Raw genomic sequence first — 281,675 nt, 5'->3', positions numbered from 1 at the left:
TGAGACCCCATCACAGCCTCACCCCACTCTGAGACCCCGTCACAGCCTCACCCCACTCTCTGAGACCCCATCACAACCTCACCCCACTCTGAGACCCCATCACAGCCTCACCCCACTCTGAGACCCCGTCACAGCCTCACCCCACTCTGAGACCCCATCACAGCCTCACCCCACTCTGAGACCCCGTCACAGCCTCACCCCACTCTGAGACCCCGTCACAGCCTCACCCCACTCTGAGACGCCCCATCACAGCCTCACTCCACTCTGAGACCCCCCATCACAGCCTCACCCCACTCTGAGACGCCCCATCACAGCCTCACCCCGCTCTGAGACCCCCTATCACAGCCTCACCCCACTCTGAGACCCCATCACAGCCTCACCCTGCTCTGAGAATCCCCACCATGCCCCTGCCCAGCTGCGAGGCCCCTAGGGCAGTGGGTGGCACTGACCTGCAGGCAGCTTTGGCCTCCTAGGTGGAGTGTGTGACCCCCGCTGCCAAAGCCTGCACAGTGGCTGTCTGAGAAGGGCTGGGGGAAGTGAAGCTGGGGTGAGCCACCCCTCGGGGCTGGTCCCTGACTCTGCCCCTCCTTAAGGTGGGGGGGCGGGTGGCTGACTGACGGCAGCAGGGCAGGGGTAACCGGAGTTCCCCACTGCTCCTGCACCAGCCCCAGCTAGAAGGCGTGGGGGATTTCTGGGAGGGAAGTGGGGTGCCGGCTGCCTGTGCTGACACCTCTGAGGAGCCAGCATCCTTGCTGAGGGCACACATTTGTTCTGGAAACAGCGTGAGAGACAGACAGCAAAACCAGAGGCGCTCCAGCCCCGCCCACGGAGCCTTCCTCCTCCCCAGCCCACTTCTGCCCTGTCATCTCGGAAATCTTCCCAGGGCCCAGCCCTCCCAGGGTCTGCGGTCAGCCCGCCCTCCCCAGCGCCTCATGCCCAGCCCCCAGACAGGGTGCAGCACGCACACTCATCCTGGTTCATGCAGACACGCTCCGTGGGCACCTTCCAATACACACACACACCCTGGCACACATGCACACACACATGCACACACCAACGCACACGGGTGAGAGGCACATGCTCCAGCATATGCAGGCACGCTGGATCCTCCCCTGCTTCCCCCCCCTGCCCCTCCTCCAAGCCCACCCCCTCAGAAGCCTACCCAGACCACCCCTATCTGCTCTAGAATATTCTCCCTGGCCCCCACCTCCTCAGCGGACATCTTCCCTCTGGGTTCATGGTGGGGGAGCCCGTAGGCCCAGGCTGCTCCCCCACGGTGCAGAGCACCCCTTCCTGGGCCCTGTCCATCCTGAGAGCGGGAGCCTTGTCTCCCCAGCTTGGGCCCCACAGCCCCTGACCACAGCCTGTCTCTCCTCAACGGCCGGGATAGGCTGGGGAGAGCTTCAGTTTCACCCTTCCCCACTTTACAGCGGTGGAAACTGAGGCCCAGGGAAGGGAAGAGCTTGGCCCAGCGTCACACAGGTGGGGACAGGTCTGAGACCAGTGCCTGGGCCTCCTGAGCCAGACCAGGGCTCTCTACCCAGAGGCACCTGAGGAAACCCTGGCTGGGCATCGGTCCTTCTCTGCTGTTATCCCGGGCCTGGCTCCTGTCCCTTCCTTCCTGCTTCGCCTGCTGTCCTTCCTGCCCTTCCTCCTGCTTCCCCGGCTGTCCCTCCAGGCCCAGTCCCCAGTGTGGGCCCTCGGGTTCCCCGCCGAGTCTCCATGGGCCATGATGTTCAGTGGAGAGGGGCCTCATCCCCGGGCAGGAGGCTCAGATTTGGGTTTTCATCCGCCCGATCTCAACTCCCACCCCTCACTCTGGCCGCAGGGTCTGGCCTCTGGGGTCAGCAGAAGGCACGGCACCTGATCAGTCCAAGCCCGGCCGCCGTCAGGCAGGGACTGGAGGTGCAGGGCAGGGCATCTCCCAGGGGTGCTCCTTCCACCTCTGGCGGATCAGATGGTGCCCAAACAGGCCTACCCAGCCCACCAGAGCCAGGGCCCTGCAGAGCTCCCCCACCCCCCACCGCCAGGCCAGCCATGAACTCCACCGCGCCCCCTCCGCTGGGCATCGTTCCTCCCCAGCAGTGGCCTGGGGCACCCCGTCCCCACCAGGCCTGGCCTCCCTGACGTGGCCTGGCACCTGTGCTCCTCACACACTGGAAGGGAAGCCCCACTGGGCAGGGCCACGTGGACCCAGTGGATTCTTGTGGGCTGTGTGGACTTGGGGAAGAAACTGGACATTTAGAGACTCTGACTGTCTCTGGGAAGGGCCCCTCACCGCCAGTTTCCACCTGTTTACAGGAAACGCTGTCCCCAGCCCACCCCCTACCTCTCTCCATCTGCCCCTTGGCTGTCTCCGCAGGGCGTGGGGGCACTTCAGGGCAGTCCCACCCAGCCTGGAGCCCGGGCCCTCGTGCCCTGCCCCCTCCCACTCAGGCAGGCCTTGCCCGGGCCCCTCCAGAGTGCTGTTTCTCTCCTCGCTCCCCGCTCACCCCCAGGGACCCTCTCTCCCCAAAGCTGCACCCTCACGGCCTGTTTCTAGCCCTTCACCCTGTTTGATGTTATCACAGAACTTATTTTTTAAGTAACCCTTTCTGCGGACTGGGCTCGTGCTTGTGGGACTCTATCTGCTTCCTGCCCTGTCGGGGCCCTGGCACACAGCCCGGCCTCTGTGAAGCTCGACAACCCCTCACGCCAGCGACTCCTGCTGTGGGGCCGCGAGTGCCTGGGACACAGCAGGTGTCAGTCATCATCAGCGCCCAGCTCAGGCACAGTTGCCCGGGGTCCTCTGCTGCCGCTGAGGCCCTTCTTCAAGGCCCCCTGGAGTCCTCAGGTTCGAGAGGCCAGATGGCAGGTTTCCAGTCCAGGCCAGGCCTGTTCTCTCCCTGCTGGGCAGCTTCAGACAACTGGCCCTCTGCAGAGGAGAACGGGCAGCCAGGGTCCTGCTGTGGGCATAGGGGCACTGCCCAGGGCCCTCCGCCCCAGCCTCTGCTCCTGGGCAGCTTCCTCTCCGAGGTTGCCCCTCACCGCCAAGGTTAGCCCCCTGCAGTAGCGCCAGCCCCTCCCACTTCACCCCGCTGGGCTGTATGTATGACACGAGGAGCTCCGAACAGGATTCCTTCCTGCCCTTCCTCCTGCTTCTCCAGCTAGAGCTGCCGGACGCCACCCCTGCAGCCCTATCTAGAGCAGCCTCTGCAGCAAGCTTGTCCAACCCTCGGGCTGCGGGCTTTGAATGTGGCCTAACACAAATTTGTAAACTTTCTTAAAACATTATGAGATTTACGCACAGACCTTTTTTTGCTCATCAGCTATCGTGAGTGTTAGTGTATTTTATGTTTGGCCCAAGGCAATTCTTCTTCTTCCAATGTGGCCCAGGGAAGCCAAAAGATTGGACAGCCCTGCTTTGAAGGGAAGTCTGTGAGGGGATGTCAGGGAAGCAGGAGCCTGGGAGAGTCAGAGAAAAGCTGTTTACATTCAGCTCCATCTTGAGACCAACGAGGCACATACCTGCCAGCCACAGCCCATGGTCACATGATGTTTACAGCTAAAGCAGCCGCCAGTGACGCCTGCGTGGACACACTTCTATGACAGCAAAGTGTCCAAGTGCCCCGGTATCCAGAACAATATAAGCTTTTCAGATAACTACGCTTAGCCGGATGCAGTGGCTCAGGCCTGTAATCCCAGCACTTTGGGAGGCCAAGGTGGGAGGATGGCTTGAGCCCAGAAGTTTGAGACCAGCCTGGGCAACATAGCAAGACCCCGTCTTTACAAAAAGTAAAAAAAAAATTAGCCAGGCATGGGGGTGCATGCCTGTAATCCCAGCTACTCAGGAGGCTAAGGCGGGAGGAGCACCTGAGCCTAGGAGGCAGAGGTTGCAACAAGCTGAGATCGTGCTACTGCACTCCAGCCTAGTTGCAACAGAGCAAGACCCTGTGACAGATAGTTTTCTTTAAATCAATAGAATAATACATGTTAGGCACAGTTTAGCTTAGTCTTTACATAGACGAGACCCCTGCATGAGAAAAAGTTAAAGTTGGGGTGTTCCCCCTCTTGCTTTCTGATGACACCCTGCTCTGTAACAGAGCAACTTTCAATAAACCCTCTCTTCTCACCACATTCTGACTCACCTTGACTTCCTTCCTGAGTGAGACCCAAGAACCATGTCTTGAGGTCTGAATCGAGATCCCTTTTCCAGCGAAGCTGCCATCCTAAATGAGTCGCTCGGATCCTCATGGGTCCTTTGCATAGTTTTGGTTTATGAAAACGACACATTGGCTGGGTGCAGTGGCTCACATCTGTAATCCCAGCACTTTGAGAGGCTGAGGCAGGCGGATCACGAGGTCAGGAGTTCAAGACCAGCCTGGCCAACATGGTGAAACCTCATCTCTACTAAAAATACAAAAATTAGCTGGGCGTGGTGGCGAATGCCTGTAGTCCCAGCTACTCAGGAAGCTGAGACAAGAGAATTGCTTGAACCCAGGAGGCAAAGGTTGTGGTGAGCTGAGATCACGCCACTGCACTCCAGCCTGGGCGATAGAGGGAGACTCCGTCTCAAAAATAAATAAATAAATAAATAAGAAATAAAACAACACATTACGGTTTTATCTTTATGACTGTTTTTCTGGTGTCCCTTCAAGTGCTGTGCCCCCAAGGCCAGTGCCTCACTTGCTCACCCAGCAGCTGAGGCAGACCAGCGGGGTCCTCTGTGGGGGCTCAGTTGTAGACCCCGAGAGAGGATGTGAGTCCACCTCCCACTTCTCGAGGTTTCTCTGTCACCCTCAGCACTTTCTGTTCCCCTCTTCACACAACCAGGTCTGGAAGTGGACGTCCTGCTGGGAAACTCCCCTCCCCCACTGATCTTGCCTAAAGCCTGGGGGTGTCACCGTGAGGGGCTGGGGACCAGGACACAGGGTCTCTGTCCTAGATGCCCTCCTTTTGTGTGTATTTGATGTTTTCCATAATAAAAGTGTATAGAGAATTGAGTGTGTGGCCATGGAGGGGCAGGGGAGGGCAAAGCCTGTCAGCTGTGGGGCAGAGGAGGTAGCGGGCAGGGGTCCCGGGGGTGGCTGCAGAAGACTAGCACCTGTGGCCTAAGGTCCCCTCCAACCAAGACCCGCCCTGTGCCCAGCCTCCTGTGATGGCCCCATCCCAGCCTGGCCTGCCCACGCCCAGCAGGTATGTTCTATGTGACCCCAGACTCATCTTCCCACAAGAGCCAGCTCCTGGCACCACCTGCCCCCAAAGCCAGGGCAGCCAGCAGGGACTGGGCCACAGGGGGTGGTTTGGGTTGGGGGTGGCAGGGAAGGCTGAGGCCTCCTCCCTATGCTGGCTGGGTGGGCAGCAGCCAGCATTTGCCACCTGGAAGGAGCTGCCAGGGTGCCGAGGGGCAGAGTGCAAACCAGGCCAGCAGAGCCCCCAGGCTGCAGGAGACCCCTCCTGCCCCACAGCTCTTTGGCCCCCACCTCCCCCCACTCTTGGACGTCTTGCAGGCCTCTGCCCTGGCAGGGGCCACCTCTCTCTCTCTTTTTTTTTTTTGTGAGACAGAGTCTAGCTCTGTTGCCCAGGCTGGAGCACAGTGGCGCAATCTCAGCTCACCGCAACCTCTGCCTCCCAGGTTCAAGTGATTCTCCTGTCTCAGCCTCCCGAGTAGCTGGGATTACAGGCATGCACCCCCACACCCAGCTAATTTGTATTTTTAGTAGAGACGAGGTTTCACCATGTTGGTCAGAATGGTCTCGATCTCCTCACCTCGTGATCTGCCCACCTTGGCCTCCCAAAGTGGTGGGATTACAGGTGTGAGCCACCATGCCCAGCTGGGGCCACCTCTCTTACTTGAAAGCCTCCTACCCCATGGCGGGCTCCTCCCTGCGGCCCCTACACAAAAGTCGCTTTGCGGCCCCTGAGATCCACACTGCTTGCCCAGGCGCTCAGGCCGCATTCGGCAGCCGAGGAGCAGCAGCGATGCTGGCCAGGAAGGAGTGGGGCAGACAGGGGACTTCCCACGACAGGCTCGTGCTCCCTTCAGAGGGACTGAGAAGGATGTGTCCCCCAGTGCAGCCACCAGAGGAAGGTGCCGCCCTGGACTGCTCCCTGCCCCGGGGGCCCTGTGGCTGCCAAACCCCCTCTGGGACCTGCCTGCAGCTTGGCTTCCCCCTCCAGAAGCGCCTCTGCTGGGCCTCTCTGGACCCCCCGCAGGCTCCAGCCAAGCTGGGTGTTCAGGGGGTCCCCACAGCCCAAGTGCAGGGCCCTTGGCAGGAGCTGAGCACCACCACAGGATGGACAGGGGACATGGGGTCCCAGGGGTCTGGAAGGGATCCTGAGGGGTCCTGAGGGGACCACGATGGGGGCGGGAGGGGTCCTGAGAGGGTCTGAGGGGCTGCAAGTCGCACCCAGGGCCCTTCCCTGCCTCCCCCGTGCCCACTCCTCCCTTCACCAGGCACCCTCACAGTGGAGCCTCTAGCTCTGCCCACCTGCAGCAGGAGGCCCCTGGGCACTCAGGGGCCATCTCCCCGCCTTGGAACTCCTGCCCCACCTTCCCCCAGCCTGGGGGGGTGTCGAGGCATCTGGCCACCAGCAGGGAGATCCCAGCCCTGGCCACCAAAGGCCAGAAGAGGCTCCTCGGGCTGAGGGCAGGTGACCCCAGCCCTGGGCCACCCCTGCCAGCTCACTCACCCTGATGGCTCCCACTGCCTGCTCCTGGGGACCCACTGCTGCCAGATGCCCTGCTGGGGTCCCCGCCTGGCCTCGGGGTGGGCCTTGGGTGCTGCCCCAGCCAGGTTTCTGCTATTTCCAGCGGCTTCCCCCTTTCTTGGCCCTGGACAGCAGGGCCACCCTCTCGGACTCCTTCCCCTTCCTCTGCACAAGGCTCTGTGACTGGGAGGGCGCCTGCTCCTTGGACCTTCAACTGCCAGCTGTCTGTCCCCATCCCTAGGGCCCTCCCTTCTCAGCAGAGAGAGCCATCCAGCCCCTGCTTGGGGTCCTCCGAACTCACTCACCCTCCTGTCCAAGAGCCCCGCTCCTAAGATCCTCACTCCTAAGTGCCACTTCCTGGCTCGGGAAACTGCAGAGGCTCCCCACTGCCTGCCTGAGGCCGCCTGCCACCCGCTGGAAGGTCCTCCACTCTGGGGAGACCTCCGGTCGGAGGAGTCTGGCAGGGAGGGAGTAGTAACTCTTGAGAGCAGAGTGTGTGTCGTGTGCTGTCATCCCCGCCCCAAACTGAACCATAAACACTCAGTGGCTGGACAATGGAGGGGCAGTCCCTCCAGGAGGGATTTTCCCCACGTCCTCCCCGGGGCAGCAGGATCCCGGCCTGGCTGGCTTGCAGCAGCCTGTCTAGGATGGGCCCAGGAAATGGCAAGTTTAATCACGCCCAGGAGCCACTGAGGCAGAGGGTCCTTAACCCCAGAAGAAGCACTGTGTGAAGAGTTCTCACACCCGTTCTTTTTCCCTATCCTGGGACCACCAGCCTTCAGAGGCACTTCCTCCAGAGCCAGGCAAGACGCCTGCTGATAGAGATGGGAGTAGATGCTCACAGAGGAGATGTAAATGGCTCCTTAAAGATACGAAAAGATGCTTAAAACGATCATAAAAAGAGAAACATAAATTAAGCTCAAAACGATCATAAAAAGAGAAACACAAATCAAAAGTTCACTGCAACACCATTTCTCCTCCATTAGTCAGGTCAAAATCCAAGAGTTTGACCACAATAGAAAGACGTCCTCGGATATCACCCATTGATCGCTGATCTCTAAGGTGGTACAAACCCCCACGCGGGTGGATTTGGCAGTATCTTTAGCCAAATTAGAGATGTATTTACTCTTTGACCCAATAACCCCACTTCTAAGAATGTACTCACAGAGAGATGCAAGGACTATGAAGCATGTACTTTAGCAGCTATTCACTGCCATGGTGTGGAGTGGGGACAGCTCGGGAACCACTCAGCATCTCTCCCAAGGGCCCCAGTTGAATGAAGCATGTTCACATCACAGGACATTGGGCACTTGTAAAGAGGAGGGAGAAATATTTCTACACACTGTCCTATGGTCATCTCCAGGATATATTTGTAAACGAAAAAAAGCATGTTTATGTATATATAGACAATTTATGTGTTTTTAGATGCAGCCATCAGCTTGTATGTTTTACAAATGGAAATACAAGCCACAAAATTTGCTTTAAATTAAACTGTTACCTGTAGGAAACAGGTGGAAATTGGGTGATGGGATAGGGATGGACTTTTGTGACCATATCTTGGTTTCTAGATTTGGATTTAGAATCATGTCAAATGTTTGTGTAATTACTTAATTTAATTAAATTAACTTGTAAAAGAAATTCTTAAAATTGAACGCAAAATGAAACTAACTGACTTGCATTATGGGTTGACAATATGACCCTACCAAACTCTTCCAAGTGATTTTAAAATCCAGTCATTTGGATGTATATCCATATAGCCTGACAACAAAAAAGAATGGCAAAAGAAGTTTTCATTATTTTAAATAATCATCTTCCAAATAATTTTAAAACACTGTTTTGTCTGTACATCGACACAACCCAGGGAGTTTAAAAGTATCTAAAAATAATTTTAAACTATTTTCAGTGGTTATACTGTTGATGGTAGTGTTGGTAAAGTCATTTTGAAAATATTGTGTGTGTTACAGGATAAAACAAATGAATAACTATGTTAGGTATTGTTTGAGATTTTTGGTGTGGTGTGGGAGAAAGGAGATGCAGATGTGTTATCAATAAGATTAAGTAAAAACTTTGTAAATCTGAATTTAAATAGAAAGTATCAGTTTGTACTCATAATGTGTCTTTCAAAAAAAAAGCCTTAGTTCCATCCACTGACAAGGCCTAAAAATAATGACAAATCCAGTAACCACAAGCACACCTAACACCCAGATTGTGGTCTCTAAGTACCATTTCTCTTGAAGAGGAAGAGGGGCTCTTGGAGAGAAGTGTATGCTGTCCAATCTGGGTTAGGAAATGTCTAAGATAATTCTGGAATGTCTTCTTATGCCAGAGAACAAAGTAGCTGTCAAAGATTAGCAGGGCAGTGCCAAAGGGGCTCAGGAGTTAAATCAAATAGGCTGGCACTGGACAAAGACAGGAAGATCTGAATATCAATAAGGATAATAATTTTAATAAATGGGAACATAAAAAAATGTTTAAACTCATGAATTTGTAATTATACTTTAAAAACTCATTAGTCATTGTTGAAAGATGCCAGGAAAACAGTTCATTATTTTATAAATGTGGAAAGGAAGGGAAAGAATCAAGCATTTGCCCTGCCTTTCCTATGCAAACTGTACCTCAACATGACCAAAGAGTTAATGAAGGAACACTTCTTTTTATAGATACATTTCTGCTAATAAATAATGAAGGAAGACAGAAGTCGAATATCACTACTTTGCAAACCCTGATGGATGAATGAAACTAGCATTAGGGTTAATTATCTATTATTTTAGTTGTGCATTGTCAGTTACCTATTGCTACACAAAAAGTTACCTCTAAAATGAGCAGATTAAAACCACAGAGTTTTATCTCCCAGTTCCTGTGGGTCAGGAATTCGGGCTCTGCCAAACTGGGTCCTCTGCTCAGGGTCTTTCATGAGTCTGCAATCCAGGTGTCAGCTGGGGCTACAGTCTCATCAGAAGGCTTAACTAAGAGGAGATTCACTTCCAGCTCCCCCAAGTGGCTGTTGGTACAGTTTCATTCCCAATGTGCAGCTGGCCTGAGGACCCCAAATCTCCCCTGGTTCCTGCCCTCAGTTCCTTACTGGCTGTGCCTCTTCACAGGGCAGCACACAGCATGGCATCTGGCTATCCCAGAGCCAGCGAGAGAGAGTATGCATCCAAGACAGATGCCATGGTCTATTTCAACCTAATCATGGAACAGACAGCACATCACTTTTTTTTTTTACTGTATTGTTTGTTATACGTGAGTAAGTCCAGCCACCCTTACAGGAGAGAACTGCATGACATCAGGAGGCAGGAATCACCCACTGGGGGTCTCTTGGCAGCTTCCTGTCACATTCATGATCATAGGTGGCTGCCGGCCTCACAAAAAGAGACCACCAGACATCAAGAGCCCCCTGGTAGAAATGCATGCCCCGCTGATGAAGTGGGCTTGTCAAAAAACCAAAACTCTCACCTCAATCTGGTGAAGTATCAGAGCTGACTCGCAGTCGACAGGAGATTGGCAGGCATGGGAACTCCAGACATACAGGCTGCCAAGTCCAGTCTGCAAGAAGCTGCACAGGGCAAGAGACCCAGGAGGGGAATGGAGAGACGGAGGAGGAAGCTGCCAACTAAGAGCCCAACAGGTATGTCGGCCGGGACTGCGGGGACCTTGTGTGCATCCTGTGGAGCCACTGCTGTCGAGGTTGGGACCATGAACCCAATGGAAGGTCACCCTCAGGCCTGTATTCACGACTGCAATAGTGCAGGCAAGAGGCAAACAGAAGGAAAAAGGTGCCGGCTCCTCCGCGTCCCATTTTTGACCCCTGGATGACATCAGGCAGATGGGGAGATGATCTCACTACCAAGGAGGTGAAACAAGGCTCAAACAAAAGGATCTGGCCTGGGGAACCGTGGAGGAGGCTAAGAGCGGAAAGTGCTGTCTGGGGCAGGAGGGCTGCTTCTCCTGTGGGGCCTGCTGGCAACATCTGTGGTTGGGCCTGAATGATCACACAGAAGATTGTGGCCTGGAGCCAGGCTCCTCAGATCTAATTCAACCAAATAAGCTCTTTTAAAAAATGTATAAGGCCGGGCGCGGTGGCTCACGCTTGTAATCCCAGCACTTTGGGAGGCCGAGGCGGGCGGATCACGAGGTCAGGAGATCGAGACCACGGTGAAACCCCGTCTCTACTAAAAAATACAAAAAATCAGCCGGGCGTGGTGGCGGGCGCCTGTGGTCCCAGCTACTCCGAGAGGCTGAGGCAGGAGAATGGCGTGAACCCGGGAGGCGGAGCTTGCAGTGAGCCGAGATTGCGCCACTGCACTCCAGCCTGGGTGACAGAGCGAGACTCCGTCTCAAAAAAACAAAACGAAACAAAACAAAAACAAACAAACAAACAAAAAAAATGTATAAGGTGGGAATTGAGCCTCATCTCCCTTCCCTGCTGCAAAACTCCATTGTGGTAGCCTCCGTTGAATAAAGTCTACCTTACTGTTCTCTAAAAAATTGTAGAAGTAGTAGGGAAAATGTAAAAATTAACTCCTGCTTGTTGCAATTAAGGAAAGGTTCATTTCTTCGCTAGATGTGATAATGCTTATTGTGGTCATGTGTTTTTAAAAGTCCTTATATTTTATTCATGTGGCATGTTTTGTAGATAGAAGGATATGATGTCTGGCACTTATCTCAAAACATTTTGAGCCCGTAGATGGGAGTGTGGTGAAGCAACGTCAGTTGTGACTCTTTGGCTCTTGCCAAAGGTGGGGTGATGGGCACAAGGGGTTATTATACTTCTGCTTATTTCAATCTGTTTGAACATTTCCAAAATAAAAGGTCAAAACCAAAGATGGCCAAACACCCCACTGCTAGTCTGTAGAAAGTGTTGGGAGTGTGTTGTGGCCTTCTCCTTTAACTCCACGGCAGTGCAGGAGAAGACGGGGTTTCCTCACTGGCCCTGAAATGAACGATCCCTAAGCATCACATGCAGAGGAAACAGATGGAGAAAGGACTCATGGGTCTACATGAGGCTTAGAGAGGACTCAGCAAGGGGCTTTTGGGCACCATCTGAGCAGGAGGGCAGCGTGCTGGGGCCTTGTGAGCCCTGGGGAGACTGCACTTGGGCTCGAAGGGCCTGGGTGGTGGCGCAATACAGCTTCCCCCTCACCTGTCCACGTGTATGTGTACACACACACAAGCACAGGCATATACACATACATACAGACACATGTAAACATACACACATGCACATATACAAATACACATGCACACACATAAAAACAGACACATCACACAAGCACTGCATACACACATGCACACTCGCATACACACAGATACACATACAAATACACACATACATACATACACACGAGCACATACATATACACACAGACACATGTAAACATACACACATGCACATATAGAAATACACATGCACACACATAAAAACACACATCACACAAGCACTGCATACACACATGCACACTCACATATAAACACATAGATACACATACAAATACACACATAAACATACACACAAGCACACACAAATGCATATATATGCACACATATATACATATATACACATACACATACACATCTATACACATACACATATATAGATACTGCATACACATACATACACAGACATACACATATGCATATATATGCACACATATATACACATACAACATACACACGTGCACATGTGCACATACACACACATATACACACACTCTGATAAGCTACATCATTGGAGGGGCCTCTGGGTGGAGGGACAGGACTGTCAGCCCACATAAGCCCAAGCCAGGGGCATGGTGGTGCCATGCCAACTACACCTACCTGGTCCCTCCCTACAGGAACTCACACAGAGATGGACACCGGCCAGGAAGCACCCATGCTGGGGGATGAGCCCCCTTCCACATGGGCAAGGGGAGAACTGGGAGAGTAGAGGCCTCCTCGGGACCAGGGGTTAAGCCTGTTCCATCGGCTCAGGTGGGTGCCAGTCTTTGTACCCTCAGCCCCAAATCCATGCCACACAGGTGGGGAAACCAAGGCCTGGGGGCCAGGGGCTGCTGGCCCAAGTCCCTGAGAAGTCTGAAGCGGGGAGAACTGGAATGGTGGTGGTGAAGGTGAGGGTTAAGGTGAGGTCTGACATTGGCTGAAGAGTTGTTTGGATCAGAGGGTGCATTTGGATTAGGGATAGGATTAAGGCTAGAGGTAGAATTAGGGTGAGGACTAGAGTCAGGGTTAGGGTTTGAGCCAGGTTATGGTCAACACGAGGCTTAGGGTTAGGGTTAGGGTTAGGGTTTTGGCTAGGGTTAGAGTTAGGGTTAGGCTTAGGGTTAGGGTTAGGGTTAGGGTTAGGGTTAGAGTTAGGGTTAGGGTTGGAGTTGGAGTTAGGGTTAGAGTTAGGGTTAGGCTTAGGGTTAGGGTTGGAATTAGGGTTAGGGTTCGGGTCCATATGAGGCATGGTTAGGGTTAGTGTTAGGGCCCACATGAGGCAGCATTAATTAGGTTTAGGGCTCGGGATAGGGTTATGGTTGTAGTTGGAGTAGTGTTATGGTTAGGGTTAAGGTTTAGGTTGAGTGAGGGTTAGCGTTAGGGTTTCGGTTAGGGTTAGGGTTCGGGTCCATATGAGGCATGGTTAATTAGGTTTAGGGTTTAGGATAGGGTGGAGTTAGTGTTATGGTTAGGGTTAGGGTTAGGGTTTGAATTGAGTGAGGGTTAGGGTTAGGGTTAGGGTTTGGGTTCGAGTTAGGTTCGGGTCCGCAAGAATTTTAGGGTTATGGTTAGGGTTAGGGTTTGGGTTAGGGTTAGGGTTAGGGTTAGGGTTAGGGTTAGGGTTCCAGTCCACATGAGGTTTAAGGTTATGATTAGCATTAGGGTTGGGGTCCACATGATTTATGGTTAATTATGGCTCATTATGGTTTACTTTGTGCTCCCTCACTTTAACTATATGATGAGATTCTTCGTTCCTTTTCCTGGGCCTCTTTTACACACTTGCACTCAAATGCACACCCTCCGACACTCCCCTCTCCATCCTCATAGTGCCAGGTAGGTTTACCCGTGTCCTGCTGTCCTCTCTGCTCACTCCTCATCTTGAAGTCCTGGTCAGTGTTTCTTGTCCCCTCTCCTCCTCCTTCTGGGTGGCCTGCAGTGCCTGCTGTCCCCAAACTTCACCTTCTCTTGTTCTGCATATCTTCCGGAGCTCTTGTTTACTGAGCATCCCAGCTGGTCCCTGAGTTATCAGGCTCTGCCTCACTCCTCGTCTGGGGTTAATGAAGGTCTGCACAGCTCACGTTACAGTTGAGGTTGGAGTTCCAGGAATTGCCACTGATGAGGCTGATTGCTCAGCTTCTGCAGTTGTGCAGAGCCTCTGCTGTCTGCAGCTGAGGCTGGGTTATGTCCGTGCCCTTGGGAGGTCAGGGACAGTGTCTCTGTGAGCACAGCTCCAATCACAGAATTCCGGAGAACCATCACCAGGAGGCCCTGTGGGCTGGGATGTGGATCCCACCCAGGGCCACAGTTCTCACCCAAGCTCTGACCTCCCCAGACCTGCCCTTCCCTTTCTTCCTCTGGAGAAGCCCGGATTTGATCAGCTGTTTGCCTCCTCCTGAGGCCCCGCTGGCTGCCAAGCCCTGCTGAAGAGCTGTGTGCTGGCTCAGGCCAGTCTTGCAAATTCCTCTGAAAGAGAAGTTCCCACTCATAGAGTCCATTTCCTCACACCCCCTCGGGGTCCACCTGCTGAAATTTGGATCCCACCATGGTCAGCCCACCAGAACCTCTCACTGAGGAGATGAGAGCCCTTTGGACTCCTATGTCCCTAGAGCCCAGAGCACAGCTGACAGGCAGCACCTCCATGAACCCACCAGCAGCCTTTGGCCAAGTCACTGAGTCCCTAGTCCTTTTTTTTTTTTTTTTTTGAGATGGAGTCTTGCTCTGTCGCCCAGGCTGGAGTGCAGTGGCATGATCTCCGCTCACTTCAAGCTCCGCCTCCCGGGTTCATGCCATTCTCCTGCCTTGGCCTCCCGAGTAGCTGGGACTATGGGCGCCCAACATCACACCCGGCTAATTTTTTTTTTTTAGTAGAGACAGGGTTTCACTGTGCTAGCCAGGATGGTCTCGATCTCCTGACCTCATGATCCGCCTGCCTTGGCCTCCCAGGCCCTAGTCCTTTTTAAAAATTGTTTTAATAAGATGTTGAGTAGATCTAAATGAACACCAATTCACCCACCATGAAGGTGAAGGAACAGAACTTAAGATGATCTTTGACGCCCCCTTGCACCTTGCCCTGAAACATCCTCATGCCAATGTCCAGAAGTAACCACAAAGCCACTTCCTCGTGTGGCCCCCGTGACACACACTTCCTTGTTTTGCTTCTTCTCTGGCCTCTCCTTTCATCTCTACTGTCCTGCATTTGGGTCCCTAAAATGTTGGGGCTCCTCAGGGTTTGGTCCTGGACTCTTCTTGTCCCATCGCACATTCTGCATGCACAGACTACTGTGTTTCCATTCATTCAACAATCGCCCCTCTGCCCTTTACCCCTAGAGCCAGCTCCAGCCCTGGCCACTGCCCTGAGCCCTGGACCTTGTAAGGAAATGCCTACCAGGTATCTCCTCCTGGATGCCTCAGAAGCACTTTAAACGCAACTTGTCCAAAACTGACCATGTCATCCAGCCCTTTCATCACTCCCCAAACTAATCTTCCTTCAAAGTTCTCCATCTCAGAGAGTGGTTCCTCTTGTCACCCAGGCCAGATATGTCAGTGTCATTTTGGAATCTTCCTCCCCCCCACCCCCCCTACATCCAATCAATCATAAATAAGTTAAATATGCATATCATAAACCCTATTGCAACTAATGAAATGATAAAACAAGGAAGTATAATAGTCAATAGAAGAGATAAGTGAAATACAAAATAGTCAACTAATCCAAAAGAAGGCAGAAAAAGAGGAGGGAAAATGGGTACAAAGACAGAGGAGATGAATAGGAAATAAATAGCAGATGGTAGGTTCAAACCCAACCATATCAACCATTACATTAAATGTGACTGAGGTAAACAATCCAGTTAAAAGACAAAGATTATTGGCCAGGCATGGTGTCTCATGCCTGTAATCTCAGAACTTTGTGAGGCCGAGATGGGTGGATCATTTGAGGTCAGGAGTTTGAGACCAGCCTAACCAACACAGGGAAATCCCCATCTCTACTAAAAATACAAAAAAAAAAAAACAACAACAAAAAACAGCTGGGCGTGCTGGCACGCACCTGTAATTCCAGCTACTCAGGAGGCTGAGGCATGAGAATCACTTGAACCTGGGAAGTGGAGGTTGCAGTGAGCAGAGATCATGCCACTGCACACTAGCCTGGGTGACACAGTGAGACTTCATCTCAAAAAAAAAAAAAAAAAAAAAAGCCGGGTGCGGTGGCTCATGCCTGTAACCCAAGCACTTTGGGTGGCCGAGATGGGCAGATCACAAGGTCAGGAGATCGAGACCATCCTGGCTAACACAGTGAAACCCCATCTCTACAAAAAAAAACAAAAACAAACAAAAAAAAATTAGTTGGGCGTGGTGGCGGGCGCCTGTAGTCTCAGCTACTCGGGAGGCTGAGGCAGGAGAATGGTGTGAACCCGGGAGGCAGAGCTTGTAGTGAGCCAAGATCATGCCACTGCACTCCAGCCTGGGCGACAGAGCAAGACTCCATCTCAAAAAAAAAAAAAAAAAAGACAAAGATTATCAAACTGGATTTTAAAAAGCAAGAAGTGGCCGGGCATGGTAACTCACACCTGTAATCCCAGTGCTTCGGGAGGATGAGGCAGGAGGACTGCTTGAGGCTAGGAGTGTGAGACCAGCCTGGGCAACACAGTGAGACTTCATCTCCACAAAAAGTTAAAAACAGCCAGGCGTGGTGGCTCACGCCTGTAATCCCAGCACTTTGGGAGGCTGAGGCGGGCGGATCACAAGGTCAGGAGATCGAGACCATCCTGGCTAGCACAGTGAAACCCCGTCTCTACTAAAACTGTAAAAGATTAAATTAGCTGGGTGTGGTGGCAGGCACCTGTAGTCCCAGCTGCTCGAGAGGCTGAGGCAGGAGGATGGCATGAACCCAGGAGGCGGAGCTTGCAGTGAGCCAAGATCGCGCCACTGCACTCCAGCTTGGGTGACAGAGCAAGTCTCTCCAACTAAAAAAAAAAAAAAAAAAGTTAAAAAGTAGGCTGGGTGTAGTGGCTCACTCCTGTCATCCCAGCACCTTGGGAGGCCAAGGCGCGTGGATCACTTGAGGTCAGGAGTTTGAGATCAGCCTGGCCAACATGTGAAACTCCGTCTCTACTAAAAATACAAAAATTAGCCGGGCATTGTGGCACACGCCTGTAATCCCAGCTACTGCCTGTAGTCCTAGCTACTTAGGAGGCTGAGGCAGGAGAATCACTTGAACAGGGGAGGTGGAGGTTGCAGTGAGTCAAGATCATGCCACTGCACTCCAGCCTGGGTGACAGAGCAAGACTCTGTCTCAAAAAAAGAAAAAAAAAAAGTTAAAAACTTAGCCACGTGTGGTGCCACATGCCTGTAGTCCTAGCTACTTAAGAGGCTGAGATGGGAGGATTGCTTAAATCCAGGAGTTTGAGGCTGCAGTGAGCCCTGATGGTACCAGCCAGCTCATTTTCTAAGTCAAGTTTTACCCTGTACCAAAACTGGACAAAGATATTACAAGAAAAGAAAACTACAGGCCAATATCATGCAAAAATATAGACATAAAATCCCTAATAAAATATTAGCAAATCAAATCCAGCAATATATAAAACAAATAATACATCATGAAAAAGTATGCAAGAAATAAAAGGTTTATTTTCGCATTAGAACATCAATTAATAGAATAAATGGTAAAATGTATATATTTATCTCAATGGATGCAGAAAAATATTTGACAAAATGCAACATCCATGAATGATAGAAACTTGGCAAACTAGAAAGAGAAGGGAACTTCCTCAACGTGATGAAGATCACCTACAGATAAACTACAGCAAACTTCAAGCTGGGAAATGATAAAAGACCAAACTTTCTCACTATACTCAGAAACAAAGGAAGTGGCTCTCACGCTTCTATTAAAAACGGTATTGGAGGTCCTAGCCAGTGGATAGAAGGCAAGGGAAAAAATGCAGATAGAAAAGGAAGAAGCAAAACTACCTATTGTCACATGTGACATAATCATGCATGTAGAAAATTCAGCTTGGCACAGTGGCTCAGGCCTGTAATCCCAACATTTGGGGAGGCTGAAGTGAGAAGATCGCTTGAAGATAGGAGTTCAAGACCAGCCCGGGTAACATAGCAAGACCCAATCTCTACAAAATATAAAAATTAGCCAGGCATGACGGTGCACACCTGTAGTCCTAGCTACTTGGGAAGCTGAGGTGGGAGGATCGCTTGAGCCCAGGAGTTTGAGGCTACAGTGAACTAAGATTGCATCACTGTACTCCAGCCTGGGCAACAGAGTGAGCCCCTGTTTCAATTTAAAAACAAAAAAGAGAAGAAGAAGAAAGAAGAAAGAGGAGGAGGAGGAGGAGAAGGAGGAGGAGGAGGAGAAAGAAGAAAAAGAAAATCCTAAGGCAGAAGAAAAAGAAGAGGAGGAAGGCAGGGGGTCAGGAGAAAAAGAAAATCCTAAGGCATTTACCAGAAAAGAACAAAAGCGGCAAAAAACACTATGAATTAATAAATGCATTATCAAGGTTACAGGATACAAGACTAATATACCAAAAAATGCATTTCTATATATTAGCAAAAAACAACTGGAAAATAAAACTAAAGATACAATACCATTTACAAGCATTGGAAAACAAAGTACCTAGGCACAAGTGGGAAACGTGTATGCTTAAAGTTACAAAATATTGCTGGGAGAAATTAAAGAAGATCTAAATAAATGGACAGGGTTCAGCATAGTGGCTCAAGCCTATAATCCCAGCACTCTGGGATGCCAAGGTGGGTGGATTGTTGGAGTCCAGGAGTTCGAGACTAGCCTGGGCAACATAGCGAAACCCTGTTTCGACTAAAAAACAAAAATGCAAAAAATTAGCCAGGTGTGGTGATCTGTGCTTGTAGTCCCAGCTATTCGGGAGGCTAAGGTGGGAGAATCACCTGAGCCCAGGAGGTTAAGGCTGCAGTAAGCTGAAATCCTGCCACTGGACTTCAGCCTGGACAAACAGAGTGAGATCCTGTCTCAAAAATAAATAAATAAATAAACAAATTTTTAAAAATTAAAAATAAATAAATGGATGGGTATACCATGTTCATAGATTGAAATATGTCAGTCCTCCTCATATTCATCTATGTGATCAATCCAATCAAGCATTAAGCATCATGCCCTATTGGTTTTGCTTCCTGGGTATATGTCAACACTAGCCTATTCTCTTCTCCATCACCCCCCACCTAACCCAGGACACCACCTTAATGTCTGCAACAACTTTTTAGTTGGTCCTTTACTTCCAATGCATCCTCGAGACTTCAGCCAGAGAAAGATTTCAAACATATGTATGTTAGGCCCTGCTTTAAACTACGTAGTGGCTCCCAATTGCCCATGAGATAAGACTCATGCTCCTTAAACAACACTTAAGGCCCCTGCTTACATCTCCAGCCTCAGCTCTTGACGTGTTCTCCAAGCCCACTCCCCGCGCTGCAGGCACGGAGAGCTTCTTTCCATTCCCTGAGGGTGCCCAGCCCCTCTCCTGCCCTTGGCTGACCCTCAGCTGGTCAAGGAATACCCCCCATGCCACTCTCACCTGTTCTATGAACCCCGTCTGAGTCAATGGATTACCTTTGTGCAGACGGTCCTCTCTAATGGATCACGCATGCCACGGGAGCAGGGGTGAAGAATGTCATGGCCACATCCACAGCTATCAGCAGTGTGCCTGCCACCCCACACATGTGCTTAGGAGGCACCAGGATGGAGGGAGAGTGGGCAGCAAGATGGTGGAAAGTGATGTGTCCATGCTTTTGATGTCCTCATAGGGCTTGGAGGAGGAGCAATGAGCCCATGTCAGCTGCAACACAAGAGACAGGCACACAATGCCACAGTGCCCAATGTCACGCCCATCCAGGCCCCAGCCCAAGCCTGGCTGCTCCACCCCTGGCAGATTCATAAAGGGACCGGGTGTCCCAGGCAGCTAAGGTGGGCCCAGTCTGAGCCTTGACCTAGGTAAGGGACACTGCACATGCCCCTGACGAAACCTGCTAAACCTGGTGCCATGTTCCCTGGGACCCCTGAGTGAGTGTTGTGGTCCCAGCCGAGATCTGAGGCAGTGCTGACTATGTGGACACTGGCTACACCTGCTGGGGATGAGACAGGAATGGCCGGGTTTGGGGGGCAGCACTAACCGGATGGCCTGCAAGCTATGGCCAGAGCCCTGCAGCCATGGTCTGAGCTCCCCAGGATGCTACAGAGAGCCGAGAGCTCCTGAGATTCCCAGGCCAGCCTGCCCACCAAAGCCTTTCCTCCAAAGCAGAAAAGACCCTTCTCCTGACGAAGCGGCCATGTCCAGGGCTTCATGTTGGGATCAAAAGGCCCCAAATTATCCGCAGGAATAAAATGATTCTTCCACTAGTTTCAAAAGGCAGCAAAACTAGCTTAAGTCTGGCAAAAATTAGGTGAAAACAAACAAACAAAAAAACAGCAAAACCAAATGAAGACTCCAAGGGACAGCGAGCAAGGCACGACCACGAAGAAAGCACGAGCCCAGAGCTCAGGTCTGAACACCTCGGCCCGAGCCTGGCCAGCCGTATCCTGTGTCCTGCCTGGGCAGCCCTGCCCCAACCAGCTCTCTCCCCGACTACTGATCTCAGGACACAGGATCTCCACACTCACCCCAGAAGCTCTGCTGCCCCCAAGGCTGGCCCAAGCCTGGAGGACTGTGAAAGAGAAGATGGCGGAATCAGGACTGGGTAGGACACGGCTCCCACCAAGGAGTCACCAACTGCCGTGCTTGGAGCTGGAAGTGACAACAGGAAGGAACCTAGGCAGGTGGTGTGGGACAAAGTCCACAGGAAAGGCCAGGAAGGAGGTGCTCTCATGGGACACACCCAGTCCTGCCCGTCCAGATCTGCCAGGGCCGCCCTTTGTCCCTTCCCACCATGGTGGGGAGACGGTCTTCAGCCCACATGCCCCGCTCTGCAGGCCCACAGTACCACCAGGGACCCCAGAGCCCTGGACCCCATGGAAAGGCCAGGCCCTGCCTTCAAGCATTCAGGAGAGTTCTGGGTGCCTTGCCAGGGCTGGCGTTGGGGAGATAGGATTTTATTTTTCAGGGTGGCTCTCGTTTGCTAGGACACAGGCCACTGGGGACTCAGCATTTGTGTAAGAGATGGGCCCTTCTATGGATGACACATTTATGTCCCCGAAACTCACATACTGAAGTCCTCATCCCCAAGGAGAGGAATGAAAAGGTGGGGACCTCTGGTAGGTGATGAGGTCATGAAGGCAGAGGCGTCACGAATGGGATGAGTGCCCATATAAAACGGGCCCCAGCGAGTTCCCTTGCCCTTTCACCACGTCAGGACACAGAGAGAAGGCGCTGTCTCTGGACCAGGAAGCAGGTCCTCACCAGGCACCAGGTCTTCCAGTGCCTCAATCTTGGACTTGCAGCCTCCAGAACAAAGAGCAATGCATTTCCACTGTTTATGAGCCGCCCAGGCTATGGTGCTTTGTTACAGCAGCCCAAAGGAACTCAAAGAGGGGCCCCGCCAAGGCACTCAAGCAGGTGCAATGCCAGAAGACCCAGGAAATCTTACAGGGGTGAGGAAACTCTTTGGCTTTCTCTATTTTCACGTAAACCAGCAGCCTTGCAGCAAAACAAGTGGTCAATAGGAGACTGAGTGCTTGGCAGACAGCCGAGAGAGGCCGGAGAGGGCAGGAAGTGCTGGACAGTGGCTGCCAGCTCCAGAGCACCCCTAGAGGCCCCTGGGTGACACAGGCAGGGGAGCCTCACGGAGATCCAGGAGCAGGCATGCTGGCGGTGGTGCTGATGACAAGCTTGCTGATGGTCAGGCAGCGCTATCGGCTCTGAGGCTGAGAGGGGACTGAGGGTTTCTAGATGGCCTTCACCTGTAAGCAGAGCTGTGCGAGGAGCCCATCCAGGCTGGCAGCGGCCGCTGCAGAGTCCACCCCAGCAGACGCTGAGACAGAAATGTCACTGGGTGGCCTGTGGCCACTGGCCCAGAAAGGAGGAAAAGCCCCACAGTGCCTCACCCCCCTGCTTGCCTTCCTTCTCTCCTGACACCCCAGGAGTCTCCCCCAAGCTGCCAGGCCAGTGGCGCATCTCCCCGCAGGTGTTCCCAGGGTTATGGTCCACACAGCCACTGCTGAGAGGGTGCAGCCAGCAATGAGTAAATACGCTGGCCAGCAGGTGTGAGCCAGGGCGGGAGCCCCAAGGGAAGGCCCATGGCTGGGCTGTGGGCAGCGTTCTTGGGGGCAGCCTTGTCCAGGGATGCCATGGGGTAGCCTGCCTGGGGAGGCTGAGCCAGGCAGGGCACAAAGGCCAGGCATTTCAGCCAGGTGGGAGCACCCCGGCCACCGACACTCCAGGCTTCTCCCTCACCAACCCCACCTCCTCCACCTTCCCTCCGAGATATCTTGCACCCAAATTCTATGTCTGCCTCTGCTTCTGGAGAATCCAACCCCCACTGGAGAAGAGTCACTAATTTGGGATTTGGAACTGGGTCACTCACGGCCCATGGGCAATGAGGACCCATCACTGGTCAGGGGAGATAGCTGGCGCCTGGCACAAGGTGGTCGTCCTGTCCAGTCCAGTTGTGAAACTGGTTCCAGTGTCCAGTGGGAAAGTTGGGGAAGGGGGTGTGCTGGGGGGCCCAGCTGCTGTTTGATGAATGCACAGACATGAGGGGCCTCCAAGGAGGAAGAAAATAAGGCGCAGGTGGCTGAGGCCTCACTGAGGTGCCCTGGCTGGAGTTTGGAGAAGCTGGGCGGGGGTGCAGCACTCCCAGTTCCTGATCAACACCTAGCCAACGCCAAGGCCACACCTGGAGAACCCAGGACCGTGGGCAGGGAGGAGGCAGTGTGTGGTGCCTGAAGGTTCCACTCTCCAGCCTCTTAGGAAGCTTCTGAGCTTGCAGAGATGCAGCCCACCCCTCGCTCCACCCCTGTCAGGCCCTGGTCCCCCTTGGGCGCTAGGGCCCTGACCAAGTGAAGTGTCAGCAACATCCAGTGACCAGGGAGTGGGCTGCGGGCCTGGCCAGCTTGGGGCACGGAAGGAGGCTGCAGGCCCAGCCAGCTGGGGACGGGAGGCAGGAGCACTGGTAGGACTGGGTGCTGAGGCGCCTGATAGGGAAGCTGGAGACCTAACAGCAGTGTCCCGAGACACAGGGTTTGACACCCTGGCAAGGCCCCTGGAGATGGAGCAAACCTGGAGGTTCCTAGCAGCACACACAACACTTCCACTTTTGCTGGGCAGGATGGAGATGCCACAGCCGCTGTGGCTGGTGGAGGGTGGGCGTAAGCGTGTGTGTGGTGGGAGCTGCCAAGCACTGGTTCCCTGGGAAGACCAACGTCACACGGCTCACCTGTGCCATGCTGGTTAACGGGGAGTGGCAGCTGCGCCGCAGGAGGCTGGCAGGAGTGGTGCCGGTGCCACAGGAGACTAGCGGGAGTGGCGGCGGTGCCACAGGGAGCTGGTGGCAGGAACCACCATCACAGGGTTGGGCTCGCCGAGGGCATCAGACCTCTAAACAGCAGAGGCCAGGAGACAATCATGAACATGGCTGAAGGGCGCCAAGGGGCCTGCCTTTAGGGCTTATGGGATAGCGGCAGAGCAAGGCAGGGCTGCCAGCAAGGGCCACACTCAGGTGGAGCCAGCAGAGGGGTCCAGGAGGGCCTGAGGGTGATCGCTCCGATAGAGCCCCACTTGGGCCCACACTGCCCGAGTCGGTTTTCAGCCCAGGTATCTGCTGATTGAAGAGGTGGCCAGGCCTGCAAGATGAAGGACACTCCCCACATCAGCAAGTGTGTGTGACAAGGACTTCCCCGGGGACTATGTGCACCGGGAGGGAATGTCCAGGCATCTGGGAGACACTGAGCACACAGGCCCTGAGCTGACATTGGTCCCCAAGAGTCACTAGGGCTCCATGACAGTGGGACACATGACAGGCAGTTAATAATGGAGTCCTGCCCAGGACTCGCTCACACGAGCCCACAGGGCCTACAGACCCACCCGGGGCCATGTCCGGGTCTCTGAGCCTGGACACCTGGGGAGCGACCCGGGGATTGACACCTAGGGAGCGACCAATATCTTCGTTGCATCTTTGGGGTAGAGATGGCCATGGGAAGGCCAAGAGGGACACTGGAAGACCAAGATTGTCCCCTCCTGCCCGGGTCCCAGAGCAGCCGTGGTATGCGGAGAGAGGGTGGTGGCCCTGCTGTCTCTCCATTTGGTTCAGTGTTGCCCTGTGGGGTGGGATTCCTGGAGGGCCACGTGGCGAGTGCACACACGGCCGAGGGGCGGCCCAGCGCAGCAGGCCCTGGAGGCCCAGGTACCCGGGGTTCGCCATCAACTGGACGAATACGTCACGGAAGATCAGAAGCTGCTCACATTCCTATGAAATTTGTATGGAATGGACATAGGCATTTGCCGTTTTTCCTGGGGCCTCTGCCAGAATACAGGACAGAGACCCAGCTGGCCGGACGCCCTGAAGAGCACCGCACTGACCCACGACCTTGACAACAGGGTGCTGATGGAGTCGGAGCAGGAGGCAGCCCGGGACAAACAACGCCAGGCCGGGGCCTTCTGCACCGGAAATGTTTAGGTTGGCTAGGGGTTAGAGGCCTGCCAGACATCCCCTCCAATTGCGTCTGGAACCTCCCATCAGAAGGAAGCACAAGGCCTCAGGGGTCTCCACAGGCTCCGGAGGGAGCGTTTTCCACACCCAGGAACATGGTTCCAGCTGGTAGACCAAATGCGCAAGGCAGCCAGGTCGAGTGGAGCCAATCCACACTGGGGAGATGATGGGCGCCAGCCACGGCCCCTAGAGTCACAGAACCCTGCGCTTTCGAGGCCTCCTCTCAGGCGGTAGCCTGGGACACGGGAAGCAGGTCCTGGCTGTGGACTTTGGGCAGAGCTGCCCAGCAGGAGGGTGTGGCCGCCACCTTCAGGGCCTGCCTCGGGGACAGTGGCTCCTGAGCGCCCGGGGGAGGGATGCTCAACATAAGGGCCTGGCCAGCCCAGGTGGGGCCCTGCAGGCAGCGTTTGCTCCAAAACTCTTCGCGGGGTTCCCATCAGTCTATCCTGACATGGACACAGCCCCTGCCTTCCTGTCTTCCTTTCATAGGCACTGTCCCTGAGAAATACCCTGACCCCAACTGTCCCACCTCAACCTGCACCATCAGGCGCCCTGCATAGGACCTGTCCACCCACAGACCCAGGATCTAGGGCAGCTCTGACCCAGCCTGAGCCTCTGGCTTGGGCACTGCCCTGCGGGGTATTTCTTTGGTGAGCAGCCCCTCAGTGTTCGCCCTGAGTTCCTGCACCCCAATAGGCGGCACCACTGGCTTCATCGGAAGTCAGCACAGAAGCCAGCGGATGAGGGAGATCTGTGGCAGGCTCTGCATGCAGGGAGACGGAGCCCCACCCTGCTGCTCAGGAATCCGTGTCTGAAGATGCCGAGAACACAACTGCCATAGCCACTGCTGCTGGAGGGCCATTGAACCAGCAAGCAGAGGGGCTCATGGGGCAGGGGCCAGGGCAGTTTCCTGTGGGTGAGTCAGGAGGGTGGCTTGGCGTGGCCAGGGCGTGGAGAGGGGGGACAGAGGCACAGGTCCCAGTGGGAACACAGACACCAGGACTCCAGAGACGGTCGTGATCGGGCAGCAAGGCCCAAATCAGGCTCACTGGGTGCTATGGTTTGGATTTGTGTCCCCACCCAAATCTCATGTCGAATTATAATCCCCAGTGCTGGAGGGTCCTGGTGGGAGATGACTGGATCATGGGAGCAGATACCCCCCTTGCTGTTTTGGTGACAGCGAGTTCTCCTGAGATCTGGTCGTTTAAAAGTGCACAGCACCTCCCCTTCGCTCTCTTCCTCCTTCCCCAGACACCTGCAGACTGCCTGCTTTCCCTCTGCCATGATTCTAAGTTTCCTGAGGCCTCCCCTGCCATGCTTCCTGTACGGTCTTTGGAACTGAGGCAATTAAACCTCTTTTCTTTATAAAGTACCAGTCTCAGAGAGTTTATAGCAATGTGAAAAAGGACCAATACATGGGGTCTCCCCAGGCATGAAGGGACTCAGGAAGCAAATGGAATTTAAAAAGGATTAGTGGCGGGGCTGGTGGTCATGCCTGCAATCTTAGTGCTTTGGGAGGCGAAGACAGCAAGATCACTGAGGCAAGCCTAGGCAACCATATAATGAGACCCCTAAGTATTCAAAAATTAAAAAACTAACCAGGCATGGCGGTGTGCACCTGTTTTCCTACCCACCTGGGTGCCCGAAGAGGGAGGATCACCTGAGCCCAGGAGGTCGAGGCTGCAGTGAGCTATGATCATGCCACTGCACTCCAGCCTGAGCAACAGAGCAAGACCCTGTCTCTAAAACAAAAGGGCTTGGTGACAGCCCTCCTCACCCATGTCTGGAACTGTCTTCTGCACTGTTCAGTGACACTACAGCTCTCATTGCAGCATTTGGTGTGAGGGACGAGGGAGAGAGGCCTGGGGAAATAAGTAACCCTAGGACACCGCGCAGGTGAACTCCGGCTGAAGGCAGAGGAGCCGTCCAGATCCAAGGATCCCTGTCCACGCGAACCTGGGGTTCCTCCCTCTGCAGGATCTCCTATTCTAACACCCGTTTCGGAGACGTCCTTCTTCACCACAGCCTTTGCAGTGCCTTCGCTGGCCCTCCCCACACCTCACGCCCCAGTCTATCAGTCTGCGTCCTCCAAGGCCAGGGCTTGACCTGCCCTGGCCAGCCTCAACCTCGGCCCCCTGGCCTGGGGCATGCCCTGTGCCCGCCCCTCCAAACTTCTCCCCTCCTCCCCACTCACCATCTCCTCCTGAAACCTGCCCTGCCTGGGTTGGCTCTGCCCACCTCCCAGGCCCCCAGCCCCTCCAGAGGCCATCTTCATCCTCACCATCTCGGCAGGCACCCAGCCCTCCCCATAGCCTGCTCAGCAAGAGCAGGCACAGCCTGGAGCTACTTGGAGCAAGACTGATCTGCAAATCCTCAACGCTCATGTTTATTTATAAAGTTACACCCTAAAAGTTATTCAAACAATAAATAGTTATAAAGAAGATCTGTTGCCCTACCCTCTGGGTATGAGGCCTCCATGCGGAGTCAGCAGAGGAGGATATGGGAGGGATCTGGGGAAGCTCTGGGATCCTGGGGTCTCTGCCATCTCAGTGGTAAGACAGAAGCCACCAAGCTTCCTGCCCTTCCTGCAGCACCAGCTCGCCCCCAGGGCTGTGTCTCTCCTGATGGAGGCTTCCCGTGGACCCCTAGGCCACAGCCCCCTGGCAGGGCTGGGAGGCAGGCCAAGACTCAGGACCAGCCCCCACAGCGCAAGGCTGGCCGGCCCAGCTGGTGGGAACTTGTCAGGCCCTTGGGCTCCAGTCACGTGAGCTGGCACAGGGGGCCACCCTGTTAGGTTTTCATCACTGCCATGACAGAGACCTGCAAGGACAGATGGGGGGCCCGGGCAGCGGTGGCACTCACCCCTTCTCACACCCCACCCCGAGCGCAGCCAGGGAATGGGACGCAGCCTCAGCTCCCCCTGCCCTTTGAGGCACCGCCCGGGGCTCTCACAGGAAGAGTCAAGGGCACCTCACGTCCCAGGCAGAAACCACCTGCCTGAGGGTGCAGGTAGACCCTAGGCCACCAGGCAGCCCCAGGCAGGTGAGCCAGGCTGGTGGGGCTGCATACACACCTCCTGGAGGAACTGGCCCAGCATCTCCTGGCTGTGAATGGATGGCCTGTGGAGAGACACCAGGTCACCGCTCCCAGACTGCACTTCTCACACGAGGGGCTGTGTGCTCCTGGCCCACCTCCCACTAGACTCTCCTCCCAGGCTCAGACCAGCAAGGAGGGGTCCCCAGGCAGGCAGGACAGCCCTGGTCTGCCAGGACAGGTAGGAGCTTGAGGGTGAGGGACGGGCAGGAGACGTGAGGGGACGGGCGAGCACTAAGACTCCAGGACCCCAGCCTCCAGCTGGCTGTCCCCAAGTCCCAGAGCCCCACCTGTCAATCCTGGTTGCGATGGTCACTGTGAAGGCCCCCTCTGTGTCCGGCAGGTAGGTGGAGGGCACGACCTTGTAGGTGCCCGCAGGCAGGAGGCAGAGCCGGCTCACCTCCTGGGCGTAGCGATGCGGCACGCAGCTCAGCAGTGGCTCCTGCAGCAGCAGTGGGGGTGTGTCCCGGCTCCTTCCACCCTCTGGGACCTGAGGAAAGCGCGGGCTCAGACTGAGGGGGCCAGCCTTGGGGTAGGGGGCCCAGCCCAGGGCCATCTGCTCGGATGCCCTTGGCCCTCTTGAGTCACACACAGCCCCTTCTCTGAGGAGGGGCTGCCAGGCCTGGACACTGGACTCGCCTCCTCACCAAGGCCTGGCTACCCTTGCCGGAAGGTGCCGGCAGTGGGGCCCGCCTGGAGGCCTGTCGCATCATCAGGGGCTTTAACACCTGTGACTACCCAGCCTGCCCCAAGGGCTCCCAATGGCCCTGGCATATGTTCTCCTCAGAGCTCCAGGGGACCTAAGCCGGCGGCCCAGGGCAAACAGCGAGGGTCCAAGGGCCCCCAGGCAGCCCACTGTGAACCGAGGGTCGCAGTGCCTTCCTCGTCAGGGCCCCTGCATTCCAGGGGACACATGTCTGCAGAGAATGAACCTTGGGACACAGTCATTCTGAGTCAGGGTAAGTGGACAAGGGGCCGCCGGCTGAGCTCAGTGACTGTGGACTTCCTCACACCCGAGGGGCTGCCGTGGCCAGCCAGCCTGGGCCTCCTCTCCTTTCACTCCTGAGTCCATCAGCCTCCTGTGTCCCCAAGCCAGGGCTCGACCCATCCCCGCTGGTCTCAACCTCGGCCTCCTGTCCCCTCCAAACTTCTCCCTTCCTCCCCACTCACCACCTCCTCCGGAAACCTGTCCTGCCTGGGTCAGCCCTGCCCACCTCCCAGGCCCCCGGCCCTTCCAGAGGCCATCTTCAGCCTCGCCTCTGTGAGGATGGAGATGGGAGAGGGCCCTGTGCGGGTTCCAGGCAGCACCTCGAAGGGCAGGGGGAGCCCAAGTGACTGAGCCCAGAGCCCTCTGTTGGGACAATGGAGGCCAAGATGCACATTCTCTGAGGGCCCCTTCTGCTCCCCCTCCCTCCCTGGGGCAAGGAGCTTGCCTGGAAGATATGGAAGCCGATGGGGTGGAACTCGGTGTCACTGGGCCGGCAGTGCTGATGCAGAGTGACGCGGACGCAGCGGGGGCCAGGGCCCTCGGGGACCGAGAAGGGGAAGCAGGGGTTGGTGGGGTATGAGGCAAAGTTCCTGCTGCCCCCCGCCGTCTGGCCGGCTCTCCAAGAGCCCCGTAGCTGCACGGTCCCCCACTCCCCCGCAGGCAGGGCTGCCCCGGGGGTGGTGTTCTTGGCCACTGCCCTGATGGCGCTGCCAAGAAGACAAACATGGGAGGGCGCTGGCAGCAGGTTCCCGGCGGCCTCAGTTCCCACATGGACACCTGCCAACCACAGAGGGAAAGTGCCCAAATCCTGCCTTGGAAGGGCCTGTGGTCCTCCAGAGGCTGTGGCCTCGGAGAGCCAGCAGCACCGCGCGGTTCCTCTCACCTAAGGGAGACTCGCCCGGTAGAGAAGACTCGGAGCAGGAACTCCCCCGGCGCGTCCTTCAGGAAGGTGCTGGGGACAGCCAGGTAGTAGCCCGGTGAGAGCTCGCAACGCAGGTGGACCTCCCGGTCGTATGCATGGCACGCGGTGCCAGCCACGGGGGGCGTGGACAGGACCCTAGGCAGATTGACCCGCCGCTTCTCCACCTGTGAGCACGGGCAGGAGGCTCAGTGCAGAGGAGCGGCCAGGGTCAGATGCCCTGGCCTTGGCCTCCCTGCTCCAAGCACAAGGGCCTCTGGAGTTGACAGATGAAAGTGCCAAGGCCTGTCAGCGCCCTCCACCCTCTCTCAGGGGCCAGCTAGAGATGCCCACCAATCCCAGGCTTCACTTGGCCCCGGGGCCAGTATCTGTCCCAGACACGAGCCTGCGAGTCCTCCCTGTAGCTGGGCCCACAAAGGCACTGTGGCCCAGGCAACCTGGGGGCTGCTGGACAGTGGGCCTTCCAGCAACTTCTTTTGCAAGAGGAAAGGAACATCATATGGGCCACATCCATGAAAGGACAGGGAACAGTGTGGTGCCAAGTGTCACACCCCGTCAAGACACACAAGATGAAAACCCAGCCCCTGAGCAAGCAGCCGGCATACCCTCCACCCACACTCAGGCCCTTTGCCCTCAGGCGCCCCCATCTGTTCTTCCAGGAAACAACACATTTTGTGAACCAGTGGTTGAACCTGGGACTGCCGGGGCCTCAGAGCAATCCCATGAGATCCATGTCAGGACCCCGTCTTGCAGGGGAAGAGACTGAGGGAGGTGGGGAGAGGATGTGTGCCAGGTCACATAGCAAGCTGCAGAGCTGGGACTTGCCCTGACAGGTTCTCAGCCAGTGGCTCTACCTCCTTGCCTCAGAAAGGCACAGCGCTGCCAGGAGCCCCCCGGCCCAGGCCCCTCCTGCGGGTCTTGCCCTGGTTGCAGACTCTGTTGCTTTCCTTTGGCCAACGAGGCACACGGCAAGGCAGAAGGACCTGCAGTCTCAGGTCAGAGCCGGGTCTGGAAGCACCAGCAGACGTCAACCCCGTGCAACAGCCCAAGGAGGGGGGAGACTGGTGGGGGCCGTGGCAGAGTCACACGTGTCCCGGCAGAGCCAGTCCTAGAACCCAGACCTCCATGGGCCTCCACGCTACCTGCCGAACCGAGCGTGAGCCAGGCGCGGCTGAGTTACCTTCCAGAGGTGCAGGCCCACAGCCTGGTAGTGCTTGCCTGGGATGCTCACTGGGCTCCACGAAGTATGACTGTCACCCACCAGTGCCCGGGCCCGGCCTGCCCAGTCCGCCGCGTGCAGCCTGGATCTCTGCAGGACGGCAATGTACACCTCACTCGGTTCTGAGACCCGCAGCCAGAATTTGGGGTTGCTGGGAAAGCCGCTGTTGTTCCGGCAGCCTCCTGCTGACTGCCCCTTGACCCAGGCCCCAGGCAGCGCCCGAGTGTGGCAGAGCAGCTTCTCTAGTGAGAAAACACCAGGCATCAGCAGTGGGACACAGCTCCTCGCTGGCCTCCCGCCACGGTGGCGTCATGAACCCTGGCAGGGTCTAAGCAGCAGCTACGGCCACAGACAGAGCCAGCCCCTCCCACAAGCCTACCCTCCTCCCAGCCCCTGGGACAGAATCATCACCCTCCTCCCGGCCCCTGGGACAGAATCGTCACCCTCCTCCCAGTCCCTGGGACAGAATCGTCACCCTCGTCCCGGTCCCTGGGACAGAATCATCACCCTCCTCCCGGCCCCTGGGACAGAACCATCTCTCCACAATGAAGAGAAGCAAACTGGGCCTGGGCAGGGGGAACCTGGGCACCTGCCCAGCCTCCTCACTTCGGCAGGCAGAGCACATGCCCAGCACAGCCCCTCGGGCACTACCTGTGTAGAGGCTCTGCAGGTGGCCAGCCTCCGTGACCGGGTAGCCAATGGTGAGCTCGTCAAACTCCCTGAGGAACTCTTCCTCCTCCACCCAGAACTCCCCTTCCTGGAGCTGGGACAGGAGCTCAGATGCTACCGCTGCATCTACCTGGCTCCACCCTTCACCCCTGGAAGAAACCTCATCTCAGCAGAAGCCCCTTCCGAGAACTGGTAGCGTCAACTGGCCAGCAGGCTGGGGGGAAGCCTGGAGGGGACCCAGAGAGCCTTGAGTTCCTGCCAGCGCCCCCGTGCCCCAGCTCTGCAGCCCCTCCCACACCGGAAGCAGCTCTGCAGCACAGGGCCTTCTGGGCAGCGGCCACCCCTTGGAGCCCTCTCTTTTCCCAGAGGAACTTCACGCCTCTGGACGCATCTTCCCAGGACTGCTGCCCGAGCCCGTGATGATGTCTGCCCTATTGAAACCCCAGGCCTAAGGGCCACCTTGGTCCTAGGCCTCACAAGGATTGTCTGGAGCCAAGACAAGCATGGTGTCACAAGAGCAGGGGCTCTTGCTGGAGATAGCCAAGTATGGTCCTGACAGCTGAAGGTGACCAGGACACAGGCCAGACTGGCACTGGGCCCCCCTCCCGACAGCAGCATGGTCCAGGCCCCAGCACTCACCCCTCTCTCCAGAGCCCCTGCCAGCACCGCCGGCCCCAGGGGTTCTGGATCCTCAGCAGCAGGATGCTCTGGCCCACTTGACCCTGGAGCTCCTGCAGGTCCGAGACAATGAAGGCATGGAACTCCCCCAGCTCCCGGGCACCTGCATGAGGAATGGCTCGGGCACAGGCAGGAAGGGCACCATGGAGTCCCAAACTGACAAGGACACACAGGCCTCTGTCTCCTCCTCTGGAGATGCTCCAGCCCACCCGACTAGGGCTACACGGGAGACCCCAGATCCCCATGGACCACGGGAGCTCCTTTCTTAGCAGCTGTGGCCCGGCAGCTCAGGAGCATCTCCAGGAGCAAGCACACGGGGCCTGACTCGGCTGCCATCCGGGTCTGGTGCTGGCTAAGTCATCCCCTTCTCTAGGCCTCAGTCATCGCCCGTACCCATCTGTGCACAATGCCTGGCACAGCACCAGTTCTCAAACACGCCACACAGATGCATCTGCAACTGCCAAGAACCTAGAGAGTGTTTCTCTTGGCAAAGCCTGCTAGAGGCAGGACATTCAGATAGCGCCCTGGCTAGAAGCCCACTGGAGGCATGGAGGCCCAGGGGGGCAACAGCTCCACCTGGCCAGAGACCTTGAGACAGATGGGCATAGAAAAGAAAGAGCCAAACAGAGAGGAAGACCGCATCTGTGGCGGGGCAACGGTCTAGAGAGGAGGGTCTCCTGGAAGGACTTCAGTCTCGCCCATGCCGCGGCCCCTTGCCACCTCAGCAGGCTCCAATGCACCTCCAGTCAGTGCCAGCTGCCATCTCTCTCTGCCTGGGGGCTTTCTCTAAAGCCTGAAGTGCTAGGACTTAGCCCTACCCCACCCTGGAGCACCCAAAACCAACAGCTCCCCGAGCTAATGCCCACGAGACCAGCGCCCTCACTCCCAGGTGGGAGGCTCTGAGGCCAGCGTCCTTCCTGGCACCACAGTGGGGCTGGCGGGGAGTACACACCCTCCAGGCGCTCTGAACCTCTCAATGTCCTCCTGAACATCATCTCAGGGTCTGCTTATGGGGGACCCAGACCAAGGCCTATGACAACCTGTTTCAGTTTATTGTGATATTCATATTCTTTAACCAATATTTTTAAAATAATCCTAAGTATGAAAAAAATGATAAAGATGTTCATTGATACTACTTATAATTATATAAAACCAGAGAGATCTTAATAACTACATCAGGGGAATGATTAAGAGACTGTGGCAACCCCGCTCATGAGGTGAACATTTGATAGTACGTGTGTGGCAGTGTGAGAAGTGGTGCGGAATGGAACGTGTAAACTGCGCGTGCTCACGGGAAACTGAGAGCGCACTCAAAAGTCACAAGCGGTTCTGTCTAAGTGATTTTTTTTCTTCATTTTTTGTAGAGATGAGATCTTGCTATGTTGCCCAGGCGGGTCTCTTGAACTCCTGGGCTCCAGCGATACTCCCGCCTAAGCCTCCCAGTTTTGGGATTACAGGTGTGAGCCACCACACCTGGCCCCTTTCATTTTGTGGAAACAAACTGTTTTTAATGAACGTATCTATCACTAAAATAAAAAACAGGTTTTGATTTTGCCAGGTTGCCAGCTGGGCCAGGGATGGCACAGACAGTGGGCTTTGATTCGGTGCCCCTCTTCCTGCCTCGCCCTAGAGGAAAGGACTGGTCAGGGGAGAGAAGGGCCACGTCCCTCTGGAAGAGGACAGTAGGGGAAGGTCACAAACCAGGACACCACCCTTGAGAACAAGCTTACTTCTTCCCACTTAGTCCTGACGGGGCTGTGTAGCCAGTCACACAAAAAGCTACGGTGTGCCTGAGGCCTGACAGTGAGGGGCACGCTGGCTGCAGCCCTCCCATGCTGGCCACCTGCCTCACCTGCTCTGGGGTTGAGCACAGAGCAGCTGATCAGACACTGGTCCTTCAGGTGGAGCAGCTGCCGACAAGTCCTGTGCTCCCAGCGGCCCAGCCTGTCCTGCTGGCCTCCGCTTCCTGCTACGCCCTTCAGGTTCCATCTTTCTGCCAGGCCACCTGTCAAGTCCACCAGGGCATCCGCCACCTGCCCTGCCCACAGGTGCTCGTAGGACCCATGGACCCTAGGGGACACAATCACCGTGAGAGTGAGCCTCTGGCATTGAGCATGGCCCCCTCTCCGATTCCCATGGTCTGTAGCACCCCAAATCGTCCAACCGCTGCCTCAACCCCACCTCTTTACTCCCCTCTGCCTTCTTCCTCATCCTCACCAGGTCAAGGCTTAGCCTCACCTTCAAAGTAAGCCTCACCTTACTTCCCAGCAAGCGTGAGCGCCCTGCAGTCCTCTGCCCACCTACAGAAACTATCTGGCCTCCGGCGTGGGCACAGGAGCAGGGCAGGAGGGGTGGAAGCTAGGGATGCCCACATCCCTTGCCTCTCAAGCTCCAACCCTGCTTTTCCTAAAACAGCCCTTGGGACGGAAGGGCTCACTGGGCACTGATGTCACCAGCCAGCCTTCCCATGTTCACCAGCTTCCCTGCCTGCCTGTCGGTCCAGTTGCCTTTGGCAAGAAGACAAATGCATTCTAAGAGAGAAGGCTATTCAATTACCACTCATGGTGAGGGTCCTGGTCCTGAGCCAGCACCATGATACACAAGTGTTGATATGCTGGGGTGGCCTCATTCCTCCCCAACGACTACACAGTGAGTCTGCCTGTCCCAACCATTCCACAACAAATATAAAGAAGCATCTTTCTTGCTGGGGCCGATAAAACAAGGAGGACGGCACACATGTTCTCTGTGGAGGACGACTCCATGCTGGGCTTTGGAACAAGGGAAGGGAAAGGAGGCAATGGGCAAACCACAGGCCCAAAAAAAGAATCTCTGCACCTGGCCAGTCAGCCTGACTCACAGAATGAGCTGCCAGACCCTCAGAACTGAAGGGGGGCTCTGCAGCCCAGAGTGAGCAGAGACCCTCCCAGGGCAGCCCATGGTAGTGGCAGCTCCCCCACTTGCCCCAGGCCAGGCCCTTCAGCCCCCAGCACACGCACTTGGCGTAGACCTTTTCCAGTAAGGGGAGCCAGAACACATCCTCCCTCTGGCAGCGGGAGAAACAGAGTCTCCCTGCAAGGCACGGCAGGCGGTCATCTGTGGTCACCTCCACCCAGCGTCCAAACTGCCAAATGCGACAGGTGAAGGAGCCCTGGTACTCCTCGTCGGCCCAGCTCGGCTGTCCCGGAGGAATGACCTGCCATGCACAGGGAGAAGCAAAAGGTGAGTGTGACATAAGCACCACCCGGCGCTGCTCCAGTGTCCTGGCCGCGGTGTGGCCACAGCTGAGCGCTCCACAGGCATCACGGTCTGCAGAGAACTCCACGGCACACCTGGATGTCAGCGCCTGCACAGGGCTGCATCACCACACATGAAATTAACAGACCTCTCATTGCAAAACTTAAGGACCACACAGAGGGAGCCACATATCCCGGGACACACTCTGCTGCCCTCACTAAAAGCATCTGACCTGAAGCCAAAACAAATGTGACATTCAAGGGCATGAGTGACCCAGTTCTTGACTGAGCTGGCTGCAAGCAACACGTCACCACAGCCCCTCCCTGCTGCTGGGAGCCTGGCGCCCCGACACTGGGCCAGCTGCTTGCACCCACTGCGTTCACTGCAGGGCTCCTTCAGGGGTAAGCATTCTGACCCAGCATCGGGGGAGTGCAGGCTGGGCACCAGGCGCCTGGTGCAGTCCTGGCCCTGCCACTTAATGGCCAGAAACACAATGGCAGTGGTTTTAGCATTCTTGTTTAAAAAAAAAGTCAAAGCTGGCAAGACCATGAGTCTGAAAGCCAGTGACTGTGACATGCTTACCATGGGGCCTAGGACATGAGTGAAACTCTGAATGAGGTCACACTGTCAATGCCGCTGCGTTAATCAGCAACACTTAGCAACACGCCAAGCATAAAACTGTGAACACTCCCAGGTAAGGAAAACCTGAGAAGGCCTTCTCCTCCCAGAGTATCTGTCTACCCACAGAAACAGGTTTAATAACCTTTTGCAAGCTTATATTCAAAACCTGTAAGAAAATCAGCCAGCTAGCTGAGGAGAAATCTGAAGCAGAGGCTGCCAGCCAGCCCCGTCCTCCTGTGAGCTGGCACATTTGTCTCTTTATTCTAAATGTGGTGATCTGACTCCATGGAGTCCGGGGGTCAGGAGAGCACAGAGCAGGGTGAACCTCCCTGATGGAGCCTTCTGGCGAGGCCAAGGCACCCCCTCCTGCAGCAGAGGGAGAGTGCAGTCCTCAGTCTCTGCCTTGGAACGCTCCTGCTTTCCCCCAACACAGCAGGAGATCCGGCTGCGGCACAGCTCTGCTTTCACAAGGGCTCCTGGTACTCAGCAGGCCGGAGAAACGCAAAAGGAAACCGGCTCCAGGACAAACACAGGGAAGGGACCCCGCACCTGGTCCAGGAGGTGCCTGCTCTTCTGCAGCGCAGCGCAGGCACACAGGAACCAGCAATCCCCCAGCAGCCCCTGCTTCACCTGCCCGTCCCGTGGGTCATCTGGAAACAACCGGGGTGTGGCACAAATCTCCTGAAATACAGAAAGTTGTCCAGAGTTAGATCATGCCTACTGGGGAATCCTTCAAACTAAGAACCCAAGGCTCTAGATGACAGGAGCTGGGGTGGAGCTTTTCCGATCATCAGTGTTACCCAAAAAGGGATAGGAAGGTGGTTTCCTGCAGCGGGTGTCCTTCAGCTCCTGGCTTCAAATCCCCCTGTCCAGCTTAATTCTGGGGTGCCTTACTTCCTTACTGGAAAAATCCCAAACTCTACCAAGCTCCTTCTCAAAACCACTAAATGTTGGTCTAGAAAAGTTTCACTCATGCTGGTAAATCTCAAATGTGTCCTCCATCCTGCTGGAAATCTTACTGTTTCTCTAGCAGGCTCCATTTCCCACATCCCCTATCATATACCTTCCCCTTTCTCCCTGTCTACTCAAAACATCTACACTGCCTTTGCCCACCCCTCTGAGCTTCGACCTTGCCCCCTGCTTCTGGACCTGACCCTGTCTCCTGCCCTCAGTGCCTGGGCTCCTCTCTCAACTCCTTCCCTTCCAGCTCCTGGACAGAATCCCACCCCCATGTTCTTTAAGACATTATCCCTCAGCACCATAGTCTCCTTCAGGCTTCTCTTCATTACAATCTTCTTGAAAGAGCCGCCATGCCCACTGCCTGCTTCCCATTCACTCTCCACGCAGGCTCCTCTAGCTTCTGAGACAATCATGGCCCCTAAACTGCCTCAATTAATGTCGCTGTCACCTCTATGTAATCAAACCCATTGGGATTCTCTTGGTCCCAACTCACTTTCCCAACTACTCAGCAGCATTCACAACAGCAGAACAGCTGTCTGCTGCCCCTGAGGTGGTCCCCACTCAGCTTCAGTGAGACCGCATGCTCCCCGGTGTCCTCTCCCTCACTGCCAGCTGCTTCTCAGGTCTATCTGTCAGGGCACCTGCCTGACCCCAAAAAATGTTAGGGTTCCTCAAGGCTCAGCCCCAAGGCCCCCTTCTTCTTTACTGATACTCCCCCGAGACACTCTCCCAGGCTGTGGACCGTAAACCATCTAACATGCTCCGCCTCCCAGATGGATGCCTCTAGCCTAGATCTTCCTGCTCTGTATCCACCTGCCTCCAGGACAGCTCCACCTGAATATGTGAGAGTAAAGCCCAACTCTAGGTCACCCCCAGGCTCTGTCCCAGGACCACTATCCACTCACTTGTTCGGGACAGAAACCTAGAAGGCATGTTGATTCCTCCACTATCCTCACCCTCTATTTCAATCAGTCACTATGGCCTCTCAATCCCTGCTGCAAAGTATGTCTCAAACCAATCTACTCCAAATCCGCATCCGAACAGTCGTCAGGCTAATCTGAGCCCCTTCATCTTTCTCCAGGACCACTGCAATGGACCCTTGCATTCTTGCCCTGACAATCCACTTCCCACCCAGCAGCAAGAGTGAGCTGGTAAAAACACACATCCAAAAGAATCACTCTTCTGCCAAAACCTTCTAGTGGCCTCCAGCTGCACCTAAAATCAATCTTTTAACAAAATAAAACCCAAATTGCAATGACAAGGCCCTACATGGTCTGACCCTTGCCTCCTCCCCAGGCCCTTCAGTGTTGTCCAAGGAAACCAGGTGGCCTGTCAAAGCCATCTCAGGCACCAGAGCCCAGAAGTTCCAGCTCTGTTTGAAGACTGGTAGCCATCAGTTGTCTCCGCTAAGACTGCATCCACTTAGGGCAAGGCTGCTCCCTGGGCAGTCTTATTTAGCACATAAACCATTTCTAAAAATATGAACACAGCACTCGGCCAGGGGGAGGTGCCATTTTTAAGTGTTACAACTGGAAAGGCAGGTGCACAAAATCCAAAACTGAAATTCTATCACGCTTTGCTTTGTGGGCTCGGCCTAGCCGCTTCAGAGGGGCACGAGTGGCCCTCTCTGCCGGGAGGCGCAGACACAAACGCTCTTCAGGGCAGAAGCAAACAGGTGGGGCGGGGTTTGGGGCTCTGTGAAAACGCCTCTCGCTGCGCTCTGAGCCTCCTTCTGGATTGGTGCTCTCGCAGGTGGAGGCCACGACCTAGTTTACTGTCCTTGGGGTAGCGCCGAGTCCTGCTCGTTCTGGGCGGGGGTATGAAGGAGGTACGAAAAGAGGGGGCCGGGCGCCCACTCCTGAGGAGAACAACGGCGGACCCTGCGTTCGGAGCTACCCTGGCCGCCCACCCCGCCCCGCTCCCTGCGAGGAGCGGAGTTCTCAGAAACCAGAAACGGCGCCCACCGCACCCCGTACGGCCCCACCTGGGGACGCCTCCACGTGATGTCCTCGCGGAACTGGGCCAGCGGCGTAGACAAGTCGCAGAAGAGCGAGGAGTCCGCGGCGGGGAAGGCGGCGTCCCGGAACAGCTCCCTCGCCGGCGTCGCGCCCCGGCCCGCCCGCATCCTCGGCTCCGCGGGCTCCCATCTGCAGCCGGTAGCCTCGGGGTCGCAGCCCCGGAGAGAAGGCGAGTCAGCCGCCGCCGCCTCCGGCCCGTCCCGCCCGTTCCCCGCCCGGCCCGGCCCTCCAAGCCCGAGGGCCCCGCAGGTGCTGGACCAGGCCAGTACGCCGGCCCGCTAGTCTCCCATTGGTAACCAGGCGGCAGCCAACCGGGCGTGGGGTCTCGGGTCACGTGACAGGGCGGCCCAATCGCACTCGGGCAACGGAAAGCGCCACGGACGTCGGAGGCCCAGGGGGCGGGGCTCCCGAGCTCCGCTCTTTCGAGGCCGGGCGGCTGCCGGCGCTGTATTTTTTCTTTCCGGGGGCGGCGGAGCTCAGGGCTATCCCGGCCTCCGCTTATACCCGGAGGGCCGGCAGGCGTTTAGTCCTCCAGCCTGTGAGGCTCGAGCCGGAGTGTCGGGACCGCCTGACCACGCGGGCTCTGGGAGCTTCAGGGACCAGGGAGCCACCTCGGCAGTGTTGCATCGCAGACTACAGCTCCCAGCCTGCACCGCCGCTCCCAGCATGCACCTTCCTTCCGAAACGCGTCTCTGCTTTCGGCGCTCTGCTGCGGAGGCCGTGGCCGCGGGTAGTTGGGAGGAACCGAGATTTGCGCTTGGTAAGGCAAGTTGCGAGCTGTCCAGCGCCGGTCGAGTGCCTGCCGCCGTCGTCGTCAGGCAGGGGAGAAGGGGGCCTCAACCCCTCTAGTGACAGCTGTTTGCTACCTAATAGGGCTTTTCATCCCACCGGGCCCCAGGGCCCTAGTTAGGAGCCCAGCAGACTCAACTTCTTGCTGTGGTTCTGGAAAAGGGAGTGACCACCTGGCCCAACACCTCTCTCTGTGATGTGTTTGGGAGTTTTGGGAAATGAGACGGCTCCGAGGGAAGAGCTTGAGGGAGCGGCGTCGCAGTCGTTCGACCTTCCCGGGCCTGGGCTTTGTTTCTAGGCATTTTAGGTAGAACGCTCTGCATCTTAACTGGAGGCAGGGGAGGCGGCCAGAGCATCTCGCTGAGCGTTTTCCGATTCCCCAGATGGCCAGGCACCTGGTCCTGGTGGCTGGACAGTGACCCCGTGGACGCATGTTTACAGCTATAGCCACTCAGTGCCGCGGGGAGGTGAGGATAGTGATCCTGGGACCTGCTCGAGGATTCCCCTTGCCGCAAGAACCTGTTCCATTCCCAGGAATGAAGGCGGTCAGGCAGGGGAGGAGAAGGGAGCCTCAACTCTTCTAGTGACAGCAGTTTGCCACCTAATAGAGCTTTTCAGATTTTGTCGCCTCAGGCCATTTTACACAGCCTCGGGCTATGAAGGATGGTCACATTGAAGCTGTTTTTCTGCAGTCAGGAGCGAAAAGTCCCGGCTGTTGAAGGAGAAACTGAATCTGGTTCAGGAGTCCTAGGTTCCTCCCTCTGAGAGGCTGGGTGAGGCCTGCGTGAGTAGCAGTTGTTCAGGTGGCAGGACACTGCTGTTTTCATCCCACCTGGCCCCAGGCCCCTGATTAGGGGCCCAGAGTGCTTATGTACTTGCCTTGGTCTGGAAAAGGGAGTGACTGCGTAGGCCAACACCTATGGGATGCTTCATTGCCCAGATGTTTCATATCCGGGATGCTTCATTGCCCATTCAGCACCCCCTATGGTGCTGACTCTTCCGGAAGATGTTTCTGATTTCTTGCTAGGCTGGTGGTTGCACCATACCTGAGAGGACTCAAGAAGAGCCTGGTCTCTGCTTCACCTAGGGGTCCCGGAGGAGTAAGAAACACATATCTTTCCTGTCCTAGGCACATATGGGTGGGTAGCAGAGCTGAGGCTGGCCGAGGATCCCCACTATCCTTTGGGAGCCTTCGTTGTGCCGCTCTCCCAGGCTGATCAGATCTGGAGAGCTAACAGCTTCCTATGGCCACATCTGTGTCCAAGGCTGGGCCCATGCCTGTAGCCAGATTGCCAGGATCTGGAAGGGGCCAAGAGACAGCTGGTGCTGGATAAGCAGCAGCCCTGTGTCAACCTGCCCCCACTATTACCCCATGCTGTGATTTGCGTGTGGTCTGCCCCTGCCCAAACTGGTATTGAAATTTGAGCCCCAATGTGGCAGTGTTGGGAGGTGGCGCCTAGTAGGAGAAGTTTGGGTAATAGGGGTGGATCCCTCATGGACAGGTTAGTGCTCTGTGTGGAGGGGTGAGTTCCCATGAGAGCTGGTTAGAGAGTCAGCCTTCCTGGGGTCCTCTCTTGCTTCTTCTCTCGCCATATTGCCACATAATCTCTTTGTGCATGCCTCTCCCCTTCCACTTGCTGCCATGAGTTGAAGTAGCATGAGGCCCTCACCAGGTGCAGCTGCCCAATCTTGAAATTTCCATCAGAATTTTGAGCCAAATAAACCTGTTTTGCTTTTTTAAAAAAATAAATTGCCCAGCCTCGGCCAGGCGCAGTGGCTCACGCCTGTAATCCCAGCACTTTGGGAGGCCGAGGCGAGTGGATCACAAGGTCAGGAGATCGAGACCATCCTGGCTAATACGGTGAAACCCCATCTCTACTAAAAATACAAAAAAATTAGCCGGGCATGGTGGCAGGCACCTGTAGTCCCAGCTACTTGGGAGGCTGAGGCAGGAGAATGGCGTGAACCCGGGAGGCAGAGCTTGCAGTGAGCCCAGATCGCACCACTGCACTCCAGCCTGGGCAACAGAGCGAGACTCCATCTCTAAATAAATAAATAAATAAATAAACAAACAAACAAACCCAACCTCAGGTATAGCAGCGTGAAACAGACTAAGACATTCCACATGCCCTGTGGTCCACTACCCCAGGGTGCAAAGATGTTCCCTCAGCCATGAAAATCGACATTCCCCCCTGGCTCCTGGGATATCTGGAGGGATTGTAAGCAGCTTGGGTTGGTGAGATAAGGAGTTTGGGGGGCAGCTGGTTCGTGACCCTGGCCGCCTCAACTGCAGGCTCTTGGTCTGAAGTACTGTAATTAAAGTATGAGAGCCTCGGGGCCCTCACTTCAAGGAGGGAACAGCATCCCCATGCCTCAGCGTTTGAGGATTGTAGGAAGATGAGAGTCCTTCAGGTGGGACTAGTTCCCACCATGACCCCACTGCCGGCCAGTGGACTGAAATACATCTGACCACTTACTTCTCAGGTTCCTGGGTGTTGAGGAGCCCTATAGAATCAACCTTATCTGCCTCCTCTCATCCTGCCACTCCTCTTGTTCTGTCTGGATGACTGCCCTTGTTTTTCAAGGGAATGTTCCCTGTCTTCCTCAGCCAGGATCTTTTCTGAACTTGACATCTCCGTTTGTTCAGGGGGCAGTAATTGGGCACTTCACTGTGCTGGTCATTGCATTCTCATGGAGATGCAGAGATTAAAAATTAGTATCTTGTCCACATACTGCCCAGAGTTAGCAAGGATTGCCTTTCTGTGGATTTCTCTCAGGTCGGGTACAGTGGGGGTAGGGTCCTTCTCCCTTTTCCTAGCCTAAAGGTTCCCGCTGAATCTTCCCAGGCAGGGCTGAAACAGGAACCATTTTAGTCTTTGCTGCAACCCATGGTCAGTTCTCCAAGAAAAGTGAAGAGGGTCCCACCTGGGGCAGCCCTCAAGGGCTCAGAGGGCCAAACACATGGACAACATGTTGAGACACTGAGTTTGTGTGATTGTCACACATCTCAGCAGTAGGTGTTTCTGCCTCATTTTACCGATGAGGAACCTGAGCTTCAAAGGGAAGAGGTGACAGCTCAGGACCACACAGCTGTAGGTAGGAGGCAGGAAAATAGGGTCTGGGTGCAGGGAACATCGGCTGATTTACACTTCAGTTATGACAGGAAATATCTTCTCCATAGGGCATGGGCCAAGCAAATGACTTTGTAACTTCATCCTCTCCATCTACATAACGCGTGCCCCAAGTGACCAATGGAATCATCTAGAGGGTATTTAAACTCTCAAAAATTCTATAACAGGGCTTTTGTGCTCCTGTGCTCAGGCCCACTCCCACACGGTGGAGTGTACTTTCATTTTCAATAAATTGCTTCATTCCTTCTTTGCTCTCTGTGTGTGTTTTGTCCAATTCTTTATTTAAGACGCCAAGAACCTGGACATCCTCCACTGTTAACAGTAGGACACATCAACTCCTTAGAGTTGGGGCAGCCAGCATAAAAGCAGGCTGACCTCAGCCCTCTTCGTTCACTGCAACGTGAGGAATGGATTCTTTGTTGGCAATATTTTAGGTTGAGCTATTTTTCTCATTATAATACATGCTTAGTAAACAGAGTGGGAATAAATATGGTACATGCTCCTTATAGGAATTTTTTTCCTAACTGTTGGTATGAAGTGGTTTTGTGTTCTTCAATTTTATGAGGATTATGCAGATAATTTGCACAGTTGACTAGTTATCTGAGGTGAGCATATTTCGGATGTGGGCTATTTTCTGCATTGTGGGTGTTGTATTCCCTCCACATTGTGGAATTTTTCTGTTTGCTCATTCATTTGGAACAAAGAGAGGTTTATCTGGGCCTGGCTGGATGGGTGGGTGGGTGGTAGTGATCTCCTTAGCACTCTGCCTGTGCCTGTTAAAAGCCCCTCAGATCTGTGCTGGGCCTGGCCACTCTGTAGACACCCTTGCCAAGCTCCACCTTTAGCTGGCATGTCCCTGCTCTTGGGCTTCTGTCTGACCAGGTGATTATTCTGAGAGATGGGGGAGGGGGGGGAGACTAACAGCTGACATCAGATTCCTCTTAGTAAAAGGACAGTCTTTGTTAGGGAAAACACCTTGGTGTCTGCTTGAGTTAGAGCCCTGAGGCCATGGCTAGTTGATGTGGCTTAGCTTGCAGGGTGTGAAGGTCTGATGGGAAGGGAAGAGAGATGTGGGGGAGAAAATGGCTAAAGAAATGAGGCTGAGTTGCAGGGTTGGGGGCAGATGAAGGGCCATGGAGGGGACCCCTGGAGGGTAGAATGCACGCCATGTTGAGAATGAGGATGCCTTGATTGGAACTTTTTTTTTTTTTTTTTTTACTCTCCACAACCTAATATCCCCAAGTGCATTTTCTGTTGCTATAACAATACCACAGACTGGGTAATTTATAATGAAAGTAAATGTATTTCTTACAGTTCTGGAGGCTGGGAAATCCAAGGTCGAGGGGCTGGCATCTGGTAAAGGCCTTCTTGCCACACCATTCCATGGGGGAAGATGGAAGAGCAAGAGGACACACAAGCAAGAGACAGCTACACTCATTTTTACAACACATGCTCATGATAATGAACCCACTCTGATAATGACATTAATCCATTCATGAAGGCAGAACCCTCATGGCCTAATCGCTTCTTAATGGTTCCACCTCTTAATACCATCACAGTGGCAATTAAATTTCAACGTGCATTTTGGAGGGAACATTCAAACCATAGCACTGTTCCACTGAGTTTTCATTTTTTATTTTAATAATTGCTTTTTAAAAAATGTCCAGGGTCTCTGGCTGGTCCTTTTTTATAAACTACCTGTTCTTGTTTCACAAGTGCCTCTTCCTATGTTATGGTTTATTTCAAAAGTTGCCTTTAGGTCTGAGATTTTGATTATATGTGTTCTAAAGTCCTTTTCTGATTTTTCTGTTGCCTCTGTCTCAGGTGTAAGTTTGGGTTGAGTGGCCTGTTTTCCTTCGCACTGTGTTGCTGTCCTGGGCAGGTGATTCTCAATTGTGCCTTACCTTTCTATCTGGAGTTTCCTAATGTTCTGTGCAAAGCATCTGGCCTTAGGAGAGAAGCACCACCAGTAAGTCCCAGTTAGAGTAGGGACGGCAGAGAAACACTCTGGGAGACAGGTCTGGACTGAACAGGTCATGGCCTGAGGGACTTAGAAAACCTTATTTGGACCTCTAGGGCCTAGGAATTTGCATGGGTCTCCCTCACTGTTGTCTCAGGGTTCAGCTCTCTAATCTGTCTCTGTAGAAACCAGTCTTTCATCAAGCTTCTTTTCCCTTTTTGAACATCATCTCCTACCTGCCTGGCTAGGCCCTAATCCCCAAAATGCAGATCTCTCTCACATTCTGGCCTCAGCTCTGTCGTGGTCATTAGTGCTGTTTGCCATGTACCCCCACTTTTGTGCATGTGGTGGGGTTGCAGCCCCTGTGGTTGTAGGCCCCTCAGAGCTTCCACTGCCAGTGTGAGCCCCTCAACAGCTCTCTTATGCCTGGCAAGGTGCCTGAAAACATTCGAGATCTCTGTTCCATCGGTACAGGTCCGAGAGTGGTCACATTGAAGAGAATCCACCCTTCCCCTGCCAGTCTGAGGTGGGCCTGCAGCGTGAGAAAGCTTTGTTGTGTGAGACATCTGCGCTTCGTAGTTGTTTGGCTGGAGCATAACTTGGCCTAATAGAGAAGCTGGCCGCTAGAAGAGGGGTGCTGTGCTAACAAAACATGTGACCTGCCAGGATTTGGAATGTTGGCAGGCTGTTAGGTGGGGCAAAACATTTGGTAAAGCTCAACTGGGATGACTCATGAGGCAGATCGTGAGCTAAGTGTGCGTATCTAGTGGAGAGGTTGGGAAACAACACAGGCCTGAGTATCGGCCAGAGGCTGCATTTGACAAGGGACTACAAGGAAGCGATGAGCTAAAAAAAAATTCTGCACTTGCAAGCTGGGAGGAAGAGGAACGAAGGCCAGGAACGCAAAGACTTTGGGCTGAAAGAGCCCTCCTGTGCACCCCACAGGCGGGTACAGAGCCAAGACAAATTGTGGCGAGGGCGCCATCCTGGATCCAGATGCCCTCCTGCCCCCAGGGTTATGATGCTGGGCACTGCTGCTGAGTTTCCCAAAGGCAGGTGTCAGGCAGAGGTGCGCAGCTCAGCAGCGTCCAGAGGTGGCGCTGTGGGCGTGGCTGTAGGCACCTGGAGTGGAGTCACCTGCAGACCACAGAGTCATTTCGAGAGTTGAAATGCAAAAGAAAGAAGAGCCCAGGATGAAAGTTTGTGACTGCTGGGACTTGAAAACAACCTTGGCAGGGAAGAGGCTGAGAAAGCAGTCTTGCCACTGAGGAGGGCTCCTTTGAGGACACCATCAAGCGTGGTCAAGAAAGAAATGAAAGTGGTCCTCCCGAGGCTGGAGCCCCAGGCCACAGAGAACATGACTTGGGGGAGTGGGGTGTCCACTCCCAGGCAGGGGCCCTAGCTGTGCCTGCCTGGCAAGACTTTAGATGGCCATGGAGCAGGGGCTGCCAGGTGCCCTCCACACCCGCTTTCACAGGGGTTACTGCAGTCATCCTGAGTGTGAGGGGCAGTGACAGTCTTCTAGTTCCTAGGTCTCTGGATGGGGTGGCGCCTCCCCCAGACCTGATGTGAAGAAGGTACACGAAGCAACACATGTAGAGACGGCCCCAGACCCTAGACCAGGGTTGCCACCACCACTGGAGGGGGACTCATATGCCCTGGGGAGGGGAGGGGAAGGGCATCCAGAACAGGAAGGAGGGTGAGTGGGACATTTGGTGGCTGGGGACTGGACAGTGATGGTATCAGGGTTATTTGCCCAACACCTCCTGCCCTCCCCACTTCCTGGCTGCCACGTGTGGAGTGGAGCTGTGACTGGGCCTGGCCAGTGGGTTGGGAGAAGGGACGTGCTGCTTCTGGGCCACGGCATGTTAGCCAGGTGTGTGTGGCACTGAGATGGTGGCGCCACATCCTTGGGCACTCTGAAGGGCAGTGACACCCATCACCTGGGAAAATGCAAATCTCAATTCTCCAAAACGAAACACGCCTGACACCTGGTACCCATCTTGGGACAGGATCACCACTGAGGCTGGGATTTGGCTTAATCCGGAGGTGAAGGCCCAGAGTGAAGGTGACACATGGCTTCCCTGTGACATCCAGAGGCTACTCAGGCCCAGGAGGTCCAGCCAAGGGCCTGGGCAGGATTCGGGGAGCCTGCTCTGGGGCTTGTGTATCAGAGGAGGGGGCCACACCCAGCCCCTGACCAGCTCCAGGCCCCAAGTCCTGGCAGGCCAGGCCAGCCCACCCTACACAGCCAGGAAGATGCAGAGGACAAGAGTCGCGAGAAAGAGCGCGGAGATCAGGTTTGCAGAGTGGAAGTTTAATGGGACCATCACCGTGATACCCCATCACAGCAGTCCCAGGCTGGAGGCCCCAGGCCCCGACCGCCTCTCCCAGCATGGTGGGCCTAGAGACAGCACCAGCACCACCTCCCACTTCCCCTGGGGTATTGCTTTGCCCATGTGCCTCCCGCCCCAGGAAGCTACAAGAGACAGGCTGTCCTGTCCCCACACTCTCCCTGGGTCCTGGGACTCCCTGTTCTGAGGGGCTAAGGTTGCCTGGGGCCACAGGGCCCTCCCCAGGGACAACCGTCCTCTCCCTGTGTCCCCTGCGCCCACACTGAGGGAATGTCTGTGTCCTTGTTCCTCTGCCAGGGGCCAACTGAGGCTGCCAACCCCAGGGGCGGGGTGCAGGGCTGTGCGGGGAGGGTGGCTCAGATCCCTGCAAGGAGGCGTGCTGCAGGGACAGCACAGCCTGGGCCCCCGGCAGACGTTAAGGCACAGTGTGGCGGTCACCATAGGGCTGCTGGGGCCCTTGCCCCAGGGGCGGCACCTGGCAGGTGCTGGCATCCGGGGCTAGGCACAGCTGTCAGTGTTGAGACAGGAGGCATGGCGTGTGCAGGCTGGCCCCAGGGCCTGCAGTGCAAGAGAGCTGGGAGTGGGGAGGCCAGGTCCACAGGTCTCTGCCAGACACAAGGAGATCCCTCTCCCCATTCTCCCTGCCTGGGAGAGCCCAGGGGAGGGGCTTGTGGGCCTGGGCAGAGCTCATGGCCAGAGCCGAGGCGCAGTCATGGCAGGCCTGGCCCACAGAAGGCACAATTGTGGTGTCTGGGAGGTCGAGGGTCAGCCCGCCAACAGGGCTAGGCAGACACATTGACGTCCCTGAGAGAGATGGCACTGCTGGGGGCCTCATCCCCAAGCAGCAGGGCCTGTGCATCCGAGTCTGTGTCTGCTGCAGCCTTGCCCAGCTCTGTGCTGGGCTCTGAGGCGGGCTCTGTGCTGGAGCCGAGGCCCTGGGACAGGATCTGCTGGATGGCTCTGCGCAGGTTGGGGTGCAGCCGGCCCTGCGTCTGGTAGAAGACCTCCACCGCGAAGGACTTGAGGGCACCGGTGCAGAGGTCCTCGTACAGCGGGATGGTGTACATGCGTGACATCTGCAGGAGGGGCACTCGGTCACACTGGTGGGCTCCCCAGTTCCCTGGAGCCAGCCCACCCTGCCAGCCCGGCCAGGCGGCTCTCCTGCCCCTGGCTTCCCAGCTTCATCATCAGGGCTGTGGCCTGGACTCCGGTGGCCAGGAGGCCTACCATTAGCCTCCCACCTCCACCCTGCCCTTCCAGGCCGACCATGGAGGCCCCATCTCCAGGGAGCCTGGGCTGGAGGGAGCACATACAGGGAACAGGGCAGCCAGGGCCCACGGGCCTGAGGGCTCTGGCCTCTCTCTTGAGGAGCTGGGACGTCCCCTCTGCCCAGACCAGGACGCTGAAGGCCCAGGGCCCAGCAGGCTGTGGTGGCCTGGACCCCAAACTCCTGCTCCCCGCTGGTCCCTTCCACAGCTTCTCCAAGAACTGGTGGAGTCCAGGCTGCCCCCTGGTACCTGTACCCGGTGCATGCCCCCACTCCCAACAGACCCCTACGTCTTCCCCACCCCATTCTCCAGAATGTGCCTGGCCTGCCCCGAGGGCTCAGACTAGGGAGTTGGGTGGGACTCCCAGTCCGCACGGCTAGGCCGTTCCAGGCTGGCCCCCTGGGCAGGTGACTGCACCTGGCTCTCCAGGAAGCGCCGCACCCTGTGGAGGTCAGGATAGTAGTCGTTGCGGACCACAATCTGCAGCCAGCGGATGCGGATCTCAGCGTTCATCGAGTCCAGCAGGGAGGAGTAGCACTTGGACAGGCTCATCACCACCTCTGCAGGGCAGGGAGCAGGTCAGGGCTGGGCCGCCATTGCACCCCAGCCCCTGGGCCAGCCCCATCAGCTGCAGGGACTCACCCTGCGGCAGCGGGGACCCATCCAGAAGCCGGTCCAGGAAGAGTGCTGTCTGGAAGGTCCTCCACTTGGAGATGTCAATGGCACTGGCCGAGGCAGCTGCCTGGTCCAGAGGTTCTGCGGTCCACAGCTGGAAAAGGGCCTCCACGGGTCGGGTCAGGCTGGATCCCTGAGACAGGTCCGGCTCAGCCAGCGGTGGGCCTGTGGCATTGAGCCAGCGCTCGAATTCCAGCCCTAGAGGGGAGAAGTGACCCTGGGGTCCCTGCCCAGGCTAGGGAGGGGCTGCCTGAGCAATCTGCCCAGGAGACCCCAGACCCTGAGTGTGTCCCAGGCAGGTGGCCTGTTCCAGGGACATGGGCCATTCAGGAAGGCGGGGTCAGCTCCAGCCAGCACTGCCACTTGAAGCCACTGAAGGGGCTTCTGTGAAGGGGTACAGGGAGGCAGAGACTTGGGTTGGTGACCAAGGGACTTGCACCCACTCCACGCCTCTCCTGGGTGGGAGGCAACGAAGTAGTCTAAACCCAACCTCAGTGCTGGTGGAGGCCACCTGTGCCATGAACCAGCAGGGGCGGGATGGGGGCAACAGGGTCTTAAGATGATATTCCTGCTTTTGAAGGGCAGTGCCCATCCCCTACCCACAAAAAGTTCTTGATGCACTTGCTGTACCTTCCAAAACTTGGTGTCACCACGCACAGCCCTCCCAGTGGCACCTCACCACCCTCCAGCAATTCTGGCCTCTCCCTGAATGTCTGAACCCTGCAGTGCCTTCCTGGGCCCCAAGCCCTCAGACCCTCAGGGACACCTTTACAACTGACACATAAGCAGGGCTGGATGCTGTTCTCCAGCTCCAGGACACCCCCGTCACCCGCCCTTCCTGCACCAGGCCCTCTGCACACCTGGTTTCCATGGCCCGCTGCCTGGGAGTGCCTAACTCGGCCTGCTTAGCCTTGTGCCACTGCGCCCAGGCAGGCCCCCGACCCCAGCCCTGTTCTCATAGCATACCGGCCTGGGGCCCACATGGTCCAGCAAAGGTCGGCTGAAGGACAGACAGTGAACTGACAGGGCTTTCCTCCAGGCGGAGCTGCCCCTCAGGCAGCAGAGGCCCCGCCTGTCATCACACCCACGGCTCCCTGGCTGCAGCGGGGGGGTCAGGCTCACCTGCCCGGCAGTCCACGCTCTGCTCCTTCAGCTCCGGGAAGAAGCTCAGGAAGGAGTCCAGCAGGTCCTGGGCCACGACGCTGGTGAACTTGTACTTCTCCACATAGGCCTGTGTGGCAGAGGTGGGGCCTCAGCAGGCCTGGAAGGGCGGGGCACAGGCAGCCCCACGAGAGGCCTGCAGGGCACTGCAGGGTGTGCGCCGAGGTACGTGCTGGGCACAGGTGGGCACAGAGGCAGCTAGTGGGCGCTGTGGAGCCAACACTTGGCACACAGGCCCTGCCAAGGGACCAAACAGAGGGTGGGAGAAGAGGAGGTAGCAACCCAGGCACTCCCCACAAAGAAAGGCAGACTAGGTCCCAGCCAGGCTCACAGGCCCCTGCCAATTCCACCCCAACTGCCAGAAGAGTGGGCAACCCTGTGAGCTGGGGAGGGGCTGGGGGCAGATGGCAGCAGGGCCGTCCCGGGCAGGGGGCTGCTCACTCGGAGAAAGTCATCAAAGCGCTGTGGGTCTCCGCAGAGCTGGGACAGGTAGTACACGAAGCAGTAGCCCTTCTCGTAGGTGAACAGGTTCATCAGGTGGCTGGGATTCACTCCTGCAAGGTGAACACCCACCTGGGCTGGCATCCGAAACCACCAGTGTCCCATGGGACAGGGAGGGGCGGTGGTCAGGCTCCCAGGAGCAGGAAGGGCCAAACGCCACTGTCCCTCACATGTCCAGATGTGTGCTGATGCCCTGGGCGTGCAGCGGCAGGGCCTCGGGGAAGACTGAGGACTCACATACCACTGTGACTGGTGCTCAGAGCCAGGGAGGCGGCAGTGGCTGTGGGAGCCTGGGGAGGCCTTGCCCTGGCCAGGGGCTCCCAGCTTAGCCTTGGCAGGGGTCCAGGCACAGTGCTGGACAGAGAAGCCACAGCCAGAACCCACGAAGGGCAGGCAAGGAGGCCTTGAGGGGTGACATCCCCAGTTCCGGGAGTGGGTCCTGAGGAGCAGGTACCTGGCTCCAGCTTGACCTGCAGTTTGCTGACCGGGCTGTCCTCTCCCAGAAGCTTCATCTGCCGGTGCAGGGCGTCCAGGCGGAAGGCAGTCTCCAGGCAGGTGAAGGCAGCACCTGGATGGGGTCCAGAGACAGAGAAGAGGTGAGGGGGTGTAGGGGGAGACAGGGAAGGCAGGGGGTGTGGGCACCTGCAGCATGGCAGGGGATCCAGGCTAGGCTCTCTGCCCCTGGCTCAGTGCCCAGGGCCCCCAGTGGCTGCCCCCCCCCAGCCCTGGCCGCACCATAGGTCTCAGTGGTGATGCGGCGCTGGGCATAGGTGGCCAGGCCCTCACTCAGCCACATCTCTTCCCAGGTGGCGTTGGTGACAGCGTTGCCGAACCAGCTGTGGGCCACTTCGTGGATGACGTCGATGACCAGGAACTCATCGCTCTCCAGGATGGAGGAGATGATGAAGGTGAGGCAGGGGTTCTCCATGGCCACGATGGGGAAGGAGGGTGGCAGGAAGACAATGTCGTACCTGCACCGGGAGGGCGGTGAGGGTGGCAGACCTCGGGGCTCAGACGCCCACCCCGCACACCCACACCCCACCTTCCATCCAGCAGGGATCAGCCCAGCCCCTGCAGCGAGCTCCGCTTCCTCCCCAGGAGACGGGGAAAGGACACCCTAGGGGTCAGATGAGGGGCTCCCCCTCTGACTCCTCCTTCCAGCCAGCCAGGTCCACAGGTCCCCGGGGCCTACCTGCCCCACATGTAGGGCCCATACAGCCGCTCAGCTGCACTCAGCCACTGCTCCACTGCGCCCGACAGCTTGCTGGTGGCCGTGGGCAGGAGGCACGGCTCGGCCCACACGCGGCTCCTGTTGCACGTAGAGAGGGTGAGCTGAGGCCGAGCAGCCCCAGCTCCGCTCACCCCACCAGGCTCTCCCACTGCCCTGGGGCTCCAGTAACACCCACACCTCACCCAGCCTGGCTGACCACCCCAGCCCGCAGCCTGCCCTGCCTCACTGGATGGGCAGCCACCCTGGCCCTTCCCACAGGAGGGCAGAGCGGCATTCCAGGGGCCACTTAGCTCATTTTATCTCTAGGCTGAAGGGACCAACAAAGGTGTGAGGGTGCCAGGCTGTGCGGGGGCCTTGGCAGGAAGGACCAGTTTGCAGGGCAGGCACTGGGTGGGCCAGGCTGCCGGGTCTGAGGGCACATGGGTGGGAGGGCCTGGCAGGCAGGGCCCTGGCGGTGGCACCAAGGCAGGGGCAGGGCTGGCCCAGAGCTCCCAGAGGCCAGTGGGGGTCCTCAGCAGGGCAGCCATGGACACAGGCCACAGACCCCTGGTGGGGCTCTCCCCGAGGCCTGGGCAGCCCCAGAAGGCCCCGGCAGGAGGCCCTACCTGGGCCCGATGTCTGCCGGCTTGAGGTCTCCGGCCACCAGGGCCACGAGGTAGGCGGGCACGGGGTGCTCCATGTGGAAGTGGAAGACGCCTTCTTCCTCCATGTACACACTCCGGGTGGCACTCATCAGCACCTGCACCCCCGATGGCGCCTGTAAGGAGGCCGGACTGAGACCGGGTGGCCCCAGCATCAGCATACCCACAGCCCAGGCCAGGGAGCCTGTCAGGCAGCCCCATATTCGTAGCAGGAAACCCTATATCCCCATCAGGGAATGTTTCTGTCAGAGAACTTCTCTCCAAAGAACTGCCACCCTCCACTCGGAACCCCTAGCTCCCAGCCTGCAAACCTCGTCCCAACACAGAGGGTGCTGCCAAGCTCGGGCCCGGTGACCCACAGACCCCACTGGGGATCAGCAGTTCTGTCTGGAGACCCCTTGTCTGAAGCCCCTGCAATCCCACTGGGGACTCACCCTGGGTCCGGGACCCTGACCCCCTCAGGCCCATTGGAGGCAGCCCGGCTTCCCCCATTCCCTGCAAAGCGGCTCCTCCCATAGAGTAGGGAGGGTAGGCTCCTGCTAGCACTGTGGCCTGCTGGCAGCTGGGGCCACAGCCCAGGCAGGTAGAAGCAAGGGGGAGGCAATGTGGCCAGGCCACTGGGCTGTCCTGGGAGCAAGGTGACGGCAGCTGACGGCCCCTGACCTTGACAACGGCAGAGTAGGTGCACTTCACGGCAGGCGTGTCGAAGCACGGGAAGAAGGAGCGGTTGCACACAGAGTGGCCCTGGGTGAAGACGAAGGGCTTGGCGCAGCCATAGGTCAGCTCTGGGTCCAGCCACCAGATCTGTGGGCAGGATGGTGCATCAGCAGACGGCCACCCAGCTGGGGTGCTGGGCCCTAGCCACTGGGCAGCAGCCTGAGAGAAGGCAGGAGGCTCTGGGAGGGGACAATGGCCAGATTATCTTGCTGGGTTCATCGAGGGCCAATAGCCACCCCCTAGCCTTCACTTGCCTGCCTGGGCAGGGGGATATCCCGGGCAGGTGACCCAGGGTGTGGCCTGTGCTGTGTCATCAGGGCCAGACCCCAACCCAGACAGGAGGCCCTGCATCAGGGAGCCAACAGAGGCATCTCCCAGCTAACGCCAGGGCGAAGAAAGGGAATAGCCCATCATTGCATTATCTTAGCTTCTATAGCGAAACTGAGGCACAGCCGGAACACACTCAGACCAAATTCCCAGCAGTTCATCTGGTCATGGCCAGGAAAGGGAGCCCGGGATGTGGAACCTGGGAAGCCAGAGTCTCCTGATGGCTACACACTGGCAGGCAGCACACCCGGGCCCAGAGCCGCCCTGAGCCCAGGCAGCCTCGCCTGGAGGAACCCCGCAAGAGACAGGCTCCAGGCCAGGCGACGGCAAGCAGGGAGTGGAGGCCAGGCCAGAGGCCCCTGCTGGCAGGGGACAGGAGTGGCCAAGGGAAGGATGGCTGGGGCCGCTGCCTGGAGGCTGGGGGCTGCGGTGAGTGCTGTGGAATGGGTGTGCTCACAGCAGCTGCTACCCACCTAAGGTCACCCCCACCCTCCCACCCCGGCAAACCTCTCATCTGCACCACAGCTGTTGAGGCTTTCCTCACCCCTAGATGCCGAGGCCCCAGCCCCACTGAGAAGCCTGCACCCCCGGGCCCTCCTGCCACTATCCTGCTGCACCCGTCTCATCTTCCTTCCAGGAATTCTGACCTCTCTAGTGACGGCAGCTCAGAGTCTGGGAGGGGGACCCTCTTCCAACCACAGCCACATCACGTTCGTCCCAAGTCAGCCCTGCACGTTGTCCCCACCCTCCCCTCTGCCGGAATGAGATTGTCAAGGCAAACTGAATTGCTCCTCATGCACAGGCCCTCCCACGACCATGAGTGGAAGACGCCCCCAACACGTTTCTGAGAGTGGACGAGGAATCCACAGCTGAGGGCCGCCACTGAGGGCCTGGAGGACCCCAGACCAGGAGGGCTGCCTCCCCCGCAGAGCCGGCCAGACCCCTGCCAGCACTCTCAGATCTCTTCCAAACTTCCTGTTGGTGCCCTGGCCTTGCCCTGGCCGGGCAGCAAGGTGGCACAGGCGTCTCCCATTCCTGCTGAGCCCTGGGCTGCCAGGGTGTTCAGGGCCCAACTGGGGAGCCATTCACAAACACAGCCTCCCCCTTGAGGGGGCTGGGACCTGGGAATCTGTATGAAGGAACCTCCCTGCAGGAGTCTCCTCAACCCTTCAGCCTGCACGGCCCCCTCACAACTACTCCTCTCCTGCGGCCTTGCCTCACCCTCCTGAGGCCCTTCTGTGGCTCTGCCCACTCACACCTCTCCCTACTGCCCCGTGTCCACCCCACAGCCTCAGTAGCCTGGCTTCCCAGATACCAGCAGGGCCCACAGCTCCCCACTTGCCCTGAAGTGAGGGGCTGGGGCAGACTCCCAGACAGGACAGGCCCTGCCCCACAGATGGGTCACCAGTCCCCATCAGGGCACCCTGGCACAGGTGCTGATGGGCTGGTGGAAAAGGAACAAGGCTGAAGGGCTCCAGAAACTGCAGGGCAGGAAGAACGCTGTTCCTGCTGGGGTGCGGTTGGGTGGGGTTGGGGTGCGGGAATGGGCCCAAGCATCTGCAGCACCTCCAAAAAGCCTCTGGGGGCCTGGGGCCCACTGGCAGGGCCTCCCAGGGAGCTCCCGCTGCATCCTCCCTGGCACAGGGACAGGCTTAGGGATTTGGGCCTGAGTCCCTGGAACATGCAGGAAGAGAAGGGGACTCCACGTGTGGCCCCAGCCCCATGGCGCTCACATACAAAGGGGCGTGCCTGAGGTTAGAGTCAAATACTCTGCCTTCTGCAAGTGGGGCAGCTCATAGGCCAGGTGACGCCAGGCCCCCTGTCTACAGCCTGCCAACCCTGACACCACTCAGACTTTGGGGACTATGCCACCCTCCCTGCCCAGAGCACCCAAGGGCCACCCAGTGGGCCATAGGAAGCCAAGAGACAATGGCCACCCTTGCTCACTGGGCCCCGTTCACAGCAGCCTGCTGAGGGCCCTGGTCCGGCCACTGTGCAGGCCAGTGTTGGGTGGACCAGACACATGGGCTCCAAACACGGATCAAGGCCAAGGGGAAGCCCATCCCTCAGTTCTCACCTGTCATACTGGGAGGCATACTTGCCACCTGTCAGAGCCCTGGAATACCACAGCAGGGGCGGGACCGGCTGGCCAGCGGCCTGCACACCCACAGGGGTTCTGGGAAGAAGGTGAGGTGGCAGGTCCCGCTTAGGGCTCCTGGGAAATGTACAGGAAGCCCATGGGGTGCACTAGTCTGGGTTCTTCCTGCCCAGATGTCACCTTGGCTCTTTGTGGCCTGACGCCTCTCTACCACCTCTCCACCACCCTGTCCATTTATGTGCCGTGACCAGTGACAGCTGGACTTCCCAGCGCCTCCACAGCTGTGTGTGTATTGCATATGTTGGGTGTCACATGTGTGCCGTCCATAGCACCTAGGGATGCAGTATGAACCCCATGCTGTAGGCAGGAAAGGCCCTGCTCCATCCTGTACACACCCCCACTGGTGGAGGTGGAGGTGGAGGGGGTGCTGCAGCCACAGCGCCTGCCTCAGTCACCTGGCCTTTCTTGCAGTCTCCGGAGTGGGGGGTACCCAGTGTGCAAGCCCTGCAGAGCCTATGTGTGTCTATATTGGGGTCGCGGGGCCCACTGGTCTCAACACTCCACCAGTGCTGGCCAAGGGAGCCCCAAACCGAGCATCACAACCTCCATGGCCCTTTCCTCTGCCTCAGGCTTGGACTCATCTGCAGGCCCTGGTCACATGGAGGCCCTTCCGCAGCTGACACTCCAGCCCAACCCTCGGTGCCAGGATCCTGCAGATGTACACCTTAGTGGGTGACAGAAGCTGCTCATGTCCCCAGGCAGGGACCGAACACCTAAACGGGAGGCTTCCCTAAGTGACATGCTGTCTGTCCCGTGTCCCCGCAGGACTCCGGCCTCTATCCAAGGGCCCTAAGGGCTCACAGGCAACAGCTGGGAATCACCAGGGTGGGGGGAAGGGGGCACCTGTAGGGCGCAGATCCGCGTCCCTCAGCCTGGCCGTGCGGCGAGAGGCCGCTAGCAGCGCCCTGCGGACCGGCCCGCAGCCCCGGCGCCCGCCCCGGACTCACGGCGGGGGCGTCGGTCGAGGTGTACCGCAGGATGACCTGGAAGGGCTGGTGCGCCTGCAGCTCGGGCGGCAGCGTGACGGTGAGCGAGGAGCCGTAGTCGGTGAACGGGTCCACCCTGAAGGCCAGCGGGCAGCAGGCGGGCTCGGAGCCGGGCGCCTCGGGGAACGCGGGCAGCGGGGGCGGCGGCGCGGGCCCCGGCCCGGGGGCGGAGAAGGCGAAGGCGCAGGGCGTCTCGGCGGCGGCGGGGGCGCGACGGAAGGCGGCCGAGTGCAGGCGCAGGGCCGGGTGCGCGTCGAGCACGAGCGCGCGGGGCGCGGGCCGCAGCGCGCACAGCTCGAGCACCAGGCAGCCGGCCAGCTCGCGCGCCTCGGGCCGCAGCTCCAGGCCCAGCTGCAGGTGGCGGAGGCGGAAGAGCTGCGCGCTGGAGGCCGAGGCCACGTCCAGGGCGGGCGGCGGCTCGGGCGGCGGGCGGACGGGCGCGGCCTCGGCGCCGGGCGCCTGGCGGCAGCAGCACTGCGCGGCCATGGCCGCCGGCACTAGGTGAAATCCATGGGCGGCGGCCGCGCCGGGCCGCGGGCAGCGGGCGAGGGGCGCCGGGCGGCGGCGGCGGGGCGCGGGCACAACAGGAAGTCGCGCCGGGAGCCGCCCGGCCCGGCCCCGCGCCGTGCGCCGCCCCGCTCGGGCTCCGCTCGGCCGCCGCCGGGGGCGCTGTGCGCGGGGCCGGGGCGCGGGGCCGGGGCGCCGGGCGGGGAGGGCCGGGAGCCAGGGGCGCGGGCCGCCGGGGAATCGAGCGCGGCGCGGGGCCGAGGCGCGCGGAGCGGCTGAGCAGCACCCCCAGCCCCTCGCTCCCTCTCCGGGCGGCGCCCGGGAGATCCCAGGAGGCGGGATCGTTGCTCCCTCCCAGACACTGCCGGCCAGGCCCCTGGGGCAGCCGCTGAAGGGACCGGGGAACCTTGGGGCCACCGGGGCAGGCTGCTTCCAGGTGTGGTTCGTATTCCCGAGGAGCGCAGCGTCGCGAACTCAATGTCATCCTTCCATCCGGGGCTACGGGCAGGGCAGGATTCTCCTGGCACCCCTGCCACTCCCCCAAGTCTACCGGTGTGGTCTGTGCTGTGGGCCCTGCGGTGCGAGGAGCTCCGGAGCCTTCACGCAGCGCTGTCAACTACAGCACCCACCAACCACGTGTGGCCATTTAGATGCGAATTAAATACAGTTAGAAGTTAAGTTCCTTCGTGGCAGGTGGAGTGAGTGAGTGTGTGTGTCTTGCTGAGAGGAGTGGCTAATGGACAAAGCAGGCAGGAATCATTTCCACAATCGCAGAAGTTCCTCTGGGCAGTGCTGGAGACCTCTCATTTAGGAGCCCTGTGCTAGGGTACGAACGAGGGCCTGGCCTGCCTGTCCCCACCCCATCCTCCAGGTCCACACTTCCCAACGCCATTCTCTGTGGACCTGGCGAAGGCTGCGCAAGGCTGAGCCTGTCCAGGAGCCTGAGCCCCGAGGGAAGGGCTGCTCGCCTGGCAGAAGCTGCTAGTGAGCTCACAGCGGGTGAATTTTGAGGCTGTGGAATAACAGGGGCCACCATGATGTCGCTGTTGTCATCAAGTAAGAATTCAAATTCCTAGGGACGGGGCTTCTGGGGCTGGGGAACTATCCAGGAACCCAGGACACCTCTCTCTTCTGCTCCATTGAGGTGTGGCCGTGCAGGGCTGGATTCGGGTACCGCACTTGACTCAGCGTCGGCCCTGAGTAGTGTTTCCTGTGTCTGGACTCAGTCTCCCCGTTGTGTAACCTTCTGTGTCTCCCCTCCTTCCGTGGGGCAGGAAGGAAGTCTGAGAAGGAGAGTGTGTGTTCACGTTTGCGAGACAGAGCACTGAGGCATCATTTCAATTTTCCCATAGGACCTCAGGTCCCCATGTGCCCTCTTTAGGGCCATGATCTTGGGGCACCCATCCCAAACTCACCAGGAACCCCTAGGCTTACGCAGTCACTCAGAGGTGTGGATCAGCCTTGCATCCAAAGCTGACAGGGAAGACAACGGAGATGGGACCTTCCTCACTGCCCCCAGCGCCCTGCCCGGTGGGGCCCTGCAGTGCCAAGGGCAGACTGTTTTCGATGGCACCCCTAGTTCTACGGAGCTCTCCAGAGCCCACTGGGCCATGTTCCTGGCTGGAAGAACCTCAGTTCTGCACACGCGGTGCCACACTAGCTGGGCCTGGCCGTCCGGGGGGCAAGTCACCACAGGGAGCTTGGGGTCTTGCCACCCAGAGCCCTGCATTGGACTCAGGGAGCAGAGGTTGGGGTCTCGCCCTGGGCACTTCTCCGCGGCCAGTTCTGCACACAGGAGTCGAGAGTTGCTGTGGCACCTCCTCCCCGGGGGTCCAGGGGAGCGCCTCCCACCGCGCACGTATGTGAGGAGCTGCCCTACTGCACCCCATGGTGCGGGAGGCGCCGCTGAGCCCAGGGGTCGGGGTCTGCAACTGAGCCGTGGGTGCCTCTCGCGCCGGCCCCGCCCCGCCCGAGGAGGCCCCGCCCCCGCCTGCCTGACATCCCCTGGCGGCGGGAGGCTACGCCGCATCCAGACCTGGGCAGGCACCTCTGACTTCTCTAACCCTGGCAGAGAAGCCTGAACGTCGCGACTGTCAGCCTTGGCTTTCTCCCACAGAAGTTTTAATACTCCAGCTTTTTGGTGATCAGCGCAGTGAAGTGGCTGCGCGGCATCTTCACCCCAGCCTTCCCCTGATGCACCCGAGGGAGGGGTTCCTGGCTTCACCCACTAGGAGGTGGGTGTGGGCATGGAGGGTTCTAGCGGGCTGGGGAGGGCAGCAAAGCTTCCAGGAAGAAGCAGTGTTCAGACGGGGCCGCTTCCTCCCCGGACAGAGGACCAGGGAGCTACCAGTTCTCAGATGGAGCTGGTGGGCTAAAAAGGTCTGATGTGACCCACAGGTGCCCTTCAACCTGGCCGGGACCCTGCTGCCCTTGTCCCCTTGTCACCAGGGCCAGGTCAGCAGGTAAAGGGTGTGCCCTGCCCTGACGCAAGGGCAGCCGAGGTTTTCATCAGGGTGCTGTGAGCAGGGCTGAGCCGCCGGGGGAACCGCAGGCCCAGGTCCTCCCTCCTCTCCAAGCCACTGTTCCTCACCCGCTAGTGGAGACCCGCGGCTGCTTCCTTCCGGGCTGATGAAAAGGTTGCATGAGTCATGAGGAGCTTATCTAGAGAGGCCAGCGGCAGGCAAGCCCTCCACAGAGATGGGGGCTGCCCTGGGCACCAGCTTGTGATGGGGGCCGAGGTCCACAGCGATGGGTGGTGCTGACTGGTGACACAGGGCATAGAAGGGCAGCGACCAACAAGGTGTGGCCTATGCTTGAGGCCCAGGTGCACAAGGTGTGGGGAGGGAGATGGCCCTTCTCACTACCACCCCCACGCTTGGCTGACAAAACCCGTGCTTCCCATCCCTCCAGCTTTGGGCTCTGCTGCATCAGAGATGTTCGGTCCCCAGGTGGGATGCTTTTGCTTAGGAACACAACCGGGTCTCACTGGGAGGGTGGCTCAGACACAGCCCAGCCATGGAAGCATGAGACGACACAGGGCTGGCTCTGGCAGGTTGGGCATGGGGCTTTGTGAGGCTTGGGGGCCAGGAAGAGTGGTGCCTCCTACTTCTCTCTGGTGGTGCAGTACAGGTAACGGAGGCCACGGCACCTGTGTGGGCAGCCATGCGGGGCCTGGGGCCTTAAAAATGAAGGATCAAGTCACACCACCAGGTGAAGGCCATAAGCAGCTTAGGCACTGGCTGAGGGTAGAACATGGAACGAGTATTGGAAAAGGCAGATAAGCGCCAACCACAGTATTTTACTCATTGCCGCATACAGAATGTAAATACACGTAGTTGTATATATTAACCAATGACTACGTTGTGATTCACACGTATTACACACATTTTCCTTTTCTTCCCCCACTCTTACTTAAGGAGTGTTGATTCTAGGGTAGTCTTTAGGCCACAGGATGTCCAGGAGAGGTTGTGTCTGAACTAGAGAAGGAATCAACATGCTCAGATGCCTCCAGTGGTGGCTTATGGGGCTCCACCCTCACACGGCGGAAGAGGCAGCACCTCGTTGGCTTGACAGTAGCTATGTGACTTCAGGTTGGCGTGCAATGTTGGTGAAACAGAGAGGTCAAAGTAGGAGAGGGGTGCAGATGCTGGAGGCCTCCTGGGTTCCCTCACCGGGCCGTCTGTCAGCACAGCCTCCTTCTCCCCTGCCTGTCACAGGAGGGGCTTCCCGTGTTTGGTGCCCAGATGAGACCAGTGAGAGGTCCGGGAGGTGGGAGGAAGGAGATGCATTGTGGCTTCAGCAGCTGGTGGGCAGGAGGCTCTGCTGGCAGCTCCAGGTGTCCTCCAGAGCCAGGACATCAGGCAGTGGGGATCTGGGTGGCAGGTCCCTGTGACTCCCCTATGTCTCATCTCCTGTACTTGGCTCCCCAGCCGCCTTCTCCCTGCATTGTTTCCTTCTACCCAGTTTCTTAAGTGGTTTAGATTTTCCTGACCAAGTCTTGTTTAATAAGCTGAGCTGACCAGAGGGAGAGGATGGAGCAGATGGTGGTGCGGGGGTTGTGTGGTCTGATGCACAGACCCCTGCCCCACCATCAAGAGGGGACAGAGACCCTCTTGAGCTGCGTTTCAGGAAGATGGGGCTTAACTGGAAAAAATGAAAACTCAGTGTGGAGGTGAATGCAGTGGGCGGCCATGGTGCAGTGGAACCATGGAGCTCAGAGGGCACTGGTGGCAGGACTGCAGACTGGGCCCTTCAGCCTGCCACTGAGGTGGATTCTCTTGTGAAGAAAGCAGTAGGAAAGATGAAAAACCATACTTCCTAGAGGCTTCTGGAGCAGTTTCAGTTTTGATTGCTGTTATTACTACTGATAACTGAGCAAAAGTGGTGATGATGCTTGAGAGAAATTTCTGCAACCCATAGTCAACAATTATATGTACAGCCAAGTACAGCGTGTGCTCATTTCTCCCTGGATTTTTGAATCTGCAGTTTACCAAAGCTGCCAATGCTTTCTTCTTGCTTATTACTTTATTGCAGCAAATTCCAGACGTGTCTCCAACGGGAAAATATACAACCGTCTTGCCTTTGATGATTATTCTTATGATTTCAGGCATTAAAGAGGTTATACATCATAAATGACATGGCAGACAAAATAGTTAAGGAACACAAAACTGTTATGACAGGATTCATGGCACACGATTAAGTGGAAAGAGGTGAACGTGGGTGACACTGTGAAGGCCTCGAACGGGGAGCTCCTTCCTGCAGACACAGTCCTGATGTGTTCCAGTGAGCCTCAGTCGATGTGTTTATATAGCAACATCTAATCTGGATGGACAGACAAATGTAAGACATGGCAGGCTTTGCCAGAAACAGCTGAAATGCAAACAGAAAACCAGCTGTTAGGCCTATCTGGAAAAATAGACCGTGAAGCACCTGATCGTCATTTCAACAGCTGAGCTTCCGCCTAAGTGGTAAAAGCCCTGTTCCAATTGGGCCTGACCGGTCTTGTTAAGAGGTACACAGCTTAGAAATGCTCAGTGGATTGGCCGGGCGAGGTGGCTCACGCCTGTGAGCCGAGGCAGGCGGATCACGAGGTCAGGAGATTGAGACCATCCTGGCTAACACAGTGAAACCCCGTCTCTACCAAAAATACAAAGAAATTAGCCAGGCGTGGTGGCGGGTGCCTGTAGTCCCAGCTACTCAGGAGGCTGAAGGATAATGGCACGAAGCTGGGAGGTGGGGTTTGCAGGCTGAAGCAGGAGAATGGCAGGAAGCCGGGAGGTGGAGCTTGCAGTGAGCCAAGATGGCACCCACTCCAGCCTGGGTGCCAGAGTGAGACTCCGTCCCAAGAAAAAAAAAAAATGCTCAGTGGATCGCTGGCATAGTTGTTTACACTGGCTTTGAAACCAAATTCCTGCAGAATTCTGTCAAATCACCTCGAGATCAGAGATTAAGAAAGTGACAATGGGCGGGTCTCCCTTTGGTTCCTGCTGCTCTGGTCATGTCCGTAGTGAGCTGCGTGGGAGTCGTGCTATGGAATAAAAAGTATGGTGACATTTGGTACCTGAAAGAGGATTCCAGCTCACAGCATTGTGTCTGACATACTGGTGTTCATCATCTTAGAACCTCATCCCCATTAGTCTGCTGGTCACTATGGAAATTGTGAAATCTATTCAGGCCCATTTATAAACTGGGATCAAGATGTGCATTATCAAGTAAATAGTGTCCACACCATGGCCAGCACGTTCAATCTCAGTGAAAAACTTGGGCAGGTAAAATTTCTATTTTCTGATAAAATGGGAACCCTCACTTGCAATATTAAGACATTTAAGAAGTACCACTGCAGGTGTCATTTATGGTGCAACACCTTCTTTCATCTGAGCCCTGATATTTTAATGACCCCAGTTTATTGGAGAACATTGAGAATGGCCATCCCACGGAAAACTATATAGAGCAATTTCTTACCCTGTTATCTGTGTGCCACACTGTTATCCCTGGAAATAATATAATCTACCAGGCTTCCCCCCCAGATGAAACAGCTTTAGTGAAAGGAGCAAAACACTCGACTTTGTTTTCACTGCAGGAACGCTATACTTTGTCACCATAGAAGCTATGGGTGAAAAATTCGCTTTTGAAATTCTTAATGTCCTGGAGTTCTCTAGTAATAGAAAAAGGAGGCTGGGCATGGTGGCTCACGCCTGTAATCCCAGCACTTTGGGAGGCTGAGGTGGGTGGATCACGAGGTCAGGAGTTTGAGACCATCCTGGCTAACATGGTGAAACCCCCCATCTCTACTAAAAATACAAAAAATTAGCCGCGTGTGGTGGCACACACCTGTAGTCCCAGCTACTCAGGAGGCTGAGGCAGGAGAATCACTTGAACCAGGGAGGCGGAGGTTGCAGTGAGCCGGGATTGCGCCACTGCACTCCAGCCTGGGCAACATAGACTCTGTCTCAAACAAACGAAAGAAAGAAAAGAAAGAAGAAAAGAGAAAGGAAAGGAAAGAAAGACGATGTCCGTAATTGTCTGAACTCCTATGGGAGAGCTCCAGCTGTGTTGCAGAGGGGCTGGTGAAGAGAATAATTCCCCAATCACCCAAGTTGCCCTTCAACAATGTCTTCATTAACAGCTTTCTTCATCTAAATGTCCCACGTGGGTATGCATTTTCTCAAACAGAAGCATCTGTAGTCACGCAGGAAGAACTAGTCTGTTCTTATGACACTACTAAAAATAAACACAGGAAGAGTTGCTTTTCCTGATTTCACCTATGACTCATTCTGATCACTGTAGTCTGTACTCATGTCCTTCACTGAGACTGGTAGAATGCGCCGGCATCCCCAAACACTCAAGATTCTGGAGTATAAATGATGGAGGACTCCATTTGCTTTTTCTTAATTCGTCTTCAATGTTTTACCAAATGTATTTCTTTTTGTGTCTGTAAGATAATTTGTGCATCAGCTCAGCCAGAAATATAAAATTAAACGCACTATGTTTCACACACACACACAAAAAGGAAAACTCGATATGACAGTGAGGAAGAAGGGTAAAGACCAGCCTTCTGTATCCGTGCAGGAACATCCTTCCTCTAGGCAGCAGGCCTTCACGCTTCAAGCCTCAGGGCCCAACCCTAAGGCTGGGGGCTCTCCCTGCAGGCAGGACTGGGCCTGGAGGGCCTCCTCATACTTCTGGAGCTGAGACCAGAAGCCCGGATTCGGTTCTGCTACTGGGCGAGCGCTCTTCACCATCTGCAAACAAGAAGTGCATTGAATAACCCCAAGCCGCGCTAATAGCCAGAAAGGGCCAAAGCGGGCCCAGCTCTGAGTGGGCCCCGCCCAACCCGGAAGTGCATCTCTACTTCCCTAAGCCCGCCCTTACGAGAGAGACCCGCCCCTCCCGGAAGTACCTCTCCCAATCCCGAGGCCGGCCCCGCCCGGAAAACCCGTCCCCGGAAGACACGCCCCTCTCGGAACACCGGCCCCCTAAAGGCCCGCCCACCTGGAAGGCCTGCGCCAAGCTGAGGCCGCGATGCCGCATGAGGTAGGCGGTGCAGACGGCGGCTGAGCGGCTGCGGCCGTTCTTGCAGTAGACTAGGCAGGCGCCGCCGGCGCGCACCGCGGCCTCCATGGCGGCGCACGTGGGCTCCAGGTGCGCCAGCAGGTCCTCAGCCGGGTCGTCGAACACGGGCACGCGCAGCTCTGCCACGCCGGGCGCGCGCGGGCCGGGCTGCTGGCGGGAGACGTTGACGCACAGCGTGACTCCCGCGCGCGCCAGCTGCTCCTCCGCGCCCGCGGCTCGCGCGCTCCCGAGGAAGAGTGAGGGCGCGACGCGCACGAATGGCGGAGGTACGGGCGAGGCGGCCCCGCGGCGCCCAGCTTCTGCCGGTCCCATGGCGCCCGCCGAAGAGTCTGTTTTTGGGCCCTAAGGATTATTTTGGGGGCTCAGGCGCCCTCCCAGGAGTCTATTTGTGGGAGCCGGGCGGGCCGCCGGGCGCCCCCGGGTCCTAGAGGCCTTCGAGGTGGACCAGGCCGGGGCTTGGGTCTCCCGCGGGCGCCGGGCCGGGGCAGGGGGCTTGGGCCTCGTTGGGGCCGGGGCATGGCGGGAGGCTTGGGCCTCACCGGGGCGCCGGGTCCTTGGACCGCTCTGCGTCCCCTGTTCTGTGTCCCCGGGCGCCGTCCTCCCTACCCCGGCGGCCTGTGGCATTGGCTTGCGCCTGTGGCGCTTGCGCGCAGCGCCCTGCCCGCTCTACTGCGGCGCCTGGCGCGGAGGCGTGGCTTGGCCGGGCCTGCCCACTTCGCGTCCCCGTGGTTCGGCTAGGGCCCCGTGGCTGCCCGGTGCACGTGGACGGCGGGCTGTGTGGTTCCCGTGTCTTCCGCCTTTCCCTAGTGACTGCGTTGTCGGCTTTACGTTTATTCCTTTATGTGACCCGCTTTGTAATTGGTGCATTTTTTTCTATGTATTATAACACATGGCTCATAAAACTGATTTCTATTTTCATGACTTCTTCATAGACCACACTATTCCTTTTGCTGTTTCTAAGTAATTTATTGGAGTCAGCATTGTAACTTTAAAAAATTTAATATCACTTAATGTCCATGAAATTGCCATTTAAGACCCCTTCAATTTTTCTGACGTCTGGTAATTTTTCTGACGTCTGGTAATTTTCAGGCAATGGATACAGTGAAAAGCAACTGTCTCAGCCCTGCAGACATTTAGCAATTGAAGTTTCAGTTGTATACAGTCTCTCTCTGGGTTATCGTCATTGCTTTGTCCATCAGCCATCTAGCATTGGTAACTGTCAGATCTTTATTGCAGCGCGGGGTTCACTCTTGAGCTAAAGACTCAAATATGTCTGTAGCCAGGGCTTCACTGGTTGCAGCTCCAGACATCACCTCCGTGGAGGTCTTAACCAGCATCTGTTTCCCACTTTCTCCACCCTAAGGAAGGACTCCAACTTTTCTAGGATGGAGGAGTGGAATTCCCTGTTTTTCCCCGGCGTTCATGGGAGCCATTGATTAGGTTGGGGCACTGTCTCCCTCCACCTTCTAGGAGTTGGCCCTGTCCCTGGCCAAAAGTGAAGGCCACACTCCCGTGACTGCTCTGGGAATGAGCTTGGTGTCTAATAACCCATGAAGGAGAGAGCACTTTGGAAGGCTCCTCTGTTCTCTCATGGCCATAAGGGGAAGCCAGCCTTGGATGAAAGCAGAGATGGGAGAACGGAGGTCCTTGATGCCACTGTTGGGCCACTGAAATGAATCAAACAAAACCTGAAGTCCCTCCTCCTCCTGGACTATTTCATGAATCATCACCCTTTATGGTTGGAGGATGGTTGAGGTGGGTTTTCTGCTCCAAAGCCTGCTACTTGAACCATCATGCTCCCCCCCAACTGAGGTAATGGATTGGGAACCAATTCGTCCTAAGTGTCTCTGCATCTCATTGCCACACTTAGTCTGGGCCAGCCTCTGTCTCCTGGACTTGCTGCTAGTCCCCCACAGTGTAACTAGAATGTGCTTGCTAAGAACAGACGGTTTCTACATGTTGGTTCTGACTCCTTAGCAAGTTGTAATTCACAACTAATGTGGGTTGTGAAATCAATTCTGTGGGTCATGATCAGCATTTTAGTTTTTAGAGAAATAATAGACTACATGAAAATATTAGAGTGCATGCATGTAGTATGGTGAACTTTTAATGAAACATTTTTCTGAGTGGTTTGTACTGGGTCGTGGTATAAAATGAGATTTTTAGAGAGAAGTGAACTCAAGAGGCAGGCACTGGAGTGTGGAGGCAGTGCCCCTAGAACCCCAGAATCCTGGCCCAGCCTTAGTCCCCGGAAAGCTAGCCAGTGGGGAGGGCCAGGGCATCGACTCTTCACACCCCCTGCCCTGTTCTCAGAGGCAGTCTGGGTTGAGAAACGCAAGCCCTGCACCTCCAAGACCCTCTCCCCTCTTTGCAGGAAGGCCCAGCTGTTTCCCACCATGGTGCCTCTGTACATCCCAGTCCAGTTTCTGAAATGCGCTCTGTAGCCTGGAGAGCTCCTGCGCATCCTGTGAAGCCCCATCAGGAATCCTGTCTCCTGCAGTCCTTCCCCGAGACCCTCGGTCCAAGACAGCCAATCCCTCTTCTCTAAGGTGAACCCTGCGGCCTCCCTCATCTCGTTCCCTCCGCAGGCCTCGAGTTCCCCTTGCGCCTTCCACATTTACTGAATGAACAAAGCCCGGGGTTGGAATCAGGCAGGGCTTGAGCAAGCCGTGGCTGCACGTGCTAGGTGATCAGGGCAAGTTAATTAACGCTTGGGCCTCAGTTTCCTCAGGTGTCTCACGGCGCTCCCCGTGCCCCCATCACGGGAGTGTTGGGGGAATTTAGCGCTTTCTCTCCCAGGGGTACTCGGCCCAGGGGCTGACCTGGTAAGCGGGAGGCTGGCACCGAGGCCCGCGGGGTGTCGGCCCCAAGCCGCTGAAGTCACAGAGGGCGGGCACGCCCGGAGGCGGGGCCGGGTGCGTCCTGGCGCGGGGATTGGCGGAGCCGCAGAGTGGCAGCGGGCATGGGGCGGGGCTGTCTCCAGGGAAACGCGACGCTCTCCCGAGGCGCAGGGCTGGCTAGCAGTCGGGGCGGGAGCGCGGGCGTCCGCGGTGGCTGCAGTCCCGTCGGTCTCCGTGCTGTCCGGCGCGAGCTCTTCGAGCCTTGCTTGGTGCGGTCTCGCGACAGGGGCTCTGGGAGCCGGGGCTAGGGGGATCCCGGAGCTCCGTGGGGCAGCGCGGGGGGGTCCAGGCTCGCGGTCCCCACACCAGGGAGGGGCCGAGGGGCTGGGGGTGTGGGGTTAGGTGGGCGCGGCGTCTCCCGAGCCCATCCTCGAGCGCTGGCTTCAGAGGCCCGTGGCTGAGACCCGCTGTTAGCGGCGCCTCCTGGGCGATAGTGGATGCGGGCCTGGCCCGGCCATGTGGCCGCGACCGCCCTTGCTGTGATTCCCGCCCACGAAGGGACAGGGACACCTGGGGACGTGGGTGAAGTTTACCCCTGGTTCCGACAGGTCTCCCTGAGGACTCCCAGGGATGGTGGTCCGGGGCCGGTGGGTGGCGGCCCAGGCTCCGGCGCGGTTCAGGGAGGGGCTTGGGTTCTCTGAGGCTCAGGGGCCGTGGGCGGGGCCTCGGGCGCCCTCCTAGTTCCCGGCGGGAGCCCTGGGGGCAAATGTGTGGTCCTGACATCGCTTGCAGGTTGGAAGACCACAGGCATGGAAGGGGACCAAACCTCCTTTAGCTTAGAAGACGAAGTCTCTGGGGCTGGCAGCCCCCAACGCCCGCTAGAGGGGAAGGGCGGCGAGACCCCTGCTGCCGAGGAGCCGGGGTCCCTGAAGAACTATGCTGTCTTCGCCACAAGGTGCGGGGGACCCTCCAGCAGGGAGGTCTGACCCTGACCTGGGGCCCAGGGTTAGCCGGGATTCTCCTTAAGGCAAGCAGTAAAAATCGCTGAACTGTGTTACTCCCTGAGAAACTAGTTTTTGGAGAAATCTGAAAGCCTCAACACTGCATCAGCAACCACTGAGGAAAACGACAATAGATGGTAATTGGAACCTTCTTATGTCCCTTCCTGCCTGCACACTCTGCCACCCGTGTCGCCGCCTAGTGGAGGGAGGGAGCATTTCCCTCACGAGATGGGGTTCCCAAGTTGTCTCCATCTTCACAGCTCTGTTGTTCACAGCAAGGGCTGCTTTGAGCCAGGGGCTGCCCTGGAGTCTCACTGCAGCATCTCACAAGGTCCCCCTGTCACCCCATCGTGCTTGTCCCTGTTTGTGGGCCTCCAAAACTCAGTCCCAGCCCTGGCCTTATGTGATGGGTGTTGGGGACCAGCCTCAACCCCACCCAAAGTCTTTGGTAGAGTACCCAAAGTCTGGTGGGGACAAAGGATTGAGAAGAGACGGGTTAAGAGTTGAAAGGTGGGGAGCCAGGGGGCCAGTTGCAAAAGGAGGCTGCAAAAGGCTCAGAGCTCTGGTCTCCACACTATTTATTGAGTACACTTAGATCTGAGAAGCAGATGTTCAGGGCGAAACAGTGAAAGGGTGGCAGTGCGTCATAGGTGTAATCTATAGCAATAGCGGTTTAAATGAATCTCCTTTGTGCTCAAACAGCATATCTTTAACTTATCGGAGAGTAGCTAGTGGGAGCGGGCTTAAGTAGGAGCCTGCACGTCTGTCCACATTCCAGTGCTTCAAAGGAGAGTCTTTCTCCTTGAACACAGTGTTTACAGATAAGAGAGTGGATCTCACTCTGGGCATGGGAACATGATGGCAATTAGGAGGCTTTCCTCCTCAGAGGCTTCTTGTGGCTTTCCACAACTTATTGTCCCATATTTTCATGGCCTGTTTATACAGGCACCCCACAAGCCCTTTTCCCAACAATGGGCTTTGGGAGGTGCCTGGGTTTAGATGGGGTGGTGAAGATGGAGCCCATGATGGGATGAGTGTACCTATGAGAAGCGGAAGAGCCCAGAGTTCCCCCATCCTCTCTCACTGCCATGTGGGGAGCCAATGAGAAGGCGGCTCCACAGGCCAGGAAGAGGACCCTCCCTAGGCAGGGACACTGCCGGCACCTTGGCCAGGGACGGCTGCCCTGCACAGCTGAGAACATAAGGCCCTTTGAGACGCCCCATCCATCTGGGGGGTCTCAGATGCTCCGTCCATCTTTCATGGTCTGAGGCACCCCATCCGTGTTGGTCTGGGATGCCCTGTCCTTCTGTAGGGGGTCTGAGACACCCCATCCATCTGTGGAGGTCTGAGGCACCACGCCTTTTGTGGTCTAAGACGCCCCGTCCGTCTTTGGTGGTCTGAGACGCCCCATCCATCTGTGGGGGGTCTGACACCCCATCTGTCTGTGGACGCCCTATGAGTTACGGCAAGTCTACCCTGGTTTGTGCTCCCCCCTGTTGCAGCATATTCCCCAGCCCTGCATCCATCCATCTGTCCATCCTAGTATGAGCTGGCTGCCTCTCGAGCTGCCTTCCGACCTTCCATGGGTCCACATGTATGGGCAGTCTGCTTTCTGTCCAGCTTGGGGCTGGCACTGCTGGCCCTTGAATGAGTACCCTGCTGTGGGCACCCACATCCTGCAGGCGGCTGGAGTGGGACAGAGGGCCATCGATCTCAGGAGATGCTGCCAGCAGGCCCGGGCTGGACAGGCTCACTGGTCCTGCCTCTAGGGCCTGGCAGCATCTCTTCTATCCGTTGGCAGCCTTACTGTGCATTCCACTTCCTGTGTGGCCTTCGGCAATCGCTGCACCCTCTGTGCCTCGGTTTTCTCTCCCGTGGAGTGGGGATGCAGCAGCACCTGCCCCGGGGCTGTAGGATGAAATGAGATGCTGGGTTGTGCTCAGCAGTCACTGGAGGCACTGCAGCCATCTCACTCTTTCCTCCTTCTGCTCCTGTCCTTTTAGGGATGTTTCAGCTGCCCCTGAGAAGGAAGAGGAGGAATCTGAGGGCCCGCTGAGGGCGCAGGACCTGAGGGAGGCCTACATCCAGCTCGTCCAGGGTGTGCAGGAGTGGCAGGATGGTTGCATGTACCAGGGGGAGTTTGGGTTGAACATGAAGCTTGGATATGGCGAATTCTCTTGGCCCACAGGCGAGGTAACTGCTTCCACACTTTCTCCGCCTCCTCCCCTAGGGCCTCTGGTGGCTGGCCTTTCTCCCAAGAGTAATGGGACAGGAACTTTTAGGCCCATCAACAAGAAGGATGCTAGGCTAAAGTTTTTCCTCCTTGAGAAATGTCCAGAGAAAAGCATCTTTCCCAACTTCCAAAATCACACCTACGGTTTGCTGGGGTCCCAGGATGAGGTTTGGGAAGCTGTGACATAAGAAGATAAGTTCTTTTTCTGGGCGAACGTTTTAACATTATGAATTACCGTAGTGACTCGTATATTTACCTTGGTGAAATTGCCTGTGTCTAGGCTTAAGCAGAAGGCAGCGAATGTTCTAGAAGACAAAATGAGAACAAGTTTTGCACCCCCAGGCTGGGTCCTGAGCCCACATTCAATGCAGCTGAAACTGGAAAGGCCTCTGTTGGCGCTTGCCATGGAAAGTCCAGGGATGAGGTAGCCTCAGGCCTGGCTGGATCCGGGATTCTGATTTAACTAGGCCCTCTCTCTCTCCATCTCCACGAGGGGCTTCTAAGACTGACCTTGTTCCATCTGCCCAGACCCTGGGGGTGGCATCAAACACCCCTGGGAAAGAGAAAGGCCCCATTAGGATGCTGGTCTGACTTGGGGATGCATGAAGTGGTCAAGTGCATCAAGGGTGGGGCAGGGGTAAGGCGTCCTCTGGTTGGCCAGGCCTGGCCCAGGCACTGGGGCTGGGTCCCTTGGGGAATCCTCTCTGTAGGGAGAGGGCATCTGTTGTCAGAAGAAAGGGAAGGGACACTAAGCTGTGAAAACTGCCAGGCCTTTCACGTCAGGGTCAGGTCTGGGTGGACTGTGAGCATGGATGGCTGTGAGCACTGCAGGCCCATCCTGTTGCTGAGAAAAAGGTGGTGCCTGGCACTCAGCATGAGGGTCTCCTGGCTGGAAGCCCTTGTCATGAATGTCACATTCTTTTTTTTTTTTTGTGATGGAATTTCATTCTTGTTGCCCAGGCTGGAGTGCAATGGCACAATCTCGGCTCACTGCAACCTCTGCCTCCAAGGTTCTAGTGATTCTCCTGCCTCAGCCTCCTGAGTAGCTGGGATTACAGGCATGCACCACCACACCCAGCTAATTTTTGTATTTTTAGTAGAGACGGGGTTTCACCATGTTGGTCAGGCTGGTCTTGAACTCCTGACCTTAGATGATCCGCCTGCCTCGGCCTCCCAAAGTGCTGCGATTACAGATGTGAGCCACCACACCCGGCCAAATGTCTACAAAGGTCCCTCTGGGGGCCTTGGTAGAGGGGCAGGCTCTGACACACTCACTCCTGTTGTTTGTGGAGCTCATGTGTCCAACTAGTGCTGAAGAGTTATAAATCAGAGTCTTCCCCTGTGCCTACCGGGGCCCACAGCCAACCTCCCAGGGCCAGCCTGTCACCTGTGAACCTGGCAGGGAGCTCAGCAGCCTGGGACTCCTGAGTGGGGACAGGACCCTCCAAACCTAAGGTCAAGGTCACCAGGGAGAAGGCAAGTCCGTGCTCTCCTGACTCAGGATGTCTAGGCAGTTTTAAGCCTCCCCAGAGTCTCCCACCTGAGGAGAAGACAGAGAGGGAGCCTGGCTGTCAGGCTGACTGCCTGGTAACCCCTCTGGATGCTTCAGTTGCCGACTCTTATAGTTGCATGCTAGGCATCCGTGAGTTCTGCCACAGCCCCGAGTGGTCCCCATTCATTGCCAACCAGGCATGGTGGCTCGGCCTCAAGGGCATCCCGTCAGGTTCTGGAAGAGCAGCAATTTCTCACCAACTTCTCCATCTCACAGTCATACCATGGGCAGTTTTACCGGGACCACTGCCATGGCCTGGGTACCTACATGTGGCCAGATGGCTCCAGTTTCACGGGCACATTTTACCTCAGCCACCGAGAAGGCTACGGCACCATGTACATGAAGACACGGCTTTTCCAGGTGAGGGGGCTGCCATGTGTTCAGCTGGGGTCGAAGTGGCTGTGTGTGTCTAAGCCACTGGACAAAAAGATATTTAGGTCCTGGGGAAGTTTGTTTAACTACAAGTAGCTTTTTTACTTTTAATGATTAAAATGGTACCAATAATAAGGGTATAGACAGAAAATAAAAGCCTCCTTGCATTTTATTCCCCAGAGGGATACTAGCAAATTGTTATATATCCTTTAGATTTAAGACATGCACGTGTTTATTTTTAAATATGTAAACTAGATCACTGTACACATAATGTTTGAAATGTGCCTTTTTAAATGGAGAACATGCCTAGTCTTTCAAATACAGATGCCTTTCCCCCTTTTATTACAGTATAATTTACAGTAAAATTCACCCATTTTAATATATAGTTCTGAAATTTTTGACAATTATAGGGTTGTGTAACTACTACTGTAGTCAGGATATAAAAACAGTTCCATCACCCCCAAAATATTGCCATGACCTTTGTAATAAATGTCTCTCTCCTTCAACAAACTGTGGCTGATCTATTTTGGCCTAGAATTTTGCCCTTGTGAGAATGCCATATTAATGGTGTCAACAGAAAAAAACAAACTCTGCAAAATATTTTAAAGAGGTTTATTCTGAGCCAATATGAGTGGCTGTTACTGAAACACCAGGGGTTCGCTCTAGGTCTTTCTGCTTCCTGCACAGAAAGCCAATCACTGAGACAATGAGTATTGCCAAGGAAGAAGGCTGTAATTGGGAGGTGCAGCTGAAGAGATGGGAGCTCAATCTCAAATCCATCCCTCTGATTAAAACTAGGGGTTTATATATCAAGGAAGAAATGTAATACTGTGTGAGAAAGCAGGAACTTGGGAGGGGTGAGGAAGCAGTCATGGTGAACAAAGGGCCTGGAGTCACATTGAATGCCATGGTCTGGTGAGTTTCAGTTCTTTGATACTTTTTGAGAGGAGTTTCAGCTCTTTGATGCTTTTTGAGAGGCCTGAAGGTCTTTCCTGAGGAAGGAACTCAGATAAAACAAGTTTCAAACTTTAAGACCAGAAGGGTCAATTTTTATGTTTATCTGGAAACAATTCTCTGTAAGATTACTAGGCTCGTTTCAATCCCCCCATTTTTATTTATCAGTTCCTCAACCATGGGGAATCAGGTTGTGGATCTTTCTGGCTGCTCCATGCTGAGGAGGGGCGTTGCGGGCAGCTCCATACCATGGGTGACTATGTGGTCACTTAGGAATCAAAGGTTAATCTAATATAGAGTTTTCTTCTAAGAGACAATCTTTCTCTTTCCATTCCCCCACTTGCATCAAAGACCAATCACAGTAGGACAACCTACTTGCAAAATAAGTGTCAGTTTCCTAGTGCCCTGATTACCCACACAAAGTGCAGCAAGAACTGTGGTTCACATAGGCTGTGCTAAACTGGCTTCGCTGGAACCTCTCACAAGGCCATTTCAGTCAAAGCCTTGGGAAAATAACCAGTTCCCCCAACTGTGTCCCATTATAAAATAAAACGGATTCTTATAAACATATGCAAACAAACACATTGCCATGAATTAAGCATATTCACAAATAGTTTAAAAATTCTGGAGAAATTAGGCAGAGAGAGAAATATGACTCAAATTTTGTTTACAAATGTATACTCTACTCAGTACACTTTAAAGTATATTTCCAGGTTATAAATAGCTCAAAAGAAAAAAATTATCCTGACTCTGAAAGACAAAAGAAGAATCAGCAGTATTTCAAAAAAAAAAAAACATAAAAAGTATTACAGTCTTCCATTAGCTCAGTCCATGCAGTCAACTCCTGCTCTGCGTCATACTGGGTTAGCAATGTTTATGAACACATCAGCCTTCCAGTTAGTGCAGTGGAAGTTTTCTCTCTCATCCAATGGTGCAATCTCCAAAGTTATCAGAAACCTGAATTCAATGGTCCTTTTCAGGAACTCCCCCAAAGAAGCAAGCCCTGGACGGTAGCTGATTTTAAGTCACTTTTTTTGAGAAAGATCAAAGCAAAACAACAATTGTGGATGACAAAAGTCTTAAGGCAGCCATAATCAAAAGACACAGATGACAAGGAAATTTGGTTATTTCTGTGTCATACAACAATTTAACATAATAATCATTAGCTATTACTGACAACATATATTTAAACATATTAGAATTTCAAGAATGTCATAAATCCTGGAACACATATTAATAACATGTATATAAATACAACCCAAAGAAACTTAAATACCACCTCACAATTTACAATGCTTCCTGGATAATTCTAATATAACAAATAAGCATAATATGTCTTTCTTGGACTTCAGGAAGCCTAATAGCCAAAAAATTAATTTAAGATCAAAAATACTGAATTTAGAACTTGAAATTTTGCTGTTGAAAAGGCTGTCAAATATCAAAGGCTTAAGACACTTGATATCATAAAATAGGATCACAAGTTACTACAGAACAGTCATTTAGCCAAAATTATAATACAAAAACATTTTCTCTTTGACAGCATATTGTTTCCTGAGCAATAAAACCTAAACAAAAGGCAGCATGACCTGTCATCCCAGCACTCCGGGAGGCCAAGGCGGGTGGATGACTTGAGGTCAGGAGTTTGAGACCAGCCTGGCCAACATGGAGAAACCTTGTCTTTACTAAAAATACAAAAATTAGCTAGGTGTAGTGGCGCATGCCTGTACTCCCAGCTACTCGGAAGGCTGAAGCACGAGAATTGCTTGAACCCGGGAGGCAGAGGTTGCAGTGAGCTGAGATTGTGTCACTGCACTCCATCCTGAGTGACAGAGTGAGACTCTGTCTCAAAAAAACAAACAAACAAAAAACAGCATGAGATCAACTAAATATGTCTCTGTCTCTCCCTCTATTTTTTATTCTGTAGTTTTACTGAAAAGGTAAACAAAAATCTCATCTCTTACATGAACAATTTTTTCGAAAGAGAAAACCATATTTTACCTTTGTATAGTGTATTATTAATGTTAAAGTTAATTTTAATAAAACCTTATAAACAAATCTATCTAATTTTAATCAGTTTAACCATAAGGTATGATTTCTATATACTTTTTATAACCTTTCACAATTTTCTTTCTTTTTTTTTTTGAGATGGAGTCTCACTCTGTTGCCCAGGCTGGAGTGAGTGGCGCGATCTCGGCCCACTGCAAGCTCCGCCTCCCAGGTTCACGCCATTCTCCTGCCTCAGCCTCCCAAGTAGCTGGGACTACAGGCACCCGCCACCACACCTGGCTAATTTTTTTGTATTTTTAGTAGAGACGGGGTTTCACTGTGTTAGCCAGGATGGTCTCGATCTCCTGACCTTGTGATCCGGCCACCTCGGCCTCCCAAAGTGCTGGCGTGAGCCACCGTGCCTGGCCAACAATTTTCTATTAAAGACTAGATCAGTGCTCCTAGGGAACCATGTTATTCTGACACATGGACCCAGACACTGGTCTTGCATTAGTGCACTTTTGATACTAATGTTTAATTTATAGAAAATCTCTCAACTAATATTATTCCTCAAAATCAGCCCTTAAAATCTCATGCACCCACCGCTTCTGCAATAGTCTTTGGGCCTAGAGGGGTTGAACAGTTTTAATTTCTGGCCCTGTGTCTCACGAAAGCAGTTCATTTTGATTGTCTCCTTCTCCTGGGTCTGAAGATGAGGCTTCAACTGGTGTCAATACTATAAAGATGTAGCAGGGATTGGTGCCTTCTTCAGACCCAGGATTCAAAGCCCTGTAAGTTAATAGCATAAGGATTACTCAATAGGATATTTATACTGCAGAAAGTCCTATCATTCTCTCTAATATGTTACAAATTAAAACACTGTGATTTGGTGTTTGAGTTACTGCCTGCAGCACTTTTAACCACTGTATTAAAGAGTTAGGTTGCTCACTGCATATGTCTAGTTGCTAGCACTCTAGGGACAGAACTGTGACCGAAAACATCAAAGTGTGGTAAGTCCAATGCTAAACTTACCAAAGTAAGACAACTAACTTTTCTTTCCATCATTTAACCCATTTACTTTTTGCCCCAAGAATACTCGTCTCTAATCCTAATGTGACATCATATACATTAGGATTAGAGACAAGTTCCATTTAGAAATAACCCCAAGAAGAGTTTTTTTATTTTATTTTTACATGGAAAATCAGATTTGCTTCAGCCTCAAAGAGCATGTTTATGTAAAATTAAACGAGTGTTGGCAGCGAACTGCACTTTTTTTTTTCCTAAATGAGAAATGGGTTAAAATGATGGTAAACACAAACATCAATTTTGTAAATTCAATATTAATTTCCTTTAATCTCCTTCCACTTAAATATTGTACAACACAGCGACAAAGTAAGAACAAGCACGCGCATCTTAATACATGGTTCTGAAAGTTTTGTCTAACTTCTTTCCAGCTATTTTAAAAAGGGTATCATCACACATTTACAAGGTTGGTTTCTAAATACAGTACTGACAACCGATTAGGGAACTCTCACCATTAAAATCTTCAAGCCAGTGCAACACTTGTGCATACTTTGTTGCGAGTACACACATGAAGGCCCATCAGTGATAAATGGCTTCGGATCAAAAATCACTAGAAACTCTCACGTTTTTATTATCATTACTTAATCCAAGTGAATGTCACTTAGTTTTAATCATGGTAAACACAACTAAATTAGTTTGAGAAAAATCCCAATTAATATAATTTCTTTAAGGACAAGGCCAATCTTTCCTAAAACATTAAAACTTTGTACCCACATCACAGTTTTTTTTCTCATTACCTAAAGGAAAGATTGGAAATCAACTCAAATTGATTGAATTGAATGACCTTGGAAATAAACACCATTTAAACATTTTTATTCTCACCTACTTTTTCAAGTAACAAATAGTGTACTATTTCTGCTCAGAACTTGTAAAAATAAGTCTTCTCTAGATCATTCGAGGTAAGCAAAACTAACCACATTTTAATTGGCTGGTGTGCTCTATCAATTTTTGCAGGCTTGACAAAGGTAGCTTAGGAATTCTAGAAAAACAGAACAAATTATGACTTGTTAGAAATACATAGGAATAAAGTGACTATTCACATACAAGCTTTCTATTAAAAAACTAAGAAATATCAGTGGTTTTATATATATGTATATATAAGTAAAACACAAGGGAGATCAAAGAGCAAATAACTGAAAATCAAAAGCAAAAACCAGTAAACAGGATACCAATCCCAAATCTTTCTCCTACTCAGTTATCAGTTGACTGTGGATGCTACAGTATTACCCAGAGCCTAAAATAACACATAATATTTTGTTCCTTGTATACAAATTAACGTCTTTAAGGCCGCCAATACCACTATACATTTCATGCAATTAAGAAATTCACTTCAGGCACATGACCAGTAAGTATCTTAGTGCTAGCACTATCTATGCAGAAGACTAAATACAGTGTGAAACAAAGCAATGCAGGCATTTATGTGATATTTGGCTCCATGTTAAATCTGGCTTCATGCTTAACTCTATTCAAAGAAGAATTGCTGGCCAGGCACGGTGGCTCACGCCTGTAATCCTGGCACTTTGGGAGGCTGAGGCAGGCAGGAGGTCAGGAGATCGAGACCATCGTGGCTAACATGGTGAAACCTCGTCTCTACTAAAAAAAAAAAATACAAAAAATTAGCCGGGCATGGTGGCGGGCACCTATGGTCCCAGCTACCCAGGAGGCTGAGGCAGGAGGATGGCGTGAACCTGGGTGGCAGAGGTTTCAGTGAGCCGAGATCATGCCACTGCACTCCAGCCTGGGCGACAGAAACAAACAAACAAACAAAAAATAGAATTGCTCAACTGCTAATGTATTTAATGACAATATTTCTTAATTTATCTTCATCAAGAGTAAGACCTTTAACTTTGAGCAGTGTTAATTAGCCATATTTCTCCAATGTTCTATCAGGTTTTAAAGAATATTTTACTATCTAAACTTTTTCAACTTTCTATTTTCTCTGCATATGCATGAAGATAGACACACAGAGAAACAGGAAAAAATTACATATACTTTACACAAGACCATCTGTGACATGCTTGGACTTTCTGTTTTGTCCTAAATTTTCTTTTCTTTTTTAAGTAACCAATCATTTTAGGACAAAAATTTACCGTACAAGATTTCTTTCTCATGAAAAATTATTTTTTTTCTTTATAACCTTCCTTAATAAATATATATCTTCATATTCATAACTTTCTTCACATCTCTCTCCCCTACTTACTGGTTCCTTTCTACTTTGTTTCATAAATAACCTTTTAACTCTATAATTTGAACTAACCTTTAGATAACGTCTGAGTTGGACAAAATTATTCTTTTTCTCACTGACAGCACGTCTTCTTTGGTATATTTTATATACAGAATTATAATTAACTATAACTTTTATTCTTAGTAACCTTACATTTTAGTGAAACCCTAGGAAGCAAGAAATCCCAAACTATCAGATATTAGCATTTTATAGATGAGAACAGTTTCACAATTTTTAGAAACGTATTTCCCCATACCATAACGTTTTCTTAATTGGAAATGACTTAAGTATCTAATGAACATTAAAAATAATTATAAGGTTTTAAATTACACAAAAAGTTCACCTATAGCACTTATATAATGTATATAAATACATTTTATTTTTAGCAGTTTATCTGGATTATTTATGTATCATTTATTTCCTTGTTAACCATTTTATAACCTGTGAATATTAGGTATTCATCTAAATAAGAACCTTAAAGTTAACTACGGCCGGGCGCGGTGGCTCACGCTTGTAATCCCAGCACTTTGGGAGGCCGAGGCGGGCAGATGACGAGGTCAGGAGATTGAGACCACGGTGAAACCCCGTCTCTACTAAAAACACAAAAAAATTAGCCGGACGTGGTGGCAGGCACCTGTAGTCCCAGCTACTCGGAGAGGCTGAGGCAGGAGAATGGTGTGAACCCAGGAGGCAGAGCTTGCAGTGAGCCGAGATTGCGCCACTGCACTCCAGCCTGGATGACAGAGCGAGACTCCGTCTCAAAAAAAAATAAAAATAAAAATAAATAAATAAAGTTAACTACATGGGTATTTTCACCAATAACTCAGAAAATTCAGCTGCTTTCATTGAAGTGACAACATTAAATTAGTCGTACTTATCGAAAAAATTCGCAGAAAGATAATTTTGTTTTGTCTGGGTTTATAGTTTTATAACCTTCTGTGCCAAACCCTGATATCTCAAAATATCTAGCAAAGATAAATATAAAACCCAGATAAAAATATATGCTGACAGTTCTGAAGACATTTCTATTTTTATTTTACCTATAATTTTTTTTTTTTTTGGGACAGAGTCTCGCTCTATCATCCAGGCTGGAGTGCAGTGACATGATCTCGGCTCACTGCAAGCTCCGCTTCCCACGTTCATGCCATTCTCTTGCCTCAGCCTCCCGAGTAGCTGGGACTACAGGTGCTTGCCACCACACCCGGCTAATTTTTTTTTGTATTTTTAGTAGAGATGGGGTTTCACCATGTTAGCCAGGATGGTCTCGATCTCCTGACCTTGTGATCCACCCGTCTCGGCCTCCCAAATTGCTGGGATTACAGGCGCGAGCCACCGCACCCAGCCTATTTTACCTATAATTTCAAAGCCAGTTTGTTTAGTGAAGATTTACTTAAATCTCGTGAAAACTGCTTGGACTTATTTATTACTAATTATTACTTAACTAATTATTAATTATATTTTTATTAAGTAATTACAAGTAATTATTTATTAATGAAATTGAAAATTAAGTAAATAATTTACTTAATTTCAATTCATAAATTTACCTTAATTTATGAGTTGAAAATTGCTTGGACTTATTTACTTAATTTATGAGTGCTCTTTTATTTATAAACCAACTTGGTAGACTCAACCTATAACATAATAAATGTATATATATATAAACACATCTAGACATGTATACACACACACACACACACACACACACACACACAGATTCAATAGCTTTTACCTTGGAACTCTAGCCGTGAGATAGCAATACAAACTCACCAGTCTACAAATTTGTTTACATGTCTGAACTCTGTTAGCCTCAATAGGTAATCCAGTGAAGGCTGTGGACCAAAATTTTAGGTAAAGCAGTTTCCATGGCAGTTTTTTTTTTTTTTTTTGAGATGGAGTCTTGGTCTGTCACCCAGGCTGGAGTGCAGTGGCACGGTATCAGCTCACTGCAACCTCCACCTCCCAGGTTCAAGTGATTCTCTGCCTTGGCCTCCAGAGTAGCTAGGATTACAGGCACCTGCCACCACGCCCGGCTAATTTTTGTATTTTTAGTAGAGATGGGGTTTTGCCATCTTGGCCAGGCTAGTCTTGAACTCCTGACCTTGTAATCCACCTGCCTTGACTTCCCAAAGTGCTGAGATTACAGGCATGAGCCACTATGCCTGGCCCGTTTTTTTTTTTTCTGAGATGGAGTCTTGCTGTCACCCAGGCTGGAGTGCAGTGGCACAATCTTGGCTTGCTGCAGCCTCTGCCCCCTGGGTTCCAGCAATTCTCCTGCCTCAGCCTCCTGAGTAGCTGAGATTACAGGCGGACACCACTACACCCAGCTAATGTTTGTATTTTCAGTAGTTGGGGGGTTTCACCATGTTGGCCAGGCTGGTCTCAAACTCCTGACCTCAGGTGATCTGCCCACCTTGGCCTCTCAAGGTGCTGGGATTACAGGCGTGAGCCAGTGTGCCTGGCAAGCAGTTTGATTTTTAAAGACTAAACCTCCCCAGACCCCAAAGAGCACTTGGGCCAAACAGCACCCCAGAAGAACATCACCTGAAACAGACTAATCTGGCCCAACTCTGCTTAAAACAGCAACATAGGCCCGGCGTGGTGGCTCACGCCTGTAATCCCAGTGCTTTGGGAGGCAAGGCAGGCGGATCACGAGGTCAGGAGATCAAGATTATCCTGGCTAACATGGTGGAACACCCCGTCTCTACTAAAAATACAAAAAATTAGCCAGGTATGATGGCACACACCTGTAGTCCCAGCTACTCGGGAGGCTGAGGCAGGAGAATGGCGTGAACCTGGGAGGTGGAGCTTGCAGTGAGCAGAGGTGGTGCCATTGCACTCCAGCCTGGGCGAGAGTGAGACTCCATCTCAAAAAAAAAAAAAAAAAAAAAGCAACATAATAGCCACATGGAACTCAATCTTGCTTTCCCATTGAACAGCAAACTCTGAATTCCAAAGAATATTAGGGCCAAAAAGTATTACAAAAGAATTATCAGTTTACTGAATTTTAATTTCCCGTGACACACACACAAACAATCACCAAAACACAATCCAACTGCTGCAGCAAGAAAGCCCCAAGAGTGTCCCAACTGAAGCAGTCGGGGTGCTTCCTCTCTTCATCGATTGGGCTTGGTCACCCTGCAAACAAAAATTCCTTTGGAATTTCCCAAATTAAGAAGAGCTGATCCTGCTGTCTGGCACTCACCAAAGATATTCACTTTCCCAGGCACACACACAACACACAGTTACAAACAAGCCCTCAGGAGTGTCCATACTGAAACAGTTGGGGTGCATTCCTCTCTTAGTCAGTTGGGCTTGTTGAACCTGCAAATGGAATTTCCTTTAAAAATTTCCCAAATTGAGAGGAGCAGATCCTGCTGTTTGGGCCCACAAAGGACACTCACCTATCTTGATGCAGATGTCAAATTTCAAAGACAGTGCTTCTGAGGTGATCAGGAACGCTTCTGGGGCTGGCAGCAGTGGGGCCAGAGAGAGACGGAGACTCTCACCTCCAGCCAAAATTGGGCTGGCAGCTGTTTAGGAGGGCTTCTGAGACTTCAGGCCTTCAGCAATGCTGATCCATGAGCAATGCGTTCCATGAGCAATGCGTTCCTTGTCAGGGAACAAAAATCTGTTACTGAAACACCATGGGTTCAGTCTAGGTCCTGCTGCTCACCCTACAGAAAGCCAGTCACTGAGACCAGGAGTATTGTAAAAGAAGAAGGCTTTAATTGGGTGCTGCAGCCGAGGAGACTGGGGCTCAGTCTCAAATCCATCTCCATGACTGACTAGAACTAGGGGTTTAGATAGCAGGGAAGAAATGTAACAACGGGTAAGAAAACAGGAACTCAGGAGGGGTAAGGAAGCAATCATGGTGAATGAGGGGCCTGGAGTCTCATTGGATGCAATGATCTGGTGAGTTTTAATTCTTTGATACTTTTTGAGAGACGTGGGCTTCCTTTCCTGAGGAAAGAAGCACATAAAACAAAGTTTCAAGCTTTAAGACCAGAAGGGTCAATTTCTGTGTTTATCCTAAAAACTGTCTATGGGACTGTTGGGTCAGTTTCATGACCATGGCTCAGGGAAACACAATCTCAAGGAGTCCTGAGAAAGTATGCCTGAGGCAGTCAGATTAGTCTTATATGTTTAAGGGAGATAAGAACTACAGCAAAGACCTAAATCAATACGTGGAAAACACACATTGGTTAGGTCAAAAAAGGTGGGATGTCTGGAAGAGGAGGCTTACAGGTTATAGGTGGATTCAGGGACTCTGTAATTTGCAGTTGGTTAAAGGCTGTATCTAAAACTTGGAGTCAGCACAAAGGAATGTTTTAAGTTAAGGATGCTACATAGCAAGATTGATGGCCTGCAGGTGTGGCCTTGCCATGCCTGGCTTTAGGTCCTGTTTATAATTGGGTATCATTGCTATAGAGAGTCTGTTTTGTCAGCCTTCTGGTCTCTATTTTTAAACATTAGTGCTGGTCAGTTGTGTCTCTCCAAAAGGGAGGGGGTGTAGCAAGGTATGTCTGACTTCCCTTCCTGCTATGGCTAAGCACACAGTTTTTCAGGTTTTTCTGGGGTCCTTTTGGCCAGGAGGGGGTCCATTCAGTCTGTTAAGGGGGATTAGGATCTTATTTTTAGTTTACAATGAAATCACACAATGTGCAGCCTTCTGAGTCTGGCATCTGACACCTAGCATCATGCATTTGAGATTCATCTGTTTGTTCCCTTTTATTGCTTAATACATTTTCATTGTGTGGAGCTACCATAGTTTATACCCCTGATGAAGGACATTTGAGTTGTTTCCAGTGTTCGACAATTATGAATAATCCCATTGTGTCCGGAATTGGTGGGTTCTTGGTCTCACGGACTTCAAGAATGAAGCCGCAGACCCTCGTTGTGACTGTTACAGTTCTTAAAGATGGTGTGTCCGGAGTTTGTTCCTTCTGATGTTCAGACGTGTTTGGAGTTTCTTCCTTCTGATGGGTTCGTGGTCTCGCTGGCTTCAGGAGTGAAGCTGCAGACCTTTGCGGTGAGTGTTAACAGCTCTTAAGGCAGTGCATCTGGAGTTGTTTGTTCCTCCAGTCTGGAGAATGTTCGAATGAACAGAGCTGTTCATTCCTCCCAGTGGGTTTGTGGTCTCACTGGCCTCAGGAGTGAAGCTGCAGACCTTTGTGGTGAGTGTTAAAGCTCATAAACGCAGTGCAGACCCAAGGAGTGAGCAGTAGCAAGATTTATTACAAAGAGCGAAAAAACAAAGCTTCCACACTGTGGAAGGGGACCCCAGTGGGTTGCCGCTGGCTGGCTTGGGCAGCCTGCTTTTATTCCCTTATCTGATCCCACCCACATCCTGCTGATTGGTCCATTTTACAGAGAGCTGATTGGTCCATTTTACAGAGAGCTGATTGGTCTGTTTTGACAAAGTGCTGATTAGTGCGTTTCCAATCCCTGAGCAAGACACAGAGTGCTGATTGGTGCATTTACCATCCTCTAGCTAGACATAAAAGTTCTCCAAGTCCCCACCAGATTAGCTAGATACAGAGTGCTGATTGGTGCATCCACAAACCCCGAGCTAGACACAGAGTGCTGATTGATTAATTTACAATCCTTTAGCTAGACACAAAAGTTCTCCAAGACCCCACTAGATTCAGGAGCTTAGCTGGCTTTGCCTAGTGGATCCCCCGCCAGGGCCACTGGGGGAGGTGCTTGCCAGTGCTGCACCGCACGCCCACACTCCTCAGCCCTTGGGTGGTGGATGGGACTGGGAGCTGTGGAGCAGGGGGCGGCGCCTGTTGGGTAGGCTCCGGCCGTGCGGGAGGTGGGGGCTCTCAGGCATGGCGCGCTGCAGGTCCCGAGCCCTGCCCCGTGTGGAGGCAGCTGAGTCCCCATGAGAATTCGAGCGTAGCGCTGGCGGGCCGGCAGTGCTGGGGGACCTGGCGCACCCTCCGCAGCTTCTGACCCAGGTGCTAAGCCCCTCACTGCCTGCGGCTGGAGGCACTGGCTGGCTGCTCTGAGTGCGGGCCCCCCAGCCCATGCCCACCCAGAACTCGCGCTGGCCGGTGAGCACTGCCCGCAGCCCCAGTTCCCCCCCCACGCCTCTCCCTCCACACCTCCCTGCAAGCAGAGGGAGCCGGCTCCCGCCTCGGCCAGCCCCAGAGAGGGGCCCCCACAGCAGGCTGAAAGGCCCCTCAAGCGCCGCCAGAGGGGACGCCGAGGCAGAGGAGGCGCCAAGAGCAAGCGAGGGCTGCTAGCACGTCCCCTCTCGCCATTGTTAAAAGAAAAACTTAAGCCGAATTAAATTTAAAGGAGTTTAATTGAGCAGTGAACAATTCATGAATCGGGCAGCCCCCCAGAATCACAGCAGATTCAGAGACTCCAGCGCAGCCACGTGGTGGAAGAAAATGTATGGACAGCAAAAGGAAGGTGAAATACAGAAAAGAGAAGCGAGGTACAGAAACAGCTGGATTGGTTGCAGCTCAGTGTTTGCCTTATTTGAACATGGTTTGAACAGTGGCTACATTTGATTGGCCAAAACTCAGTGATTGGCGCAGGTGTGGGCTGTGATCAGTTTACACCTCCACTTGTTGTGGTTCACAGTGTGCAGAAAAACCTTTAGGCCAAACTGAAATATGTAAGGAGGCAGCTTTAGGCTAAACTTGATTTAACACCATTATAGACATACACACTTAGTTATTTTTGTACAGGTCAACATGAAGCACAGGTCTGCGTGTCACTTGGGTAGGTACTTGGGAGTGGGACTGTGGGGTCATGTGGTGACTGCTTACCCAAGTGGTTGTTGTCAACCTAAAGGAAGAGACTGAGGCAAAATTTAATGTAAGTGGAGTTTTGAGGACTGCAAGGTTTGAGGACTGCAGCCAGAGAGAAATAAATTCAAGTTTCCCGGAATAGATGCTCCAATTAGCAGTAGTTACAAGTGAGGTTTTAAAGGAAAAAAGAAGGGGAAATTCTTAAGTTATTTACCAAGAATTTACATTGGTTCATTAAAATCACAGGAGTTATTGACTGGATATTGTTTTTTGTATCAGAAATCCTACGAACGTGAAGACAATAGGCTAGGGTCACATTGTGGAGCTTGTGATAACATTTTGGTTAACTTAGCAGGAAATCTGGAAACTATAGGTAAAGGAAAAACAAAAGGCCTTGAAACAAGTACCCTGGGCCTGGCTGAAGCCTCTTGCTGATCTCTCTGGGCCTCCACTTTAGCCGACCTCACATTCCTCAGGCTTCTGTGAGATACATTTTTTCTTGCTGTGCTGTTTTTTCTTTTCTTCTTTTTCGTTGAAAGTGAATATTTGGCTGGGTACGGTGGCTCACGACTGTGATCCCAGCACTTTGGGAGGCTGAAGCAAGAGGATTGCTTGAGCTCAGGAGTTTGAAACTAGCCTGGGCAACATAGTGAGACCCTCTCTCTATTTATTTTAAAAAGAAAAATAATTTTTAAAAATCTAAGTGAATATTTAGAATGAGAAAAAATTAACAATGAATTATACATTTAAGAAAGTGGCTGCATGCAATAAATATTATAGAATCTAGGGAAAAAGCATAGTCTTTTTATTAATTAATGGCCTGATCCACCTCTATAAAACTTCTTCTATACTTTTTGGCTGTCTAATCTTTGGCTGCCTCTTCATATGTAATATTTTCTTGTAGAGAAGAGAAAGGCAATACAATACATCTTATGTTACTGCTCAATTGTTTTTTGTTTGTTTTTAGAGATGGTCTTGCCCTGTTGCTTCGAGGGTTTCAATCTCTGACTTCTTATTACCACTTGGTCTTGTCGCTGTTACTTTAGTTTTAGCCTCTCTAGTAGTCATGCAGTGGCATTGCATTGTGGCCTGAAATGGCCTTTTCCTAAATGAGTGGCGATGCTGAGCCCCTTTTCATGTTTCTGTGCCCTCTGTGTTTCGTCTGGCTAGTCTTGCCAGGGAGGTGTCAATTTTATTCATTTTCCCCAAAGAAACAGCCTTCAGCTCAGTTGAGCATGCCATTTGATTCTATTTTCTTATCCAGTTCATCGATTTTTTCCAAAAGAAAAAAAAAAGGAATTTGCTTTTCTTTTCTCACTTATTGATACTCTATTTTTCCTCTTATCTAATGTACATATTATTTAGTGATATATATTCTTTCTAAGCATGGCTCGTAATCCAAAATTTTGGTTATATTATTTTCATTCAGTTCAAAATACATTCTCATTTCTGTTGTAATTTCCTCTAGACCCATGGTTTATCTTATAGGAGTATTGCTTGATGTTCAGGCTCTAGATAGTTTTTTGTTACTGATTTTCTGCATTCTTGTGTGCCTTGCTGTGTTTGCAGTTCTTTGACATTTAGAGACTTGCTTTATGACCCAGACTATAGCCAACTTTTTAAATGTCTTTGTATTTATGAAAAGAATATGCATTTTGCAGTTAGTGAGCATAGTCTTTATATGTGCTTGGGTCACTTTTACTACTTGTGTTATTCTTTACTATTTAGGGGGGTGTGGTGGGGGTGGGGGACAGGGTCTTGCTCTGTCACCCAAGCTGGAGTGCAGTGGTATGATCACAGCTGAGGACTAAACTCTGATTTTTTAAAAATCTTGCCCAAATTCCTACCTAAGGGGGTCTAGGGAGTCATGTCCTACAAACCATACATTCTTACCAGATGGGTTTTATTTGACCCTATATATCATGACTTGCTTTCATTCTGACTCTGGTGTAACATTATGTGACAAGAAAATAATATTTATCCCCAAAATATATTTCCTTGTCACACCTTGAAATTGCCCTGCAAAGTCTCTTGTGGGAAAAATCCACGTTCTATAGAGAATCCCCTTTCCCCTTTGTTTTCCTTCCTCTCTTTCCAGATCCAGGAGATAATCAGCTAAGAGCCAGGCACCCTTTTAGGTCCCATAAGAAACATTTTACAACCTGCGCTCTCTCTGAAATCTGCTATCTGAGAGATTCTTCTGCACAATAAAACTTGGTTCTTTATCTTAACCTGAACATTCCTTTCCATTGATCCCAAGTAAACTGGGTTCAGATAAACTCAACCAACTGTCAACCAGAAAATATTTAAATTTACCTATAGCCTGAAAGCTTTGATTTGTTCCACCTTTCTGAACTAAACCAATGTATTTGTTTGATGTCTCATGCCTCCCTAAAACATATAAAACCAAGCTGTACCCCAACCACCTTGGGCACATGTTCTGAGGACCTCCTGAGGGCTGTGTCATGGGCCATGGTCACTCACATTTGGCTCAGAATAAATCTCTTAAAACGTTTTACACAGTTTGACTCTTTTCATCGACACAGCTCACTGCAGCCTTGACCTCCCAGGCTCAAGCAATCCTTTGCCTCAGCCTCCTGAGTAGCTGGGACCATAGGCATGCACCATCACACCCTGATAATTTTATTTTTGTAGAGATGGGGTCTTGCTATGTTGCCCTGGTTGGTTTTGAACTCCTGGGCTCAAGTGAGCCTCCCACCTCAGCCTCCGAAAGTGCTGGGATTATTGGTGTGAGCCACCGTGCCCCATCTTGTCTAAATCTGACATGCTTTTTTTGACTGCTCATTCCGTTGATGACTGAGAAAGGTATGTTAGAATCTCTCACTGTGATTGTGGATTTATTATTCTTATAATCCTGTCAAATTTTGCTTTATTTATTTTGAGACCATATTGTTAGAAGAGTCAAACTTTTGAATTAGTATATCTCCCTGTAGGTTGAATCTATTATTTTTATGAAGTGATCGTCTTTGAGTCAGGGTCTTGCTGTGTTGCCCAGGCTGGGGTGCAGTGGTGCAACCACGGCTCACTGTAGCATTGACCTCCTGGGCTCAGCTGATCCTCCCACCTCAGCCTCCCTAGGAGCTGGGACCACAGGCATGCATCACCATGCTGGGTTAATTCTTGATGTTTTGTAGAGTTCTCACTATGTTGCCCAGGCTGGTCTCAAACTCCCGGGCTCAAGTGTTCCTTCTGCCTCAGCCTCCCAAAGGTTTAGGATTGCAGGCATGAGCCACTAAAAAAATCTCTTGTCATGCTTTATGACCCAAAGTCTAATTTGTAGATATTAACAAGGCTACATTAGCTTTCTAGGATTACAGGAGTCAAGTCCTGCCTTCCAGGCAGAGGATGCATATCAAGAGCCCCAGTGGATGCCTGAAACTGTGGATAAGCTGCAGTGGATGCCTGAAACTGGATAGCATCAAGCCTTATATATACTAGGTTTTTTCTATCTAATAAGTGAAGTGGCTACTAAGTGATGAGTGGATGGGCAGTGTATGGAGTGTGGAGACACTGGATAAAGGCACAGTTCACATCTCAGGCAGGACTAGGCAGGAAGCTGTGAGATTTCATCTCGATACGCAGAATGGTATGTAATTTAAAACTTATGAACTGTTCATTTCTGGAATTTTCCATTTAATATTTTTGGAGTATGGTTGACCATGAGTAACTGAAACTGTGGAAAGCAGAACTGCAGATACGGAAGGACTCCACTATTTTTCCTGTGATGCGTCTTTCTCTATAACTTTACTTTCAACCTTTCTGTTTCATTATGTTTTAGATATTTCTTCATTTTACATTTTTTTGTATTTTTTTCATGACGCATCACTTTACCTAAAAAAAGTGTGTGTGTGTGTGTGCGTGTGTGTGTGTGTGTGTTTATTGAAATCCAGCCCAATAATTGTCACTGGTCATTTAGACCTGCATTGTCCAACGTGGTGGCCACTAGCCATGCATATCTCCTGAGCACTTGAAATGTGGCTGGGCCAAGTTCAGGGGTGCTGTGAATGTGAACCACACACCAGATCTTGAAGAATTATTAAGAAAAAAGAATGTAAGATACATCAACAATTTTGAATATTAAATATATGATGACATGATATTTTAGATTGAGTTAAAATATTTTTTAAAAATAATTCTACCGGCTTCCATTTACTTGCTGTAAAAATTTTAAATTATATACTTAGCTCATGATATTTCTTTTGTACAACTCTGATTTTAGACCATGAACATCTCATAGTAATACACTTGCTTTACACCTACTATCTTATTATGCACTTTTTCTTTGTTCCACCTGTTACACATTTCTTCTCTTTTTTCTCATCTTCATTTGGGTTGATATGGTATTTTAAAAAACAATTTTGTTTTCACATTATCAGTTTCAAAGTTATTCACTCTTTTTCTATTATTTTAGCAACATCCTAAAAATTACAGCATACATTCTTGATATACTAATTCTAGTATTTATAGATGCGTTTAATTTTCTAGGAAAATGTATGAAACTTAGACTATTTTTTAACTCCATTTATCCCTTTTTGAATTCTGTGCTGCTATTGGGATCCATTAAAAATATATAAGGGGCCGAGGTGTGGGGGCCCCTGCCTGTAATCCTAATACTTTGGAAGGCCAAGGCAGGAAGATCACTTGAGGCCAGGGGTTCAAGACCAGCCTGAGCAATAGTGAGACCTCGTCTCTACAAAATAAAAATAAGAAAAATTAGTTGGGCATGATGGCATGCACCTGTAGTCCTAGCTACTCAGGAGTCTGAGGTGGGAGGCTCGCTTGAGCCCAGGAATTTGAGGACATATATAGGGGGGATTGGAGGAAACTTCGGGTGGTGATGGATATTTCTGTGGCCTTGATGGTGGTGATGGATTCATGGGTGTAAACTTACTCCTAAACTCATCAAGTGTATACATGTATGTGCAGCTTTTTACATGTTAGTCATACCCCCAATAAGGGTGGCTTTATATCTATGTCTGTCTAGTCAGTCTCTCTGAGAACTTACTATAGTCAGCATTTTTAGACTTACCCAGGTATTGTCACCTTCTCTGCTCTTACTCCTTCCTGTGTTTCTGGTCTTTTATCAAGGGTCACTCTCCCTGAATTTAATTAATTACTTTTTTTGTACATTTGCCTTCCCCAAAGTGTCACTTTCTTTCTGCCTGAAGAATACCCTTAGAATTTGAATGTGTATTTGAAGATGGTATTCTTTTGCTTGTCTGAGAATCAGTTGTTTTTGCCTCAGTTCTTGAAGAATATCCCCACAGGACAGAGTTCTAGGTTGATAGTTATTTTCTTGAGCACAGTGAAGATTCTACTCCATTGTTTCCTGGCTTCCATCTTTGCTGTTGAGAAGTCAGCTGTCAGCCTATTGCTCTTTTGAACATATTCTGTCTCTTCTTTGGCTGCTTTGAGGTTTTGTCTTTCTTTGGTTTTCTGCAGTTTCAATGTGATGTTTCCATTTGTGGATCTGGAAAATTCTCAACTATTATGTCTTCAAATATTGCCTGTACCTCATTCTCTCTTCTCTCTCTCTGGTACTCCAATTGCAGGTGTTAGACCTACTCACAATACCCTCTGTGTCTCATTTCTGTGTCTTCCATTTTTATATCCTGAACATGCTATTCTTCCACTAAAATTATTTTCTTAGTATTTTTTCCATTTTTTAGTCAGTTTTATTGAGATAAAATTTGCATGCAGCATGATTTACTGATTTTAAGTAACCAACTCAGTGAATTTTGAGCAAATGCATATAGTCATTTCACTACCACCTTGATCATGATTTAGAATATTCCCATCATCCCCCAGAATTTTTTCCAGCTCCTTTATAGTAAACCCCTACCTCCACCCTCTAGCCATTGACAACTACTAATCTGCTTTTTGTCATTGTAGTTTCCCTGTTTCTATAATTTTATATACATACAATTTTACTGGGTGTAGTATTTTATGTTTGATTTCTTTTGCTTAGGGCATGATTCTTTTGAGACTCATACATGTTTTACATATTTCAGTCAATTTAAAAAAATTATGGGGTAGTATTGCATTGCATAGATATAACACAAAATTTTTATTGATTCACCAATAAATGCATATTTGACTTCTTCCAAATTTTTGGTTTCTATGAATAAAGCTGCCCAGAACAGCTGATTGGAAGTGGACATATATCTTTGTTTTCACTTGGATAAATACCCAAGAGTGGGGTTGCTGGTCAAAACAGTAAGTGTATGGTACATTTTATAAGAAATGGCCAAACTGTTGTTCAAAGTGACTGTGCCGTTTTGCATTTAGTCATCAATATATGAAAGTTCCAGTTGTTTCACATCCTTGTCAACACTTGGTATTGCCAGTCTTTTTATTTTAGCCATTCTCATGGGTGTATGTGGTATGTCATTATGGTTTGAATTTTTAGTGCTCCAGTGACTAATTATGTTGGACATTTTTTCATATTCTTGTTTGTTATCTATATATCTTCTATGGTGAAGTGTTTATTTGTTTTACTGATTATTAATTGGGTTATTTATGTTCTTATGGACTTACAGAGTTCTTTATATATATATTCTGATATTTATAAATATTTTATCCCAGTAGTGGCTTGCCTGTTCACTTTTCTTCATGACTTTTTTTTTTTTTTTTTTTTTGAGACGGAGTCTTGCTCTGTCGCCCAGGCTGGAGTGCAGTGGTGCAGTCTCGGCTCACTGCAAGCTCCGCCTCCCGGGTTCACGCCATTCTCCTGCCTCAGCCTCCGAGTAGCTGGGACTACAGGCTCCCGCCACCATGCCCAGCTAATTTTTTGTATTTTTAGTAGAGATGGGGTTTCACTGTGGTCTCGATCTCCTGACCTCATGATCCGCCTGCCTCAGCCTCCCAAAGTGCTGGGATTACAAGCGTGAGCCACCGCGCCCGGCCTATGACTTTTTTTTTTTTTACTTTATTATTGTATTTATGTATTTATTGAGACAGGGTCTCACTCTGTTGCCCAGGCTGGAGTGCAGTGGTGCGATCATAGCTCACTGCAGCCTTGAACTTCTGGTCTCAAGTGAGCCTCCCAACTCAGCCTCTGAGTAGCTAGGATTACAGGTGTGCATCATCACACCAGCACAATTTGTAAATTTCTTTTGTGGAGATTGGGTCTCCTGACATCCTTCAGTGGCGATCAGAATGTTAGTTTCTCTTTTTGGATTCTTTATGAATGTATGGATTTTAATATATTTGATGTGTTTCAGTCCACTGAAGTTATTAGGCTTTTGGATGCCAAAATTGTCCCATCCTTAGCCAGGGATGGCCTCTTTAGCTTTTGAGATTCTGACATATCTCCAGCAGGTGTTCCGGTGTTGATGGTTTTCTTTTTTTTTTTATCCTGGCATGTGCCTCTAGACATGAATATGCATAGCTTTCTTGCTTTCTGCTGTGGCAAGAAGTTCCAGGCTCCTTTGTACATTTTCTGCTCTGAACCTGCAATCAGTTGTTTATCTATCGAGTGGGACGTGGTACTTGGAGACCATAATTTGGGTGCTCATTATTACCACATTGGCTAGTTATTTCTAGACTTTTTCAGTAGAATGATGCAGAAAAGACTCTTTTTAATGAAAAAATACATTTTCATACTGATATTTCTAATTCCAGTTTAGGAGTACAGGCTTTTACTTTACAGCTGTGGTATTGCATTTCTTTTCTCTTAGTTGTAAAAATCTTGGTTTCTAATCATTGACAAAAGCTCTTGTTTGCTTTTTCTCATAACATATGTATGGTTGCATCACAATAACAAAAACCAGACAGAGCTATTGCTACCATGATGATGACTAGAAACAGTGCAAGGCTTCCCTGCTGCTCCTTCTGTCCCCAGGGCTCGTCCCACAGCAATGTGCGCTCATCCCCATGGCTTGGAGGCTCATGGAATGATTCCTCTCTGGATAATCCACCACTGAGATGTAGAGCTGCATCCACTTGCTTTATTTTGCTTTCTTGGGATTCTATTTTTAATATCTTTCTTTCATTTTGCTTTTTAATTATGCAAAAAAATTATGTTGTTCCAAAGCTAAATCTAGAAAACAAGGTCTGGACAGAGGAGTCCGGCTTGGAGCCCTTTTTCCTCCATCTTGGTTCCTCCCTTGCCACCCGTGCCCTTTTCATAGCTTGGGGCTCATCTTTGCATTTGCAAAGCAGGAGCAGTGTGCACACACGCTCCTTTCCTGTGGGCGGTGGGAGGTGCCCTCTGGGCTGTGACTGCGCTGCCATGTTCTCCTCCTTGAGGCCGACTTGCCTCTTCATGCAGCTGCTGAGGAAGGACTGAGGATGTGGGCATTTCCCTGTCTTTGTTGTGCCATGCTGAGCCATGGTGAATAGTCTTGCACAGGAATCTTTCTGCACTTTTGCTGGTGATCTTTGGTCAGCCTTCCTAGAAGTGGTATTGTTTGGTCAAAAAGTAAATTTATATCAAAATCAGGCTTTCTAAGGCCTGCGTTACGTTGCATGCCGTGGACACACTCTCCTTTATTTAACCTTGGGGTTACTATTATTATTATCTGCTCTTAGATATGTTGCTATGGTGAACAAGTTTGTGACTGTGTCTGTGATGACACTCACAATCGTCTGTGATGATTTCCTTATGATGGGTCCCAGAAGCAGAACCACGGGGTCCTGGTCGTAGCCCCCTTGACCTCAACGTTAATCATGGGGGCTGTTTTCTCGCTGCTGCCTCCCTGCCCATGGAGGGCTCTACCCCCAAGTTTTTGCTCTACCCCCAAGTTTTTCCTGGCCCATCTGATCCAGTGACTTAACGCCTCCTCAGGGGCTCTCTGAAGCTCCTTGGGCGAATGTGCAGCCCCCTTGCTATGCCCACCAGGCCCTCCAGACCTGCCTGGTACCTGCCTATGTCCCCACCTCACCTGTCACTTCTCTCCACCTCCACCCCACTGAGCCGCCCCAAAGGCTCTTCTGGAAACAGTCCCACTGCCCAACTCCCTTGCAGAGCAAAGCCAGCCCGAGCACGCTTCCCTTCATTTCATTTTCTGCCTCCTCTTCCAGGCTGCAAGCTGCTTGTGGGCAGGGGCCTCATGAAGCCACGCATCCCCAAGTGCCCAGCCTGGGCTTGCAGCTGGAGATGCTCAGGCGGTGTGTAGCATGGGTGGTGTATTAGGCCATTCTCACGTTGCCGCAAAGAAATACCTGAGGCTGGGTAATTTATAAAGAAAAGAGGTGTAATTGGCTCATGGTTCTGCAGGCTGTACAGGAAGCATGGCTGGGACGGCCTCAAGAAGCTGCTGGTCATGTTGGAAGGTGAACGGGGAGCAGGCACATCATGTGGTGGGAGCAGGAGCAAGTGGGGGAGGAGGTGCCACATGTTTTTAAACAAACAGATCTCGTGAGAACGCCCTATCATGAGGGCAGCACCAAGGGGATGGGGCAAAACTACTCATGAAGGATACACCCCTGTGATCCAGTCACCTCCCACCAGGCCCCACCTGCAACACGGGATTACAGTTTGACGTGGGATTTGGGTGGGGACACAGATCCAAACCACATCAGGTGGAGACCTCTGAGATGGGAGTATTCCTATTTCATGGATGAGCATGCGGGCCCCAGGGAGGGAAGCGTCCCTGTCGCCCACTGTTGCAGGCATCAGTGCCTTTTCCTGTGCTGTCTCCTCTGCCCACCATGCCCTCCAGGCATCCTTCAATGCCATCTCAGGAAGATGCACCTCCCCTGGGCAGCAGGCCCCTGACTGTGCTCCCTGCCCTGGGCACCTGGCAGTGGCCACTCACTGGTTGTTTCGTGAGGCCCTCCTGGGTGTTTTCGTCCTCTCCTGCACTGTGGCCTCCACTGCCCACATGCAAAGGCCTGGGAGCTGCTGGGTTCCCGGAAGCAAGGATTGGCTCCCCTTCTTCCTCTGTTCCCCTCTTTCTCCTTCCCTTCCCTCCTTCCCTCCTCCCTTTGGCCTCCTCTCCTGCTCTTCCCTCCTTCCTCCTCCTCCTCTTCCTTTCCTGTATCTCCTCCTCCTTCACCTGCCCCCTTCTTGGATCATACCTGACCTGCTACCTGCATACTTCCTCCCCACCCACTGCTGCCCCAGCCTGTCGGGGTGTTTGGGCTGGGTTCCCTAACTGAACCCAGACCTGGCATCTGTGACACGCTTTCACCATGAGACTTCCATCATGTCCTCACCTCAGAGGCCACCGAGACCGCCCTGGCTGCCCCCTTGCCTCTCCATGTGGTCTCTGGAGTGCCCTCCTTCCTGTTCCTCGGGAGAGCTGGTCCGCCTCGGTCCTTGGGCAGCACAGCCTAAGCCTCCAGAGATGTTTACTGGGTGAATGCATGCATTTCTTGGGAAAGTTTTCTTTTTAGGATTTCTTTTGACGTTACAAACATGATCACAGTGTGCAGCTAGGTCGCGTCATCTCTCCTCGCCTTATTGCGCTTCCTTGGCAGGGGCTGTACAAAGCGGACCAGCGGTTTGGGCCAGGGGTCGAGACCTACCCCGACGGCAGCCAGGACGTGGGGCTATGGTTCCGAGAGCAGCTTATCAAGCTGTGCACCCAGATCCCCAGTGGCTTCTCCCTCCTCAGCTACCCTGAGTTCTCCAGCTTCATCACCCACAGCCCTGCCAGGATCAGCTTCTCAGAAGAGGAGAAAACGGAGTGGGGACTGCAGGAGGGACAGGACCCCTTTTTCTATGAGTATAAGCAGTTTCTTCTGAATGACAACCTAACGCTGCCTCCAGAAATGTATGTCTACTCGACCGACAGTGACCACCTGCCCATGACAAGCTCTTTCCGCAAAGAGCTGGACGCCCGCATCTTCCTCAATGAAATTCCTCCGTTCGTTGAGGATGGAGAACCCTGGTTCATAATCAATGAGACCCCTTTGTTGGTCAAAATCCAGAAGCAAACTTACAAGTTCAGGTGACTAGTCTGCTACTGCTCCTCCCCTAGGGCCCTGCACTGTGCAGGCTGCCTTAGGCAGCTTCCTGAGGTCCCCGGCCAGCTGCCACTGACAGTGCTCCCTCAGGGTGACCTAAACACACTCCTCCCATTAAGTGACTGATGTGGGCGATAATGAAGGGAGGGAAAGCCCCTGCTGACTCGAGCTGGGAGGCAGGCCGGGTCCTGGGGTCCTGGACGTCTGTGCAGGGGAATGAGGGTCTCAGGATCCCACCTGCCCACTCTTGGGGACAGGAGTGATCAGAAGGTGGTTTGGTGAACGTGCAGCCAGGGGAGTCCCGAGGCTGTTGTGGAACCTGAGGGGGATGTGGCTGGGGAGAATCTCCTGAGCCCATGGAGCTAAGGGTGAGTCCTGGCCCTGGGCCCTGTGCATTTCCCCTTGTGCAGGCCATAGCTAGTGTCCTGCCCCCACCATTGTGTCAGCGCCTACGTGTTCTATGGGCCAAGTCTCCTCTCGGTTGACATGGAGAGCAGGGTTTGTTGTTACTGTTATATGGTGGTAAGGGATCTGCCTGAGAGCCAAGGGTGGGAGCATAGGGCAGTAGTGTTGGGGCCCTCCTGGGCCTTTGACTTGTCCAAGGATGGTGTGAAAAGATGCTCTGCTCTGTTGGTCTTCCAAAAACCCTCCTACCCTACCCAGAGCTCCAGGAAAGTCAGCCACTACCTAAGGAGAAGTGTTTAATTTTTTTGGGGGGCAGGGGGCACGCACGGAGTCTCACTCTGTCACCGAGGCTGGAGTGCAGTGGCGCCATCTTGGCTCACTGCAACCTCCGCTTCCTGGGTTCAAGCAGTTCTTTGCCTCAGCCTCCCGAGTAGCTGGGATTACAGGTGCCTGCCACCATGCCCAGCTAATTTTTGTATTTTTAGTAGAGATGGGGTTTCACCATATTGGCCAGGCTGGTGTTGAACTCCTGACCTCATGATCCACCTGCCTCAGCCTCCCAAAGTGTTGGGATTATAGGCGTGAGCCACTGTGCCTGGCTGAAGTGTTTAATTTTTAAAAGTTAAAATACTCAAGAACACTTTTAATTCCTTTCCTAAATATTGACCTCAGATGTCACTAAACTGTTTCAGAATGCATATTTTCTGAGAATAAGTGGCTGCTTTTTCATTCATCAATACATCCACCCACCCAATCACCCACCCACCTACCATCCATTCATGCATCAATACACCCATGCAACATCCATTCATTCAGGCATCTGTTCATCTACCCACACACCTACCCATTCATCCACCCACCCACCCATCCATTCATCCATCAATTCATGCATGCAGTATCCATTCATCCAGCCATCCATTCATCTACCCACCCACCTGCCCATTTATCCACCCACCCACCCATCCATTCATCCATCAATCCACCCATACAACATCCATTCATCTAGCCATCCATTCATCTACCCACCCATCTACCCATTCACCTACTCACCCATCCATTCATTCATCAGTCTACTCATGCACCATTCATCCACCCACCCATCCATTCATCCATTAATCCACCCATGTAACATTCATTCATCCAACCAACCATCTATTCGTCTACCCACGCACCTACCCATTCATCCACTCACCCGCCCATCCAGTCATCCATCAATCCACCCATGCCACATCCATCCATCCAGCCATCCATTCATCTATCCACCTACCTACCCATTCACCCACCCACCCATCCATTCATCCATCAATCCACCCACACACCTACCCATTCATCGACCCACCCACCCATCCATTCACCCATCAATTCACACATGCAGTATCCATTCATGCAGCCATCCATTCATCTACCCACCCACATACCCATTTGTCCACCCACCCATCCAGTCATCCGTCAATCCACCCATGTAACATCCATTCATCCAGCTATCCACTCATCTACCCACCCACCTACCCATTAATTCACCCACTCACCCGCCTTTCCATCCATTCATCCATCAGTATACTCATGCAACATTGATCCACCCACCCACCCCTTCATCCATCAATCCACCCATGGAACATCTATTCATCCAGTCATCCATTCATCTATCTACCTACTCATTCATCTACCCACCCACCCACCCATCCATTCATCCATCAGTCCACCCATGCAACATCCATTCATCCAACCATCCATTCATCTACCCACCTACCTACCCAGTCATCCACTCATCTACTCATCTATCCATCCTTCAATCTATTCATGCATCTTTCATCCACCCATCCATTCATCCATCAATCCACCAGTGCGGCACCCATTCATCCACCCACCCACTCATCCATCTATTAATCCACCCACCCATCCATCCACCTTCCCACCTACCCATCCATCCATCTTCCCACCCACCCCTCCATTCATCCATCAATTCACTCCTGCAACATACATCCACCTACCCAACCATCCATCCATCCATCATGTGAACATCAACTGGGTTTGTAATTGTTGAAGACTGTTAGGTACAGAAGCATCTATAATGCACAGGTTCTCAATTGTGAAAAGGGGTTGTGTACACACCAGGAGGCATGTACACATCAGTGTTGTGTGGTGAGTAAGCCATGAGATATGCGTGTTGTCTACTCAGACAAAAATGGATGAGCAGAGGGTGGAATGTGGGTGTTGGTGCTGAGACTAGAACCACATATATGTTGGTCTCCCTCCTACCCAGGGCCTTTGCTGTTACAGCCCATTTCTTAGCAAACACCCAGTGACCCAGATGAATCAGAGATGCATGGATGTACTCGCAGCCAGCACATTCCTGCTGGGACAGACATATAGCCCAAGCATCTTGACCTCCAGGTGGCATGTCCGCACCACCATGTGCAACCTAGTGGATCATGAGCAGCTGGGGGTGCAGCTGCCAGCACTCAGGGTGCCTGAAGAGTGAACAGTGGGGGGCTGAGCCACCAGGAGAGGCATTGGAGGGAGGTGGTCCAGCTGGGCCCTTTCTCGTGGGAGGTGCAGAACCTGGTCTAGGACCACTGAAACTTGTTGTGTTGCCAGGAACAAGCCGGCTCACACAAGCTGGAACATGGGCGCCATCCTGGAGGGGAAGCGCAGCGGCTTTGCACTCTGCGGGCCCAAAGAGCGGCTTTCCATGGAGATGATCCTAAAGGCTGAGGAAGGGAACCACGACTGGATTTGTAGGATCCTGAAGGACAACTTTGCTAGTGCCGACGTGGCGGACACAAAGGGCTACACTGTGCTTGCTGCGGCTGCCGTAAGCCCCACACCCTCCCGGCTGGTGCCCACAGGAGCTTAGCTGTGAGGGTCACACATGAGGGTGGCCCCCTCTGCAGGAGCAGAGCCGAGGTACATGGGGCACTGATGTGTCCACACCTCCACCTCGCCGTTCAGCAGAAACCCACTCAGCTGAGCCTGACACTTGTGGTCCAGTGCAGAAGGGTTTGGAGCAGAGTGCCCGTTCCATTCCTCTGTCCCACACTTGTCCCTTTGCTAAGCTCCCGAATGAGCACTGGTTCCTGCCCTGCCATGGGGTGGCCTCATGAGGGCATCAGGACACCCGGTGACACTTCCCACCCCTGAGGGCCAGGCACATCATCCTGAGTCCCGCCTCATCTCTCTCCAGACTCACTGCCACAACGACATTGTCAACCTTCTCCTGGACTGTGGGGCTGATGTGAACAAGTGCTCAGATGAGGGTCTCACGGCACTCAGCATGTGTTTCCTCCTCTACTACCCCGCCCAGTCCTTCAAGCCCAATGTTGCTGAGCGGACCGTACCTGAGCCCCAGGTCAGCCCCCAGTAGCCACCGCACCACCAACTGTCCCCTGTTGTCTTCTCTGTCTCTGTAAGTGTCCACCAAGCCTCTTCCCTCCTGTGTGGACCAGGCTTGTACAGGGTGAGTTACAAGATAAGGCAGGGAGTGGGCAAGACAGACAAAGCCTGGGCATCCCCTAAGGAACCTTGAGCAGATGCCAAGGGATGTGTGTTCTTTACTTGTCACCTGCATAGCAGCCTGGGGCCCCGAGACCTGCCCTGCCAGCACTGTGCAGGAAAGGGGTGCTGTGGAGGGAGAGTGGGCATCCATGACAACGCCCCCAAGGTGGGGCTGAGAATCTGCATGCCCAACAAATTCCTGGCAGTACTGATGTTATTAAAACACCAGGGGTTTGGTCTCGGTCCTGCTGCTCTCCACACAGAAAGCCAATCACTGAGATGCCAAGTATTGCCAAGGAAGAAAGCTTTAATCGGGTGCTGCAGCCGAGGAGATGGGAGCTCAGTCTCAAGTCCATTTCCCTGACTAACACTGGGAGTTTATTTAGCAGGAAAGAAATGTAACAATGTGTAAGATAACAGGAACTAGGACAAGGCAAGGAGGCATCTGGTGTGATGATCTTGTGGGTTTCAGTTGTCTGGTGCTTCCTGAGGAAGGAACTCAGATAAAACAAATACAGTTTTCAAGTTTTAACAGAAGAGTCGATTTCTATGTTTATCCAAAAACAACTGTCTGTGGGACTCTTGGGCTGGTTTCACTGATGCCACTGGTCCAGGGTCCACACTTTGGGAACCATGGCTCAAAACACAAACGGATCCAGGGCAGTGCGATGTGACAGAAATAAAACGTGTAATTAAAATTTGGGAGGTAGCCACCTGAAAAAGTAAAACAGGTGGAATTAATTTTAATAATATATTTAATTTAGCCTAATGTATTCAAAATCCAATCATTTTGGTGTGTGATCAATATAAGCAGCATCATTAAGGCATTTGCCTTCGTTTTCCAACCTCTCCTTCACTTCTAAGCACCTGGGTGTGGACAGGCCACGTTTTGTGAGCTTAGCAGCCATATATAGGGCCATGCACCCTGGGGTGGCCTGGTCAGGTGCAGGCTTCTGGGCGATGCCTTCACAGGGGTGTTCTTTTTTCTTTGAGGGTTTGGGGAAAGCTGCCCTGGTCTTTTCAGCCTAGGTGCTTTGAAGACAGCTCTAGGCCACGGGTATTGGTCCTTGCTGAAGAAGGTCCGAGAATGAGGTTTCTTCTGATGACACTCCAATTTCTTCTAATGACACTTTTTTGGTTCTTTCCAAAGGAACCTCCAAAATTCCCAGTTGTTCCAATCCTTTCATCATCATTTATGGACACAAACCTGGAGTCTCTGTACTGTGAGGTGAACATGCCTTCCCAGGGTAGCTATGAGCTGACACCACCGCCAACACCACCGCCACTGCCGCACATCTCGGGCAGCCAGGAGGGCGGCCACTCCCAGGACGCCGGGCAGTGTGGGGAGTCCGTGGACCACAGGAGCAGCTCTCTGAAGGGGGACTCCCCATTGGTGAAGGGCAGCCTTGGCCATGTGGAAAGTGGGCTCGAGGACGTGCTGGGAAATACAGACCAGAGCAGTCTGTGCAGTGCTGAGACAAACTTTGAGTCCAACGTGTGTGTGTGCAACTTATCCATCGAGCTCTCGCAGGCCACGCTGGAGAGAAGCGCCCAGTCCCACAGCTTGCTGAAGATGGCCTCGCCCTCACTGGTCACCAGCAGCTTCGACAAAGGGACCATGCGGAGGATGGCGCTGTCCATAATCGAGTAGGTCCTGGCACCGGCTGGTGGGGGTGGAGGGCAACCAACAGGGCTGAATCCTATGCTCAGCGGACCTGCATCTCTTTCCTGTGCCAGCGGGAGGCGTTGTGTCTGGAGATGTGTGTCCGAGTGTGTGAGCATCTCTGTGTTGGTGGCTCCACGCCATGGCCAAGCCTGTGGGGGTGCCATGGTGATGGGCTGTTCTCAGTACCACCCCAGCCCTGTGGGGGTGCCACGGTGATGGGCTGTTTTCAATACCACCCCAGCCCTGTGGGGTGCCACGGTGACGGGCTTTCAATACCACCCCAGCCTTGTGGGGGTGCCACGGTGACGGGCTGTTTTCAATACCACCCCAGCCCTGTGGGGGTGCCACAGTGACGGGATGTTTTCAATATCACCCCAGCCCTGCTTTGGCCTTTGGCACTGGCCTGAAGTGTCTCTGTGGGAGCCTCAGCAGGGGCCACTGTCAGGGGTCCTATCCTAGCCATGGTGCATGTGAGTGACACCTGCCTGGGCAGCCCACACACCCCTACTGCCCACCCTGTCTATACTAGTGTGTCTCAAAATGTGGTCCATGCACCCCTGGGGGCCCAAGACCCTTTCAGGGAGTCTGTGGGGTCAAAATGATTCTCTTGATAACCCTGAGACTCTGTTAGCCTTCTCCTTGTATTGATGTTGGTGGATGGTATGAAGACAGGGCCGTGCAGACCGCCAGCCCCCAGCCTGCAGGGCAGCAGTGCCCGGCCTGCATGGGGGCATGGTATTCCTTCACCATGGTGCGCACTTGCAGGGATGCCTGTCTCACTGAAGAATGCCTTTGACAAAGCAGAAAAGCAATGACGAATTGCATTAAATCTTGCTCCTTGCATACACACCCCTCGAATATTCTGGATCAGAAAACATGGGAAGGACACTGATGTGCATCTGCCACAGACCAAGGCATACCACTTCTCTGCAAGAAGCGCTTCCCCCAGGGCTGGACTAGCAAACAGAATGTGGCATCTTCCCAACCTCCTGCCCCATTTTTGATCGGAAGAATGACCACTGGTACGTGGCTGTTCATTCTCCTGAACACAGCCTGCTGCTTTAAGGAAGACATGACACTATTTGTTGCTGGTGAAATTTACGTTTTCAAGTGAATAGCAGAATTCTGGACACTTGCCACCACCACCAAGACCTTCATAGCTTCCTTTAACTTTGAGACCTGGGTATTCAGAGGTTTTTCAGATGAGATGGCGTTAGCAGTGCGGTTTTCTGATACTGCCTGATGACATGCCAACAGTGCCCAGATCTCTTCTATTGGTGAGCCAGCTTTCCCCACACGGCCAAGTTCTGATGTTGAACCATCGCCAGATGGGTGAAGATCCATTGACAGTGAGAGGTGGGCCCGTGGGCTTCAGTGCAGCCAGGCACGGAAGGCTGGTCCATGAGTGTCCAGCTCCGCCAGGTAGCTAGCTCACCGCCCCCAGCCTGGGTTCATGTAGTTCAAATAGGAAAACCACGATGATCAGAAAGGCTGCTCAAATACTCCTTTGTCCAGCGCATACCTGGGGGAGGCTGGATCTCCACTCGCTTCCACCAAGGCTGTGCAGAGCAGATAGGGGAATCCAGCGAAGGTGGAAAACAGTGCCATCCTTCTCCCCAGCTGGGTTTTCTAAAATAACTTTTTGTGACAGTGTTACTTATTAGTAACACGCAGTGGGTTTGTTATGGTTAACAAGTTGGTGAGCATTATTGAGAGGTGAAGCCAGCTGAGCTTCTGGGTCGGGTGGGGACTTGGAGAACTTTTGTGTCTAGCTAAAGGATTGTAAATGCACCAATCAGCACTGTGTGTCTAGCTAAAGGATTGTAAACGCACCAATCGGCACTCTGTAAAATGGACCAATCAGCGTTCTGTAAAATGGACCAGTCAGCAGGATGGGGGGTGGGGCAAATAAGGGAATAAAAGCTGACCACTGCCAGCCCCCCAACCAGCCAGCGGCGGCAACCTGCTTAGTTCCGCGTCCACGCTGTGGAAGTTTTGTTCTTTGACTTTTTCACAATAAATCTTGCTGCTGCTCACTTTTTGGGTCCGCATCACCTTTAAGAGATGTTAACACTTGCCAGTGAAGGTCTGCAGCTTCATTCTTGAAGTCAGTGAGACCATGAACTCACCGGAAGGAAGAAACTCCAGACACACCATGTTTAAGAGCTGTAAAGGGGGGCCAGGCACGGTGGCTCACTCCTGTAATCCCAGCACTTTGGGAGGGCGAGGCAGGCGGATCACGAGGTCAGGAGATGGAGACCATCCTGGCTAACATGGTGAAACCCCGTCTCTACTAAAAATACAAAAAAATTAGCCAGGCGTGGTGGCGGGTGCCTGTAGTCCCAGCTACTTGGGAGGCTGAGGCAGGAGAGTAACTTGAACCTGGGAGGCAGAGCTTGCAGTGAGTGGCGATCGCGCCACTGCACTCCAGCCTGGGCGACAGGGCGAGACTCCGTCTCAAAAAAAAAAAAAAAAAAAAAAAGAAGAAAAAAAGCTGTAACAGCGCGAGGTCCGTGACTTCATTCTTGAAGTCAGCGAGACCAAGAACCAACCAGAAAGGCATAAATTCTGGACACATTTTGACAGTTTTTGAGCTTTACCTGGTAGCGGCAGATAAGGAGAGCCAGCACCCACGTCAACGCAGCTCCACGGGCTTCCGAGTGGTAACAGTCTGGAGACTGGGCTGTGGGCTGCTGCTCAAGGCCGATCTAGTTCCCGCGGCTCTGATTCTGTGCCTACTGCAGGGTCAGTGGGCTTGGCTGGGTCCTACACCTGCCCTGCCCTCATGGTCATTCCCGCTGCCACCTGGGTCCCCTGCCCCCAGTGCCCTCCTCCCTTGAGCTTCTCCCTCAGCCCTGCGTGGCTGCACAACCCCCACCCACCTGGTCCCAGCCTCTCTTGAGGCCCAAGTTTTCTCCGGAGGCACAGCTTCCCCCGAGCTGGCCAGCCTTTTCAGTGACCCCTCAGACGTGTGTGTGCGCCTGTGTGTTTGTGTCTTTGTGGTGTGAGTGGTGTGTGTGGTGTGTTGTGTGTGGTTTGAGTGTGTGGTTGTGTGCTGTGTGTGTAGTGTGGTTTGTGTGCTCTGGTGTGGCGTGTGTGTGGTGTGCTGTGTGTACTGTGTGGTGTGCGCTGTGCTATGGTGTGTGCGCTCTGGTGTGGCTTGTGTGTGGGGTTGTGTGTTGTGTGTACTGTGTGGTGTGCTGTGGGTGTGGTTGTATGTTGTGGCTGCTGTGCGGTGTGCTGTGTGTGCCATGTGGTGTGTGTGTGATTGTGTGGTTGCGGCACACACATACTCCCTACGCGCCCCTCCCCAGCCTCCTCGCTGGCATGGCCCCGTCCTGGGCGCAGTGCAGGTGCCTGCCCTCCAGGGGCCCACGAGCGCGCGGTCTTTTTCAGGCGGAGGAAGCGTTGGCGGACCATCAAGCTGCTGCTGCGCCGGGGCGCGGACCCCAACCTGTGCTGCGTGCCCATGCAGGTCCTGTTCCTCGCTGTGAAGGCCGGGGACGTGGATGGGGTGAGGCTGCTGCTGGAGCACGGGGCGAGGACCGACATCTGCTTTCCCCCGCAGGTAGGAGCCGCGGCGGGCGGGCTCCGAGACGAGCGCAGACTCCCGGGCACGGGCCAGGCAGCTCCTCGCTCCACCTAGGCGCGGAAGAGCAGGGTGGGCTCTTGCATGCGACCACGTGGGCTGTGAGTGATGACGGTGCGCCGGAGTGGGGGGTCCCACAGCCCGCTCTTTTACCCATGTCCCCAGACAGGATTTGGACACTGAGCTAGTTTTTAGAGTATTTTACGATCCGTGTGATTTTTTCCCAGTGTTGAAGCCAACTCTAAGGTGAAGCGCATCCTGAAGGCCCCTTGGAAAGGGGAGACTTACATTCAGGAGGAGGCGGGCCTCCTTTCAACCCAGGCTCAGCATCACAAGGACACAGGCAGCGGAGGCAAAGGGTTTTGGTGCTGAGATTTTATCTTTAGCCCAACAGATCCAGCCGGCAAAATATTTAGCTGAGAAAAAATCTTTGAAGGGGAGTCTGATTTTATATTTTTTTCTTAAGAAGTGCGTTTCCCAGAGGACGGCTTCTTCCCCCTCTGAGGCCACGCCCACCCGTGAGCAAGCGGCTTCACAGGGCATTTTGCTCTGGAATAAATTAGCCTGCTAGTTCTTCGAAGAAAGTTTAGTGTTTCTGCTGAGTTTCACTGGGGACTCAGGGCTTTATGGGCTTAGCTCGTTCAAACAACTCTCCTTTTCCCACCTGTTCCCCTGGTCAGTGGGCACCCCCGTGCTTGGCCCCAGATTCCTGCAGCCCTCCCCACGGCACAGCTGCTGGAAGGGCTTCCTTCCCGAATTTCCACTGCTCTGGAATGGAATCGGTCGCTGCCCATGACTGCTCCTCCTCTCAGAGGCATCTGGGGTGAAGCCAGGCTTCCCTCGCAGCTTCGTCAGTCCATGAGGGCCTCATTAGGTTGCACAGGGGACGGGGCGAGATGGAAGTATGTCAGGAAGCGTAGGAAGCGTGGGCTCACTGCGGCGTTTCCTGTTCACTTTAACGTGACGTTATCTGTTGTGTTTCATCCCTTTGCCTGAACCCTTGTTGTCATTCTTTCTCTTTGTATTTTGAAGGACCCTACAATCATTTCTGTAATTTTATGTCTAGACCAACCCCATCACAATTTTCCATTCGGTGCATCCACCCATCCACACTCAAGAAACCACTGCTGTCCACAGTGGCCATGAAGATTCCAGATGGATGACGAACTGGCACCACGGCCACCTTTGGGTGCCCCCAGAACAGGGGGCCCATTATGCAGACCCATGATGTGGTCTGTCCACTTGGCTGTGAAATTTACTTGTAGATTTTGTTTTTCTTCTCCGGTTGTGTAAACACTCGTCCATCGTTTCAGCGCTTTACCTTCTTCACAGGGTGTTGATGGGGTGAGAGCTGACGGCTCTCTGTGGGCACCAGCCTTGCCAGTTGTCACGCAGGCAGCATCGAGTGTTTGAGGGCAGGCGGGTCTCACTCTCCAGGCCCCTTAGTGCACAGCCTTTCAGCTTGGAAATTAAACTTTTCTTCCAAGTGTAAGATTACACAGAAAACAGAATTTTTGGTTTAAGACTCAGGATAATTTCATAACTTTTTAGGTTTACTGATTGGACTCCATCTTTGAAACTGATTAAGGTCACAACCTTTAAACTGGGCACGGACCTCCTTCACTGTCTCACTTGTTTATTCATCTGTTCATAGCTGATCAGGAATATATTATTTACACACTTATCTTTCAAATAGAAAGTTTTTAAAAATTAAATTATTCGAGTGGGTTCAGAAATGAACATGTCACCAAAACGGCAAGGGTTCAGTCTAGATCCTGCTGCTTACTGCACAGAAAGCCAATCAGTGAGATGACAGGTACTGCCAGGGAAGAAGGCTTTAATTGGGTGCTGCACCAGGGAGAACAGGAGATCCTTCTCAAATCCGTGTCCTCAACTGACTAAAATTGTGAGTTTACATAGCAAGGAAGAAATGTAACCATGTGTGGGAAAGTAGGGATTAGGAAGGCTAAGGAAAAAGAGTTGGTCAACAAGAAGCTGATGGTCCCAGAGGCAGTCATGATGGGTGAGGGGTCTAAGGTCTCACTGTCCAGATGCTGTGATCTAGTGAGTCTCTGTTCCTTGATACTATTTAGGAGGCCTGCTGGTTGGTTTCCTGAAGAAGGAGCTCAGATAAGACAAATGTAACGTTCTCAAGTTTTAAAGAATGGAAGGGTCAATTTCTATGTTTATTTAAGAGAAACCATAGACATCAGCTCTATGGGACAATGGGCCAGTTTCAACACCCTTCCCCCCCATGTGTCAGTTCCTCAATCATGAGGGATCGGGCCATGCATCTGTCTGGCTGCTTCATGCTGAGGAGGGGCATTGTGGGCAGCTCCACACCATGGGTGACCCTGCGGCCACCCAAGAATCAAAGGTTAATCTGATACTAGAGTTTTTTTCTAAAACGCAATCTTTCTTTCCAATCCCCCACTTCCACCAAAGGCAAATCACAGCAAGACCAACCTACCTGCAAAATAAGCTTCAGTGGCCTGATTACCCACACAAAGTGCAGAAAGAATTATTGTCTTTTTTTTTCTTTTGAGACAGGGTTCCACTCTGTCACCTAGGCTGTAGTGCAGTGGCATCATCATGGCTCACTGCCGCCTCCGCCTTCCAGGCACAAGTGATCCTCCTATTTCAGCCTCCAGAGTAGCTGGACTATAGGCATGCACCACCAGGCCTGGCTAATTTTTAAATTTTTTTGTAAAGACAGGGTCTTACTATGTTGCCCAGGCTGGTCTCAAACTCCTGGACTCAAGCAGTCCTCCCGCCTTGGCCTCACAAAGTGCTAGGGTTACAGGTATGAGCCACTGTGCCCGGCCAAGAATCATTGTCCATACAGGCTCTCCTAAGTTGGCTTTGCGGGAACATTTCACAAGGAATCTCGGACTCTACCTCAAAAGCCTCTCAAGCCAAGCCAAGGATCCATCTGTGCCTTCAGATCCCTGTGTGAATTGGGAGAACCAGTCTTCTCAAGGTCCCAAAACAACTTGAGGTTCCTGGGCCTGACAGAAAGTGACACGGTCCACTTACCACATGCCAGGAAGCGTGCAAAGGAACTGCATAGACAAGGTATGAGGCCAGTTATTCTAAGAGGTTCTCATTGGCTCTATAAAGTCAATCTCAATTTCTCAAAGCAATTTGCTTATTCTGAAAATCTTCCAACTGTGTCCCATTATAAAAAACAGATTCCTAATAAATGTATGCAAACAAATACATTGCCATGAATTACAAATATTTGCATAGTTTCCAAATTCTGGAGAAGTCAGGGAGACAGAGGAAAAACCTTCAAATTCTGTTTGCAAGAGTATACTCTACACAATTTTTAATGGATATAAACAGCTTGAAAGAGAAAAGCTTTCCAGACTCCAAAAAATGAAACAAAAAGAAACAGCAGTATTTCAAAAAGAAGCCATAAACAATTATTTCAGTCCTCTGTTACTTCAGTCCATGCAGTCACTTCCTGCTCTGCTTCATACTGGGTTAGCAGTCATACTGGGTTAACACCAGCTTTTTAGCTAGAGTCCTGGAAGTTTCCTCTCTAATCCAATGGCACAATCTCCAAAGTTATCAAAAACACGCATTCAATAGTCCTTTCCGTGAACTCCCCCAAAGAAACAAGCCCTGGACAGTAGCTGATTTTAAGTCACTTTGTGAAAAGAATCAAAGCAAAACAATAATTGTGGATGACAAAAGTTTTAGGACAGCCATAGTTAAAGAAACAGTTGACAAGGAAATTTGGTTATTTCTGTGTCAGACAACAATTTAACAATAATTATGATAACCACTGGCAACATATATTAAGACAGATCAGAATTTCAGGAATGTCATGCAATCCTGGAACACATAGGAACAACGTATCTATATACATATAACCTAGAGAAGGTTAAACAGCACTTCGCATTTGACAATGCTTTCTGTAAAATTCTAACATGCCAAATAAGCCTAATATGTCTCTCTTGGACTTTGGGGACCCAATACCCCCAAAAAGGGAGTTTGAGGTAAAGAAGACTGAATTTAAAACTTGAAATTTTGCTTTTGGAGTTTGTCATATATCAAAGGTTAAAGACACTTGATATTATAAAACAGGATCACAGGTCACTATATAATTGCCAATCGTTTAGCCAAAATAATTCAAATATTTCAAAAAAAAACCCCACAAAAACCTTTACTCTTTGATTGGAGAATCAGTTTCCCAAACAATAGGACCTAATAAAGACAGCATGACGCCAACTGAATCTGTCCCTCTTTTTTTTCCCCAGCGGTTTACTCAAAAGGGAAACAAAAATATTTTATTATTGCCTGTAATCCCAGCACTTTGGGAGGCTGAGGTGGGCAGATCACGAGGTCAGGAGATAGAGACCATCCTGGCTAACACGGTGAAACCCTGTCTCTACTAAAAATACAAAAAAAAAAAATTAGCCGGGCTTGGTGGCGGGTGCCTGTAGTCCCAGCTACTCAGGAGGCTGAGGCAGGAGAATGGTGTGAACCCGGGAGGTGGAGCTTGCAGTGAGTCGAGATTGTGCCACAGCACTCCAGCCTGGGCCATGGTGTGAGACTAAGTTTCAGAAAAAATTATCTTTTATTAATGTTCTACAAAAATTTTGTTGAAAAGAGAAAAACAAATTTTACCCTTGTATTATGAATGTTAAAGCTAATTTTAATAAAACCTTGTAAACGAGTCTATTTTAATCAGTTTAAACATCATAAGGTAAGACTTCCATAAAATGTTTATAACCTTTTACAATTTTCTTTTTTTTTTTTTTTTTTTTTTTTGAGACTGGGTCTTGCTCTGTCACCCAAGCTGGAATGCAGTGGCAAAATCTCAGCTCACTGCAGCCTCCGCCTCCTGGGTTCAAGCGATTTTCCTGCCCTAGCCTCCTGAGTAGCTGAGATTACAGGCGCCTGCCACCACGCCCAGCTAATTTTTGTATTTTTAGTAGAGGCGAGGTTTCACAATGTTGGCCAGGCGGGTCTTGAACTCCTGACCTAGTGATCCGCCCACCTCGGCCTCCCAAAGTGCTGGGATTACAGGTGTGAGATACCACATCCAGCCAACAATTTTCTATGAAAGAGCAAATCAGATCTCAAAGAAAACCCTGTTATTTTGACACTGGGGCCCAGACACTGGCCTTGTAACCACGTACTTTTGATATTAATGTTTAATTTATAGAAAAACTCTGAACTAATTTTATCCCTCAGAATTGCCCCTTGCAATCTCATGTGCTCACCTCTTTTACGATAGTCTCTGGGCCTAGAGGGATTGAATAGTTTTAATTTCTGGCCCTGTGTCTCACCAGAGCAGTTCATTTTGATGGACACCTTCTGCCAGGTCTGAAGACCAGCAAGAGCAGAACGTCAGCACTGTGGCAGACACAAGTCCCAGGGCTCATGCTCTGTGCCCATGCATGCCCATCCACTGGTAACCCAGGGAGATGTCTGGGCATCTGAGGCAGAGGGCAGGGCAGGTTCCAGGCAGCTGCTGACTCCCAGGAGGAGTGGGACTCTTGGGGTTGCCTCCCTCCACCATGCTGCACAGTTGTGGCTTCAAGTCCCACTCTAACTGCCAGTCTCACCTGGACCTGGCAGTAGTCCAGGGGTTTCTTTGCTCTTCAGTGCATTTTGCACCTTGCAGCTTCCTCTTGGATTCTTTCTGTGCTCTCTGCAGAGTGTCATTGGACATCCTCGTGGAGAGGATCCGTGGTGGGAAACTGAGCCCTCATGTTACTGAAAATGTCACCATGTTACCCTCTTGATTGAATAATAGATTAGCTAGATACAGAATTCTGGGTTCCAAACTGTTTTCCCTTAGACCTTGGAAGGTCCTGCCTCACTGTCTTCTGTCCTTCTGGGACTTGTGGGACTTAATGAGAAGTGCGATGCCCCCCTGCCTCCTGTGTCTATGTAAGGGTTAATTCCCTCCCTCCTTATTAAGTCACCTTAGCACTGGGTCAGAGCTGTGGGTCTGTGAAGTTTTCTTGCATTATTTCTCTAGTATTTCTCTCCATTGTGCTCTCCCTACTGTCCTAGAGCTCCTACCTGAGAGATGTTAGAACTCCAGCTCTCTCTCTCATGTCCCCTGATTTTGTTTTGGAGTGCTTTGCATGTCTTTGCGCTTCTGCTGTTTTGGGAATTTCGTCAACTTAATCGTTTCCCGATTCACCCCTCAGCTGAGTTGGTTCTGTTATTAGCTCAGTTGTTGCTGTTGCTGCTGCTGTTTTAGGGGTGACATAACATGTAAGGAGGGTGTGGCCTCTGGCTGACTGTCGTAGATGCACGGCCCCGTGCGCCTCCTGGTGGCCTAGGCTGCGGTTACCATGGAGCAGTGGGCTGCGGTTACCGTGGAGCAGTGGGCTGCGGTTACCGTGGAGCAGTGGGCTGCGGTTACCGTGGAGCAGTGGGCTGCCCATACTCCCCTTGCCTGCTTGGGTCTGCGTCCCTCTGGGGTCAGTAGATTGTCGTCTGCAGCACCGGCCTCCCCACCATCAGGCGATGCCTGCATTGTAGTCTCGTTTCTGTCCTCTCACTGCATGCCTCTGCTGGGTGTGGATGCTGCTGGCCCTGGTCATGCTTGAGGCTGTGGGGGTTGGGCTGTGTGGAGGTCCCAGGGGCTGCTGTCAAGCTGGGAGAGTACTGCTCCTCCTGGGAGTCAGCAGCTGCCTGGAACCTGCCCTGCCCTCCGCCTCAGATGCCCCGGCCATCTCCCTTGGTCACCGGTGGACGGGCATGCGTGGGCACACCCAGCTGCTCTCTCCAAGTTCCTCTGGCTGGTCCTCATGCTGGTGGCTCTTCCCACCATCCAGGCTCACCTGTCTCCCCCTGAGGGGTCCCTCCTGGGTTCTTTTCTCTTTCCTGTTTGAGTGAGGCTGGTCTTTAAGGGACTGGGGAGCATCTCTTGACCCAAAGCCCACTGTCCATTCTCAGCCGGGCTCTCCCTTAGGGTGGCAGGGCTGCCTCCAGAGGCCAGGGCCCCTATGAACACCTCTGTGTCACTGCTGCACAGCGGTGGCCACTATGGATGCTGTCAGCTGATGGCTGGGGACACTGTGAGTGGAGAATGGACAGGTCAGGGGCTGGAGTCGGGAGGCCACTCAGGAGCTGCATGGCCGTTAATGTGGTGGGCCTGGCAGGGCAGGGAGGGGCCTTTCTTAGAGGAAGCTGTGGACAGTAGCTTAAAATCACACTGGTTCAGGGTGGGCCCAGGAAGGCCCTGTGGCCCTGGCAGACAGAGGCATATTAGGCATTGGAAGCAACATGTGTGGCTTGCTCAGCGTGTTAGGAGCTTTGCCCACACTGCCTTCAGGGACCAGTATCCTGCATGTTGTGGGGAAGGTGAGGCTGAGAATGGTGCCCTCGGAGTCTCAGCCATTTCCCTGGCATTCGGGTCCCTCAGGTACCTCACCTGTCTCTCCCTGTGAGCATGTGCCTCACTGCCCGCCCTGGTGTTTCCTCTGCAGCTGGGCACCCTGACACCACTCCATATCGCTGCTGCCCTTCCTGGGGAGGAGGGCGTACAGATTGTGGAGCTGCTGCTGCATGCCATCACCGATGTGGATGCCAAGGCATCCGACGAGGATGACACTTACAAGCCCGGCAAGGTGTGTGCCTCATGACCTGGGTAGGGGTATGGGGCTTTGGCCAGGTGTGCCTGGACGGATTCACACACTATGCCTAGCCTGTGCTCGCCGAGCATGATGGGCCTCCTGGCTTGGGGCTCAGGCAGTGGAGATCCTGCATAGAAACAACCCGTCCAGATGACAGCCTTAGCCAGTGAGCTTGTTTTGATATCAAGAGGCAAAAATGCTTGATTGGAATGAGTTAGGAACTTGATTATTCAGGCAGTCCACAGGGTGTGGGGGTCCCCATGAGGACCTTTTGCAGATAACTCCATCTCACACCTTTCTGAAGGTTCATAATTGCAGACAGAGGCCAGTTCCATGTCCCCAGGGCCTCCTCCAGGCCGAAGCCATCCTGTCCCACCAGGCCCTACCAAGCTCCAAAAGACCCCCAGTCATGGGCCATGAGGCCGTGTCTTCCTTCCTCCACAAGGGGATGAGCCCCTTGAGGGCAGGAGCTCTGAGGCTTTCAGTTGCCAGCACACAGCAGAAGCCACTGAGCACACGAACATGCTGGACGTGGGTGTGGGCAGCTCACCACGTGGGGGACCCGGGAGGGGAGGGCACAGAATGGCTCTGACCCTTGTGGATGTTGGGGTGTCTCAGGGACAGGCATACAGGGGACAGGCTCGAAGAAAGTCAGGCATCCGCCTTCAAGAGGGTTTCACAGGGTGAGACTCCAGGCCCGCAGTCTGGGGAGGAAGCTCTCTTGCTCCGTTTGCCTTCCCATGGGCACACGGCAGGTCTGTGGGCACTGGCAGAGCCCTCCGTTTTACACAGCTGGACCTGCTGCCCTCAAGTCTGAAGCTCAGCAACGAGCCAGGCCCTCCCCAAGCCTACTACGGCACGGACACAGCCCTCCCCGAGGAGGGGGGCAGGACGGCTCTGCACGTGGCCTGCGAGCGGGAGGACGACAACAAGGTGAGGGTAGCCAGGGCCTGGCGGGGGCACAGGGCTGCCCAGCGGTGGGGCCACCTTCCAGGGCCTTGTGTCCCCCAGAAGCACATGTCCTCATGCTGAGTCTTAGGCAGAAGCCAGGGAGCGTGGAAGGATGGGGAGGGAAGCAAGGCAAGGCAGGAGGACGGGATTTCACACTCACACCCACACATGCATGCGTGCGCATGGGGCCTGGGTGGCGGCATGTCTACTTCTTACCACACGGCCTGGTCAGACATGTTTGGGAGCCTCTGGCCTGGGCTGTGACCATCTGGTGCTGCCGACCCTCCTCTGTCATCCTCATGTGTCTCTGACTCAGGACCCCAGGGTTGGTCTCATCTTCCAGAGCCCTGGGCGGTGCGCTGCTGGCCCTGTGGCCGCTGCCTCCTGCCTGCCTTGGGGGTTAATTCCTACCAAGTTGGGTGTGGGAACCACTCTGAGGATGCCCAGCGGCTGGGGTGGATGCGGGGAAACTGAGGCCAAGTCTCAGCTTTGCCATGTGGCAGCAGATGCAGCCCAAGCCAGTTGGCCACGGAGCCCATGGCACACTGAGCCTCAGTTTACCCACTTACAAATGAAATTAATGATCCTGGGCCTTCAGCAAGATGGTAACTGGTGTGGTCCTGACATGAGCGTGAGGATGAGTGTGCGGGAGTGCTGTGTGTGCGAGTGGGCATGTGGGTGACAGTGGGATGGGGATGGGCAGACAGGGAGGTGGGGAGGTGGGGGCACTGACAGGCCTCCCTGCTTCAGAACGTCCCTGTCTGGTCAGAGCCTCCTTGGAGGGTAGGGAGAAGGAGCAGGTCTGTTGGGGGGTCTTCTTGGGGCCAGGCACTCTGCCCTGACTAGACCACCTGAAGGGTGGCAGGAACTCACGTTAAGAATGAACAGTGAGGCTCCAAGAAGGCGGCTGGTCAAGGCCCCCACCGTGAAGGACGAGGCCTGGGCAGTGAACACAGGGCTTTCTGTTCTCACACTTATGTCCTGATGACAGATTGGGAAAGTTGTGGGGAAATAAAAGGAGACACTGAATGTGGCACTATCATTGGGTACAGGACAGACTGGCAGGTGGAACTTCAGTGCTGCGGGCGTGACGGCTGCAGCAGTCCAGCCATCACATCTGTATCCCAGAAGGGAGGGGAAAGGGGTCACTTTCCCAGGAGCCCCTCAGCAGACTTCTGTGGGCACCTCCTTGGCCTGGCCAGCAAGGCTGCAGGAAAGGGGAGTGTGCATGGTGGTTGGGCCAGCCAGGCATGGGGTCTGCCGCATCTGAGGGGCACAGTCCCAGCAGAGCACTGGGAGAGGGAGCTGGGCCAGAGAAGAGTCCCTGCAGTGGGGGAGGAGGAGTCGCAGAGGTCAGGTCCTAGTGAACACTTCTGGGAGAAGAGGAGGAAGAGAAGGGAGCAGCTGAGGATTGCACAGTGGGACGTTCTGACAGGGGAGCAAGGATGAGAGAATGGACAGGAAAACAGAGGGGTTCCTGGGGAGGAGTCAGGGAGGTGGGAAGGGCAGGGACGGGGGAGGAGGGCAGGAGGCAGGGAGGCAGGAAGGGCAAGGATGTGGGGAGGAGGGCAGGGAGGCAGGAAGGGCAAGGATGTGGGGAGGAGGGCAGGGAGGCAGGAAGGGCAAGGATGTGGGGAGGCAAGCAGGGAGGCAGGGAGGGCATGGATTGGGGAGGAGGGCAGGGAGGGCAAGGATTGGGGAGGAGGGCAGGTAGGGCAAACATTGGGGGAGGAGGGCAGGAAGGGCACGGATTGGGGAGGAGGGCAGGGAGGGCAAGGATGGGAAGACGAGGGCAAGGAGGCAGGGAAGCAGGGGGGCAGGGGGGCAGGGGGCAGGGAGGGCAAGAATGGGGAAGGAGAGCAGGGAGACAGGAAGGGAGGATGGACGGGGGAGGAGGACAGGGAGGCACAAAGGGCAGGGACAGGGGAGGAGTCAGGGAGGCAGGAGGGCATGGATGAGGGAGGAGAGCAGGAGGCAGGGAGGGCAGGGAGGCATGGACGGGGCTGCCCTCCTGGTGCAGAGAGTGCTCCACCAGCCGAGGGTGGGGCTCTTTACACTCAGGCCGTCCTCTACGATCACTGAGCCCTGGTGGAGGAGGTGCTCCTCCAGTCACACCTGCTGTATGCCAGGACCTGCCACGTGGTCATGTGGTCCGTACTGTCCCTTGTCCTCTGAAAACAAACTTTAAATCAACTTATGCGTCAACGTCCTCCTACTTTTCATTTGGAAATGATGAATGCTTAGAAAATATCTTCTCCATTTGAAGATCCATCCACCTCCCAACCCATTCACGTATCCATCTATGCATCCACAATTTTGAACACCTTGTGTCAGGCAAGGTAATGGTTGGCAGGAAGTAGCTGTTGAGTGACTACATTGATTTCATGGCATTTAAATTAATGACTACCATCAGGTGCGCCTTGTGGGTGGGGGTGCCTCTCTAACCTGTCATTTCTCCCCACCCAGTGTGCCAGGGACATAATCCGGCTCCTTCTATCCCACGGAGCAAATCCTAACCTGCTGTGGAGTGGCCACTCCCCGCTCTCCCTGTCCATTGCCAGTGGGAATGACCTGGTGAGCATGTTCTGTACCCACAGACCTGTGCACCTATGTGTTTCCATCTCCAGTGCCCACCCCACCAGTCTGTCATTGGGATTTGAAGTTGTTGGCCATTTATCCATCCATCCATCCATCCATCCATCCATCCATCCATCCATCCACCCATCCACTCACCCACCCATCTATCCATCCAACTACCCATTCACTCACTCTTCCACTCACCTGTCTGCCCATCCACCCATTCTTCCATCCATCCATCCACCTATCCACCCAACTTCTCATCCACTTATCCATCTACTCACCCATCCATCTACCCTCCACTCATCCATTCATCCATCCTTCCACCCACCCACTTATTCATCCTCTCATCCATCCATCTATACATCCATCCTTTTAACCAATCACTCATGTATCAACCCAACTACCTATCCACTCAACCGTTCACCCATCCATTCATTCACCTATTCACCCATCCATCTGTCCATCCATCCATCCATCCATCCATCCATCCATCCATCCACCCACCTACCTACCTAGACATCATCATCCTTCATTCACCCAGTTGGAAGGATCTGCCGTCCACCCATTCATTCATTCATCCATCTATCACTTAACTGTTATTTACTGAGCATCTGCTGTGTACCTGGCAGGCACCATTCTAGGCACTAGGTGTTGAATTAAACAGTCTCTGCTCTCAAGGATCCTATATTCTAGTTGGAGGAGCCAGGTCATAAACTAGTATGTAGCACAATTTCAGGAAATGACAAGTATTATGAAGAAAATAAAGCTTGGTGAGAGGATAGAGAATGATGGGAAGGCGGGTTACTTTAGCAGGGTGGCATGAAACGCTCCTCAGATGAGGTGACATTTCAGCAGAGGTCTGCAAAAGCTGAAGGCATTCACAGGATTTGTGAAAGCTTACATAGAATGGGGCTTCCAGGTGCTTCTGCAGAGGCCAGCATCTCTGCTCCCTGCTTCCTTCTCTCCTGCACGGAGTCATCCATTCAATAAGTCATGTGGGGCCCCTGCTCAGGGCTAGGCCCTGTTAGAGGCAGGGGTGTGGAGGGAAGAGAGCTTTGTTCTGAGGGGCAGAAGCTTGTGAGAGCCAAACACAAAGGACCCGTGTCTGGCCACGGCTGTCCTTCTTCCTGGGTGGAATCTGAGCTGGTGGCTGGGCACACAGTAGGGAGAAGGGAGGTGTGCCTCCTTCTGTGTCTGGCCGAATCTAGTCACAGTGACACTGGTGCCCCGATGCAGAGGCAGACAGCCTGGGCACCAGGCAAATGTGCTCCTAACCCTGTGCTGGGACTGGCCCCTGGGCTTGGCTCTGTGTGGGGCTGAAGAGCAAGGTGGGAGCTGGGAACCACGCTGGAGAATCCCCATTTTGTCAGGGAACAGAGAAAGTGCTGGAACTGGCCCACCTGGGTGGAATTTCAGCTCCTCCCTAACAGACCAGCCATGGGACCCCTCCCCGCCCAGCATCATCCTCTGTGGGACAGGCCAGCAGCGGGACCCACTGTGGGTAGGATCCATGGGAAGGGCCAGTGGTGGCCTCCGTGAAGCCCCTGCTTTCAGGGGTTAGTTCTGAGTGGCCCAGCCCCGGGGCCTTCCCATCTGTCAGGGGAAGTGACATGGTGGCCACTGATGAGACTGTCTGTGTATGTCCAGGTTGTGAAGGAGCTCCTGACCCGGGGAGCTGACCCCAACCTGCCCCTGACCAAAGGCTTGGGCAGTGTCCTGTGTGTTGCCTGTGACCTGACCTATGAGCACCAGAGGAGCATGGACAGCAAGCTGGCCCTGGTGAGGGGCAGGAGGCTGGGGTGGCCCTGGTGAGGGGGTTTGAGGGTGGGGTGGCCCTGAGTGAGGGGTTGTGAGGGCTGGATGGCCCTGGGGATGGGGGACGGGAGTGGGTGGCCCTGGGTGAGGGGTTTAAGGGCTGGGTGGCCCTGGGTGGTAGGGGTGTGAGGGCTGGGTAGCCCTGGTGAGGGGGACGGGAGGTTGGGGTGGCCCTGGGTGGGGGGAGGGAGGAGTGTGAGGTGGGCTGGCCCTGGGCATGGGGAATGGGGGTCTGGGGGTGGGGTCCTCATGGACTTCTCTGCCTGGCTGTGATTCCTGGTGGGCGGTGGGTCATTTGTTCTGTGTTCTCCAAGCCTTGGTGTTCTAAATAGTGGAGAAAGGACAAAATATTGTCTGCTTTTAGTATTTTACAGGCCTTAAAAAATATGAAGTGGCAAATCCACTCAGCAGACCAGACAAAAAAGTTCCCTGAAGTTTGTCTCAGTGAAAACAGGATTGAAGATAGACACAGGCCTCACCTTGGTCCAGCTACAAAATTCTGGGTTTCTCAGTGGCCCACGCAGCTGCCAGGCGGGGGTTTGGGGCATTGTCTCTTGGCCACAGGGAGCGGCTTTCTTAGGTGGAAGCTCACACTCGGGAAATCCTGCCCGCGCTGGAGACACCTTCTGTCCTGAGTCCTAGGCACATCCCTGGAGTGTCCCTCCCACATGGCTCCAAGAAACTCTCAGTGGCTTTGGCTCAGGCAGGGCCTCCTTCTGTGCCCTGCTGCCCTCCGCCCATGCCAGCCCTTCCTGTGCCTGCTGTGGGCACCACCCACGACCTTGCTTTCCTCAGTCCGTCTTGGTACACACTTTGGTTCTTACCTGTGAGGGAGAAAAGGGAGGAAGGAGGAGGGGGGCGAGACTCAGGCGTCTGGAAGAGGGGGCGAGACTCAGGCACCTGGAAGTGGGGGCGAGACCCAGGCGTTTGGAAGGGGAGGGGCGAGACTCAGGCATCTGGAAGGGGGAGGGCGAGACTTAGGTGTCTGGAAGGTTGTTTGATGTCACAAAAGGGTAGCTTTACTTAAAAGAACTGAGACTTATCTTGAGATGCTGCTTCCAGATCTGATTTTAAGGCTCCTGTCCTTCTTCCTAAGACCGTGTTCTGTCTGGATAGACTAAGCGAGGGTGCAGAAGTCAGTTGTCTGTAGGCGGCAGAGGATGGAATGAAACAGTGTGTGTGGATAGTCGGCACCATTTCTGGACCTAGGGGCTGGGAGGGGCCCCCTAATGTTCTTTTGGAGCTTCATGGGCCCAGGATTGACGACCAGTCTCTTGTTCATCTAAGTGTGAGTAAATAGAGAAAGGACACGAGACGGGAGAGGCAGCTCAGGGGGCAGCGTTGTTGTGTGTGGACGCTGAATGTGCCTTGAACATACAGAATAGCGCTTCGTCCAGGGTTGGGGGCTCCCAGCACCTCATCCGGGGTTAGGGGGCTTCCCAGCGACTTGTCCAGGGTTGGGGGCTCCCCAGCGCCTCGTCCAGGGTTAGGGGGCTCCCTAGCATCTTGTCCGGGGTTAGGAGGCTCCCCAGTGCCTCATCCGGGGTCAGGGGGCTCCCCAGTGCCTTGTCCAGGGTTGGGGGCTCCCCAGTGCCTCATCCGGGATTGGGGAACCTGGTAGTGCTGCCAACCCTAACCATGCTGTCTGCTTCCACTAGATATTTTTTTTTTTTTTTTTTGAGACGGAGTCTCTCTCTGTCGCCCAGGCTGGAGTGTGGTGGCGCAATCTCGGCTCACTGCAAGCTCTGCCTCCCGGGTTCACGCCGTTCTCCTGCCTCAGCCTCTCCGAGTAGCTGGGACTACAGGCGCCCGCCACCACGCCCGGCTAATTTTTTGTATTTTTAGTAGAGACGGGGTTTCACCGTGGTCTCGATCTCCTGACCTCATGATCCGCCCGCCTCGGCCTCCCAAAGTGCTGGGATTACAAGCGTGAGCCACCTCGCCCGGCCTGCTTCCACTAGATATTTAAGAAGGGGAAGGGCTCCTTTTTTTAAACCTCCCTTAAATGGTCTCATCTCTGACTGTTGTGCACTGTGAGCTAACTCCTGGCCCTTTGCCGTGATCCTGGCCCTGACACCTGCCTGGCTTTCTGGGGCATCCAGGTGACCCCTATACACCGCGTATATTCTCAGTCCAGACCTGAAATCAGCTGACTGGGCTTCGACTTCTTTATTTCATTACTGTTTGTTTCTTTACTAATTTTAATTCTTTTCAGACTCACAGAAAAGTTGGAAGCAGTAGTACAAGGACACCCTGAGCCCTCACCTAGACCAACCACTTCTGAGTACCCGACCATGCCCCCGACTCTGGCCCTGTCTGTCTCTGTCTCCCCTGCCCTCCCCCTCAGCCAATGGACATGTTTCTCTTCAAGAGCCCGCTTTCGGTTCTTCTGGGAACTTGCCTGGAAGTGGGATGGCTGGGTCCTATGGTATAATCATTCTATGTTTAATTTTTTTTTTTTTTTGAGTCAGAGTCTCACTCTGTTGCCCAGGCAGGAGTGCAGAGGTGTGATCTCAGCTCATTGCAACCTCCGCCTCTCAGATTCAAACAATCCTCCTGCCTCACCCTCCCGAGTAGCTGGGATTACAGCTGTGCGCCACCACACCCGGCTGATTTTTATATTTTTAGTAGAGACGGGATTTCACCATGTTGGTCAGGCTGGTCTTGAACTCCTGACCTCAGGTGATCCCGCCCGCCTCGGCCTCCCAAAGTGCTGGGATTACAGGCCTGAACCACCGTGCCCGGCCATATGTTTAATGTTTTGAAGAACCTCCATACTGTTTCCACGGCAGCTGCACTGTTTCACGTTCTCACCAACAGTGCACAGAGTTCCAGTCACTCCAGGCTATCACCAAGACTTGTTATTTTCTGTTTTTTTTGATAGTAGCCATCCTAATGAATGCAAGATGGTATTTTATTGTGTGTGTGTGTGTGTGTGTGTGTGTGTGTGTTGTTGTTTTTTTTTTTTTTTTAACAGAGTCTCACTCTGTCGCCCAGGCAGGAGTGCAGTGATGTGATCTCTGCTCACTGCAACCTCTACCTCCTGGGTTCAAGTGATTCTTGTTGGGATTACAGGCGCCCACCACCACACCCAGCCAATTTTTGTATTTTTAGTAGAGAGGGGTTTCGCCATGTTGGCCAGGCTGGTCTCGAACTCCTGGCCTCAAGTGATCCACCTGTCTTGGCCTCCCAAAGTGCTGGGATTACAGGCGTGAGTCACCACACCCGGCCTTCACATTGTGGTTTTGATTTGTATTTCCCTAATGATTAGTGATGTTGAACATCTTTTCATGTGCTTATTGGCCATTTATATATCTTACTTGGAGAAATGTCTATTCAACTCCTTTGGCAATTTTTGAATCTTTTTTTTTTTATTATTACTGAATTTTAGGACATTTCTATCTATTCTAGATGTTAATCCCTTGTCGGGTATGTAATTTACAAATATTTTGATATACAAAAGTTTTTAATTTTCATGAAGTCCAGCTTGTCTATTTTTTCTTTTGTTTCCTTTGCCTTTGGTGTCATAGCCAAGAAATGTCATGAAGCTTCTTCCTGTGTTTTCTTCTAGGAGTTTTATAGTTTCAGCTAGGAACTTTCACGAATACTTTTCTGTAGCCTCCTGGAGAATCTGGTGCTTTTCTCTATGATGCTTTCATGGGATCTGAGTCCATAGAGTCCCTGAAACTCTAGGGGTGCCCTGGCTTGGGGGCATATGTAAACGACAGTGCTGCAGGACCCTTCTGCCAGAGGCCTGGGCTGCCTGGGTCCTGGAGGAGCCTCCATCTCCCACCATGTCTTGCTGTTCAGGCTGTGGCAGAACCTTCTTTCAGGGGCTCTTCCTCTGGGCGCTCCTGTGGCTGCTGCAGCAGACCATAGCCTGGGTGGCTGAAGCCACAGAAGGGAGCTGGCTCTGGTCCTGGAGGGTGGAGGCCACGATCGAGGTGTTGCAGGGTTGCGACCCTGGTGCAGACCTCGCCGTGGCTTCTGGGGGCTTGGTGGCCACCTCTGCCCTCCTCAGCTCATGGTGCTCTCCCTGCATGCATGTCTGACTCTGCAGCCAAACGTCCCTTCTTTAAAGACAATGGTCATATTGGACCAGGTACCACCCTAATGTCCTCATGTTACTTTGATCATCTGCAGCGACCCTATGTCCAAATAAAGTCATGTTCACAGATCCCGGGGGTTAGGACTTCAGCTTACCTTTTTAGGGGACCCAACTGAACCCACCACACACGGCTTTGGTGTTTTCAGTCCTCTTCTCCTTTCTCTTTGGCTGCTGTTCTTGGCCTCGGCCCGTGGTGAGCATGTGGGATGCACAGGCCTGAGGTGGAGCTCGCTGAGGGTCTCGCGTCACCAGTCCTCCTGAATATTCTCACACTAAACTTTCTAAAGATTGTCCCAGAAATGAACGCATGAAGCTTGAACCTTGACCCCGGGCCCCCTGACTTCCTGGGCCCCGCCATTTGGATGGCTGCAGGGTTCCACATTTGTCTTTGAACGGCCAAGGAAGGGGCTGCCAGAACATGGGTTAGCAGTGTCTGGAGAAAAGCCACTGCAGAAAGGAGCTTTCATCGCCAGGGGACCTTCAGAAAGTCCCTCCCTCACTGTGGCTTTTCTATGACCTCCAGGGGGACAAAATCCTCTTCTCATGAACATTTCTAGCTCCTCTTACTGGGCAGCCTCTGCTTAGATATGGGACCCCAAATTTCCCTAATTTGAGAGCAGAGCAAGTCCCACTGAAGGATCCATGTTCAAGCCCACTGATCCTGAGAAACTCCTCAGAGACACACGCTGGGCTGGTCAGCCTCAGGCCGCCCCTTCCTCTCACCAGAAAGGCCCCAGCCTTCCCTCCCAGTGCTGTTCAGCAGGGTTTGTGGTCTCAGAGGCAGAGCCCCCTGGGCAGGGCTGGTTTCTAGAGTGTGCTGATGCTGCTGGGGTCTAAAGAGGTATGGAGGACAGGGTCACTGGAGAGGCGGGCTCCAGGGATGGAGGGGCCAGTGTATCCAGCTGCAGCCGAGGGCGTGCCTGGGGAGCCTCAGCAGGGGGACGGGGTGCCTGGGGGTGTGGGGCGGAGGCAATGATGTAGTTCAGATGCAGGGGCTTGGGAGGTGAGGTCTGGAGGAGAGCGTTGGCGAGTGAATGGTTTAGCACAGGGACAGCAAAGTGTATCTCGGTTCTCACTGTGGATGAGGTGGTCACTCCAGGCAGCCAGGGCCAGGGTGGGAAGATACTCCTGGTGAGCGACGGGCAGGTCAGCAGATGGGGAGGGGCTGTGGTGGGAGAGGAAGGGGTGAGGACATGGGACCTGCGGTGAGAAACCCCCGGGCCGAAGCACACACTGCACACCCTGCTGGGGCTGGCTGTCCCCAGTGACTCCCAGGGGTTGGGGTCAGTGTGGAAGGGTCTGTGGAGACGTGGGAGCTGTGGGGATGCAGAGGTTCCCAGGAATGATGTTTGGGTAGAGGCTGCTGCTGGGATGTTGGGCCAGAGGGGAGAAGGTGCCCAGCAGGGTGAGACTAAGAGGTGAATCCCAGGTGCTGCCGAGTAGCCAGTCCTGGGAGCCTGGGGGTGGTGTGGGGCAGGGTGGCTGCATCACTGCCTTGGCAGACCTGTCCAGAGAAGCCATCCTGGTGCCAGGACTGAGTGAGGCCTGGGTGCCCTACACAGACAAGACATGGGGGGCGGGGGTGGGCTGGCAAGTCCCCCAGCAACATTGGGCAGGGAAGCGTTGATCCATCGTCCACCCACCTGTCCATCACCACGCACCTGTGGCAGCCTGGACCCAGCCCTCGCTCACCAACCATCTTCCTACCCTTTCCTGAAAAAGATTTGATGAGGTGGTGGGGCCTCAGAGGGATGTCCAGCAGGGAACGGACTCATGGGACTTTTGGCAAGTTATCATGGCTTCAGCAGGAAGGAGAGTCAAGAAGACGGGGGTCTCCGGGGTGGATCTGTGGGCTCCATCCTCGGGAGCAGTGGGAAACAGCCTCCTCCTCTGCCTAGCGTAGGCCTTGCCTGGCCTCACTTGGCCTTGAGGAATCTGTGTATAACTCCACCCATGCCCCCACGTGCCAGGGAGTCAGCCATTCAGGCCAGGCTGGCTACTGGTGTTGGTGGCATTGGCCACTCCGCTATCCCGCACTGTGCCTGGTGCCATGGCCAAGGCGTTGTGCTCACGTGTTGCTGAGAATGCAGGGCTCCTGTGTTTGTGTGGAATGTGTGTTGCGCATGTCACAGTGTGAGGATCTCACTGGGGGAGTCATGTTTCCCCGAATTATGGCCCTGCTTGCACTTGGCTAGCAAGGCACCCACGCACACAGCAGTGAGCCTTCCACAGATGATGGCCTGGTTTTTGTCCATTCACACAGGCTGCCCTGAGTCTGCCAGGCCCCCTGATAGAACTTGCCTCCTCCCATGTCAGGAGGGGCAGCATCTTTAGATGATATTTGCTTTGGATGGGGTTGTTGTACCTACTGAGCCAGAGACCATTGCTGTGGTACGTTTGCCACAAGTCAGGCACACATGCACACAGGTGCATGCATTCACACATTTGTCAGGCATACTTGCACTTACTCACAAACACACATGCGTGCCCTTACTCATGCATGCACACACACTGGCCCCTACTCATGCACAGACACACATGCATGCACACACACATACTGCACACCTACATGCATGCAAGCACACGCACACCTACCCACCTATGAACATGCATGCACATATCCACACACGCTCACCCACTAGCCCCACACGTGCACACACACACACACAACATCTACACAGCCACATACATGTAGGCACACTCACACCCACCCACCCATGAACACACATACACATACCCATGCATGCACACACACTGGCCTTCCACCCCACACACATCTACATACAAGCATATGCGTGCACTCACTGTCTCGTTGAGCAACATGCCCCATGGCGTGTTGGGATCTGATGAAGAACAAGAGCTGCCTGGTGTCTGCCTTCATGTCACTGACAGCCTGAGGGGAGCAGGACTGTAATGGATGTCACAGACTCTATTGATTCTATGGGGCTGGGAGTCGGGTGCCAGGGTGGGCTCCCCGAGTTGTGGCCTAGCCTTGACTTCACTATGACATCATTAGGGCGAGGCTCAGCCCCTACTCCTTGTCCATGAGGTCAGCCCTGTCTCTGTCTCCCTCTCCCCGTTTGTCTCATGGGCATTCCCGCACACCTGCAAGGGTGGCCTCGGTAGGGACTGCACGTGACCATGGCCCTTCTCAGGCGGTGCTTCTGCTGCTCCCAGTAGCTGGGGTGTCCTTGCGTGTTTGACCTGGTTCTGTTCTCCACAGATTGACCAACTCATCAGTCACGGGGCCGACATCCTGAAGCCCGTGATGCTCAGGCAGGGGGAAAAGGAGGCGGTGGGCACAGCCGTGGACTATGGCTACTTCAGATTCTTCCAGGTAGGTGGTGAGCCTCCCGGGAGGAAGGAGGGGGAGTGTGGGCCACGTGCAGGGCCCCCGGCTGGGGCATTAGCTTCTCTGGGGCAAAGCTGGGCTCAAGGTTCCTAGCGCCTCCCCCAAAGCAGCCCCTTGGCGGCAGAGGTGAACCCCGCAAAGTGCTGAGCTCATGCCAGGTGCAGCTGTATGTGCTCCCAGCTTTGTGTGTTTGTCTGGGTTCGTCCTCAGTTATACATCACAGGAGCCGAGAGGGGCCCTCGATCACCGAGAGTCACCCCAGCAGTGAGGGGCGGGCCCGGGACCCTGTGGTGACCCTGGTGTTCTGCTGCAGGACCGGAAGATTGCCCACTGCCCCTTCCACACGCTGATGCCGGCAGAGCGTGAGACGTTCCTGGCGCGGAAGCGGCTCCTGGAGTACATGGGCTTGCAGCTACGCCAGGCTGTCTTCGCCAAGGAGAGCCAGTGGGACCCCACGTGGCTGTACCTGTGCAAGAGGGGTGAGCAGTGGGCCCTGCTCTGCTCCGCTCCACAGGGCGGGGTTCCGGCCTCGTGCCTGGGGCTGTGATCCCTGGAGATCTGGACCCCCAGGGGCTCTGGAGGGGCCTTCCTGGGGCTGGGCTCGTCGGCTTGGCCCCTTTGTGTCCTGTCCTCCAAGGAGCTCGTGCAGGAGAGACTGAGAAGAGGGGTCTGGACTGGGTTGGTGGCCTAGGGCCAGGGCCCTAGAAGAGGAGTTGGTGGCCTAGGGCCAGAGCCCAGGTCAGAGGGGCCCCACGCCCAGGAGAGAACTAGGCACCGCTGCAGGAGCCCTGTCAGGACTGCCAGTCCATCCAGCACGGGGAATGTGGGCCCGGGGCCTGGGGTGGTGCTCTCCTGCATGGTCACACCCCTACAGGGTGCATCCTGCACACCCCCATATGTCCCCAGCTCCCCACATGCACCCACTCCATAAATGCACCATCCACCTACTGACATCTACTCCCCCACGTACCCACACCCACCCACCTAGTCACCCCCACATACCCACCCCCCACCCACCTGGTCACCCCCACCCCCACATACTAACTCCCACCCCCACATACTCCCCATCCCGACATCCCCACCCACCTACCCACCCCCACCCCCACATACTCCCCATCCCGACATCCCCACCCATCCCCACCCACCTACCCACCCCCACCCCCACATACTCCCCATCCCGACATCCCCACCCACCTACCCACCCCCACCCCCACATACTCCCCATCCCGATATCCCCACCCACCTACCCACCCCCACCCCCACATACTCTCCACCCCCACATCCCCACCCCCACATCCCCACCCACCTACTCACCCCCACCCCCACACTCACTCCCCACCCCCACATCCCCACCCACCTACTCACCCCCACCCCCACACTCACTCCCCACCCCCACATCCCCACCCACCTACTCACCCCCACCCCCACACTCACTCCCCACCCCCACATCCCCACCCACCTACTCACTGCCACCCCCACCCCCACATACCCCGTCATGTTCCCACCCTCACATTTACCTACTCTTGTCTACCTTGCACACACAGACCCACTTACACATCCACACACCGATACCCACACCCATCCTCTCCTCACATAAAGACCTGTCACGCACACACACACAGGAACCTGCTGATCCCACCCCCATACTGAGTCCTCAGCATGCAGTAGCCCCTACAGCCCCACACAGTCCCCCGCTGAGCAACACCCCAGGTGCCTTCCCAGCACACAGTGCTCCGCCCCACACACTTCCATATGCTGTTAGTCCGTTTGCATTGCTGTAAAGGAATAGCTGAGACTGGGTAATTAGAAAAGAGGTTTAATAGGCTTGTGGTTCTGCAGGCTGCACAGGAAGTGCGGTACCAGCATCTGCTTCTGGAGAAACCTCAGGGAGCTTCCACTTCCAGTGGAGGGCGAAGGGGAGCCTGTCCATTACATGGCAAGAGAGGGAGGGAGAGAGAGAAGGCGGGGATGTCCCAGGCTCTTCTAAACTCCCAGCTCTCCTGTGAGCTAACTGAGAACTCACTCATCCCCAAGGGAATGGCACTAAGCTACTCATGAGGGATCCATCCCCACGATCCAGTCACCTCCTACCAGGCCCCACCTCCCACGGGGGGCCCCACAGTTCAGCATGAGATTTGGAGGGGACACACTTCCAAACCACATCGCACGCTTGTGTCCCCACAAATATTTACCAGCCACATGCCCACCCACACACTTGCATACTCCTCAGCACGTACGCCCTGAAATCCCTCAGTTCCACCCCCATAGCTATCTGCACACCTACCCACACACATGCCTGTCTCCACCCACACAGCACACTGCTTCCCCACATCCCACCCAACCACGATCTGCATACATCTCCACACACATACGGACACCCCACACCCACCTCCCAAACTCAATTATGTGCTGTCACACATGTGCCCACCCATGCATAAACCCCCCCACCCCACCCCCAACACCTGCCCCATCCAACCCCAGTCCTCACGTATATACCAACTCATCCACTGCCACCCATGCCCCACACAGGTACACTGCCACAAGCCACTCCCATATGTCCCCCCCAACACACACATACTAACCTCCCCTCAACACAAACATAAACTTCCCCCCACCTGGCTCACCCACCAGCACACATGGATGCACCTTTGCTGAAGCTACTTTCTGGCCAGGGTGCCTGCAAGGTGAGGCCTCCATTTGTGTAGAGCCCCTCTTGGGGGATACAGGCTCTGCCTTGGGCATGACACCCCTGAGGATACTGGGGTTCTAATCAGGCTTGTACTGGCCCATGGGCGGAGGACCAGGCAGGGAGAGGCAAGTTGAGAAGACCCACGTCTACTGCCTCCTCCTTTCCAACAGAGATTAGGTCCTAAAACGGAGGTGTCACTTATGGAGAAGTATCCCATTGTCCTGACCCCCAGCTCCACCGCCTTGGCTCAGTGATTTTGCCCAGGGGAGAGACACACCATAAAACAGTGAGCTTCACACCTCATCACAAAGAAACCGATTTCATTTTTAACAGAGCAAGGACAGTTTCAAGCCTAATGTTGAGAGGCAATTGGAAGGAGATTGGTAAATTCACTGGAGTAACAGACTAAACAATAGAATGGCTAATTGCTAGAGAAAACTAAGAAAAGAGAGAGAGGAGAAGCCTTCCTGTGGTCATAACAAGTCTCACACACCCCAAGGACTGATCTAAAGAGCACACAGCATATAAAGAAACATTTATTCAATAAAATCTTTTAAAATTCAGTAAGAACAGAGAATGTCTGTGGTATTAAACCAAGATCTACCTTCCTTTTCACTCTCCCAGCTCAGGGAAGCAGAAACTCTATTCCAGACTAGTGCAGCCCAGAACACAGTAGAAGAGGGCATAGATGTCAATAATTCTCCTCCTGCCCCCAGCTACCTGTTGCTGAGGCTAAGTTCCTGTTGCTCCAGACTTAGTGTGCCTCCAAGATGGCCAGGAGGTGGCGGCTCCATTCTTATGCTCCGCTTCCAAGATGTCCAGGAAGTGGTGCACTTAGAATTACTGGAGGTGATGATGGGCAATATCAAGAAGATTGGTAAACTCACTGGAAATATAGGTGAAACTATAATCTGCCAGCAATTATATACCATAGTTTGTATTAACTATAAATTATGCCAGAGAAAAATGAGGAAAGATAGCTGGGAAGAGCCCTCCTGTGGTCAGAACCAATCTTCAATACTGACCTTGGGAACTATCCCTTCAATGAGCTCTGATCTAATTGGATCAGTCTAGGAAGCCATTTTTACCCTAGGGCACTGTTGCAAATTATGAACAATCAGCCAGCAATGATCAGAACTAAACAGGAGCGTATGGTCATGAAGGAGACAGTCAAAGGGATCCTTGTCCAAACCACTGTCACCTTAGGGTCACTATGAACAAACGCAAGCCTGCCTTCCATGAGAAGGAACATCAGAAGCTTTATACTGCAGGGGAGAAATGGATTTCACACGATTAACCCAGCTGGTCATTAACCAAATAAGCAAACAGATAGTAATATCCAGCCCCGAGGGAGAAGAATGAAGGAAAATGAACAGGTCCTCAGAGAAAAGTGGGAGACCAACAAGAGAGAAAAAAAGAGTGATGAGAAATGAAGAGATCATCAGGGGAAAGTGGACACCATCAAGCACACCAATATATATATATATATATTTAATTTGAGTACCAGAAGCAGAGGTGAGAGAGAAAGGAGCCAGAAAAATATTTGGAGAAATGATAGATAAAAACTTTCTAAGCATATTTAAAAATTTATCTAGGAAGATTAATGGAGTTTCAAGTAGGATAAAACAGAGATTTGTAAAACAGACACATCAGAGTTAAAATACTGAAAGTCAAAGACAAGGAGAAAACATTGAAAGCAGCAAGAGAAAAATAACTCAAAACTTACAAGGGAATCCCAGTAAGATTAACAGCTAGCCGGCATCTCATCAGAAGAAATTGGTTGGAGGGTGGTCAAGATGGCTGATAAGAAGCATTTCATACCCACTTCCTCCACTTAGTAGAACCACAGCAGTGTATAGACAGTCACACTCAAAGTACATTATCCAAGAGAGAATGCTGGAACTCAACAGAGAAGTGACGGAACACCAAAAGTGGGGAAGGAGGAGAGGCAGCCTCTCTGGCTGGGTTCGGCTGGGCATCAGGAGTGAATTCCCAATATAGGGAAGAGGAGAGTAGGTTGTAGGGGCCAGCCCTACAGGGTCTGTGGGTTTTTCTCCCCGTGTGCGGAGATGAGAGATCATAGAAATAAAGACACAAGACAGAGATAAAAGAAAAAACAGCTGGGCCCAGGGGACCACTACCACCAAGACTCAGAGACCGGTAGTGTCCCTGAATGCCAGGCTGTGCTGTTATTTATTGGATACAAGACAAGGGGGCAGGGTAAGGAGTGTGAGCCATCTCCAATGATAGGTAAGGTCACAGGGGTTATGTGTCCACTGGACAGGGGGCCCTTCCCTGTTTGGCAGCTGAGGCGGAGAGAGGAGAGACAGCTTACACCATTATTTCTGCATTTCAGAGACTTTTAATACTTTCACTAATTCTGCTACTGATATCTAGAAGGCAGAGTCAGGTGTACAGGATGGAACATGAAAGTGGACCAGGAGCGTGACCACTGAAGTACAGGATCACAGGGAGACAGTCAGGCCTCTGGATAACTGTGGGCAGGACTGACTGATGTCAGGGCCTCCACAAGAGGTGGTGGAGTAGAGTCTTCTCTAAACTCCTCCAGGGAAAGGGAGACTCCTTTACCTTTCCCGGTCTGTTGAGTAGCGGGTACTTTTCCTTGGCGCTGACACTACCGCTAGACCACGGTCCACTTGGTAACGGCGTCTTCCCAGACGCTGGCATTACCGCTAGACCAAGGAGCCCTCTGGTGGCCCTGTCCAGGCATAACAGAAGGCTCACACTCTTGTCTTCCGGTCACTTCTCACCATGTCCCCTCAGCTCCTGTCTCTGTATGGCCTGGTTTTTTCTAGGTTATGATTGTAGAGTGAGGATTATTACAATATTGGAATAAAGAGTAATTACTACAAAGTAATGATTAATGATATATATAATCATATCTATGATCTATATCTAGTACAACTCTTGTTATTTTATACATTTTATTATACTGGAACAGCTCGTGCCCTTGGTCTCTTGCCTCAGCACCTGGGTGGCTTGCCACCCACAAGTAGGAGATTTCTAGTGGCCCACTTCCTCACCATGGAATCATGCAATCCTGGCAAGACAGCCCCTTGACCCTCCCAACCCTTGAAGCAAATATAGGAAGCTTCCAGGAGACTATGGGATGGAAGAGCTCCAGGAAGGAAGGTTGCACTGGGTTCCACACCCTTTCTGAGACCTAAGTGGCCTCAGCAAGTCACCATTTTCAAAACTAGCCTCTGAAAAACTACATGCTGTCCTGGGACCCAGTGGCCCTGGGACTGTGGAGTATTATGGAAACTCAAGCTGTCACTGCTGGGACAGGGGAGCAGGCCAGGTATGCTCCCACAGTAGGGGCTAGGAAGTGAGCAAGGCCTGGGTGCCAGTGGCTGGTGCTGGGAAGTGAGCACTGCTGTGATCTGAGACAGGGATGTAAGTGGGGCTTGAGTTGCTTCTGGGACTTGGTTGCGAGCTGGGCATGGGCTGATGCAGTCAGGGTGGCAGGGTGAGACCCAGTGATGTTGGAGCATGAAGGAGACATGCATTTTCCACCTACTGGCCCAGGCTGTGGCCACCAAAGTTGGCCCCACCCTCTCCAGTAGCAGAGCCTCAGCGTGGATGCTACTATCTCTCACCTGAGCACTCCACCTGCCTGAAGATCACTCCATGCCCACCCACCACAGCTGGTGCCTACTTTCACCAGTGGGGGGCCTGAGCGCAAGCCCACCTAGCTTGGCTTCAAGACAGAGCTCTCCTCCTGGGGTCCTGAGGTTGGATCTAAACTTCCTGCTACTACCACCTCAGCTGGCACCTACCTGCCAGCACCACTTGCAGGCCTGGAGACCAATCCACCCAACTCATCACAGCCACCAACATCAGTACACACTGTTTGGGGCCCAGAGAATTTTCATGCCATTGGTATTGCCATTGCCCATGCCATGTCAGCTCAACTGCCCAGGGATCCAAGAACCTGCCTGCCTACCTACTCCATTGCAGCCACTGCTGGCATTCTAAACAAGCCACTTGAAGCCCTAAGAATTGACCTGCCAGTAGTTGCCAACACAAGTGCCAGTGTACACCACTCTGGGGCACAAAGATAGGCATGCCTAGCCCACCCTTGCCACCTCTGGGGCCTGAAGATTGGCCTACCTGGCATCCCAGACTCTAGCACACAACCTTGCCACAGCCTCCGCTGATAAACACACCCTAACCCACCAAGAAAATCACAGATACTACCAATGCTTTGGCTACAGATACTAGCCAAAGAAACCACACAGAGACTACACTACTGCACATGCTGAGAAGCAAAGCCAAAGTACCCTACCCAACCAACGCCATAAATACATCTTCAGGAAAGTCCTCCCCTATAAAAATAAAAATAGGAAAAAGCAACTGTTAGAGAGGGCATACAGATAACAACATAAGGACACAGGAAACATGAAAAAGCAAGGAAATATGACACCTTCAAAGGAATATCATAATTATCCAGCAATAGGTCTTAACCAAAAAGAATTTTTTTTTTTTGAGATGGAGTCTCACTCTGTCACCCCGGCTAGAGTACAGTGGCACAATCTCAGCTCAGTGTAACCTCTGCCTACTGGGTTCAAGCGATTTTCCTGCCTTAGCCTCCTGAGTAGCTAGGATTACAGGCATGTGCCACCATGCCTGGCTAATTTTTTTTTGTATTTTTAGTAGAGACGGGGTTTCACCATATTGGTCAGGCTGGTCTCGTACTCCTGACCTGATGATCCACCCACCTTGGCCTCCCAAAGTGTTGGGATTACAGGCGTGAGCCATCGCGCCTGGTCACCAAAAAGAAATTTTTGAGATCTCAGATAAAGAATTTGAAATACTGATATTTAGGCTAGGTGCGGTGGCTCACACCTGTAATCCCAACACTGGGAGGCTGAGGCAGGCAGATCACTTGAGGTCAGGAGTTCCAGACCAGCCTGGCCAACGTGGTGAAACCTTGTCTCTACTAAAGTACAAAAATGAGCTGGGTGTGGTGGTGCATGCTTGTAATCCCAGCCAGTCGCGAGGCTGAGGCAGGAGAATTGCTTGAACCCGGGAGGCAGAGGTTGCAGTGAGCTGAGATCATGCCACTGTACTCCAGTCTGGGCAACAGAGTGAGACTCTGTCTCAAATTTAAAAAAAAAAATCGAAATAATTGATTTTAAAGGATCTAAAATAGAAGAGAATACTGAACAAACAATACAAATAAATTAGAAAAAGAATTCAGGATATGAATGAGAAATTTATCAAAGAGATATTTTTAAAAATAACCAAACAGAAATTCTGGAACTGAAGAACTCATTGAAGGAAATACAAAATATATTTGAAAGCATCAACAATAGACTAGATGAGACAGAGGAAATCTCAAAACTTGAAGACAGGTCTTTTGAAATAATCCAGTCAGACAAAGGTAAAGAAAAAATAATAAAAACAAATAAGCAAAGGCTTCATGATATTTAGGACAACATAAAGCAACTAAATTTGCAAATTATTGGTATCCTTAAGGGCAAAGAAACAAAGGATTAGAAAATGTATTAATGAATTAGGGCCAGGTGTGGTGGCTTACACCTATAATACCAGTGCTTTGGGAAGCCAAGTGGGAAGATTGCTTGAGGCCAGCAATTTGAGACCACCCTGGGCAACATAGCAAGACCTTATCTCTACAAAAAAGAAAAAAAATTAGCTGGGTGTCATGGCATGCACCTATAGTCCTAGCTGCTTGGGAGGCTGGGCCCAGGAGTTTGAGGTTACTGTGAGCTAGGATTGTGCCACTGCACTGCAGCCTGGGTGACAGAGCAAGACCCTATCTCTAAAAATAAATCAGTTTTTTTTTTAAAAGAAAACTAATTTAATGAAATAATACATGAAAACTTCTCAAGTCCAGCAAAAGATATAGACATTCAGATAAAGGAAGTTCAAATGAACCACAGGAAGATATAACAACAAAAGATCTTCTGCATGGCACATTATAGTCAGACTGTCTAAAGTCAAAGAGAAAATCTTAAAAGCATCAAGAGAAAAGCATCTAGTCACCCATAAAGGAAATTCCTTAAGACTAACAAATTTCTCAGCAGAAACCTTACAGGCCATAAGAGAATGGGATGGTATTTTCAACGTGGTGAAAGAAAAAGAACGCTGCCACCCAAGAATATTATATCCTGCAAAATTATATTTCATAAATGAAGGAGATATAAAGTCACCCCTGGACAAACAAATGCTGAGGTAATTCATTACTACTAGACCAGTTCTACAAATGCTCAAGGGAGTCCTAAACGTAGAAGCTAAAGGACAACATTTACCATTATGAAAATACACAAAAGTATAAAAGTCACTGGCAAAGCAGTTATACAAAGGAGGAAGAGGAAGAACTCAAATGCTACCACTACCGAAATCCACCAAAGCACAATGCCAAACTATAAGAAAGGAACAAGAAGTATATGAAGCAACCAGAAAACAACATGATGAGAACAAAGCCTTACATATCAAGAATAACCTTGGACATGAACAGATTAAATTATCCTCTTAAAAGATAGAATAGCTAAGTGGATTAAAAATGATCCATGATCAAAAAATGATTCTGCTTACAAGAAACTCACCTTATCATTAAAGACACATATAGACTGAAATAAAGGGATGAAAAAGATATTCCAAGCAAACAGAAACTAATAGTAAGCAGGAGTAACTAGGTATACTTATATCAGATAAAATGGACTTTAAGTCAGGAAGAGTTAAAAAAAAAAAAGACAAAGTCATTATATAACAATAAAGGGATAAATCTAGCAAGAGGATATAACAACCCTAAATATATATGCACCCAACACTGGAGCACCCAGATTCATAAAGCAAATATTACTAATCTAAAGGCAGATATATATACTGCAATACAGTAATAATGGGGGTCTTCAATACCACACTCTCAGAATTAAGCAGATTATCTAGACAGAAGATAAACAAAGAAACATTGGATTGAAACAGGACATCAGACCAAATGGTCCTCACAGACATTTACAGAATATTTTATCTAACAAATGCAGAATATATATTCTTTTCATCAGCACATGGAACATCCTCCAGGATAGACCATATGTTAGACCACAAAACAAGTCTCAACAAACTCAAAAGATCAAAATCATATCAGGTATCTTCTCAGACCACAGTGGAGTAAAATTAGAAGTCCGTACCAAGAAGAACTCTGTAAACTATACAAATGCATAATTTATGCTATTTAAATATGTATACTATACAAATATATATATACAAATATATACAACTATGTATATACAAATTTGCAAACACAGAAATTAAACATGCTTCCGAGTTAATATTGAGTCAATGAAGAAATTAAGATGGAAATAAAAAAATGTATTGAAACAAATGAAGATAGAGGCACAATATACCAAAACCTGTGGGATACAGCAAAAACAGGGCTAAGAGGGGAAGTTTATAACAATAAATGCCTACAGCAAAAAAGTAGAAAGATTACAAACTAACAATCTAACAATGCAGCTCAAGGAACTAGAAAAGCAAGAACAAATCAAATCCAAAATTAGAAGAAGAAAATAAAGATCAGAGCAGAACTAAATGAAATAGAGAAAAAATAGAAAATCAATGAAATAAAAAGTTGATTCTTTAAAAAGTTGAAAACAAGATTGATAAACTGCTAGCTAGACTAACCAAGAAAAGAGAATAAATTTCTCCTTTCATATCTTATTTGAAGGAATGAATCTCTGTAAGTAAAATCAGAAATGAGAAAGATATTACAGCTGATACCACAGAAATACAAAAGATCATCAGAGACTGTATGACAAACTGGAAAACCCAGAGGAAATGGATAAATTCCTGGAAACATACAGTCTACCAAGATTGAATGAGGAATAACTAGAAGACCTGAACAGAGCAATAATGAGTAGCAAGATTGAATCAGCAATAAAAAGTCTCTCAACAAGGAAAAGTCCAAGACCAGATGGATTCACAACTGATTTCTACCAAATATAAAAAGAAGATCTAATACCAATCCTCCTGAAACCATTCCAAAAACTGGGGAGGAGGGAATTCTCCCTAACTCATTCTATCAGGCCATTGTCACCCTGATATCAAAAGCAGACAAGGACACATGCAGAAAATCTACAGGTCAATATTCCTGATTAATCTAGATGCAGAAATTCTCACTACAGTACCAGCAAGCCACATCCAACAGCACTTTCAAAAGATTAGGTGAGGCTTATACCTGGCATGCAAGGATAGTTCAACATATGCAAATTAATAAATGTGATACATCACATCAACAGAATGAAGGACAAAAACCATATAACCATCTCAATAGATGCAGAAAAAGCACTGGATACAACTCAACAAATCTTCATGATAAAAACTCTTTTGTTTTTTTTTGAGACAGAGTCTTGCTCTGTTGCCCAGGCTGGAGTGCAGTGGCATGATCTCAGCTCACTGAAACATCTGCCTCCCAGGTTCAAGCAATTCTCCCTGCCTCAGCTTCCAGAGTAGCTGGGATTACAGGTGCCTGCCACCATGCCCAGCTAATTTTTTTGTATTTTTATTAGAGATGGGGTTTTGCCATGTTGGTCAGGCTGGTCTCGAACTCTTGACCTCGGGTGATCCGCCTGCCTTGGCCTCCCAAAGTGCTGGGATTACAGGTGTGAGCCACCATGCCCAGCTGATAAAAACTCTTAAGTAACCAGGCACGGAAGGAATATACTTTAAAATAATAAAGGCTATATATGACAAGCCCACAGCTAACATCATCATAATAGGGAAAAATTAAAAGCCTTTCCTCTAAGAACTGTAATAAGATAAGGTTGCCCATTTTCACCACTCCCATTCAACCTAGTACTTCAAGTCCTAGCCAGAGGAATCAGGCAAGGGAAAGAAATAAAAGGCATCCACATTGGAAAAGAGCAAGTCAAATTGTCCCTCTTTGCTGATGATATTATTCTATATCTAGAAAAACCTAAAGACTCCACCAAAACACTCTTAGATTTGATAAATGAATTCAGTAAAATTGCAGGATACAAAGCTAAAATACAAAAAATCAGTAGCTTTTATATACACAATAATGACCTAGCCAAGACTGAAATCAGGAAGGCAATCACATTTACAATGGCTACAAAAAAATACTTAGGAATAAATTTAACCAAGGAGGTGAAGGATCTCCATAAGGAAAACTATAAAACACTGATGAAAGAAATTGAAGAGGACACACACAAAAATGGAAAGACATCCCATGTTCATGGGTTGGAAGAATTAATATTGTGAAAATGACCATACCACAATATTGTGAAAATGACCATACCACCAAAAGCAATCTACAGAGTCAATACAATCCCTATCAAAATACCAGTGCCATTCTTCACAAAAACAGAAAAAACAATCCTAAAATTCATATAGAACCAAAAAAGATCCCAAATAGCCAAAGCAGTCTGGAATAAAAAGAACAAAGCTGGAGACATCACATTACCTGGATTCAAAATATACTACAAAGCTATAGTAACCAAAACAGCATGTACTGATATACAAATAGACACATAGACCAATGAAACAGAATAAAGAACCCAGAAATAATGCCACATATTTACAGCCAACTGATCTTTGTCAAAGCTGATAAGAACATACATTGGGGAAAGGACATTTCTTCAATAAATGGTGCTGGGAAAATTGGATAGCCATGTGCAGAAGAATGAAAGTGGACCCTTATCTCTCACCATATATAAAAATAGACTCTACATGGACTAAAGACTTGAACACAAGACTTGAAACTATAAAAATACTCAAAATTTAGGGCAAATTCTCCTGGACATTGATCTAGGCAAAGAAGGTATGACTAAGACTTCAAATACACAGGAAACAAAACCAAAAATAGACAAATGGGATTTAATAAAACTAAAGAACTTCTGCACAATGAAAGAAATAATCAACATAGTGAAGAGAACCTGGTGAATGGAGAAAAAATTTGCAAACTATTTACCTGACAGGAGACTAATATTCAGAATACACAGGGAACTCATACAATTCAACAGGAAAAAATAATCCTATTAAACTTGGGTAAAGGACATGAATGGACATTTCTCAAAAGAAGACATACAAACAGCCAGTAGGTGTATGAAAAAATGCTCATCTGTTTGTCTTATGCCTAAAAAAATGAATAGCTCAACATCACTAATCATCAGAAATGCAAATCAGTCAGAATGGCTATTATAAAAAGACAAAAAATAACAGATGGTGGAAAGGATGCCAAGGAAAGGGGACTCTTATATGCTGTTGGTGGAATGTAAACTAGTACAGGCACTATGGAAAATAGTATGAAGATTTCTAAAAAAAGAAAAAAAAATTATCATTCGATCCAGCAGTCACACTACTATCTACCCAAAGGGGAAAAAAATCAGTATATCAAAGGAGTATCTGCACTTGCCTATCTATTGCAGCACAATACACAATAGCTATGATATGGAACTGACCTAAATGTTTATCAGCAAAGAAATGGATAAAGAAAATGTGGTATATATATGCAATGGAACATTATTCAGACATAGACAAGAATTAAATCATGTCATTTGTAGCAACACAAGTGGAACTGGAGGTTAGTATTTTAAGTGAAATAAGCCAGGCACAAAAAGACAAATATCATATGTTCTCACTTATATGTGGGAGCTAAACACTTTGAACACATGGAGGTAGAGAGTAGAAAAATAGGTAACAGACTGGGAAGGGTGAGTAGAGAAAGTGGGTAGGATGAAGAGAAGAGGTTTAAAGGGTACAAAGATGCAGTAAGATAGAAGAAATAAAGTCAATGTTTTGGAGCAGAGTAGAACGACTATACTTAACAAAAATGTATTTTATTCAGGTGATGGACACCCGAATACCCTAACTTGATCACTACACAGTATATACATGTCATAAAACTTTTTGATGTGCTCCACAAATTTGTGTAAATAATAATAATAAAAGGATGCAATGGAGGGTTGTTAGAGGAGACTCAAGACAGTGGGATGTCATATTCAAAGTGCTCAATGGACATGGTGGCTCTCATGCCTGTAATACTAGCACTTTGGGAGACTGAGGCAGAAGGATTGCTTGAGCCCAGGAGATTGAGACCAGCCTGGGCAACATGGTGAGACCCAGTCTCTATTTAAAGAAAATTAAAAGTAACCAAACAAAAAACAAAGTGCAACTGCTAACTGAGAATCTTATATCCAGCAAGTTAACTTGCAAACATGAAAATGAAATCGACATATTTCCAGATAAAACCTGTGAGAATTGGTTGTTATAGCCTTCCCTTACAAGAAATACTAAAGGTATTTTGAAAGCAAGTGACTTAAGATGGGAATTAAATACACATGAACAAAGAGCACTGGCAAAGTTAATTGTAAAGAAGAATATAAATGCATATTTCTTCTTTGTTAATTGACTTTAAAAGCAATTTAAAAATAACTTATATGTAAGCAATTTGTACATATGTATGTATGCACTGAATTTATATATTATGTGTGTGTGCATGCATGTGTGGTTGCATGTGTGTGTATGCCCGTAACATACAGAAATGTATTATATTTGGCAATAACAGTACAAAGGAAGTGGGCAGGAGGAAAGTTCTGTTGTGGTAAGAAATGACTCCAAATGGTAACTCAAATTGAGAAGATGAAATGAAGATCCAGAAATGGTAAATAATTTTAATATAACTAAAGCTATAAATATATACATTTTCTCCTTCTCTCAGCTTCTTTAGAATACATAAAATTATATAAAGTAATAATCTTATAATGCTGGATTTATAACCTTTATAGATGTAATGTGTAATAATATCACAAAAAGGCAGAAAAGGAAATAGAGCTATATAGGAATAACTTTTTAATATTTCACTGCTGTTAGTATAGGTCTGAAGCTGATTATGACCAGTCAAGATTCATATGGTAGGCCAGTCATGGTGGCTCACGTCTATAATCCCAGCACTTTGGGAGGCTGAGGCAGAAGGATCATTTGAGCCCAGGAGTTTAAGATCAACCTGGGCAACATGGCAAGACCCAGTCTCTACAAAAATTTTTTTAAAAATGAGCTCCACATGGTGGCGTGTGCCTGTAGTCACAGCTACTCAAGAGGCTGAGGTGGGAGGATCACTGGAGCCTGGGAGGTTGAGGCTGCAGTGAGCCACGATCATGCCACTGCACTCCAGCCTGGGTGACAAGGTGAGAATCTGTCTCAAAAAGAAAAGAAAAAAGAAGATTCATATGGTAAAGGCTGATGTGACCATTAAGGAAAGAACTCAAAAATGTAGTTTAAAATTATTAGATAAATTAAGACATTACATTAACAAGAATCCAGTTGTTCTAGATCCTTGAGGAATCACCATACTGTCTTCCACAATGGTTGAACTAATTTACACTCCCGCCAACAGTGTAAAAGCATTCCTATTTCTCCACATCCTCTCCAGTATCTGTTGTTTCCTGACTTTTTTTTTTTTTTTTTTTTTGAGACGGAGTCTCGCTGTCGCCCAGGCTGGAGTGCAGTGGCGTGATCTCGGCTCACTGCAAGCTCCACCTCCTGGGTTCACGCCGTTCTCCTGCCTCAGCCTCCCGAGTAGCTGGGACTACAGGTGCATGCCACCATGCCCGGCTACTTTTTTGTGTTTTTAGTAGAGATGGGGTTTCACTGTGTTGGCCAGGATGGTCTCGATCTCCTGACCTCGTGATCCACCCACCTCGGCCTCCCAAAGTGCTGGGATTATAGGCATGAGCCACCGTGCCTGGCTGTTTCCTGACTTTTAATGATCACCATTCTAACTGGCATGAGATGGTATCTCATTGTGGTTTTGATTTGCATTTCTCTAATGACCAGTGATGATGAGCTTTTTTTCATGTTTGTTGGCTGCATAAATGTCGTCTTTTGAGAAGTGTCTGTTCATATACTTTGCCCACTTTTTGAGGAGGTTGTTTTTTTCTTCTAAATTTGTTTACGTTCTTTGTAGATTCTGGATATTAGCCCTTTGTCAGATGGATAGATTGCAAAAATTTTCTCCCATTCTGTAGGTTGCCTGTTCGCTCTGATGATAGTTTCCTTTGCTGTGCAGAAGCTCTTTATTTTAATTAGATCCCATTTGTCAGTTTTGGCTTTTGTTGCCATTGCTTTTGGTGTTTTAGACATGAAGTGCTCGCCCATGCCTATGTCCTGAATGGTATTGCCTAGGTTTTCTTCTAGGGTTTTTGTGGTTTTAGGTCTTACATTTAAATCTTTAATCCATCTTGAGTTAATTTTTGCATAAGGTATAAGGAAGGGGTCCAGTTTCAGTTTTCTGCATATGGCTAGCCAGTTTTCCCAACACCATTAAATAGGGAATCATTTCCCCCATTTCTTGTTTTTGTCAGGTTTGTCAAAGATCAGATGGTTGTAGATGTGTGGCATTATTTCTGAGGGCTCTGTTCTGTTCCATTGGTCTATATATCTATTTTGGTACCAGTACCATGCTGTTTTAGTTACTGTAGGCTTGTAGTATAGTTTGAAGTCAGGTAGCGTGATGCCTCCAGCTTTCTTCTTTTTGCTTCGGATTATCTTCGCTATACAAGCTCTACCATTTGACCCAGCAATCCCATTACTAGGTATCTACTCAAAGGATTATAAATCATTCTACTATAATGACACAGGTACACATATATTTATTGCAGCACTATTCACAATAGCAAAGACTTGGAACCAATCCAAATGCCCATCAATGATAGACTGGATAAAGAAAATGTGGCACATATTCACCATGGAATACTATGCAGCCATAAAAAGGCTGAGTTCATGTCCTTTGCAGAGACATGGATAAAGCTGGAAACCATCATTCTCAGCAAACTAACACAGGAACAGAAAACCAAACACTGCATGTTCCCACTCATAAGTCGGAGTTGAACAATGAGGACACATGGACACAGGGAGGGGAAAATCACACACTGGGACCTGTTGGTGGGTGGGGGGCTAGGGGAGGGATAGCATTAGAATAAATACCTAATGTAGATGACAGGTTGATGGGTGCAGCAAACCACCATGACGTGTGTATACCTAGGTAACAAACCTGCACGTTCTGCACATGTACCCCAGAACTTAAAGTACAATAATAATAACAAAAATAGTCCACTTGATGCAGAAGAGTAAAAGAAGAATAAAGGAACAGAAAAATTCTGAGACATATAGAAAAGAAAATGCAAAGTATCAAATGTAAATCCAACTACAGTATATCATTAATAACATTAAATGTGAATAGATTAAAACAAGAGGCAGAGATTGTCACACTGGATAAAAACACAAGATCCATCTATGTGCTATTTACATGAGACACATGTTAAATTCAATAATACAGGCCAGGTGTGGTGGCTCATGCCTGTAATCCCAGAACTTTGGAAGGCCGAGGAGGATGGATCACCTGAGGTCAGGAGTTTGAGACCAGCCTGGCCAACATGGTGAAACCCTGTCTCTACTAAAAGTACAAAAATTAACCGGGTGTGGTGGTGCAAGCCTGTAATCCCAGCTACTCAGGAGGCTGAGGCAGGAGAATCACTTGAACCTGGGAGGCGAAGGTTGCAGTGAGCCAAGATCACACCACTGCACTCTAGCCTGGGTGACAGAGTAAGACTCTGTCTCGAAAAGAAAAAAAAAATTCAATGATACAAACAGATAAAAGGATGAAAAACGAACATGGGAACAGCAATCACAAGAAGGCTGGAATTGCTAATAGAAAAAATAAACTTACAAATGCTACTGGTGAGAAAGAGGGACATTTTATGATAAAAGGATCATCAATTAGGAAGATGTAACAATTATAAACCCATATGCACCTAATCACAGACACCCAAATACATGGAGCAAAAAGCCACAGAAATGGAGAAACAGATAACAATAATATTCAGAAATGTCAAGTCCTCACTTTCAACAACTGATCAAAAAATTAGGCAGAAGGTCACCAAGGAAAAAGGAAGTTGAACCACACAAGCCTGTTAGACTTATCGGATCTCTAGAACACTCTACCCAACAGGAACAGAGTCTTTGTTCTTCTCAAGTATACTGGAGACATTCTCCAGGACAGCCCATATATAGATCATAAGCCCTTAATAACGTTAAGAGAATAGAAATAATACATTTCATATATTCTGACCACAGTAGAATTTAATTAGAAATGACTAACAGAAGGACATTTGGGAAACTCACATAAAATAACACATGTCTAAATAACAAATTTAAGAAGAACCCAAACGGGAAATTTGAAGCACTTTGAAATGAATTAAAAAGAAGACACAACACAGGCGAAGCAGCAGACTGAAGAGTGAAGCCCTTCCCTGGAGCCTGTGGACTGCCCTGCACCTCCAGGTCCACGTCCCACTCTGCGTCCTCGCACCCAGTATGGAGCCATCGAAGGTTTGGTTCCCCCTATCTGCCTCCCCAGTAGTGCAGGCAGGCACCACAGGGAGGGCCCAAGGAGGTGGCTTCTGCAGTGGTGGCCCCCACCCTGCCACGTGGGTACTAATGCGGGACCCTTTTTCATGCAGCGGAGCTGATCCCCAGCCACAGGATGAAGAAGAAGGGCCCCAGCCTGCCCAGGGGCCTGGACGTGAAGGAGCAGGGGCAGTAAGTGTGTCTGCGGGCTGGGTTCTTTCCAGGATGGCAGCCTGTGGTTTGGACAGTGCTGTTGTGCCTGGCCTGACCACCTCATCCCGGGACAGCCTCCATGCCATCTGACCCCCAAGTGGCATGGCCTCCTCCAGGAAGTCCTGGTTGTGGGCTGTGGGCTTCAACCAAGATGAGGTGCAGATGATGCACCCTGCAGATGAGGGTGCAGAGTCATAGGGCACACTCATGGAGCTGCCCTGGGCTGCTCTGAGTGGGTCACAGACAGGGGTTCCATGTCCTGCAGGAGGGTGGCCACCTCCCATCCTAGAGACGGCCACTAAGTGGGGTTTGAGCCCAGGCTTTGCTTCTGCAAGATGTCCTGTGGAGGCTTGCCTGGACTGCTGGCTGTGCGGCAGAGCCTGCACACCTGCACCCTCTTAGCCCCTCCTTCCACCACTGGCCTCTCCTTGGAGTCTCAACACTGCACTCACTCTGCTGTTCCAGAACAGTCTCTTTACATGCCTGTGTGCCCGTCTGGGATGAGAGGGCAGGAACCAGGCCCTATTCTTGTCGGCATCCCCACCTCATAAACCCTGAGCAACCCAGCGAGGTGATGGAGAGGGGACTGGTGCAGGACAGGGAGGCTCTTTCTCCTCCTAAAGCAGAGGAGACTGGTGCTTAGAGGCTCGCCCCAAAGGCAGGCTCCATGCCCTGCCCTCAAAGAGTCACTTCTCCCATGCAACACTGTACCACAGACATTTCCCTATGTGCCTAGGAGTTCCCCACCATCGTCGTGTTTGTGGCACCATGGCAGTCTCCTGAATGGATGTGCGTTCACTTAACCAGCCCTTACTGGTGGGCACAGGTGGTTCCCAGAGCTCGGAATGTGTTGGTTTCCTATTCTAAATATCACTGTGCTGAACATCCTCAGGACGAGGACTTGGGGGCTTTTGTCCGTGTGTGAAGGCTGCCCAACGCAAGGGACAGTGCGGGACGGTGGGGAATAGCCAGGGAGCTCAGGGCCAGGCACAGCTCCCAGGCAGTGGCTGTTTGTGGGGAAGCAGGTTCTGGAGTGGCCGCCTGCTGACTGTGAGGCTCTGTTGCAGAATTCCCTTCTTCAAGTTCTGCTACCAGTGTGGCCGCTCCATCGGGGTCCGCCTCTTGCCCTGCCCTCGCTGCTACGGGATCCTGACCTGCAGCAAGTACTGCAAGACCAAGGCCTGGACCGAGTTCCACAAGAAGGACTGCGGGGACCTGGCAGCCATTGGTAGGTCGGTCCTCAGGCTGAGAGGCAAGGGTTCCGCTGCTGCTGAGGGTGAAGGTGCAGGTCTGGGGTGCTGGTGAGGGGCACCCTCATTTCCCGAAATCTCTCCAGATTCAGGCCACTTTTCCAACATTTCCAGATGGGCCTGTTGGGAGGTGGGCATCGGGGCCACTGAGGCAGCCTGGCTCTTCCTCACCTACTGTGGCAGCATGATGCTTGTCCTTGCCCTGGAAGGGGACACCACCCCATCCCTGCAGAGCTGGAACATGAACTCCTGGGGGCTCTGCTGACACCTGGGAGCTTCACTGAACTCCTAGGGGGCTCTGCTGACATCCAGGGGCTTCACTGACACCTGGGAGCTCTGCGGGACACCAGTGCCTCTGGACCACAGGGCAGTTGGCCTTGGGGTTCCTTCAGGAAATTTCCTCCCAGCCTGCCGTCTCAGATGTCTGTCTTAGTGCGGACGTCAACAGGTGTCTGCTTCTAGAAACACCCTGCTCTCCTGCGCTCCCCTCTTCCCCTCCTTGGTGTGACCAGGGCCCGGTGCCGCAAGGGTGGCGGGCGTCGCCGAGGCTGGTGTGTGAAGCTGTGCAGTGGTGGCTGCTCTCCTGGGACCTGGCTGGGTTCCCGGCCTGGTGGGGATGGGAGTGGGTCTGGGAAAGCCCCTGCCCTTAGGCCTGCGGCCTGAAGTGAATGGCTGCTGACCTCCTTCCCCCTCCATAAAAGGGGGCTTTTTTTTTTTCTTTTGAGATAGAGTCTTGCTCTGTCGCCAAGCCTGCAGTGCAGTGGCACAATCTCCACTCACTGCAACCTCCGCCTCCCAGGTTCCAGCGATTCTCCTGCCTCAGCCTCTCGAGTAGCTGGGACTACAGGCTAATTTTTTGTATTTTTAGTAGAGACGTGGTTTCACCATGTTAGCCAGGATGGTCTCGATCTCCTGACCTCGTGATCCACCCACCTCGGCCTCCCAAAGTGCTGGGATTACAGGCGTGAGCCACCGCGCCCAGCCAATGGGGCTTTTAATAACAGGCGCCCTCAGTGAGGTCGCAGCTCTTTGGCTTGTAGACTCCAGGATGGGACTTGGTGGGTCTGGCAGGCCCCTCTTTGAAGAGTCACAGCAGATAGCCCTCAGGCCTTGCTGCGTCCCGTCTCCTTGCCTGCAAAAGCGCTAGACAGAGCACAGTCCTCAGCCGCCCCACACAGCCTGAGTTCTGGAGCCAGGCCTAGGGGGAGGCCAGCTCCAGCCCCCTCTTCCCCCTCCCCCACACCTTTTCCTCCTCCAGTGACACAACTGGAGGAAGTTTCCAGGAGGAGAGAAGAATCTCAGTGAAGCAGCAGCTGCACGTCCGAGGCTTGGGGAGGACCCAGGACTGTGTGGGTTTCTCACCCGCCTGAGCCACCTCAGGGAATCTTCCAGCCTAATGCAGGCATTTCTGCACCTTTAGGGTCATGCTTTGTAGTAGTGTCTCCCTTGCGACCTCGAAATAAATTGGCCCCACAGGGTGATTTTGACAGTCTGTGCTGTGCTCTGCCCCTAGCTGGGCAAAGTCTCAGAGCTTTTGTGGAGCGCGTGTCTGCCTCTGCCCCTGGCTTTGATCTCGCCTGGACTCCCATGGGGCCTGGCCTGGGCCATCCTGATGGACGAGGCAGGTGAGGGTCAGGACTTGGAGCCTGCTGCAGAGATGGCGGTGGGGGCAGCTCCTGGGTCTCTGGGGCTTGTTCTGGGACCTTGCCAGGAGCCCGCGGCCACAGGCTCCACTCCCTGCTCAGGTACCCATGGGTGCAAGGCTCCTACTGGGGTCTGCAGTGCTCATTTGTTCCCTGTGCACTTATGGAGTGTCTGCTGTGTGCTGAGTGTTCTGGGGATGATGGTGTTTGTGGAAATCACTGGGAATGAGAGGAAGGAGGGCCTGGAGCAAATGACAGGGAGCAGTGCTGCCTTCGAGGGTGGCCTGCGTGGAAATTCACGGAGAGGGCAGGGGAAGGTGCGCAGTGAGGGGCGGACCTGGAGAAGGACGACAGCATCCCCGGGGACAAGGGGACAGCGTCCAGGGACAAGGATGATGGGGGTTTGCTGCTGAGGGCAGAATAGCTGGGAGTGTGGAGGGTGGGAGCCTGTGTCGGGACTGGAGCCAAGCAGCTGAGACCCCGCTGCAGGCTGGCTTGTGGCTGTCAAAGCAGCTGCACCTGCAGTGATTTTTTTTTACTGACTTCCTTGGTCTCGCCAAAGATGGGCTCCATGCTGGGGGTTTGTTGGGGGTGCCCTGGGGAATGCTTCTGTAAGGGGTCAGCAACAAGCCTGGGCAGAGGGACAAGCTGACCGCTGGGTGGCTTTTCATAGGGGCTCCCAATGGACGCAGGGGCCAGGCCTTTGTACCCCTGCATCAGCTGGTCACCGGCCACAGGCTGCCCTTGGGAGGGTCGTAACTGTGTGAGCTGGCTCCCTGCTGCCAAGAGCTGTTCCTGGTCGGGGGGTCTGGGATGCTGGGTGGGTGTAGGCACCTGCAGCTTCCACTACCTCTGCTAGAAAGGAAAAAGCTGCTAATGGATACTTATTTGATGGTACACTTAATTCTATAAAAGAGAATATCTATAAAGCAAAAGAAAGAACCTGTAAATGACAATTATCCGCACTGTATTAGTCCATTCTCACACTGCCACACATACATATCAGAGACCGGAAAATGTATAAAGAAAGGAGGTTTAATTGGCTCAGGGTTCTGCAGGCTACACAGGAAGCATGGTGGCATGTGTTCAGCTTCAATCATGGCAGAAAGAGAAGGGGAAGCCGGCACTTCACATGGCTGGAGCGGGAGGAAGGGGAGGGGCTGCCACACACTTTTAAACAGCCAGATCTCGTGAGAATTCTATGACCACGAGAACTGCACCAAAGGGGGAAGTCTGCCCCCAGGATCCAATCACCTCCCACCTCCAACATTGGGGATTACAATTTAACATGAGATTTGGGCAGAGACATAGATCCAAACCATATCACAGACACCCTATCCGGGGCCATGGCCAACGCTTTGTGTGTGTCCTTTCGATCTCTACAGGCATGAGTGCACACACGTGTATCTAAAAGTGGGAGCATCCTCTCTGTTCTGAACTAGGCCATGAACATCTATGTTATTAAATATTTTTCTGCAACATAATTTCCCCAAATGAAATAGCTTTATTTTTTATCATGTATGCAATATATACTTATTTAAGAAAGAAGACAGCAAAGACAAGAGTGATAAAAATAACTGGGGGAGGTGGCATATGCCTGTGATCCCAGTGGCTTGGGAGGCCGAGGCAGGAGGATTGCTTGAGCCCCGGAGTTCCAGACCAGCCTGGGCAGCATAGTGAGACCCTGTCTCTAAAAAAGAGATCTTAGTCAGGTGTGGTCGCACACACCCGTAGTCCCAGCTACTCAGGAGGCTGTGGTGGGAGGATTGCTTGAACTAGGAGTTTGAGGCTACAGTGAGCTGTGATGGCACCACTGTGCTCTGGCCTGGATGAGAGTGAGATGCTAACAACTAATTTTTAAAAATGAGAAAATCATCTTAATCTTACAATTCAAGGATAAGCATTCTGAGCATTTTTGGGAACATATTCTTTATTTGTATTTATTTATTTTCTTTGAGACAGAGTTTCTCTCTTGTTGCCCAGGCTGGAGTGCAATGGCGGGATCTCGGCTCGCTGCAACCTCTGCCTCCTGGGTTCAAGCGATTCTCCTGCCTCAGCCTCCTAAGTAGCTGGGATCACAGGTGTGGGCCACCATGCCCAGCTAATTTTGTATTTTTAGTAGAGACGGGATTTCTCCATGTTGGGCAGGCTGGTCTCAAACTCCTGACCTCAAGTGATCCACCCGCCTCAGCCTCCCAAAGTGCTGAGATTACAGGCGTGAGTCACCACGCCTGGCCCTTGGGGAACATATTCTTTAGACTGTAACCCATGCATGCAGGCATCCACACCCTGAGCCACACTGTGTACACACAGGCACTGTCTCATGTATCCCTGCTGCTTATTAAAATAGCATGGTTAGTTCTTCAAGCCCGGCCTGCCACACATGGTGTTGGTCCCATCATCTTCGGTGGCTGACGGCACTGCACTCCCTGGCTAGGCGGTGTTTACCTGCGTGATGCCTTTTACAGGCATGCGGTGGTTTCATGGCCCATGTTAAAGGGTGAACAGTTCTAAACAATGCTGTACACACACATGGTTGGCCTAGTTTTCCCTTCAGGTAAATGCCAGGAAGTTATGTTTTCAGGTTGTAAGAGTGTTTTTGTTCTCAGTTGTGTATTCTTGGAGCGCTCTTGGGGAAGGTTCTATCAGTCTAAAGCGTGGTCAAAAGACTGTGAGCGTGACTTCACTCTGCACCTGTGGCCGTGGGCACTGTAGGAAGTTTAATCTTACCCAGGCTCCTAAGGATTTATATGCGAGTCTCAGCTTCTGCGTATGTTGGTGTGACATTGATGTTTTCCACTGGTTCCTTTTTTTTTTTTTTTTTTTTTTGAGACGGAGTCTCGCTGTGTCGCCCAGGCTGGAGTGCAGTGGCACGATCTCCGCTCACTGCAAGCTCTGCCTCGCGGGTTCACGCCATTCTCCTGCCTCAGCCTCCTGAGTAGCTGGGACTACAGGCGCCCGCCACTACGCCCGGCTAATTTTTTGTATTTTTAGTAGAGACAGGGTTTCACCATGTTAGCCAGGATGGTCTCGATCTTCTGACCTTGTGATCCGTCCACCTCGGCCTCCCATAGTGCTGAGATTACAGGCGTGAGCCACAGTGCCTCCACTGGTCCCTTTTTATTGGAGATGTTTGCTCTTCCTGATGGATAGGCAGTCTCTAAAGCACAGTAACTTCTCCTATGCCTTGTGTGCAGATAACTGTCTTGCAGTTTGCAGTTTGCACATGGAAGTTTTTCTCGTGTTGTGACATCCACCTGTCCTTTCCTCAGGGCCTGGCTTGCTGGAGTGCGTAGAGAGCAGTCCCTTGCTGGGCTTATGTGTGCAAGGGTAGGCTTTGCCCAGATTCTCACTACTGTTTTAATGCATTACTGTTTAACCTGTTATTGTATAACCAATCTAGCATTAATTTTTGTGTAAGGTTTGAGAACCAGCTATCTAGATCTATCCCCAAACAATGAGCGGGATCGAGTAATCCATTTCTCTTCCCTGGTGGATACATGCCTGCCTCTTAGTTGCCATAGAGTCCCCTTCTATGCTCTGCTGTCTCCACCTGCAGCTCTGTGGCCTTTTCACGTGGGTGCAAAATATGCAGGACAGGCCCACCCTCCTCCTCACGGGCCCTGTGAAAGGCCCTGCGGTGACCGTGTGCTTTTTCTTCCAGATGAATTGTGCAGTGTGTGTCAAGTTCCAAAATGTCTCTTCGGGACTTAGCAATTATCTTGTTTCATTTGATTGGCAGACAGTTGGCATCTTCTGAGCAGAGTTTTCTGGCTTGCGAGATGGTGCTGTGGTCACTTGGCGCTGGATAATTTCCTTTCTGTAGGAACCATCCCTGGCCCCTCTCCGCTTTCACACCTCACACCCGGTCCTTCCTGAGGTCTGCTCAGCCCTGCCTTCAAAGCGCAGCTCAGCCAAGCCACTTCCAGAATCCCATCCTGCCGCCGTCCCTGCCCTCCTCACCGTCCATGCAGCCATGGAATCTCATATTTTGCACCCATTGGTGAAGGGGCCACACGCGTGGTTGCCGGCAGGGCATCAGAGTTCCCTGGGTAGTTGCCGTGGTCCCTGTGGGCGCCATACCTGCTGAGCCTCTTCCGGTCTTTCTGGCTCTTGGTCCCCTGGCGGGTGCCGCACAGCACGCTGGGATGACAGCATGGCAGCGCCTGGCGGTTTGTGGGAATGCTTTCTGCAGCCCCTTTCTTGGGTGGAAGCCAGCATGCATTTCCATGGGTGGTCACACTTGAACTCATTCTGTTGGTTAATTTTTGGCACTTCAATCTTTAATTCTTTCTCAGACTTCATTCTGCACGGCTGCCCTGCCTGTCCAAACTGTGCTCACCTCTGTGTGTTCTGTGTGTGGTGAAGCCTCGCCCACCCCCCACCTTCCGTGGTTCAGGGCGTATCCTGGTCCTGCCCCGCCTGTGGTGGTCACCAGCATGTCAGGGAGGGAACGCGGAGGACCCACGCCTCATGGAGCCCCTGCTTTGCTTCAAGTCGGGTACCTCACCTGGTTTGTGGACAGGCCCCGATACTGGGGGGTCCTCCAGGCTGTCCTTCCTCTCCCTCGAGGCCCCTCTTCCCGTGGAGACTCCGTCTAGAGCAGAGACGCTGCCGAACCTCCAGCTGCTGCCTCAGGGTCTCAAGGGGCTCCAGCAGCTGGGTCTTATCCTCAGAGACCCTCAGAAACAACCCAGGGCCCTTCGCTGTCAGCGTGGTCAGCTTTCCCCTTTATGGACCCAGCTGTCTGCACTCCAGCAGTGTGGAGTCCGGCACACCAGAGCGTTCGCAGTGGAAGGAGGCTTGCCGGGGCCTCCCTGGGCTCCTGCAGAGTCACTCTGCTCTGCAAGGTGGAAAAGTGGCTGTGGCCTGGAGGGTGCTGGGCCCTGTCTGCTTCTGCTCTTGAGCCCTAGAGGAGGTCCCCCGAGAACTGGGTGCTCAGCACGGCCCTCCATCCTCCCCTTGGGGGCCACAGTGCAGCCTGGCCCCTTGGCTATCTGTGAATGTGGAGTTCTGGGATGAGGGCCACATGTGAGAGCTACAGTGCTCACCTAGGAGCATGTGGGGCCATGCGGGGGCAGAGGGAGAGGAGACAATCCCTGGGATCCAGACCCCCTGCTGCTTCTCAGGGCCCTCGGCTCTTTTCTCCCCTGAGCAGCCTCTCTGAGACGTGTCCCAGGCTTCTGGCTGGAGGCTTCTCTTGCCCCCACGGGGAGGCAGGACAGCAGGCACAGGGAGCCGCCTGTGCCCCTGGGACCCCTCCAGGCTGTCCTGGGCAGTCTCCAGGTCAGGGAGGGATACGGGGGAGCTTGTCCTTGCCCACCGCGCCCCATCCCCACAGCCATCTTCAGTCCTACCCTGGCTGTGAGATGGGCGCCTGCCCTTTTGTTTTAGAGTTAGTGCCTCCCCCACCATGCCTCCCCAGAAGGGCAGCCTTGGTACCCCACAGCCGCCCTGGGCACTGGATGGTGAGTGGGGATCCTGGGCAGAGGGTCTGGGAGGAGCAGCTCAGGGTCCATCTGGAAGGTGGATGCACACTCACCTGTCCCCTCGAAGGCTGAGGACTAGGCACCGTGGCTGGGCGGGATGGTGTACCTGCTGGGCGCAAGATGGCCGGGCCAAGCCACAGCCATGGTGTCTTTAAGAAGCCTGAGGCCTGGAGCTCATCCCAGGTGCTCCACAAGCCACCGTTTCTGATAACTTCCTTCCAGCCATCTCCCTTGGAAGCAGGGAGAGGGAGGGACATGGGAGCGTCCCGTGGTTCTCCAGGGTGTCCAGGGCGTCACCCACTCTGCCTGGGTGCAGGCCATTCCCCTTCCTGACTTGCATGCCGCTGCTGCCTCCTGAGCCAGTGACAGTGAGCTGGGCAGGCAGGCACCGTGGAGCCCTGGCAGGTATGAAGGAGCCTCAGCGGCGGGGAAGTCGGGTGGTCTGGAGTGGGAGGAGGGGGTCGCCCAGGGGATGGAGATGAGGAGCAGGGGGATCCGGGGAGGGAAGGCAGGGAGATACAGAGACTGGGACATGTGGTGAGTCTGAAGCTCCCTGGGACGCTCTACAGTGGGACTGGGAGCAAAGGAGAGGGCTCCCACCCTGGGGCTCACCCCCAACTCTCTGGGGCAGCAAGGGAACACAGCTTCATGTGCATTGGCCCAAAGGCCCAGGAAGGGTATCCCTGAGTCTGCTGTCATCTGCCGAGCACCAGCCCCCAGCCCAGCTGTGCTGCTATTGAAGGTGCTACAGAAGGGGGTCCCAGCAGGTCCAAGGGTGCTCTGTGCCCCAGCCTGACATTCCTCCCTCTCCTGCTTCCGCTGTGTCCCCCCACTGGCCTGAACCCTGGGCAGCCTCCAGGCCCTGCAGGCCTCATTGCAGAGTGGAGGGTTGGGCTTGCCCAGGTGGCTGCTGAAGGGCCGGTTTGTTGAGGGTGGGCCTGGGGCCAGCCCCTCCTCGGGCTCAGCCTACACCACCCGCCGCCCCCAGGCCCCACTATACCTTGCCTCTCAGGAGAGTGGGCAGCCACCTAGGGGATGCCAGGCGGCTGCCAGAGGAGCCTTGGGCAGAGAGGGCAAGAAAACTATGAAAGAGGTGCTGGGGTCCGAGAGGGACATAGATGGTGGTGAGGAGACCGCAGGAGGCAGAGAGGATGGCTCTGGTTCTGACCTGGAAGGCTGTGCTGAGATAAAGGGCCTGGAGTTTTCGGGTGTCAGGGTTCTTCCCAGAAGCCAGGAAGCTCCTGTGTTCTCTGGGAAGTTGGGGCAGTGGGAGGAGGGGGTAGCCAAGGTGTGTTCTATGGTCCCAGGAAGGAGGCAGACAGCATAGCTGTGGGCCAGGGTTTTCTTCCTTGGACATCACAGGGACAGGGCCCAGCCTAGCCTCCTCTTCTTGGAGCCTGGAGTGCCGGCACCTGCCTCCCTGCCTCCCTCCCACCAGCCCCCATCTGCCTCAGCCCATGTCTTCCTTTGATTATCTGGAAAACTGAGAAACTTCCCGCACAGGCTGTGCCTCCATGCTGAATTGTTTGTGACTTTACGTAACTGGCTGCCACCATATAAGCTTCAAGGCCTTTCAAAACCTGGTTCTGACCTGGTACACTATTGCAACTTAAAAACAAAAACAAAAAATGACAGAATAATCAAAGGAGGCCCTGAGCCACCAGCATGCGGTGGGACATGTACACACGTGTTGTCCTGCTCCAATGCCTGGATTTTACGGAAACAGAATGAGATGCAGCTGAACCTGCCACCTTTATCCTGTTTTGTGATTCTGCTTTTCATTTGTACCTCCTTGCGTGCGATGTGGACTTGCTCTCTGTGTGACGATTTTACACTGCACCATCTGTTGGAAAGCATTGGTTTGCATTTCTTTGATGATGAGTGAAGTTCAGTGCTTTTTCATACATTAATTTATTGGCCACTTAGAGTTCCATGTCGGTGAATTACGTGTGTGTGTATGAGAGATCTTTGCCCCTTTTTCCTATTGAACTGTCTTTTTTATTGCTTGTGAGAGCATCTTGCATGCTCTATGGCCTGGTCTCACAGTGCCGTGCCTGTGCCCACAGTTTGGAGCATGCATGCCTCACCGTCGTCCCCTTTGCCTCTGCAGCATAGGGCTTTGTCTCTGGGAATGCTTGCTCCATCCCGCAGCCATGCGTGTTCTCCTCTGCTGTCATCTCCATGTGGTGAGGCATCACTTTTCACATTTCGGTCCATATTCCATCTAAGAGAGAGTGATGAAGATATGTTTGTGTTGACACCGTGAAGTAGGGACACTGTTCATCTTTCCCACGTGGACAGCCACAGCCCTGCACTGTATAGTTAAGGCTTCCTTGCCTACTCTTCTTGTCCCTAGAGGTTCAACGTCGTCCAGATGGAAGCAGACAGTGGGTGGTCTTTTGTAGCCTTCAGGCTGTGAACCTGTAGAGGAGGGGCCTGTGCACTTATGTCATCTCCACGGGGAGGTCTTTGTTCCTTCTCCCACCTTAGCAGGTCCAAGACCCGAGCTCCCTCTTCGTCCTTACAGCCCAGCCCCTGCCTGCTGCAGCAGAGTCCCCACTGACCCTCCCCATGTGGGGAGTCTGGCCTCCTCCTGATGGGGACTGTTCCCACTTCAGCTCCACTTGGTACTTTTTCCCCTGACTTTATTGAGGTATAATTGACAAATAAAAATTGTATATATTCACGATATACACATAATGATTTGATATCCATACACATCATGAAATGACCATTATCAAATTAATGAACACATCCATCACCTCTCATACTTCCCATTTGTGGGTGTGCGCACGTGTGTGTGACAGGTGTGTGTGCATGTGTGTGTGACATGAGGGTGTGCACGCATGTGTGTGATGTGAGGTGGGTGTGCACGCATGTGTGTGACAGGTGGGTGTGCGCGCATGTGTGTGTGACATGAGGTGGGTGTGCGTGTGTGTGTGACGTGAGGTGGGTGTGCATGCATGTGTGTGACGGGAGGTGGGTGTGCACTCGTGTGTGACGTGAGGTGGGTGCATGCATGTGTGTGACGTGGAGTGTGCATGCATGTGTGACGTGAGGTGGGTGCGTGCATGTGTGTGACAGGTGGGTGTGTGCACATGTGTGTGTGACGTGAGGTGGGTGTGCACGCCTGTGATGTGAGTTGGGTGTGCACACGTGTGTGACGTGAGGTGGGTATGCACACATGTGTGTGTGACGTGAGGGGTGTGCACGCATGTGTGTGTGACGTGAGTTGGGTGTGTGCGCATGTGTGTGATGTGAGGTGGGTGTGCATGCGTGTGTGTGATGTGAGGTGGGTGCGTGCGTGTGTGTGACGTGAGGGGTGTGCGCGCATGTGTGTGATGTGAGGTGGGTGCGTGCGCGTGTGTGACGTGAGGGGTGTGCGCACATGTGTATGATGTGAGGTGGGTGTGCGCACCTCTGTGACGTGAGTTGGGTGTGCATGCATGTGCGTGATGTGAGGTGCGTGTGCGCACGTGTGTGACGTGAGGTGGATGTGCGTGCACGTGTGTGACGTGAGGTGGGTGTGCGCGCATGTGTGTGTGATGTGAGGTGGGTGTGCAAGCATGTGTGTGTGATGTGAGATGGGTGTGTGCACGTGTGTGTGAGATGAGGACACTTACAATCTACTCTCTTAGCAAATTTCAAGTAAACAACACAGTACTATTAACTACAGTCACCATGCTGTACACGAGACCCCAGAACTTACTCATCCTGTCTAACTGAAAGTTTGCGCCCTTTGACCAACCTATCTCCATGCCCCACCCCACCCCCAGCTATTGACAACCACCCTTCTACTCTCTGCTTTTACGAATTTGAGTTTTTAAGATTCCACATACAAGTGAAATCACACAGTGTTTGTCCTTCTGTGTCTGGCTTATTTCACTGAGCATAATGTCCTTCAGGTTCATCCATGTTGTTGCAAAAGGCAGGGTTTCCTTCCTTTGTATAGCTGAATAGTATTACATTGCATATATGCATCAATTTTCTCCATCCATCCATCCATCCTTCCATCCACCGGCACTTAGGTTGTTTCCATTTCTTGGCTATTAGGAATGATGCTGCAATGAAGATGGGAGTGCAGGTATCTCTTTGACACAGTGATTTCATTTCCTTTGGATATATGCCCACTAGTGGGACTGCTGGTTCATACAATAATTCTATTTTTAATTTTTGAGAAACCTCCATACTGTTTTCTACAAAGGCTGTACCGATCATTCTCATAAGTTGTGCGCAAGGGTTCCCTTTTCTCCACACCCTTGTCAACACTTGTTATCTCTTGTCTTTTTGATAATGGCCATCCTAACAGGTGTGAGGCAATGTCTCATTGTGGTTTTGATTTTCATTTCCCTGATGATTAGATGAGCACCTTTTCGTACACCTGTTGGCCGTTTTCTTTGAAAATATTTCTATTCAGATCTTTTACCCATTTAAAAAATCAGGCTATTTGTTTTTTTGCTGTTAAGTTGTATGAATTTCTTAAGTATTTTGGACATAAATCTAATTCAGATATGTGGTTTACAAAGATTTTCACCAGTTCTGTAGATTGACTTTTATTTTATTGTTTCTTTTGCTGTGCAGGGCTTTTTAGTTTGATGTAGATCCACTTTTTATTTTTGCTTTTGTTGCCTGTGCTTTTGGTGTCATATCTAAAAAGTCATTATCAAGACCAATGTCAAGGGGCATTTTCCTTATGTCTTCTTCTAGAAATTTTATGGTTTCAGGTCTTACATTGACACTTTTAATCCATTTAATTTTTGTATATGGTGTAAGCTAAGAGTCCAATTTCACTTTTCTGCATGTAGATATCCAACTTTCCAAGCACCATTTGCTAAAGAGGCTCCTTTTACTATTGTATATTCTTGGTCCCCTTGTCAAAGATTAGTTGGCTGCATATGCGTGAGTTTATTTCTGGACTCTATATTCTGTTTCATTGTATCTGTTTTTATTACTGTATCATACTGTTTTGATTACTACAGCTTTGTAATATACTTTAAAACAGGATGTGTGATATATCCAGATTTGTTCTTTTGCAAGATTGCTTTAGCTGTTTAGAGTATTTTGTGATTCCACACAAATTTTAAGATTGTTTTTGCTATTTCTGTAAAAAAAATGCCATTGGAATTTTGATAGACATTGCATTGAGTTTGTAGACTGCTTTGGGTAGTATGGACATTTTAACAGTATTCTTCCAATCCATGAACATAAAATGTCTTCCATTTGTTTGTACCTTAATTTCTCTCATCAATATTTTATAGTTTGCAATATATATTCTATATTTTATAGTATTTATAGTATTTATATATTTATGGTATTCAGTATATATTCTAAAATTTCCACCAAAAGGCCTGTTAGAAGTAATAATGAATTCATTAAAGTTGTAAGATACAATATCAGCATACAAAAATTAGTTGTGTTTTTATGCACTAACAATGAACTATCTGAAAAAGAAATTAAGAAAACAATGCCATTTGCAATAGCATGAAAATAATAAAATACTTAGCAATAAATTTAAGCGAGGATTCTTTACCTCCCTTAAATTTATTGCTAAGTATTTTATTTAAGTATTTAAGCAAGGTTCTTTTACCTCGCTTAAATTTATTGCTTAGTATTTTATTTAAGTATTTAAGCAAGGATATTTTACCTCGCTTAAATTTATTGCTAAGTATTTTGTTATTTTTATGCCATTGTAAATGGGATTGTTTTCTTAATTTCCTTTTCAGGTAGTTCATTGTTAGTGCATAAAAATACAACTAATTTTTGTATGTTGATATTGTATCTTGTGACTTTAATGAATTCATTTATTACTTCTAACAGGTTTTTTGGTAGAACTTTTAGAATTTTGCATATATAAGAGATCACGTCCACTCTTCAAAAGAAGACATATGTATCCAGCCAACAAGCATATGAAAAAAGCTTAATATCACTGATCATTAGAGAAATGCAAATCAAAACCACAATCTGATACCATCTCACACCAGTCGGAATGGCTATGATTAAAAGTAAAAAAAAATAATAGATGCAGGTGAGATTGCAGAGAAAAGGGAATGCATACACACTGTTGGTGGGAATGTAAATTAGTTCAACCATTGTGGAAAGCAGTGTGGTGATTCCTAAAAGAGATAAAAACAGAGCTGGCACTTGACTCAGCAATCCCATCACTGGGTATGTATCCAAAGGAATATAAATGGTACTACTGTAAAGACATATGCACACGTATGTTCATTGTAGTTGTATTCACAATAGCAAGGACATGGAATCAATATAAATGCCCATCAGTGGTAGATTGGATCAAGAAAATGTGGTACATATACACCATGAAGTACTGTGCAGCCATAAAAAAGAATGAGATCATGTCCTTTGCAGGAATGTGGATGGAGCTGGAGGCTATTATCCTTAGCAAACTAACGCATGAACAGAAAACTAAATACCACATGTTCTCACTTATATTAAGTGGGAGCTAAATGATTAAAACATTTGGATACAAAAAAGGGGAACAACAGACACTGAGTCCTACTTGAGGGTGGAGGGTAAGAGGTTGGAGAGATTAGAAAAAATAACTATTAGGTACTAGGTTTAGTATCTGGGTAATGGAACAATCTGTACAACAAACCCCCGTGACACGAGTTTACCTATATAAGAAACCTGCACATGTACTCCTGAACCTAAAAGTTTTTTTAAAAAGATCATGTTGGCTGGGCACGGTGGCTCACACCTGTAATCCCGGCACTTTGGGAGGCCGAGATCACAAGGTCAGGAGATCTAGACCATCCTGGCTAACACAGTGAAATCCATCTCTACTACAAAAAAAAAAAAAAAAAAAAAAAAGCCAGGTGTGGTGGCGGGTGCCTGTAGTCCCAGCTACTCGGGAGGCTGAGGCAGGAGAATGGCATGAGCCTGGGAGGCGGAGCTTGCAGTGAGCCAAGATCGTGCCACTGCACTCCAGCCTGGGTGACAGAGTGAGACTCTGTCTCAAATAAACAAATGATCATGTTATTGGCAAACAGAGACAGTTTAACTTCCTCCTTTCTGATGTGGATGACTTTTATCTCCTTTCTTGCCTAATTGCTCTGGCAAGGACTTCCAATAACACATTAAATAGAAGTGGTGAAAGTGGGCACCCTTGTCTTGTTCATGATCTTTGAGGAAATGCTTTCAGCTTTTCACTACTGAGTATAATGTTAGCTGTAGGCTTGTTGTATATGTCTTCCATCACGTTGAGGTATATTCCTTCTGTATCTGATTTGTTGAGTTTTTACCGAAACAGGATGTTGAATTTTGCCAAATACTTTTTCTGTATCTATTGAGATGACCATATGATTGTTATCCTTTATTCTGTTAATATGGTGTATCACATTTATAGGTTTTCATATGTTGAACCTTGCATCAACATATATCCACATCCATATGGAATCTGTCCATATCTACCCCAGCTTTGGAAAGTTTTCCACCTTTGTTTCTTTAAATAAGCTTTCTGCCCCTTTGTTTCTGTCTTCTTTTGAGACTTCTATAATTCACATATTTATTTTCTTGTTGGTCTCCGTAGGTCCCGTATGCTTTTTTCACTCTTTAATATTTACTCCTTTTTTATTCTTTTTTTTGGTTAATTGGTTAGTTTTAAATAATTTGTCAAGTTTACTGATTCTTTCTTCTGCATGATCGAGTCTGTTGAAGCTCTTTATTGAATTTTTCAATTTTGTGATTGTGTTTTTCAGCTCTAGGACTTCTATTTGGTTCTTTTTTATGATTTCCATTTTTCTATTACACTTTACATTTTATGCATTTGTTTTTCTTATTTTTTTGGTTGTCTCAGTTATCTCGCATGTTATTGAGTTTCTTTAAGATGATTGTTTTGAATTGTCAGGCAATTTATAGATCTTCATTTCTTTGGGATCACTTACTGGAGCTTTACTAGTTTCTTTTGGTGGTATCATTTTTTTTTTTTTTTTTTTTTGAGACAGAGTTTCGCTCTTGTCACCCAGGCTGGAGTACAGTGGCAGAATCTCAGCTCACTGCAGCCTCCATCTCCAAGGTTCAAGTGATTCTCCCACCTCAGCCTCCCGAGTAGCTGGGATTACAAGCATGCACCACCATGCCCGGTTAATTTTTATAATTTTAGTAGAGATGAGGTTTCACCGTGTTGGCCAGGCTGGTCTCGAACTCCTGACCTCAAGCAACCTACCTGCCTCAGACTCCCAAACTGCTGGGATGACAGGCGTGAGCCACCGTGCCCAGCTGTGGCATCATGTTGGCCTGATTCTTTATTATTCATAGAGCCTTGCATTGGTGTCTCAATTTGAAGGAGCAAACACCTCTTTCAGCCTTTACAGAGTGATTTTGGCAGATAAAGATCTGTTGGGTCTCTGAAGGGATTGCCTCCAGGATTAGTTTAGTCACATGGCTGCTGCTGTGTCTACAGTGGGGTTTGTGGTCGGTGGGCCTATTCAAGGAAGGAGCAGGCGTTGATCATGTCTGGTCCCTGGGCAGACTGGAGTGCCTCTAAGACCTTGAGAAATAGGGCTAGCTCTGGGACAAGGGTGCACTCAGTCACTGGGTGAGTCCCTGACAGGCAGGACTGACTGTGGTTAAAAGGAGATGAAACCAAGTCACAAGGCCACTTTAAGGTTCACAGCTGAGGCTGAGGTCTGTAGGCCTGCCTCTGGGGGCACAGATGGGCACTCCTTCTGTCAGGTGTTTGGGGTGGGCAGGACTGCCTTCAGACCATGGCGGAGTGGGGCTGGAGCTGGGTCACAGGGCTCTTTCAGCCTGTGCAGTTGTAGATTGGTAGGCCTGCCTCCCAGCGTGCAGTTGTAGATTGGTAGGCCTGCCTCCCAGCTTGCAGTTGTAGATTGGTAGGCCTGCCTCCCAGCGTGCGGCCGTAGATTGGTAGGCCTGCCTCCCAGCGTGCGGCCGTAGATTGGTAGGCCTGCCTCCCAGCGTGCGGCCGTAGATTGGTAGGCCTGCCTCCCAGCGTGCGGCCGTTAGATTGGTAGGCCTGCCTCCCAGCGTGCGGCCGTAGATTGGTAGGCCTGCCTCCCAGCGTGCGGCCGTAGATTGGGAGGCCTGCCTCCCAGCATACGGATGGGCTTGTCTGTCAGTGTCCCTGGGTGGGCAGGACTGCTCCAGGACTGTGACTGGGGAAGGATGGAGTAAACTCAGAACCATTTCAACACCTTTTGTGGGATTCTGTGGCCTAAGTCAGGCAAGAGTGTCTCCCAACACGTCTTTGGGAAGGCAGGGCTTTCAGACTGCAGCTGCGGGGTTGGAGCTGACTTACAGGGCTGTTTCGGGATGTGCAGTGGAACCAAGGTTGGTGGGCCTGCCTTCGGGGGGATGGACTGGTGTATCTTCCAGGAGGTCCCTGGGCAGTTGGTTCCTGTGTCAGGAGAGCTAAACAAGGCTGTTGTTGAGTCCACAGGCGGACGAGGCCATTTCTGGATCTGCAAAGGACCCCATTTGGCGAGCCTGCAACCTGGGTGCAAACCTGCCCTCTTAAAACAGCCCTTCTCAGGTGGGCTCCATCAGGATCTCACAGCCTCCTACCAGAGTCCTGAGGCTCCCACGAAGGCACTTTTGTGTGTGGATGACTGCCAAATTCTTGTTGCAATGGGTGGCTAAAAGCAGGGGGTCCCCTGTTCTGCCATCTTGCTGACATTACTTCCACTTGGTACTTTTTCCAATCTCCTTATTTTTTCTTTTTAAAAATGGAATTGTTCTATCCTTATGGTTTCTATGTCTCCCCATTTTCTCTTTGGTAACACAAAACACTTATTTTATAGATCATTTCAGTTTGCTCTATCATCTAAAGTTCTCAGGGTGCTGGCTCTGGTGGCAGATTTTATTTTTTTTTTCATTTTGAAATTTTAAAGAATCTTGTAATCTCAGCTACTTGGGAGGCTGAGGCAGGAGAATCGCTTGAACCCGGGAGGCGGAGGTTGCAGTGAGCCGAACACCACTGGACTCCAGCCTGGAGACAGAGACTCTGTCTCAAAAAAAAAAAAAAAAAAAAAAAAAAAAAAAAAAAAAAGAATTTGAGCTCCTGTTCTGAGGCTTTGTGATTTCTCTGAGGGAATCTCACTTCCTCACTGTGGACAAACCCTCTAGGTACTTTTGTATTTACTCATTATCTTTTGTCACCAGCCACTGATTCTTCAAGGAGGTTTTTTGTTTTTTTGTTTTTTTCCCTGCCCAGATCCCTAGGCAGCAAAAGCTTCCCTGGCCCATCTCTGGCAATAAGGAGAAATTTGTCGTTTCTTTGAGGTGTCCGGGTCACCTGGGGTTCCAGTTCCAGCTCCCAGCCCTCACCCAGGTCTGTGGGCACCCCTCACTCCCAAGCTTCTATCCTGAGAGGGTATTTCTGTGCCTGATACACCACTCTCTCCGCTTCCCATTCATTGAAGCCTCTCACTTTCTTTTTCTTTTCAGCATATGAGGTTTTTAGCTCTCCTGTGACCTCAGATAGGTATTAACTTTGTGAAACTGATGTTTTCCAGAATTTCAACGTGTCTGTGAGGAAAGGGGGTTATTTTAGCTGAGTCTACTGTTGCTGTCATCATTTCAAAGTCAACGTTTCCCAGTGTTCGCTCCTGTTTCTTGTAATTCTCACATCAGGACACTTGGTCTGACTTCCCAGGCCGATGCTGCATATTTTGACGTCTCCTATAAGTTTTTTACTGGCTCTTTTTTGTGCTTTCCCAGGTTGAGTATAAACATGGGTTTGTGCTAGAAACCATGAAGGTTCCTGTTCATATTTCCAGGCCATATGAAAGAAGGAGGGAAATGTTTAGACTCACTGGTTTTGCTTTGTGGGGTGGCCTCTTCTGGGAGGGGCTCCTGTGCACATGAGGACAGCTTGCTGGGCAGTGACTGCCTCCGGCTCATCCACAGCCCTGGTGTCTGTGAAGCCTGTGTGCTTCACTGCCCCTCACCCACCCTCAGGAAAGCTGTGGTGGCCTTGTTGGGGTCTCTCAGAACCCCACTTTCCCTAGACTCTACCCCCTTCTTTGATGGCTGTGACACATGCTGTGCCACCAGCCTTCAGTGTCCGTTGGAGAGATGGACGCCCAGTTATGGTCCTTCCATGATTTCAGTAGTGGCTTAGGGCAGGAGGAAGGTGGACTGAGAGGTGGGAGTTAGTCCTCTGTCCCAAACTCAAGGGAGCACTGCGATTATAAACGGTGTTTCTTGACAGAGGGCCTTGTCCCCAGATAAAGAATACTTAGGGTCACCTGGACAGGAGCAGTGTGTGCACCCACGGGTGTGTCTGTCTCTGTGTGAGTGCATGCGTGTGTACTATGCATGTATGTAATGTGTGCATGTGTGTATGGGCACGTGCATGTGTCTACGTGTGTGCATATGCATAAGCGTGTGCACATGTGCATGCATGTGTATGGGCATGTGTACATGTGAGTGCATGCATGTGCAGGAGGATGTGTGTGCACGTGGATATGTGTGCTTGTGTATGCACAGGGCATTGTACATGTTCATACCTATGTATGTGTGCATGTGTGTACATGTAGGAGTGTGCACATGTGCATGCGTGTGTATGGGCATGTGTGCATGTGAGTGCGTGCATGTGCAGGAGTGTGCACGTGTGTGGATATGTGTGCTTTGTGCATGCAGAGGACGTTTTGTGTTCATACGTGTGTGTGTGTGCACGTGTGATGGGTGTATGTTCGTGTGGAGCAGACACTCATGCTGGCCTGCCGGGGCTGCCTGCAGATAGTGTGGGACGCTGGGGCCACCCACCGCGGCTGGGCTGGGCTGCTCAAGGGAGGCTGACTGAGGGGCTGCTCTCTGCCTATCAGTGTGGGTGGGTCAGTTTGTCTCTGGCTTCTGGAATTCCTGTGAGGAACGGAGGGGGACTGAGAGCCAGTCCTGGCCGGAAGGGGTCTCTCCCTGAGCAGCCTCTTCGGGCAGCAGCGGGGTGGGCAGAACTTGGGAGCTCCCTGGTGGTCTGAGGTGTGGCCGGGCAGGCAGGGCTGAGACCGGCCGGGTGCCCCTGCCCACCCACTCCTGGCCTGGTGTCGGTTCTGCACAGGCTGCACATCGCACCTGTGTCCTCCTTTCCCTGACAGGAAAGATGCATTTGCCCGGGTTCAAAAAGGGCTTGTGGAAGTCTTGAAGCAGCTGGGCAAGGTGGTGCCTGGAAGCCTGAGATCCTGATGGCCGGACCAAACGCGTCGTCCACAACTACCGATGAGCGTCTGGCTGCTCGCCTGTCCCCTAGGGGCCCCGCCGAGCCCCCAGGCTGCATCCCCTGGCCAGCCAGGGAGAGGACTTCACCCCACCCTCATTTCCCAGGGGAGGAGCCGGGCCTCCGGGACTTGTGGAGGGGCCTGCAAGTGAGGACCGTGGCTACCAGGGACCTGGCGGCTGCAGATGCTTTGTGGCAGGCCTGCTCCTGCCCAGAGCTGTGACCTACTGAGCAGTGGACTTCAGCAGGGGTGGGTGGAGCTGCGTCTCCCTCCCGGGGTGCCCACCCACCCCTCTGTGCTCTCACGCTCACAAGGGGCCTGGAGGTCCCAGTTGCTAGGGGGCCCTAAGTATTCCTGGGTCCCAGATGATAGAAGCGTAATGTTAAAAATGTTCACCAGCCCACCCTGTAGTGGCTGCAGTTCTCAATAAAGAAGCTGAGGGACACACCCAGGACAGTGGGCGCTTCTGCCAGTGCCGCTGTGCCACTTCCCAGCTGCTGGCCATGACCCCACAGTAACAGGAGCGGGGCTGTAGGGAGCCCCTAGGGTTACGCAGGACCCTCCGCCTTGGGAGAAAGGAGGCTGGGGACAAACGACCACCAGGGCATCCTTGGGACAATGCTGGTTCCTTCTCTCTGGCCCCTTGGGTATCTCTGAGACCACCTGGCAGGAACCAGAACCTTCCAGGGGTAGAGGATCTCCGTGCTGTGTGTGCCCAGAGCAGGGACAGGAGGCGGGAAGAGGTAGATGGGAGGTGGGGCCTGCTGGAGGCCGTCTGGGTCTCCGTGCCCTGGCCTTCTCCTTCTCCCCTGCACCAAGGAGGGGGCGGACAGACAGACCTGAGTCTGCCCAGGGCGAGGTGGAGCCACAGAGAGGCTGAAGGGCACAGCTGGCAGGGGCTGCACGTTCACTCCAAACACGGAAGTGTGGCCCATGCCCAAGCCCCAGATGGACACACACACACTCTCTCCCTCTTTCTCTCTCCATGAGGCCTTGCCCTGCTGTAGGTCTCCAGCCTTTTATTCATACAAGGACTCAAAAGAACACACGTCACCCGCTGACACTGAGCGGTGGGGGGACCTTGTGGAGGAAGGACACAGCAGGCTTGGCCACTGCCCTGACCAGTGACCACTCAGGGCTGCCCCTTCCAGAGATGAGCGTCAGGTGGGGTCTGAGCACCGCCCCCGGGCCGTCTGTGTGCAGCGGGAGTGCTGCTGTCCTGGCGCCCGGCATCACTGTGCCAGAGTCCCCGGCCCACCCTGGCACTGGCAGGGTTATTATGGGGTGGACATGCCTGTGTTGGGGGATCCTGAACCCAAAACGTCTCAAGTCAGGTTCCAGAGAACAGAAGCCATGGGGACCTGACCAGCAACCGGGGACCTCTGTCCACTGTGCGGGACAGTGATGAAAAGCTAAGCAGCACTAAGCGGCCTCCTCAGGGTCAGTCGGTTCAGGACAGCTGCCCCCAGACCCTCCAAGTCCTCCTCCCCCTGCAGGACCCCTTCCCAACACCACACCACCCCTCCCCAGGGCCGCCTGGCAGCTGGGGCACAGGAGGGAAGGAGGGCCCGTCCAGGCCTGGGGCAGAGCCCTGATGGCCTCAGTGAGTGACAGGAGGTCACCAGGGTCCAAGGTGGGCCCTGTGTCCCTCCAGAGCTGTCTGGGAGGAGCGAACAGCTCTCCGTGAACAAGGACAGGAAGTGTCAGTAAATGGATGCACGTTTGGAAAAGCCCTTAACTATCCAGGTCCCCGTCCCCTGCAGCTGGCTGGGTCGGGAAGGGACCTAGGCATTCCCGTCTGCAGTGCGGGGTCTCACCAGCCACCAGCATCCCTGTGAGCAGGTGACAGCTGAGGGTCACTCTGAGCCCTGGCCTGTGTCACCCTGAACAGGGAGGCCCTGGTTCCTGATCTGGGTGAGGATGGGAGCAGGCGGGTCCCAGCTGCTCCTCAGCCCCTTGGGGTCCTCACACAGCCCTGGACCCCAGCAAGGCCTGCCCCGTGAGCCCCGTGTGCGAGGCGGCAGCCCACATCGGCAGAGCCCACGCTGCCTCCCTGGGCCTTGGGCCCAGCTCCCCCTCCTCCAGCAGAAGCGCAGGTGGGTCAGTGGCCCTCGTCTGCGCATGGAGGCCCCTCCCGCAGGTCTGTGGGAGGACAGAGTCCTCAGACCCCTCAGCACTGATGCTTTCTCAGGATCCACCTGCAGACGCTGGGGCCCCTCAAGGGCGCGGGGAGGTGGGGCTGGGCTCTGCAGCCTGCGCTGAGGGGAGGGTATCATGCATCATCTCAGAGGCTCCGCTAGACCCTGGATGGTGGACACCCAGACAGCCCTTGCGGGGCTTCTCTGGAGGCTGAGGGGTGGGCCAGGGCTGGCTGGTGGGCTCTGCTGGGAGTCCCAGCGGGAGGAGGCGGGGAGGAAGGCACAGGCTCGCTGTGGGCTCCAGCGGGTTGCTTTGAGGCCTCCTCTGTAGGCCTCGAGGGGCTGCTTCTGCAGCGGTGCAGGGAGCTGGGGGGGAGGATTAGGCAGCCGGAGGTGCCCCTGAGGTCCCTGAAATACATGGCTTGTGGGGACACTGGCTCCCAGCTGACCTGAGGACCTCATACAAAATTAAAAGGCAGAGAGGCAGGCGAGGCCAGGCCTGGGGCCGGGACCTCTGCACCTGCCCCTGCTCAGAGCCAGCAGCCCTCCCTGTCCCACCCCAGGCCTCTCCAGCCTGAGGTGAATTAAATATCATCTGTGTTGTATTTTTGGCAAAGTCAGTCCTTGGCCTCTGTCCCTGGGGCCTTGGGGCAGTTACCGCCACCGGGGCCTGGCTACTGTAAGGGCCAGGAAGAGGAGGAGGGGCAGGAGGAAGGTGGGGGGCTGGGGGCGGCTGGCAGCGGAGGTCTCCTGCCCTTCCTGCTCCGACAGGCCTGGGAGGGCATGCGTCAAGGGTGTCCGGGAGCTGGAGCTCTTCCTGCTGACCCTCCGGCCGCAGAGATCATCCAGACAGCCATCACCGCTGCCCGAGCCACTGCCGTCGTCACCTGGGAAGGAGAGGAGGCTCTGGCAGGCCGGTCCCCACAGGAGACCCCAGTGCAGCACCATCCTATGAGGGCCCCACATGCCAGGTGACCCCGACATCCTTTCGGTGTGGAATTCCAGGACCAGCAGCACCTGATCCCCGCTGACCCCTGAGGCTGAGAGACTCTCACTCCCTGGGGCTGCCTCCCTTGGTCCCTGGAGCCAAAGCCAGCAGACATCCCGGCTAGGCCTCCAGGGCGCCGCAGAGGTGCGGGGCTCGGTGACCGTGCCTGGGCAGTGCAGCGTCCTCAGACTCACTGTGGTGATGCTGGAGCAGAGGGCCCCTCGGGTGGGGGAACCTGGAGGGCAGTCACACCCCTGTGGCACCCCCACCACCCCGGCCCCTTGCCCGCCCGGCCAGGCCCTGCCCTCACTGGCGTCCTGGAAGTCCACGTCGTTGCCGTTGTAGGCGCTGCGCAGCCGGTTGGTCATGATCTTCAGCTGCATGATCTGCTGCCGGATGGTCATGTCCGGCTTGGTGATGTCAACCTCCACCTCCGGGTTGTTGATCTGGTTGGCCAGGCCGTCACCCATGACCTCGGGGAGGTACCTGGGGGAAAAGCAGGCAGAGCCCAGTCACTGCTCCAGCCCCTGCAAAGGGCCATCACCTGAGCAGGACACGCTCCCACACTCCGAGCCTGAGATGCCCAGTGGCCTCCAGGGACCGAGCAGAGCCCACGCAGGCCGCAGAGAAGTGGGGCTTGAGCCCTCCAGCAAGGGACGTGGCCCTGTGCAGACAGCACCCAGCCCAGGCACAGCCCAATGGAGATGGCATGGGAGGGAGGGCTGTGCCAGCCAGGCGGGCACCTACCGGCCTCTGGCCATCCCGTTCCAGCAGCGGTCATCACTGGCAGTGCTCAGGGCCATCTTCTCGCTGCACAGTGTCCCTGGGAGGCTGATCCAGAAGTCCTGGACGTCGCGGAGCTGGGCCTTGGCTTCAGAGACCTGCCGGGCAGCAGTCAGGCCACTGGGCTGCCAGGGCCAGCCCGCCCCTGCCTGTCTGCCTCCCTCATGCCTGGTCCGGTGGACGGGCAGGGGCCACTCACCAGCTTCTCCAGCGTGCCTGAAGGTGGCCTCTCCCGCGGGGCCAGCTTGCCCCGGCGCCGCTTCTCCTCAGGCCCGGGGCCCTGGGGGTTGACCTTGGGGTTCCCGCAGCCCTGGATGACCTGGGGAGACACTGCAGGGTCCTTGGGGGGCAGTGGGGCCCCTCAAGCCCAATGGGGCCACATCCAGGACCCCCGCCCCGTTGTGCTCATCATGTCCTCCTGCCCGCACCTTGGCTGTGAGCGTGTCCCTGTTGTCCTGGAGGGCGTTGATGGCCTCCGCCAGCCACGTGTGCACGCTGCCGATGACGCTCTCCACACCCGATGCACCCCAGAACTTGTCGGTGATGAGCACCATGGAGTCTAGCACAGGCGTTAACACACGTGCACACACACAGGTGTTAACACGCATGCACTGGCGTTCACACGTGCGCACACACAGACATTAACGGGCACGCACTGGCGTTCACACGTGCGCACACACAGACGTTAACGCGCACGCAGGCCTCACCACGTGTGCACGTTAATGCAGTCTTGACAGCACAGGTCAGCGTGGGAGATCCCACGCGTGCACTCAGGTTGGCCCATGTGACGTGTGCAGGCCACGTGCACTCAGCTTGGCCCACACCCACGTGTGCACCTGTGCCATGGGCACAGGTGAATACGCACACAGAGGCCATTCTGCATGCTTGCTGGCCTGCCGTGTCTCGTATGTCCACGCTGGCTCATGCAGGTGTTGACATGTACGTACGCTGGCTCACCTTAGTCCAGCTTGTGTGCACAGGAGCCCATGTGAGCTGGTGTGTATGTATGCTTTCTCACCTCATGCCCCCCCATGTACACCTTAGTTCATGTGTGTGTTGTGTGCATGGTGAGCACATGTACAAGTCAAGCTTATGCATTTTGTCAGCTCCCATCACATTAGCACACACCTGTTGGCCCCGTGTCAGCACATGCTAGCACGTGTGTTGGCATAGATGCATGCTGTCCCCCCTCCTGTAAGCATGTGTACATGTTAGTGGATCTGGATAAGCATGTACATATTAGCACACACGTGTTGGCATTGATGCGGGTCAGCCCAGCTCATGTCATCACGTGCACACAGGAGCACACCCCATACTGGTGGGCACTGGCCCAGTGTGTGTCAGCAAGCGTGCACGCCAGTTTGCATGTGTTAACCTGTCATGTGACAGTGCACATACGTGTTAGCTTAAACAAGTGCTGATCCTCGATGAGTCACATGTGTTGGCATCTATGCACACTGAGGTGCTTACTAAGTGGGGAAGGACAAGAAACTACGACCCCACAGGGCTCCCTCCCTGGCAGCTGCCCCAAGTCACACATCACTCAGGACATTCAAAAGGCACCCTGGCCCCTCGACCCTGCAGCGCCACCCAGATCTGGCCCGGGTCAGGGCATCCCTGATCAGGTCCCTGGGTCCAAGCCCTGAGCTAGGGACCACCCACCCCCCAGGACCCCCAGCCGTGCACTCCCCAAGACAGTTCCAGGCCGCTGTGGCGGGTTGGGGCTCACCCAGGAGGTTCCTCCACTCGGCATCCAGGTCGGCCTGGTTGGCGAGGCAGCCCTTGAGTACATTTCGGCAATAGTCAGGGCAGGGCCTGGCGCCGGGGACTCCCAGGCAGTGAGCACAGTAGACCAGCTTCATGACAGCCCTCGAGCACTCTGGGCCCAGGGGGACCTGGGGAGCAAGGGAGCCTGAGCCAGGCCCCAAGGCCCTGGGTTGCCTGGCCCCGGCCAGCCCCTAACGAAGCCTCAGGGTGGGGGGCTCTGGAGGGAAGTCAGGGGAGGCCTCTGCTCTGCCCCAACTCGCAGTGGCCCTCGCCTGACTCACAGGGCCTGCCAGCCCCGATGGCCCTCACTTTAATGATCTTGAGGGTCACAGGGAGGCAAGAATATCCTCACCCGCATGCCGCTGAGGAAACCAAGGCTCCGAGTCGGGGGTGACTTGCCCAGGAGCCTGGAGGTGGGGGCAGTTCCCACCCAGGGCATGTGGGTCTGAGGCTGACGCCCTCCCTATGTCCCAGCCGAGCTGGGTCTGACACGTGCCCCCCAAGGGACCAAGGCATCCCCCCTGGCCTGCGAGGCTCTGGGCCCCACCCTGCCCGGCCCCCATGCGTGTTGTTCTCTTCTGTCTCCTCTGCATCTTCGCTCCACAGCCTGGCTCAGCATCCAGCCCCAGCCCCTGGCCCTTCCCATCCTGGCCCATGATGGGTCTGGGCAGGGGTGGGCCAGCCCAGAGCCGCCTGCCCAGAGCAGGGCTCACATCTGTGGGTGCGCTGTTAGCAGGCCGTGGGCAGCAGCCAACGCAGGAGGGCCTGAGGCTGTGGGGCTGAGGTCAGAGGCTGGCCCAGAGGCCCAGGGACACAGGGTTACGTAGGGGGAAGAGGAAGTCCCTCGGGCAGAGCATGGGGGTCTGGAGGGGTTTCTGAGAGCCCTGGGTGGCTGTGCGCACCTGAGCCACCTTCCGGACCACGTCACTGGCCACGCCCAGGCCCTGCACAAAGGAGCGAGCAGCCACAAAGGCACGGGTGGCCCGCAGGCGCAGCTCTCTTGGGGCCTCCCCGAAGGGCCGCAGCGCCTCGGCCTGCTTGCCCAGGCAGTCCAGGTAGTCATCGGGCAGCAGCAGCTGGGGGTGCAGCTGCTTGAAGAGGCGCTCGAGCAGGCGGGCCCAGAACTCGGCCAGCGTCTCCTCCAGGTGCAGGCTGGCGCCGCGGTAGTACAGGTGCAGCTGTGAGTACAGGTCCCGGAAGGCCCTCGTGTTCTGCGTGTACAGCTCGCCGAAGGCGCCGGGGAAGGTGCCCTGCAGCGTCCGCTCCGAGTCGTTCAGCAGGTGCTGGAAGTGGTCTGCGCACAGGGAGGGGGCGTGATCGGGACCGTGTTTCCCCTGCCGTGGCAGCTGGACCACAGCAGGGGACTCAGCCCCGGGGGCCCACGGCTCTGAGGACCTTGGAGTCGGACGCCACACTGCAGCGGCTGTGGGCCCTGTGAGCACCCACAGGCCTCCCTGAGACCTCACCCCCTGGCCTGGGGAGCAGCGGCCCAGGTGGCAGGGGTCCTCTCTGGGGTCTCAGGGCCTCTGACTGGGGCTCCAGTGGCAGTTTCTGAGCTGAGCCCTGGGCAGGAACAGATGCTGTGTGACTCAGTGATCCCCTGAGAACACCCAGGGAGGGGCTGCTGGTGGAGATGGGGCCTCACTGGGGTAAGAGGGGCCGGGCTGGTCTGCGCCCCCCTGCCAGCCGCTCCTTCTCTCCACCGGTCCCCACTTGTGCTCCCTGTGGCCCCAGCCGCCTGCCCTGCGAGTCTCCAGGGCCGCTGCCCCTCCTGCCACTGTCTCTGCTGCTCTCCTGGGCTTCCTGTCTTCTCTCAGCTTCCGCGATCCAGAAGCTTCAGCTCTGAGCATCCCGGGCCTGTCTGAGGGCTCTGGGGGGCCTCCTGCAGCCCAGAACCCCAGACATCTCCCCTGCTGGGCAGGGGGTGGGGAGGCACAGGCTTACCCTCAGACCTCCACATGTGCTGCAGGGGCTTTGGGGAAAAGCCTCCGTACCCCGTGCCTAGATGGGACCCTGGACTTCCCCATCCCATTTGGAAGTGGGACTTCCAGGTCTGTAACTGCTCAGAGCATCCCTAGGGCTGTGGCCGGCTTTGCCCCGCAGGTACCGGGGGCTCGATGGCCCACCATGAGGTGCTCCAGGGACGCAGGGCAGAGGCTGTCCTCTGAGGCACGGGGGCTGTCAGGCCTGAGATCTCCGGACCAGCCCCCATGCTGACCCCTGGCAAGGCCTGGGGCTACAGGGCTGGCAGGGCTACAGAGAGCTCCCAGGCCGCTGAGGGGAGGATGGACGGGCCACACAGCTGTCCAGTGTCCGCCTCAGGTCCTGGCGCCTGGAACGCCGTGGCCTCTCCTGGAAAGGGGTGGCTTGCAGTTCATGCATTAGCCCAGACACACCTAGAGGGCCATGGGCCAAATCCAGGTGCAGTCCCCAGCTCTACCTCCTGCCAGGCCCCATTCAGCTGCCCCTGAAGGCTGGTGGGGGGGCGGGCACAGGGCTCCAAATCCCTGAACACAGCAACCCGAGGTCCAGCCAGGCTCCCCTCCTACCGCCTCCCACTGGCTCCCACCAGCACTGCAGACAAAGACCCAGGGGCCCTCAGCTGCCCCGGAGGCTGGGAGGGGCCAGCAGCTGCCATGGGCGGGGGTGGGTGGGGAGGACATGGGAGGTGGGGGTTGGACAAGACTCCCTGGGGTAGGGGCACTGGTGGGCCTTGGGCACATAGTGGGTCATTTTTAACACAAATGTCCCCAGAGGGTGTCTGTGTTTTCATGTCAAAGATAGGAGAGTCAAACAGGAAGGCTGGAGGCTTCCAGAGGGCATCAGAGGGAGGGCGGCGGCAGGGCGCTGACACGGGATGGGCCCCAGAGCAGGGCAGCGACACCGACCCCCTCAAAGCCAGGAGGAGGCAGGCGGGCAGGACGTCCCCAGGCCAGGAAGATGGTGTGATGGGCAAGGGTCTTAGCAGGAGAGGGAAAGGAGCAGGGCTGGGTGGCACGCTGGGGCGAGAGCCAGGGCTCAATGGCACTGGGGAGAAACTGAGGCCCAGGGCGCAGTGGAGGAGGTGAACGGGGTCCCTACACATGCGACAGACCCAAGTGGCTCAGGAAGGCTCCTGACTCAGGGTGCAGGGGCTTGCTCCCTGGGTCTAGCTGGGCAGGAGGAAGGAGAGGGAGCTTCTGACCCACTGCTACCCAGGTATACGCCAACAGCTGAGGTCCCGCAGCCCTGTGGAAATGGCCTTGGGGGCTCCTGGGGACAGGCAGACTCTCCCGGGAGCCTGGGAGGCCACAGCAGGTGTCCAGGAGCCGGAGAAGCAGGAACGCTGAGACAAACCCCAGGGCTCCAGCAGCAGCTGCCGACCCTCACAGCCACATGGAGCCCTGCAGCCTCAGCGCTCCCTCCCTCCTGTCTGCTCAGGCTCTCTGTCCCGGTGCCCCGGCTCTGCCCAGACACAGGGGTAGTACCTCAGCCTGGGCCGCCTCCCTCCACCAAGTCCTCGTGTTTCTGATCAGAGGTCACTTCGTGGGGGACCTCCTGACCCCACACTGTCCCCCTGGAGGTGCCTGCCACTCTCTGCCCAGACACAAGGCGAGGCCCAGCCTGGGCCGAGGAGTATGTGGCTCTGACACAGCAGCTGGCGGGCCTCGAGGCCTGCAAGGATCACTCCCCGGGGCCCCCAAACTCCTGCCCCGATATAAAGGGCTGGGTGGCGGCCACCCCAGGCAGGCCCTGCACTCTGCAGCCCTGTCCCCAGCCCTAGTCTCAGCCCTTGCACTGAGCTCCCTGGCTCCAGGCCACCTGGTCCCCAGGGGCAGCGGCTTGGGGCACTTGAGGAGCTGCAGGCAAGATTTGGCCAAGGCCCATCTTTCTGCAGGTGCTCGGGAGAATCTGCTGGTGACAGGAGCCTCTGAGCGGCTGATGGGATAGGCCCTCTGTCCCCAAATGTGCACTGGGAATGGGCTGTGCACACCCCCAGGGGGGTGTCAAACCCTGCAGATCCCTGCCTGAGGGCAGCCCCCAAATCCCAGCTGGGGCTTCAACCCAGCACCCTAGCCCCAAAGCACTAACTCCCCCACCTCCCCCTGCCAATCCCCCACCCTCCGCACTGACACACCAGGCAAGGCCCAGTGTGCCCCTCCCCCGATGCACCAGCACCTTGCGGGCCCCAAGCACCCCTGGGAGGCACTCACCATCGAAGCTGCGCAGCTGGGTGGCCAGCATGGCCTGCAGGGCGCGGCTGCTGTCCCGGAGCGCGGTCTCCAGCTCGGCACGGCTGCGGTTGGTCAGGTTCTCCTCCATCTCGCTGGTGCAGCAGGTGTAGCCCTGGGGGCAGATCCGCAGGTGCTCACCTGTGGGGAAAGGCCAGCGTGAGGGAGAGGGGCTGGGACAGCACTGGGAACCAGGAGGGCACCCTCAGGCTCTCCTGGGCAGAAGGATGGCAGACCCAGGGTGGAGCACAGCTCAGGGGTGGGCCAGCCTGGGGGGTGCCCTGGGTGAAGGCAGAAATGGTGGGGGCATGGAGGGAGGAAAAGGCCTGGCTTGGGTCCTGTAGCTTCCCACATATGACACAGAAGCAGGGCTGCCTCTACAGGGCAGGAGGCCCCTTGGGCAAGTCCCGCCCCTCAGCCTGCTGTCCCAGCAGCCGCAAGCAAAGAACTGGCCTCAGGTTCCTGTGTGCAAGTGGGGAGGAGGCTACCAGGCCCGACAGGCACCCCTTGCCTGGGCCCATGTCTGAGGATGGGGAAGCAGGAAGGAATCCAATCCCCCTCTCTTCCCACACCAGCCCTGGGAGGCACCAAGCTCCCACTGCAAGGGCAGCAGATCCCACCAACAGTGGGCTGGTCAGAGGCAGTGGCCCTGCAGGACCCCAGGCACAAGTCTGGTGTGGGGGCAGGTATGCTCTGGTGCAGGTGGCAGGCCCTATGAAAGGGTCATCGGACCATGCCCCAAGCCCTGCAGGGTGCACCCTGTGCCTCCTGGTGTCCTTGTGGAGTCCCCTCCTCTGCAGCCTGCCATGAGCTACTCTGCTCCAGCGTCCAGGGCAGTGACAGCGGCACTGCCATCAGAGACAGCCTCACCTCCTTGTGGGGAGTGGGGACAGGACAGGCTTTGAGTCAGCCCTCAGCCCTGCTGTGTACACCTCAGGGCCCACCTGGAATATGTGTGTGGCATCAGGAAGAACTGTGCATTTAAAAGGGTGTACATCACACTGTGATGAAGGCTGCCGCAATCCCCATTTTGTTAACCAGGAAACCGGGGCTTACAGGGATGAGGTCTCTTGTCCCAGCTATACAGTGAGGGGGCAAGTGGTTCTGGCTGCCTAAGCTCAGGACTCCACACTGCCAGGGCCACACTGTTACTTCTGGGCCTCGTCCCCCACCTCTAAGGCCCTCCTGGTGCTGGCCTAGGTCAGGCACAGTGGAGAGGTGGAGGCACGAGCCTGGCTTAGTCAGAGGGGTGGGGTCAAGGCGGGGGGGGTTTCAGCAGGAATTCCAGCAACTTTCCTCAGGACTGCCGCCCCAGGGGCCTGTCTCATCCCGTCCTGGGACCCTGGGCCAGGGTGGCTGGAATGTGGCAGGTCCTGCATTCTTTTACCTCCTGCCTGGGGGTCAGCGGGAAGTGAAGGCCAGGCCAGGGAGGAGAGGCAGGAGAGGGAGCCGGACCGAGGGTGGGATCAGCCCGGGCAGCCGCACCTGGCTCGAGGCTGTCCTGGGGTTGCTGGCAGCAGCTCCAGCCCTGCCTGGAGGTGGTAGCAGGGATCTGTAGCCCCAGTGCAGGCAGGGCCTGGAGCAGCCCAGGAAGTGCCCTACCCGCTTACTGCAAGAGGAGTCGCCCCTCAGGCCTGGGGTCCAGGAAGCCCTTCCCCACTAGAGGCCATCTAGGGTGGGGACCCAGACCAGGTGGTTGAATGCCTGGGTCAGACTGAGTTTGCTGATCTTCCGCACCCTCTAAGCACACACACCCAGGGAGGGAGCCGAGACAAGAGCAGGGAACAGAGAACCCCAATCTGGGCTTGGGCAGCTGCCGCTTGGCCCCTGCAGCCTCTGTGCCTGCTGACGTGACAGCAAGGAGACAGGCTGTCAGAGGGGCCTGGCAGAGCGAGGGAGGGCCGAGGTAGGGGTTCTTATCCTGGGGTGCTCCCTCCTCGCCCTCTTTTCCTGTCTGAGTTCTGGAATGTACTGACACAGGGGGCTCTGGCTTGAGCTGGGGGGGGGGGCCCTCCGCAGGGGCTGCAGGTCCAGGGATTCCCCAGGGCCTGGACTTATGTTCCTAAGCTGCAGACAGAGCGGGAATGGCAAGTGCACCTGTGCCCCCCGCCCCTCCTTACCTCCAGATGCCTGCTGGAGGGGGAGTTGGGGGTCCAACAGAGTCTGGGGCCAGGAGGGCCTTGTGGGAGCCAGCTGGGGTGAGGACAGAGCCCGGCTCTGAGAGCCCTGGGGCTTAGTAAAGAAGGGGTGCTCCTTCCCCACTCCTCACATGGGTGGGAAGGTGCCCTCAGGCAGGAAGACTGGGACACAGGTACACTGGCCAGGGACCATCCTTCACTCTGCAGCCTTTATTCACTGATGGGATTCTGCCCCAGTCCCACCCCCGTGGGGGCAGGATTTAGAGCAGGAACCGCCCCTCCGGGTCCTTTCCTGGGGCCTGTGCCAGGCTGAGCAGACTCAGGAGGTGTCTCTCCGAGGGTGTGGGCTGTGATGGGGCCCTGTGCACCCATCCACGCTGCCCAGACCAGGAGAGCACAGGTCAGCCGGACACGTGATGGTGCTGGGCTGGGCAGTGAGAGGGAAACGTGCCTGGGGGAGGGGGTGGCAGGTGCCAGCTGAGCTTCCCGGTGACAACCTGGGCTCAGCTGTGATGGGCTCAGCTGTGATGGGGCACCCAGGCCAGGCTGGCTGGGCCACAGGCAATGAGTGGGCTGGTCCAAGACTCAGGACTAGGGCTCAAGCACTCCTAGGGGGTAGGGGTGGGTGGCATCCGTCGCCGGCTCCTCCTGTGCCCCTCCCTCGCAAGGTCCCTGGTGGACCCACTCCCCAGCCCCCACCATGCAGATAGGAGAGGCTGATGAGAGACATGGAGAGGTGAGGCCCAAAACACCCATAAGATATGGGAAGCTCCCCCCACCTGCAGGTTCTGAGGGGCTCCTTGACACTGTCAGCCGCCTCCCACACCCCCTCACAGCTGTGCACCAGCCCCCGCGCCTCAGCCTCCCCTGCTAACCCCTCAGCCCTGCCCGGCCACCTCGCCCAGCCGGCCCGGTGACCTGCGCTGTTCCGGCTGCCCCAGCACAGCCCCCGTCCCTCCCTCCCTCCTCGGACAAACACGGGAGTGAAGACACGGAGCCAGAGCTCGGGCGCCGGCCTGGGAGCCCCGGGCAGGCTGGACCGAGGCGGCCCCCTGAAGCCCGCTGTGGGTTGGATGCACGGCAGTTAAAGGCAGGAGGCCTCCCGCTGGCTTCCTTCTGCTGAGCTCCGGCCCAGCGCAGGCCAGGGCCGCGGGTTTTGGTCCTGGACATGAGATGGCAGAGGCCGGCTCTGCAAAGTCCCCCTGCAGGGCGGCAAAGCAAGACCCCTCCTGGAGGAATGCCAGGGGCTGGGGTCTTTCTGGATGGAGAGCCATGTGCCCAAGACCAGTCCTCATCTTCAATCTCCCCACCCCCAGGTGCCTCCCCACCACTTCTCTCAGCTCAACACCTGGGGGACAGAGAGGCCTCAGGCCAGGAGGGAACCCTCCCCATGTCCCTCTCCCTCTCCTTCCTGGCCTTTCTCTCCTCCAACCCAGAGGGAGGCATTTTCCAACCTAGGGGGTGAGTCCCAGCAGCCCCTCCCCTTCCCCCCCCACACAGGGAGGCATCTGGGCCCTTCCGGCCCACCCCTCTCTCCCGCCCTGGGGCTGCTCAGGTCAAGGTCACCAGGCCTGCTCCCCGCTGGGCCAGGGACTGGACCCTCTCTTCCGCGATCCCTGGGCTGAAGTTGCTGTAGCCGACCCATCCTTCTACAGCGCTCTCCTCCCTCAGTCACTGGGACACTTCCCTTCCCCAGTGCTCTGCGGATTTTTTTTGGGGGGAAGGGGATTATTTGTTTCATGGCAGATTCATCCCCCACCTCAAACCCAGAGCCTCCAATTCCCAGGCTCCGGCTCCTCAGGTGAAAGCGCAGAGCTCTTGCTCCCTGGCTCGTAGGCAGCTGCTGTCTCGTCCATCTTCCCCCTCCAGATCCTGACAGCTCTGGACCACCCCACTCTGCTGCTCCTCACTAAGCCCCCACCAGCCTTAGCTTTAGACACCTTTTAGGTCATGCATTCTCATCCCCTGCTGACATGTCCCCACCCAGCAGTCTCTCCTTGGTCATCAGCGCCATCACCCCAAAGCTTTAGGCGAGACTCCCATCCTGACAGTGGCCACCATCCCCAATGATGGACCCAGACCTCATTTGTCCAGACCCAGCCTGGCAGCTGCCCGTGACCAGTGGCTCTGGAGCCCTCCCAAGGAGAATGCAGAGAGATGATGGCGCCACGCCACGCCCATCCCTCCAGAAGCTTCCACGGCTCACACAGGAGGTGCAGACTGTAAAGCCGGCTTTATCCACCTTTACAGCCTCGTCCTAGACACTCAGTGTCAACAGACTCCAATGCCTAAGGTACCGGAATTTGGCGTGGACAGTCAGCCTGCACTGCCTGCCATGGTGCTGGAGTAGGGCTGTGTGCAGAGCTCCAGGCACCGCAGCCTCCCAACACGCAAGGGAAGAGCCCAGGCCTCCCTGCTCCTGCCCTCTACTCAGCTCTGCACCCTGCAACGGGGCCTTCCTGGCTGGCCGATGGCTGCGAAGGCTTTCCCCAAGCCCGAACCCTCTTCCCGAAGCCTGCCTCAGCCCCTGGCTCATCTGCTCTCGGACCCCAACCAGCTCCAGTGGCTGTGGCATCCTCCGGCATGTCCAGCAGCCTCCTGGGGTGAAGGTGCACTGGACAAACGACCCCGGAGGTTTCCTGGGGACCACCCACCGCCCAGGCTGCAGGAGATCTTTTCCTCACTTTTGCCCCATCCCCTAAGAAGCCTGCGCCCCTGGCCAGTCCCTGTCCACCTGGGCTCCTGACGTCTGAGCCAGAGGCAGCCTTGGCCCCACCTGCGAGGTGGACCGGCCACGGCACCTCAGCTCCTCGTCAACGGCATCCACGGCCCCCAGACCCACCCCATCGTGCTTCCCTCCCCTCCCCACACCCCTGCCGCCTGCCCGAAGCCCCCTGCCACCATTTCACCCAAATGACAGCGTCGCCAAGGAGCCCCTCCGCCGCCGCAGAACCTCCGCCACGCACTGCGACCCGAAACCGAGGGGCGTCGTAGGGACACCTCTGCCCCGGGTGGGAGGGTCCGCGCCGCAGGCCGGCTAAGGCTCCTGTCACCCGCGGCTGCTTGCGAGGGCGACAGGCGTGAGACCGGCCCCGGCAGCGGAACAAAGGCTCGGCGGCACCGGCGGCAGCGTCGCTGCCCTGGGGGTCCCGGGCGCCCCGATGCCGGTCGCCAGCCGCCGCGGCCAGGGACGAGCACGGCAAACCGTGCAGCCGGAGCGGGCGCGCAGGAGTCTGGACACGCGGCAGCGCTCGCGGCGCGGCGAGGAGGGGGCACTGGTGCAGTGGGCGCGGCGGGGAGGGGAGGGGGCGGGCGGGGAGCCGGGGGCTGCGGCGGGCGGACGAGGGGAGGAGGGCACCGCGATTGGCGGGGAAGGGGCTTGTCGCAGTGGGTGCGGCAGGCACGGGGGCGGGGTGGCGGGGGAGGGGGCTCGAAGGGCTGCGACAGCCCGGGGGAGGGGGATGGGCCTGGAGGAAGAGGAAGGGGGGCCCCGGGGCTGCGGCAGGCGATGCGGGAGCGGGGCGGAGGGTGGGGGCGGGGACGCCGGGATGCGGCCCGGGAGGGGTAGGTGCAGCTGGGGCGATGGGTGGGGTGGGATCGGCGACGGGCCACGGACTCCCGACAGGAGGGGCGGAAAGGGGATGGGGCTGCGGCGGCCAAGGAGGGCAGGACGGAGCGGAGGATGGGACGGAGGCGGTGGGGACGAGGAGCGGGTGGAGATGAGGGTGGCGCGCCTGGGAATGCGGGTGCGGTGGCGCCGCGGGAGAGGTCCTCGGGCCTGGCTTCCAGCGCGGCGGCGGATGCGGGACCCCCTTTGCGGCGGCGGCTCCAGCGGCTCCGGGCGGCGCGCGGGCTCTGGGTGCAGGTGCTCGGGCCGGGGAAAAGCGGCGGAGCGGGGCCGGGCGGAAGGGCTCGCAGGAGGCGAAAAGCCAGCGGGAGACTCGGGCGGGCTGCGGTCCGCCGGGCACACGGGCGACTCCGGCCGCAGCAGCCCCGGGCAGCGCCACAGCCGCACTGGCGCGCACGGCCGAGGGCGGCGGCTCCGGGGACGAGCGTCCTCCCGCAGCCCCCGCCCCGCCGTGCTCGGCACCGCCCCCGTCTCCCTGGAAACCGCAGGCGGCCGCCCCGGCCCCTCCGGCCAGGTCCCCGCCGCCGCAGCCGCCTCCTGCCCGCCGCCCTGCGCCCGCCTCCTGCCCGCCGCCAAGGCCGGGCCCCTCCCTCCCGCCTGCCGGTGCTGCTCCTCTTCTTCGCGGGCAGCCCGGGCCTCCTAGGCTCCCCACTGCAGCTAAGCGGGCCCAGGCCTTGGTGCAGGGGCTCCTGGGTCTCAGCAGGGCTGGTGCTCAGGGGAGCCGGGGCCCCACCCCGGAGGGTAATGGGGGCGGGGTGTCGGGTTTCTCTCTGTGATGAAGGTGGCAGCTGACCACGGCTGTCCTCACGCAAAGCTGCCATGGTCATTCCACATTCTCTACCTGCCCTCTCCAGCCCCCACTCCAATGGCACCCGGGCCTTGACTCCAGACCCCCCTGCCCCTATATCCTGACCTGCTTTCCCTCTGACATACCAAACCCAACAGGCCACATCTTTCCACCAAGTCTCCCACCCAGGTGCCCCCAGCCTGGGAGGTCTATGCTGTGCGCCTCTGGCCCCTCCTTGGACACCAGAGGGACAGCCTCCCGCCAACACCCTCCCCTCCCTGCAGCCCAGGGAGGTTCCCACTGTGGCTCCCTGCGTGGCTCCCACTGTCCCGGCCCAGCTCCCCACTTTCCCCAGGCCTGCTAACCCAGCCAGACAAAACCACCCACTCACACCAGTTCCCCTCTGGCAGCACTCAGGCCTCTCGGCCAGTCTGCAATGGGCACACCGAGAGCTGCTGGACAGACCACCAAGGCAGGCCACAACACCGGAGACCCCCAAAGACGGGGGGTTCACCAGGCAACTCCCAAGACTGCTCTCTAAGCTGCCCAGATCCTGCTTGGGGAAGCCCTGGGCAGGCCATCCTGCCGGCAGACACCAGGTCTGAGAGGTACCTGTCCTGGCATGGCAGGACGGCAGGGGTCCATCAGATGGGAGCCTAGTCCCAGCTCGGGCCAAGAAGCCGCATGCCTTCTGCAGGCCTCCCCCCATGCCAGCCTGCTCCACTGTCTGAGGCTCATGCTGTGGCCTCAGACACTGGGGATGAAAGGGGATTCAGAGTTTGTGTCACAAACCTCCTGCCACACCCAGGACCTGGTGTCTTGGCTGTAAGGCAGAAAGCCCACTCTTGGAACCCAGGATGAGGTGCTCCCCAGAGGCCGTGCCCCCAAGCCTGGCTCAGCCTTTCTCCTCCTTGGCTTGGTGGAGCTGAAGAGGGCACTCACATCTCTATGCCCACCCCTGCCAGCAGGTGGAAATCAGGCAGGCTGTGGGAGGGTAGGGTTGTCCTCCTGGGGCTCTGCCCAGCTCTCCCATCTAGCTTCCCATACGTCCACTGCAGGGGCCACAGGCACCCAAGGAGGCCTCGAGGATGGACTGGCCTTCCCTGTACTGCTGCATCCACAGGGGGCACGCTAGAAATGCAGAAGGGGACGCAGCAGCCACATTCCAATCCACAAAGATGCCGCGCAGGCCCATCCATCTGCCCCGTGAATGCCAACCAGGCAGAGACACACATACAGCTGAGCCTGGGCCGGATCCCAGAGCAAACCCTTGGGTGCCTCCGGAGGGAGCCCGCCAGGAGGGATGGCTCGTAAACACTGGGGAAGGAACAGAAGAGGGGGAGGGAGCGAAGGAACTCGGCTGCCCACCCCCAACCCAACCACTTGCCGAGAAGCCATCTCTGTGGTCATGGTGGCCCCAGGCCTGGCTCTCCCTGCGCCCACCCCCACCACCCAGTCACTCCACCCAGTCACCCCACCCAGCTGTGACCTGCCGCTTCCCTCCATCTCACATGCTTTCCCCTCACCTCCCCCAGAAAGCCTCCCCAGCCTCTGGCCTCCAGTCCCAACAAGCCATGCTCTTCCAGAGGGAACCTCTGCCAGGGGAGCCTCCACTTCCTTGCTCCTGCCTCCCTATCTGGCACCCAGGCCAGCCCTGGTACCCTGGTACTGAATAAAGGCACACGTCTAAATGATGTTGGGGGGAATCTGCCCAGTGTTGGCACTGGAGGGAACAAGACCCACTGCCAGCATGGCCCACGAGCCACGCCCCCACAAGCCAGCACCTCCTCCCCAGAGGAAGCACGGGGCTCGAGGGGGTGCGCCCCTGAGTGGGAGGTCACACCTGGTGAGGGCTCCCTTGTTCCCAGAGGCCTAGCTGTCTCCCTGCTGAGATGCAGAGCTCACTATGGCCCTCACAGGGGTTTAAGCCGAGTCATTTCATCTTCACAGCAGCTGTAGGTCCCGCCGACAGAGCTGACACATAGGGAGTTAAGTGACTGGCGCAAGGTCACAGGCTAGGAGTAGCAGCACGGGGCCCGGCACAAGGAAGGGCCTTAGCATCCCCCACCTCCCCAACCTTGCAGCCTGCCCTGACTCCAATCCCAGGGGAATTCCTGAGCTGCAGGCAAAGGCTGAAGCAGGAGCTGACAAGTCCTGCTGAGCCCAGAGAGGTCTGGGCGGTCCTAGGAGGGCGTCTCCCTAGGGCTTTGATGAGTTGGCGGCCGCCCAGGCACCTCTGCCTGCCTGCCCAGCATGGCAGGTGTGTGGGCTGGAGCTTCTGCCCAGCCCTGCCCTACAGCCACAATTAGGGGACAAGTGCAGATAAAGCATGGAGGCCAGTTACATCTGAATTTCAGATCAACAATGAATTGTTATTTTAGTACAGTATAAAAGTATTTGGCCCCAAAGAACTGGAAGCAGGAAATGGAACAGGTCCTTGTACACCCATGCTCACAGCATCATTCACCAGAGCCAGAAGGCAGAAACGATGTCTCCCCACAGTTGAATACATTGTTTCCACAAACTGTCTGTAGGTGCATACAATGGAATAGGATTAATCCGTGAAAAGGAAGAAATTCTGGGCGTGGAGGAACCTTGAGGACGAAGCTGAGTGAAAGAAGCCAGACACAAAAGGACAGAGATGGCAAGATCCCACTCATGTGAGGTCCCTAGAGGAGTCGGATTCATAGAGACTGAAAGGATGGCGGGCACCAGGGGCAGTGGGGAGGGGAAATGGGGAGTTACTGTTTAATGGGGACAGTTTCAGTTTTACAAGATGAAAAGGGTTGCGGAGCTGGATGGGGGTGACAGCCGCACAATAGCGTGAATGGACTGAACGCCACTGAACTGAACTCTTAAAAACGGTTAAATTGGCAAATTTTGTTATGCATATTTTGCCACAAAAAGCAAACAACTCTTCTCCCCAAAAATATCTGGAGTGTACTTACACTAAATATGTAGGGCATATTTACTCTCAACATTTATTTCCTTATTTGAAATTAAAATATTTGGGACACACTACACTACAAAATGATTCAGGGTCTACCTGAAATTCCCATGTACCTGGTGTCCCGTCTTTGCATCTGCTAAATCTGCAGCCCTTTGCAGCGTGGGGGGTTGGGGGTGGGGCGCCTGCCGGAATCACACAGGTCTCCCCACCTTTGGGCACCCATGCTTGTGCACCCATGTATCCCTGGCTCCCCCACTCAGGTCTCAGACCCAGTCCAGGCTGTCAGCAGGAGGTTTAAGGCCACTTTCAACTCTGAACTGCCCCCAGCCTCCTTGGAGAGCAATGCATCTCTCCCAAAATCAGCAGTGTCTCAATTAACAGGCAGACAGGACCACCCCCAGCTTACAGATGGGAAGATTGAGGCTCACGGAGGTTAGGTGGCTTCCCCCCGGGTCTCAGACCTCGCCTAATGCGGATCTCCTTCCACTGGCCTGAGTGTCCCCCTGTCCTCACTGAAGGGGAGGAAATGAGAAGCCCAGGCTCGGCACCTGGGCACCCCAAGCCCAGGTATGGAGATTAGGCCACTCTTGCAAAACTAGGGTCAGGCCTGGCCACCCTCGCTGGCCTGACTGTCCCGTCGCTGGCCAGGCGCTGCTGAAACCTAGCTGGGCCTCAGGCAGCTGGGCCGGCACCTGCAAGGCCATGTCCGGGGAGGGATACCTGCCAGCCACGCTGCTGGTCACACAGCCCCCCACCAAGAACACCCAGGGCTCCCAGGCCAGGGAGACTCTGAGCAGGTGGCCCTGTCATGTGCCTTCCTGACCGCCTCCCCAGAGGTGAGCCCCCACCTCCTGTGGGCCCTGCGGGTCCTGGAGCAGGTGGGAATGTGGGCCCCCTGCCTCTGTGACTCCCACCCATTTCCCGGAGCCACCTGCCGGAGGAGTGCCGGAGGCTCAGAGTTCCACCCCCAGGCACCTGGAGTCCTGACTCCGCCCTGTCTACACCCAGACTGCCTGGCAGGGACTGTCTACACCCGGACTGCCTGGCAGGCGGAGGGATGCCAGGATCCCATGAGATGGCCCTGGGCAGAGGTGGGGGACACTGCCTGGGGCGGGCACATGAGATCCAGGAGGCAGACAGCCTGGGGGAAGGAACCAGCCCCATCCCGTAGGGGAAGGGAGAGGCCCCTATGAGGGCAGCTGTCCAGACCCAGGGCCGGCATCTCCTGCCCTTCCTGCCTCTCCACAGGGCCTGCGGTGCCTCCTGGAGTCTCCACCCTCGACTCTTCCTGAAAACCAGCTTCCACCCTCAAGGCGGGCCCAAGAGGGCCTCCGGCCGTCCCACTGTCACTGCGCCCTGGGGACACTGTGCGTTCCACCCAGAATGGCCTGTCAGCATCTCTTCTTGCCATTTCCAACTTCTCACACCCAGAGCCAGCGAATGGGAGCCGACACTGCGTGCTGTGAGTGCCCAGGGTGACCCCCAGGAAGCAGCTGCGCTGGTGACGATGACGGGGCCTCCTGTCCAGGTGGATCTGGCCCCTGGCTCCCCAGCCTGGCCTTCCTCCCTCCCCACAGAGTGCCCTCTTCCACAGCCCGCCTTCTGGAAGATGAGACTTAGAGAAATAGTAGGCCCCCCTGACATGACACACGCTGGGCAGAGGGCGGGCCAGCCTTCTGCCAGGGCACACAGCGACTGTGAGGCAGGGCCAGGGGCACACAGCCGGTGTGGAGCCAGCCCTTGACCCCCTTTGACCCCCAGCAGTTTGGCTTTGGCTTCTCTCAGGACCCGCCCCTTTGCTAAGACGACGGCCACCGGGAACAGCCATGATCTTCAAGAGAGCCAGCCCTCGGCCAAGGGTGTGGCTTTCCCCAGAGGCCCAGCAGGCCGCCTCCCTGGGAACCCCGAGGTCCATGCGGACAGGGGCGCAGGCAGTGTGTGCACACCCACGCGCCCTCCCCCTCCACCCGCCAGCTCCGCACCGGCCTCAGAGCAGCCCTGCCACACCCTCCTCATGGCGCTGAGCCTTCCTGACCTTCCGAAATGACCGCCGATGTCGCCCCGACCACACAGAGGTCCCCGAGGGAGTACAGGGACTTTCCTGTGTCCCGGTGCCCAGAACAGCCTCTGTGTCAGGGCACAGCTCGAGGGATCTCTGCTTGAGGGAGGAATGAACATGGAGGTCATCTACGACACCTCACTTTCGACTCAAACAGACCTCTGGTCACGCCCCTCCTGGCTCTGGGGTCCAGCCTTAATGCCCTCAGACCCTGCCCACCAAGCCCCCAACCCCGTCCGTCTCCACTTGACCCACTCATTGCCTTTGCCATTCAGAAACACAGTGAAGCCCACCCCTTCTGGGCATCCCTGGGTGCCAGATGCCAGGGGTTCAGCCATGCCAGGCTGGGCTCTCAACACGGCTGTGGGTGGACGCCCCTTATTCCCCCCATGAACGAGATGCTTGGGCTCGGGGAGCCAGTCCACCCCCGATTCTGACGCCAGCCACGCGGCTCGACTGTTCCCCTCAGGCAGGTCTCTCCACGCTGCCCAGGGGCTGCCCACCCTGGCCTCCTCTCCCTCCTCTGCAGGCCGAATGATGTGGGCTGGGAGAACCCAGCCCTTCCTGTCTGCTCCCGAAGTCTCCTCTCTGGTCCTCTCAATGAGCTGGTCCCCAGTGCTCCAGGGCCCGGATGTTCCAGGCTCCTTGGGTTGGGGAAGAGCCCTGGGTGGCCAGCCCCAGCTGAGGGTCCTGTAAGGCAGCATGGGAGGCCGAGGACAGGGCAAGAGATGGCCAGGGCAAGAGAGGGGCCAAACTGCATTTGGGAGCCCTGGGCCAGTCCCCAGCCAGGGAGGGGTCTTTAGGGTTTGGCCCTCAGGGTTCACATGACTCAAATGGGTGAGTGGTTGCAAACCTCACATGCAGACGCCTAGATTCCTGCATGTCACACCCCTTTACTTGTAACTCACACAAGCTACACACTCATGGTGGCCAAGCACAGGCACAGCTTGTGTGGACTCTCTCATACGTGCCCTGTCTCTGCGTTAACTGGGTCCAGAGAGCGAGTGCTCTGTCTGCGGCTGCGTTTCAGCACCCAGAACAGCACCCAGCACCCAGCACCCAGTACCCAGTAGGAGCTCACGGAGCCTCCACCAATGATGCAGAGGACCTGGGATGCGTCCCCCTCCCTTGCAGGGCAGGCAGATGGCGCTGCTCCTTACTCCGCCCAAGGTGCCTGGGGACTCCCCACCACGTCCCCCCGTTTCAGACCCTTGGCCACAGCAGGCCCTCCTGGGCGCAGACACACTGGGCCCCAAGCCTCTCCTTCTCTGCTACGGGGGCAACTCGCTGCTCGGGTCAGCAGGACTTCCTCTGTGCCGCGGGCCCCTCGCCCATTGGTGAAGCCGCAGACGCTTTCTCAGGACGATGCTTGTTTCTGAAGCATACGACTACACGGAGGACCACGGAGGAAGCACTCATCACACAGCAGTTACCAGAACATGATACGACGAACTGTGAGGTGGCAACGCACGTGCTTCCCCGGGAAGCAGTTTTACAGGAGCCGCAACGGGCCTAATACTGACTAGAATTCAAAGTCACAGTGAGAGGACGCGGTTTTCCAAGCTGTCTGCTTCGAATGTGGAGGGGCATCAACAGCGGCGATGTCTGCTGGTGACCAAGCCCCAGGTCCCAGAACACCATCGTTCCGAGTAAGAAAAAATGCTAAATTCTGCTTAGAGGTTAGCAACGATAGAGATGTAATCTCTTTCTCAGCCAAGTTCATGAACCCCCTGAATTACATCCAGAACCTCATCTGTGCACCCACAGAAGGATGGGTGCATCTAGAACAACCCTCCTGCATGCTTGTGTTTGGCCACCAGTCTGCCCATCCTCCCATCCCAGCACCTGGCGCTGAGTGGTGCCCCCTCCCCTGAGCTCCCTCTTCCCCTGGCGTGGTCCTGCCTACAGCTTCAGTTCAAGTATTTCTCTTGGGGGTGCTACTGGCATTTGTGGAAGGGCACCTCCATCTCGCATGATTACTGGGCTCCCTGGCCCCACCCACTAAACACCAGAGCACCCCCACTCCTCAGTCACTAGGATGTCACAAGTGCCCAGGGCAACTGCTCCCAGTTGGGAGCCACCACATCCCAGGGGACCTTCCCAGGTATCTGTCTCACCTGCAACCACCCCTTACCCCAAACTGCCCCCAGGCTGGGGCTATGCACACAGAACAGGGAGGCACCTGTTCTAACACCTAACATCCTGGGTGTGAGGCCACAGAAGGGAGACTGAAGACGCCAAGGAGTATCCTGTGTGCAGCCCCCCCAGGCTCGGGGAGGGGGCATCACGTTCAGGAACAGTGGAGCTGGATTATGCAGGAGACTTGTCCTTTTAAAATACCTCCTTGGGTCCAGTGTGTCCCAAACTCCATGACAACTGGAGACGCATCTAAACGCCTGAGCCAACCCTGGTGGCAGGTGGCATCAGCTTTGTCCCCAGGGCCTGGTAGATGGTCACAGGTGGGTGGGATGCTCTCCCTGCAGTCTCCAGAGCCAAGGATGGGCCTCCTGGCCCCAGTTCTTGAGGAGACACTTAGACGTCACACATGGGTTACCACAGGGATGGGATCAGACAGCCACAGGGAGCCCCAGTCACCAAGGATGCACCAAACACAGGGGTGGCCTGCGGGTCCACAGTGGGCACTGAGGCTGTACCAGATGCAGGGACAGGCTGAGACCATCACCCATAGGCCACAGCTCTGTGATGCACTGGACAGCTGTCCTCGGTGTTTGGGGAGATCGTCTGAAGGTGCACACAGGCCACAGACTTCCCTACAGGTCCCACTGCTGATGGTGCACCCAGGAAACACCCCTGCCAGGGAGGCTAGGGATCTGTCACTGCTGCATGGGCCTGTCCAAGGCTTGGCTGTTCCCAGGAGGGAGACGCGCTGTTCTGGGCCTCAGAGCGTCGGGGTCACTGCAGCCAGATCCATCACCCCAGGATGGACCAGCGGGCGAGGACGGGGCTCAGGATGGGCAGTGCTGCAGGGTCCTGGGCGGCTGGATTTGGGAGTCCCCGGAAGCCCCAGCCAAGTTTCTCAGTAGAACCTGAACTTCTGTGGGGCGGGAGCAGAAGCCTAGCAACGTTGTACTTCCTGGCCCGCCCATCTCACCCTTGTCCCTCAGGAGGAGCCAGGACAGCAGGCGGGCATGTGGTACCCACTGCGGGGTTAGCTCTGACCTCAGGAGACCCGCCAGGCGTGGCGGCTGGGCTGGGCTGAGGCTGGCCGGGCCCTCCTGCGGTGTGTGTCCTCACACGGCCCCGACATGGGGCTGCAAAGAAGCCGAGCTGTGTTCGCAGCCTCCCCTCCTATGTGCTCCCGGTGCCCCTCAGGCCTCTGGGTGCCTGCACCTGCGGGGTGGTCTGTGGCCTTGGCCCAGCTCCCCATCCTCTCACCCAACCTCACCCCTGTTAGCCAGGCCCAGAGCAGAAGTGAGTCACTCGGCAAACGTGGGGCTTGGCCCGGGGCGGTGAGGCCTCTCAGCTCTGAGCCCTGGGGACCCCTCTCCGGGACTCAGCTTTCCCATCTGCAAACTAAGTGGTGCTCAGCCCACCCGGTGGACAGCCCCTGGCATGCCAACTCTGGGAACTCCTGGGGCTCCTCAAAAGTGGGAGAGGACCAGGGGAGGGAGGGCCTGGGGAAGGAGGGACCCCAGTGTCCTCCTCACTGCCCTGCTCCAGCCCCAGTCCCCTCCTCTCCCTGTCTACCAGCTGCGCCCCGTGGAAGACCCCAAGAGCCCACTGGGAGGCCTGGCTCACAGCTGCCGCTGGCCCTGCCCTATGCTGGGCTCAGGGTTTCTGCTTCCGAGTCCCCTGGCCTCAGGGATGATTTGCAGTGGCTCTGTGGCTGGCCCTCCTCCCCACCAGAGCCCTGGGAGGTCTCCTCCTGAAGGAGCAGGATGGGTGGAGCCCCTGGGGGCTGCCCTGTCACCCTGCCAAGCTTCCAGGACCCAAGGGGCCCTTAATACAAGAGAGCATCGGGCCTCCTTGGCCAGCCACGGCCTCAGGAGACAGCGGTGGTGCAGCCTCCTGGCCCCCAGGCCTCCCTCATCTCTACGTCTCCAAACCCTCGTTGGCGCCCTCGCCCTGCAATCCCACTGCCTCCCTGCCCAAAGTCCATCTGAAGGGTTCCGCCCCCTGACAAGTGGGACCCTGGGGCCTGTCCAAGGCACACTCACACCACTGAACCACGTCTCTCACGGCCTGGGCTCCCCCAACCCAACCTGGAGAAGGTTTTCAGGCCAGCCTGGCCACTGTCCCCCACCCGGTTCTGTGACGGCACAGGTGGCGGCATCCTCAGCCACTGCAGTAGCACTAGACCTGGAACATCACCTGAGTGGCCCGGCCCTGCCACCAGGACCTGAGGGAGAAGCGGAGGCCCACAGCAGGAGGGGCTGGCCAAGGACCCAGGAGCCGTGCAGGGCCTGACACTGAGGCCTCCCAGGCTTGTGGGGACCAGGCTGTGCCCTGAGAGTGCCTCAGGTGGGCGGGGGTGAGCTGCAGGCTGGGGCGTGGTCACTCCCTCACACTGTCACCAGGGTTTCGGGTGCATCTGTGCTGAGCTCTAAGCCCATTACAGGGACACAGCCCGGTGCTCAGGAGGCCACAGTCACAAAACACCCAGAGCCTCGGGGTCTTTGCCGCCTGATGGGAAGATGTAGGTGTGCCGGGCTGGGCTAGCTCCCCACTACAGACTAAACTGTCCCCCCAAAACCCACACGGCCCAGGCCTAACCCCGATTCCTCAGGATGTGATTTTGGGTGTGGAGTCTGTGTGACACCTCTCATTAAGAAGAGATGGTACTGGTGGGCCCTGACCCAATTAGAGCCGTGTCCTTGTGAAGAGGGGGAATTCGGAGACAGAAGCGGACACGGGGAGAGCGGCCTGTGAAGACCAAGGTGGGATTTACCACCCAGGCAACACCCGGAAGCCGGCAGCGGCCAGACTTCCTCACGCCTCAGAAGGGGCCAGCCTGGTGGACGGACACCTTGATCTCAGGCTTCCAGCCTCTAGAACCACGGACGACACACGTCTGCAGCTGCAGCTGCTCAGCCTGTGGCACTGTTCTGGCATCCCTGGAAACACTTGTGCTCCTAACCCGGGCACCCAGCCCCACCTGTTACCAGGAGGGACTCGGGGCCTTCGCCATCCTGTGTGGAGCTCAGGCCTGCCCAGGCGGGGGTCCCCGGGCAACAGGGAGTGTACATGTTGGCGGATGCCCAGGAAGTCAAGCTGTGGGGAAAGGCCGGAGGAGGCGTGTGCTGTGGGTGGGCACGGGGAGGACGCCGTGGAGGGAGGGGACAGGTGTGCCAGAAAGGTGGGTCAGCAGGAGCTGGTGGGAGACGGAGCTGAGGCCACAGGCAGAGGAGGGGGTGGTGTGAGGCTAGCCTGGCCCTCTCAGGGGCTCCTAAACCCACCCAGATTCCAGACTGCTACCGAGCCTGGGGCAGTGGGGTGTGCCCCTCACACCTGTACTTCCCCGCCACCCACAGCGGGCCAAGAGCAGCCAAGGAGGCTGCAGCTCTGGGCCCTGCTCCCCAGCATAGCCCTCACCCCACACCTGGCTGCTGTGTGCTCCCGCCTGGGTGTGGGGCCTGGAGGTGGAGGAGAACCTCCGCTTCCCTGACCCATGCCTCAACACCCTACACTGCACCCCCGCCCCGTCACGAGACTTCAAGCGGCTCAGGGCACCTGCCCGGGCCTGTTCCCAGACAAAGAAAAGCCGCCACAGGCACGGCAGTGAGGAGCCCCCACGTAAGGTGGGCAAGATCCCGGGCCCCACAGGGCTGTGCTGGCGACTGGCAAGATCCAGGCTGGCTCAGGGCTCTGGGCACGTTGACACTGGACAGGGCCAGGGCTGGGCAGAGGCCCCGCATATAGGAGTGCCCACCCCCAGCCTCCACCAGGGGTCCAGTCTTGATCTGAAATAACTGAGCCAGGCCCTGTGAGGACAGTCTCGCTTAAGAAAAGGTGTCCAGCCTCTCACCGGCCCGGGCACGGCAGATGTGGGGCCCCAGGCCAGACCTGACCCGTGTGGCTTCAGGTGAGCCCCTCCCCTGGCTGGTCTCCCGTCTAGTGCCAGCCCGTGGCTGACACCTGTGCCATGCACGTGGATGCCGTAGAACAGACATGGGCATGCTCAGACACCCACTAAGCTCTCCTCTGGGGTCTGATGCCCAGCCCTGTGGTTCGGCTACCAGGTAGGTATGCCCTCAGTCCTGCTGTAGGGAGGCGTCCTGGGCACCGGGGAAGGCGTGTTAACCACAGGCTCACCCTGTCCCTAGTGATGGCTGGTGTGAAGGTACAAGCCCCAACAGACTGGCCTGCCTTATCTCCCTGGCTTGGCACCTGTGGGCACCTGAATAGGGTGCCTGTCCACTAATCCTAGGGCACTTGGCCCAGTGTGGGTGGCTGGTCTGCCCTGTTGGGGACATGCAGGGCTTTGCAGCACACGCTGGGAACAGCCCTCCTAGCAGGCTGGAGCGGCAGCCCTCCCCCTACAGGCAGTGGAGCCAGGCTGGAGGGTGAGGCCCAGCTGTGTGGAAGTACGACTCTCTGGGCAGCACGGCCAGGAGGAACTGGGCAAGACTGGAGGCAGGGAGGCCAGGAGGAGTCCCGGTTAAACGTTCTAAATGCGCCTAAGAGATGGAGCGCAGGCCCAGGACAGGAGAGCTGGCTGGGGAAAGCACCAGCCTTCCAGGAAGTGCAGAGCCTGGGACAGGCAGCCTGGCCTGGCTTTACTGGGCAGTGGTCAGTGCTGTAGCCAGATCCGGCCCTAAGAGGAGGGCTTCGCCAGGCCTCGGGTTACTCACTTGTAAAACGGGCCTACAAAGACCCCTTCCGTCTGATGTGTTAACCAGACAGTAATGGGAAACGCTCCACAAGCCGGGTTCACGTGTACTCTAATTAGGGTACCAGATGCCATTAACCGAGAGGGGTGTGTGTGGGCCTTTGCAGAGGGTGTCCGGGGAGAGGGGGGACACAGCCTGAGGCTGCCCACGAGGTGCACGGCCCCAGCACCTTCTCCCTCCTAGCCACCTTCACAGGAGGTCATGATTATTCCCTTTCTCTCCTGTGAAAAGGCCCAGGGAGACTGGGGAGGGGATGGGATGGGGGTGGTGGGGGCATCTGTGCCTGAGGAGCACAGTGGCCTGCCTGGCATGGGAGGCTTGGCGGTCCAGCAGGGACCCAGGCCATTGCATCACGCAGGTGGCCCTGTCGGATCAGGGCTCCCCTGGGCTCCGCTCGGTCCTCACGCTGGGGATGATGAAATCCCAGCTCCTCTCATGGAGGGAAGAGCGGCGGCACGGCAAAGGCCGAGGACCACCTGGGAACCACGCTGAGCTACCTGGACAGGACAGGGCACAGGGAACCGTCTGGTCTGGTGAGGGGCTGTGTGCCAGGCAGCCTCCGAGAGGCCCGCTGAACAGGACTGAGAAGCAGATGCTGGTGGCCTCTCCTGGGCCCAGCCAGGAACACCCTTTCACGGATGTGGGAAGGAGAGGTCCAGGCCCTCTGAGGACGGTTCCCCAGAGTCTGTGTGCCAACCACTCAGGCAGTCAAAAGTGGCACAGAGAAGAAAAGATTCCTTCGGAGGGGCCCAACGAGTGAGTGCTTGATACAGGCTCCAGGGCTTGCTGGTGCCCGCTCCAGCTGGTAGGTGGGCTGCCACTCCGGGGCACAGGAGCGGCCGGGCGGTTCTGTGACACAGACAGTCCCATGCCCTGCTCTGACTTCCGCCCCCAAAACTAGACCTCAGGGCCCCTCCTCTGCCTCAGGCTGGGAGACCCTGAGAACAGGGGTGTCTGCTCCAAGGAGATCCTCCTCTACCCTCCATGTCCCGCTCCCCACCCAGCACAGCCAGGTATAAAGCCAGGAAGGCCTGGGGGTGTCCTCTGAGAAGCCGTCCTGGGCCAGGAGCCAGCCAGGTTCTGTGGCTACAACAGAGAAACAGAGAGATGTGGTACCAGCTCAGGTGCCAAGGTGGGGCACGGAGACCGCAGCAAAGGAGAAAACAGACACACATCACATCACATCAGACACCAGGAACCCAGGCAGGTGCTCTGGGAACACCTATGCCCAGGCACAACCTTGCAAGCAAAAGCAGGAGGCCTGCTGGCATGCGGGCGGGCAGTGATTCAGCACGAGGGCTCCTGGCAGCGCAGGGGCACCCGGGGTGCCACTCGGCTCCGCCCTTGCCTTCTGTGCCGTGCCCTGGCATAAAGGGAGGGTGGCCGGGTGCCCTGCTGCAGTGCCACTGTCCAGCTGGTGGCACCCGGGCCTGCTTCCTTGCCCATAAAATGGGATGACCACTGCTGTCACTGCAGCCTGGCCTGGCTGTCCAGAGGACAAAGGAAGTCTCAAAAGGGAGCCCAATATGTCCCGACACTGCCCTCTTTCATGAGCAAAGTCTCCTGTCGCCCACTGCCGTTTCTGGTCCCTGGGGCAGAGGCTGGGAAGGCCCGCCACACACCCAGGGCCACCTGCTCTCCTTCCCACAAGGAAGTATCAGATCTCTACCCCACCCGCTCTGGGCCAGCGAGGTGCCCAACCCCAGGGGGTTTGCATCCCCTCTGAGGAGGTCCCCCTGGAGAAGTCTAGATGCAGGAGACAGGGGACTGAGAATGGTGCCCACTAGGCCACAGAGGGTCCAGGGCTCCTGGGAGGATCTGCCGCCCAGGGGCCACCAGAGGGCGCCCGTTCCGCGGAGCCCAGGCCCAGACGACAAAGCAGGAGGGGACACTGGGCTTGGCTGCCCCAGGACTGCTGCGGCCCGAGGGAGTCACCCTGTTTCCCTCAGCCCACGTGGCTCCCACACTGTCTTCTGTACCCTGGGTCCCGAAGGTTACTCCCCACTTCTGCAGCCATAGGGGGTCCAGGGAGAGAGGCTCCCGTCGGAGGGGCACCGACTGGAGAGGCAGTAATCCTGCTCCAGGTGCAGTCCTGGCCTTGCAAGTCTGGAGGAGGGTGGCACCCCGAGCCCTGGCAGCAGGCACTGGCCCACGGCTGGCACCATGGCTAGACAGCTGCAGGGCGTTCATACTCCCCACGCGGGGTGGACAGCATCCCCCGCCCCATCAGACACAGAGAAACCAACACAATCTGCCTGTCCTGGGTCCCTAAACCACCGCATTCCCCAACCCAAGAGCAGCAAGACCCGCACTCTCTGGCCCAGCCCCACGTCAACTTCTCCATCTTGTCCTGCCCTCTCTTCTCACCCCTGGGAGATGGCCAAACTCTGCCACTCTGTCTCTCTAACTGGCAACAGTGGCCTGTGGATGCAAGCAAGGTTAGGTTGGCTCCTAAGGAAGCAACTGCCCAGAGGACATGGAGGTGCTAAAAAGGGCTGGGGGCTAATGGTTTCCAAGGGAGCAGGATGCAAGACTCTGGGCTGGGAGGGGCAGCCACTCAGCCACTCTGCTACCCTGATGCCTGGGGAGGGATTCACCAGGAAGGCCAGGGATGCCTTTGTGTGTGAGTAGAGGGGCAGACATCAAACCCAACCGTGCCCAGGGCCTTGTGCTGCCTGGCATCCAGGTGTGCCCCCTACCTGGGACAGACAGAGCCCAGTGGGGTGCGGAAGGCAGCCTGGAAATGACAGGGTTGCCTGTGCAGAGGCACAGGAAGGCCTGTCCCCGGGACTTTGGAGGGGTCCTTGCAAGAACCTCAGGCTGGTGGGGAAGGCATCGGGAGATCCATCAAGGGACTGTCTGCGGGTTCTGTACCTCCTGGCGGGGGGGCGGTCAGGGGGTCCTTACAAGAACCTCAGGCTGGGGGCATCGGGAGATCCACCAAGGGCAAGGGGCTGTCTGTGGGTTCTGTTCCTCCTGGAGGGGCAGGGGTCCAGAGCCCGACTGCCTCCTCCCACCACTCCGCCCCAGGCAGCAAGGCATGGTCACAGACCCCCCTCACCCAGATGCACGGATCCTTCTTGCTCAGAATCCCCAGGACCATGGGCATTCCTGTGCTGAGTCCCCATCTGAGTAGCCCTCCACCCGCACTCCCACTCCCCTGGTTTCAGAGGAGCCCCCCAGAGCAGGAACCTAGTCTGTTCTGTTCTTGCCCACTGGGTCCCTGGCATGGGGTACGGACCCCACACGTGGAAAGGTGAAGCTTGGGTTCCAAGAGATCCTTAGAACACGGAGCCCACCGCTCCACCCACCCGTACACTTCTGTCCCCAAAGCTCCTTCGGGACCACAGGGAGGGAAGAGGCAGAGCCGCAGGCGGCTCCAGGGCTTAGGGGGCGCCAAGAGGGCCGCTGTTCTTACAAAGAAATGACACGGCCCCTGGGCAGGATCCAACGCGCCGACCACCTGCAGCTGGACTCGCGGCGCGAGGCCGCCCAAGTGCCAGGCGGGGGCCGGCGCGTACAAGTTCTTCGACAGGAATCTCTGCGAGGCGGCGGCGTTCCGCCCGCGGATAAGTGCCCAGCTCCCTCCCCACCCCTCCGCGCTACCCCCCGAGAGGGTCCGCTTATAAAACCCACCTAGGCTGCCTTTCCTGGAGACCCTACGAGAATCCCCGGGCAGGACCGGAGACGCCTCCCAGAGAGGTCTGTACAGAGGAGAAGGGGTCCGCGGCCACCGTCAGGGGCGCCCCGAAAGCCCGACCACGCCGAGCCCCACAGCGCCCCGACAGCCGGCCCCGGGGCTGGGACTCCCGGCCTGCAGGCGCACTGGGCCGAGCGGCGGGCAGAAGACGCCCAGCTCCAGCCGTGGCCCGGGAGGAGCGCCCCGAGCCCGCAGCCCGGCGAGATCAGCTCCGCAGGGAAGAGGCCGGTGTGCGGGGGGCGGGGAGAGGTGGAGGACGACCGAGCGAAGCGGAGGAGACCCTGGCGAGGGAGTGCGGCGCGGGGCTTGGAGGCGAGGGCCGTGGGGTTGCAGAGGAGCCGCAGCGCAGGGGGCCACTCGGGGCCAGGCGGCTGGGCGCAGGCGGCAGGAACCCGCGCCAGCAGCGAGTAGCCGCGTCGGGAAGACCAGGGTCCGGAGCCCAAAGCCCGGCCAGGCCGGGGTCCCCGGCGCCGCGCCCTCACTCACCCGAGATCTCCGCCTGGGGCACGTCGCTCAGGCTGAAGCCCTTGGCTCCGTAGATCTGGCGGACCTCGCCGCAGCTCCGGCTCTTGCTGGCCGGGTCCCCGCGGGCGCAGGCGACCAGCGCTGCGGCCGCGCACAGCAGCCACCAGCCTCGGGCCCGGAGCTCCATGGCGGGGCCGGCGGCGCCCCCGGCCACCCGCCCGCGCCTCTCTCGGATCCTGGCCGGGTCCTGCGCAGTTCCCGCCCGCGAAGGGCAGAGCCAAGGTCCCGGCGCGCGCGGCTCGCGGTCCAGAGGCGGCGGCGGCCGAGGAGGCGGAGACAACAAAAGCCGGCGGCGGCGGCGGCGCGGGGCGCGCAGGGTGCGAGGTCCGAACGCTCGCTCGGGCAGCCCAGAGCGCGGCGGGCTAGCGCAGTCCCGGCTCGGCACCTCCCCCGCCGCCGGCCCGGCCCCTCGGCGGCCGCGGGAGAGGAGAGGGGCGGGGCAGGGTGGGAGCGCGGGGGTGGGGGAGGGACTGGGAGCACCGGGCGGGGCGGGGCGGGGCGCGGCGCGGGGGCGCGGGCCGGGGCGCACTGGGCGCTCCTCTGGCTCTCGGGGACCCAGAGGGTCCGCCTGGCCGCGCGACTCTATCGATCCCCGGCGGGAGGCGGCGGAGCCGGGCAGCGCGGGGCCGCGGCCGGGGTCCCTGAGGGCGGCCCCCCACGCCCAGCGCCCAGGGCGGTGGCACCACCTGTGGGGGCGGGGACGGGGGCGGAGGGTGCGCGAGGCAGGGCTTCCCCCGCCGGACGTGACATCACGCCTCCCGCGCCCCAATCAGGGGCTTCCCCGCCCCCAGCCGAAATCGGCATCCCGCTCCCCGCTCCCTCCCGCGCGCTCCGGCTTCCTGCACCCTGGCAGCGCGCCCCGAGAACGCTCTCCCGGCGCCTCCGTACCCTCCGCCCGCCGGCCGCGCCTCGAGCCGCCGCCCCTCTCCCCGCCTGCACCCCGCAGCGGCTCCCTCCCCGCGCCCTTCCAGCCGTCTCGCGCTGGGCTCCGGCTCACACCGGGGGCTTTTGTGGTGTGGGGGCTGCACACAGGAAACTGGCCAAGAAACTCGACCTCACCTCTCCCAGTCCCAGGGAGCGGCAACAGATGGCTTAATTGTTGGATCTTGACAGCTGTTTTGGGGGGTGACCCTCCACGTTCTTTGGATGCTGGAGAAACCAAAGTGATGGGGCAGGGCCGGTCTACTGGTTTGGGCTGCTGGGTGGAGCCAGGTGACCTCTGGCGAAGGGATAGGGTCGGAACCCGGCGACTAGTTAGGTCACTGGGGGAGGAGAGTGGAGTGACCCGGAGCAGATGCCTCTTTGAAGAAGGCGGGAGGGCTGCCTGCACCTTGTATGGTAGGAGGGCGCGTGGCTTTAAGCTGCACCATGGGGAGCTGGCCTGGATGAGGTCTGTAGGGAGGGGGCGAGGACTGCGATGTTGGTGTCTGGAGGGCTTCACTCCTTCCTTGGCTCCCAGAACCCCCAACCCGGCCCCCTGTTCTCCACAGGGTAAGGCCTGGCGGTGAAGCCAGATGCCTGAGCTGCAGAATTGGGGGCAGGCATAGAGGTCGGCAGCCTTGGCAGAGAACCTCAAGATGACCCCCATGTACAGCAAGGGTGTCCTGATTTCAGGGCCTGTGGCATCACCTGGAAGCTGCAGCGGGGTCCGTGGTGGGGGTGGTGCCAACATTCCCTACCCCCGTGCCTGGGGCTCTCAGCCGCTGTGTGGGGCTGGAGCAGGAAGGTGGGGTGCCCTCCCCCTGGGCTCTTGGGGTTTCCTGCCCTGCCTCCCAGAGAAGGTTGCTCCTTCACCCAGAGACACTGAGTCATTGCTGGAGAGGGAGGCTTTGGGGACCCAATCCAAGTGTGCATTTCCCTGCCCTCCCCCACATACCCTCTGCTGCGTCACATTTTGTGACTCACCGACCCCCGTTCAGTGCATGCTCCGGGCTTGCTCCTTCTTGCCTGGGCCTGGCGTGGCTGCCTGCACACCTTATCCAGCACGGTCAGGAGCCCGGGCCCACGATCCCGCTCTCTCTGTGTGGTCTCAAGCACTGCGGGACCAGGCAGGGCTGCCTGGGCCTAGGAACCTGGACTTGGGGTTAACTGGCCTGAGGCTCGATAGTTATCCCCTCACTGTCTATGCCTCCCCTTAATCTGACCAGATTGGGTTATTCCTCCAGGCAAGTCCTTCCTCCAGCCTAGTTCTGGGCCTCTGGATGGCAGTGTGGACAGCAGGGCTCAGTATGTGATGGTCGCAGCCTCGGCCTGGCCCTGGTGACCCCTGGGTGGCTTCATCTCCTAAGGAAGTCCTTCCCACCATCGCAGCTCCTGGAATCATTCGCATTCCACAGACCAGGAGACCTGCAGCCAGGACCTTCCCTGGAGAGGATGCACATGCCGCAGGGGGCATTGGAAACAAAAGCCGGGTTTGCACCTGGGAGGAGCCGCCGCTCCTGAGCAGCTGCAGCTGCCCCTGGTTCCCTCCTGGCAATGCTGCACACGCCCGCTGTCACCAGGGCAGGAGCCGCCAGGCTGCCCCTGCTAGTCGGTGCAGGCTCCAGACTGGGACTCTGGGAGGGTGGGCGAGGCTGATCAGCCCCCTCTTCCACCGCTGTCCCTGAGGCCGCTCCACACAGGACACATGGGTGGGTTTGAGGACATAGTTGATGCCTCGAATCCCAGCCTTCACAGTGGCCCATGTGGCTCTGACCAAGACCAACCCCTCCTGCTTTGGTGTCTTTGCCTGGCTAGACAGTGGGGGCACACGTGTGCGACACAAAGAAGGAATGAACGAGCAAGTGAGGAAACAACCGAGAGGAAAAGTTTGTCCCTGAGAGTGGGCGTGTGGCGCAGCCTGGCCCTGCTCTTCCACCAGTGCAGAGTGAGGGCAGAGGACGCTTAGCATTGTCTGACGGGCTGAGGCAGGCAGTGCCTGTCGGGCCAGGGCGTGGGGGCCTCCCTTCCATGCCCCCATCTTCCGTGGAGGACCCCAGGTCCTGGAGGGCGTGTACTGCTGGCTTAGGGCCCACTCCTGCCTCTGCCTAGGGAGGGTGGGGGTCTGTGGGATGCTGAGCCTGGTCTCTGCTGAGAAGACACAGGGAGCGCTGGGAGATCTGCAGCTCCCAGCCGTTCGGACGGCAGGTCTGCTCAGAAGTTATCCTACTTTTGCTCCTTGGAACTCTTGTGAGTGTACGCGCCCTTGCCCGCTGCCACGGACGGACAGCTTTCCTTTCTGTTTGGTTTCAGAGATTGTCTTTCGGAGACTCCAAAAGTAAGTTTCCAAACAGACTGAGCGATTGTCGTCGCTGCCATCCATGGGTGCCTTCTTGTGAATGTCACTGCCTGTAGCATCCCTACCTACGAGAGAGCCCTGTCCTGCTGGCTGTGGGAGGCAGGAGTGCGAGCGTGTGCCTGCAGACAGCAGGGGTTCAAGGGCATGGACTAGGGCTGGCTGGGATGTGGCGTCTGATCTGTTAGAGCACCCGGGAGGTGTTTTGGTGCCCTGGTGTGTAGTGGAGGACGTAGGGTTCCCACACCTCTGTGGGGGTCTGGGGACCCCTTGGGCAGCAGCCTGAAGGAGGAAGTGGATACCCCAGCGTGTGGCTGATGGAGAGAACATGGTCCCCAGGAGTGGCTGGCAGCCCCGGGCAGAGCAGGGTGGGCAGGACAGGCTGCCTGCAGAGCTGGAGATCTTTCTGCAAACGGTCATCAGGCTGCCTGCCAGAAAGAAGCGGGGCTCTGGGCGGCTCTGTAGGGCTTAGCAATGGGGAGGGCATCTGCCCCAGGGCCTGCTGTGGCCCATGGACTCCACCTCCAGCTCACCCTGTGCTTCCTGCCCCGCCTTTTGGTGGTGACACTTGGGGAACATTCATCTGGTCTCTCATTCTGGTGCTGGCTCAGGGAGCCGCTGTCGTCTTATGAAGGAGCTGGGCTCCAGACGACCCTGCAGGATTGTACTCGTGTGGGGTCTGTGAGGTGGGGTGCTGGTCCCTGCTCTACCTGGACACCCAGTGGGACCCTGGGAGGTCGTCCAGCCCTGAGCCAGGACCCTAATCTAGAGGAGTTCGGCTTTGAGTCTGAACCCTAGGGCTGCCCTGGCTTCCCCAACTTAGGGGCTGCCACTGGGCAGTGAGGGTGGGTGGACAAGGGCCCCAGCTGAGCAGAGTTTGCAGGACTGGGAAAACCTGGCACCATTATTCTCAAAGGAGGTCGTACCTGCACTTCCCTCCACCCCTCTCCAAGCCCCTGCCATGGGGCAGTCAACTTCAAGGCGAAGCTGTTTGGAGCCTGCTCTGCTCTGCTGGGTCCCTTTGATCAGCAGAAGTCTGGGCTGGCCTCCGTTATCCAGGTCAGAGGAGGGCAAGCCTTTTCAGTGAGGCTGGGTCACCCGTGTGGTAGGTGGGGTCAGAGGAATGCACCTGTGGCCCCTCCAAGAGCTGGCACCTGTCTCTGTAGTCTGAGGACCCTGGTAGCAGGAGATGACCCCAAACTCCACTCTGGGCTGAGCTGGGCTTGGCCTTCCCTGTGGCTGTTTTCCTGCCGCCCCCCACCCGGACTCTTGGCCTGGTCTCCTTGAGGAGAGAGGGAGCAGATGGGGGCACCCCAGCACCATCTGCTATGTTAGGACAAAGCACCCCACACACCTGGAGCTCAGAGACCCACGTGCACGCCTCGGCGTCCCCAGCACCAGCAGCTCATGGCTTTCCTGCCAGGCCCTGTCTGCTCCGTGTGTGGCCCCTGCCCTTCCCTCCACCTCTCCCCTGCTGGACCATTGCTGGCTTTTGACCTATTCCTCCTGCAGTCCGTACTGCCTGGCTGGTCATTCGAAAACCAGCTTCAATCCGAAGCCTGCAAGGACTCTGAAGATCAGAATGCAGCTGCCCTCAGCCACAGTGCAGGAGCCCCTGAGCCTCCCCCTCCTCTCAAGGGGTCCAGGAAGCTGAACGCTGTTCCCCTCCCCATTCAGATTCCAGGTTCACCTCAAACCTTCCCCTAAGCTTAGGGAAGGCCTCAAGCTGCCTTCAGCTCCAGAGGTCTGGAGTTGAAGGGTTTCGTTTCCCCATAGATGAGGCTCCTGAGGTCTGAGGGGGTCGGACTGTGGCCCTGCCCCGCCTCCCGCTGCCCTTCTGCAGGCCTGTCTGAAGGGCTTGCTTGGTCCCCAAAGCAAAGAGCCGTTTCCAGGGCGAGGCCAACTGGACACATCCTCCGAGCTGCTCTGCAGGTAAGAGTTTGCCTCTGGACCATGCTGGCCTGGAAGGGTGGCACTGTCCACGCCACGCTGCCAACCTTCCCTGCTCCTGGGGAGGGGGTCCTGGGATGCTCAGCGTCCTTTGAGGGGAGTTGTCCAGTTGGTGACAGGAACATGGCCGGGGCACCCTCTTCAGCCAACCATTTCTCTGGAAGACCAGAGAACAAGACAGCAGGCATCTGTCCTCCTGGGCAGGAGCCACCAGCCTGCATGTGGGGAGGTGGCTGTGGCCTCCCTGGTCCTGGCTGGCAAGCCATGGGCTGGGGGGATGGGGGCCTGCACACCTGGCTGGGGAGGACCCAGGCCTGTACTGTGTCAGGGCCCAGAACAGCCAGAGTGCTCACAGTGGCCTGCCCTGTGTGCCGCCAGCCTGCGCTGGGTGGGAGGGAATCCAAGGGCTCAGTGGAAGAGCCTTCTCCTAAGGGGGAGGCCTCGCCAGGGCCCACCGAGCAGGGTCTTGCAACCTTGGCAGGTGGGGCTGAGTCACAGGCGAGAGAGGCACCTGCATGGTGGAGCTGAGGGAGGACTGTAGCCTCCCTGGCCTGCTGGTCCTCTCTGGGAATCCTGTTTTCCTGAGGAGGCGAAACTGCTGCATCCGAGTGTCTGTTTCTCTGTGTAATAGTAACGCCCCGCTAGGTGGCAGGGGACAGGTGCCCTGAGCGTTGGACGGCTGAAGGGCGATGGAGCCCCTGAGGCCTGTGGGAGGGAAGGGGTGGTGCAAGGCCTCTTCTGGGGACAGGGAGAGGCTGCCTGGTCCCTGGGGGGGGGCGGGGAAGGGTTGGTTTTATTTGCCCTGCAGCCACAGGCACAACCAGAGGTGAAGGCAGCTGCAGGGCCCTCCTGGACGCAGTGGGAGTGTCCAGGGAGGGAAGGAGGAACGGGGCTGGGACAAGACACAGCCGAGGACTTGGGAGAAGGAGAGGCTGGAGCTGTAGACATGGCTGAGGACTGGGGAGGAGGAGAGGCCCTGGCCACAGCCCGCAACCATGGCCTGGCCCATGGGTCACACCTACAGCCAAGCTCAGCCACGTCGGGTCAGCTCTGGCTGGCCCACCCTTGCTGGGGAGTGGGCAGGCACTAGTGGTGGCGAGGCCCCTCCCTAAAGGTGGTGTTGACCAGCCCGCCTGGCCTTGGGCCCCCACCTTCGACGAAAGTCTGGCAAAGGCATCCTGAGAAGGTGACAGAGGGAAGCCCTGCCCTTCCAGAGGGCCTCAGGCCAAAGTGCTCCCCACACCTGGGGCTGCGGCCCAGGGAGGGCGGCCAAGGGAGGCTTAGACACCTGACCTCTGGGCCTCATTTTAGGGAGGTGAGGTGACTCTCAGGCAGGTGCAGGTGGTGTAACATGAGCAGAGTGATTGCAGCCTGCGAGGGCAGGGCTGTCAGCCAAGTGAGGACAGTAGATTTGGGCAGGGCCAGGCACAGCCACAGGACCTCTGCCCCATGGACATCCTGCTCCTTTTCTGGCCCCTGAGCCCCTTCACTCCCTCTGTCATTGCTGGCGCTGACCAGCTGAAACACCCCCTTAGGTCACTCAGTCTTCTTCTGCCTTCATTTTCTCGGAGGAAAAATGGGCACGAAACAAGGATATTCCCCGAATAGCCACATAGTCTTAAAAAACAAAACCAGAGTTGGAGGACTCAGTTTCTCAGTTTCAAAACTTACTACAGCACAAAGCTACAGTAATCAAAACAGTTTGATATTGGCATGAAGGCAGACATATGGACAAATGAAATAGAAGAGTTCAGACACAAACGCACACACGTGTGGTCAATTTTTGGGGACAAGGATGCCAAGATTATTCAATAAGACAAAGAGTAGTCTCTTCAACAAGTGGTACAGGGACAACTGAAGCTAGACCCTACCTCACACCATACATAACAGTGAACCCAAAATGGACCAAAACCCCCAGTGAGCAAAAACTCTTAGAAGGAAATATTGGGGAAATCTCATGACATTGGATTTGGCAAGAGATTCTTGGATATGAAACAAAAAACACAGGCAATAAAAGAAAAAATAGAAGAATTGGACTTTATGAAAATTTGATAGTACCCTTCGTGTTTCAAAGAGTACCATCAAAACAGTGAAAAGACAAACCACAGAATGGTAGGATTTTTTTGCACATCATGTGTCTCATGAACATCTAGTTTCCAGAAAATATAAAAAACTCTTCAACACAACAGCAAGAAGTCAGTTTTAAAAATAGCAAAGAATTTGAATAGACACCTTCCCAAAGATGATACACAAATGGTTAATAATCTCATGAAAAGATGCTCAATATCATTAGTCATCAGGGACATGAAAATCAGAGCAACAGGACATCACACGCCACACTCAAGAGATAGCTAGCACCAAAAATTGGAAAATAAGTGTTGGCGACAACGTGGGAAAATGACAAACCTTGTATATTGCTGGTGGAAACATGAAATGGCTTAGCCACTGTAAAAACATTTTGGTGGTTCCTCAAAAAGTAAAACAGAATTAATATACAGCTAGGTGTATTGTCAAAATAATTGAAAACAAGTATTTGAACAAAAATGTTTGCATGGATGTTCACAGCAGCACCATTCACAGTAGTCAAAATATGGAAACATCCCAAATATCTGTCCAATGAGCAGACAAAACTGACCTATCCATGCAAGGGAATGTTCTCCAGCCATAAAAAGGAATCCGGCATCGATTCCTGCTGCAGTGTGCAGGGGCCTTGGAGAGATCACGGTAAGTGAAAAAAGCCGGACACCAAAGGTCACAGGCTGTGTGACTCCATTTCTGTGAAATAACCGGCATTTCACATTCCCCTGAACCCACAGCAGCAGACAGCAGGTGCGTGGTTGTGGGGGCTGGAGGCACAGAGGGATGGGGAGAGGCTGCTTAGTGGTTTCCTTGTGGGAAGATGAGATGTTTGGGAACTAGACAGAGGTGAGGCTGCACAGCACTGTGAGCAGATGATCCTGCGGAATTGGACACTTTAAAGTGGTTAATTTTATGTTACATGAATTTTACCTCAGTAGAAACCAAAGCCAAGCAGAGTTGCCGTGAGGAGTGAGGCGTGGAGCTGGTTATCCATGTGGAGCCCGAGAGCAGGCCCGACCACCCGGAGGGAGCCTCTCCCAGCATCCGACATCCTGGTCCTTCCCAAGTGGGCACAGTTCAGGCTGCCGGAGGTGCAGAGAAAGAGGCGAGGCACCGTCCCCCAGTGAGGGGCCGTGTCTTAACCTTAGCATCATGAGGCTTGAGTGTCCAGGTGACTGGGAGCTGCATTTCTCAATCCAGCCACCTGGACACCTCCTACTGCCACCACACATCACACGTGCCTGCAACAGAACCATGGCAGCCCACCCATGAGGACCCACCCACTGCAGAGAGGGAGAGTGCAGTGAGTGCCTGTGCCCACTGTGCCTCTGAAGCAGGTGCTGCGGGTGTCCACCCAGGCTCCTCCTCGCTCCCTTCTACACACTCAAGGTCGCCAGTGACCGCTGCCTGCTGGGTTTCCCTGGGTCTCCCGGCAGGGCAACCTGGAAGTGGCAGAACGCAAATGACTTAGACATATCCCTTAGCTGGTGGACAGGCACCAGTTCCTCCTGCACAGTTGGAAACCCCAGGCATGTGTGTGCTGTTACAAAACAAACTTTCAACACATTTGGTTAAGATCTGATATGGTTTGAAAGTTTCTTCTCTCTAAATCTCATGTTGAAATGTGATCCCCAGTGGTGGAGGTGGGGCCTGGTGGGAGGTGTTGGGTCACAGGGGTGGGACCCCAGTGAATGGCTTAACATCATCCCCTTGGTGACGAGTGAGCTGTTGCTGAGTTAGTTCGCACGAGAGAGACCTGGTTGTTTAAGAGCCTTGGGCCTCCCCCTTCTGTCTCTTGCGCCTGCTCTTGCCATGTGATGCACCTGCTGCCCCTTTACCTTCCACGAGTGAAGCTTCCTGAGCCCTCACCAGAAGCAGATGATGGTGTTGTGCTTCCTGTACAGCCTGAGCTGATTAAACCTCTTTTCTTTATAAACGACCCAGCCTCAGGTGTTTCTTCATAGCAATGGAAGAACCGACTCACGCAAGATCTAACTGGCTATCCCTGGTGACTCATGAATCAGGCAGCATCGCATCTGGAGAGTTAGGAAGGGTGTTCCCATGAGCTGAATGGAGGAGGTGGGCTTTACAGGCAGAAAAGGCTGAAGAAACAGAAATAGGGGACAGCAAGTGATTGGGCGTTGTGGGGTCACTTTCCTCGTCAGACTAACACAGAGGGACTTCCTGAGTCTGCTGACCCAGGTGGGCTGATTGGCTGCGGTGAATCTCTTCATTTTGGGAAAAGGGGCCCTTTTTAAGTTTGGTTTGATGACGTGACATTAAGCATGAGTGACTCCATTCTGGTTTGGTCTGGGTGTTGGGTTTGGGGCAGGAGCTTCTCTGAACCAATGGCCATGGTCGTTTTTATTTGACCGTTGCTCTACGCTGTCTCCTGAGGTTTCTTGTGGCCGAGCCGGGTCACAGTGAGCTGCACCAATCACCCATTCTGCTACTTGCCTCCTCGTCTCTTCCTCACACCCCTGCTGCTGTTTCCTGGGACCATCCAGTAAATGAACCTTGTCTTAGCATCTGCTTCTTGGGGGAACACAGATGAAGACTGTCTCAGATGTGCACAGTCTCCCTGAGAGGTGGGTCTGTTTGCATCCAGCTTATAGAAAAGCACCTGGCTCGGGGAGGTTAAGTATTAATAATTCACACAAGTTCACAACAGCTTGTGATCGTCCCTGCTGTGTCACCTCCCTGTTTATCACTATGTTCTCCAGCGACATCCTCCCCTCCCATCATCTCATGCCTTGGGAAAGGTGGGCGGACCCTGAAGACAGAGCCCTTACCTGGAAGGGGAGGCTCCAGGTCTCCAGCAGCAAGCCCTGACTCCTTCCCACCCAGCAAGAGCACTGGGCTGACTCTGGACGGATGGAACTGCCGCAGTTTGCAGAGGTCCGAGTGAACGGGAGGCATCTTCAATCCTGGTGCATGAATTGGTTTCCAAGATGTTGCCCGTGATATTTCAACTATTTTTTTTTAGAGACAAGATCTTGCTCTGCTGCCCAGGCTGGAGTGCAGTGGCACGATCGTAGCTCACTGCATCCTTGAACTCCAGTGCTCAAGCAATCTTCCTGCCTCAGCCTCCTGAATAGCTGGAATTACAGGTGCACACCACCACATCTGGCTATTTTTAATTTTTTTTTGTAGAGACAGGGTCTCACTATTTGCCCAGGCTGGTCTTGAACTCCTAGCCTCCAGTAATCCTCCTGCCTTGGTCTCTCAAAGTGCTGGGATCACAGGTGTGAGTCACCACGCAGTGTGGTATACTGCAGATCAGTGTGCAAACCTGAGGGTAGGGTTTGATGAATTTGCATCTCATAAACTGCACCCAGATTGAGAAACAGAGCATGCCCTGCCCCAGGGACCCCTCATGTCCTCTCCACATTGTCCTGCACCCTGAAGTGCCCCTGCCCAAAGCTCCGCTGCCACAGGACAGCTGCCCTGCCTTCGACCCTGACTCACCGACTGGGCCGTCGGGCTTGGCACTGTCCCCGGCGCTGACCTCGGTCTCTCGACACTGAGCGCCGCCTGCGTTGCTGCCCACTCCTTGTCCTCAGGTGGCCTTCTGTTGTGAGCACCTGTGGTCTCCGTGCTCAGGCCACCGTGGCTGGACGGCCGTGTGGTTTCAAGAGCGCTGCTGCAGCTGTGCTCGTCTGTGCCACCAGGGGCACATGGGTGCGTGTTGTTGCGGGGTCAGAGGTGCTGGGCACCAGGCTAGGCAGAGTCCGCCAAGCCACTTCACAGAGTGACTGCTGGCTGGGCTTCCTGCCTCGCGTCCTCACCAGCGCCAGCTGCCCTGAGAAATCGTCTCTTCAGGGATGAGCTGGCTTCCTCTCCCTGGAAGGTAACTACACCACCAGGGCAAGGGCGGCTGTGGGTTCTGCTGTCTCCGAAGCACCAGAATGTGCCTGGTGGGGCAGTGCCCGCTGAGACTCCGGTCTTCACGGCTGGGTGGTGAGTGGTCGTAGGAGTGACCAATGCTTGTTGAATGAATGAATGACCACGTGAGGTGGCATTGCCATTAACCCTGCAGCTAAGAAGGAGCAGGGGCGTTTGGGAAAGTGTGAACCTGGTGGAGCCGGGCACTGCTCCTGTGTGGCCCCAAGGGCCTGGACATTTCCCCCATGCCCCTGGTCCAGACCAACAGGCCTGCCCTCCGAGATTTTGTCCCCAACATGAAGACTCCTGTATTCCCTGAGAGCCTCAGGACTGTGTTTAGAATGTTGCTCAACACAATCGTGGAGAAAGTGCAAGCTTTCCGTCTTCCTCTGCAGTGTCAGTCACCAGCCAGCCTCCTGCTTTCTGCCCCCACAGTGCCTCAGGAAGACCCAGCCCCCAGGCCCAGCCTGAGCCCCGCCTCCTCATAGCCTCAGTCTCCATCCATGCCTGCAGGTTTTCTGGAAGGAGATTTTCTTGCTACGTGACCATTTCTAAAGCTCATCCATTTCTAAAGCTCGTTTTGAAGCTGTCCAGCATTAGGCATTGCACTTTAATTGCCATTGTGGGAAAAGGCGTTTCAAAATCACACACAGAGACCTCGCATGCTGGCCAGCCCTCCCGCCCTCCCAATGATTGGAAATGCCGGAGCCACACACAGTTGCGGTGTTGGACGGAAATCGACTCTGGAGCGTGGCACCTGGAGTGGCACTAGGTACAGGGTAGTGGGAGGGCTGGTAACCCGGGGATTTCCACTCAACGAGCTTGGGCTGAACGCGAGAGGCCCAAGGGCCGTGCGTCTGGTGCACCCATCAGGAGGGTTAGCGGCAGAGATGCCTGCGCCAGGCACTGTCGCTGGTCGGAGTACTCCTGGTGCACCCATCAGGAGGGTTAGTGGCAGAGACGCAGGTGCCAGGGACTGTCGCTGGTCAGAGGCCATATGCCTGGTGCACCCATCAGGAGGGTTAGCAGCAGAGATGCCTGCGCCAGGCACTGTCGCTGGTCAGAGTACTGGCGCACTCATCAGGAGGGTTAGCGGCAGAGACGCAGGTGCCAGGGACTGTCACTGGTTGGAGGCAGGGCTAGGTCGGCTGAAGACCGTGTTGTCCCACAGGATCCAGTTTGTGGGACCAACAACCAGAACTGGAAGCTTTTGAAAAGCTTGAAAAATCTCTAGTAGTGGTTAAAATAGAACACATCACATTCTGAAGTATATGAAAAAGAAAAAAAGAGGGTTCCTGTTCACACCCCCAAATCACACCCTCACCCAGAGTGACCAGGGTGAGCCACTGTGGGCGCATCTTTCTAGAACTTTCTCTGGTTCCTAAATGGTCCTGTTCAAGCATCTGATGCCCATTGTGTGCAGCATTGTTTTTCTAACTGAACCCTGAGTGAGCCTTGGTGGCCTCTCCACATCAGGGCCTCAAGCTCTGCCCACACCTCTGTTCCATCCCGTTGTCAATATTCCAGAAAAGGGCTGCAGCCTCTAGTTTACCATGCCTCAGCTCAAGAGTGTTTTTATTTCAAACAAGGTGACATTAAAATGGCACTGGTGGCTTCTATAGAACAGATGATGAGAAACACATCTGCTGAGTTACAGGGTGCACATTTCAGTATTTTAAAGAGATTTGGCCCAACGTCCTTCAAAAAGACAAAGTCAGGCACAGTCCCTGGTGACTCATGCCCGTGTCAAAGCAGGGGTCATCACACCTCTCGATGTTGCCGACCCGAGGCTCGAGGGGTGAGATCCGGGAGTGTTCCCGTTTCTACTCCCTGCTCCCTGGGAAACTGAGCATCTTTTCATGCATTTACCAGCCACTGTCAGGTTTTCTTATGGCCTGTCTATTCAAGCCCATTGCCATTTTTCACCTTCTTTGTTGTTTTTTTTGGTATTGATTTTTGAGGAGCTCTTTATGGATTAAAGATTAGGCTCTTTGCCTGGAATCTATGTTGCAAATATTTCCTCCTTCCGCTGTTCACTTATGTGAAATGCCGGTAAATACTCATTCCAGCACACACTGGCCTGTTTCTAGACTCACCCTGGATCTTCTTTGTATATTGCTGGGCTAAGGCCACACTGTTTTGAATAACATAGTTTTGTAGGATATACATTTCTTCTTCTTCAAAATTTCTTGCTATTCTTTCCAGTGTCTCCCCCAGATGAACATTGGATTCATCCGTCAAGTCCCGTAAACAATGGATGAGAATTGTCCGGAGCTCATAGATTAGTTCTGGGAGAACTGATATTTTCTCAGACATTCAGGGATTCTAGGTATTTCAAATTCTCCCTTTATTCAATTTAAAAAATTGCTTTGCAGTAAAGTTTCACATTTTTCATCATCTAGTGCTTTTTATATTTTGGGGTTTATTTTTAGATGTTTTAAGGTTTTGGCTATTGTGAGCAGTAATTTTGACTATATGTTTTCATTGGTAATTGCTGTGTTTAGGGAAGTCATTGGCTCCATTGATCTTTCAAGTCACAGCTTTGCTAAATTGTCCCCTTACTTCTAATACTTTTTCAATGGGCTGCCTTCTGATGTCTAGGTAGACAATCATAGCATCTGCAATTAGTGATGACTTAATCTTTTTATTTCCAAATATTTATGCCTTTCATTTCTTTTTTTAATAAATGCATTATTATCCTCATTAGGATCTCTAGTATAATAGTAAAAATAAAATTGGTAATGATGAAAACACTCATGTTTTCTCCTGAACTTAAGACTAATGCTTTGAAAGTTTTATCATTAATTACAATATTAACTAAAGCCTTCTAGAACAAACTTTTATCAAGTTGGGGAAGTTGTTTCCTATTCTTTCCTTGCTACAAGGTTTCTTTTTAAAGTCCTAGTAGGGAAGGATATGGAATTTTTTCAACATCTGTTTCCATGGTCGTATCATTTTCCTCAACTCAGTTCTTGGTGTAGTGAGTTATGCATCTAGAGTTACTGCTATTAACCCGTCCTTGCATTCCAGGATTAAACCCTACTTGCAATGGAAGCATTTTCAATGCCATCCTGGATGTGATTTGTTGAGGCTGGTCCCTAAGCCCTGTCTGTTTCCATGGTCTTGCAGGGCTCTCCTAATGTGGGTGTCTCCTTGGGCTCAGAGCATTCCTGCGGCAGCAAGGCCAGAGCACAGGTGATGCTGTCCCTGCCTTGCACTGGCCGCTGTTCCAATGAGGTGTAAGCAGTGGCTTTCCTGGCCTGTGTGGCATGAGGACACTTGTCAGGCCTGGGTTGCCCTGGCCAGCTTCTCCTGGGGCTGCATGTCCCATGGCCTGGCATGGGCCCTGGGGAGCCAGGGCCTGCTCTGTCCCCCTCTGGGATCCTTATAGCCTGCTCAGTGTCCCCGCATCAGTGTTGCCTGTGCTTGCCGACTGTGCCTTCCTGCCTGCTGGCCACACCTGTCCAGGGGGTCCTGGAAATGGACAGGGGTGCTTCCGATGGGATTCCACACCCTTCATCTGCTTGGGGAGAAGGCGCCCACACCCGTGAGTTATGTCACGAAAAGCATACTTGTAAAGCTGGCTTCCTCCCTGACCCTGGGGCATCCTGGTCTTGCACATCCCAATTGGGAGGAGTCACCACTCTCTGCATCCAGGCCCAGGAGCTGCTTTCCAGGGTCCTGGGTGTTCCTCCTGCAGTATCTCTTTAAAGTCGGTAATTTGGAAGATTGAGCTGGAAATGCACAAGTGAGTGCTGCCTGAGGGCTGGGGGTTTGGGGGTGGAGGCTGCCACCTCACATGAGGCCTGGATGCTGGTTTGGGCCTTTCATTGGCCTAGTGTGCCTGGCAGGCCTCTGACACCACTGCTGTGTTCCTGGGCAGATCGGCAGAATGGGACACTCTTGGAAGCAAAGACACCCATCCTCTAATTTTCTCATCCTTTCCGAAACCGAGCTAAACCCGCTGCTCAAAATTGTCAACACGTGGCTTCCAGCCCTGGGGAACAGGATTGATGGCCTTGTCATTCCACATGGGCATGTGGCTGAATGGCTACTGTGGGGGTGGTTCCCATCTGCAGAGGGCGTGGGGCCCTGTGAGGACCTGACTGTCCTTCCCTGTGAGCTGAGGAAGCCCCTAATGTCGGGGCACACACACCAGAGGAACCGGAGGACCCAGGCCGTTTGTGCTGAGGGGATAGGATAGTGGGCAGCAGCTCCAGGACCCTGCCTGCCTATCCTGAGGGCCCAGACCAGAGTCTCTGTCCCTCTGGAGTCCCACAGCCTAGGGCTTGCCCACAACTCTGGTTTTGGGGCTGTCTGCTTGCCCAGGAGGTCGTCCTTCCATTCTTCATCCCTCAGCCCTCCCATTCTCCCGGGTACTCCCATAAGGCAAGCCTCGGGCTAAAGTATCAGCTGTGCCTTTCAAGGTCTTCTCCATGCCCCTAGCCCCCTACTCTGAAGTGGACCAGACCCTCCCAATGTGTGCCAAGGGTGCTGAGCCTTCAGGCACTGTGGATGGTGTCTGCGTGCCTGTGTCTGCCCCTGGCCCACTGAGGGGCTCAGGAAAGGGTCTTCTGGGTGCCTGAGCAGCCTGCAGTCTCTGAAATGGATTGGTGGGGTGGGGAAAGGGTTCAGTCCATGGCCCCCCCATCAAGCTTCCTTGGGACCAGGAGCCCCTTGCAGGCTGCCCGGCTCCTCTGCCAATAGCTGGGGCTTGGCCTGGCTGTGGCTCCCAGATACTGGCCTTAATGGTCTGGGAGCTGGGGGTCTCCACAGGCCTCACTTAGCCATCTGTGGCCTGGGCCAGGCTGGCTCTAACTCCCTGCAGAGATTCTGCCTCTTTGTCAGATTGCAAAATGAAATAAAACGTAAAATGAAAATTTGCAGGACTCAGGAAGAGGCTGGGTGAGGCTGTGTAGACACGGTGCAGACACTCTGATGCCTGTGGCAGAGTCAGCAGCTTGCAGACCACGTCTCCCCTGGAATGCACAGTGGTTTTGAATTTGTGCTTTTTTCTTCTTTAAATTATAGGAGGGAGGAGAGCTTGGCAAAGTGCAACATGGGACCTGCCAAGCCCAAACTATTTGAAAAAAAAAAAAAATCACAAGATTTTTGCCTAAACTCTGAAAAGGCTTTGATTCTGCTTGAAATTTGAGGTCTGTACAGACGGCCCTGAAGACAAGCTTGGCCACTGGCATGGGGGGGGTCTTGGGCTGGGCCCCCCTAGTGTGACCACAGTGTGGCCCTAGGACATGAGCCAGGCAGGACCCAGGAAGCTGGGTCCCGAGGGCCAATGGCTGAGGCTCACTTAGATGTGTGCAGACCCTACTCCCTACCTGGGAGTGCACTCGTGGGTGTGGAGAGGAGCTGGGGTGGGTCTCCAGCTGCCCCTGTGTCTGCAGTTCCCTGGGCGCCAGGAGGACCAGCCTCCTCGTGGGGCTCAGGTGCTCTGGGAGGTGGGGGTCAGGGCCAGGCTTGCCCAGAGTTTTCCGAGCACAAGTGGGAGAGCGCAGTCCACACCAGACTGCCCTTGCTTCTGACTGCAGTGGTATGTTCAGGGGCCCCAAGACCCCACTTTCAAGGCTCAGCAGCTTGCCAGAAAACCCACAGGGCTCACAGAGGCTGTCATACACAAGGCTATGGTTTTTCATGGGGAAAGGATCAGGGATGAAGTCAGCCAAAGGAAGAACCACAGAGGTGGGATCTGGGGACGCACCAAACTCAAGACTTCTGTGTCCTCTCCCCATGGCGTCAGGACAGTGTCACTCTCCCAGCATCTCTGTGGGACAGCACACCTGGAGTGTTGCCAACTGGGGAATGCTCGCCTGAGCCTCTGTGGTCAGAGTTTTTATTGGGGCTCCAATTCACAGGCACCACTGATTGATTGTCTGTGTGGTTATCTTAGTCTCTGTCCCCTCCCAAGGCCAACTGGTATCACCTGACCCAGAGACTGCCCTCCCACCCTCTGCAAAACACATTGTGATCATGCAGCATGGCTTCAGGTCCCCAGGCCAACAAAGACAGTCCTATCAGGCATAACATTCCAGGGTGAGTGTCACCTCCTAGGAATTAGGGGCCAATGCCACACTGATTTCTGGACAAAGTTAAATTCTTTCCTACATGGGTATGTTCTAGGGGTGTGCAGGGTCAGAGAACCCTGTTGGAGATGAGCATGTTTTTCCCATGGCCCCCAGACAGCATGGTTTCGCCCTCCACCCTGCGTGTATCTCCCAGTTGTCATCCCAAGCTTTTTCTGAAGCCTCACCTCCACTGGATTCCGTGGAGGATGGAGTGGGGAGACTGCATAAGTGGGAGGCATGGGTTGGCCTTCCTTCCAGGGCTGGCCATGGAGGGCCCAGTGCTGTGCCACCCGGGGTGCAGGCAGCATCCCTTACATCCTGCAGGGGCACCAGCCAACCCTCCACCTGAGGGTCCCAGATGGATGGCTAGGGATGTCAGTGGGATCCCAGCTTGAGGGAGATGATGTACAGCCATCAAAAGGTAAACTGAAGAACCATAAAATTTTTAAAAGAGGTTTATTTGAGGAGACAACTCATGACTCAGACAGCTTAAAACCAGAAATGATTTAGGAGCTCCATCAAGAGAAAACAAGAGGAAGGCTTTTATAGAATGAATACAGAAGTAACGCAAATAAAATATCTGATTGGTCACAGTTGTGCAAGTGCCTTGTTGGGTCCATCCTGTTGGAAAGTCCCTGGTTATAGAATTGTAAGTTTGTTGGCTACTTCTGATTGATTGAGCTTAAGTTTTGTTTTTCTTTAATATAGGTATTTACAAGAAAAGGTTCACAGTAAGTTTCACTTATGTTTGCAAATGAAGCGGTTTGCACTTATGAGGCCTAACTGGCTTTGTCCACTCAGGGACTCTTCAGGCCTAGCCTCTGTAACAGTTACTTTAACAACTCTCCCCCACCTTTTGGGCACCCTCCCAGCAAGCTGAGACCGGGACCAAGCAGCATAGCATTACTCTAGGTTACCACTATGGATGTAGTCCCTGTATCATCTCAGTACTCACATTGAGATATAAGGTCTTACAGTCATTGCTATAAAAAATTACACAGTCATTGTGACTTTGAGTGGTTGAGGTGGGGAACTCTCTGAGTTGTCCAATTCTGATGGCAATCTTTCCATGCATGAGTGGCTGCTGGAAAGCATTTGTGGGGTGGGAGGAGGGGGGAGGGATAGCATTAGGAGATACACCTAATGCTAAATGACGAGTTAATGGGTGCAGCACACCAACATGGCACATGTATACATATGTAACAAACCTGCACGTTGTGCACATGTACCCTAAAACTTAAAGTATAAAAAAAAACACTTGAGAGGAAACCACGCACTTGGGAGGTGAATACAATGACCGTAAGGAGAGTCACAGCCAGGAATGAACATTTTCCTGGGGCAGAGGTCCCCAGGAGCCAGATTTAACCCATGAAATCAATCAGTGGAGGAGGCAGCACCCGTCTGGTGAAACTAGTGTTTGTCTCTCCAAAGCCTTTAACTTTTGGCAACAATTTCTAATTTATTAAGATAGAAAAAACATTTTTTTAAAATCTATAAGAGCACAAGCTTATTCTTGTTCAGCTCTTAAGGTATCAATAGCTTTTATTTTGTAGTATGATTGAGGCAAAATTGTTCATTTAGCTGTCCTATGAAAACAAAATAAAATCGGTGGTTAATATTTGAAGTGAAATATGACTGTAGTTTTTTGAGTGCAGAGGACAGCTAGTTGAGAAGATTTCTATGTTTCTAGAGTTGAAAACATCTCTAGATGGTGGAATGAAGGATGGTAGTTGCAGTCCTGATGGATTCTCCTGGTTTGCAGTGTGACTGTCTCTGATGAGGTCATGGGGTGTTTGGGCGAACTCTCTAAGTGACCTGTAGAGCAGCAGGCCTCAAGGTTGTCCATACGTGGTCTCTTGTAGTGATTTTTGTGAAGTTTGAAGTCATCCAGTTTCAGCCTCGGGGCATGGGAAAAAGGGAGTTCTATTTTCTTATGTAAGTAGAAGAATTCAGGATTCAATCCAGTTTATAGATGGATAACAAAATCTCAGTGAAAATAAACAGGACTAGAATTTGATAATGGGTGCACTATAGTTTTCTATTGAAATGCAATCTTTTATAGTCAAAAGTAATATAAATATATATATTTTAAAAACAGGGTCTTTCTGTGTCACCCAGGCTATAGTGCGGTGGCGCAAACACAGTTCACTGCAGCCTCCAACACCTGAGCTCAAGCAGTTCTCCTGCCTCAGCTTCCCAAATAGCCGGGACCACAGGTGCATACCACCACGCCCAGCTAATTTTTAAATGTCCTGTTGAGATGGGGCCTGTCTAGGCGGTTTCAAACTCCTGGGCTCAAGAAAGCAATCCTCCCACCTTGACTTCCCAAAGTGCTGGGATTACAGGCATGAGGCACCAAGGCTGGCCAATTTCTAAAAATAAGTCATTTCATTAAGCTTGACCTGACTATTTATATAAGTACAACAAGAATAGTAATTCCATGTATATTCAAAAATATGATATTTTAGTCAGAGCTTTGGTAATATCTAAGGGGCTTTATGGATTTTGTATCACTCAACCTTCATGTTAAAGAATTATTTAGTAATGAGAAATCTCAGATTAGACCTTTAAAAACCTCTCTAGGCTAAGAAGCCAAGCCAAGGACTTGTCCGATTGTGTCCTGTTACAAGGAGAACAGATTCCTATGGAATTTATGCAAATACCTGTATTGCTATGAAAATAAGAATATTTAATAAGAGTTCTTAAATTCTGGAGCAATCAGGAAGAAAAATATAAATGTTCCATTTTTTTTGTTTACAAAGTATATTTTATTAAATTTCTACAAGTTATAGCTAGCTTAAGAGAGAAACGATTTTGAAAATCTGAAAAATAAGACATTAGAGAACCAACAATGTTTCTAACAAAAGGTGATACAAATTTTAATTATTGTCATCAGCTCATTTAGTTCCATGTAATTAATTTGTTTTGTTGGACATTGGGTTAGTCGTTTTATGAATCTATCAATTTTTCATGACTGTTCTGGAAAATCTTACCCCCCTACGAGAGTGTGATCTTAAGGTTACCAGAAACCTGTACTTGTCAGTCTTTTTCATGAAGCTCTTGCAATTTTATGTCACGCAACTGACAGAAATTTGGTTGTTTTGGTGATATATAACATTTCAACATAATTAGAATTATAGATGATAACATACTAGGATATATCATATTTCTAGGAATTTCAAATAATTTCTGGAATACTCAGATCAATAATAAATATAACTTTAAAAAGATGTATTGCCTATCACTCATTATTTGGCAATGCCTCCCGTGAAATTTAATGTATTAGATAAGCCTAGTTAGTTTAACATCTCTCTTTTTATTAAGAGAGAAAAACATGCTTTTGATATAGTCCAGACATCCTCACGAAGAAGCCCAGAGAAACTCACAAAGTTAATTTGAGGTAAAAAAGACTTAATTTAGAATTTGAATTTGGGAAGTTGTCAAAAATGCCCAAAGGGTTAAAACACTTGATTAAGTAAGATTACAGGTCACTGTGAAACAATACCAATACAAAAGATTTTAAAGGCAAATATAGAAACTTACATAGGCATAAAAAAAAGCTCTTTGAATATTGAAAAGTCTCACTTTTCTTAAATGATAAAAGACTTTATGAAAGGCAACATGCAGCATAAGAAATTATCCTGATAAGACACATCTTTGTTTCCTGGGCCTGTTGCTTAAAAGTAAAGAAAAACATATCTTCATAATCAAGAGCAGACCGATAGTCCAAGAAAGCTTTGTCCTTTTAGCAGAGAGGGAACCTAGTCCTTACTTTGCACCGTACATTACTGAGCTTATTTTTAAAAAAAAGATCTTACGAATAAAAACTATCTAATATTCGTAGTTTGACCACACCTAATATTCCTCTTTTGCCAGCCTTCTACAACTTTTTGTATCTGTTCAGTTTTTGTCTCTCTTTTTCTTCTTTTTTATTCTGAAACAATCTCTCTTGCTTTAAGACAAAATTACTCTTTTTCCTTAATGAAAACACACACCTTGTATATACCTTTCCTTACTGGAGCCACAGTGTACTTCCTTTGTGCATTTTTCACATACAGTTTTCTTTTAGCCCTATTATTTCTAGTAGTTTCAATTACACATATTATTTAAAATTCTTAATCATCAGTATCCTTCATATCTAGTGAAAATTAGGAAGTACGTGATTTCATAATTTTTAAATAGCCTATGCATCCCCATAGCACAGGACATGCTTACCCACGGACCCAAATATCTCTGACACCTCTTTAATAAGAGACCAAAAATACGTAAGCCTGGGCTTCCCTAAGCCTTGATCTTGGCCAGCTCAGCTCCTTTTGGACACTGATGACGTTTGGACTTGTGAGTACTTCGTGAACTTTATTTTTAGTAGCACGTGCTTCGCTAAACAAATAGCTCACACAGACCCCTCACCCATGGTGTATTCAGTGGACAAAGCTGAAACTGTTTGGGCTACAGCATGGAAGGGGACCCCACATTCCACCGTATCAGTCACACTGCCCTTGTGGTGGCCCCTCCCAGGGACCTCCAGGCTCCAGAGCACTCAGGATCCATCTGCAGGGGTCTCTGCTCCCAGCACCCTGAGGGTCTCTGGTTATCTGCTTCTCTAAGAATGGGCAGAGGTCTTGGGAGCCGCTGGCCCCTCCCTGTGTAGCGCTCTGCCCAAGAGTGAGATGGAATCCTTGTCCCACCCTGCTCTTGGTGGAGGCTGACCTGAGCTCCCACCCACCAAGTGGCCTCATCTAGGGGTGGAGAGGAGCACCGCCCCCAACACTGACACCTTGCACCCCTCCTGCCTCTCACCATGGAGAGTAGCTCAGATCTCACAAGGGATTGTGGGGAATGCAGCCATCCTATGACAACACAGCCACGGAGCCGATGGAGAGAGAGAGGGAGTGGGGAGGAGTCACGAGGCCTGCTGTCTCAGGATGCATCTGAGAACCCCTCCCTGGGGTTCACTGTCACTGGATCCAGCGGCCCCTGGCAGACATCATTGCAGAGGCAAGTGGGGCAGGCTGTCATGTGAGGACACAGAGGACCCCACGGCTGGTCAGGGAGGGCAAGGCCAGAGCCGGGTGTCCTGACTGGACCCAAGTCCTCCCAGCTCCACCCACCCCATGTGAGGGAGCCAAGGAGCCCCGTGCAAGGCAACACAGACTGTCTGGCCCCGCATGGCGCTCCTGTGTGTCCGTCCACTCCCCTGTGCCACTTCAGGCAGTGTGTCAGGCTCCCGCCCCAACTCAGCCTCCTCCGGACTTGGGGGGCACTGCAGGCCCCCGCCAGGGTGGTCTGGCTCCTCTCAGCCCTCCCATTTCCACCTGGCAGCCTTAGGCACCCCCCAATCCCCACTGGTGTCCATTCAGGGTGACCCCTGGCCTCTGGCCCCTCCCTGGATGCTCCAGCCTCAGCGGGAGCCAGGTGAGCCTTGGCCTCACCCCTTCTCTGGCCAGTGTGGTGGGCCTGCAGAGAAGGACAGTGCCTGTCCCCAGGGTGGACTGCACGTCTGTGACACTCTGGACAGGCGGTCCTTTGGGATGGTCTGTGGCCCTTGGGAACTAGGGGGCAGAGACATGGGGCAGTGGGCTCCATCTTCAGAGAGCTTAACAGATAGGATGGGAGGTGGAGAGGCACCTTCCATCCCTGGGTGGATGTGGGCAGTGATGACCCTATCTGGGGGCAGGCAGGGTGCGGGAGAAAGACTGGGCTGATGCATGGTCTGAGCTGGACACAGCCCGGAGATGGGACCTGAATCTCCAACCCTGGGCCCTGGACTGGCCACAGCAAACAACAGGGCCTAGAGTGCCATGGCCGCAGAGCTGGGCCAGCCCCACGTGGATGCTCCATTGACCAGCCAAGGCGCCCGGCCCACCAGGGTGGACAGCCACTGGTCCAGCTGCCCGAGGTCTGTGGGGCCTGTCTGGCCTGGCTTTCCTTTCCACCGAGGCAGCAGCTGCAAGAAGCCTTCGGAAGGAGGAAAAGCGGGCCTGGCCTGGCCCTGCCTCATCCTGATGCCTGTCAATCACACCCAAAGCCTGGGGGAGGTGGAGCCAGAGTCCCCCATTGGGGCCTCCCGGGCTTGGGGACAAGTTCCTCTGAAGCTGCTTGGAAAACCTCCCAGCCGCTGCCCTGGGCCTGGATTCCTGAGCTCAGTCAGAGCCGGCGGCTCTGTCCAGGAGTGAGAGCCACTCTTACAGACCCCTACCTCGCCCCAAGGCCTGGCCTTGTCCCTTTGTCCAGCCCCCTGCTCCCCAGTATCTGACCCTCAGGCTCAGCCTGAGACCTGGAGGGAAAGAGCAGCCATGGGGATGGTGAGGGAAGTCTCTGCGGGCCCCTCCCTGGAGGAGCCGGGAGAAGGTGGCTTCCTGATCTTTGACATATCAAGGAACTATGTCCTGTGTGTGGGGGAGGAGAACGGGGGGAGGGTAGGGGTGTCTCCTTGGGGTGCAGATGGATGGGGCAGGGCACAGGGGCCTTGGAACGTCATGGTGTGCCAGGTCCCTGGTGGCTCTGGGAGACGTCTCGGTCCCCAGCTCCCCTATTCCCTCCTGGCAACCTGGGACCTGGGCAGGACCAAGCTGCCCCATGGCACGCGCTTTGCCCCCGAAGAGATGAGGATCCAGTGAGGGCTGGTTGGGGGCTGAATGGGGGCCGGGGGCAGGGCATGCCATACCTTGCAGGGCTGCCTCCAGTGATCTGTCATGGAAGTTGCTGGATAGACCCTAGAAAGGCACAGATCAGGGAGCGGGGATTGGCTCTGGGCCCCAAAATGCAGCTACTAGCCTGGTGGTGGGGGTGAGGCAGCAGCAAGGGTGGATGGCATGAGGGGCGAGGGCCTCTTGGGCCACAGGTTGGCAGAGTGAATGCTGGTGTTTGCACACCGACTTCTCTGGTTGGTGGTCAGTGCTGTCCTGGGGCTGGGTTCCCGCAGTGCAGTGCGGGCCCAGGGTAGGCAGCGAGGGCCCAGAAGTGACCGTGGGTGAGAACACACAGCCCTGCATCTTTCTGTCCCCCAGAGCCCCCTCAGGGGAGGAGCTGCTCTTGTTTCCTGTGTCCTCCCCAGGTGGGGGCACCCTTAGGCCTGGGCACCTGCCATGCTGGGGGCCCGCCTCCCTCACACCTGTGACGGTGGGGCCGCCTCCCTCGCGCCTGTGACAGTGGGGGCCACCTCCCTCACACCTGTGACGGTGGGGGCCTGCCTCCCTCACACCTGTGGTGGTGGGGGCCTGCCTCCCTCGCACCTGTGGTGGTGGGGCCTGCCTCCCCTGCTTGGGTGCTCTTCCTCCTACACTGGCCCTTGTGAATGTTCAATTGCCGACTGTTTTCTGCTTACCTGCTTTGCCGCTCGCCCAGGGGGACGGTGTCTCCTCTTTCCTGGGGGCTGTCATCTTTGGGCTTCAGTTCACCAGGCTGTCTTGCCCCCTCAGCTACTGAGTGGGCTCCAAAATACAAGACTTTGAAGACTTGTTCTTGTCACTGTGGGAGTGATGGTCTCTTGTGGCTTCTTCCATCCTCACAGAAGCAAAAGCCCCAATCAGTTATCAATTTGCAACACATTTTTAAGGCTTCTTGGTTTTGTCCTGTGCACAAAGGTCTCCTTGTAAGATAGAGACATACAGCAGCATCCCCCTGGCTTCTCTGAATACCTACGTGATTGCATTGTTTATAACTCTGATGTTTTGGCGTTGAACGTGAGATACGCATCTGACCCTTTTCCTCAGCTAGCTCTTGCTGTCCCTACAGCACTTATATTGAATGACCCAGGTTTCCTGGCACTTACCTGAGACATCTCCTTCTTCACAATATGAAAATGCCATCTTTTCAAACACGTTGAGAATATGCGTGTGTGTTGACATCTGGACATCCCAGTCTAGCCATTTATCTGTTTACTCATGTGACGCCACCTCATAGGTTTAATTATACTGATGTTGTTTCATGATATGTTTTCATGTAAACTTTTGCTTTTTTGTCTTAAATGTTTTGTTGGTGTTTTATGGGAATCGCAACGTTTTGGATGAAGCTATGGAGGGTTGACATACTCATGATGTTAAATCTGTCTCCTCACGGGTGTAATCTGGTCTTTCATTTGTTAAAATATGTCTGTGTCTTACAGTTTTTCTTCATGTAGAATTTTTACATTTCTTTTCAATTTTATTCCTTGTGATTGTATTTATTTTACTGCAATTTTAAATGGGATATTCTGTCCCGTTTTATCTTCTGAATTTGTTATTATTTAGTTGTATTTATTTTGTACTCAGCTGTCAGGCAAAACTCTCCTTTGGTTTACAACAATGTTTCATTGATTTTCTTGTTTGTTTTTTCAGGTACACAATGATATAATCTGAAAACAGTACTCATTTTATCTCTTTCTTTGCAGTTTTGAAGGCTCTAGTTCTTCCTTTTTCTTATGGCCTTGGCCAGCACCTCTGTAGCAAGGCTAAATAATAGTGCTGATGGCTGCCTTCTCATTTCACTCTAGTCTTAATGTGACTGGGGGATGGGTTTGCCATTAAGCATGACGTTGGTTTGGGGCAAGGTTGGCCTCTCCATCTCATGCGGGAGGCTTCCATCTGTTTCTATTTTATTACCATTTTTAACTTTAAGTGAGAATGAATGTTGAATTTAATCTAGTGCCTTCTTCAACATGGACGAACCGTGCCAGCAACTTCCCCTGAGATCAGCCCACTTCTCTTGGAGGTCGATATTCTGAATGTGTGCTGGACTCCATCTGCCAGCATTTTATTTAGGATTTTTGCATGGATACTCATAGAAGACCTTGATCTTCGTGCATAATATTTGTTAGGTTTTCAAATCCGTCTTGTGATTGCCTTATATAAGAATTCAGGAACTTTTCCTCTTCATCTATGCTCTAGAATTGTTGAATGGCACTGGGGAATGCTCTGTTCCTTGAGGGCTTGATAGAATTCCTTTGTTATATTACCTAGGCCTGGTTCTTTTGGAAAACTAGCTGCTTGACAACTTCTCTCTTTTTCTTACGGTGCTCTATTCAGATTTCTATCTCTCTTTAGTTAATAAAGTTTTGGTATACTGTGTTGCCTAGAAGAGTATCTGTTTTATCTGTTTTTTTTTTCACATTTATTTGCATAGAGTTGAACAAGATAGTTGCTTACTTACATTTCTTTGAAGTTACTCTGTTATTTTCACATATCTTTTCTTATTTTTGTGTATTTCCATGTTTCTTTCTTTTGAGTTTCTAACATTTTATCTATTTTACTATTTCTTGTTTTTTTTTTTTACCAATTCTTTAACCCATTAATTCTACTTAGGATGTTAAAAATTTTATTTCCTTTTTTTCCTGTAGCATATTTTTTGTTCTTTTAAAAATTGAGGTGAATGCATATAGCATTTATTTTCATTTATTCTTCCTAATTAATGTTAGCATTTATTTGTGAGAACGGTTTTAGATGTATCCAATAGATATGAATAACTTGCGATCCTATTATTTTTTATTATTCTATATATAATATACTTTATTCTTTTTGCTGTTTTCTAGATATTCTGCAATTTCAGTTTGGGTTTTTCCATTTTCCCAGGTTTTTATGAAAAGTACATTTTTTTTTTCCTACAGATGGTACAGGCAGGGACTGTTAACTTTCTGATTGTATTACTAAATTCTAGTTTTATACCTTGTGTACATGAAGTTGACTGTATAATTTCGAATTTCTGGAATTTGTTTCCTAAGTGGTGCAACACGTTGCTAATTTTTATGACTGTTCCAGAAGGACTTTAAAAGAAGGTGAATTTTTAGTTTTCAGAACATAACATTTAAGAGGTATCAATCAGACCTTTCTTAGGATCTTACCTCTGTCATTTATAGTCCTACTGATTTTTAGGCCATGCGATCTGTGATCGGCCCAGAGAGGTGAGAAAAGACTCTCGTGCCCTGGCCTGCCTTTCCTCTTTCTCAGGTGACACTGCCTCATTAATGCTGATGCCATGTCATTGCGGGACGCAGATATTCCCAACTCTTGTAGCTTCACTGTGAGTTGCACCCTTTACCGTCCTTCAGCCTCTCTTTGTCTTGTTTAGAGATTTGGCTGAACTTCAGCCTTTCCTGGTATTAAGACTGTAACCTCTGCTTGCTTTGTTTCGGCCTGGATTTGCTGACATGGTCAATCCTTTTATTTATTTTATTTTCAGCCTGTCTGAATCTGAATGTTCAGCTGGCGGTTAGGTTTTGTTTTATGATTAATCCTTATAATCTCATATTTCTAATAGGCGAGTTTAGCTCATCTTTGTACATTGATATGATGACACATTTGCTCTTCGTTTTGCCATAATGTTTTCTGTCACGCGTGTTTCTTGACCTTCCAAAACCTTTCACCATGTGGCTTGTTTTCTTTGTGTGAGTACAGTGTGTGCAAGGATTATCAACAACTCTATAGAATATTTGAACGCCTGGTTTCTTCCAGTAGTATTTATTACTTCACTACTAGTAGCAATAATGAAATTAGAATATTTATTTTTTCCTACTCCCTTTTTTCTCTACTATGTAGTCATAATTGATATTACAATTCTTAATATTTACTTTTGTCCTTTTGCATATTCTCATCCTTTTTTACTTAATTTAGGACTTGTATTAGTCTGTTCTCACATTGCTATAAAGAACTACCTGAGACTGGGTAATTTATAGAGAAAAGAGGTGTAATTGGCTCACAGTTCCACAGGCCGTACAGGAAGCGCGGCTGGGAGGCCTCAGGGAACTTACAATCGTGGTGCAAGGCAAAGGGGAAGCAGGCCCATCTTACGCGGCCAGCGCAGGAACAAGAGAGTGAAGCGGGAGGTGCCACCCAGTTTTAAACAACCAGGTTTTGTGAGAACTCCTCACTAGCATGAGAACAGCAAGGGGGAGTCTGCCCCATGATCCAGCCATCTCCCACCAGGCCCTCCTCCAACACTGGGGATTACAATTCGACGAGACTTGGGAGGAGACAAATCCAAACCATATCACGAACGTTAAACAGCATCCTCAGCTATGAAAGATGAGGAAATCAGTGTACCTGCCCATCCTCCCATCATTGCTCCCTGCAGCCTCTACCTCCCAGGCTCAAGCAGTCCTCCTGCCTCAGTCCCTCCAGCAGCTGGAACTACAGGTGCGTGCCACCACGCTCTGCTAGTTTTTTGTATTTTTTGTGGAGGCAGGGTTTTGCCATATTTCTCAGACTGGTTTCGAATTCCTGGGCTCAAATGATCCACCCTCTTTGGTCTCCTAAAGGGATTACAGGTAGGAGCCACCTCGCCGAGCAAACATCATTTCTAAATTCTGAGAACATTTCACGTTTGATATCCTTATCTGCCATAATAATCTCTATGTTTGTTTTAATTTTACTCCTGCAATTAAATAGATTCAATGCTCATTTTCATTCTTTTTGCGATGGTCTTTCTACTTACATCTTGCTTTGGCTGAAATTTATCGTAGTACATTTCCAATAGTAAATTCTCAATAAGAATGTATGGAAACCGTATTTCTTAAGTTCTTGAATGATTAAAAAATCTTTTTCACCTTTATACTTAAATTTCAACGGTCTCCTAACAGAATATTGCCATCTGAGGCTGGTCAGACTTTTCCCTTCATTAGTGACTTGATTTTGGAGGGGGCAGGAGGAAGGAGAGAGGCTGGCTTTCTTTAGGGTTCTGCCTGTATTTGAGAAGTCCAGTAAGTATATTGGAGGATACGTGTTGACGCTGACTGTACAATGTTCTCTGGGACCCACTGTGCCGTTTCAATCATTCAAGGCCCCTTTTACTTTGGTAAAGTTTCCTTCCTCCTGCTGTGCTTGGGCCTGGGGCCAGCTCGGTCCCAGAGCCCCAGGTTGGCATGTCTCTGCTTGACTGTCCTCCTGGGGCCTGTGAGCAGCATCTGTCCAGCTGGGACTAGCAGTGCCCTCCAGCCCCTTAGCCCGAAAGTCCAGAAGGCTGATCAGCCTGTCTTGCAGTGTGGCCTCCAGCAAGTCCCTCGCCTGCCTGGTGCGGGGCTGGGGCTGTGGGGGTCTGCAGCCTTGGCTCATGCAGGTTCTGTAAAAACTGCATATGCGCTGCCGTCTAGTTATTGCTCTTCTTATTGATGACGATGTTTCTGTGGCTGTTGGTGACTTTCACCCAGTGCTTGTTGGGCATGTTCTCCTGGCCTGGCCTGCTGTGGCCACTGAGCTAAAACCACAGCCCTTGATCCCAAGAGCATTACTGTCCTATAAAGCCAGAGCATTACTCTCCTGTAAGGCTCAGGCTTGTCTCTGACATGGAGGGACAGGAAGCCTCATGCGTGCTGGGGGGCGTGGGGTGGTGCAGCTGTGGTGGAAAACAGCCTGGCAGTTCCTCTAAAGCCTAAACCAAGTGCCCACGCCACCCATCCGAGGTGCATGCTGAGCATCCCAAATCCCAAACTTGGAAATTCAAAACTTGTTGCATGCTGACGTGACACGAGGCTCAAAGGAAATGCTCATTGGAACAATTAGAATTTCTGATTTTCAGATGTGGGATGCTCACCCTACCAGAATAATGCAAATACTCCAAAACTTAAAAACATGGGAGAACCCGAACACTTCTGGTCTCAAGTATTTCAGATAAGGGACACTCAACTTGTATGGGCCCAAGAGAAATGAAAACATATGTCCACAAATGTTTTTGGCAGCATTATTTATAAAAGCCAAAAAGGAGAAACAACTCAAATGTTCATAAACGGGTACATGATTAAGTACAATGTGGCCTCTCCATACGCTGGAATATGACTTGGCAATAAAAAGGAGTGAAGCGCTGACGTGAGCCATGTGGACAGACCTTGAGAACGAGGTGCTAAGTGTGGGCACCCAGTGACAGAGCTCGTGTACACTCTGGCTCCGTTTCTACGAACTGTCCCTAGTAGACAAACCTGAGGAGACAGAGAGGAGCGTTGCGCTTGCAGGGGGCTGGGGGTCGGGGGTATGGGGTGCTGCCAGGGCTGCGGGTTGGGGGTATGGGGTGCTGCTGGGGCTGGGGTCGGGGGTATGGGTGCTGCCGGGGGGGGGGGGTGGGGCTGGGGGTCGGGGGTATGGGTGCTGCCGGGGGCTGGGGGTCGGGGGTATGGGCTGGGGTCGGGGTATGGGGTGCTGCGGGGCTGGGGGTCGGGGGTATAGGGTGCTGCCAGGGCTGGGGGTCGGGGGTATGGGGTGCTGCCAGTGGGCACGAGGTTTCTTTTGGGGATGATGAAAATGTCCTCAAGTCAGATTATGGTGACGGTTGTGCAATTCTGTAAATACGTTAAAAATCGTTGAATTGTATACTTTCAATGGGTGAAGCCATTAAAAATGGACTAAAAAAGTAAACACATCCTCAGCACATGTAACTTAAAAAAAATTTGTTATTTTTATTTTTATTTTTTTAGAGACAAGGTCTCGCTCTCTCACCCAGGCTGGAGTGCAGTGGCGTGATCATAGCTCACTGAAACTTCAGACTCCTGGGCTCAAGCCATCCTCCAGCCTCAGCTTTTTGAGTAGCTGGGACTACAGGCATGTGCCACCATGCCCAACTAACTTTTCTTTTTTTGTAGAGATGGGTTTCACTATGTTGCCCAGAGTGGCCTCCAACTCCTTGGCTCAAGCAATCCTCCCACTTCAGCTTCCCAAACTCCTGGGATTACAGGTGTGAGTCACCATGTGCAGCCAGCACAACTTTTTATCCTAACATTTAAGACATGAACCCAGCAGTGGAAGGGCGGGTCGTCATTTACAGTATGTGCCTGGGCCTAGCCAGGAGCTTCAAGAGAAATGGGCTTGGCCCACTTTTTTTTGAGACAAATCTTGTATTGTTTTTCCCTTCTTTCTCTCTCTTTCTTTTTTTGAGACTGTCTCACTCCATCCCCCAGGCTGGAGTACGGTGGCACGATCGCAGCTCACTGTAGCCTTGACCTCCCAAGCTCAGGTGATTCCACCTCAGCCGGGGTACTTGCGACCACAGGTGCAGGCCACCATGCCCGGCAAATTTTTGTATTTTTTGTAGAGATGGGGTTTTGCCATATCGCCCAGGCTGGTCTCAAATTCCGGGGCTCAAGTGATCCTCCTGCCTCGGTCTCCCAGAGTGCTGGGATTCTAGGTGTGAGCCACTGCGCCTGGCCTGCTTTGTCAAATAATATTGAAAATTAAATGACATGGAGAAAGGGAGTCGCGTTGCAATTCTTTCAGATTTCAACTCTGTTAATAGTGTGGGGAGCGACATTCTGATATTTTGATATGCACATTTCAGGGTTTCTGAATCTTGGCACTGTCAGCATTTTGGCTGGAGCGATTCCTTGTGGGGGTGTCCCGTGCATTGCAGGGTCTTTGGCAGCCCCAGCTTCCACCCACAGATGCTGGTAGCTTCCCCTGCAGTAGAGATTATCAGAACTGTCTCATCTCCAGACTTTGCCAGATGTTCCCTGGGGGTGCCGGTGGGACCTCGCCCAGGGCTGGGAACTGCTGCTGCACTGGAGCACACCTGAGGTCGCGGCCAGCATCTGAAACTACATGGGCAGCTCTCTGTAATGCCGAGAAGTAAACCACCACGCGGGCAGCTCATTTCTTCACCCACCCAGCCAGGTGCTGAGGGCTTTACCTAGTTAGCTTTTGGCTGTTTAACAGATGTTCCTGGCGCATACGTTTTTCACAATGATTTCCTTAGAATCAGTCTTCAGAAGTGAGATTTTCGGAATTGCAGAGTCAAATGTCTGTACATTTTTGCTTTTGACAGAAAAGACTTGTACCTCCCAGAAGTTCACGGAAGTGCTCAGGACAACAGGATATTGTGAGGCCAACACAGCAACGATGAGCAGCCAGTTTTGACTTCGGTTTCCTTATTCAGGAAATAAAACAGATGATGTGATAGAAAAGAGCCGTTTCGTGGGAAAGATCGCAGCAGGGATTAACACAACATTTTGTGAATCATTTCTTGACTTTTTAAAAGCCTTTGATGGGTTGAATTATTTTCCACATCTCTGACACGTTGCTCAGAGTTTCTTTAACTTTGTGCATTTTGGAAATCGCTTTCAAACTTTAATTTTAATCTTCTTTGAAAATGGGGCCCTACGAAACCACTTCCATTCCACACGAGGCTCCTGCGTGCCCAGGAAGCGGCATGCTTCTGAGGCTGCTCATTTAGGAAATAAGTTTATAACTAAGCAAAGGAAATCACAAAACGGTGAATCTTCCTGGACAGTTTCATCTCAGGCACCCACTATGGCCCCTCCCAGCCGGTGGCCCGAGCGCCTGGTTCCCACTCACCCTCTGCAGGGCCTCCTGACAGGCCAGGCTCCGCAGTCCACAGAGGTCCACACGATTCCACAGCCCCGCGTCCCCCCAGCTCTCACCAAGCTCTGCCCGGGGTCTCCCCCACCCCTCCACTGCCATCATGCACCTGAATCCAAGAAGCAGGCACAATCCTAAGAGCAAACGTACAGGGTTCACCTCCTCCCAATGGGACCAGACACTGAGGACCTTTCCTGGGAGCGGGGGCAGGAGGGGATGAGGGGGGCTGCGATCTTGAGCCCTTCAGACAATGGATGGCCCTGGGGGCCAGGTGAGGGTGGACTGAGCAGAGGGAGCTCATGGCAGCGAGGCTGTGGGACCCTTCAGCGATGGGTGGTGGGAAGGAGAGGTGAAGGTGGGCTGCAGTAGGATTTTGGGTGCCACACTGAGGGGATCCGCTGGGGTTTTGGTTGAGGGCAGGCCTCCGCTGACTCAGGCATTGGTGGAGAATGTGGAGTCTGAGGGGTCTGGGGGCCATGTTCTTGGGGAGGCTGTCTGGGGTCAGGGGTGTGGCTGGAGCTTGGATCCAGCCAGGGGCCTTGGCTGTGAGGAGGGGCTCGCCTGAGTCCTCTGGAACCTGGAAGGGGTGGGGCAGGAGAGGAGCGAGGACCTCGGCTGCGATAGGCACCGTCTATATCCCTTCCCAGCCCAGTAAAGACACGGTGAGAATGAGTCAGGGAGGACCAAAGGCCAGCGCAGGTGGGGGCTCAGAGGGGCAAGTTGCCAGGGCCCGGTTGGTGCAGGGCAGGGTCCCTGAGCTGGGGGCAGAGGAAGGTGGAGGCAGGGGCAGAGAGGCAACGGCAACAGAGGAAAGGAGGCTCCTGCTGGGAATCAGAACCCAGAGTGGGGAGCTCAGCCTGCAGGGAGGGATGTGCCCTGCTCTGGGAGTGGGGTGCAGGAATCCTGGGGTGCCGGGACGGGGGGGGCCTTGCACTGCTCCTCAGGGTGGAGCCCCAGCAGCAGGTTCTCTCCCGAGTCCTCTGCACTATGAGACAGACAGGTGGCTGGACTCAGGGGGACAAAAAGCTTAGACTTGAAGGTGGGTGAGCCTCCTGGCGGGGGCCTGGAGAGCCCAGGTCAGGGCTCTGCCGGGCGGGGTGGGCACTGTCTGGGGAGCGGGTGCCTCCCACCTGGACTTGGAGTGAGGTGTGCAGGGAGAGGAAGGGCCTTGTCTCTGAAGAGCTCCTTCTTCTCCTTCTTCTCCCAAGCCCTAGGCTCCCGCCCCTTCTCACGGGGGTCCCGGGTGTGGGGTGGCGTCTGCTTTTTGCTGGTTGGAGGCTCCACTTTAGGTGTTGGGCTCCTCTGAGGGAAGTTTTCACCCCCTCTCCTGGGCTCTGATTAAATGCCTGGGTCCAGAACTGCCTCTGGGAGGAAGATGGGGACAGAGAGACAGACACAGAGAGCATCTTTGGGGTCAGTCTGAGGTTCCAGCCACTGTGCTACAGGCTGTGCTTCAGTGTCCCTGAGGCTGTGAGATGCGCGGGGCTGTGGCTGCTGGTGGGAGGGCTGCTGCTGCACTGCCTTCCTCTGAGAAATGATGCCCCTGCCTCCCCCTGCTCTGTGGGTGCAGGGGTTCCAAGCACCCCCACTCCATGGGCACAGGGGTTCATAGACCCCCGCTCTGTGGGCACAAGGGTTCATAGACTCCCCCCCACCACTCCGTGGGCACAGGGGTTCATAGCCGGCCACTGTTCAAGTTTCCTAGGGCTGCTGGAATAAGTGACCCCCAAACCAGTGGCTTAAAACAGCACAAGTTGATTCCCTTGCAGCTCTGAGGGGCTGAAGTCCCACAGTGCAGGTGTCCCGTGGCTGCTCCTCTGAGGCTCTGGGGATGGAGTCAGCTTCTTGACCTTTTCAGGGGTGAGTTGGGTGTCTTTTCTTGACTGCCAGGTGATGGTCCTGCTCTGGGCAGTGGGATGGATGCCAAGGGACTCATCCACCCCCAGCCCCGACCCAGATCCTTATCTACAGACTGAGGGGCAATGGATGGGGGCACAGAAACCCTTGGGAGCTTCCATCTCCCCAGCACAATGACATGAGCTGTGGCTGTCCACGTGATTGTGTGTGTGCCTATGCACGGTCAGGGCTGGGACCCATGTCCACACACAACATGCATCCATGGTCCCTCCCCGGCCCCTCCCTGCAGACAACCGGTGCGCTCAGGTGATGTGCGCCCAGACACCAGCTCATAAACACACCCAGCCAAACACTCTGAGGCTGCATTCCCCATCCCAGCAGAGAGCCCGCTGGGCCCTCCCCAGAGCCCCGAGTGGTCTGTGTGCCTCCTCTGGGCTCATGCAGGCCTTGGGGGGTGTGGTGATGGTGGCACTTGTGGAGGGTGCCTCGCAGCTCCAGGGACTGCCCTTCTATCTGGGGCCAGGCTCTGTACCTCCCAGAGGGCACACGCTGCAGCCTGTCCCCTTTGATGTGCCATCCTCCATCCTGGCTGGGCAGGCATCGACCGCCCCACCTCCTGGGCTGTGGGTCCCTGAGGGCAGTGGAGCAGGTGCAGCAGCTGCAGAGACCCTGCACCTGCCCATCCTGGAGCTCAGACCCCTTCTCTCCCTGTTCCTTCCCCCCTTCGATCTCCGGGACCCTCCCCACCTGGCTCCCAATCCTCTGATGGAAAAACTGAGGCTGAAAAAAGCAAGTCATACATGAAAAATCGTGGGCAGGGCCTGGGGCAGGGGTCTCCAGCTTCTGGTCTGGAGCCCTGCCGGCCATGCCTGTGGCTGGAACAGAATCCCTGGCCCTTTCCTGTGTTCCCTCCTCTCTCTAGCCCCGCAAGCCCTGCTGTCCTGGTGGCAGCACCGCCCAGGGCTGGTTTGTAGAGGGGAAGGCTGTTCCTCAAAGTTGTGGGCTCACCTCGGACAGGTGCAGCTCTGGAGAGGGCGGGCCACCAGGGTAGGCGTCTAGTCAAGGTTCCCAAATTTGGGCAGTGCCAAAAGAGAGGCTGCCCAGCCCCGCCCTTCCCTGTCCTGCGCCTGCCCTGCACCTCCCACAGGTGGCTGTTAAGCACCTGAGTCCTGTGTTCAGGCTGGTGGTCCTCGAGTCCTTGGTCCAGGCTGGTGGGTCCCTGAGTCCTGTGTCCAGGCTGGTGGGCACCGGAGGTCTGTGTCCAGGCTGCCCTGATCACCCCTTACCTTCCAGACCAGGCTTCTAGGGACTGAGGCCATTCTCTAGAGATATTCCTATGAAAAGACGGGGTGTTGCAGTCATGGCAGGGTGGCCCTCACTGTGGGCTGGTGGGTCCCTGGTGTGCGCTGGTCAGGGCCCTTGGCAGGATGGAGCCAGCACTTGGTGAGTTCCCAGCCCATCCTTTCTCCTTACTGACCCTCCCGGTTACAAACGACACACCCCTGGGAAGGCTAGGGAAGCTGGAGAGGGCACCCCCACTGCTGGCCTCCAGGGTGGGACGGAGGAAGCTGCCTGCTCCCGTCTCCTGCCCTCCCCTCAGGGCAGGACCAGCCTGGGCCTGGCTGCCTGGAAAGATGGACAAGAGGTCAGGAGGACAGAATCCCTGCCCAGCGGGGTGCAGGGCAGGGGACAGGGAGGACGGCCTTCTCAGCCCCCACAGGGCCAGGGGCCTGGGAAAGTGACTTCCGGAACCACTGTTAGCTCCAGAAACACAGACAAATGGATGGGAGGGGTAATTCCAGCTTCAGATAATAACCCAAGTGAGGCTAAGTGGATGAGAAGGTTAAACGAAGAAATAAAACTACGGCCAATTCTAAGGTAAGACGTGTGCCTTAGGTCAGGGTCTATAAACACCTCTAGAGTGGAGGCCTGTTGGGGACACGCCGGGGTCCGTACCCTGGGTGAGGGCAGCAGTGTGGGCAGAGAGAGGCGGGGCTGGGAGCAGCTGCCCGGAGGCTTCCCGAGACCCCTGCCCTCTCCCTTCCCAGGTGTCTGCATCCTGGACGCGGCTGGGCCTGGGGCTTCACACTCCGACACCCACCAGTCACTGGTGTTGCTGCCTGGAAAGGGCGTCACCCAGGCATCGGATCCCCCGGCTGAGGTCACCTCCTGGGGAGGGGTCTCATAAAGCCACGCGGCTCCCAGGGAACCCAGCACTCGCTTTTGGGGGGACCTGGGGAGGCAGCACAGCCTCAATGCCCCCACCAGCCCCACACCCTCAGTTTTGGGGGGATGCACTCTGAGTGGATGTGAAAAGATGAAGTGGGGCACCCCACACCCTGGCACCCGCGGGCTGCCCCATGGCCTGGTGGACAGACCTTGCTCAGAGGGAGAAAATGAGGGGTCTGCTATGCTGTCCCAGAGGGGCTCCATTTCTGCTTAGGCCAAGCCCAGCCTGCCGGGCCAGCCTCGCTGGGCTCTGGCCACCTGGCCCCAGCAGCCCAGGGAGGGAGGGGTGGACGCCTCCTGTGTCTGCACCTCCTTCTGCCTTTGGGTCTTAACATGTTCACATGTGTATTAGCAGTCACTTGTGAAATACGGCATTTTAAACTTCTGGAAAACTTCTAAAGGACCGCGTGAAAGTAACAAAGTGAAGGAAGAAGCCAGGGAGACAAAGATGTTCCATTTGAAAGCCTGCAAATTTACAAACATCTGCATTTCAGAAAACACCATCAGCAGAAGGCATAGGCCCTGCCGGTGGGAGCAGTGCTCGCAGCCCGTGGGAAAGACGGTGGCTGGTGGCGCGACTCTCCAGGCTCTCAGAGGTCAGCAGTAGGGATGGACCCTGGTGTCAGCGAGGCTCTGCGGTCTGTAAGGGAAGAAGCACCGGTGGCCAGCCGTGGGAAAAACCATCCAACCTTGTTTTGAATTAGAAACATGACAGATATTTCAAATTTTGCTGGCAGTGATTTATGCAGGCTTTAAATATTTTTCTCTGTAATTTTTGCTTTTTTGTAATTTCTGAATTTCCTGTATTTTCTTTAGAATCAGAAGAAGGGAAGGAACTGGTGATGAGGCGTGGCCACTTGTCCCCCCGGTGCAGTTAGATGTGAGTCCTTGGGTGACGACAAGGGTCAGAGAGCATTTCGGCAGCGCCTCCCAAGGCGCCGGCACCGCACCTGTCACTTGGTGCTCGTCACCATCCTGTGTTCAAGGCTAGTGTATTTCTGGTGGGGACACTACAGGCCCAGGACAGTGAAGTTCAAAGAGGGTTGGAGACTTGACCAAGGACCACAGCCAGGAGGACCCTCCCGCCTGCTGTCTTTTCTGGGCCTGAAGATTATCTGCACTTACTTCTGCCACGTTCTGTTCAGCTTCTGTGAGCCTAAGGCAGGGCCTCACCCTGGCAGGCGGTCTCCACGGTGCTGGAAACCTGACTCCTGCTGTGTCCCACACACCCGGTGGCAGCAGGCCAAAGGTGGGGTCTGGAGCCCCCAGACCTGGGCTAGATCCTAGATCCTGGCCCAGCCTCCTGGCTGTGGTCCTTGGTCAAGTCGCCAACCCTCTTTGAACTTCACTGTCCTCATCTGTAGAAAGGGGTTGGTGACATCCCTGTTCCGGCTCATAGCCCCTGGACTGGCCAGAGCTCACGGGCCTCTGAGCAGTGCAGGGGATCCTGGAGGGGTAGTCCCGGGTCACCTGGGGTTTGGTTAAAAAAAAAAAAAAAAAAAAAGAGTGGCCTGGCCTAGAGGGTCTGCCAGGAGCACGCCATGAGGCAGGGTGTCTGGACGATGCTGCACTGGCCTACCTGCCTGAGGCCTCCCATGGGGCCCACCTGTAGGATGGAGTGGGCAGTGCCCTGGCCCTGGCCAGCCTGGCCCTGACTCTCGGTGGAGCCTGTGTCTTGCCTCTGCATTGCGATGTCAGGAGAGCTGGTCCCGCTCTGGTTAGGAGGGTGGGTATGGGCTCCCGCTGGGCACCAGGCGGTGCCAGGCCTGACTCATCCCCAGGGCCTGGCCAATACATGGGGCCCCTGCTGGTGCCCTTCCGACCTTCAGTCTTCACTTTGTATTTCTATACTTATGTTTATTCTAAAAGTAATGCAAATTTGGTTACAAAACATGTGGAAAGAGAGAAGAGAAAACTAGCTGAACACAAGCAAGCTTAGCATCTTCGGGGAATTTACTGCTAATCCCTTACCCTGATGAGGCACTTTTATTCGGCTGTAATTGGTGTGTAGAGTTGGGAAACCTGCTCTTCCATCAAGCCCCAGACTCCACACAGACTAGACAGGCTGTGCACACTTGAACAGGCTCTATGCACACCTGCATAGGGTCTATGCTCACCTGGATGGGTTCTATGCACACCTGGGCAGGCTCCATGCACACCTGGACAGGCTCCATGCACACCTGGACAAGCTCCACGCACACCTGGACACGCTCCACGCACACCTGGACAAGCTCCATGCACACCTGGACACGCTCCACGCACACCTGGACACGCACACCTGGACACGCACACCTGGACAGGCTCCATGCACACTTGATCAGGCTCCATGCTCACCTGGACAGGCTCCATGCAGACCTGAGCAGGCTCCATGCACACCTGGACAGGCTCCATGCACACCTGAAGAGTCTTTACACACATCTGGAAGAATTCTGCACTGACGTGAACAGGCTCCATGCACACCTGGATAGGCTGATACACACCTGAACAGGCTCCCTGCAGACCCGAAGTCTTCACACACGCCCGACTGGATTCCATGCACACCTGGACAGTCTCCACACACACCTGAACAGGTGCAGACCTGCAGGGGGCCCCCTTGGTGGATATGCCACCATTTACTGAGCTTTCCCTAGGGAGGAGTTTTAACTTGTTCCTCTCCTTTCACGAGTTTAAATAACACTGTGATGAGCTTGACTGGGCCTGAGGTTCTTGGAACAGACTCTGGGGAAGAGATGGGCTGAGGTTCTTGGAGGTGCTATTGGGAGCAGCCCCTGAGGGGAGGCCTTGAGCTGACCCATGTCCAGCCGTGGCTCTGCCCATCTGTGGGGAGGGCTGCAGCTGGGCTGGCCCTCAGAGTTGTCCTGAATGGCGGGTTTGGGCCAGACCTCCATGGATGGCTACTGAAGCCCGCTGCCCCTGGCAGGTCCATGACCTCAGGCAGGTGGAGAACATTCCCAGAAAGTACTGTGAGCCCAGCAGCTGAGGATCCTGGGGGTGGGCAGGGGTGGCTTCACAGAGCACCATATAACCCCAGTTTGGATTTTCTGTACAACAGATCCTTTAAGGGTGGTGGTTATAAGAGCAGGACTTGGGGGCAGCTGCTTAAGTCTGACTCCTGCACTGCTGCTGTGTGACCTTGGGCAAATCTCCTCACCTCTCTGGGTTCTGGTCTTCCTTGTCAAGTGGAATAACATCTTTACCTAGCAAAGCGATCAGGTATTGCTAATAGAAGCAGTGGGGCAGCCTGGTACCCAGATCTGAGAGTGGCCGCCCTGGCCTGGCTCCTCCTGCAGCCTGCCCAGTGCTCAGGGCTCCTCAGGGGACAGCGAGGACCGTCCTTGCCCACTGGCAGGAGAGCTGGCCATCACCGCGGCACAAAACCATCGGGAACGGGTGACTCAGCTGCCAGCATGGCAGGCCTTTCCAGGGGCTAGAGCTGCAGTAGGTGGGGCTGGTAATGGCTCACAGAGGCCGTCACCCCCATTATCTATGTCCAGCCACTAGCACTGGGTGAAACGTGCCACCTCCCCAACCCTAAAAAGACACTTCCTCCTGGAACCTGTGAATGGGGCCATATTGGAAGGGGCTTTGCGCCTGGAACCTCTGAATGGGCCATATTGGAAAGAGCTTTGCACCTGGAACTTATGAATGGGGCTGTATTGGAAAGGGCTTTGCAACTGGAACCTGTGAATGGGGCCATATTGGAAAGGGCTTTGCACCTGGAACCTATGAATGGGGCCGTATTGGAAAGGGCTTTGCGGCTGGAACCTGTGAATGAGGCTGTATTGGAAAGGCTTTGTGGCTGGAACCTGTGAATGGGGCCGTATTGGAAAGGGCTTTGCAGCTGGAACCTATGAATGGGACTGTATTGGAAAGGGCTTTGCACCTGGAACCTGTGAATGGGGCCGTATTGGAAAGGGCTTTGCACCTGGAACCTGTGAATGGGGCCGTATTGGAAAGGGCTTTGCGGCTGTAATCTGGTGAAGGCTCTCAGGATAAGCTCGTCCTGGGTTACCTGGCCAGTGCCCCTGGAGAGGGCCCTGTGAAGACAAAGGCAGATGGGAGGGAGGCACACAAGCCAGGGGTGCATGGCCGCTACCAGAAGGAAAGAGGCAGGAAGGACCCTCCCCTGCAGCCTTGGGAAGGAGCCCTGCCCACACCTGGGTTTCAGACATCCGGCTTCTGGCACTGTGAGGATTCCCATGGTTTTTTTTTTGTTTGGAGATGGAGTAACCCCTTGCCACCCAGGCTGGAGTGCAGTGGCGTGATCTCAGCTCACTGAAACCTCTACCTCCTAGGTTCAAACGATTCTCCTGCCTCAGCCTCCCAAGTAGCTGGGATTACAGGCACTCGCCACCACGCCCGGCTAATTTTTATATTTTTAGTAGAGACTGGGTTTCACCATGTTGGCCAGGCTGGTCTCGAACTCCTGTCCACGTGATCTGCCCACCTCGGCCTCCCAAGTGCTAGGATTACAGGTGTGAGCCACTGCGCCAGGCCCGAGGATTCCCATGTTTTAAGCCCATCCCCACCTCCCCACTCCGTGGTGTTTTGCTTTGCAGCCTGGGGAGCGAATGTGCCTTCCTTCCTATTGAGAGTGTGACTTTCGGCCCCGACGTTCCCCAGACATGACTGAGTCAGCTGTTCACACTAGGAAGCATGGATGAGCATCCGGGGGTTCTTCTCCATGCTCGTGAGCACGGGTGCTGATGCGCAGGGTTGCAGGGTGGGTGGCAGGGTGAAGGGAGGCCAGGGCGGCTGCTTGGGCTCACAGTGAGAGCCGCAGCTACTGCTCCCTGAGCCAGCCGAACCTGACAGCCATCCGTTTGCACCACCACTGACCACACGCTTGATTCCACTCCCTGTGAGCCCTGTGGGTGCCGGGGGTGCTGTGCCGTGGAGTGAATGCCACACGTTGCCTGCAGGCAGTCACACAGCTGCCAAGGTGCGGTGCAGCGGCCTGGTGCTGGCCACGGAGGGTCGAAGCCCGTGTGCTGGATACCAGCATGTCCCACGTTGAGGCCTCCGTGTCACGGTCTCTGCAGACAGTGGGAGGGTTCCGAATGCCAAGATGAGGGTGTCCAGCCTGTGGCTCGTGAGGACCTGTGACGTGGCACTGTGCTTCGGGGGAAGAAGCATGGTGGCAGTTGTGCTTGGGAGAGACGGGGTGGGCCAAGGAGATGCCCTCCTGGAAGCAGCAGACAACCTCTGTGCCTGATGGGGTGGGGGATGGCCAGGGGGAGGGGAGTGGGCTCCTGTGGGACCATTCTCTGCCCACCTACGTGAGGCCAGGGTTGAAAGACAAGCCCCAAGCCCCAGAGGCGACCCAGTAGCTTGGTGTCCTGCCTGAGGGAAGTAGGGACCTTTGGGGCAGCAGTGGGCATCTGTCCTCCCCTCTACAGGCCATGGGAGCCCTGGAGCTTGGGCTGGGGCCTCTGAGCAGCCAAGCGCAGCTTCACAGCCCCGTCTGCCCATCCTCCGGCCCTGGTCACCCCAGCATGGCCCAGGGCTTTCCCTGCATTCATGACACCTTCTTGTGAGACCGTGTGTGCACGAGTCTATGTGTGTGTACGTGTGTCAAGGTGTGCATGTGCCAAGGTGTGTGTGTACACATGAAGGTACACGTGGATAAACCCATGCCCGTATGCACACGTGTGTGCCGTCCTGTGCATGCACACACACACGCAAGCCACACACTTGCCCCCAGTGTCCAGGTGACAGGGAAGGGCTCCCTTCTGGCCTCCAGGGCCTGGGCAGGCCCCATGCTCTGGGCAGCGACCCACAGGGAGGACATCATGGAGGGGCTGCTCCCTCCCAGCTCCAAGGCCTCCTTTCGAAGTGGCCCTGGGGACAGAGCCGAGGACCCATCCGTGTCCACCCGACATGCCCTGTGTTTAGAGGCTTCCTTGGGAAGGCTTGGCCGGAGCCGGGCTTCGGGGAGCGAACTGTGGATGATGAGGGCTGGACTCCTCCAAGTGGTTCAAGATGTGAGGGGCTGGCCAGGGAGGGGAGCGCCCGGGGCATTTCCTGTGCTCTCTTTGAAGAACTGAAAACAAAGGCAGTGTTTTGTGGGGTGGGAGGGGCATCTGGGCCTGTCTGGCCCCTGCGTTCCAGACGAGGCAGGGCCCGGTGAGGACCTGCGAGGGGTGAGGACCCTGAGTCTGGATGGAGGCAGCTGGGGTCATCGCTGCGGTGGTAGGGGTGGGCCACTTTCCATGGGGGACGACTTCCTGGGCCTGCCGCTGCCTCGGCCTCGCTGCCTGTCTGTCCGGGGTCTGTTTGTGGTCTGTCCGAGACCATGCCTGCCCCTTGCCTGCACCACCACGACCTGGGCAAGGAGGGCTGAGCACTTAGCGGGGTCTGGGGGGCCGTTATCCAGCACAGAGTAGGAGGGGCTGCACCCTCGTCAAGCCCTTCCCGCAGCTGTCCTCACGCTCTGCCTTGGGTCAGCCAAGGGCTGCGTGCCAGCTGCTGCCAATGACCCCAGGCAGGACCCCAGCTGCCCTCACTGACGGGTGCAGCCTAGGCCCCTGCCCAGGCAGGAGGTGCTGTAGGAGGTCAGAGCCCACATGGCGGCCAGGCGGCAGGGTGGAGGGCGCAGGCGCGGAACCCAGCTGGGGCTGGGGCCAGTCATGACCAGCGTGTGCCCTGATGGGCCTGGAGACTGCACTGGCCTTGCCCTGGCACTGACGGTGGACAGTGGGAAGAGAGGGAGGGGTGGGGTGGGTGATCTTAGCCCCTCACTTTCCTTACTCACCTGGTAGGAGATGGGACAGAAGACAGAACAGGTGAGGTGGAAACTCAGCTTCTAAATTAAATCTGGCTACCTCTGTGTGCTCATGGCTCCATGTGGCTGGGTCCCGGGAAATTCTAGGCAAACTGTGGAGGTTCAGTTCTCCTTCAGAGGGGCACCTCAGGCCAGGGGCGTGGCTGCGGGGGCGGCCTAGAGCCGAGAGGGGCCCGGCCTGAGCACCTTTGCCTCCCATCCCCCACCTACTGCTGGACCCCCGGCGTACTCATTCCTGGGGCAGCCTCTGCCTCTAGGAGGGGCGCCCAGGAGAGTCCAGGGTGGGCTGCAGAACTCAGAGGTCCTGCCTGCCCTTGGGCAGTCCACAGGCCTTTGGGGCGGGGACTCACACGCCCTTGTCTCCCCTGGGCTTGTGAGGCTCTGGGCTACAGGGCCGGGCAGGTGACGTCCCATTACCCAGAGGCAGACCCTACCCTTCTTTGTATGGGTTGGGGGCACCCCCCATGGGCCCAGGAGGAGGCTTCCACCGCCAGCTGAGTGGGGTGGCCCAGCACATTCCTCTGGGGCAGGGTGGAGGACAGGAGTCCACTGTCTGCGGGGCAGAGGGCGTGGGTCCAAGGCCCCGGGCTCTGGGCTGGCCACCTTTCGGGGCCTGTGTCCAGGGTCAGGGAATGTGGGTGAGATCTCCAACCCCTGTCCTTTCATCCTGTCTGTGCCCTAAGCTTGGTCTCCGACTCCATCCGGAACCTTCCATGGCCTCTGTCACTTCAGCAGGAAATCCAGACTCCTCCCCTCTCTGACCCCAAACCCCTGAGTGATCCTGTCCCAAGGACCCCAGAGTATGTCTAGGCCCCTGTCTAGAACGACCCTGTGTTATCATGTCTGTCTGCGCCAGGCTTGTCTCTGTTGTGTGTGGGCAAAGGCTCTTGGGCTTGACGGAAACCCAGAAGAGCCGGTTGCATGGAGAGCTGCTGTGCCACCTGCAATGCTGAGCTGTCTGCCTGGTGAGCTGTGACCCCCTGCCCCCCAGGCTGGAATCCCGGTTGGAGGGGATGCAGGCTCCCCAGGGGAGTGGACAGGCCCAGGGCCTTTCATTGGAACTCAAGGTCCACGTCTGGGTGCTGGGTGCCACAGCATGAGGCCTGCGTTAAGAAGAGGCAGCCGCCTCGGCGAAAGGGCCCCTGGGACACAGAAAGGGGCTTGGCCCAGGTTGGGACAGCAGGGGAGCTGGGGGGGCTGGGGACGCAGGAGGGGATGGCTGTGCAGTCGGGCGGGAGCATTTGGCTGCAGTGGGAGGTGGACGGGAGGGGCTGGTCCAGCAGGGAGGGTGCAGAGGAGCCCTCGTGTCCCCGGCAAGAGAGAGGCAGATGCTGGTGCTGCCCCTCACCACTGGTGCCTGAGCCCGGCGGGTGCACAGCTCCTGCTGCCTGCGGGATTCTGTGTCTAGGTAGCCATGTGACTGGTCATCCTTGTCCCTGGGGCCTGGCTCTAGTGTCCCCTACCGGCCTCTCTATGCCTGCCCACTAGTTCCTGCACCTCTGAGTTTCACAGGCTCCCCTCCCACGCGATGGCCCATGGGGCTGGAAGGCACCCTCCCGTGAATGAGCTGTCCAGGCCACTCCTGGGCGGCAGTGCTGAGGCCGTGGAGCTGGGGTCAGAAGACCCTGAGACCCGGGCTGGAGCTTCCGCTCAGTCCCCGAGGCTGCAGACCTCAGCTCTCTGTGGGGAGAGGGGAGACCCCTGGCTCAGCAGCCCCCTGCGTGGTTGTTCAGTTTGGATTCTAGAATAAACCGGAAACTCTGGAAGTGTCAGTGCCTGTCCCCAGGTCCGGTGCAGACTGGAGAGGGAGGGGACTCTCCGATGTCCCCCCTCTGGCCCAGCTGCCTTGGCCAGGGCTGCCCAGTGGCCCAGTGTGGCCTCAGCGAGTGAACTCCCCTAGCCAAGGGGAACTGGGATCCCGCCCTCTGTGAGTTCCAGGCACTGCAGTTCAGATCTGTTAAAACACCCACCACTGAATGTCAGGATAAACTCTGTCCTGTTTACGGGACATCTGCTTCTGATACTTGGCTGCACGGCTGTGCGACCAAATGTTAGACATCTTTGGTTTTCTGTGTGGCAATTTCTAACTTGTAGACAGCGCTGTGGGGGTATGGACATGTGACCGACCTGGCCTCTGACCAGATGAGGGTCACAGGCAGAGAACTGGAGGCCATCTCAGCATTCCCTTGGAGGGTTGCCATCAGATGGAAACTTCTAGAAGGTCCCCCAGATGCTCAGGCTTGTCCTGGACAGTGGAGGGAGGTTCATTTCACCTCCCAGTGAAGTCTTCCCACCGTCGCTATTTCTGCAGCCCATGGGTGCTTTCCTCCCTTGTCCCCCACACAAGGTCAGCCCAGCTGGGGTGGGCATTTGGGGCTTCTCTGGGCCAGCAGCTCCCACACAGCCCTCTGTGGGACCAGGTCCTCCCCAGAGAGGGATTCAGTGCTGCTTCCACCTCAGCTCCCTCCGGACCTCAGGACCCAACACCTCTTCCAGCTTGAGGTCACAGACCCCCAGAACAGAGACTTAGGCCCCAGAGGGGGCAGAGACAGAGTGCAGGGCCCCCAGCCCAAGGCCCCGCTGCTGCTCACTTGCTCATGTCAGGCATGGCTAGGAGAGTGCAGGGGTGACCAGGCCCTGCAGGACTAGGCAGCTCCAGGTCAGGGGCACCCCAACTCTGGGCCTCGTCTTCCCATCTGTAAACGAGGGGCCTGATCTTCCAGCTCCCTCCCTTTCTATGGAAGCAACAGGGCCTGGGCTCTCTGATAGGGCTCCAGGGAGGTGGGGGCTTTGAGTCTCTGGACCAAAGGACCCTCGGTCCTGAGCAGCCTGTCCAGCCACACTGAGGCGTCTGCAGCACAGCTGCCCATGGCCCGCAGGCAGCATGGCCCTTTGGATGCTGTCTCCTGGTGGGGCCACCTCCACCTTGCTTGGGGGCAGCCAGATGCTGGGGACCCCACATCTGCCCTCCTACCAGCCCCACCCACCAGCAGCTCCTGGGATCTCACCTGGATGCTTCTCAGGACCCCAGAGCCTCCAGGAGTCTTCCTGAGTGTCCCATGCCACCAGCTGCTCAAGCCAGAATTGGGTGGTGCACAGGGTCCCCTCCCTCCCGCCACTGTGCCCCTCCCTGCTGCCCAGCCCCAGCTCTGCCCGATTTAACCCCTGTCATGTTTCAGTCTGGTCACTGCTTAGCCTCCAGGCTGGCCCTTGCCCCAAGCCCTCCCAAAATGCCAGTGTGGAGCATCCTGCATTGGGTCACCCCAGGACAGAGCCCCGTCTCCGCCAGCCTGACCTCCGGGTCCTTTCTCCCTCCAACCTGGGGCTTGAGGACCACCTGGGGATCCCCACAATCCTGCCTTTTACTTGCTTCCCTTCACCTGCCCCCTTTCTGCCGCCCATGGCCTGGTGGACACCAATGCCCCTCTTGCGAGGCTCCGGGCTGAACCCCCCCAGGACATCTTGCTCAGGGCTGAGCTGGCCGAGGGTACACTTGCTTCCACCGCACAGCTCCCGTGTCCCCGCTGGGTCGTCTGGAGAGCGGGTCTCTTCTGTGAGCCTCAGTTTCCCCTTGGATACGCAGGAGTTTGGGGCTGTTGTGAGTCTCAGGCCCAGCCCGCAGGGATGCTGGCTGGGGTTTGGCTGTGGAGGGCTGCAGGTCTGGCTGCCCTTGCCCGTGGCTTTCGGGAGGAGGGCCCTGCCTGTGGGCTGGGTGAAGGGCTTCAAGGGGAGGGAGGCTAGGATGGGTCAGGAAGCCCTGCTGGGATGGGCCCAGGTCTCACAGGCAGGATCCATGCGGGGTGGGCTGACCCTGGGCCCTGGAGGGCTCACGCCCTTCCACAACCACCCTGGCCTGGCAGTGCCTTCTCCCTGTGCCTGATAATGGCTCCTCTTGTGTGTTCAGAACAGGTCCAGTGCCTAGGGTCCCAGTGGCTGGAGAGGAGCCCAAATGACCTGAAGTCCCTCTCCAGACCATGCCCCTCCTCCACAGCCGATGGGATGGGGCCGCTGCGGGCGAAAGCTCTCCAGACGAGCCTTCTCCCAGGGAGAGGACTTCTTGGGTCCCTTCCAACTCTGGGACTCTGGGATTGGGGTCATTGTGACTCAGCAGCTGGAGATGACTCAGGCACTGCCAGATTGACAGCTGAGCCATTTGAGAGTCCATGACTCGGCTGTTTTAGAAGCTGTGATGCATTGGCCGCCCCTGCAGGAGTTGGGAACGTGAAGGTTCTGCGAGTCACAGTTTTCAGAGATGGCTGAAATGTGAATATTGGGATTGAAATGCTATAATGATTGCGCGTATCTGAGATCTCAAGTGGTGTGCCTGTTTCCAGTGCAGTGGGGCAGCCCAGAAATCTGCGGGGTGATTGTGAGTAACGTGTCCTCGTTTCAGCCGATGCACGTGCGTGTGTTTCTGTTTCTGTTGTAGTGATAACCCAAGCGAGCAGCTCAGCGATCAGGACCTGAGGTTTTCAGCACAAACGACAAGAGATTCAAGTAGAAAAGCAGGTAAGAAGCCCGTTCTATGGAGCTGGTATTTCTCTTCTCTCTCCCTCTCTCTCTGTGAGCAGTAGCAAGGTTCATTGTGAAGAGTGAAAGAACAAAGCTTTCACAGTGTGGAAGGGGACCCGAGCGGGTTGCCCCTCTTTTCTTTCCTTTTTTTTTTTTTTTTTTGAGATAGAGTCTCGCTCTGTCAGGCTGGAGTACAGCAGCACGACCTGGGCTCACCGCAACCTCCACCTCCAGGGTTCAAGTGATTGTCCTGCCTCAGGCTCCTGAGTAGCTGGGATTACAGGCACCTGCCACCACACCCAGCTAATTTTTTGTATTTTTAGTAGAGACAGGGTTTTGCCTGTTGGCCAGGCTGGTCTTGAACTCCTGACCTCAGGTGATCCGCCCTTCTCGGCCTCCCAAAGTGCTGGGATTACAGGCGTGAGCCACCACACCCATTCCCAGCCTCTACTTTATTTTTTTAAATAACAGCTTTATTGAGATGTAATTCATATACCATGTAAATCACCCGTTTGAAGCATTCAGTTCAATAGCTGCTAAGTGTTCAGTTCAATAGCTGCTAAGTGTTTGTGGAGTTCTGTGGCCCCCACCACTATCTTATTCCAGAACATTTTCGTCACCCCCAAAAGAAACCCCTTAGTCGACAGTCACCCGCCCATTAACTGCCCCAGCCCCAGGCGATCCCGTCTCCCCTCTGCCTCTGTGGGTTTGCCGGTTCTGTACATTTCACAGAAGCAGAACATGCAATATGCAGCTCGTGCCTGGCTTCCCTCACTCAGCTTGACGAAATCACGGAGCAGAGTGTTCTCAAGGAGGCCCCTGCGGTGCTTTCTGGAGCTCCTCTGCCAGGTCTCCCGTCGGGGCAGGGTTCACGTCGCCCCTCCCCTTGGCTCTGGGTTGGCCTTGTCATCAACATAGGTGATGGCACCACATGGTGCCACCTGCTCCCTGTGCACACCTCTGGGCCCAGCAGGTCCTAGTGGGCAGGCATCTGCTGCGGGGGCTCTGGTGTGGGTGAAACACTGGGTCCTGCCAGGCTCCTCCTCGTCCCCTGCTCCCAACTTCTTCCTCTGTCCCCCAACAGCCCTCAGAGCTCAAGGGAGCAGGCATTGACAAAGGGTCTCCACTGGCCTGGTCCTCTTAGCTTTTCTGGTCTATGAACTCAGGCAAAACGGCCAGGCAGGCCCCCAGGCCAGCTCAGCCCAGCTTAGCCCGGTCCACTCTAGCTTAGTTCAGCCTAGCCCAGTGCAACCCTGTTCACCTCAGTTCAGCCCAGCCAAGCTCAGCCCAGCCAAGCTCAGCCCAGCCCACCTCAGTCCAGCCCAGCCCAACCCAGCCCAGGTTAGGCCAGCCCAGCCCAGTTCAACCCAGCTCAGCCCAGCCCAGCCCAGCCAGCCCGGCCCCGGCCCGGCCCGGCCCGGCCCAGCCCGGCCCGGCCCAGCCCAGCCCAGCCCGGCCCAGCCCAGCCCAGCCCAGCCCAGCCAGCCAGCCCAGCTCCAGGTCCATGACTTCTAAAGCAGGATGTGCTTTGTGGGTTCAAGCTTGTGGCATTTGGGGAATCACATATGGGGGCCTCGAGGCAGAGCAGAGAGGACTTGCCGGACTGTGCAGCCGACAGGATTTGACATAGAGACAACTGTGGAAACCCGAGTGTGGAAGGCGTGACTCTGGGTCTCAGCAGCCACCTGCTGGGCAGATTACACCAGCAGCACCCCGCTGTGGGGCCAGGCTCGGGCCACAGCCAGTGCTGGGATGTCCCGCAAAAAAATCCGGGTTGACCGCACACCACCCAGGTCAGCACATAGTCCCCATGGCTGCTGGAGGCAGCTCAGGCTCCAGAGCACTGACTGTGTACATCGCTCTCGCTCCACGTTCTAAGCCCTAACACCAGTGGTTTGCAACCAGCCATGGTGGGAGTGTGTGGGGATGCTGCAGACCAGCCCTGCCCCTTCTGAGAGGCCCTTGTTAAGCAATTACCAGCACATTGCTGACTGGCCAAGTCACTAACATACCAGGGTATTTTGATGTTCCCCCCAGAAGGCTCTCTGCCCCATTCCTGTCCATGCTGGGGTACTGGCTGGCACAGGGGAAGGTGGCACCTGGCTGTGGGCTGCAGGTGGTGCAGAAGCCTGTGCTCCCCCTGAGGAGCCGGAGTTGGAGCTGGGCACGTGTGGCATCATCTGCTGGAAGGCACTGGAGACCTTGACTAGGAGCAGCCCCTGAGTGGCCTGACGGCTGGGCCAGCTGCAAGCTGAGTCCTAGCCCTCGAGGAGAGGGGCCCCACCATCCAGGACCTGGCGCCCGCATCTGCAGAGGGCTGGGCTCCATGCTGGGGCCAGAACACAGGGAGCGTGAAGGACTCAGAGACCCACCTGCGGCCATAGCACAGGGCAGCCAGCAGGGGACAGCTGGGCCGAGGGGGTGCCGGGCCAGCCGCCTAGCAGGGCTCTCTTTCTGTCCTCTATTCAAGGTGGCAGTCTGAAAGACCCCCCCACCCAGATAGCCCTCTGTGATCTGAGAAGTGAGCAGAGCTGCATGTGCCGCTCATCCTTCACCCTTTCACTCATTCACTTGGAAGCACCCAGTGAGCACTGTGAAGCTGTGGGCGCTGGTCCAGTGGTGACCAAGGGTACTCATGTTCAGGGACTCATAGCTGGGGGGGCACCAATAAGCAAAGAAAGAAGAAAGAACAAAAGGAAGATGCGTGGGTGCAGCACATGCTGCCGGGGCCAGGAGGAGCCTCACCCTGATGTTCCAGGCCCGGCACCCCCAGCCTGTTCCGGGAAAACTGTCTGGCAAGGCAGGCCTGACCTTGTCCAGGCCACGCTGCCCTGTCTCCCTCTGAACCCTGTGGCTCATGGCCCAGGACCCGATGGCGGTGAGCCTGGGAAGGACGCCAGGTGTGTGGCGGAGCCACGCCAGGTGTGTGGATGGGGAGCGCGGCAGGGGCAGGACTGTGGTCTGGGCTTAGGAGGGGGAGTCCTACGTGCCCCGGGGAGGCTGACTTTTCGGCATTAGAAGGAAATTTGCCTTGAAAAAGAACCTGGGACGGTGCCTAAAAGACACAGCCGGGAGGGTCTGAGGCTGGCCAACCCCAGGACTGAGGTCTTGGCCAGCTGCCCAGGGCACCCGGCTTGGTAGGAGGCTGGAGAGGCACTAGAGCCCGCTGAGGATGTCCGGCCCTCGCGCTCTCTGGCTGCCCTGGGTGCACCCACCTGCCACGTGCAGACTTCTCAGCACCCCTCAAGCCTGCCCGATTCCCCTGCTGGGAAGAGCACGCCAGCGCTCCTGACCTGGAGCTGTCCTTCTCAGCACGTGGTCTCAGAGAGCGGGCAGTGGGCGAGACCACGCGGGGGTCATTGGGTATAAAATGGATTGATCTTGAGCTATGGTTCATCTCCGTGAGCACCAGAGCGTGGAGCTAAAATATGGCTTCATCTATGGAGGACAAAGTTTACTTTCAGTATCTCACTCTATGGGGGATATGAACTGTGAGTTTAGGAGCCAAGATCAGCATGCTAAAAATCTTCCAAGCTGTTTCATTTTCTTATCTCCAAGGAGCCGGTGAGAATATGTGGGTAAGTATTGGAATCTGACACATACAGCTCACAGGCAGATGGGATCCTTCAAGGTGGTTTAGACACGTCCTCTAGGCTGGCAGCAAAGCACTTCTGGGCTCCACTGTTTGCCACTTTTGCTGTGGAACACAGCGGAACCTGCAGCATCGGGGCTGGGATTGGACTTCAGAGGGTGCACATGCGGTTTTTGTGGGCACTTTTTCTCAGTGGCCTTTTTACTGAGGAATAATATACATACATAAAGGTTCCCAAATCATAGATGTATGGCTTGATGCATTTTAAAAAGTGGACACACCCTGAAACTTCCATCCAGACAAAGAGACATGGTGTTTGCAGCACCCCCTCTCGCAGGCCCCCTTAGAGGGAACCGCTGTTCTGACTTTCATGGCCATGAATGAGGTTTGCCTGGGTTTGAACTTTACATACATGAAATCATAAGCTGTGGACCCTTTAGTGTCTGGCTTCTTTCGCTCAAGTTATATTTGTGAGATTCATCTAGATCATTACGGGCGGAAATTCTTTCTTTCTCCGTGGCTGTCTTCGATGGTCTGAGTACACTTCTTTTTAAACAAATTTAATTTAATTTTAAGTTCCAGTATCCATGTGTGGGACGTGCAGGTTTGTTACATAGGTAAATGTGTGCCATGGTGGTTTGCTGCACCCATCAGCCCATCACCCAGGTATTAAGCCCAGCACACATTCGCTATTTATCCTGCTTGAGGGTCTCTCTCTTCTCACAAATGAAGAGAGTTGTTCTTTTGCATAGTTCAGGGCTGTGGGGCATAGTGTGGCCCCAGGTTCATGTGCGCATCTCGTGGTGAACACAGGTAGGCATTGGGTATAAATCCAGCCATCACACATGCATTGCAAATATCTATTCGCAGTTTCTGGCTTAGTTTTAATTCTCTTAGCAGTGTCCCTTGATAAATAGGCATTCTTAATTTTAACAAAGTCCAAAGTTTCCATCTTTCCATTAGTCTTCAGAAAAATAAGTAGCATTTAACAATTCTATTTTCTATTTGTGTTACTGGTATATTAGGATACAATGTTTCATGCCAACCACATGTCTAGTGTCTTGCTAAATTCTTATATTAATTGTAATAATTTAGCTGTAGATTCTTTTGGATTTTCTACATGCACAATTGTGTTACCTGTAACTAATTACAGTTTCATTTCTTTATTTCCAGTCCCATATTTTGCTTTCCTTTCCTACCTTCTCATCCTGGCCTGTGCCTCCACCACCACATTTGACAGAAATGAAAATAGCAGACTCTTCTCTCGTTCCTGACATCAGGGGAAAACTTTTGACATTTTATCAGGAAGTGTGTTGGCTGCAGGCTTTAGGCTTTTTGATGATACTCTGTATCATATTAAGAAAGTTATTTTCTCAGACTTTTACTTTTACAGCCTGGGCGACAGAGCGAGACTCCATCTCACAAAAAAAAAAAAAGTTATTTTCTCAGACTTTTCATCCTGAAGAGTGTTGAATTTTATCAATGCTTTTCCTGAATTTACTGAGATTATTACATGGTTTTTCTTTTTTATTCTTTTAATGTAGTGCATTACATTTGTTGATTTTCAAATATTAAACTATTTTTGTAATGAACCCAATTTGGTTGTGATGTTTTATCTACTTTATATATTTCTGGATTTAATTTTCTAATATCTTAATGAGAGTTTTGTGCCTATGTTCACAAAAGAGATTAACCTATGATACTCATTTTTTATAGTTTTCTTCTCAAGTTTTAGGATGAATTAATAATGGCCTCATAAAATGAATTGGGGTGTATTAGTCCGTTTTCACACTGCTATAATGAAATACCTGAGACTGGGTAATTTATAAAGGAAAGAGGTTTGATTGACTCACAGTTCCACATGGCTGGGGAGGCCTCTGGAAATTTATGATCATGGCAGAAGGGGAAGAGGCACATCTTGCATGGCGGCAGGCGAGAGAGAGCTAAGGCGGAAGAGCCTCTTACAAAACTATCAGCTCTCGTGAGAACGCCCTCACTAGCGTGAGAACAGCATGGGGGAAAGCTGCCCCCATAATCCAATCGCCTCCCACCAGGTTCCTCCCTCAACACCTGGGGATTACAATTCAAGATGAGATTTGGGTGAGGACGCAAAGCCAAACCATAACAGGGGATATTTGTTTTTTTCCTGTTTTCTGGAAGAATTTTATAAGATTTGTGTTAGTTCATCTTTAAATATTTGAAAATATTTATCTTAAGTGTTCTGGGCCTAGAGATTTTTTTGTGGAAAGGTTTAAAATTAATGATTCAATTAATCTATTTATTATGCATAGGACTACTTACATACTCTATTTCTTCTTGTGTCTCTTGTTATATTTGTTTTTCTAAGAATGTGTCCATTTCATTCAACTTACTGATTTGTTTGGCAGAAAGTCGTTTGCTTCATAATATTTGCTTCAATGTCTGCGGGCTCTTTAGTAGTAATCCCTTCTTAATCTCTACTATTGCCAGCATGTGCCATATTGTGTGTGTGTGTGTGTGTGTGTGTGTGTGTGTGTGTTTGAGATGGAGTTTTGCTCTTGTCACCCAGGCCGGAGTGCAGTGGCATGATCTCAGCTCACTGCAATCTCCGCTTCCCGGGTTCAACTGATTCTCCTGCCTCAACCTCCCAAGTAGCTGGGATTACAGGCACCAGCCACCACACCTGGCTAATTTTTGTATTTTTAGTAGAGATGAGGTTTCACCATGTTATCCAGGCTAGTCTTGAACTCCTGACCTCAGGTGATCCACCCACCTCAGCCTCCCAAAGTGCTGGGATTACAGGCATGAGCCACCGTGCCCGGCCTATTTTGTGCTATTTTTATTCGTCTTGGGCAGTCAATATTATTAATCTGTACAAAAACCCACCTTTATATTGACATTTGTTTCATTAATCATGTTCTGCTTTTATCCCTATCAGTTCCCTCTTTCTATTTTCTTTGGGTTTTATTTGCTCCTCTTTTTCTAATGCTCCTACGAGGCTGTACTTAGATTGTTGTTGCAACTTTTTTTCTTTCTAAGCACAAAATTTCACTCTAAGCACAGTTTTAATTGGATCCTACAAATTTGATAGGTTATATTTGTACTATCAGTCAGCATAAAGATTTTCTAATTTCCATTTATGGTTCATCTTCGACCCATGGGTTATGCAGAGGTTTATTGCTTAATTTCTAAACATTTGGAAGACTTTCTAGTTGCTTTTATCAGCATCCATTTCCAGCTTAATTCTACTGTAGTCTGAGAATGTATTCTGAATTACTGCAGTCCTTTGAAATGTGTTGGAACCAGCTCCTTGGCCTAGCACAGTGTCAGTTTTGGTCGCCATGTGGGCTTAAACAGGAGTGCATGTTAGCAGAGGGACCATGCACATGTGAGGGTTGTGAGGAGGGAGCATGCCAGGCCATGCGCCTGGAGCGTGAGGAGCAGCGAAAGGGCGTGAATGCTGAGGTCAGATCATGTGGGGCCTTGCAGGTCGGTGCTTCGACTTCTACTCTCAGAGGGATTGGCATCTGCTGTGGGGCCTGAATAAAAGATGACGTGATGTGACTTCAGGTTTACCAAGCCCACCTTGGCTTCTGTGTTGTGGATGGAGCTTGGGGGCCACGTGAGAGAAGGTGGTGGTGATTCAGGCTGTGGAGGGAGTAGTGGAGATGACAGGCCTGTTCCAATTCTGGAAACCTTTCAGGGGTGGAGCCAGTTGCATTTGCTAAGAAATTAGAATTGGAGTAATAAAGAAATAGAGGAGCCAAGTGATCTAGAAATTATCTAAATTTGGTTTAAATAAACACCGAAGCAATTACCTTTCTTCCTTAAAAAATTTTAACATTGTCACCCAAAATGTCATTTCTACAACTTCTTCTTTTGGGGAGAATAGTTTGAAGCATGTTTTAAAAATTGAGAGATAAAATATATGAGATAAAAGTGCCTTAATCAGAAATGTGCAGCTTAACAGAAAATCATACGGTGGACTCCTGTGTGGCCACCACCGGGTCCTGACTCACAGTTTTGACAGCACACAAGTGCACCCTCACCATTTCTTAATCCCAGAGGGACCCACATCCTAACTTTTGTATTAAAATTGTAATGATTAGAAAAGAAGGAAGAAACAATAACTTTTCAATATGATTTCATTTATATAAACTGATTTTTTTTGGATTTATTGAGATGTTTGATGTGAACGAATATAGGATTAATTTCCTTTTTAGAGTTGAGGTCTTGCTCTGTCATCCAGGCTGGAGTGCAATGGCACAATCATAGCTCACTGTAGCCTCAAACTCCCGCGCTTAAGCAATCCTCCTGCCTCGGCCTCCCAGAGTGATGGGATTACAGGCGTGAGCCACTATGCCTGGCCAATGGTTAGGTTTTTAAAAGCACACGGGTGTTGGAAAAGAAGGTGTATCCACTGCTTGCCGAGCACAAAGTATATTATACAGTTGAACTAAATATATGACATCATGAAGTTTTACACAACTGTATGCATATTTTAAATTTTATTGAGGATAAAATTAAAAATATAATAAAATCATCTCTATCTTTGTGTGACTGAACAGGTTTAACTGGACACACTCAGGTGCAAGGAGTCTACTGTGCTTTCCTAAATCAAACATAGCTTCCAGGTGTGGAAACGTGCCTCTCAGCCGCCCCTAGGCGCCGTCTCCAGCCTGTCTGCTCACTTGAAGCCTTGAAGGTCCCTTGTTGCCCGGAACACCTGTGATGTTTTCCATCCATGTGGCAGGTGTGGACACATGCCAGGTGTGGGGCAGTTAGGCTGGGAATCTCCATGTTCCCCAGGAGTGGCTGGGACATCTGCCTGTGAATGTCCCACCTCCCTGGGGCTTCTCAAGGGGACGGGAATGGGGATGGGGCCATGGCTTCTCCAATTTCCTAGGCCCACTTGAAGCCTGACCACTCCCCAGGGCTGGCTGCTTAGGCCCACACTCCCCTAAAAGGGTCCCCCTCTCTGCCCCTGCAGCAGGAGCCCTGCTTCTCAGCCTCCTGGGGTCTTGAGAGCCAGGGCTGGACTCTCCTTGGGGAATGAATGGATGGAAGGGGCTCACATCATGTGGCATACTTTTCCTAACTTGGTAATTCCCATCTGCTAAGTTTTGGCCTTTCTGATCTTCCAGAGAAGAAGCACGTGTCAGCTTTCCCCACTATTAATCTGTTTCTCCACGATTAATCGCTCCTCCCCACCCCTGCTGCTTTTTGAGACAGGGTCTCACTCTGCTGCCCAGGCTGGAGTGCAGTGATACAGACATGGCTCACTGCAGTCTCAACCTCCCTGGCTCAAGCCATCCTCCCATCTTAGCTTCCTGAATAGCTGGGACCACAGGCAAGTACCACCATTCCCAGCTAATTTTTTTGATTTTTTTGTTGGGATGGAGTCTCACTATGTTGCTCAGGCTGCTCTCAACTCCTGGGCTCTAGCAATCTTCTCGCCCTGGCCTCCCAAAGTGCTGGAACTGTAGGCGTGAGCACCATGCCTGGCTCTCCTCCCTCTTTTTAAACAGTTTCCTTATGTAATTGTTGGTGCAAAGTCATTGGGGGGAGTTGGTGCATTTTCTGGTGTTTTTCGAAGCACTGTGCGGTCGTTGGACCCCTTTCTCACCCTCAAACCAGGTGAGGTCCTGCCCCGCTACCCCTGGGTGAACGGCTTGCCCCGGGACTTGGTTTTTGTCTAGTTCTGTGGAGGCTGAATCCTGATGATGGCCCGGGTGGGAAACGGATTGATGGTCCCAGCTTCCTGCCCAAGCCTACAGCTCTGCCCTCAGAGACTCCGTGTGCCTGGCCCTCCCCTGTCGTGTAGGGGTTCTGGGTGGCCCCTGGAGAGGACGCTGCCCCTGCTGGCCCCTCCTAGGCTCTGCCATTCTCACAGCCCCTCCGGTACCCACTCACCATCCAGCACCCAGACTGCCCGGGAGCGGCAGCCGGCAGGGAGGAGGTGTGGGGAGGGGCACCCTGTGGCGGGCCAGGTGTGCCAGCCGGGCCAGGGCAGAGGGGGGCTGGTGGGCTTCTGTGAAGTGGTTTTCCCGGAGCTCCTGGCTCCCAGGCATGCTTAGGTGTTTCGTCCGGCTCTGTTGCCTTGTAATTAGTATCAGTCCTCCCAGGCTCCAGTTCCCGTCTGCCCGTCTTCGTCTCCTGATAGGAAGTGTCTGTGTTTGTGTCTTCATGGGTGTCTGAGGACGGGACTGGAAGAAGCGGCTGGGCTGTGGAGCAGGCAACGTTTTGACCTGAAGCTCTCTGAGCAGGCTGATCACTCAGGCGGGCCGCTCACTGCACACCTTGGACGGGGAGGCCCATGGGGGTCCCAGGTGGGGCACCTTCCCCTCCCTTCCCAGGCTGAGGATGGAACGGCACTCCCCGGGCTGCCGCTGCCCATGGTCCCCAGCCCTGACTTTCCTGGGCCTTTCTTGGCACTGCCAAGTTGGCTCCTGTGTGGGAGGGCTGGTGAGGACCTGGCTGCAGTCAGCACTTTCTAAACTGACCTTGCGCTCTGGAGCCCTGGACACACGTACCTTCCTTCCAGGCGGCCCTCTGCCCATGTGATAAAGATGGAGGCTCTCAAAGGGGACAGAAAAATCATCCCTTCACACTCCTGGACATGGAGGCCAAGTGGGAGCTGCTGGCATAGCCCTTTCTAAGAAGGGATGGGGCGTCATGTTGCTTCACGCAGGCCAGGATGGCCCTGAGACGCCTCTATGGGCACCACTCTCCAATGAAACCTCTCCAGCCAGTCCGCCCGCTGCACTGCTACTCTGAGTTGAGGTCCCCCAGTAACATCCCCGGCAACCCTCCTGCTGCACCAGCTCCAAGATGTGACCCCCTCAGTGATGTCCCCGGCAGCCCTCCTGCTGCACCAGCTCCAAGATGTGACCCCTCAGTGATGTCCCCGGCAGCCCTCCTGCTGCACCAGCTCCAAGATGTGACCCCTCAGTGATGTCCCCAGCAGCCCTCCTGCTGCACCAGGGGGCTGCTCCGTTCCATGTGGTGGAGTCCCAAAGGCTGGGCTGTTACCAACATGCTGTTTTCTCCACACTCAGGTACGGGCCAGCATGTCTGGTAAGTGGTCCTTAAATGTTTTAGGGAAGGAAAAGTCCCAAGACCTTGAAAAAAACAAGTCACAGAATGAAAGACAATATTCCAACATATGCAACTGATGGGGCTTGGAATCTAAAATATGTAAAGAGTGCTGGTAAATCAATGACAAAACAACAGGCAACTGCACAGAAAAGCAGTCAGGGCACTGGGACAGGTGGTTGGCAGAGAGGAGACCCAAATGGCGATAAGATGTGTGCACAGGGACCAGCCTCATGGTAACTAGGGAGACTCGCATAGGGACTGCAGTGGGTCTCCACCACGCTGTCTCCTGGTTGGCAGGGCTAAATGCTGACAATACTGTGTTGATGAGGCTGGAGAGAAATGGGGCCTTTCATACTGAGTGGAAGTCACTGAAGTCATTTTGGGAACTGGTTGAACAACACCTGGTCAACTTGAAGATGTGGATTCCCTGACTCAGCAGCTTTACCCTGGACGTGGGCAACCTGCGGAAATCGGGGCACGTGTGATGGCAGCACGATGTACACACACAGGAGGTCGTGGCAGCCTTGCTCCTAGTAGCTGGAAGTCAGAAACAGCCCATGCGGTGTCAGGAGAATGGGGAAGTGCATCGCTTAGGGATGGAGGCGAAGAGGAGCTCGATTCATCCATAAACGGTGCCCACGCTGTCTGCGGGCCCCACTGCCTGGGCGTGCCATGTGACGGGGCCATGCAATTTCTCCACACCCAGGCTGGGGAGGGCTTTGCAGCAGCTTGAATCCAAAGAGTGGTGGGGAAACCGAGTCATCCTTCCGTAGCACCTGAGAGCGTGAGTGTGCAGGCTCAGCGCCCGGTGACACTGAGTTTCAGCAGAACAGCCTCATTCAGCAAGTGCGGTGAAGGGTAGCTTTGCTGGCTCTGTGTGACTGTTTGCATTTCGTCTGCAAACACCTGGCTTTATGTTGCAGTATGCTTTAGTGTGATGAGTATGATTTCAGTCCACCCCGAGCACAGCACGAGTCCTGTTTTCCCCTTAAAGACCCCCAGAGGAGCTGCTTCAGGGTTTGCTCTCTGGGGAGGAGCTGGGGTCCCTGAGGAGGGGAAGCCCAAATCTAGAAACTGGATGGCTCTTGGAGTGTCCCGGGGACTGCTGGGCCTTGGACAGGAGGGACGTGGCTGTGGTATCCTGAGGCCACTGAGCTGGCACGGGGCTGGATGCTCTGTCCTCGTCCTGACCGAGGTGGCTGCCACCAGACCCTCCTCGGGGCCAGCATCCAGGAATCTGGGCACTTCCTCTCCTGAGACCCTGGCCCCACCCCGAGGCCCAGGGATCCTGGAACAGTGTCCTGTGAGTGTCCGAGGGCAGACTTGCCAGATGGAATTCCTGCACCGCGGCTGGGAGGCGTTCCGAGTGCGGCTCTCCCTCAAATGACAGCCTGTGAGAGCGAGGCCGGCTGCATCATCCCCCAGGAATTCCCTTTGGAACACATGCGGGCTCCAGGCTGCTCCAGGCCGCTCCAGGCCCCAGGCTGGCATCAGACGACCTCGGGCCAGGCCTCTTCCCCATCCTCCTTCTCTGGTCCCTTGAGGAGGGGAGGACACTTCTTCCTGAGGGCCGCAGCTCCCACACAGGCACCAGAAGCTCAGAAGCTCAGCTTGGTGACATCACTGGGGCCTGGCCATCCCTGAACTCATCCCTGCTGAGTGGGAAAGGGCGAGGGCCTCACAGCGATGTCCGCCTCTAAGCTGGGAGCCTCGGGAACCCCCAGGCCTGAGTCACAATGAGACCAGAAAGGCCAGGCAGGGTCAGCACTCCCAGTTCGCCCCGGTACCCCAGTCCACCTGGGTCCAGGGGTTGGGAGAGGAGGCCAGGAAGGGTCGGCACATCCAGCTAGCCCCAGTACCCAGGCTCACTGGGGTCCAGGGGTTGGGAGGGGAGGCCAATCAGGGTCAACACGTCCGGCTAGCCCTAGTACCCGGGTACTTCTCGCCCTCCCTCCTAGGAGCCTCATCCTGGGCTGCTTCCCAGACCCCTGTTTTCAATTCCTCCTTGGTTCCAGCACCCCAAGGGCCCAGCCAGAGTCTGAGAATGAGTACTGTCCATCGAAGGGGCCACCGCCCGTGTGTGTAAGAAATGGCGCAGGCTCTGAGTGCTGTGTCTCGGATTGTCACAGAGGCCACACACTCCAGCACCCATGTCCTGGTCCCCACAGCGCCTGCGCAGATGCTGGGCTCGGGCTGGTGGGCTTCGGTCTAAGGAGCCTGGAAAACCCACAGGTCCAGAGACCTGAGCAGAGTGGTTGGTGGTAAAGGGGTCAGGGAAGCAGGTGCAGACCCCTGCCGGCCCCCGAGACTCGGTCCACTGAGGCTGATGGGCTGGGACCTGCATTGGCCTAGAAGACCCAAGCTGAGGCAAGAAGAGACGCCTGTCCATGGGGAGTACTGTGGACTGACTGTTTGTGTTGCTCCAAAACTCTTTAGACAGGGTCTCCCTCTGTCGTCTGGGCTGGAGTACAGTGGCGTGATCATGGCTCACTGCAGCCTCAAACTCCTGGGCGCCAGCGATCCTCCCACCTCAGCCTCCCAAAGCTCTGAGATCACAGGTGTGAGCCACCACGCCCAGCTCCCGAATTCTTATGTTGAAATCTAACCCCAATATGACCGTATTAGGAGGTGGGGCTTTGGGCCGTGATGGGGTCACACAGGTGCAGCTGTCACGAATGGGTCCCGTGCCCTTGTAAGAAAAGGCCAGAGGGCTCTCTCCCCTTCGTTCTGCTGCTTTAAGTACGGAATGAGAAGTCGGAAATCCACAACTCAGAGGACAGCCCTCCCCAGACCCCGACCAGGCTGGCACCTTGATCTCTGGCCTACAGCCTCTGGGCTGTGAGAAATAAACTCCTGATGTTTACAAGCCGCGCAGGTCATGGGGTTTCCTTATAGCAGCCCCGACGGGAGTGGCCCTGGGGGTGCCTCTACAGCCCACCCACCACTTCCCACCCTCCATGGCCCTGCCCTCTGTGCCCTATCCTTCCCCATGCCCCTCCCCCCACCACAGCCCTGCTCCCTCCTCTATGCCCCTTCACCCCTACCTCAGTCCCGCCCTCTCCACACCCTGCTCCCTCCATGGCCTGGCCCCCTCCACATCTTGCCCTCCCTGACCTCCCCTCCTCCACACCCCTGCCCCTCAACTACAGCCCTGTCTTCCTCCGTGCTCCTTTCCCCCATCTACAGCCCTGCCCCTCCATGCCCTGCCTCTCTGCCATGCCCCTCCCCCACCACAGGCTGCTCTCGTTGCCCCCTCTTCCCACCCCTCCCACCTCCCTCTCCCACCTGCCCCTCTCAGGGACATGAGATTTCCTCCGCAAGAAAACTCTGTGGGGCTTCCCCAGGCCTCTGCCCTACCCAGGCCTCAGGGTGGGTGCGCCTGGGACTTCAAAGGCCCAAGGAGGGCCCCAAACTGGCTCCTGCCCAGGCCCGGAGCACAGAGCCTCCTTGTTCCCAGCCCAGGCCCTCCCCTAGCCCAGGCCCACAGTGGTCTGGAGGAAACCCTCTTGTGGCCAGCCCAGGGGACCCCCACGCCCCAGCACCCCCACCGGGACCACTTCTGGGCTCCTCTGGGGTACTGCAAGCGTGGCCCTGCCCAGGACCCTCTCAGGCTGGTGCTGGGCCAGTGTTCAAGGGTGGGTGAAGGGCAGAGAAGGGCACCCCTCTTATTCCTGGGGCAGTCATGGCTGCAGCAAGTTCCAGAAGCTTCTGCAGAGACCACCTGGTGAAGTCTCAGAAGACCCAGAGAGGCAGCCACCAACTCAGCCTAGAAACCCAGCTCAGCCTGGTAGAGAGGCCAGGGGGCCCAGGCCAGTGGGGAAGACCTCGGCCAGCCCCAGGCACGGCGGGCATCATCAGGACAAAACGCCAGGCTCCACACCACCCTCCAAAGTCCCAGAAACAGTGGCCAGCTGTCCAGGGCCCGCCACACAAGCCCACCTCGCCCTCCCTGCTCTCCTGACTCCTGTCCTTCAACTCATCGGCCTGCTCTGGCCTCATCGTATCCCCAACAGGATGGCTCCCAGAGGTCCGGGGCACCCGCCACCCAAGGCCAGCAGTGCCGTGCCTCTGCGTCCGTCTCTGTGTCTGCCTCTGCCTCCTCCCTGCCCCTCGGCAGCCTGCAGGGCCCCTTCCAGGGGAAAGCTGGATCCCAAGCAAGGGAGGGAGCGCCTGTCTCTGCTCACACCCCTGACAGGCTTGACATCAGAATAAGATTCAGGGTCCCCACGTGTGGCCATCCTCTGTCTGGTTCCCTCAGAGGCAGCCACACCAATCTCCTAGCTGTCCTGGGACCCCAAGCTGACCGCTGCTGCCCTGGGCCTTTGCCCCTGCTGCTGGCCTATCGGGAGCACCTCCCCTGGTACACGTGGCTTCCTTGCCTGCTCCTCGTCCCTGGAAAGGCCGTGGCCTCCCAGAGGCCCTGCCTGGTCTTGGAACCGCCTTCCTCTGGTCATGTCCCCCACAGCATTTGGCTGAGCTGCAGGAATTTACTGTCTGTCCCTTAGGAGCTGTTTCGGATGCCAGGTCCCAGAAGATGCTTGTCCACAGCTCCAACCCTTCCGGGGCAAGCCCCTTACCCTCTGTCAGCTATGGCGGGGCTTGGGGGCTGCAGGGAATACCCAGGGTCCTGTGGATGGTCCACGTGGCTCTGAAGCCTTTGCGGAGGAAACGTGAATTGCATCAGGAATGAAATGAAACGTCGTCACCCACTTCATTTTCCTTGTCTTGAGACAAGCTCTCACTCTGTCGCCCAGGCTGGAGTGCAGTGGTGCGATCTCAGCAACCTCTGTCACCCGGGTTCAATCCCTTCTCCTGCCTCAGCCTCCTGAGAAGCTGGGATTACAGGCACACACCACCACGCCTGGCTAATTTTTGTATTTTTGGTAGAGAAGGGGTTTCACTGTGTTGGCCAGGCTGGTCTCAAACTTCTGACCACAAGAGATCCGCCCGCCTCGGCCTCTCAAAGTGCTGGGATTATAGGCATGAGCCACTGTGCCCGGCCCACCCACTTCATTTTTCAATTGGATGTAGCGAATCTTTCCTGAGCCCAGCATTGGGGCCCACAGGGACACTGACTCCAGGAGAACAAGGGTCTCTGCTTTGTGTAGGTGGGGGTCACACTGTCATTCCCCAACCCGTGGAGCAAATCTCCAGGGACTCTCAATGAGGAGACGGCACCCCCCACAGCTTGCAAAGTGGCCCAGGCCTGGTGAGGGCCGTGGCTGTCCCAGGGTCCACGGATAAGCCAGGGCGAGAAACACAGCAGCCTCCAGGCACCCGAGGGCACTTCTGGGGCCTCAGGAGGAGCTGGGCTTTCTGCATGTGGGTGGCCCAGGGGCCCGTTACAGGCCCATCCTGCTGAGGGCAACATTCCGGGTAGAGGCCCAGCAGGTGCGGCCACAGACAGCTGGGCCTTCCCGGGATGCTTGTGGCGTGAAGTCAGCTGCCCATCCCTGGCCACTGGCCGCACCCCAGTCTATTTTTGGATCCTGCAGCTCAGAGCCTCCCTTGCTGCTCCCGCCCCTGGAGCTCCTGGAAGTCTGGTCAGGAGTGTGGACAATGCCCGTCTTGTCATACATCTGCCCCTTCCCCACAGCCCCCACCGCAGGGCCACCCTCCTCCCCCAGACACAGCTGGTCCCGGCTGGGCTGGGGTGGGCTGCCTGGCTGAGAGGAGGCTGGCCTTGGACTGGGACCCTGGGATCACGGCAAAGCTGGAGACTCAGGGAGTCCAGGAGGCGAGAGGCTGCCATGGTTGTCCTGGGCCGTGTCTGTGTCAGCTGGTGTCCCTCCAGGATAAGTGATCTTGGGCAAGGCACACCCCTCTCTGGCAGAGAGGGCTCTGGAAGGTTTTCCCAGGGTCCTCCTCCCTCAAGTCCTCTCACGCCCTAAGGCTGGTCCCTGAGGTTGTTGGTCGGGGACTCCAGGCCTTGCTGCTCAGAAAAGCGTGTCCTGGGTCCCTCACCCTGCCCAGTGTACGTGAAAGGCTGCTGAAAGAATGGAGAAGGCTTCCTTTCCTCCTGCCTTCATTCCTTGGACAGATATTAAAACCTGCTGTGTCCAGGGCCTGAGTGAGCACAGTGTTGGTAAATCAAGTCTGGTTCCAACTTAAAACAGGCAGCCCTGACCGAGCCCTGGGCTCGGTGCCCCTGACCTTGGAGCAGGTGGCCCTGACCTTGAGGCATGTGCTCTGACTTGGATGGGTACTCGTGACCATGGAGCATGGCTCTTGACCTTGGACTGGGTACTCGTGACCTTGGAGCATGTGGCTCTTGACCTTGGACTGGGTACCTTGACTGCAGCAGGTGGCCCTGACCTTGAGGCATGTAGTTCTTGACGTTGGACTGGGTGCCCCTGACCTTGCAGCAGGTGACCCTGACCTTGAAGCTTGTGGCCCCCTGACCTTGGACTGCGTACCAGTGACCTTGGAGCAGGTGGCCCTGACCTGGAGGCATGCAGCTCTCTGTAGAACCAGATGTGGGCAGGGGCGGGCCATAGTCACTCAGGGCTTGGGGATGGCTGCTCTTTGTTGGGCTGAGTGTAGGGAGGTGGGTTCCCAGCTTCAGGACCAGGTGAATGGGGGATGCAAGCGTGGGTGGGGCAGGTGAGGCAGGAGGGGCAGGTGGGGACAGGTCAGATGGCTCTTAGCATCATGGTGGTGGGACCCGCTGTGGTGTTCTGAGCAGACACGAGACAGAAGCTGCCCTCAGGAAGTTTGTTGCACAGACAAGGGTCAGGAGACTTTAATTTGTGCAGATGAGGTGGCCTGAGGGCATTTAGCAGCTGCCGGAAAGGAGGTGTGGGAGGGCTTATTAAGGAGACATTTAACCCCCACATGGTCGATTAATCTTGGGCCACCTGTGCCTGGACCCTACCTGTCAGAGACGCCTGAGTGGCCCCACGTTCCAGCCTAGGTCCAGGCGACACCTGGCACCAGGAGTTGGCCCCAAGACAATGCTGAGAGCAGCTCAGACTCTGCCAGTGGAGTTGCCTGACCCTGGGCACAAGGTGATGGGTCTTGCCAGGCAGGAAGCCGGAGAGCAGCCAGGGTTGCCTGTGCCCAGCCTGTTGTGCAATGCAATGGGGGACAGAGAATGCCCGCTGCAGGGGAAACAGGCCTGTCCTCTCGCGCCCCCAGGCTCTGCCCTGGGCACCCCTGAGCTCACCCCACCCCTCCAGGCTCTGCTGTCTCGGCTGTTTGTCTTGGTATAACAAAATTACCATACACCTGGTGGTGTAGAAACAAAAGAAGTTTATTTCTCAGTTTGGAAGTTGTGAAGTCCAAGATGAAGGTGCTGGAAGATTGTGTCTGGTGAGGGCCGCTTTCCATAGATGGTGTCTTCTCGCTGGGTACTCCCTCTGTGGAAGGGGCGGCTTCTTTTCTAAGTCACCAGTCTCATTCATGCGCCTCCACTCTCACGACCTAATCACCTCCTAAAGGCCTCAGCTCTGAACATTACTGCACCGGGGGACAGGCCAACATGTGCATTTTGGGGGAACACACATATTTAGACCAAGCTTGTCCAACCCGAGGCCCGTGGGCCCCATGTGGCCAAGGATGGCTTTGAATTTGACCCAACACAAGTTCATAAACGTTCTTAAAACATTATGAGTTTTTTTGTGATTTTTTCTTCGTTTGTTTTAGCTCATCAGCTATCATTAGTGTTAGTGTATTTTATGTGTGGCCCAAGACAATTCTTCTTCTAATGTGGCCCAAGCCCAGGGAAGCCACAAGATTGGACACTCCTGATTTCGACCATCACACCTCTGTAACAGCCACCCCCTGAGGTCCAGTCCAGGGGTGGCTCTGGGAGTTGGTGGCCGGAGGTCCGCAGAGTCTCAGCTGGGTCCCTTCCTGCTGGGCCTCCAGGTGCGGCCACACACCATGTTTCTAGGGAGGCGTGAGGACACAGCGGTGGCTCTTCACTGTAGCAAGGAGCATCGTGCAGCATCCGTGCCCAGCAGGATCCTCTGGCTGCAGAAACAGCAAGGGACTCCACTCCCTGGAAAAGAAGAGGCATCCGTGGGACCCAGGCCGGACGCCCGTGGAGAGGGAGGAGCCAAGCCGGTGTGGGGCTCCGCAGTGGAAAGCAGTGGGAGCCTCCCGTGGGTTCTCTGCTGGGCTGCATCACCCCAACCCTCTCAGGAGGGGAAGCCCTGAGCCCCACTTGGGGGTTGATGGTGCCCCACAGCAGATGTCAGGGGCCGTGACCAAAAGGATGCCCGGGCCAGGTAGAGAAACCTGGGAGATGGCCTCATCTGAGGCACAGCCCACGGTGTCTTCATCATCCTGTGTGGACTCTCTGGGTTCATGGAGGAGCCCTGACTCAGGGCTGGGGTTAAATGTGCCCCCCCAACCCCTCCCTTCATCCCTGCTCAGCTGAATCCCCTCTTCTTGGCCTTCCATGGCAGCTGGGCCAGGGCTGAGGCTTTTGGGCCTTTTGGGTGATTGAACATCCAGCCGGCATTAATGCTTCACTTCCAGTTCTGCAAAACGCCCATCGCTTTCCCTCCTTGCAGCACAGGGAGAGCAGCTGGGGAGTGTGCTTGTGTGCGCATTTGTGTGCATTCGTGTGTGTGTGCATTTGCATGTGCTTGTGTGCATTTTCATGGGCATGTGTGTGTATGCATTCGTGTGTGTGTTCACATGTGTGTGTATTCACGTGTGCCTGTGCGTGTGCCTTCGTGTGTGTGCATTTGCATGTGCATGTGCGTGTGTGTATTCGTATGTGTGTGCATTTGCGTGTGCGTGTGTGCCTTCGTGTGTGTGCATTTGCATGCACATGTGTGTATTCATGTGTGCATTCACATTGTGTGCATGTGCGTGTGTATATTCTTGTGTGCGTTCATGTGTGTGTATTCGCGTGTGCATGTGCGTGTGTGCATTTGTGCATGCATTCATGTGTGCATGTGCGTGTGCATGTATGCAGGTGCATGTGTGTGCATGCTGGGGTGGTTTCTGGCCTCAAGACATCCCCGCTCCCCCCTCTTTAAGGCTCAGCCCCTCTGGACGATTGTGTGTGGAAAATGGGTGGTGGTCTTCACTCTCCCCAGGCCTCTGTGCTGACAAGGTCTCCTTCAGGCCTGCCAGGGCTCCCGTCACCGCCCGGTCCTTCTCCATGGAGTGTCAGCTCACCTTCCAGATGCTCCCTGCGGCCTCTGGGTGGGGGTGTCCCTGAAGGCTGACCCAGGCTCTCCAGGGTCTTCCCCTGCCCAACATTGACACCAGCACTTTGTCCTCAGTGCTCCAAGCCCCAAGCCCAGGACGTTCAGCTTTGCAGCCTGCACTGGCAGGGCCCAGGGGGCCCCAGAACCCACCTTGGCCTTGGGGAGGAGAAGAAACACCCTACAGGAAGATGAGGAAAATCTCTCACCGTAGATGGTCTGTCCCCACAGGGCCGAGGCTGCTGGCTGGATACCCCCCACATCCCCCAGGACAAGCCTGGGCTGGGGAACCGTCCCGCCCTGGTGATCCCGGCTGTCATTGGAATGTCAGGTTTCTGGAGCCTCTGCTTCCTGCTGCAGGCTCTGCCTCTGAGTTCAGGAAGGAGACAGGCCTTCTGGTCATGCTGCCAGGACCACATGGCTCAGCTTGCTGGGCACGTGCTGCCTGGCCGGGGAGAGTAGTGCTGGGGAGGGCGGGCTGGCCGTCCTCTGGCCTGGCAGCTGTTTGGTACCTCCTTGTCAGCCCATGTTGGGGGCCCAGGGTCAGGCGAGGGTGGGAGACTGAGGTCAGGAGGGTCTCTAGGTCCTGGGGGGCAGGGAGAATGAAGGGAGGCCGGGGGAGCAGCTCTCTGGCTGGGGGCCACCTCCTGGTGGGAGTGCCTGGGCTCTAAGTTGTGGTCAGAGGTGACAGGGTGTCCTCGGGCCTGTGGGCAGTGCTGCTGGGCCTCACGGAGGTGATGTCTTGGATGACAGGAGAGAGGCTCCCCAAGTTTCTGTGCTTTTTAGGGCTCAGATTAGCCTGTAAGAGACCAAAACCAGGTTCAGTTTCCAAATAACACTCAAGAGACCTGGGCTTAGCACTGGCCCTGAGGCCACGTTCAGCTTTGCTCCAGGAGAGGGGTGGGTGCCCATGGGGAAGGGCCACCTCGCCCAAGCTTGGCCAAGGCCCTGGGAGGGCTCCTCTAGCCCCCACGCCCACCCTGCAAGGCTCAGCACTGAGGAGGGAGCAAGTGGGCCCCAAGGCTGTGCAGTCTCGAGGCGTCCAAGCCACAGGGTGGAGCAGCCAGAGCAGCCAGCAGCCGGAGCACAGCCGAGAGCGCCTCCTTTATGCTCCGGCCAGGCTGGGCCACGGGTCTGCAGCCATAAAGTCGGGCTGTGGATGGTGCCCCAGATCCTGCTGGTGGAGCCCAGAGACGCCGCTGCCCCCGGGGCCTTCTTCAGAGCCACTCTGGAGCTTCCACCCGCCCAGACATCCATTCGTAGTGTCTGGGAGCTGAGGAGGGGCCTGCCAGGCCCACCCCAGGATGCTGTGTGGGGTACACACAGCGGGAGCGGGCAGGGCAGGACGCAGTTTCCCTTCAGGTTGGGGCTCCTGACCAGGCAAGGTGGGCAGAGGCGAGGTGGGCAGAGGCGAGGTGGGCAGAGCCTCATTGCCTCCCATGTGGGGAAGCAGAGGTGCCGGGGCTCAGGCCTGAATGGAGACAAAGGCCACGGGCCAGGAGTCTTAGGAAGTGGCCTCGGCCCATCTTCAGGGGGCTGGACTCCTCTTCTCCTGTTTTCCCAAACAGGGTGTTCCCAGTTCCCTGGGAGGATGTAGTGAGGGCTGGGGAGGGCCTGGCAAGGGCCTGTGAGGGCAAGTCGCCTCTGGCTGACTTTTGGTGGTGAAGGTGCAGAGAGCAGATTGGGGTTCTCTTTGATCCCCTGCAAAGAGGGGACGCCCACGGTGTGCTGGTAGTGAGATTTGGCCCTCGCCCCACGGCAGCAGCGCGGGAGTGCAGGCCTGGGTGTGGGGGCTGGGGATTTCTGCTTCATCTCCTCCAGCCTCACTGGCGGCCGAGTCCTATCCAATTACCCACCACCAGGCTGGCGAGCCCAGGAGCCTCCAGAGAGCGGCGAGGTGGTTCTGTTTCCACCGCAGGCCAGCTTGCTGCAGGGCTCCTGGCTTCGCTTTGCAAGCCAAGCGGGAGGGAGGGTCCCAGAGGGGGGGCTGAAGGGGGGTGTGGGGGCTGGCACAGGCCGACTCAGGAGCTTCAGGCCCACTCTGTCTTCTGGATTCATGAACAGTGATGCCCCAGTACCCCCAGCCCCTGCAGCTGCCAGGCCTCCATGAGCATGTGGCACACAGCAGAGGGGAATGGCATTCTTGAGGTGTCTGGGGGCTTGGAGGTTCTGAGCCTGGGCCGGCCCGGCTGTGGATGGAGACTCAAGTGCAGCCGAGGTTATCAGCAAGGTCTCTGAAAGCTGGCCGAGCTGAGCAAGGATGCGCCTGACAGCTGTGCAAGGTTTGGAGAGTCGCTCAGCCTCTCTGGGCCCACTTCCCCTTTGCACCTGGGGTATTCTCACCTCACCTACTGTGAGGGTTCCATGAGCCGAGCAGGGAGGGGTTACCCAGCCTGCAGCGGTTGGTGTGATGTCCCCGTTTCATGGCGGAATCTCAGCCAGGCCAGTGGAGGATGGAGAGCAAGGGCATTCCAGGTGGGAGGATCTGGGTTAGGAAGCATCGCGGTGGAGCGCTCGGGAGCACGTTTTGCTTTGACATGGGGGAGGGCGGTCTAGCAGCAGGACACCGCTGGAGCAGCACCACTGGTGCGGGAGCTCCTGTGAGCTGAAACCTTCTCATCTGCCCGCCAGGTGCTGGGCGTCCGCCTGAATTATTACATTTGATGTGCTGGTGTGGAGGAGGTGGGGCTGGACTTCAAATTCCCAGCTAATATTTATGGTTTCTTTTCTAAAAGCGGTGGGAGCCAGCCAGGAAGATTTTCCACGACAAGCATCCATGAGGGACGTGGGGTTTGGGAACTCAAATGACTGTGCTGGTGAGGACATGCTGGGCGTCCACCCCTTTGCTGGGGACAGGCAGGTGGGGGATGGGTCCGAGGTGCAGCTGCTGTCCTTGGGGAGATGTGGCTGGCTGGGGAGACCCAGCTATCACCTGAAACTGTAGCCTTTTAAATCCAAGGACCACAAAGTAAAAGAAAATCAATTTCCAATTACTTCTAAGCCCCAAGGTTAAACAGAAAGAGAAACTCAGGGGGCAGCGCCATGGGAGCACTGTGTGGGCCAGGAGATCGTGCTCCTGGGCTGTGTGACCTGCATCCGCTGTGACCTTGATCAAGGTGCCCCCTCTGTACCATGACCGTCTCATCTGCCAAGGATGGGGCCAGACACGCCAGGGTCCCTTTGCACCCGAATTGCTTCTAATTCCTGATCCTGATGTGTCCTTGACCCGTGATGCGTGCCCCAGCCTGGGAGAAGGTGGGGGGCAGGTAGAAGGGCCACTGAAGGGCTCTTTGCCTCTGCTACCCCTACATCCACAGGCAGGAGTGCGCCTGGCTTAGCGGGACCCCATTGCTGGCGGCAGCAGCAGTGCCACTCCCAGACGCAAACTCCAAGCCTCCACTCCTGACTGGCTTTTGGGAAAACATTTTGTTTGGACTCTGTTGAGGGGCAAATGTCTTCCTGCTCGCCCACAGCTGGGCTGTCCAGGGTTTCCTGTGACTTTGCCACCAGAGCCAGAGGAGCCCAGACTTGCTTCCTGCTGCAGCCCCCAGCCCTGGGGACCAGCAGCCTGTGCATTCCTGAGACCCTCAGCTCTCACCTCGGCCTCCAGCCACCAGGCTCAGCTCTCACCCGCCTGAGCCATCACATGGCAGCTGGCTCTGGCATCACAGGCACAGCCACCCTTGGTAGGGAGCTGGCACTGCCCACGACACTCCCTCGCCCTATGGATGTGGGTGGACACAGCCTTGGGTCCTGACCGGCCTCTCTGTGCACAACACGGCTTCCCAGGGCTGGACAGGTGGTCGGAAACTCCTAGTAGTGTGGGAGTGAGAACCCAAGCGGATTGCAGAGCAGGAGGGGGCAGAGTTAAAGCTGCTTGCATTGTGTGACTCCTTCTGTATTCCTGGAAGAGCACCCAGACACACAGCCTCTGTGGGTGCTCCTTCCTGGACACCCTGAGTTCCTGATCTCCCTCCTGTCTGGTGTGAGGCCCTCTGGAGCTGTCTTCCATCATCCAGACACCAATGCACCCACCTCTCAGCAACCCCCGCTTCTCTGCAGGGACTGGCCTCTCCAGCAACTCCTGTCCTCCGCAGGGCACTTCCTTGAGGGCGAGTGACTCTGTGCAACAAGGCCCCGGGGAAGATGAGCGGCAGGTCCCAGACCACGTGGATGGATGTCAGGACACAGGTGTGACCCTCTGGGGGTGTCCACATGTGTGTGCCCATTGCAGAGATGACCTGGCGCTCCTCCAGGTGTGGGGCCACCCCATGAATAGGATGCCCAAGGTCTCTGTTCTATTAGGGCTCACTTCCTTATGGAGAGGTCAAGACAACAAACAAGGAAATATATGTGTAAGTGTGTAAATGAATAGCCCGATTTCAGAAAGGGAAGCTTTGCCTGATTACTGTTCCTGACTGGTCTGAGGATATCACACAGCATACACACAGATGAACACACAAATGCACACACAAACACACATACACACACACAGTCACACGCACAGATGAACACACACACAGTCACACAGACACCCATACAGGTGAACACCCACACACATCCATCTCTTTGGTGCTAATTCCCACAGGGAGCACTTTCTAAGCCTGTGGGCCTCCCCGCCCTACCCTTGCAGCAGCAAGGCCCCCTGAGCAGGGGGTGTGGCCCTGGCCACTCCAGGACTCCTCCTTGTTGCATCAGGGGCCCACATCCCTGTTCCCCTGTGCCAGGCGCAGAGGGGAGGGCAGAAGACACCTCCTTGTCCCATCAGGGACCCACATCACTGTCCCCACTGCCAGGCCCGGAGGGGAGGGCAGGGGACACCTCCTTGTCCCACCAGGGACCCATGTCCCTGTCCCCTGTACCAGGCCCGGAGGGGAGGGCAGGTGGCTGGTGGTTGTGAAGTTCTCTGTTTCTGATCCTCAGTCCCCTGAAACCCACTGCCCTGAGCCTAGGGCTCTCCCTGCCCCACCCCACCCTTGGATTTGGTAATGAGAGAAAGATGGGTGGGGATTGGTTTGAGGGGAGAGCAGGCACTGAGGCCCATCAACCAATCCAAGGGGGTCAGCCCTGCCCAGGTGGGGGTCAGTCTTGTCCAAGGGAGTCAGCCCCGCCTGGCCTGAGGGAGGGTCGGTCCTGCCTTAAGGGGTCAGCTCCACCCTAAGGGGTCAGCCCCATCCAAGGGGGTCAGCCCTGCCTAAGGAAGCGTCCCTCCATTGGGGGAACCAGAGAACTCTTGGGTGCCAGGATCTGGGCGCCACCCCTGCTCATGGCCAGGAGGGTGAGGAGCAGAAGTGTCCCTGGGCTTGTCTGGGCCTGGTGGCATGAGGGCGGCATGCAGTGGGTGGGGTGTACTTCAGGTGATCCCCTTGTCGCTCATGAATCCGTCAGCCAAGCCCCCACCCTCTCACCCTCCTACTGGGTGCACCAGGAAGAGAACCAGGAAGAGGCGGCCTAGTGGCTGCTGGACTCTGCAGGGCTGTGGGTCGCTCCTGGCGCTGGGGCCGTTCCCGACCCCATCCTACTCAGGGCGTGGTGTGGGGAGGGCCCCGGAGGGGCTGAGGAGGGGTCTGCATGCCCAGCAGGCAGCTGAGGCTTCTGAGGGTGAGCTGAGTAGAGAGTGAAGAGGCTGAGCTGCGTCAGCGGAGTCTCAGGAGAGCAGCAGCTGCCTGGAACCTTCCCAAGGGGTCGGGGGTCATTGCCCAGATCACACGCATTTCTCTTTCCCTGCTGCCTGCCCTGTCCCTCCTGTGAGGTCCCCACAGCTCAAATCGATCCAACCAGCCACCACCCCAGAGGGCCCCAGGACCACCTGTGGCCTTGGACTCCAGCTCCTCCTCACTCTGCCCAAACCCGGTCCAGTCCCGTCTCCTTTCTCCTGGGGCAGACCCAGCTGACCCCGGCCCTCCTTGGGAGCCTCAGGAGGGCTTCCTAGAGATGTTGGCTGCCGAGTTATCCGGAGCTGAAGAAGTGGGCAAGGGTGTTCAGGACCAGGGAGGGACAGGGAGGCTCCATCTAGGCAGGGCTGGAGCCTGGTGAGGAGGGGATGACGAGGGATCCTAGTGGGAGCTCCGTGGGGGTGGGGCCAGCCCTGCTGAGGCGGCCCAGCCCACCTCTCCGCCAGCTCCTCCCGTAGGTGCTTGTCAGTGCCGGCTCCTTTGTGAGCCTGTGGGGGCTGGCTGGCAATTCAGGACCTTGAAGCCCCTGCAGAGTCCAGCCCCACGCTGGTTCCCCATGTCCTCCACGCTTCATGGAGCAGTAGGTGTGTTCCCTGCCTGGGCCTGGCCCCTGGGGTGGTGGAGAAGCTGCACACAGCTGGCAGAGAGGGGCCACTCGGAGAGGGGAGGCGGAGCAGCAACACAATACCCAGGAGACAGGGGTCAGAGGGCAGAGGCTACGGCCACCAGGCTGGCATGGTGTTCGAATATGGCTTTAATCTCAGGTTATCCCAGGTAAGCCCCCTGGGCTTGACGACTGCATTTTCCCCACCAGGTATTTCTGGTTGGTTCTTGCCCTCCAGCATCTCCAGGGCCTTCCCCATCGCTTTGATGATTTAGCACCTGTCCTAGCTCTTGTTAACACCATTGCCAAAGTGACCAGGAACACCCTCAGAGCCATTTTAAACTAATTTTTTCTTTCTTTCTTTCTTTCTTTCTTTCTTTCTTTCTTTCTTTCTTTCTTTCTTTCTTTCCTTTCTTTCTTTCTTTCTTTCTTTCTTTCTTCTTTCTTTCTTTCTCTTTCTTTCCTTCTGTCTTTCTCTCTCTCTCTCTTTCTCCTTCCTTCCTTCCTTCCTTCCTTCCTTCCTTCCTTCCTTCCTCCCTTCTTTCTCTCTCTCTCTGTCTTTCTTTCTTTCATAGGAAGGGCATTTTTTCATTTATGAAAGTGATACTTGCTGACTTTAAACACAGAAAATACAGAAACATCCAAGGGAGGCAGTGGCTGTTGCCTGAGCCTGGTCCCTTTGCCTCCACGTGTGGGGTCAGCCCTTCCCTGCTTGGTGCCCCCAGATGCCACGCAGAGGCAGCACAGGCATCCAGGTGGCCTCAGGCCAGGACTCCCTCCAAGCAATGCATTGGGGTGTCCTCCCCATCACTGCAACCCTTGGCAGGCCCTCCCAGCTCCCTGTGCAAACGGAGGGCCGAGGGGCACTCTGGGACCCCTGCCCTTCCCCACTTGGATGATTTGCTTGAATGGATTCCTGACCGTGGGATTTCCTGGCAACAGTCTGTGCCCTGTGGATGCCTTCCATAGCTGTCGTTCCCTTGCCCTCCCAGGGAGGCACACTGAGGAACCCTGTGCCCTCAGGCGAGGCTCCCCGCGGGCCCTCCCCGCCCATGCCGCTTGCCAAGGCTTCGATCGCACTGTTCCTGGGGTTAGGGGACAGAAGACTTCTTGTGTTGCTTCAATTTAATTTTAAAAATGACCAGAGATGCTCGGCGTCCTCCTAAAGTGTGGGGCTTGCCCTGGGTGCCTGATGAAGGGAGGAGGCAGCACCCCTCTTTCCTCAGCAGCCCTGTGCTGGTGGCCCCTGTGGCTTTAATCCCAGGTTATCCCGCACACTCTCTGCTGTCCCAAGCACTTTCCTGATGCATTCTCCTCCTGCCACAGCAGCAGAGCCCGTCCCCTCCCGCCGACCCTGTTCATCTCCAGTGCCTCTCGGACACAGGTTGGCGGGCCCACCTGAGGTGTCCGAGTCTGGGAAGCCATCCACTCCCACAGTTGGAGCCCAGCTTGGAGGACTTGGAACGCTAGGTCTAAAGGTCATGTCCCTCAGGGCTCTGAACCATTGCTTTGGTTTTCTGCTGGCTCTCAGAATTCGGTGGGGCAAGGTGATAATCTCACGCTGGTACTCGGAGGCCAGTGACGTGTCCTGACCCTCCAGACTCCTGCCTTACCCTGGGAGGTCCCCGAGTTTCTCCAGGAGGTGCGCGTGCCACCTGGCTGCCTCTCCCTGTGCCCTTTGCCATTGGAGGGCTCATCCCTGCTTTTAACAGGAAGATTTTCTCATTAACTTGCTTTGGAAATATTTGCTCCTTTTGGCTTTTCTCTGTGTCCCTGTGACTCCAGCCCCACATTGGGGCACCTCTGCTTCTAGTACCCCCTTCACACCCTTCCCACACCTGCTCCGACTTGCATCTCTGCCTCACCACACGCCTTCACGGGACTCCTCCACCTGCCCCACCACACTGGGCATGTTGCCACCTTCGTAAACCCACCCACCAAGCCCACGGTCTCAACGACTGTGTTTTCCCCACCAGGCATTTCTGGCTGGTTCTTGCCCTCATTCCACATCCCCAGGGCCTTCTCCATCGCTTTGATGATTTGACGCCTGTCCTGCCTCCTGGGTCAGCTCTGCACTGTGGGGCTGGAGCGGCTAGACCAGGTACTTTCCTGGTAGGAGGGTGTCAGCTGCCACGGCTGGAAATGGGCACCTGGATGGGGTGCAGCCGTGGGTCCTGCTGGGACCCTGTAAAGAGAAATGTGCTGGGTGGGGGGAGTCGCCCCCTGGGCCTGGGCAGTCCTGTCCCAGGGCCTCCTGCTGTCCCTGTACTGTGGGGCAGCAGCTTTGTCTCAGGCCTCCCCAATGCCCCACCCTGCCCAGCCAGGCGTTGCTGGTCTCGCTGTCCCTGGGTGTTCAGACTTATACTGGCTCTCATGTCAGTCTCCTGGCTTCTGTGGTGTCCGTGGGGCTAAGCTGTGGGGCAGCATTGCCTGCCCTGACAGCCATGAGGCGTAAATTCCTGGGCTCATCTCTGCAGAGCTCATGGGGATCTGACAGGTGCATAGCAGGTGTGTAGGAAGGAAGCACTGGCACCTTTGACACTGTTCTGATGCCACTGCCATTCTGCTCGAGGGTGAGCCGAGGCCCGGGGAGGCAGAGCTGGCGGGGAGCATGAGGCCTCAGGGTTGCAGCTGCTCTGGGGACCTGCGGAGTGTGCACGGCCCTCTGGGCTGAGAGGGCCTCCCTGGATGTGATGCCTGCCCTCTCCGGGGAGAAGAGTGAGTGGGATCTTGGCCAGGCAGGTGGCCTTAGCCCTGGGGACATGGGCAGGCATGGCTTCCCTGCAGATGGCCTCCAAGGTTGAGGAAGGGACAGGGCCATTGGGTCTGCCCAGTCACGTATTACCCTCTCTCAAAGTGAGCCTGCCACCCTTGCAAGGGAAGCCTCAGAATGTTCCGCCATATTTTACTGAATTCAAAAGTAGGTCCACGGACATTTTTTGGCATCACTTCTCAATACCTAGTGCCAAACCAGCTGCTGGCTCCCTCTCAGCTCTTCCAGATTGTCTCACCTTTGACCTCTGAATCAGCATGGAAATTTCTGGTCTCCCAGTTCTGAATGCCTTTTGAATTCAGCATGGTGGCTTGGATGATGGACTCATCCTTAGCAAGTGCAGCCAGGGGCGTGAGTCATAGCCCCTCTCCCACCTGGACTCAACCAAGTCATAGCCCCTCTCCCACTCAGACTCAGCTGTCCTGGGGCTTCCAGTAGCTCTCTCCACTCTCAAAAACCTCAGGGTGGGGATTCCCATCTGCAGAGCTCAGTGACCCAAGAGAGTCCCCATGTGTCCTCTGCCCTGTGCCAAGGCCTCTCAGGACCCTGAGAAGGAGGAAGACAGTGCTTGGGGCAGCCGAGAAGTACAGGGTGGTCACAGCACCATGCAGTGTGTGGCAGGGCTGACCTGGCAGACGGAGGCCCAAGTGGCCAGGGTGTGCAGTGGGGCCAGGGCAGACTCAGGCCGGGCGGGAGCCCTAGGGAAGCTGCTCTTCTGGGGTTGCCACTGTCCACGGTGCAGCAGAGGAGGAGATCTCAGCTCACGCAGCCCCAGTATGAATGCTGGGCTTTTGATCTGGGACTGAAACAACCATAGTAGTTCCTAGAGGAGTTGTGGGCAATGAGGAGGACAGGGCCATGCAGGGGATGAATCTCTGCTCTCTGTGTTCCTCTCTGCCATCCAGATCTGCCCCCAGCACCATTCAGAGACTTCACCTGGGCCAGTCTATCCCTGGGACAGGCACCTGTCTCAGTCAGCACATCTGCAGGATGCGGCTGGAAGGACCAGCGCTGGAGGCCAGCTCTGCTCCAGAGTGGCCCCTTCTGCCTTACATGTAGTTTCTTGCCCAGGAGCCCCTCAGCCTCTGGGCTGCAGCCCAGCCCACACTCAAAGGAGGCTGCCGGTGGAAACCCTATTTGAGCAGCACGCAGGAGGGAGGGAGGGGTGCTGGGCGTCACCACTGACAGCTCACATCTGTCAGAGATGAGTGTCCCATTCAGACTCGGTGCAGATGCACGTCCCATTCACACCTGGCGCTGTGTCCTCCGAACATCACCTCTGAACATCCCTGAGAGTGGGGAATCCACAGCCCCTGTCTACACTTGGGGAACCTGGGGCCGGTGACCACCAAGTGGCCCCCTAAGGCCACTCTGCTCGTGGTCTGCCAGCCCCATTTCCGCTTTTGCTTCTTCCTCATTTTCTCTTGCCGCCGCCATGTAAGAAGTGCCTTTCGCCTCCCACCATGATTCTGAGGCCTCCCCAGCCATGTGGAGCTCTAAGTCCAATTAAACCTCTTTTTCTTCCCAGTCTCAGGTATGTCTTTATCAGCAGCATGAAAACGGACTAATAAGCTAATGAAAACAAACAAAAACAAAATAAAACCCTGGGTTGGAGATAACAGAAGAAAACGGTCACAAATTACTTAGGCTTTCATAAAGCAAGGATATGTGTTTGGTTTAAATGACAGACATTTACAGTTCTCAGTATTATTTCTGAAAGCAGGGAGGCTTTCTGAGTTGGAAGCTCACTGAATGAGGATGTAGGGATTGCAGTGACCTGGTTAAATATCTGTGCCATCCATTTGCAGCATTAAGCAGGACGATGGCACAGACCCAAAGGGAAGATACGCACGGATGGCTCTCAGCCACGGACCACTTGTTTTCAATGCAATGATGCCTTTCGGTCCTGAGAGTTGGGAAGGCAGCCAAGGATAGGGCAGCACTCATCAGCCAACGCAGATGGGCTGAGGACCTCCAGCCACCGCCCACCCCATCTGCAGACCCCTCTTTGCAGGAGCCATGTGGGTACCCAGCCTTGCTTGCATGCCTCCCTTGCCAGCAGACCCACTACTTCACAATGCGATGGGGCCCAGCATTCATTGTAAGGGCGGTGCTTCTGCTGCTAGCCCTCAGGAGGCCCCACCCACAGTCGTCTCTCAGGGTGCCGCCTGGCGCACCCCGGTCACCTGGGAACCAGCCTTCCAGCTGTTTGCATACCCTTCTTAAAGGCTTATACAAGCAAAGAGGAAGAGACTCCCAGTGAAGAAAGAGGCTTTCGAAAGGGCCGAGTGTGCCCGATTACTAATCCCCCCAAGCAGGCCTTATATCTGTGATAAGGGTCTTCAGAATTTAACCATCACAAAGCCACGTGTTGACTGGAGACACGAGGAGTGACATCTCCTTAGATCACGTTTTGACACAAATCCTCTGGGCGCCGTCTCATCTTGACACTTCAAAGGAACAGAGGCTTCTCCGTGGCAGGGGCTTCCAAGAGCCGATTCACCATGTAAGACCACAGGGAAGACGTGTGCCCCTTTGATCGTGGCCTTCTGCTTGGGGGCGGCCCCCGGTTCCCATCCGGGCGGGCTCCCACTGCTGGCTCTCCAGCGCAGTCAGGGATCCTCACGCGCCCAACCCACAAACGAGTGGCCAATGTCCGGGGGGAAATGTTGCTCGGTGCAGAAGGAGTGGATTTCAGGAGAGAGACAGCAGCTGACACAAAACAGACGTAGCTTGTCTTCATCAAGGGCGTTGCAGAAAGAAATCCAAACCAGGATTGGATTTTAACAAGATGCAAACCATTTGCACATGATCGTCAATGAGAGGCGCTTGACATAACGTCTTCCAAATGGTGGCTTGCGATGACAAGGCCTGTCTGCAGATGGGCAAATGGGGTTTGCGCCTGTCAGACGATTACTGCAAGCCTGCCCTGTGCTACTGCAGCTCATTTTTTCCAGTGTGGTTGTATTAGCGAAAACGGGCTCAATTGGGAGCTGCTATTAATATGCCACAGCCCCCACCTTCTTACCAGAGTAATTCAAAACAAATGTGTCAGCCCTGGGGATGCGTGAGGACGCTGGCACTCGGATGTGGAAACATGCGCCCGGACCTGGTGCTGGCCGGCCCTGTTTGCGCGTGCTCACGTGCGACGCAGTCACCTGGGCACTGTGTGGTTGCACAGACAGTTGCCTGCATGGCTTCTGCTGGGTGCCGCTGCACCTTTGGGTGACCTGCACGAATCCGCACCACTGCCTGGGGTCCCCATGGCCATTGCCACAGATTGTCACAGCCTGAGGGGCTTGAAACAGCACAAATGTCCTCTCTTACAGCTCTGGGGGCAGGACTCCTGGCATCAAGGTGTCTGCAGGGCTGGCTCCTCTCAGGGGAGAAGCTGTGTCCTGGCCTTTTCCAGCTTCTAGAGCCATCTGCATTCCTTGGCTCAGGGCCCCTCCTCCATCTTCAACGCCAGCCGTGCCGCCTCTCCCAGCACCCTCTCTCTCTGAGTCCATGGTCTTCATGGCCTGTCTCTCTCTCTTCCCCCCGCGAGGACACCTTGATGACGTTGGGCCCACTCAGATAATCTAGGATAACCTTCCGTCCCAAGATCCTCAACTTAACGTGTCCAAAAAGTGCCTTTTGCCACATGAGGTCATGCATTCACAGGCCGGGGCAAAGATGTGCACATCCTTGTGGGTTATGGTGGCTGTGATTCTGCCAACCAGGGTTCTGACTGTAGCTGTGGGGTTGGTGAAGGTACCTTAGTCCTATGTGAACTCCTGATCCTCAAACTGCCCATTAAACCAGTGCTGACCCAGGGCCACTGCATGCAGGCCCTGTCCCAGGCCCCAGGGTGTCCCGAAACCACTGCCCTCTGGGACTCCAGGCTCCTGCCCCATCCTGGCCACCCTTGATGTTTGAAGTTATGCCAAAGCCCAGAGCTGGTGGCGTGGTGGACACTGAGCCCCTCGGAGGAAACAGGCTCCGTACCTGCAGGACATGCTGGGGGCAGAGGCAGCTTCCCTCCTTTCACCATCGCCGCCTCCAGCCTGCAGGCTAGAGGAGAGGCAGGAAGAAGTGTGTGTTGGAAGAACTGCTGCCCACTGGGACAGGTGGGCTCACCGGGAGTCCTTCAAGAGAGCTTCACGCCGTGTCCATGCCTTTGTAGCTCTCCCATCTGCGGCATCTCTGCCGGCCTGAGCTGGCAGGTGGGGCATGAATGTGTTCCTAGGAGCCAAAGGCACTTCGGAGTGGCAGGACACAGATGTTCGCGTTTTCCCTCAGGCAAGAACACACCCCATCTTAAAAACCCACCCAAGAGTCTGCCTGCCACTGTTGGAGGACACCAGGGGCCACCCCCTGGCAGGGGAGCTGGGGTCCCAGGGGAGGACATGGGGCTCTAGCTGGGGGAAGATTCCCACTGGACAGACTTTATGACATCCGGAAAGGAGACTTTGTGAAACCTGCTGCTGCCTGAATGGCCCTGGCTTTGCCTGATCTGTTGTCCAGAAGGAGAAGAGACCCTGGAGGGCAGGTGTGGGCAGGAGGCCCGGGGACACAAGGTTACTTCCTGACTGCCCTCTCCCTGGGTCCTGGCCTTTCAATGAAGCAGCTGCATCTGCACATTTACATGTGCACAGCAAAGTTCACACACACGTGCACGCACACACGCACACACACACACGTGCACACACACATACACACAAGCACACATGCACACACGTGCACACACGCACGGAAAATGTATATATTTTAATGATGGTAAAACATCCATAGTATCAAATGTATTGTCTCAACCCTTTTTATGAGTCCAGTTCCATGGCGTTCAGGACATTCACAGCGTTCTTCAGCCTTCACCAGTGTCCAGCTCCAGGACCCTTTTCATCCTGCAAAACTGAGACTCTGTCCCCATTAAACATTCACTCCCTCCCCGCGGCCCTGGCACCCACCATTCTTTCTGCCTTCTAATTCTAGGGACCTCAGATAAGTGGAATCACGCAGCATCTGTCCTTTGAGGACTGGTTTGCGTCGCTGAGCGTGACGTCCTCAAGGTTCATCCATGTGGTAGCGTGCGTCAGCATTTCCTTCCTTTTTTAGGGCTGGGTGATACGCCGCTGTATGCACACGGCACAGTTACCTGATCCTTTCATCCACCTGGGACAATTGGACCATGTCTACCTTTGGCTGTTGAGTGGTGCTATGAGTGAACATGGTGTCACACTCTGCTTTGTAGCCCTGGCTGCAAACCTGTGATGCCGGCATTGTGGTTTCTGTTTCACAGGGAGCAAAGCCAGGCTGTGGCCGTCAGGTGACCCTCTGAAGGCTGTGCAGCTGGCCAGCTGAGACAGGGTGGCCGGAAGCTGGGGACTTACCCTCCTGGCTGGGAGCCGTCTGCTCCCCGTGCAGCCTCCCGGGTGTTGGGGGAAGGGCCCTCTTATAAGAGAAAATGTTTTTCTGTTGCTGTTTGCATATTCTCCACACATGAAGATATCCTCGGTGACCTCTCTGGGTCCTGTGGTGGCTGGACCAGTGACCGTGTGTGGTGAGGCTGTGGGGTCATCCGTCCAGCCCTCCCCTCCACTGCCTTCAGGGTCCTCGATCCTGCTTGGAGAGTCCTGAGCTGCGGGCTCCAGAAGGAGGCTGTCAGGGCCCCTGGTGCCTCTTCCATCCAGGGCAGGTGGCAGGCATAAGCTGTGCCCACAGGGGAAGGCTCTAGAATCCCTGTGGGAGGAGACCCCTCTGCATGGAAGGGTCAGGCTGGAGATCCTGCATTCAGCCCTCGGCACACACTGACCACTGAGCTGGCTCACAGCAGGCGGGGAATCTTGGTCCATGGCTGCTGAGTGATGTGGCCCCTGGACAGGTGGGTGCTGAGCATCGGCTGCTCTGAAGCAGGAGGGGCCTCCCCGAGGTCCCCCTGGGCACCTCAGTCATCTCATCAACCATCTGATCACTGGGAAGGAACACACAGACAGGAGAACACAAAAGTCCTTGCTCCAGGAGCCCCAGTCAAGTGTCCAGAGCAGGAGGCCCTGTGGGCCTTGGCAGACCCTGCCTGCTGGGGCCTCCTGAGGACTTTGTGGGTTTTAGGGGTTCGGGCAAGTTCACTCCTTTTCTTCATGTCCTTGAACAGCTGTGAGCTTGGCTAGAGTCTGGAGGGAGAGGCTGGGATGCAGACCTGAGGGGTCCGGGAAGCCGTGGCTCAGCATGTTCCCCTCCTGGGGCCGTTCCCATCAGGTGACTCGGGGATGGTGAGGTCACTAAGCACTTGTCCCCTGCTCCACTGCCCCTCTACCGTTGCTGCTCTGCAGACCAGAAGGAAGCTTCCTTGGGACCTGAACCCACTGGGGGTCCCAGGGCAGGACCTCATTTCCTGAGTGTCCCTGCTCCTGGCCTCCGGAGCTTCCCGTGCCCTCTGGGGGTCCTCGTCCGCAGAGCGTGACCTGAGAGTGACTGCCTGGGCCGCGCTGGTCCCTTTGGCTCCTGGTTGTGCAAAGTCTTTCTCTGAGGGGGAGTCTCCCCTTTCCAGCCCTTTGGGCATCTGTCTGCCCTGTTTTCCTGACTGATGGGGGGCACTGAGGGTGGGAGAGAGCCCAGGTTAGTTTAGCGCTGAAATCACCCCCGAATTGTTCAGTGAGCTCATCCGCTGTGCACGCCCAGGAGGGTTTCTTTCCCTGCAGAACAACCACACTCGCTTCTCACTGAAACACGTGCTTTCTTTGGCTGGGCTCTGCGGGTTGCTCCAAGTGTCATGTCATGGCGGGCCTGACTGCCTGTGCCGCAGCTGGATACCCCGGGGAGCCCAGCCAGGCTCTTGGCCACTCACCTGAATCCCCGGTAGGGATGGTGGCAGGGGCTCTGGTTCTGGATGTGGGGAAACGAACTCAGATTTGGGCAGCCCCAGGTAATGTGGGAGAGAGGGTGGGTCCATTACCTACAGCCCCTATGGACACCCTCTGCTGGGAGCCTCCCTTTTAAGGCCAGGGTGGGAAACTGTGGATGCAGAGGTGCTGTGGGGGCTGCAGAGAGGGTGTGCAAGCAGGGCGTGTACGGGGCCTGTGTGTGCA

General features: G+C 54.2%; 5 protein-coding genes and 3 long non-coding RNA genes across 24 annotated transcripts in view; 3 read left to right on the top strand and 5 right to left on the bottom strand.

Moving 5' to 3' along the window:
* Window positions 1-7,973, bottom strand: part of GPR35 (G protein-coupled receptor 35) — a 14,112-nt gene extending 6,139 nt beyond the window's left edge. Inside the window, exon 1 of one of the 3 annotated variants that reach the window (XM_030803662.1) lies at window positions 7,886-7,973. Coding sequence is in view for 1 of the 3 variants with exons in the window: in XM_030803661.1 (XP_030659521.1) it covers window positions 7,856-7,881 (26 nt within the window). In the remaining 2 variants the exon portion in view is untranslated. Of the gene's footprint in view, window positions 1-449; window positions 3,274-7,855 lie in introns of those variants that run through there. The other 2 variants (XM_030803661.1, XM_030803663.1) reach the window with 2 other exon arrangements.
* An 18,887-nt stretch (window positions 7,974-26,860) lies between these two features.
* Window positions 26,861-39,203, bottom strand: CAPN10 (calpain 10). Of its 4 annotated transcripts, none has more exons than XM_003278883.3 (12): window positions 38,867-39,203; window positions 36,472-36,603; window positions 35,064-35,260; window positions 33,920-34,137; window positions 32,029-32,170; window positions 31,372-31,538; window positions 30,682-30,962; window positions 29,466-29,668; window positions 29,028-29,289; window positions 27,885-28,084; window positions 27,575-27,620; window positions 26,861-27,321 (listed from the first exon to the last, which is right to left on the bottom strand). In XM_003278883.3, exons 1-12 carry the CDS (start codon window positions 39,005-39,007, stop codon window positions 27,292-27,294), a joined length of 2,019 nt encoding a protein of 672 aa, XP_003278931.1. In that variant the 5' UTR covers window positions 39,008-39,203; the 3' UTR covers window positions 26,861-27,291. The 4 variants fall into 4 exon arrangements, 3 of the variants coding, with proteins under 3 accessions (XP_003278931.1, XP_030659520.1, XP_030659519.1); XM_030803660.1 differs by having other exon boundaries at window positions 31,372-31,483; window positions 32,029-32,120; XM_030803659.1 differs by having other exon boundaries at window positions 31,372-31,483; window positions 35,075-35,260.
* Window positions 39,204-41,752: 2,549 nt separating this feature from the next.
* LOC115832473 lies at window positions 41,753-55,725 on the top strand. Its single transcript, XR_004027976.1, has 3 exons — window positions 41,753-42,078; window positions 50,404-50,407; window positions 55,714-55,725. It is a non-coding gene; the product is annotated as an uncharacterized LOC115832473 (long non-coding RNA).
* On the bottom strand, window positions 47,077-57,418 carry RNPEPL1 (arginyl aminopeptidase like 1). 3 transcript variants are annotated; one of them, XM_030803655.1, is made up of 11 exons: window positions 56,761-57,416; window positions 53,275-53,415; window positions 52,576-52,727; window positions 51,932-52,048; window positions 51,475-51,710; window positions 51,194-51,307; window positions 50,680-50,792; window positions 50,200-50,308; window positions 49,045-49,275; window positions 48,820-48,962; window positions 47,077-48,210 (listed from the first exon to the last, which is right to left on the bottom strand). In XM_030803655.1, exons 1-11 carry the CDS (start codon window positions 57,283-57,285, stop codon window positions 47,917-47,919), a joined length of 2,175 nt encoding a protein of 724 aa, XP_030659515.1. In that variant the 5' UTR covers window positions 57,286-57,416; the 3' UTR covers window positions 47,077-47,916. The 3 variants fall into 3 exon arrangements, with proteins under 3 accessions (XP_030659515.1, XP_030659516.1, XP_030659517.1); XM_030803656.1 differs by having other exon boundaries at window positions 47,416-48,210; window positions 49,045-49,242; window positions 56,761-57,418; XM_030803657.1 differs by having other exon boundaries at window positions 47,416-48,210; window positions 51,526-51,710; window positions 56,761-57,417.
* Window positions 57,230-165,735, top strand: ANKMY1 (ankyrin repeat and MYND domain containing 1). Of its 10 annotated transcripts, none has more exons than XM_030803648.1 (18): window positions 64,438-65,144; window positions 68,511-68,673; window positions 70,723-70,912; window positions 72,721-72,864; window positions 96,334-96,806; window positions 99,826-100,042; window positions 100,412-100,576; window positions 101,873-102,369; window positions 105,785-105,956; window positions 113,438-113,578; window positions 114,377-114,517; window positions 117,002-117,109; window positions 118,763-118,894; window positions 126,262-126,375; window positions 126,704-126,869; window positions 144,604-144,682; window positions 145,771-145,931; window positions 165,163-165,735. In XM_030803648.1, the coding sequence occupies exons 1-18, from the start codon at window positions 64,925-64,927 to the stop codon at window positions 165,207-165,209; spliced, it is 3,330 nt and encodes a 1,109-aa protein (XP_030659508.1). In that variant the 5' UTR covers window positions 64,438-64,924; the 3' UTR covers window positions 165,210-165,735. The 10 variants fall into 10 exon arrangements, 9 of the variants coding, with proteins under 9 accessions (XP_030659510.1, XP_030659508.1, XP_030659507.1 ...); XM_030803647.1 differs by lacking the exon at window positions 165,163-165,735 and adding an exon at window positions 147,212-147,445; XM_030803650.1 differs by lacking the exons at window positions 64,438-65,144; window positions 165,163-165,735 and adding an exon at window positions 57,230-57,300 and having other exon boundaries at window positions 145,771-146,718.
* LOC115832472 lies at window positions 60,585-63,678 on the bottom strand. The gene is made up of 2 exons (XR_004027975.1): window positions 63,637-63,678; window positions 60,585-62,175 (listed from the first exon to the last, which is right to left on the bottom strand). It is a non-coding gene; the product is annotated as an uncharacterized LOC115832472 (long non-coding RNA).
* Window positions 165,736-166,286: 551 nt separating the features above from the next.
* Window positions 166,287-198,500, bottom strand: GPC1 (glypican 1). The gene is made up of 9 exons (XM_030803658.1): window positions 197,769-198,500; window positions 175,152-175,310; window positions 171,861-172,252; window positions 170,921-171,086; window positions 169,620-169,750; window positions 169,391-169,510; window positions 169,156-169,289; window positions 168,719-168,894; window positions 166,287-168,307 (listed from the first exon to the last, which is right to left on the bottom strand). The coding sequence occupies exons 1-9, from the start codon at window positions 197,932-197,934 to the stop codon at window positions 168,075-168,077; spliced, it is 1,677 nt and encodes a 558-aa protein (XP_030659518.1). The 5' UTR covers window positions 197,935-198,500; the 3' UTR covers window positions 166,287-168,074.
* On the top strand, window positions 175,323-184,753 carry LOC115832474. Its single transcript, XR_004027977.1, has 2 exons — window positions 175,323-177,726; window positions 182,846-184,753. It is a non-coding gene; the product is annotated as an uncharacterized LOC115832474 (long non-coding RNA).
* Window positions 198,501-281,675: the final 83,175 nt, after the last annotated feature.

Source organism: Nomascus leucogenys, chromosome 22a (genome assembly GCF_006542625.1).
Source record: "Nomascus leucogenys isolate Asia chromosome 22a, Asia_NLE_v1, whole genome shotgun sequence".
In the NCBI taxonomy this organism is placed as follows: domain Eukaryota; kingdom Metazoa; phylum Chordata; class Mammalia; order Primates; family Hylobatidae; genus Nomascus; species Nomascus leucogenys.
Note: the sequence above shows the minus strand (reverse complement) of the source record. Positions and strands in the feature narration are given on the sequence as shown.

Coding starts and splice junctions, on each gene's coding strand:
- ANKMY1 (XM_030803646.1), top strand. CDS start 64,925: ATGGCGGCGCACGTGGGCTCCAGGTGCGCCAGCAGGTCCTCAGCCGGG. Junction 100,577..101,872: donor GGACCGTACCTGAGCCCCAG/GTCAGCCCCCAG, acceptor TTCTTTCCAAAG/GAACCTCCAAAATTCCCAGT. Junction 113,579..114,376: donor ACACTTACAAGCCCGGCAAG/GTGTGTGCCTCA, acceptor CGTTTTACACAG/CTGGACCTGCTGCCCTCAAG.
- RNPEPL1 (XM_030803655.1), bottom strand. CDS start 57,285: ATGGCCGCGCAGTGCTGCTGCCGCCAGGCGCCCGGCGCCGAGGCCGCG. Junction 52,049..52,575: donor CCGGCAGACATCGGGCCCAG/GTAGGGCCTCCT, acceptor TACGTGCAACAG/GAGCCGCGTGTGGGCCGAGC. Junction 48,963..49,044: donor TGGGTCCCCGCTGCCGCAGG/GTGAGTCCCTGC, acceptor CCTGCCCTGCAG/AGGTGGTGATGAGCCTGTCC.
- CAPN10 (XM_003278883.3), bottom strand. CDS start 39,007: ATGCGGGCGGGCCGGGGCGCGACGCCGGCGAGGGAGCTGTTCCGGGAC. Junction 34,138..35,063: donor CTGGAAAAGGTCTACGCCAA/GTGCGTGTGCTG, acceptor TGTGTCCCCTAG/GGTCCATGGGTCCTACGAGC. Junction 27,322..27,574: donor TGGGCCAGTTCCTCCAGGAG/GTGTGTATGCAG, acceptor CTGTCCTTGCAG/GTCTCTGTCATGGCAGTGAT.
- GPC1 (XM_030803658.1), bottom strand. CDS start 197,934: ATGGAGCTCCGGGCCCGAGGCTGGTGGCTGCTGTGCGCGGCCGCAGCG. Junction 171,087..171,860: donor TGGTCCGGAAGGTGGCTCAG/GTGCGCACAGCC, acceptor CTTGCTCCCCAG/GTCCCCCTGGGCCCAGAGTG. Junction 169,290..169,390: donor CAGGCACGCTGGAGAAGCTG/GTGAGTGGCCCC, acceptor GCTGCCCGGCAG/GTCTCTGAAGCCAAGGCCCA.